The sequence below is a fragment of the Calypte anna genome, chromosome 4 (assembly GCF_003957555.1).
Source record: "Calypte anna isolate BGI_N300 chromosome 4, bCalAnn1_v1.p, whole genome shotgun sequence".
NCBI classification, from domain to species: domain Eukaryota; kingdom Metazoa; phylum Chordata; class Aves; order Apodiformes; family Trochilidae; genus Calypte; species Calypte anna.
Genome location: NC_044247.1, coordinates 7,743,879 through 8,032,236, shown reverse-complemented (window position 1 = coordinate 8,032,236; position 288,358 = coordinate 7,743,879). Strand labels below are relative to the sequence as shown.

At 35.8% G+C, this 288,358-nt stretch overlaps 1 protein-coding gene across 5 annotated transcripts; it reads left to right on the top strand.

The window, feature by feature from the left end:
• Positions 1-69,101: 69,101 nt before the first annotated feature.
• On the top strand, positions 69,102-274,042 carry DIAPH2 (diaphanous related formin 2). Of its 5 annotated transcripts, none has more exons than XM_030448827.1 (28): positions 69,102-69,417; positions 85,540-85,572; positions 87,996-88,169; positions 89,623-89,727; positions 93,878-93,898; positions 99,838-99,977; positions 100,372-100,446; positions 100,533-100,602; positions 101,672-101,808; positions 102,975-103,083; positions 105,089-105,199; positions 106,648-106,766; positions 107,624-107,740; positions 108,986-109,104; positions 110,140-110,204; positions 111,355-111,459; positions 113,906-114,577; positions 119,958-120,072; positions 140,807-140,908; positions 141,774-141,868; positions 147,397-147,498; positions 153,611-153,850; positions 159,903-160,032; positions 173,077-173,201; positions 192,962-193,126; positions 205,132-205,267; positions 215,986-216,081; positions 217,151-217,350. In XM_030448827.1, exons 1-28 carry the CDS (start codon positions 69,298-69,300, stop codon positions 217,159-217,161), a joined length of 3,609 nt encoding a protein of 1,202 aa, XP_030304687.1. In that variant the 5' UTR covers positions 69,102-69,297; the 3' UTR covers positions 217,162-217,350. The 5 variants fall into 5 exon arrangements, with proteins under 5 accessions (XP_030304687.1, XP_030304683.1, XP_030304685.1 ...); XM_030448823.1 differs by lacking the exon at positions 217,151-217,350 and adding an exon at positions 269,462-274,042 and having other exon boundaries at positions 69,103-69,417; XM_030448825.1 differs by lacking the exons at positions 85,540-85,572; positions 217,151-217,350 and adding an exon at positions 269,462-274,042 and having other exon boundaries at positions 69,103-69,417.
• The last annotated feature ends 14,316 nt before the right edge of the window (positions 274,043-288,358 follow it).

Sequence of the window (288,358 nt, the reverse complement as noted above, 5' to 3'; positions counted from 1 at the left end):
CCCTGACTTTTCTTGGATGATATAATAGTGCTACAATACATTTTAGCCTATTTACAATGCTTTCTTCCCTCATATAAAATACTCTGAGAATACTTGTGCATTTCATAGTCTTTTTCACTTTTCCTTTGTTGAAATGCAATACACTCAGCCTTTAATCTTGAGACTTCCAGAGAAGTGGTTACAATTTTAAGGTAAGTACCCAGGTTGCATCATTTCACAAATAATGGGTCTTGGCACTGGGCTGCAGGAATAGAAGTGCTGCAGGAGCAGACTACTTCAAAAACTGGATAGAGAAGTACACTTCAGTAAGAATAATAAAAAAGAAGCTAATTCAGAATGAAAACTAGTTTGAGCTGAGCAAAAAAAAATACACAAAATTACTAATAAAAATTAATAAAAATTGTTCAAATACCAGCAGATATAAAGAGGAACGTTGTATGCAAAGCAGGAAGCAATCTTCCTACCTTCTCCAATTATTTCAGTATCCTCATATACATTAGATTCTCACAAGCACAGCAGCAAAATCAAACTCTTTAGAAAACATGTTGGGGGAGGTGGAAAAAAAAAAGTCTTTATATGGAAAATGCATGTTCATAAACTTGATAGTTAAAAAGCTACCAGAAAGGTAAAAAGAGAACATAAGTTCCACATCTACTGAACAGTACAAGAATGGTGACTTTTCACTGCTGCCAGGGAAACAGATCAGAAGCAATCAGTTCTTTTCACTGTAAGTTAGTGAAGGACTGGATCATGCCACTTAATATAATTCTGGAAACTATTTCACTAGAGATTTTAAAGCAGAGATAAAGATTTATGAGACAGTTCAATAGAATCCATGACCTCTCAAGTTTCCTTCAGCCCTGTTTTTTGATTTTGTGAATGCTTTCCAACAAAAAATTTATAGGCATTGCTAGCACTAGAATTTGTTTATTCTCATATTTACCAGAATGAACCAAGTCAATTTTATGTGAAACAGTTGTGTTAAGAATTTGCTCTTTAACCTTGACTTCAGCTATTGAAGCTGAAGGCTATTATTCTCTGCTCAAAGTATCAGCATCACGCACCAAGATCTGAAGCAAAATGGAGACAACAGCACAAATCCAACTCTTTAGTGTTGTTACTTCAGGACATTTGTTATGTTAACATCACTATACAAATATTGTGTGCTCTAAAACTGGAATACCTACTTCCCCAAGCGAGTTCCGACTTAGCACTATAAGATCATAATTCCTTATTACGCTCTGGAGAGTTGAAAAAATACACTGTTCTAATTAATCTTGTTTATTTACCAATGCATCCATTTGTTTTCAGAGATCTATGATCTTCTTGAGCGATCTGCATGGATTCATCCCTTCTGAGACTCAGCTTAAGTAACCTAAGGCCCTGCTGACAGATCTGACTCTCCCTCTTTAATTGCAGGCCCCAGAAGTAATTTAAAAGACTACAACATTTATTGATTAAGAAACACACTCCTGAAAAACTAATAAATCAATTAAACAAGCTAGCTAACAAATACACAGCTATCATTAATTTAGAATTCTGTCATTTTGTGCACTAACACACACACACAGCCATTATGTGTCACTCTTAAATGTTACAAATCACACCCAACTAACATGGAATGAAATCCTGTGCCTCCTTAGGTGCTGTTCACAGCTGTGAATCATTGAGCACTTTTCCACTGAGCCTTCCTAATAGAGAACTGACAAGTGTTAGTGATGAAGCAGGAAACCAGAATAAAGTACCTAATTTAGTTGCTTAATAAACTTGAGACTCTGGCCAAGACTCCATCCTTCCAGAGGCCAAGATGAAACCTATGGGCAGAGCAATGATATTAAAGGGCCTGGGCACAGACTGCTGCTGGGTAGCAAGAGCAATGGGCTCCTTTTCCAGACCAGAACACTGGAGTATCAGGCTGGATGCTGCTCCTACCTGGGAAGGTTCAGTGTGCTGTAAGGGCAGCACTACTGCTAGAAGAAGATGATTCTTCTAGAAGCAGCAAACCAGAAATTCCGCTCTGTAGCTTTTTTTCCTTCCCTTGCAGCTGTCTACCCTTCTTTGCCATTTCTTACCCCTACACTTTCACAGGAACATTTTTAGCCACCTGACCCTCTCCTCCCAGAACAACCAAATTCTGCCTATGCTGCTGAAAAGCCTTGCAGCTAGCATCACACCAAACCAGAATAAATCAGCTTTGAGAGGAGTCTAACAAGACAGAAGCAAAAGCGTGTTCCTTGCCAAGAACATCTTAGCTTCAAGATTATGTATTAAGTTGGCAAAAAAAAAAAAAAAAAAAAGATCACTTCAAAGCATTTGTAACAGGAAAAAGCATTCCCACCCAGTACTTCTTTATTTGTTTCATAATTCTGCCACAGCACACCCTGAGGAATTTGTTTCTTCTTTCCATTCTGGTTCAACCTACTATGCAGTGAGACCAAGGTCTCCCTGTAGACAGCATCTTTTCTCTTAGAAGAGAACATGATTCATCTTACTTTGCTGTTTGTCTAACATGTCTCGTTAGCTTCAAAATATATTTTTTTCATTTAAAAAGCCTCTCCAAAATCTGATCACTGTCATCCATTACACACTGATAGACAGTGGTTATTTTTGAAAAGCAGATGGATGTCAAAATCAAAATTGACTAAACCAGTTCTGACTGTCCTGAACATCTGCGTTAGTTCCAAAAAGAGGAGGAGAGAGAGGCAGGCCTCTGGGGTTAAGAAGCTGTTCCTGGGGAGCAACTGAATTATACCAGAAACTTTGTCATGTACTGGGGAAGAAATCACAGTGTGGTGCTGATGACCTTGGGCTTGAGAAGAGATCGTGCCTTCTGCTTCCTGGGAAAAGTAGGGAAAAAAACCACAATTTTCAGAAAGGACAAGAAAAAGTTCCTCATGATTAAACAAGGGTGTGTGATGTTCCCCACTATTCCTAAAATGAACAAGTTGACTGAGAGCAAGGACCTGTACCAAAAAGATGCAGGAGAGGACAGAGACTTAGAAATCTTTTCCATGCATCATGAAAATACTTGAGGAGCTGGGTAATTCAGTGTTCACTCTAATAAAGTTGGGGTGGTTTTTTTTCCTTTAAAAATCTTTGGATTTGCTAAGAGCTTCCTATCAGGCAAGACCTGAGTGGACTCATCTCAAAGCTCTGGCCACATCAGATTACGTGGGCATTACCAAGACTGAATGGTGACACCAGCAGTATCTTTGTGCTTTTAATCCAAGGCTAGAAATATAGATTGGTTTTATTTCAGCCTTACATCCAACTATGGAGAAATTGATAAAGTGTTCACAGTAAAGGACTATATTTTCAATACTCTCCCACTGGATTTATTGCAATGACACATAGTGGAATGTCATCTGTCACTAGTCCAATTGAACAGAACATTTTATCAATGACTACCATTGCATCTGTTTGGTCCCTAGCTGCAAAGACAGAAAGGCTTGGCTTGCACATTTTTCTGCTCTTCTCTCTACATATTTGTAACAATTCCTGTTGTGTTAATGCTTACACGTTATTCAATAAGAGTAAGCTATGCAAACTAGCAGTTCTCATATTGCTAAAGCAATTACACAGTGAAATGGAAATTTTTAATAGGTATATTAAGAACCAAGGCCACCAAAAACATACTTTCCACATATATTTTTTCTAAGCAATGAACAATAATATTCTTGCCAGATAGTTATATACTAATGATACTGTTAATTCTGTGTGCTGTCTGAAATAATAGTATGAATCTGTGGGTCAGAAGTAAATTTTTTTTTAGTAATCCTGTGAATTCCCTGCTCAGTTCATTAATTATTACATTACTTTTCCTCTTCAAAGTCACACACTGAAACCTACTCCAAAAAGGCTTGTGTAGGGTCATGCTTTGGGTACAGAAAATTTTCATTCAATTATCATGGTAAACTGAGGCACACATTAGTCTATTGCTGGGATGTTTGTCCTGAAATGGTCCTGAAACACTGTCAATAATACTGAGGATTCATTTCATAACTAATGCTTGCAGAAAGTTTTCAGCCCCCTTATTAGATCAGAAATGCTCTAAATACACTAACAGGAATAACAAAATCTTAGAAACAATGGACTGTTCTGCTCCCAGCATTCACATCAGCCAAGACATCTCACTATGTAACTGTAAGACTAATGGCATCCTTTCATAAACTGCAATTGGTTATTTTCTCACAATACTGGTTTAATTACACTTTCAAACTGGTGTGGGTTTTTTCTTTTCTCCAAGGTTCCAAACCTCCACTAATGGCCCTTTCACCTACTGTTTTCATTCAGCAGTCACATTTTTCACCTGTGGTTCTGTTTATTGGCAGGTTTAGCAATGTGTCTGGAAAGCTTTTTGCAGACAAAAGCAGTCCTCACTCCAAATCTACTGGAAGCTGCATGGATTAAGTTAGCACAATACAGAAATCAAGTCAATAAACTTAGTGAAAGGCATGCTAAAATTAACTTAATTTCTGTTTCATATCGCCCATATTGCCACAGCTTCTGGTTGGCTCAGTGCTGACTTGGCAGACATTTCTCTTTGCCTGAAAAATGCAGACCAGATTTATCTACTGTTGAGTATCTTTAATCATCTCCAGAAGCTATTAGTAACAGACTGGTGAGACCAAAAAATTTAAAAATGGACAAAAAATATTTTTAAAACAGTTACTTAAAATACATTTTACTCTTCATAATGCAGGTGTGCTCACATTACCATTTTAATTTGCATGAGGAGCACATTTCAGAAGTAAATCTGATTAGGCTACAGCTTGTTGGCAGCACACAGTCCTCAGCATCATGTCCTAGCCTACATATTTACTCTTACTGCTTGTTAATCAAGACACTCATTTGTTCTCAGGAGGCTGAACACTCATCTCTGGTAGAGCACCCAAAAAGAAATCTGCTTTTCTGTGTGTTCCACAGTTTGGCAATTTGTTTCTATTATATATTTGGACAAAGATATTTCAGCAGCAGTACTGGGGGAGGCTGGAGGGGAAAAAAAAAAAAGAAAAAAAAAAGGAAAAAAAAAAGAAAAAAAGAAAAAAGGAAAAAAAGGAAAAAAAGAAACAAAAAAAAGAAAAAAGAAAAAAATGTATTTCCAGTTGCCATAACCATTTCAAATGTTTAAATAGTTTTTGTTCATCCCAGTTAATTTTTTATTTTTTACAAGCTAAACTGGACACCTTCAGATAGAGGAGTTGAACTAACAGTGGAAAGCAACCTCAACATCTCATCTGTGGGTGCAGATCTTGGGTCTAAACCTCTACATCACCAAAACCATCAAACATTACAATCCTCACATTCCTGATGAATATCAAGCATTTGCTTACATGGAATCAGTCCCTTCTGTCAAGCAACCAAAAGTATTTTTGGAAGAATGCAAGGCTGTCAATTAAAAAAAATATTCTCTAAGCAATGACCTCACCGAACCAGTAATTAAAGTGTTCTCTAACCTAACCAGTTCATTCTTCACTTATCTAAAAGCCGTTCCCCAATATGAAAATTTCTCAAATTTTTATTTTGTTTATATTTATTTATTACAATATTTTTAAAGTTCCAAGGAGGGATCAATAATCAGGTAATAAAGCATTCCTCAAAGTCTCCACTAAGTTATGTAAACATCTCCTTTTTCCTCTTGGTGTTATCACCACCCTGTCACCCTCAGTGGCCATGTGGTGGTTGTGTTGATTTGGAGCCTTTGTTTAGAAGTTGAAGATTCAAAGCCACAGCTATTAGAACAAAGAGAAAGATTGCCTAATTTCCATTATATGAACTTTGTTATTTACTACTGCTGTACTGACAAAAGAGCAGAATTATTCATGATAATGGAGTATATTAGGGAAATTCATCTTTCAATTGGTTAAACTAATTTAAGATGAATTCATTTCCTTGCAATAGTTTGTACAGACTCCTAGAAAACATTAACTGTGAATTTCCCATTTATGCTTTCTGTCTGTCATTCTTCAGGAACTGGTGTATTCCTATGAAAAGGCTGATCCCAGATTCTTGCAGCCAATCTCAAATATGATTCTCTTGTATATGATCTGCTTCTTGCTCACTCTGAAGAGCAACTGCATGGTCTTGTACGAAAAAGAACTAATGCATAACATCTCAAATATATAAGATTTACATATATTAGTATATAGTAATATTATTTTCAATATTATTTACAAAGTCAAAATATTGCATAAAAGCTCATTGGGGTCTCAGAACTTCATTCCTGCTCTAGTTCCCTAGCAACACAATGGTGCTTCTCTGTCAGAACTCGCAAGCCAGAGAGTGGTAGAAAGAGTGGCACAATAAAGCGAAAGTGCTCCAGAGGTGAAGACAAGACTACTGACCAATAAAACCTGCATGACATCATCAGAAAAAAAGGGGTCTGGATCTTAATCCAAGTGATGCCTGTGTGGATATGCGGGATTTTTTGATGCCCTATTACCTAATCTCTCTACAATGCAGCACAGGTACTCACTCACCTGTCAAAACCATGTGGAGACATGGGAATAGATTTCCCTAGATACCAGGCCTGGATGTAGACCTGTTCCATTGCTCATTGCACTATTTCTGAACCACTTAGCTACAGCAAATCTTGATGAAATACCAAATATAGCATGTGTGGTGGTGGCAAGAAGGTCTTTCACAACACATTTTTTTTCTCCTCTCAAAAAAATTCAGTGCCTGCCTATCATAACACTGGTATAAAAAAGAATAAACTTTTCACACTAGGCTCTGGAATATTTTTCACTTTGGCAACACATCAAATGTTTCATGTCTCACAGCTTCAAAAAGTCAAGTGTTGTGGGATGCATAGGTTACAGTTCCACCAACATTGCCAGCTCTGGAAAAGAATTTAAAAGCTCCAGGCAAATAGATCCAGCACAGCAAGACAGAACTGGCAGCATTTTACAAACTGTTTGTGTGCCAAAATAACAACGTCAGCCAGTGAGTCAGCTGTGTGCCTCTATGTTCCCTGGCACACTAGAAAAAACCCATTATCAGTGGTACTACACAGGGACCAATAATGATATTACTGATACTGCTTTCATGCTCAGTCATAGCAGTAGTATCTGAAGCCTTCTGTTATCTTCCTTGTGTTTTCTAACTTCACCCACTGCTGCACAAGGCAGAGACAAAGGAAGTTGCAACACAAATTATATATTCATCACAGCCTAATACAATGAAGTCAGTGCCACAGTGTCACTTGTCACTTCCAGAGCCTGAAATGAAGTGATGCCATCTGCGAGAGAAAATAAAATGGGGAAGTGACTCACAGCACACTCTGATAAAATGGCACAACCAGTCTGAAGCTGGAGAGAAAATGATGGAGAAAGGGCAATCTGAAAGCCACAGCACTAGTCATTACCTCTTAACTCATATAAAGACACAGTTCACTGTGATCTATAAAAGTGTCACTTGATAAACCTGCTATGCACACCTGTACTTTTATCATAGTTTTATTATATCTGGCAAAAACACACGCTTTTTTATGACTTTGTTTTTCTGAAGGCCTCAAAGTAGTAGGACAAAGGATATATCTGGAAAATTATCACCTCATTAAGTAAATTCAAATTCATATGAGCAACCAATAGATTACTAATAAGAACCTAATTAATTCCAAAAATATATGATTGTATAGGTAATGAAACTAATCAGGTACTTCCAAACAGCAAGCATCTGAATTTCCTTTTAGAAAGATCTCTGTCCAAAGTGAAAAATCCATAATGTCTCTGTTCAAGACAGGTGTTCAGGGAAAAAAAAAAGGTAAAAAAATTACACACACAAAGGTAAAAAAAGAAGTGTTGGAATTCTACTTATTCTGCTTTTCTAACAGTTCTATTAATGCAATTCTACAATAATTCTGGACATAATACAAGTAATTAAGCTTAAAATGCAGACACACATTAGCTTTTAAAAGAGTGGAAGAACTGCATTTTTCCATGGCATTAGGTCTTTTTAAATGCTGTAAGCAAATGTTCTGAGATATTCAACAACATCTGGTATAAAACATGCTTTGTGACTATGGAGTAAAGTGGGTTTTGTCTTTATTAACCCACCAAAACCCATGCTGCAATACAGACTTCATCTTGACCACCACTGGCAAGTTGTTATTCTTATCTTTGTTTAAAACCAACAGATGGCAGAAACTTTGACCTTCATCAACCACATATTCCCCCTCTTTGAAGGTAATTTCTCAGAGTTTTTCACTGCTGTGCACACCACTGGAAGAATTCCTGATCAGCATAGTGCCAATAGAAGATAAAATGCACAGCTTTTTAAGGATACTAGTGGTATAGTAACATGGAGTCCTTTGGTTAGCTCACCTTGTCCTAGGAAACAGTAATTTGGATCATACTTTGTTAGGCTGCTAAGGGACACATCAGTGCTCTGTTTTGTAACAGATGGTTATTTCTGAAGGTTTAAATTCCTACATCATTCATCACCAACAAATTGCAAAAAAATATTTCATAAGACACAGCACATTTTTATAAAATCTTACCAGCTACCAGCAACTCAGAGTTTGCATGAATGCCACTCAACTATATTACATATACACATTCATGTCAGGTGGTCAGAAACTGTAAAATAAATTACTGCTTCTTGCCCAGATATTTGATGAGCCATTCAATACCATCAACATGGATCAGATTGCTACATTTTTGCTTAATGTTGTAAAGATATTTATCTTTGCTGTAATATGGCATTATTGATTTAGCTTACTAATTTCTCACAGAAACACTGAAAAAGTGTTTCCATTTACCTATGCCAGATAAAGCTACAGGTGTGCAATTACAGATCTCTAAAAGATGCACAGCAATGTTCTATTAGAAAAATGAACAGATGACTGAAAAGAATGGATAAACTGTCTGTTTCCTTTAACAAGATTGAGTGGTATACATTTAACTTTTATGTCTGCTTATAGGGAACTTAACAGAATAATTATTTTTCTTTTCTTTCTTTTTTCTTAATTTTTCAAATAATGAAACTACAGATTCTACATATCTACCATTAGGATGACTTAATAATCTGGTCACCCATGGTAAAGCCACCTCAATTAAAAGAGCTGCAGGTCCTCAGCTGAGCCTGTTACCAGTGCCAGGTGTGTTCCATGTGTGAAATGGAGGGCACTGGCTGAGGCCACACCACAGGGGAGAGCATTAACCCCATGCAGTGACAGCAAGTTAACTGATGGGTCATGGTGGTTACTACTGAGATAAAAACCTTTTCAATTTTCATAACTACTGATAACTCTACCCAGTAACAGTGACCTTCAGCAAGATCAGCCTTCAAATTTGCCAAAACCTAACAGTTCAACCAAGTTATCTGAAAATCCTGCAACATGTGGCAGGGAAAAAGGCCCTTACAGAATTCAGAACACTGAAACCCTAACGCAATTCCAACTTCCATGCCCTAGTGGGTTTGTTGGAAGGCAGTACTTCAGTGAAATGTCATTTTTATATGTATGCAAAGAACTAGGTTGTCTACCAACACTGAACATAGAAAAGAGAATCAGAAACACCATGCCTGCTGTCCCTCCACAGGACAAGCCTCTCTCCTAGTCCCTGCCTTGCTGCCCAAGTCTGAGTTAATGACTTACCAAGCAGATGGCTGCTGCTGGTAAATAGATAAACTCCAGCCAGCAGAAAGCATGAAGCTTGGGATCACTGCCATGGTAAAAAATTGAATCCTCAGGAAACAATATTATATAGAGCTTGACACTACATCTCAAAAAATAAAACCTAAATTCTGAGAGCCCAGTATGCTTTACAAAAAAGCTGATGGTTTTCTTTCTTATGCCTGAAGCTTTGCAATCACTGGGTTTCTGAACTGTAGTTTTTTCATTAGTCTTATGCTTCCAAATATAATCTATTACTTGGCAGCAAAAGCAGCAAAACATTTGTTGCCTCTCAGTACAGCTGCAACCAATTGGATTTTAAAAAATGATATTAAGATCCAACAGTACTCTATCATCTTGATTCTTCCATGGTAACAGGGTTGTATATTTTTTTCCTTGGGGGGGGGGGGGGGGGTTGTAACAGGATGAAGAAATGCATTTCCTGTGTTATCTGCTTTTCCCATTCTCATCCCTCCACACACTGAGAGAAGGGATTAGACTACACTCTACAACTGCATACTCTGAATTTTTAAAAAAATTTATATGTGCATAAAGCTATCTTTTGTTGTCTTCCTTCTCAAGCATGCAACTAAAAAGGAATTTCAAATTCTGTCATATCTGAACATGATGATAACACTAGAGATTTAACTGTGGCCTTTTACCTAGAAACTCTGCAAGAAAAACAAGCAAATATTCTCCCCTTTCATATATATGTGAAAGAGGGTACTGCATGGAGGTTAAAATAGTATTTGATTGAGATAAACAAATAAAAAAACCCAAAAAAACACAACATTCCATAAATTACATAAAAACTAGTATTAGTCCTAGGCTAGAATGCTGTCCTTGCAAAAACAGTGGTCATGTAATTATATGGTCAAATAGACTCAATTTCAAACAAAAAGTATTTTTTGTACCATGTATAAAATACCAGCAAAATACATAGATTAATACAGAAACATGGCATAGTAAGTGAATAACTTAATACATTGAAGTTCTGCCAGAAAACACTAGGAACAAATTTTACCTGAAAATACCTGGCTTTCTCAGAGATTGCTAGTGCCAGACCAAGCCCACACTTGTCCCAGACCAACAGTTCCCCTGTTGCACTGCCACCAGCCTCAGCAGCCCAAGACTTGGTAAACTTGGTAAAGGATTCTTCACTTCACTTCCTTACTCTACCTAGCAGTGAGGGTTTTTCAGTCAGTCTGATTCTGTCTGAAAAAGAGTTAAATAAAACCACAGAACATCCCAACCATCTGGTGACTAGAGTCTTAACATAATAGCCCTAAAATATACTGAAATACCTGCAATAGCAAAATCATGGCTTATTTAAAAATTTCTATATCAGGTCCTTCCTATTCAGTAAAAAAAATAAAAAAAAATTAAAAAAAAATAAAAATGAGGTAGGTCCCAGAGGAGCTGACAAGCCCCAGATTAGGCAGTTCCTCCATTTCTGAACTGCAATTTACCTCTGCAAAGCATTCAAGAAAAAAAAAAAAAGCAATTTGAGATTATCAAAGACAAGGACACTCACTGGAGCCAAGTGTTCCAAAGCAATAGGGCTCATTTGTCAAATAAACCCAATCAACTTCTTGTTTTATGTAATATTAAACATGAAAAAAGAAATGCCCCACCCATGCAAAACCACAAGAAACCCAAGTGACAACACAATCACCTTTGTTTGATAACACTTCAGGTAAGGACCAGAAGGTGTAGAGTTTATCTTACAGGTGGAGAACAAACCAGGAACACTGCAATAGCTCATCTTTGGCCTCTGAGACAAGTAGAGTTTGATAAGCTGAAGTTTCTCAACATGTTTCTGTCAATTTTGTGGTTTACTAGACATACGTTTGGAGCTCAATATATTGGGATCAGTTAAATGATTTATATACAGAGTAGGAGAGAAATTATAATAGTAAATGAAGTTGTATTCAGCTGCTTTAAATTCATCCCAGTATCTAACATTGATTCTCCTGGTTTACTTGATCAATATTTAAGCTAGTCAACTTTGACAGATATTTCATAACGCAGTTCCTGGCAATTGTTATTCTTATTTGTAGTAATTCTCCCATGGATTACAGCTTTATTAGCTGCCCAGAGTATCCTACCAATTGGAAATTCTAAGATAAGGAGGACTTGATGCCAAAACAAAATTTTCTGCCTTCATCTTCTGTTCACACTGCAAGTCAGAGACTCTTTTCTTGTGAAATTGAACCAGTTTCCTAAATTTTAAAGAGTAGGGCCAGGACAAATATATTGAAGGCATTAATGAAATGACAACTTCACTTTCAGTGCTCGACAAGACTGTGGATCAGTCATTTGTTGAGTGACTTTTCAGGGAAGGCAGCTGAAAGAGTATTTAAAAATACAAACCAAACAAAACTCAGCACAGTAGATAAAGTTTTTTTCATCCACTGTATCATGAACATAGGAGCCTATAACAGCATTTTCAAAGTCACTTTGAGAAGCACCAGCTGATGGCAAACAGGGTCACATTTCATATGTACTAGAGCAAGGGTGATTCACAGCAGATGTCCCAAAACAGAGTTTTGGCAAAAGACTTCTGGATCCATATGTGCCCCATTAGTGTGTTAAGGGTTTTGAATTATCAAACACTACAAGGCAGAATTAGGCATGTTGGCAGCCTCTGATCAATACTGTTATGACACACACTCCCTACATCATCCCAGTTATAACTGCTAACTTCAACGTGCACAACAGATTTCTTTGCCTGGTGTTTCTGTTCACCCTTTATTCTGCAAAAGAACATCGGATAAACCACACTGTAGCCATAACTGAACTTCAATATCACTGCATTTTTTTTAATAACAAGCTCTTAGAGCCATCCAAGCACATGTTTATATTCCTTTGAAGTAAAACCTAACGTATAAGAAAATGTATGTTTGCAGAAGATGTGGCATTTATTCACAGGCATCACTGTTAAGGTACTTTTTTTCAGCTATAAGTAACTATTAAAGGTTTTTTCAATCTTATATGAAACAATAAATACAATGCCACTCAGATCTCCTGAGGAAATATGTACAGATACTGGAACATGGATTTAGAATGTTTTAATATAATGCACCATCATGTGAAGTATCTCAATTTTTTGGGAACTATTACAAATACAAATTCTTTTGAAGGAAATGTTGAAGAACAATACTTGAAATATACCTATTTTAAAAAAAATATCAAGCAAGCACACACATTTTTAATAATTTGTTTCTAATCTTTTTTAAGTTTGTTGTGTTTTTTGTTTTAATGGACTTCAACTTTAAGCTATATAGTTATGATTCCTATAACTACTCTGAAACAGAGACTACTCTGAAGAAAAAAAATGTTTTGAGACAAAATCCAGAGGTGATCAAAATAAAGAAAAAATACCTAAAACAACAAGGGGGCAATTCTGAGCACTTTTTGAATCTGACTGAATCATTCAATTGTGGCTGTGAGACAAAGCTGAAGATTAAACTGTAATATGGGACATAACTGACTTCTGACTGAAAGGCAATCTTAGAAGTGCATCAATATAAATGGGAAAACTATTGACATTGCTATCTTCTGTTTTATTGCTAGAAAAACACCCTAATTAAATTATGCATAGCTTCCCTTACTTGTAAATAAATGCTTCATTGGTAATTTATTGCATCCAATCTGAAAAGAGTTCACTTAATATGGAAGTAATTTCACAAATATTATAAGGCTTTACTTTTGAGGCACCAGTGAATTACAGAGCTTAATTCCCTCTTCACAACTACATCACAGCAGCAGATATATTAAAAAAGGCCTAAAACCCAATTTAACTGAAATTAATTCCCCATCCTCTTTTCTTCAAAAGCTGTAATTCAAGATATTATCTTATATGTACTATATAAGTCTATATATTAAATATAGACATATTAGTATATATAGCCAAAGGGTAACTGGATATAATCCACCTGATTTTTTCCCCTATTCTTTTGCTTGGGGTCTTAATGTCAAGACACACAGAGCACAAACTTGAATTTGACATGACAAAGGAGTTTTATATGATTACCACGTAGGAACTTTGATTAGCACCATGGATTTTCTCTGGTTTTCATATTTAATGAATTTAACTGTTTTATGTTAAATGTAAGGCACTTTTTTTTCCACATCCTACATTGTAATAAAATTTCAAGGCTTGAAGAGCTTGCTTTACCCTTGACAACACAGAAGTTTGATAGAACCAGAGTACAGGGAATGGACGACCTTCCCATCTCCAAGTAGATTAGCCCTACAGTTCAGTGGCCATACTTCAAGGATTTGCATTTGAATCACATTTTAAGTAAGAGCTACAAAATTTAGACCTCATAGTTGCTGCTGGTAACACTGCATTCCTGTTCTGTAAAGTCACTGCATCATTACTGTACTCCAGGACATAATGGCATTGCTGCTAATGTATATCATGTCTTACACAGAAACAAATGAAATCCAACTTTACATCAAGGTCTGAAACCATTAAAACCTTATTAAACTGAAATTATTTACTTGACTGTTCATCACCCTCTGCAGTCTTATTGTTTCATTAAAATTATCTTATGCTGCTGTTTGACAACTTACTACAGTTATAACCTTTTCCTGGTCTCCCCTTCAGTTACCATTTCTGATAGCTCCAGTCACAATGTATTGCTCAAAGTTATCATCCAATTTGCAGAATTCAAAATACTCTGCTTTTTTTTGCCCTTGCTTCGTGGTAAGAACACACTTCAGTTCTCAGTAATCATGCCATGTTTATATTCTGAAGTGACAGAACTTAAATATACACAAATGGCAATCAAACCATTACAGAGTATTTGAAATTCCTGTTCTATTTTCTCATTTTTGTCCCTTCTTTGGTTACACTCCCCATGCTTCACCATCCCCTGCTCCCCAGCAGCTCACATGTTCCTCTGACCCCACCTCCCAGCACAGTACCAGCTGCCTCATGAGGAGGCAGGGGCAGTGCTCATGCAATTTGCCTTTCCCTAACATGCCAGCACAATCAGAAGTGTTCCCAAACAAGTAAGCAAGCACTTCTTCATTGTTCCAGGCCCTCAAAAATAAATTTAGTCCATCACATAAGTCATTTTTACAGGAAACCCATATGGTCCAATAACAACCTACTGCAGCCTCCATACAAAAGTTTCTCAGGGTTGCTTGTCTGCAATCTCAGCTGTGTCTCTTAAGTAACATTCTCTTATTTCCTAACACTTTTACTTTATATCCTCAGTATTGACTTGACAGAAGCAAATCTGAAAGATGAGTTTCTACCTCCTGCACAAGTTTGCATGTCATCAGGGACCAGATGTATTGAAACATGATACATTTGTGCACTGAAAAATCAACAACTTATTTCCAAGTGTCATGCTACAATTTCTATACTACAGTTAACAAATCCATAAGACTGGTACTTCCCACTTACAAACAGTGAAACCAAAGTATCAATTATTTGCACAGGTATGGGGTACTTCGCAAGAAAAGTTATTTTGGAAATAAGGCTCCATTCAAATAACAATTAATATTCTGTTAGAACAGTTGAAGGACCAACTTAACCTGTTAATTCATAAACTTCCATATAACATTTGAGTTAAAATAGCAGTAGGGGAGAAAAAAACAAGATCAGTTCTGTTACTTTTCTTATAAGGCCACAACTTGATAAATTTAAGTTACTCATGGCTGCAAGAAATCACAGGAATATATTCAAGCACAGTATCAGTCTTTGTTGTATAACAAGCTCCACAGAGATTGTTATTAGTCACAAACCCTAATTCCCACTGTTACAGAAATCTGTGCTCAAAAGAGTACCTCCAAAGGAAGTACATGTTCTTGTACAAGAAGCTACTGCAGAGTGAAAATACCAATGTATATTACATAAAAAACAGGATGTTTACCATTTTATGTTAATTTAACTATGTTTTAAACCCAAAGTCTTCACGTGCTCTAGATTTTGGCCATAACATGCTAGAAATTAATTTTATAGCTTAAATTTACTAAAACTTGAGCAGGAAACATTTCCAGAAGAAAAAGCAGTGTATTAGATAGCAGGTTCATCACTTCCTAGCAAGCACAACAACTTTAGATGTGTAATCTTAGCTGAACTGTGCTTTTATCAGTATGCTTTAACGTGTGAAATCTCATTAGCAGGGAAGAACTGCATGCTTCCCAGGGAGAAATTTAATATTTGCAAATTTAGTACTTGCTACAGAGCAAGAATATTTCATTGCTGATAATTCTTAACTTGCTTAACTCAAGCATACGGGTACAGAAAAGGTTGATGGAGCCATCACCATCAGGACAAATGTTACTTTATTAGAGAACAAATTGGGGCATCTCAGCTCTCAGTTTTCAAGGAAGGTTAAGACCAAAGACCTGAGGCTACCCACACTGATAACTAGTAAATAGAAACTTTAAAAAGGAATATTGCTTTATTCATAAGTTTTTTTTCTTTAAAGTCAACGAAATTATGTAGATCTGTAATAAGGACATAAAACAAAAGAACTAGATGTTCTCAACAGAAGAACAAAATATCTGCTACTTAAATAGAATTAAGCTGCATCTATGGCCAACTCACTGTCCTAGAGCTCCACATGGTCCACTAAGAAACACTCCTCCATCAGAAAGAGCAAGTAACCACATAGCAAGCTAAATAAGCCAAGAGAATAGCTGTTAAACCCATTTACTTGAATGTCTAGAATGATTTCTGGAATGTGATCATGAGCACATGATTATTCAGCAGGGCTCAATTAAATAGTGCTTGATTAAGCAGGATCTCTTCAGGAATACATATTTTCCATAACATTTATCAAAACAAATATACGTAGAACAAATGATGGTTTTACTTGAACTATTATGACAGGAGGTGCAGCATTAAAAAAAAAAAAAGAACAAAGAAACAAAAAAAAAGCTAAAAGACTGAAATCCAGAGCTGTTGTCACAGCATAGCATGGGCACAATGTAAACAACTGCATTAAACGTTCATGTCTTCAACCACAGAAGAGATGTCTCAAGCACCAGAGATATTGTACGTTCACTAGACTGGTGCATCCAAATTCCCATTTAGTTCACAGAAGTGAGAACTGTACCTCCCTATCATTTCCACTAGTAAACACACAACAGTCCACATCTTGAAATGGTATAAGCATGTTAATCTGGATTCGTTTTGGACAAAATCAAACCACAGGCTGTTTTCAAGTAACACACTCAATGTATCCTCATCACTAAAAAGTTTTTGAGCCTACAGAACCAGGTTAGAACTAGTTTTAAATACACATTCCTTTTTCCACCCCAACTGCAGGGATATCATCTGCACTGACTTACTGCACAGAGCTACGCCCACTTCATCACAATAGTTGCTAATGGACACACAGTTGAAGTTTGATTGTCTTCTGGAACATCTCCAGAACTGAGTTTGCTTCCTGAGAGTCTTGGCAGAGTTTCCACAAAAAGCAAGCCTGCTTCAGCAGAACACTACGCACAAGATTCAGCCATCTGGGTGGACTGCAGCAGTGTATTGACAATCAATGCTGATATAGCTAAAAGTAACTAAAAATGCTTCAAATTGATCTGCTTCATTCACTAATCTTGTGTTTCTAAGAAAAGTTTTTGTATTGTTCCACACTTCCAGCACAAAATGGTATTTACAAGCAGGGTCACTGAAAGAAGAGGAACTGTTTTGCACCTGTGTGTTAATATACACTTCCTTTGCAAGCACAGCTTTTCACATTTACCAGCCTCATGCTACCATGGTTCTTTTAATTACAAAACCACCTTCAGCTTTCTGACATAAGCACTTTTCCCATTGCTTCCAGGAAATGAATATATTTACTTTGAATATACTTGAATATACGTTACTTGAATTAAATTAGGTCAGTTAGCAGAATGCTTCTCTGTCGCGACCAAAAAGATTCAATGTTGAAATTTTGATCCAGTTTAAAGATAATGGTTTTATCTGAGACTAAGGAGCTAGCCATAAGCCCCAAGCAGCTGAGATGTCAGATTCAAGTATAAATCCTCATAATTCACAGTTATAAACTGACCCTTCCACCAAAATACCCCAGGAAATAAGCAACTCTCCTATCACCAGAAGAAAAACAGTCTCAAAAAAGCTTTTCAATATACTTTCAATTGGGAATCATTTTTATCAGTTGAAAAGCTGAACCTCAGTTAAAAAGATCTTGATATTTTTCTGGGATTTTGAATTGTTACCTCCATAACAAAACACATGAGTTTCTTGTCAGTTGAAAAAAAACCCAAACCATATTGTTAGCTCTTATCAGTAATGTAGGATTATTCGTTCCTTTGACTTCAGTGTATTTCTTATGAGTTATATCAAAAGAACTTTTCAGAGATCCATCATATGAATTTTTCTTGTTTACCTTTACCAAAAGAGTTTAGTTCATAGCAAGGTACTCGCTGCTGAAAGGCTTATTTTTCAACTTAACAGGTCCATCAGTTCTAAACATGGAAACAAAAATATCAGAAAATAACTTCAAGATTCATATTTTTTAACTTATTTCCTTGTGTATGATTTTACAGCCTGAAAACAAGTGCAGTAGTTGGAGCATGGTTTCTGTATTCATTAGTGAACACCTATAAAATTTTTTTTAAAAAAAGGACTATATAACTGTTTGGAGTTGTTTTTTTTTTCCAAAGGAATTCAGAAAACCTCTTCCACCTTAACTTTCTTAAGTATCTTGGGTATTATCACTTTAATCATGGGCAAAAATACATTCCAATTACCTCTATCTACACATGAACATTTCATTGTCAGTCGTGGTAAAGAGAGTTTTAGAGAAAATTTTCAGTATTTGTGGCATCAAAGCTTAGTGAAAAAATAGACTGTAACTGCCGTTGTGAGTGCAATAATCACTGAACATGATTATCATAAATTTTGATGTAGAGCTTGATCTCATGTCCTCGTTTTCTTACTACTCCTATCTGGCAAAATTACTTTCACTCTCTTTGCAGTTCACTCATTTGCCCTCACTGCCTGTTCTCCTTTACTTTTTAAGTAAAAAAAAAACAAAACTAATTAGAAAATATCACTTTGTTTGCAGCTGAAAAGATGAACAGTTACTTGATAAATCTGAAATACCATGCATATGATCATATGCTTATACACCAGATCATCTGGGGTATACACTAGAGCATCATAGCTTTACCTATGGCATCTTTAATCTGTACTTATGTAAACACAAGGTGCTCCTGGCCCAAACCACACTGGACATCATTAGACAGAATTTAAAAAAATGTATAACCTATTTTAAAACTCTATCATCATACAACTGGGACCCATTTATCCTGCCTCAGTCCTTCAGGCTGCTGGCAGCACTGGTGTCACTGGGAGTGAGGCTCTATATTCCTGAGAGCAGTTCCCTTGCAGTTCGTGTCATTTAGATTATAACTTAAAAGCCTCATTATGTTAGAAGTAAATGCTTGAAGTTTTCATTCACTCCAAATTCTCAGAGGAAAACTTGCTACAGAGTAAGAAGAAAAAAAAAAAAGGGGGGGGGAGAGACTTGTCATCTGAGTGTGTATTAATAGCCATTTGCAATTGATGTATAAATTTGATTCCTCCAATTTCTCAGTAAACAACAGCAAGCACTGCAAGTACCTACAAACGACAGAAAATATGACTTTCTATGAAGAGAAAGGAAGTGGCAAAGTGGCAATATGTTAGTGGAACTAAAATGTTTTAGAGCTCCTCATCATAAATTTCTTTTGGGGAAAAAAAAGCTGCCTCCAGTTGAAAATATAATCTTTGTATGCTGACAGAAATGCCTATATATCAACAATCAAATGCTTTATTGCTCTAGTTAATATTTTTTAAAGGGTTCCTCAAACACTGTATCCAGACTGAGCCATCTCCCTAGAATGTGTATACCTGCCTGATTATAATTTACAGTTTTATATCCATCTAGCTTTACAACTTCACTGCTTAAGTGCAAATGTGAAGAAATGGCTTTGATTTCATGTAGTTTTTGAAAGCAGCATCCAATCTCAGCCAAGATAGAATTTCTGTATTGCAGTTTTATTTCATTTTGCTCTTCATTTGCTCTATTTGCAGCATTGTTCAGTACTTTTCCAGGTGGTTTAGTAGCTTGCCTCTGCTGAGTTCTATTTTGTGTGTTTGGAAGAGTTACAAGACCCAAGAAACGTGTAGGCTTAGGAATATTTTAAGTTTTGTCATTCTGAATTAGTCTTTTTTCCACTAATCTTTTTTAAACAGAAAAACATTGCACAAGAGTGGTAAGGAAAGTAATTTCATTAAAGCATATGTTTTGTGTCTGTTACTTAATGCTTCAAACCATTTAAAATAGCTAAATTCTGTGTACATAATGGAGAGAAACTATTTCCTTCATTTTGCTACTTTACTCTCCATAAAATAAGTATTTTTATTAGTGTGCTGAAGATGTCCATTACATGTAAATTAAGTTCAATGAAGCCAATATTTATTAATTGCTCATTATTTTTAATATTGCTAGCATCAAATGTTTTCTGATTTTTGTCAAGTTTTTTTGGATATTAGACTAATTCCAAGCATGTTTTCTCTTCCTTCCTTTATCAATCTTTGCATCACCCAAAACACAGAAAAAATGCAGACTACAGGACTTGGTAATTCAGTCTCACATATTTGATGCATAAAACCTCTAAACAAATATAACCAAATATGTTGACCTTCTCCCACTTTTCCCACCTAGCAATATGATGCTTACTCTAAGTAGCCTCTGAAACTTTCCTTATCCTACTTTCATAATCACACAGGAGATATTTCAAGGAAGCTGTAAGAACTTAATGCATTTGGTCTACCAGTACATGGTAGGAAAAGTCAAGTTTCCCAACACCCACAGCAGTCACACAAGCATCAAGCAACATGGAAGTACAGTGAACTTTTTTGGAATATTTCTCCCACAAAAATGCTTGGAAGGCACATATGACTATTAATGTCGTGTTCATTTGTTTGCAAGAAAGAGAAGTCAATAAATGGAAGTATATGATAACTCCCTAAATACAAAAGATATTGCTGAAAAAAATTGTTATTTTTTGTGATTTCTAGATAGCAACACCCTAAACTGCAGCAGGGGATTTTCTACTGAGACATTGGGAAACACCTTCCTGTGCTAAGGATAATTCAGCCCTACAGAATATAGAAATGCTGAAACTTCTATAGTTAATGGGCTTAGGCCCTAAAAGGAAAGTATGGTATTTTGAGGACTGTTAATTGAAATCCACTTTGGAGGTACAGTGCATTGTTCTAACAGCAGTAGTCTGAAATTTACCCACAAATACATAATCAGTAATTGATGTATCTTTTTAGAGGGATAGTAAAATGCAAAAGACAAAACAAATGTATAATGTGAACACCTCATCTCAATATAATAATGAAAACAAGAAAATCAATTACCTTTCAGTCCAAGCACAAATAACTGGTCAGAGATGAATCCATCATTAGGAAAAGAAAAGCACTGTGTCCTGAAGTAAAAGTCTTTTACAATCTGTAACAAATGGTTTCATTCTGCTATCTTGCTTGTCATGTATACTCTCCAATCATATTAATTACAATAAACACCACTTGTGACAATTTGCATTTTATTAAACTTATTTTCTAACTGCAATTCACTATTTCAAACTAAAATTCTAAGCACTAACAAAACCAAAGACAGCAAAGGAATTTGCAGTAAGAACACTTAAGTATAAATGCACTTAAAATAGAAAGTGCAACTAGGCTCACTGCAACAGCCATTAAAAGCCATAGCTGTATGTACAAGAAATTATTTGAAAGGATTCTTTTTGGTAAAAGCATTTTTTAAGAGTATACCCTTTATCATTTGATGAAAAATCTGGAAGGGGAAAATAAGACTGTGTAGCCTATTGTCTAGTTACACTTGATGATTTAATTTTTTTTCTTTAACCGTATGGGTAAAAAGATGAACATTAAATTACGAGCAGAACCATTTAGCAAAGACTGCTCGAGCAGCACACAGGAATAAGAAACCACATTTAGAATTTTATTTGGTCTCAGGATTTCAAATTGTGGCAGATAATCTATTAGCTCCTGAATCTGTAGGTACTCTGCTGCTAAGTGCTTCATTTAATGCCCCTTCCACAGAAAATCCCCATGTTCAGATTTCCATTTAACAGTTTAAAGAAAATTAAGCTCTACAGGTTCTTGGCAGATGACTTTAAATCCTAGACAGAACCAGCTTCTGCATCAAGCATGTGGTCGTTTATTTTAAGTCCACAGAGAAAAACCAAATCTCTGCAGTTTTCTACTATTGCCCTCATTCTATCACTGAAACACAAATCCACTTCAGGGCTTACACCAAACAGGAACAGCAATAATTTAAAAGTAGAAAAGAGAAAAATGAAACTACTCCACCTTAAGAAAAAATGATAACACCATTTTAAGTGCTTCAAGGATACTAAAACATTATCCTGAATGTAGATGTATTGGGTGGCAGTGCAGGTTTTCCACATTGTGTCATGAGGCTCCTCAAAAACTCTGAAATAACAAGACTGTCTCCTCTCCCTTGGGCACAGTAGCAGAATGTGAGTCACCTTACAACAAATGAAAAACGGTTCATCTTCAATAGGATTTTGAGCAGCTGTTCACTAACAAAACTCAAAGCTCTGCTTCTTGAACACCACTACAGGAAAGTTGTGACCGTGCCAACACCTCAATGTAACCCAGATGAAAGTACAGACTGGTAAAACCATTCTCAGCCATGAAGTGTTAATTGGTTAAGTGAAAAACAGACATTGCAGTAGGCATAAAAATCTGGAAAGGTAACCTAGCTGTCCATCCAGAGGTGTTAGAGACAATGGCAGCTATATGGGATGGTCTCTCCTTAAAAATACTAAAAGGGAGGAGAAACTAAGAGTATCTATTCAGCAAGGGAAAAAAGTTTCCATTTTCAAATCTTTGCAGCAAAGGCTGAGGAAAACATATAAAGATTTGAAGACTTTTTTTCAAAAATCAAGCAGAACATTATGGTTGTACAAATTCAGTGGCAAATCATTTAATAGTAAACAGTTTTAAATGGTTATTACAGATCTTAAGACAGCGGAGCTCTTCTATTCATACCCTGTCAGGGGTTGTTATAGTAATGCTATAATGAGCCATGTGTAAAGTTTCTGAAACTTTCCCTTTTCTAGACATACTTATGGGCCCTATTAACTCCAAGGAACCTGAAATCTTTAAATTTCAGAAAGATAACAGAATCACAGAGCTTCTCACTTATACAAAACTAGCTGGATGTCACATCATCACTAGAAATTACAGGAGGTCATTATGAAAGCAGGATGTTTCATTGATCTATATGAAGCCCCTTTGGTGGTCTCAGTCTTGCTGCTTGCATCATCTCTAACACTAATTGGCTCCTGTCTTGGCAGAATCAAATGTATTAAAGTAATGGAGACTGAATTGCATTTCTCATTTCACAGGCAGAACACTTAAACCTTTACAGCTAGCTCTGAAAATTCTTTTACAGTCTCCAATTTATAGAACAAATCTAAAAAACCTAATGTTGATGAATCATACAAATTCACCTTATTAGCTCTGGCCTAAATTGATACTCACAGGAATTTTACTTTGTGATTTTTTTCCCCTTTTCCTTTATTAGGTGAATTATTTGGAAGCCTAATTGGAATACCCCAAACTATCCCTGTGTCTGAAGAGCAATGATGGGTTGGGTACTTTAAGAGCAACCAGAAAAAGGCTTTGTTCATGCACAGAGAAAGGATGTTTCAGGAAGGGCTTTTCTACTTTGAGAGGAAAAAAAAAAAAAGAGGAAGTCCACAGCAGCCCAAAGTAGTGAGCTACCTAATAGTCTTGGTAGGAGATAAGGAAAAAAAATGCCACCTGAGAAGGCATGTAAGTCAGTTTGATGTCATCATTATGTCATTCTATCACAAACAAAGTTACCATAGTTTTACCCAGATTTTAAAAATCAAACCATTTTGAATGGCCTTGCAAGGTGCTTTGATAAGCAACCCAAGTAATGTTTGTTTTAACTTCCTCAGCTCTCGAAGGATGACTGAGGCAGGGATGGGATATACCAATAAAAAAGAAGAAAAAAATTGCCATTTGCTTTTAAATAAGTTTGTGCAAAAGGTTCAGCTTATGGTTCCTACACTTCTATATGTAACAGCACTGAAACAAATACATTATAACAATCCAGCTTCTAAAGCAAATGTAATACAAAGTAAAATGAAACGGCAGGTCTTTTTGTGGTCATCTCAGCAGAACGAATGCACACATTGAAGATTTAATATATTGACAAGCTGACCAACTCAAGCTATTATATTCTATCAACTTATGCCAAGAATAAAAGTTGAAGAACCCTGCTCTACTCTTAAGCCATAGAGGAACATGGAAAAACTTACTTGTGATAAAATTCCAGTTTTCACAAGAGGAAAGAGGAAAACCAAAATAAATCAAATCAAAGAAAGAGCAAGTGTAACTAAGCTTAGGTGATCCTGCTATGGCAGAGGGTTGGACTTGATGATCTTTCCAGGTCCCTGTGATTCAGTCAGACCTGATCATCAGGTAGTAGGCTTAAACGTAACTGAGACTCTATTAGAATTTACCTACCATTCACCTGAACCACCACGAAAACTTCAACACCAATAATTAAATAGGATTTTAATACAATTTTCATGATAATCAGACACACATTTTAAATGATTATTATTAACCATACTTCTAAGTATAACTTTAAACAGTTTCACTTCAAAGTTTTGAAGGACTTTAGCTAATGTTCTGCACCTTTCCACAAGTCTTTCACCTCACTCTCTGCCCACTCACTCTTCTATTAAACTGTTCCCTTCAAAATGGTCAGATTCTCACTGAATGAACACTTGTACATTTAACAGAATAACCACCATTCTTTCTTAATTTAAATTATTTTTTCTGGTGAATACCTTGCCATTTAGCTACAGAACATTATCCGAGACAGCATTTCAGAGTCTTTTCACTTAAGAGAAACCACACCAAATGCAAAAATTGATGTGGCCCTCCATGCAGGTCAACTGAACTATGAAAAGATATTTGTATCACTTTACTCAGAATATGTAGTGGAAACAGAGAGGGTGAAAGAAAAGGAAAGAAAGAAATTTTAAAAAGAAGAATGAAAAAGAAAGAAAGATATCAGCAGGAGACACAAGAAGCAAGGTTACATTAACACCTACATAGGAATTTGCAGCTAACCTAACCAGCCCTACGCTGTTCCACTTTGTCTGCATTTCCAAGAGGTTCATACTGTGCAGAATAACAGCTCCCTCTCCAACACCCACTAAAGCTTGAAAATTAAAGAGAAGGAATTTTTAAGAACTTGCAATTTTGATGAATCATACTGTGCATCTACCTACTATAAAGAAGTAAGTTACTTTATGATACACCTTACAAGAGTAACATTATATTATTACAATAAAAATTCATGCCAAATAACATCATATTCAGATAGGCTCTCTAGGGGAGAATGGAAATACAAGGATCTCTTTGCAAGGCCAAACCTTTCTTTTCACATTATGTTGCATCTGGTAAAGATAGAAGCTCTACATATAATTCAAAATGTCATTTTGAAAAACCAGTTTAATTAAATGCAGATTAAAAATTGAGATTTCTTTACTGAGGTCAGTGTATTAATGTCTTATGTATGTATACTTATACATTTTCATTTTAATTTAAAAGAAGTTCAAAATCATTGTAATAGTATATAAAAATTATCTAGTTTAGAACCCTTCATCTTTTGAGTTCTCTACTTGGTAGTTTGGAATAAAGATCTGGAAACCAACCTTTTCTGCAATGCACCTAAACCAAGAATAAAAGAAACACTGCAGACTATGAGAGAGAAACAAAACAAAAGAAGCTCAGAGAAAATCTTCTCATGTTTCTTTGAATAAAAAGAAAGCTTATTTAACAGTACCCCTTTCTTAAATGAAAAGCCTTGAGAAGCAATAAAGGCACAGGACAAAACAACAAAGCTGTCAAGTACTTGATTCCCACAGTATTTCTGTAACACCGCAGATTTCACAGAATTCACAATCTCTATCTCCTACATTTCTCTGACTCAAGGCTGAACAGGCACTAATTGGTGCCATTTTGAAATTAAAGACCTTACCTCCACCAGAACTGCAAAGGATGTAACACTGCAAAGCTGTTACTTCAACATTTTAATTACAGCACTTCTTTTCCCCTAGAAGTCTTCTAGAAGACTAATTATGAAAATTTTATTTAATAAAGTATCTCCAAGAAAAAATTCAATTCAAGACTGAAGTACTTGCCAAGGGCTTCACAACAGAACAGATACTTTCAGATTTATTTTTCAACACTGTATGTACAACTCCCATCAGTAACTGGATGGCTAAAACCTTATGTTCTGTTTTGTAAGCTCTTAGTAACTGATATTTCTTTGTTCTATTCTGCAATTTCCTCCTTCCATTCTGTAATTTTCTCTAAATGACTATGAAATAATTTTCCCAGATGACTATGAAATTCCTTTAAATTGCTGGTAGTTCTTTGAAAGTTGATGTAACACTGTCATTTTATAGAATTACAACTTAGAAGAACTAGGCTGAAACTCAAAAGGACTCCTTATCTACATATTTTAACAGTAGAATTACGACAGTTTGTGTCTGCATAATCTAGAATTTAGACTAATTATATCACCCAGTCTGTAATTTTCTAGAAGGCTATGATGGGTACTGTCTGAGCTACTGAAAATGTTACTAAAGCTTTCAGTTTTGATACACAACAAGCTTACCAGCCATAGGCACTCCAAATTCTAAGCCACAAGTGTTTGGTCAGGCAGCCCACTTCAACCAAACTTGCAAAGTTTAGACAAATATTTTCACAGAAAAAAAATAGGGATGTATATATAGTCTAGGTCCTAACAACTTTGTGTCACATTGAAAGTGGAGGAAGTTTTGTTTATATTCTATCCTGAACTAACACCCTACTTATTCCTTGATAAGATCCAGAGAACTAAATAAACTGCAGCACTCAAAAGATAAAGTACCAAAGGACCAATTTTGTAATCTGTGTAAAGGACTTAGATACTAAAAGCTACTAAAAAGGCTAAAGCTAATCTTGGTTCATCCTCAAGTCAGCCTGACAACTTCTACCTCATATCCTAGGCATCTTTTTGCAGAAGTTCTCCCTTTTCTCCCTTTTAGAGTCTCCTGTGTAGCAATTATAGGTGGTTGTTCACCCAGATGTTGACCACAAAGAAATTTGTACAAAATCACTGCAACCTGCATGAAAGCACAAATTGTTACCTTTATCACTTCTGCAGAATTTTGAAGACCAGAGAAACAATTTATGCACATTGGTAATTTTGTCTTCTAGCTCAGTAATTTCATTGTACAGTGGTCACTTTTAGGGCTTTCACTTTTGCTTGTGCACTTCTGTTCAGGTCTTACAACATGACTATAAGTGTTGAATACAAAATTTCTAATACTGCATGTCAATCAGTTACAGGTATGACCAAAATAAGTCAATGTTTCTTCCACTTTCAAAGTTATTTCCTAAGAAATAATTCCTCCATTTAAATATATATCTGAGTAAAGAATGAATACGAAAGAAAATCATCACTATTGAGAAGTCTGCCATTAAATATGAATCAAAGTTATTCTAGAGATTAAAGAAAATACCTCATCAACTCTACCTTTTATCACATCTGATTCAAATAACGAGTTTAGCAGATCCATATTAAAAAGTAACTACTATTCTAAGTAGCTGGAAACTTCTAAAACTATGTTAAGGTTTTAAGGATCCAAATTGAATTATGCTGCTTATGCATAAAACCAGTGACAAATTTAAAAATATAAAAAAATATATATATGTAAAATATATAATACAAAACCCAGTGGAAAATTTATTCCACCATACAGTTAAATGTTAATCATTAGAGTTTTTTTGCAGCCAAATTGTCTGATGCTCTAGTAACTGCAATAAGAAAAGTAGATTATTGCTGGGCGTTCCTAATTTGTACAGAAAAATAACAGCTGCCAAACCCATCAGATATATTCAAGTGAACAAACAAAATCTTATAAAAGGCAATTATCAACAGAGAACTGTTCTGAGCAAGGAATTGTGTAGGAGAGTATATATTACACACACTTACTCATTATGAACTGTTGTTAGACAGTAGTTTTGAACATTTTTTCAGGGAACTTTTCTCAAGGAACTTACTGGAAATGCATAAATTGAGGTCCAGCATCATCACATAGGACTGCAGAATTACAATATAAAGTTGATAAATACCAAAAAAACCCCCATCTACCTAGTCATCAGTATGGGAACTGTATTGCTTGATTATAACTTTGGATTTAGAAACAAATGTTTTCTACAGTACATGCATGAAGATCTTCATTAAGCAAAACTTGTGAAAGGAAGGAATAATAACAATATTTGAAGTTCTCTGTTCTCATTATGGCAGAACTTTTAGTGCTCTTACAGTTTAAAATTAACGGATTTCTCACTTGCCTCAGTTTAGAAGCTCCATAAACAACCTCTTGTAGCATGAGCTCTGACTGCATTTACCAAATACTAACCTGTGAAAGTTGAGAAATAAATCTGAAGTTTTCAAAAAACTAAATTGATTTTGTACCTGGATAAAATTCTGCTCACTATATAAAATTATATGGTTCCATTTTAGTCTTCAACTGATAATGTTTTAAGCAACTCTAGATGGAAATACATAGTACAACTCTCTTTGTTTCACAAAGTGACTGGCATTCCTGTGGTTTTTTACTTCCCTCCTTGCTTTGGATAAGATAAAGTATCCAGAAATAGGGTTAACCCCAGAACTGAGGTATTTAGTTCAGAGAAACTGATAAAATCAGTCATGTTTTGAACATAGGGAAGAAGACCAAGGGGAAAGTTTATTTATCGTTAATTAGAAAACCAGTTCTGATTTACAATTTGATTTCCTTTTGCATAACACTCCCTTGGTATTTCATATTCATTACAAAGATACTTGAATTAAAGTTGTTCTGCATATTGATATTATACCCCGTGCAAGTTAGCTATTTCAAAATGCCACTGCATTACAAGTCTTTAAAACTACTTTTGTTGGGTTTTTTTCAGTGAGAAAGATAGGCAGACAGACAGGCATCCATTCTATGATCAGAAGATGCAAAAACCTGACACTTTTGTAATAAAAATCTAATGCTACTAAGTCTCTATTTCATAAACAAACCAGTTGGGTTGCAGCTGCCAAGAAAGCAATAATTCTGAGATAAAAAAAAAGAAAACCAAACATCTTCCTTCTAATTTTGGTCAATCAAAAGAAACTAGGTCCCTGTCCAAACTAATTCATAAAACTAAGGAATATTAACTTTTAAGGACAAATCTTTAAGTCTGATTTATTGCAGTTCAATAAGGAATACAGCTCAGCTGAGGTTTACTCAGCTACCTAATAACTACATCATTACACCAGAAGTGTTAACAGCTTCCAATTACAAATATGTTTTCTCTGATGCAATATGGGAACTGTGTTAAAAAACATATAACATTATTTTACATCAGATTTCTTAAAGTCTTTGCCACCTTGCTTTAGTATTGTAAATTATCTTTTGTGCTGGAGATCTGGAAAAGAGCAGTAGCTACTCTGGTAGCTGCTACCCAATAGAGATCTGTTGGGTTTTTAGAGACCACAGATTTGGAAGGTACCCTAAGGCAACCATTTATTCCTATCCCATTCCTTAAGGGGGAACATTTCTGACAGATAATCAGGTAACATTTTAAACTCTGGTGAGATGTCTGGGATTTTTAGGACCTTACTGCAAATAAAGATCCTCTTGACTACAACATAGAAAACATTCAGAATTCTTTCTGATGCTCCAAGAAGAGCCACTCACAATCCCACTGGTTCAGTCTTCACTATCCCTCATGAGCTGTTATTAAAATCAGTCTTAACACCTGTGAAAACTGACTGAATATATCAGCTGGAAATTCTAGGACACACCAAGCTTTTCCAGAGTTACCATTCTTATTATACTGGCATTCCAAGTAGCACTGGCACAGAAGTGCTTCCAGTGACATCCAGCAGCAAATGCACTAATCCAGAACAGACTAAGCAAACAGTGGTGACCAAAGTAACCAATTATGTGTAAATTGCCTGAGTGCCTTGGGGTCTGTGGATGAGTAGCTACAACAGTCAGTAGTAATACGATTAAAATCTGAGCTACAAGGCCATCTGACTATGCTTCAGATCCTAACCAGTCTGTCTCTGGATTAACAGTAAACACTATATCCATAACAAGGTCATTTTCCACAGCATGTGGTATTAGAAATCTGACATACAACACTGCTCACTCACACCCGAAAAAAAAACAAAAAAACCAAAAAAAACCCCAGAATCTTGCTTGTGCCTTGCTGCCACATGAAATACGGAGATATTACCATTTTCATTGCAGAGGCTATCAACAAGTAACAAAAATTTTCCTATTTATTACCAATTCAGATACTTAACAATATGAGTAATAAATCATTTTGCTACAGACATTTTAGAATAGACTGGAAAGCACAAGATACTTCAGTGAAGTTTTGATAAGTTTACAATATCCTTTATGTCTGCCTCTTTCAAAACCATTTAAGTCCCTCCATCATAACTGTATGCAAGTAAGGGACTGCAGCACCACATAGCATGTTTGTCCTTAAAGCATACCTTAATCCCTGTCAAATGGAAGTGATAAATTTGAACTTTTGTGAACTAACAGCCAAGATGCCAAGTTATCTTAAAAAACTCTTCAGCTAGATAAAATACAGGTACATTGGAAAAGTGAGCAAAGCACACAAAGATTTTAAAAGTATAAGATCCACCACAATGTTATCATCTTGATGTCTGTGTATTCCCCAAGTTCAGAGCTACAAGTTTAGGAAGTTACTCTTTATTAACTTCCTCTCCTCCTGTATAATTGGCACATTACACAGTATTCTGAAGCCATAGCTGGTGGCAAAATGAAGCACTGCTGCATAGAATACACCTTTTTTTTTTTTTTCCACTTGCCAGTTCTGATCTCCAATGGTGTGAGCAAAACTGAACCTTCAGATATGGTGCATTGCCTCAAATTTTTTTCTGACGCTACAAGATGAGAGAAAAAGCTCCATCCTACTCCACCAAGACACCCATTGATAATCAGTAGCTACCACGTTTCAGTTACTTGTTTGAGTACAACATGGATGTACTCAAAGAGTTAACACCGCAACACCCTTTGAACTTTATTCCATATGGCTACTCCCACCATAGCAGATGGCGTAGATATTTGGTTTCAGTTTACTTCTGTTGTACTGTTTTCCATCTTCTGTTAGAATGTCTGTGGCTAAACAGTAAAAATGACAGCTGCCCATTCCTGTTGTCCTTTCCTTGCAGCTTGCTATCTGAAATGCTGCTGAAGGAGATTGCTCATACACTGCAGGCTCTCTGCTGGTTTTCCTCCTTCCCACTCCTCCACATTGCAGAAGCTTTTCCCAGCTGAACTGACTCTGCTAATCAGTGAGTATGAGACTCCTGAGAGGAGGCTGGGATTTGCCTACAGCAGAAACAGACCCAAAGCCAAGCTGCCAGGTGGTAACAGTGAAATAAAGAAATAAAGAGTTTTGAAGAATTTTTGCAATTGTTTTGCCCCCAGACAATATTACATGTACATAAGCATGCCTATAGCATGCTTTCCTAACCTTTTTTCCCTGCCACTTCTCTTCCCTCCATTACCCTGGACATGTGGAGTGTTAATTTTACTCCAGTTCTCTGTTGTGTTTCTCTACGTGTGTCTGACAGAACTACCACTGTCTGAGGTTGCCTTGTAAAATACCTCAGATCTGAGCTCTCTATTTAGTAGGTCACAATTGGTGATGTTCACCCCATTTCCACAAGGTTGTCCATAAATGAGAGAAAAGCAAAACAAAACAAACCAACCAATACCACCATAATTCCAGCATTTCCTCCACAGAAAACCTGTCTTCCTTGGAGATCAAAAAAACAGACGAATACACAAAACCTTCAACTCCTGCCTATATTCCACACAGAAGTGAGGAACTAATCACCTTAGTCACACAGTCACCTCTGCTCCCACACAGGACAAGTGACTGCATGTTTACCACTAAGTCACTAAAATATTGACTATCAAAACTGATTATCCATAACACCTCTCTTTCACTATACAATGCAGTATTCTTATTTACATTATACCAGAGGTAGAATAAGATTTCAAAAGGACTGACAGCACACAGACCAGTAGCAATTTAGATCCGTAGTTACATAAAATATAAAATACATTTGAATTATCAGCATTTGATATAAAAGAGGATCTGACACAGTGGCCTAAAAAAATTGTAATAAACCTCAGAAAGGATTTATATGCACTAACAAGAGGAACTTAATTTTTAAATTTCTTCATGACAGCAGGAAATGACACATTCCGGACCACACAACACAGTGTAACAGGAAGAGGGAATTCTAAGACATTGAAGGAGAATATAAAAGTAAAGAATGAGAAATGAGACGCTCTGTTAAAAACAAAGAAGAAAATCCTGTCTGGCATAATAAAATTAGATTTGGTTCTCCAGCATATTCCTTAAAATGTCTATGCAGACATGCAGAAACTGCAACTAAATGTAATATTGAATGAATATGAAAAGCATGTGTTAAACCAGCTCTATTGTGAAAGAAATGTGGAAAAAAGGCAGCTTTTTAAAAAAATTTGGATTCCAATATAACATTTTCCATTAAGATCAGCTTCCCAACGTTCAAATTTTGTCATTATTCACAACACCTTTTTTATTGCTCCAGATAAGATCCAAATCCAACCAAAAAAACATTTCATTAGTAGCATCACAGATGAAAAATTTCTACAGATATTAAACAAACTGCTTACACACTGTTTCAGAGAGCTAGGCCACTGTGTACTGTTGTGGTTTTTTTCTTCTGCTATATACTCTTAATAACTCCCCCTATTGCAAATCATGTTGTCATGGTAGAAGATGAATCCCCATTATTACTTTGCCACATTAGCATAATTGGATTGAAAGAACAGGGGATGGCTGGGCTGCTGAGAGAGGAACAAAGAGGAAGGTAAACAACAAGACAAAGCTCTCCGTTGGAAGTCAGAGAAGGTTTACAGCTCATTTGGCTCATAGTTCCAAAGTTAAAATGAACTTCAGTGATATCAAATACAACTAAGTTTGTCTTTTTGCAAAAGCTAGTTTCTGAATTTAATATTTAAACTTTCTTAAAATAGAATTTATTTTTAGTCTTACAAGTGAACCTCTTGAGTTTAGTCTCAACTTCACAAGAAGCTTATGATGAAAAAAAGCTCTGAAATTTTTTCAGGGCTTTTGAGTTGTATAAAAATGCTTTCCATTATAATAATACATGAGACAAATAATGTCTCATTTACAGGCAAGCTTGTGGAACTCAGGTGAAAATTAACAACTGTGACCTACTAAACAGAAAGGTCAGACCTGAGGTCTTTTACAAGGCAACCCCAGAGAGTGATAGTTCATCAGACAGTATTGTATGTTTCACTTGGACTCTTTATATTATTTTACTTGTTAATTAGCTCTAGCTAAAACAAAAAAAAAATTAAAAAAACCAAAAACAAAACAAAAAAAAAGGCAAAAGAGAGGGCAGACTTCAATTCCCTACAATGATGTCTTTGCTTGTCTTTCCTCTCTACAAGAGAGTACTCAGCAGCAGTACTCAACAAATACTGAAGATTTCTTTAACTATCATCAGTGTGAAAAAACACAAGAAATATTTGGGAAGTCTCTAAACTTTGTTTGCTTCCACAAAGAGATAAATTAAGATACTAAGAAGTTACAACAATTATTCAAAGACTGATTTGTAATCATTTAACAGCACAGCTATCATGACTTTTTAAACATTTCCATTACCAAGATATCAATACTCAGGCCATAAGCATTGGGTAAAAATGAGCAGTTTAGTATGGAACAGCTACATCAATTCCTCAGTTAGAAGTCCAAAATCATGCTGTATTTTATCTTACTTGCCAATATAAACAACATCAAAAACCCACATAGAAGTCTGACTGAAGTTATACCACCTGCATTTGATAACTGCAGACAAAGTTATGGTTTTCCAAATAATTTAGTTCTAGCTAGATTGTGTGCCTCAGGAAAGGCTTTATATGATTTCAATCTCTTCCTGACTCCTCCTCCATAAAGATGAGGTTCAAATATAATTCAAGCCATTCTCAGCCACTTCCTTCTCTGCCTTAGAAATGACATTCTCCTTGCTGAATATCACCCTAACATGGCAGTGAGCATGAGCTGTGATCAGTTTCCAAATCACATGTGGAAAATGGGTACAAGAATATTTCACACAGATTACAAAACAGGGAGGTCTTCATGGAATTTCCACTATGATTTATTTTATAAAACAGAGATGAGCCTATAAAGCAGGGCAAAATCCCCAATCATTTATGATAATGATGAAAGCATTCATTAATTTGCAATGTAAAAAGACATCTTTAGGGATTACTTTAGCCACTGTTCAATTAAGTCATTCGCATTCATTTTGTAGTAAGATTCATTTAAAAATTATCCAAATGCCAACTTCCAAATGAAATAAGGATTATATATTGCTAAATTATAAAACAGTCTCCTTGATGTAGAAAAATCAATTTTGCAAGCAAGGTAAAATGTTTGCAAATGTCTATACGGTAAGAAATATCCATTATTTAGTCTTTTAAATATTTCTCAGGAGAACTTGAATGTATATATCATCTATTTACTTGAATTCCTGTAATAAAGACTGCAAATGACCTCTGTAGCACTCTATCACACTGTATGATAGAGAGGTTGAGGGTACTTCAGCATCCTGTATGGGGAAGGAGCAGGGAGGCCTCACCCTCAGAGATCCCAAAATCCTGTGCAAATGCTCTACTAAGGCACTTGACCAGAGTTCACACTACACCTGGGACAGAGCTCTGAGCACTTCTGTCTTTCACTGCTTTTAGAGTCACAATTACAGCAGCCTCTCTGTGAAAATGTCTTTTCAAAGACATTTTTTCCTCAACTGTAACCTCTGCTGGGTTTTTACACTCTCAACATCATATAATACTGTTTGAGAAAGCTCACATATGTTGTAATTACAAGAGCTTCCAGTACCAGTTGGGTCTAAACCATTCCCTTTAGCTAACCAAAGCCTGTGCTGATTAAATCATCTGAAATCATTTACAGCACTAAGGAACATGCAGAGTTGGAAATCCCTGCATTTCTCACACTTTTTTTTTTTTTTTTTTTTTTTTTTTTTTTTTAATCTTACTTAACCAATTCATTCAAGGACTCAGGTCACTTGTAGAGGACCCATTTTGGCAGATGTGATCTTCCATTATCATGGTTTGATTCCTTGTACTAATGTTTACAATCTCTGAATTATTTATATTTCAACTGGATTGTGGTTACTTCCTAAGTTAATCACTAGAACTGCACCATATCTGAAAGGAACCTTTCCCACTCAATACTTCCAGCTTAACCTAAGGATGGGAAAAAAAAAGTAGTTTGTGCTGTTTGTTCTCAAGCAAAAAGACACTAAGCACTGCAAAACTTCATTGCTATTCTAGAGTCTAGGGGGAATTTCTGTAGTGCATCAGTATGTAGTACAAATACAATCTAACTTTGTAGTCTGTATTAGCATCTACATTCTTTGAAATGCCCTAAGGTTAATTAAGTCTGTCCAGCCAGACACACACCCACTGTTTTTTCCATTGCAGAAGGACAATTTTTTAATCAGCAAAACCTGATATCCTGCTTTTGGTTTCAATGTATTTCCAACATCAAATATGAAGTACTAACAGTTCAGCATATAGAGTGGATACTAATCTAGCTGGATGTAAACACATTTGCAATTCTTGCAGAGGCTGAAGGAAGAACAGGCATACTGAAATGGATCAGTCACTGTCAGAATTACTTCAGTTATTATGTGCAATGCATACTGCCACTGGGAAGTTCAGTTCCTTGGCAACTATCAAATACATTGCTAATGTCCCTGAAAAAATTCTAGTCAATAATTCAGTTCTTCAAAGCTTATATTTTTAAACTAACTTTTTCATTAGTTTAATCCTGCCTCCAGTTTGTGTACCAGGTAAAAGAAAACTTTTATGAAGGAAAGGTTTTACCCTACTGCTTAGTTCTCTTCAGCAACTTAAAGCAATGAATCTGACGAAATTGGAGATGTCCATGAGGAAGAAGTAAGAACTCACAAGGAACCTACCCCATCTTTCACAACTTATGTCTAGAACCAAATTGCATTAAGGTAATCACTGACATTACATGACAGACACTAATTTCCATTTATGTGTTTCTCTCACAGAGAAACACATTGAGGACCTGAACAAAGATTGCAAATACTAAAAGCAAAACAATAAAAAACCCCTTGGAATTTAGCTGCCCCCAAAGAGGTTTTGCACCCCCCTAAAGCTGCTGTAGACTATGTCCTATTGAGAAGTACAATTCTGTTCTTAGTGTGTAGCAAAAGAAATGAAATTACTCAAAAAGAGAAATTAAGCACATTAGGATTCTTCTGGGTCTTCAAAATGGCTGCTTTTTGTAACCTTGGGTTTTTACTGTTGGACACGTGGGTGGGTGAAGGAAAAAACCACCACAAAAACACACAAAAAACCACAAGAAAACTCTACAAAAGGCCATTTTATCCTCTAATTTACTCCATATCTGCTGTACCTGTAGTAAATTGCTAGATAAAGAAATAATTCCTGCTTAGAGATGACAATATTGTTTCCAGATTAAAAGTTGCAATTTAGCTGCACTAATCTCCAGTGTTGACTATGGCAACACAGAATGTTAATAACTTGGTATTAATAACTGTAAGCTTGCATGAATTCAAAACACTTTTTTTCTTAATATTCTTGTGTTGTCACAAATATAATTTGGAAGGTAGCTGATAAAAATACTAGCAAAACAATACATTCCAAGTCGGGAGCCTATAAAGAGGATTAAGAAAGACTTTGATGGTAATCATATGGACTAGTGATCTCTTCCATTGTTTAAAACAAATTCAGATTTTATCTGGAGCAGATAAAAATTTTTTTTTTTCATTTCCCATTTCCACTAAGTATTTAAAAAGTTCAGTAAAAATATCTAAGGGGTCCCTAAACAATTGAGCTATTAGTGGTATGGGCTACTGGCCAAAGTTGTAATTTACACATTTATTTCTGAGTTCTCCATCTATTATGTTACCCACCAAGCAAAATAAGCATCTATAAATGGAAGGAATCATTCAGAACAACTCTTGGAATGTTAGATCATTTCTGCAAAATAAGAGTGAAATAAAAAATTCTAGAAAAGTAGACCACATATTAATTTTTGTGTCCTGTAAGAAGTTATCTACTAATCATCAGTAGTCTTCTGGACACTCAAAGAAAAGCAGTGCTACAGCTTTCTGTGTGCTTTTCTGTGCTTTGGAGTTAGCAAAGATTTCAAGTCAGCAAGCTGAAGCATCTGAGCTTGTATGTTTGAAGGCAAAGCCAAAATCTGAAATGAAACCAAACGATTACACAGGCATTATAAACAGTTACTGAGAAATTATTTTTATAATTGTAAAAAGTCAAATCTGAGAGAGGTAATACAGAGGAGTGAGACTGGAACCCTGTTGCACAAAACAGGGTTATAACCATCTTACAGCAATGTCTGCATTAAAGGTAAGTAACAGAACAGAAAAGGAAAAATAATCAAAATGCACACTGCAGCTGGAAAGAGCTAGGGGAAGAGATTACAGATAATACTCAGTAGTTTGAATTCAGGGTGAACCAGTGCCATCGCTTTGAAATCCAATAGCATCACGTTTTGAAGTTATTTTGAAACAGGCAACAGCCATGCTTAGCCACAAGACTTCTGACACCTCCAGGAGTTGCTTTGGCTCCTTTGGTTCTTGATGTAATTCTCATTATAGTAAATAGCTGTCCCATTTTTAATACCTTTCATGATTTTTATCTATGCAGGCTACTTACCTTGGACAGCAGAGATTGCAACTGCCTTGTTGCCTTTTTAAGTTTAATGGCAGAGATTAAAGTGCCTACATACAGTAGTACTTCACACTGAGCACTGTAACTCTTTCCCAGTGGTCAGCATCTTCAGAAATGTGATTGTAATTTGCTGATGCAAGATTCTTCTGCCACCATCTATATTACAGTGGCCTTGAGCACTGCTGCCACCTCTGTGTATGCTTATCCCTTCAGTTAAGACAACTACACTCAATTCATGTCACACATCAGCAGTTACAACTTTTTTCTTCAGCATCTTTGCAAGGCTATTATCCAGAAGAATAAAAGATCTTATTCCTTAACTTTTGTGTTCACTCAAGGGTTAATTTTGCAAGTATTGAATTTCTGTAAAGCACACCTTAGCCTACCTTGCTACAACTGTACAAACCTCCACTGCTCTTCAACTGCACAGCCACAACATTATCACAGAAAACTGCCTTTAATTTAACCTCCAAAGGAGTTGGCAGACTAAAGTTGATGCATTCCTGCTGTAATTTCATCTTTTTTTTTTTTTTTTTTTTTTTTTAAATGTCATTGCACAGGAAATGGAACAAAGATCATTGCATATGTAAGTATGTTATTACCAGAATGTGTTTTGAATCTGAGAGAGAAGTAATAATTTTTTGCTTCACATAAGGATGTTAAAAAAAAAAGTTTCATTTCTGGGACTGAAGATGAAAACACTTCTACAATGTTCGTATTTCGGGTTGTAATTTAAGATGCCATTTCTGCTATATCATGCCAATAGAAAAATATTCTCCACTCTCCCCAGTGTAAGTTTCAGTGCCTGATAAGAAACAAAATACCTCAGAGAAGGTTACACAAATTTGGGAAGTAGTAATAATTAGCATAAAAATAAGTTTTGATTTCTATTAACTCAATATAAAGATGAACTACAAAGGAGTCATCAGGAGACTATAACCACAATATATACCCTCTCTACGCAGGTTAAAGTCAGCATCTGGTCAAAGATCCATCTATTTACAGAGATCTTAATACTTTCTACTGACAAGTGGCAGTTACAGCAGAAAAGAAGTCTACAATACTATATTACATATTTGTGAGAGCAACAAGAAAATTTACTGAGAAGTTCCAACAATTAGGTCTGTGTTTAACTAATGCAAAACACTCAAATCCCCTCCACACCTGACATTATGAAAGTCTTCACTAGATTCACACAGGGTGGGGTTTTTTTTAGTGAGGGTGTCTAATAGCACAAATCAAATTTAAAATTCTTCATACTACATTACTTTCCTGTCTTTGTTGCCTGAAAAATTTCAAACAATTATGATATCCAATGGCTCTTTTGTTCCTTAGTGGTAGCACTTCAGTCAGGGATGGGGAAGTTCATCATGGGCTTTTTTGACTGGTTGTTTGGGTTTTCTGTCATTGCTTGGTTTCTTTTTGCCTTTTTAAAACAAACAAAAAACAAACCAAAACACTATCCACAGGAATTTAAAAATTACCCATTTATTTCAAAATTAGTATCTTCGGATCTATAAGTAAATACCTATATGCTACTCAAAACAATAAAACCAGGTAAAAGGTCTTTTTCTTGAGGGTAACAAATATGTATGTGACAAGTACAACCTGCCTTGTGCTTCTTAAAATCCAAGTATCACTGAAGTGCACTTGTAATTGTTGCATCTTATGAAATAGTGTGTGGGGGTGGCAGACTGAATTGGGAACAGTATGGTTCACTTGAAGAGATGAGCTCTTTTTTTTTATAAAGTGTACTCTGGAATACCTATCACCACTAGAAGGCAGCCCAGTTACTTTCTTCAGAGCTGGTGATTTTTCTCACAGCTAAAGCTTTGCTGCAGAAAAACCTCAGCCAAAAAGTAGTTTATGGGAAAAGGAAGTCAATTAGTTTTGTAAGCTATAAAGGTCAAAAAATTTCTGTGAAATATTCCCTTTGGAAAACTTGGAAACAACCTTTTTCTCCAAAATTTTACGACAGCTGGTAAAGCTAGAAAACATATGCTTTTTTATATTGCCTAAATAAAAATGACTGATCTGAATTATGAACACTGATTTTCTCAAGCTATTTTATGCAGTTCTTATCATATATTAGCCAGATCCGCTTTTAGATAAGTAGTATTTATTACAAACATCTGATTGTAGGCTCAGTTAAAGGATTTAGAAGTTATGCTTCCAAATGTATTAGCTTACATGGAAACTATTTTTCACTCTATTGAGAATTATAAGTGAAGCTTTTTAGGCTACAGAAATTGAAAAAGTGGTAAAGGTCTCGTAAAAGTCATGCCTGTAGTAATCTGACTCATAAACCAGAGCTCAGTTTCTTATATTTTGAAAAACATTTTAGAGTTGTCTTTTCCATACACTTTTAGATTTCAAATCCAAGAAAGAGATTGCACTATATTCCAAGAATGGAATAGTAAATTAATTGTAGTAGATAAAATCCAAACAGACTGAATAAAGTAACAGAGACACGTAAATACAATAGCCTAGTAAAAATATGTACAGTAAAAATACATACACCTTCTAGAATAGCCAACAAGCATAACAGCAGTAAATAAGAAAACCTACAATTAACTGGAAATCTTTTAAGAAAGTGAACCTATTAAATCCCAGTCTGGAACAGTTAGATCTTTCCATTTATATAGCAAGCCTCCTTGTTCTAGATAGAAATTGAAGAGCAGTGCCTGACAAGCACTCTTCCAACACTGGCAGTCAAGTTAGTTTATAGTTTAAGCTCTGTGGACACAGGAACAGTCCAGAGCATGGGTGTGTTTGCTACAATCAACATCCTGTCTAAACAGATGTACACATGCAACACTATTGAGCTAGATGACAGAAAGGTGTTCAGTCACATCTTTATCACTTTTTTTTTCTGCAATCAGCTAAACTCCCTGATGAGTACAAGCCAGACTTGCAAGAAGCCTGAGAAAAGGCACTAGAGAACAACCTGTTTTATCTAATATTTGCAAACTCCCTGTCAATTTTCAGAGAAAACAGTAAAATTTTGTGTACATAGAGGCTGCTTGGCTCAAAACATACAGTAAAGAGGAAGCAGAATGTTATTAATAGCTTCAAAATAAAAGCTGTGTGACAGTTGTGTTATTCATGATCCTGGTACGGACTGCCCCACTTTTTCACAGTTTTATACATATATGTGTATGTTTGTGTGTGTGTATGTGTGTATATATATATATATATATATTTTGACTACTACAGTACACTCACATTTAAGCAAATAACTATATTACTATATTTTTTCCCCAGGGAGCATTTTTACTAATTTAACACATGCAGGTATGCAGTGCTAGAATGCTCTCCCAACCATGAAGCAGCCTAAAGACTTAAGAACTTATTCAATAAACTCAGTTTAGTGCTGACAATTCTTTCACTGGTGATAAAACAATTCTGATGCAAGTACTGTGAGCCAGCTCTGAACCCTAGAGCTCATTTAGCCATTGCAGCAGGACTCTGAGACAACCAGTGCCTGAAGTTCAGTTACTGTCCCCTTTGTTTTCCACCAGTGCATTAAGAAATCACTTTATTAAAAATAAAAAGAATGCAAAAGAACCATAATGGCAAAATTCTAAATAGAGAGAAGCTTAGAATTTCTAGATCACAGAAGCCAAAGCCCAAGGTTTGGAAAGATAGCAAGGTACATAGTTTCCTCCAGTCCAGAAAACATCAATGGCTGACAAAAGATTCCACTCAGAGCTTTTGAAACCCTCTCTCCTGTTAGACCCACATCCCAGTGCACTCTCTACTCCAGACAGACACAAACCTCTCTCAATTCCCTACTTACCATCTTGTCCTAGTCTCATTGCCACAAGGACACATAAATTTAGCCCAGTTAGCTTTAAATAAGGTTCAATCTCCCTCTTCCTGGGCAGGCTCAGTCATGACCCAGAGTATACACATAAGACAGAATCAACGGGAAGTTTTCATCCTTCTTAAACTACAACAATTCTTTGAAAGTTTACAGGTAACCATTAGCAGGTTCTGCAGCTTTAACAGCAAACCTCCAGTATTGGTAATCTCTTCCAGTTATTTGCAAGGCAAAAAATTCTGCTCTCAAAGGATAAGCACTGTGCTGAACAAGGCCTTTCATAGCGGTTCAACAGCTACTTTCTTATGATACTTTTAGGTATCCGTGACTTATTCCTGAAGAGTTTCCTGCTCTTTAAGTGTTAGCAGAGATCAAGTATTAATTTAAAGTCAGTGTTTCATTTCCACAGTTTCTCTGATTTCCTTAGAGAGAAAGTCAAGCACCACAGCACAAGCCACATGCAATGCCCTGATAATTTTGCATTTTGGCAGCCAGCAGAACTTTGTGCAGAGTTTAATGTTAAATGGGATTAATAATGTATGAGATTGTAATTTGATGGTACAGGAGAGAGATTAAGGCTATGTAAAAAGAGGAGAGGAACTAATTTACCACTGTCAAAAGTTAAGGGCATGTTTACTTGATCAAAATTAAATTGGTGAATATATTTACAACTGCATACTACCCCAAAACTCCCATTAGTCAATTAAAAAAATCTATCCAGAAAGCAGTCTCATTGCTGCTTTACCTCCTCAGGCTTGAAAAACCTCAGAAGAACCAATGGGATTTCAGGAAATAGAATCTGGTTTTCACATTGCACAGGGAGAGGAATGTAGATATTTTGTGGTTTACTGCTAAAAGTTAAGATTCCACATCTGATGTATTGGGATGGGATGGAAACAAAGCTACAGATAAACACTGAAACTGGATGCCCTGCATCAAAGCTGTCTGAAAAGAACAATTAACTCTTCAAGAAAACATCATTCATTATGACATCTTTTTACTTAGAAGGGGGAAGGAATAGAAAATTATTTTATCTTGAAAAGTATAATAAAGGAATTCAAGTTTTTAATAAGAATTATGAATTGTGCAGCAAATAATTCCTCAGTTTAATAGCTCCACAGCACAGAAGATTAGACCACTCTTAAATAAAGTCAACATTTGTGGATTGCTGAATATTGGACAGAAGGAAGTCAAAGTACCCCATAATTCTCTCATTTTCTAACAAGAGTCAACACAGCAAACACCACAATCTCCTTGAATAAAAGAGAACATAACATTTTGATGACAGACCTTAAAAGAGATTTCTCAAGCACAAATGAGAATCCAAGTGAACTGAAGAACCTTAGCTGAACGCTCATCACACAATGAGACTTTGAACACAGAAGTTTTCTAACCATAAGAAATAAAATGAAAGCTCCCCACACAATAAAATTGCTGGGTTACCACCAGCTACCAAATACTCTTCTGTTTCAGAGAAATTATTTTCTTCTAGTCTTTATGAAAATAGATTTTTGTGAGTATTACAGTGCTTCTGGATAGAGTCAAGTTAGGCAAGTTGATTTCTAAGCAATAAACTGATGAATTCTTGCTATGTTTTTTTCCCAAATGCAAAGTATCACACTATGTTTGCATCACACTAAAAACCATTATGTCCTTCTTTGTTTTCATGGAGCTTTGTGAGGCCTCAGCAAAGATAACTTGCAGATGTCTTACAATTAGTTTAGAGACTTTTAGTACCATACTGGTCAGGCCAGTGTTAGATACCACCTATTACAGAAGCCTTTTCATATCCGACTTTTGGGATCTACTGTTGTGCATGCTTATTTGTACAAGGGCACTCAGTCAACAAATATCAGTATAGATTTCTCAAAGTATTCCAGTAAATACAAACTTGAAAAATGAGAGCCATGACAAGACAGGAAAAAGGGATAATGAAAGGATAAAAAGAAAACTGAGACAAAATAGTGATTTAACCCACATGATAGTGTCATATCTTAACCACAAATTTCCTAAGCAAAACTCCTTAGAACAGAAAGGCAGATGAGGCTGCAAATCTTTGAATCGTTGTGTGCCAAGACAGCTCTTTAATCTCCCAGCCTATCTATAGTAACATTCTGCAGTGTTACACAGCTAAGTTATTTTTTACTTTCTTTTCTCTGCTCTTCCCATGCTATCTAATGCTAATGTGTAAACTGAGTAATGGATTTTCAGCAAAAATCAAACTTCCCAGTTATTCTTAGTGCAGTTGTCTACCCATTCAGAGAATCTCAGTAAGTCCTGTCAGGGAAGGGTCAAACATTTTTGGCACCATCATGATTCTATCCCCATAGCCCTATATAGAAGATGAAAGTGTAAGGAATCCTTTAGTTGTAACTTTACACATTCTAACTGTAACCAATGTTCTGTGTCTGAACAGATGCTTTCCCAGCCTCAACACTGATAAGAAAAAATACAGTATGGTATTGATATGGATTAGCCACTTACTAGACACATAAAGCAAGAAGTGCTATTTAATGCAGGTAACTGAAGTGCCAGTAAAGTGGAAAACATGACATTAATTTAGGGTGAAAGTTACTGTACTAATATTTTATCCATGTACAAGAAAAATTGTTAAATATCCTCATCCTACTTGTGCACCAATTAATTCACTTACTAGAATGGAAGTGGCAAATCTACTTCCCAGTTTCAGACCCTTCCCTATGGACAGAATGCAAACATAATTCCAGCTCAAGATCACATGGTCTTTCGTTCCTATATATTGTTTCTATGCTTTTTGACTAAATTCTGAACACTTCTGTGAAAACTCATCTGATCCCCAATCCTGCAGAACTTCAGCAGACTATAATCACACTTTATTTCCATTACACAATTTGAAGCCTTGCAGATTTATGGTAGCTGAACATCAGAGCACAAGGATTTAAACACCATCACCACCCACCCAATCAGCAAGACAAAAAATGGTTTGCTTTAGAAATTCCAGAAAAAAGGACAACTTCCAAATCCAGTAACAGATGCACATATGCACACCAGCAGTGTATCCTCATGCAGTTCATTCTTAACCATGTTTTTGTGTTAAACAAAAAACCCCAATAAAACCAAAAAACAAACCATAAATATAAAAAACAAAGGCTGTCTTAAAACTATTCAGTTATAAATAAATAAGAATGAAATTATTTGTCTGATGCCTTCCCTTTCCTATCAAATTCTTGATTTAAACTGGAAGAAAATCAGGTCTCAATATTCAGTATCAAGTGCACTGTATTAAAGTGTATTAACTAAAGCTGTCAGAGATGTGTATTATCTACTAAATTACATAGCTCTTGTCACCCAATTTTAGACTTTAAAAAATTGTGTGGGGGGAACATTTTCATTAAGCAAGTCCCTTCCAAGCAGTCACCATCTTCATTTGCAAACTCAAACAAAGTTGTACCACCAACAACGTTGTATTATACCTTATTCTTCTTTGCCTCAACAGGAACACAAAAAAACCCAAACAAAATATAATCTCAGCAAACAATCTTTTTTTTACATCTTTTCAGACTGGAAAGCATTAGGGAATAACATGCTTACATTACCCTTTCCTTCTATTCATTACTGTCCTTTCTCTGAGATCTGATTTCCCCAAATATTCTTCACACACCTTGCTAACTTTCTTTTCATTTCTGTCTTCCTTACTGATGGTACAGCTAAGAATTTATGCATAGTTTGTCATACAGATGATGACAGAATAATTTCTTGAAAAATATACAAAAGAACTCAGCTTTCTAAGGTTATTACTTTTATTGGTTCTTATTTCCAAGACAGGAAAGCTAAAAGAGGAAAGCAAAAGAAACTCACTAGAAGCTGGTGAGACCTTTAACATTAAAAAGTACCAAGTAGAAACTAAATGGAAACAGGGGGATGTTTAAAAATATCTACCTGCACAACAAGGCTCTCAATGATTTGCTGAAGGTCAGAACTTCTGGAAATTGAATTCAAGTGTCACCTATTTGCCTGGCCAAAGACAGCTCTCCACTACACATTCTTACTTTGTGTCATTTCAGCCAGACATTTGTGAAAGATTCCTCCATTCCTCAATACTATCAACTTACTATTCTATCTGACCAGGCAGAAATCCTACTGAACACAAGTTTTGTCATTCTTCGTCAGCATGGTACAGCTATTGCTTGGCCTGCCAAAACTGCCAGCCCTCAGGAGGAAACATCATTTAATTAGCTTAGGTTACCCTCCAAAAAGCACAGACCTTGAAAGATAAATAAGCTATCATACCAAGAATTCAATTGTTGCAACTGTAGTCATAAAAAAATGCTAGGGAGATTCAATACTTTAGGGTTATTCTTTCTTCTTCCCCTTTAAAATTATGGATTTCATAACATTTTTATTGAATAATGGGACATTCTCCTTCGTATAGGAAATTATCTGAAGTTTGGCATGAATCCTGTGGACTTACTCTTTTTACCACTCATCATTGAAGGAAAAGAAGGTAAGTAGAAGCAGGGAGAGGGATAATAAAAAGTTTATCTTCAGGAAAATAAGAAAAAGCACACTTAGTAAAGGTGGAATTCAACTCAAATGTCTCCATCAAATACTATGAAAGATTAAAACCATCATATTACAAAGGGAGAAGAGAAAACAGTAAAACAGTAAAACAGCATGAAGGATTTTAAGCAAGTGCTTGGAATTCAGAACTGAAGGAATGTGATGTCAAAGTTCAAGAGCACACACTCTGTAACTGGCCTTGCAGGCACTCCCAGTTAGATGCATTTCAGCAGTTTATTGGAACCAGGACAGACTTTCTACCATATTTCAATCTATTTGTATCCTGTTCTATATTATTTGACATATCTTGGTAGCTCCAAGATTCATTTATATCAAGTGAGAATATTAGGCAATAGCTTTAACCTTTTATGAAATACCTCAGGGGAAAAAAAGCTTCATGCTTCCCAGGCTGAACAGGAACAGCCTGCTTCTCAGAAATATTAGGATTTTCAGATAAGTACCATACATAATATCAACAAAGCAAATTCACAAATGTACTTATTTATTCTTTTATTTTCCTAACATTTTTTGTAGCAGTAACACTGCCATTTTCTCTTTGATGGCTTGAAAAGTTTGAGTCATCATCAATGCAGTACTCCCACATAAGAACAAAAATACAAAAAAGTCTGGGGAAAAAGAATAATCCCAGTATTTATTAAAACTTCATCAGTAGTATTTTCAGGAAAAGTCCCTTAAATACATAAATACTATATAAAGAGCTGGATAACTCTCAGCTGAAAATTCATGTAGGGGTTACTACAATTAATTTCAGTTTCTGATCTTCCAGATAGTTTGATTCAAACACAAACAAATAAAATTCCCCCTGCCATTGTTGTGAAATTAGCACTTCAGTTTTGGAAACGAATTCTGAATAAGCCACAAAATTCAATTCCAATTTTAATTCTACACACTCTGGGTATTGTTTGCTTTTTTGCTCTAAACTATCCAGTTCAATACATCTACACAAAGCACTAAAACTCCAGATAGATACTACACAGCAGATTGGTTTTTCAGTTGTGTTGCAAGCTGCTTTTTCAGAGAAGTCTACTAGATGCTGTCATTAGAACAGACCAACCTTCTATATAGAGACAGCAGAATTCAAAGCAGCTTCTTACTTGTCATCCAAAAATCAATCAAATGTTCATTTTCATGACAATTACTATTTTAAGCTTTTTCTTTCTCAGCAAGTAATTTAAACAAAGTCCTTAATTACCATATAGATTTTACAAATACAAATATTTTGACAAAAAAAATTGTTCAAAAAGACCACTGAAAATTTACAACTTACCTCGGGACTGAGGAGTAAATAAGGTAGATTCATTTTTCTCCCACTTCTATTTTTGGTAGAGGCACCTTGCGGGGGAAAAAAAAAATAAAATTAAACTCCAACCATCTAGTTCCTTGAACACATCTTGAGAGCAGCAAGATGATCACAAAATGTCCTTGAAATCTGTTCAAGTCCTAAATTCCTGCTTTGTGAAAGGAGGATATAGCCTACTACAGTAGAGATATTGACCCTGTAGCTCTTAGTGCACACAGGCCACTTCTATAACAAATCCATCCTTTTCATAAGAACATTTTGTCTCCAGCAATATTAGCCACAGAACTGTAGATGACATACATGAGGTCTTGTAGCCTCTTCCATGATTTTTATCAATGCTCTGCTGACACAGTCAGAATAAACTGTCAGATCTGGTATGACAAAATAGTTACTGGATACTTTTATCTGTTATCCCTCTATCAGACAAGCACACACTTTGCTCAGTTACTTCCTATAGGATGAGCAATGCCCCATGAGTCATAGGCTTGTTTCAATTTCCTGTCACTATAATGGCTTTTCTTTTTTGTGGTAGCTTTTTTTTTTTAATTGACTGTTCTCTACCTAAGTTATTATGTTCATCCTCAAGAGTCTTAAAAAAAAAAAAAAGTGAACCTGCAAGCAAGGTTTCAGGGATTACAAAAGATGATCTAGCAGATTATTCAAATGGCAACTTTTTGGAACTATAGAAGGATGCTTTTGGTGGGAGAATTTCAATGGGAATTTTGTCTTGTCGTAGCAAACTGTTGCATAAAACACACAGGATCTGAGCTTCCTTCAGGACTGTCATAAGATCACTTGGAGGAAAAAACCAAAGAAAGTGACAAAACAAAGAAGGCAACACTCAAAACAGTCCTCTCTTCTTCTTTGGCAGAGGTAGGAATTATAAGCATCCTAAGTATGCCAAAGGAGCAAGGATGTGGTTCTTCCATGAAGAAGTATTTTTTCCATTAAGTATTTCTTCCATGAAGAAGTATTTGGTCCCATTTCAAAAAGCAAAGTAAGTGTTGTTGCAGTTTCAGGATATACCAATTCTTATCCTGTACAGAAATCCACATTAGCTATCTAAAATAAATAGGATAATGCACCAACATTAATCAATACACAATGATCAGCAAATATCAACATATTCCCACCATAGAATATTTGACTGATAATCAGTCTCAGTGGGTACAAGGTCCATGAATGTGTCAAAGCATTTAAGAAGTTGTGACCCATAAAAATGGAAAAAAAAAATTACTTTATTATAGCTGTTAGCTTCCTAAGCTTCATAACTTATTTTCAGCTGTCCAAATACTAATTCCATGCAGAAACTTCTCTTATTTACTAGACCATCTCACACAAGCCTATTCATTCTGGACAGCAACAACCCTTCAATGCACTATCATTTTGATTCCTCTTTTGGTCCTAGTTTGACTACAAAGAACACAACATTCAAAAACTGCTTTAAGCATTGAGTTCAAAGTGCTTACATCCCCATAATAACTGGATAAAGTACTTCAGATGAAAGCTGTGGCCAAGCTAGTGTACTTTTCAGAGGGCATTTCACAGAGATGGTTCCTGAATTTTATCTAAACAACAGCAGTATCAGATACACTTCCTTAGCAGCTTCTTCACTTGGCTCTTTTGCAGCATGCTTGCCAGGCTGCCCAAACTCAAATGCTTCAACAAACGTTGAATGGAGCCTCACCATTTGTTGTGTTTCTATTTTTTTTTTTAATTCACCCAGAGCAATTAAATTACACTTCCGTGGCATACAAACTGTACTTAGGTATCCTGTGGTTTGTTCAATGCCATTCATGTGTCATTTTAGACACCTGCTTTGAGAACACAAAACCCCCTGGTGTTTTAAGGCTGAGAACAGATTACACCACTTCTCCTTCCTATTGAAGTTTTACAGCCAGTTAACTCATCACACAATTCTGCCTGCCACCTGGGAAAAATCTACAGTTCCCAAAATGCATAAAGATTCAGTATTCCTTTTTCCTAAAAATGTTCTTTTTCACAAATTTTCTAATCAAGAAACCTATTAAGTCAAGTCTGGAAATTCTTAAGAATTCAAATGCTACCATACATGCACAGAAAAGAAACAACTGTAGCACACTTTCTATAAATTTGTCTTAACTTTTACCTAAACTGGGTCTTGGGTCTAGAATCAAGAAGTTTCATGTTGAGGGGCACTATGACAAGTGTCCAGTACCAAAACAGCACATAAGAACCATATGGGTGCCTGGTACTGAGTCCTGGAATATTCAGCAGAGAATAAAAGCATTTAATTTAATTATCGATTGTTTAAAAATCCAGTTTCAGCAGGAAATATCATTCAGACAATCCATGTGAAAACTGAAATATGAAGAATTTAAACTCAGCCACATAAAGTTTGTTCACAGTTAGGAAGTGGCAAGAGAAGTTTTCAGAAGACTGTTTTTACAGTTGTCCATATCTTGTACGCAGTGGGAAGGAAATGCAATTCTCTGCATTTAACAAGTGGAAACCCACCAGAAGTGGTATTAATCTCCTTGAAAATTCCTGGCAAAGAAAAGCTTTTTTCAAATGTTCACTCATTATACCAGCAGCAATTAAATTGCTATCTGTCACTCCAGGATAACAACAGCACAAGTGAAGTGCAGAGGATCCAGCTGATCCTGAGTGAAGACCTTCAGCCTCTGTGGGTCTCAGAGGAGACAACCTGAGCAGTCTCTCAGTACTTATGACCAATTTAACATAAGAACTTATATTTTAAAAGGGAGAACAGGTCTCACAGTGAGCTGTTCTTCTCTAACTACAAAGGTGAAGAAACTGCCACATTACACATTAAAAACTGAAAGTGGTATCATTCAAGGACAGAAGAAACTGTGGTACAAACATAAATGTCATTAGATTATTTGAAAGGAAACCCTGTGACATGCAAGTGCTTTGATAGTGTGAGACTCTCATATGCACTGCAGTCTTACACTGTACTGAGCATCTTTGAATGACCATGTTAATTAGAATATTGCCATCACTGGTAACTCATTTCATGGTCAATACATTACAATCAAAAGCTAAGTATTTTTTCTTGTTCTCTTAGATACTGTGAGTGACCGGAACATTTGTGTGGATTTTGCATCAACTCACAGAATGATATTTATGCACAAACTTTTGTCTGAAATTAAAAGAGCATTTAAACACTTGAAGTTAAGCTGAAAGATAAGTTCATTTTCAATATCAGTCAGAAACCCTATGGTTCCCAGCTTCCACACTGGATGAAAGCCTTCCTTGCAAAATTCAAATATTCATTGCATCATCTTTTTAATGTGCAAATGCTTAGCACTAGACATGAAGTGGCTTTAAATCTTAGCGTACTTTTTCCCAAAACTGACTGATGTAATTTTAGTCACTTTACAATACAAAGCTGGTTTGATGCCAGGTAAAGGATTATATTCTTCCTGTCTAAGAGACTTCAATGACAATCCTCTTACCTCAGCCCTAAGCATACACTGCTCCTTTTAATAAATCCATGTGTCTTCCTTCACTAGATCATAGAACTTACTCTCTGTGAGTTCGCCAGTAGAGGGAAGCATCACATTCCCAAATCTAACAGAGTACAACAGAAACGTAATTCACCACCAGAAGCTTCAACATTTTATGATTCAGCTCAAAAAAAAACCCCACTTTTCTAATTAATGTTTTTAAAACTAAGATTTACTTGTAGTTGTGGTCAAGCTATCGAAGTAAGATGCATTCCTCACATCAGATGATACTGTTGCAGGCCATTAAAATTGAGCTGCACGACGAAGGATGTGTGGCAACATTCCATGAAGAATTTAACTTGGGTACAAATATTTTATTTGGACTCAGAGCTTCGTTTGTGGTTGGCTTTTAGAATTTGTTTTTGTGGTTGGGTTTTTTTGAATTTTTCCAGAAATGACTGAAAGACTAATGTTTGATTCTAGTTATAGAAAATCATAGAAGCATTTTGGTTGGAAAGACCCTTAAGATCATCACATCCATCCATAAACCTGTTATGCCAAACCACATTAAACAATGAGCACCCCAGTGTCCTACAGAGGGGTCCAAAGCTGAACACACTATTTGAGGAACAGCCTCACCAGTGCTGAGGGCAGGGGGACAACCACATCCCAAGTCCTGTTGGCCACACCATTTCTGATAGAAGCCAGGAGGTTATTGGTCTTCTTGCAGCCAGGGCACACTGCTGGCTCATGTTCAGCCTGCTGTCAATCAACACTCCAAGGTCCTTTTCCACTGGTCAGCTTTCAAGCCACTATCCCCAAGTGAATAAAATATAAAACAAACAAAATCCAAACAAACAATAAAACACCCACAGAAATCTTGGGTAGCACAAGTGCACATTTTCCCGAGTTCTGAAAAAGCTGAAAAAATTCAGCTGAAGCACAAAACCAAAGACAAATCTTGTTGCAATGAAGTTACACAGATTAGTATATCAAGGAAATTAGTATATCAAGCTCTAAGCTCCAGTCTAAGCTCTGCTGATGATTTATATACCACAATCATCCTGTGAACTCATGTCTATGCAAAACTTAAATCAAATTGCTACAGACTTTAGGAGGAAGGGGAAAACCTGACAAGATTAACATCAAATTAGAAAACAGCTCACAGCTGAATGTGTAGCTCTATTGAAAAACACAGTTAAGTAATAAATAAATGCATCAAGTGTCTTATTCTTAGTTGGGCTTCTTTACTCCCTAAAATAAAAGGAGGTCTACTGCCATTTAATTCACTACAACTTAAACATACTATGTAAGCTCAAAGTATCAGCACCATGAACACTTTCCTTAAAGGTGGCTTGTGATTACAAGCAAGGTACTGACAGGTCTGGAACTATTGATAGGCACAGAGCTATCACTAGAACTCTTAGAAAATGTGTTTTAAGCACATCATTTATTGTAAATGCCTGGAAGGCTGTGGAAAGATGGAAGAAACAGTAGAGCAAAAGAACACTTGCATATATTATATTCAATACTGCCAGTACTTGTCCCACAGTGGACTGCAAAAGTGATCATCTTCAGATTTCTAATGTGCTTCAGTAGAACATGCATCTTAAACAATTTTATGCTAGAACAGCCTCAGACTGTTCTATTATATTTTTTATAACCAAATAGTAAGGAGGATAATCTCTCCAGCTAAAAGCCTAATTTATTTTCAAACTCAGATTAGTAAAGTGTAACTGTAGCCTTCAAAGCCAACCACGAGGCAAAGTGACAACTAACCCTGGCTTCTTCAGAGTTATCAGCAGCTTCCTCACAGTAAGCAGCCACTTCATAATACAGTTCTGCTGCTGTTTAATCAGCAAGGTGATCAAGGCAAAGCATGTTATGAAGTGTTCAGATTCACATCCTTCTGTAGCCATTTAGAAAAAGAAAAGGGGTAGGAGGAAAAAAAACCGCAAACCTTATCTTGTTACTTTGCTAATTTTTATCATTTTGATGAGGTTAAATTTGAGTTCATCTTTGACACAAAATACAACCATGCAACTGCTTTGGCACATTTCCTTTTACTAGTTTTCACCATAGGACAAAACCTCATCACACTTACTCTACAGCATTCACCTGGAGCATGTGTGAGGTTGTGAAAACAAGAGAAACAATGTTAAAATAAGTTTGAACAAGTATTCATTTGTTCACATTCAGTATCTTTCCTTGTTCCTGATTACACCAAAACATTGCCAGTTTTTTCCAGTATCTGCAGGTTCATTTTTTCCTCCCCTGGGTACTTTATCAACTGTTATAGTATCCAGCTGTGAACCATGATATATATATTTTTTTTTAAACAGAAGCATACAGCAATATCTTCCATAAATGACTTTTCCAGCTTTTTCCTTTAGCTACACACTTATGGATGTTTTCATACAATGCCTGGTTTCCTGTTTCAGTGCACTTCCTAGCTACAAAGCTCCAGAGGACATAAATCATAATGTTATCTGTGAATCAGTGTTAACCCTCATGGCCTCTCTGTGGGCTCAGGAAACAGTGGGGTGGTTTAATGCTACTAATATGCACAATAGCAAGAGTTTGACATGATAAATCAATAGAACATTTAAACTGATGATGAAATAATGTTTGTTGCATTTAATCATATTTAGAGATAAAGTATTTCATAGAAAGCATCTCTTCATGAAATTATTACTTCACTAAAATCTGCTAAAAAATTACTGCTTTCTGTTAGAAGCCATCTGAATTTTTACTGGATTTTTTTTTTAAATACATTTACTTCACTCTATTTTGCATTCTAATACAAAATATTTTAGAGCCCTGAAATATGTGGTGCTTTTCAGCATGGTCATGAAAAAGCAGGTTCACTTCAAATTGTACTTCACTAAATTACTACTGAACACTGATGGTGCTCCATTTCCATGTAATGTTTATTTCCAGAGGAACAACTAATAACATTAAATAAAAATGAAAAGTCTGGTAAGCAACAAAGCTGAGTGGAAATAATTAACAAACACTCAATTTTGAATTGGCTTTTATCTGGAGAAAATGAAAATAAGGTTGTAGCCTCCAACTCTTGTCAGGTCTCCACAAATAAACTACGGCCAAGGAAGTATCAGCTTAGTTTCTAGGCAGCAGAACAAGCTGAGGTATCAGAAGACTGAAATTGTTATGGTCTGCTTTCCAAGAGCTGCTTGAGTAGCCTACTTAAAAGTCAGCCTTATCCTGTGCAAAAAACCAGGCTTTTGCACTCTTCGCATCTTCCATTTCTGCAGATTTACCTTGCACCTCACTACCACAACTGGGGGACTTGTTCCAGCCTGGAGGCAGGGAGGGGGGCAGGGGAAGTTTGCCCTTCCCAGTGTCAGACAATACTTCAAGTTCAGAAGTTAAGCTGCTTTATATGCAAGATAATCATTAAGATTCTTAACACCTGAAACAGCCATGGCTGTTACCTTACACCATTACTGTCCTGTGTAAACTTAAGAAAATTCTGCATATATTAACATGCTGGTAAGTACACAGTTTGTAACTGCACAATTATTTTTACTTACTACTTGAAGTCAGATACAAAGTTGCTTTGTTGGAGATTTAACCATATTTAATTGGGGTTACTTAATGCAACTGGTTGCATTATTCACTACAAGACAGACATTGAGCTGCTGGAGTAAGTTGAGAGAAGGGCAGCCAAGCTGGTGAAGGGTCTAGAGAACCAAGTCCTATGAGGAGAGACTGAGAGGATTGAGAATGTTTGGTTCAGAGAAGAGGAGACTGAGACCTTATTGCTCCCTGCAACTACCTGAAAGGACCTCTTCTCTCAAATGAACAGTGATAGAACAAGAGGAAATGGCCTCAAGTTGCACCAGGGGAGATTTAGACTAGATATTAGGAAGTATTTCTCTACTGAGAGAATAGTTAGGCATCGGAACAGGCTGCACAGTGAGCTGGTGAAATCAGCATCCCTGGAAGTATTTTAAAACAGTGTAGATGAGGCACTTCAGAACACTCTGCTCTGGTGGGCATGGTGATAAAGACAAATATATTTGATTTTATTGAGGAAGGTTGTTGACAGTTGGAAACAGGGATCTTAGAGATCTTTTCCAACCATGACAATCCAGTGATCCTGTGATCACAAGACTAACAGTTAAAAAAAAAAAAAAAAAGAAAAAGATATGGTCTAGAGGTGACTTATATTCAGACCCCAAGCAGGTAAGAAATACTGTTACTGTTTTCAGGCATAATTGTCAATATTTTTTGTTAAATGCAAATTAATTATTGTAAAGAAAAACAAAACAACCAATATGGCCTAGTGATTCATCTAATGTAGAAATTTTCACTTCCATGTTTTAGATCCATGCAGTTCACCCTCACTTATTAAAAATCAATAGTATAATTCTTTCAAAACAAAAGTTCAACACCAACATTTGTTTGGTTAGTGTGGAACAATTAAGCCTGGAATCAAGTGGTTTGTGACTGTCTGGTAAAATTTCTATGGGAAGGTACCCATTCTGGGATTGTTCATCTAATCTCCCCCTGGCAAATCATAATTAAAATAAGAGGAGAAGAAAAGTGAGGGTATTGCAGTAATATTCAGTAGTATTATTCATGAGAGTAATATTCATGAGAAAGTAATATTCATGAGAGAGAATCCAGAGAAAATGGAGTTCCTGGATCAGTAAGAGAAAAATAATCACACGTAGAAAACCTGCTTCTGATAGCAGCATGGACATTGATGAAGATCCCACAACCTTCATCATTCCTGATGTAATGTGCTAGAGTTCTACCACTGCTTGTTCAGTGTATCTCAAGTCACTTGGCAAAGAAAACAAAAGCAAAGTTGTCCGTAATTATTTAGAGAATGCCAATGCAATGAAAGAATTAAAAATTCCACCTGATTCACATTAAAAATCCTTTGTTGATGCAGCCAAACCATAAAAGCCTTCAGATTGCTCTCAGCAAGAACTTTCTTCCTGAAGTTTCTGAACTAGCATTGTTCTAAATAAAGAACTTGTACTCTTTTTTCTTTTTAGTCTTTTTTTTAACCGAATGTCACAGAGGTATCAAAAGACAGGTTTTACAACATGTTTGAAGACAGTCAGCAAGACAAAGAGATCCACAGTAAATTCTGTATTAAAAGGGAAAAGCAACAGCACAAATTTATCCCTTACACACCAGAGAACCTGTATGGGAGAGAGGAAAGCATCTCATCTGCTGGAGAAATTCCAGAGTTTATTCCTTAGATTTGAGAACCTGTGCAAGACAATTAAGGAAGTCAGGTTTCACAAACTGTTGCACATGAGATTAATTATCCTTGTACAGCTTTGATTTTCTTCACATTTTTATAACCTTTCATAACTGCCAAAGTATGAATGATTTGAATCTGAACATGAATAACTACAATCCAAGCTTGGAGAAATCAAGGCAAGTTTTACAATATTATCTAAGAGCCATAACAACAACCTAGAATGTTACAAAACAAAACAAGAACTTATATACATTTATTTGGTTAACAATGCAACTTGCTTTTCAAAACCCCTGTTTTGCTGGAAGCTTTCTGCATATCCATATTCCATTCAAGCTTTAATATTTAAAAAGGAGCTCATTTTTGTGAAAAGCTAAGGTCCTTTTGGCTATCTGGAAAGGAAGACAGTAGGTTCAAAGTCAAAACCAAAACCACCTCATCTAGTAACCCAGATCTACCCTGGTATGAGTTGCCATTGTAAATATCAAAAATATTTACTTGGTGCATTAATGGTAATATAAATTATACTGTGCCAGGTAGGTACTGAACATTTCAGTATCACAATCTTGTACTTACATGGAGTAAGTATCCATTACCACTTGGAATACTCATTTAGCTTGCTCAACTGACTGCTTAATGAGGTCTGGAAAATAAAAGCCTTATCTGCAAAAAGCCACTGTAGAAAGAAGCATGTGTACACTTTTTTCAAAGCAAAGGATTTGCTCAGTCTTAATGTGAAAAGGAATAAAGGACAGCACTCAGAAAATTAAAGTTATATAAAAAACAAACTAATGTCTGTAGAATCATGAAAGCAATGCTCTTTTTCATTTGTTGACTATTGTATTGTTAGAATTTTGTTTTGCTTTTAGAAATATAACTAGGCTTTCTAAATCTCTCTTATAAGCTACACATTCTCCCTCACATGCACCAATGAGTTATTTAGGAATTTTGTGCAGCAACAGGTCCAGCACAGTGCCTTTAACAGCTTTTTTGGAGTGGTCATAATGAGTCAGATTGGTCTGTGTTTCAGCTCCAAGGATACAGTGGGACATCATTAGCTGCACTCATGGAGGTTTTGAGTGTTTAAAGGATACTCCCAGTAAATGCTGGCTACATCCTTTTCACTCACTACTCATTTCTAGCTACCTGCAAGACCCACAAACCAAACCTGTTACTGTTAATCATTGGCAGCAGTGGTATAGCAATGCAAGTTAAAATTCTATCCTTTATAGATACACAAATTGTAGCAGATAGAAATCTGAAATTTCCACTGAGATCATACAGGCTGTTCCTGACCACGTACCTTCAGCAAACAGGCAAGTCTGTAAGTCAAAGGCCCTCAGCCACAAGTATTTCCTACCTAAAACATTGGAAATTGAGTAGACTACACAGCAAAAAACAAAACAAAACAGTGTTCAGTGACTGCAGAAAGCTAGGTTTCTTTTAAGAAGCATTCCATTAACTTATACCTGCCTATCAACTACAAAACAGTTTTGAGCATTTTTATAAATAAATCATCTCAGAGCTTTAAGTATATACTCAAAATGTTTATTTTGCTACTTAACCTCCCATAGTTTTATTGCAAGTATATTCAGATTTCCTTTATTATTAAATAAATACACCTTGACCAAGCCTGCAGCAAACAGAGCACCTAACCTTTGCTTGTCATTGCCCAAAGATTTGATATATCTCAATTCTTACAATTGTAGAATGATCAGTGGCACTACTGAAAGCTTCTTTTTAGTTCCAGCACATGCCCAAGGAGAAATTAAATAACTTATCAATTTTTCTGATAGGGGGAAAAACTGTCATTTTAACAACAGAAACCAATTTGCTTGTACCCACTTTCTTCAGCATGCAACACTGGGTGCCTCCCAGAGGCAACTGCTTAATTTTGTGTAGTGTCATGATGAAGCATTCCCCCAAAAAGGAAGCATGACAAATAGGTGCTTCCTGTTTTCTGCAGAATGTGCAGTCACATTATTTATAATGTAACACCAGCTTAAGCAAGAGAAAAAAAAAAAAAAAAAAAAAAAAAAAAAAAGCAGCATTTGGTTTTACATACAGATACACTCAACCAAAAATAAAAATACAAACAAAATCTATGAAAAAACCGAGGAAAACTATTATGCAAAACCCACATGCTTTTTTTTAGTTCTTTATTGTCCACATAGCCTGTGCTTATGACACTTCTTGTAGAGCAGAGGGGTGAGGAGGAAACCCAGATACTCCCAGGATCTCTAACTCTTCTAACTATGTCTTCCCCTTCTCTTTTTTTCCCCTCATCTTTCATCACTGTTTGGAAGCTCTGCAGCCTCTGTGAACTGGGCACATGGTAGCACAAACAGCTCTCAAGGGTGGAACAGCTCTGACCCATGGTGGGTCAGCACACACCTTTTTCTCAATTGCAATAAGCTTTTACTTCACACTGGGGAAATTTAAATAGCCCTTGAAAGAAACAGGTCAGTACATTTCAGACAAGGATAAACTCTGAGATAAAACCACCCTTGAAAGAGCATACCAATGACAACCATTGCAATGTGTGTCTAGGTAGTAAACCTCTAAAAGTGTCAAAAATAAAGCCAGGCTTACAAAAAAAAAGTTGAGATAATATGATCAAGTACTCTACTGTAAAAAATACATGTTTCCCACCACAACATTTTCTGGCAAAGAATCTGCATGTCAGTAACTACCCATTAAAATTCTCCTTTTTTTTTAACATGTAGAAGTTGCTGTACATTGGTAGAAAGTATCTATGAGGTAGGACAAATACAAGATTTTATGTTGCCTTCTAAAACTAAAGGCTGTCACACATTAGAATTCTCAAGTTCATTATCAAAATTTAGAGCTACAAAAGCAAGCTGACACGTAGACCAACAGTATTACAAACTAAGTGCCTGAATAGTGACATTTATAAATATTAAAAATGCAATCACTTACAATTACTAAAAATAAAAAAAATTTGCACACAGCTTGATTAGGAGTTACCATAGAGAGGATACTGCAGTATCCCTACCTCTACTAACTTCCTTTTGGCAAGCTATGAACTTTTACTGTCACAGAAGCAAAATTCCTGACATTACCTTATTTTGCCAAAAGTGCACAATATAATGAAACAGATTCAAAAGAGCCTTGATACCTGTAACATATGACACTAACTTCCCAAGAACCACTGTTACATTGGAATCACAACTTAATTTCCAAAGACATATAAGCACAACACAGTTGTTTATGTAGGTATTTCTACAGAAAAAGAACAAAACCCCACCATTCCAGAGATTCTTTGCGTATTAGCTGCCCAGACCACTTTTTTCTTCACAATTATTTTACCATCAAATAGGTGTTAGGTCTTCAATAATTAATATACCTGGTTTAGAAAGAGACATTTCATTTCAGGCTATTTTTGCATGTATTTTTTTAAACCATTTCATGCAGAACAGAAAAAGAAACTGCCTCGATAGGAATGTGTTTTAGACAACCATTGATGCTTAAAATACATTACATTTTAGAGAATCAAACTCCTCTGTTCCTTTGCTCAGCTGTCTGAATGGGATGGTTGATCTTTTTAAAAACAGCTCTAAAATTCTCCTGTTCATGTCACTAAAGCCAGATTAGCATAATCTTGACTGTTGTGCATCACTTTAACACCTCATTAGCTTCAGTTCCAAATAAAAATACATAAACCCAGGAACTAGTGTTAAGCTAGTGTATTCTAGTAGTTCCAGTGGTTATTAATTTATGTTTCCTACACTTAATTAGTAAATAAAATATGCAGAAACCAAAATGAAAGGCAATGAATTCTGCATTTGAACTACAAATGTGAAGCTAAACAGAAAACCATGAATTATCAATGAACAAGATTAAACACACTCTGCTTTTTAGCTTTAGAGTGGGAAGAAAAGTGTGGACACACCAAATTTTCTAGACTGCAGAAGGGCAGAGCAGAGGAAGCAATGTGCTAAGTACTAACCCTCTTTGTGCCAGGGTTTAATCAGCAGTGCTGACAGATTGTCAACAGAAGTCTGAGCTGGGAAGTACAAAGCACAGCAATACTAAGAGTATCTGGAACAGCAGAAGATATGTGACTAGGAATGACATGCCCTGGAGAAGGTGCACCAGTTCCAAACACCCCCCCCCCCCCAAACCTTTCTTGTCTTCAGAATGAAGCATCTGGTACCTGCCATCCCTGCAATAAGAGCATTTATCTTGATGCTGGAAGGCCAGTTCTGGAGTTCTGCTCAATTGAACTTGCATTTTAATCTCTCAGACAGTGCTCTGAACTAGCATTTTTTTAAAAAAATAACCCACTGGCAAGGGCAGTCACATTGTAAAAGCCTGAGATCCAAGCAATTGGTCAGAACAAAGTTTGTTTCCTCTATCTCAGTCGTTACAGCTGCTTAATCACTGAGTACTCTTGAGCCACTAATCTGGGATGATAACAGATTATTATGCTAGTTTATTTTTCTATTTAAAAATCTTTATACAGAAATGATTGTAAAGATTGAACATACTCAAGCAATCGCTTGCCTTTGAAAGCTGGTATTAAGATGAGGGAATTCTAACAAGCAGCTGAGAAGGAGCTCCTATTTTATAGATAGCACTGAAAGATTAAAAGATAGTAAACTGGAGACATACAAATAACTGACAGGGAAGTTCTTCCCAAACTACTTTACAGGGGGAAATTAATTTCACAGTCTCTATAGAGTGGTTAGTTAATATTCATATTCTATACCCCTTTATTTACAAATGTGAGTTTACAGGGCACTTTTTCCACTTAGAACATTTTTATAGCATTTTTTAAAGGCTTTGAAGATTTCAGGTTTCTATTTCTAGTTTCAGTTACCACTGGTTTTATCCACTATCTTGCTCCTGTATGGAAATTAATTAACATTTGAAAGCCTAATTACTTGTTAAACATGGGTATAACACTGTTAATTTCTGAATTTACTTGGTATTACACTTCAGAATGTTTGTGAGATGAAGTTGTGTTTTTTCTTGTTCTTTTACAAGCATAAGCTTACTACAGTGAACACTGAAAATATTGCTTACTGGTGTTTGAACCAAGAATGTGAAAAATAAGGGCCAAGAAGCTGATTTTTGTTCACACAGAAACATGACAGCTAACCAGTAAAGTTTTCACTGGTGTGCAGCAGAACAATCTGCCAGTCCTGACTCATGAGCAGTTTGCTGGCTGTAGTTAGTCGCAGAGGAATGCTGAGTTGATTAGCTCTCCTATAGCAGTAAGTAAGATATTAATGAAGACTGTGGGAAGCACTGTTGAGGATTCCAAGGAGTGCAAGATAATGGATGTTAAGCCTGAGACTCCCAATTAACCAAAGGACCCATTATGAAACTTAAAATAATGACTCAGTTGTTAAAAATTGGGTGTTGTTCCCAATTACATCATCTCTCTTATCTAAACATTCATATGGTTGAAGTATTTTTAACTTTAGTCTGTACAACCATGAAAATAAATGACTATGTAATTACATTAAGTGATTCAGTGACCCATATCTCTTAAATGGCTGGATTGACAAAAACCACATAGGAGAGGAGGGGTACTGTGCTCTGGAGCTTAGTTTTACTTAACACTTTTTCTGTCACAAAGCAAATCTACATAACAAGACTTCAAAAAATTGTTTGTGCACTGGAGGAAGTGCTGCAAAGGAAGCATTGTAAAAGCTCCTGGAGCATACTCCATATTACCATGATTGTTTGTTCAAGTGTGTCTCAATACTAATGAGCCCCAGGAGAAGTCAGAATAATCAGTTCAGAGTCTAAGCAGCATGATGTCATTACTACTGGTAATATGCTGACTAATGGTTTATTCAGGAAGGCAAAGGTAACACTGGATACTGCAGTGCATCACAATACACATTCTGCCTTGGAGGCTTGTTTAAACAGCCTCCAAACTGAAGTATAGTTTTGTATTGTTAGACAAAAACCCCAGGAAACATCTGTCTTTACACAACTCAGAAAAACCATGATGTTCTAAAATCTATGTAGAAGATCCAGAAAACTATTCCTAAAGAATTAATAACCCAAACACACTTTCAAAATATGCATTGTCAGACGTGCTCTTGTCTGCCTTATTGGCACTCAAGACCTAACAGGAAAATATTACCTTTATATTGCACCTTTAAGAGAGGTCAGAAAACTACTAATATTTTTTCATCTTTCTTCAGATAAAAAGACTGTTCTATGGTACTTTCAAATAACTACATCTTCTTTTGACTGCAATGCTACAGACTATTTCAGGGTGGAATTTAAACTTGCTAGGTTAACCCTTACTGGATTTTAATTTAGAAATTAACTCAGGGTTTTAGATCAGTATGCTACTACCAGTCTCTCAATAAACTCCAAAGAGATTCTTACCTATAGATACTGACTTGAGACAAACATTTGTTTGTTAGAGATGGAGAAAAAGAAAAAACTTTGTTCAAGTACAGATTTACTTTGGAGAAATAATTTCAGGAGTCAATTTAACTAAGTACCCATGACTAGCAATATTATACTAAGATTAAATTAGCACATTACAAAGAATAAAAAAAGGAAAACTGAGTCTAGTGTTTTAGGAATTACTTACAAGCTTTCAAAAAAAGTGCTGTACAGCTACACTAGGTTAAGAAGGAGTAAAGATGTTAACTAAAAAAGTCATTAACACATTTAGCCCACAGAATGGGCTAAAAACAATCAACTGATATAAAAAAATATCACATTAAGAACCAGAGAGGTCATGAAATAAGCAAAAACATGAATCACTACATAAACTCATCTGTATAAAAGGAATTAAAAATCCTGAAAAACTTTTCTGTTGTCTTGAAACCACAAGTGCGTTATCTCAGCTTCCTACGTAAGTGAGTCAAAACACTTTCTACAGTTACAAAAATCTCTTTGTACAATTACATATTACAAGCCAATATTACCACTGACCTACACAGCCCATCACTTTTCAGGCATTTTCAGCCACAGAGACTGCACAAACAAAATACACATACAGCTTTAAAATCTAAAGCAGTAATTCAGAAATTATCACACACAAACCAGCTTGTATTTAACCAGTAATATCCTTATGAATAAAACACTCACCAGGCTAATAAAACACCCAAAGGATCCTCATGGGAGATAAAAACTAACTTTTACCAACTCCAGCACTGCAATCTCACTTTTGCTTCATTACTACCTTTCATTAAGTCCCAAGTATTTTCAATTAGGATTTCATGTGTTTCCACTTGAGAATTTTTCCTTTTTAATCCTTAAACCAGCACCAACCCTACCTCAGCCTCTGATTTTGCCTTTTTCAACTCACGTGGATCTATTTTACAAGCCTTCCCACAGCTGCTCCTCAAAATTTAGCAATTTCCCCAGCAGCCTGAGCCAAGATGAAGCAGCTGGGCCAGATCAGAGCAGGGAGCTGGGTTCCTGAGTGGGACAGCTGAATGTTGAAGGGGATTTCACTTTTCTTAGGTATCTTCCCTCTTATAAAAGTGTAGGCAATTCTGAGACTACATGAGAGGCAAGACGAAGGAACTGAATCTCATTTAAACCAAAGAATTTTTTTAAAAGGTAAATTTTAACCCAGGTCACTTTTGCAATTGACTGAACAAGTCACATGAATGCTGTACACAGAAGGGAGCACTAGGAGACGGCAAAACAAAACAAACAAATCTTTTAACAACAGTGCTCACTTTTTAAAGTGAAACCACAGTCTGGATAAAACCTGAAACAGCTTCCAACTGATAACGTTCCACTAGTAGAACTATAACAACTACACATAGAAACAGCAAAGTAAAGCCATGTCTTCAACACTAAGTGCACATGAGCAGTACCCCCCCAGTGTTCATTCCCCATGCCTCCTGGTTGCTCAAGCTATTGCCTTAATGAGGGCAAGGATGGCTCTTTGGGGGATTTAGAGAGACAGACTCCTCCTAGGAGCCTGCAGAACCCCAAATTTCAGCTGAAAAAGTGGCTGTGGAGCTCAGTGCCAGTCCCACTTGTTCCCTAAGCTACAGTGAAACTACTGCCAATGAAGTTTGGAATTACCTTCTTGCCCAATTGGGAAACTCTGACCTTTCTTGTGCCATTAGACACCATTAGCAGCTGACTACACAGCTACCTCATTGCCTTCTCTTAGCTTTCTCTTACTGCTCCTGATTCTCCTTCATACATCTTCTTGAATAGTCTCAGCTTCTCTCTCCAGCTCTCTAGGAAGACTGCAGAGGCCTTTCCTCTGTACTGTAACTCTTCTCCCCTGCTGTCTTCTCTCTGGAGAATTTAATCCACAGTTTTCTGTACCATTTCTATTCTGAAATTGTAAAATTGCAGAGAAAATTTTTTTTTCAATACTGCATAATAATCATTCATATAAATTAAACATATATTTTTCTACACAAGAAAATTACACTTCTTGCACTGTCCATATCATTGCAGCATTGTCTCCCCTTCCTATAATGCATCAAGCAATGGAACAAGCATCTTGTTACATTCTTGAGTTTCTCCAGAGAGCTACAACCAGGAGAGTGTTTTGTCTGGGTTAGCTTTGTATTCATACTCCCATCACTGAGGATTCAATAGAGAGCACAATGCCAAAAGGTTCTGACCTAGAAATGGGCAACAGTAAACACTGATCTGGCTCACAAACTTAACTTGCCCACAGCTTACACATCTCACTCTTTTTGCACTAATTCAATTGAGCTTAAATCATAAGGCTGTGAACTTTGACAGTTTAAGTGCAGACAGTATTCTTCTCTGAGTAGAAAATGTAGTAGACAGGAAAAGATAAAAATCTTGCCAATTGTGGAAGTCTGAGCTGCCACATCTTGTGAATCAGAGCACTTTTAGTAAAAACTTAAATATGAGACTAATGAGGATTTGAAATTGTATTACAGTTCATCTGGTAATCTCTTGCTTACATATTTGGTGCAATAAAGTAGTATTACATTTCAATGAAGTACTATTACAATGCTGAATAAAGTAGTATTAGTTTATCTACTAAATAATTGCATCATTTAACTATCTAACCTCCTTTAAACCTCACTGTTCATGTAAAAGGACACATTTTAAAATCTGTCCCACCATTGTCCCCTAGAATAGGCTTTAGTGAACTTAGCATGGCCATGAAAAAACCTTCCTATTTGCCACTTTCCAGATCACTGGTGCTCCTCACAGCCCTTTATCAGCTGACTGATTGGCATCACCTGAGACCACCAACAGAAGGTGGGGCAGCTCTTCCAACACCCTTTATATCCCTCTGGGCAGTGCTGGGTGCCACTCTCTTATTAGGTGGCTGGCCTCACCAATAAATGGGATGTGGATGCTGTTTTCTTATTCTTCTGTTAAAACCTGAAAGAAAAAAATTATTTGGAGATGATAAACCTAATTCTGATTTTGTATTATATATTAAGTGATCAAAATACAGAAAAATATGGAAAAAAGAATAAGCCTTAATTAGTTAATTGTTTCAATAAGAGAAAATTCCTGTAACAAAAGGAGTAGCACACTGTGAAATAACTAAATACAAATACACCAAAAAGTGTATGGATGTTTCCATGCCTAAATATTAGTGGAGGCTGGTCTGGAGTGAGTTAAGGTTACTAAAGATTTGTTCTGATTAAACCAGTATTGAGTTTATTTCTGGATTTGTAGAAATCATTTTAATGAAGAAAGTGCCTGAACATAAACAGACTCCATACATTTAATGTGTTGTTTAATAGTGAGATACCTCATCTAGCTCCAGTGCCTTAGAGCTAGACATAGTAAGTAAAGTTGAGCTACAGGTCTGCTGTGACTGCAGAGATAATTACCTTGCTAACATATGCAACAAAAAAACTTTTTTAAACAATAGGTGGGAAGCTGCCAGCTTCCTCTTCCTATAATTAAGTAGAGGCAAAATGTGTAAGTTGACTTAAAATTCAAAGGTATCCAGCCTAATCAGTGAACTCTTCTGCAGCTGATTAGAAACAAAATCTAGCTGTAGCCATAGAAAATTAATTTTGCAGAAGCCTTATTCTTTAACTGTTAATAGAAATGTTCCTAATTATCTGTGATTGTGATTATCTGTGATTGTTCATTATTGTCACATGAAATGTCACTTTGTCCTAATAATAAAGGATGTTTTATATATATATATATATATACTTATATATATAAAGTACCTATCACCATATTGATAAACATTCTTTGAAACCACATCACCGACAGAAATTTTGTATAAATGTGAAAGGAACATCTTCATTACTTCATTACACTACAGAGTGTACAAATATTGCTTCTAACAGGCCAGGAAAGCATTGTTTTAAATTAAATAAAGCTTTAGCAAAGAGGCATTTCATGGAATTATATTAAAAGTGAGTGGATTTTCTCTGGATTTAGGTTTGCAAAGAAATCATATTTATTAAGGAGTCTAAGAGTTTGGAAAGTGGGATTATTATGTCAATAGGGGATATCAGTTCATACTCAAAGAATGCTCTTCATTGATTTTTGCTACTTAGTAGCTAATATTTCTAATCCTGTTTTCCTACCTGTTAAGCTATATACACTGTGATTTTCTTATTATTTACCACATTCTCATGCACTGTAAACAACCTTTAGATTGACTTCCTTTTCAAGATAAATTTTGTAATTTTTAAAATTGCTAAGTGTGAACAGATTCCAACTCAAATTGCAAAAAGGAGAAAAAGAGTTGGAAAGTAAAAACTCACTGCAGTGATGACACGGATGAGGGAGACAGACAGACAATTTGAAGAAAGTTTACAGCTCGAGAGGAGTAGTGGAAGGATTGTGGTATGTTTTCTGTGGTACAGTGGTTGAGCTAATGACATAGAATTTTTGGATGAAAAGCTGGGGAATGTACTACTGTGTGACTTAGCAGCATGCTTCCTGTTTGTGGTTAAGTTAAATACTGTATGTGTTCTGCTGTGGTAGCTCACAGAACACTTTTTTTTTCTTTTTTTTTCCCCACCAGTCAGTTAGGACAAGATTTCAACCATGTTAATTTTCTTCTTTAGTACTAGAAACCTGGGAAATAGAAAAATTCTCAAGGACTGAAAGCTGAAGACATGGTTTGGTGACCAGTTGACTTAGTTCAACTGTTCTAGATCACCTGTTATTGGACAGAAGCCTGGAGATTCTCTGGAAAATGGAAATGCTATCACTGAATTTATAAAATCACAGAAACACAAAACCCTTTGTCTTCTTTTTGTCCTTTTTTTTTTTTTCTTTCTGATATGTATGTGTCTTCTAGAAACTTGCATGATTGTATTTTTTATATTTTAGAGGGGTGGTGCTAGAGGGGTAAGTTCTGAAATTTCTTCAAAGGCCTGTTTTGTTTAAATTCAGATACAATATCTCAAAATAGCTCATGCTTATCAGTCTATGATCATTTTGCTGTAGATAATTGTGTGACTTTTTTTTTTTACAGATGCACATTTGCAGTTTTCTGACATTTTAGCTGCTGTGGTTATGTGGCTGAATTGACTGAGATTACATGCAGCACAAGGAGAAATGTTAGCATCTTCGTATCAGTGGTCTTTCCTATTTAAGTTTTTTCCAAGTTGTGAAATGATTTTTGTAAGATGCAAAGTTTTAAAATACGTTTTCGAGATGAAGGCAAATTAAGTAATGTTTGTATAATGTATAATGTTTGTGTAACTACTAGTTTCCACCCTCAGGCCATTCTATGTTGCTCTTGGAAACTGGCCAAAATATTGCATCGCAAGCTGACTGCCAAAATGATTTGAGGTTGGTTGCCTTAAGCAACTCTGCCTTAAGCAGAGTTGTGGTTTTCTGGGACTTTTTGTTTTGGTGTGGAGAAGCTTTTCAATTTAAATGTTTCTAATTGGATAGTTGCATTATTTTACCACATTGCTTTTGCTTAAAATTGCCTGCTGAGTTTATATGCTCATAAGTCCTTGGTTCATACACGTAATAGTTGTTTCTCAGTCCCAGTAGCTGGGAAAAATTAAAAGGAATACTAAAATGTTCAAGTACAAACAAAAACATTTTTTTAAAAGAACATGGTAAGCTCTACTGAGTTGGCTGCAAAGTGGCTCTAATGATGCTTGATTTATAGTAATCTGTTCAAAAGCAGTTCTCCAGAAAATCCTGTATTCTGTTCAACTCAACATTCTTTTTACGTCACAGCTGTGCCCTCTGTGTGGAGACTTGCCACATATTTCTAAGTCAGGGGTAAAAAAAAAAAAAAAAAAAAAGGTGACAATAACTGCTAACCATTTGTTCCAGGAGAGCAAGCAACAGCATGAGGAAAAGAGGAATTAAGACTCCTTGAGATCTTTCACACGATGTAGCTGTAGCCTGATGGTTGCACATCTTTCCTCCATCACTCACACAGGTGCACAGTTCCTATTGAATTCTCTGATTTTCAGCTTATCCAGTGAGGTTGGACCCAATGGCACCTGTGATCTACAGCAGAGATTCAGACAATTTATTTTATTGTTGTGAACCACGATCATGCACAGTTAACTCAAGATATTGAGTGGAGCTCTCCAACTTAAGAGAATCTTTTGTTTGAGGTAAAAATCTTTTCTTTTCGTTAAAACACCAGCTATTGCTTGGCTCACGTGTGTTTCCAAAACAAAACAAGAACTGCAAGTCAGAACCACCTCAGGAGCAGACCCTTGGTGGGGAAGTTTGGGCCCATCCCAGGCGGGTCCCAGAAGGTTCTGGTGAAGCTGATGAGATCTCCACACAACAAAACCACCTCGGGCACCGCTTTCTCGACAGCCCGAGCTGCCACAACCCTCTCCGCCCCCCTCACCTCTGGTACCAGCCCACTCCCCCTCACAGGACTCGCCTCAGCTTTTCCCCCTCCCTCCTTGTGAGGAATGACTCCGTGAGCAGCCCTGGGAACAAATCCCCTGACGGACCACTTCTATTTCACACTTTTCCAGCGGGCATTCCACACGAAACCCTCATTATCTTTCCCTCCACCCCCGATCTCCGCCATTTCCTGCATGGCCACCGCCCTCCTCTTCCTCCTCCTCCTCTTCCTCTCCCGCCCCCCCGACTGCCGCCTCCAGCGGCCCCGCGACTACCGCGCGTGCGCGGCGATGGCGGCGGGGCGGCGCGCGTGCGCGGAGGAGCCCCGGCATCTGTGAGGCGGCGGATTGGGAGGAGGCGGCGGCGGGACCAGGAACTACTCCAGCTGCGGGCTGGGAGGGGACGGGGAGACGCCCGGTGTTGCTCTCTTTCTGTCTCTCTCTCCGGTCCTATGGGGCCTTGAGGATCCGGCCCCGGTGAGAAGAGACAGGAGGTTTCTGTGCGGGGCGCGGAGCCGGTGGGCGGATGGAGGGTCAGGCGGCTCCGGGTGCTGGGGGTGGCGAGGAGCCCCTGAGCTCTGGCAGGATGAACCCGAAGCGGAGCGGGCGCGCCGCGGAGGAGGAGAACCGGAACAAACCCAAGCTGGTGAGCGAGCTGTGGGGCTGGGAGGGGGGCAGGGGACGAGGAAGAAGGCGGGGGAGGAGGCTGGGATGCCGTCTGCTTGCTTCCCAGCTGGAGAATCTGGGGCGGAGGGGCGTGTGGCCGCGTCCTGGGGGTGCGGGGCTTTTAGGAATTACAGGCTTTTTTTGTTTGCTTTTCTTTTAAAAATAAAAATCTCATCAGCTTCCCTGAGGGGGTTTTGGGCGCTCTCTGAGAGAGGGCGGGGGCAGCAGGCGGGGGTGGTCGGCAGCCGGAACCGGGGGGGATCTCAGTGAGGGTCAGGGCAGGGATGGAGGAGGGAGCGGGGGGGGGAGGGTTTCTCTGCGGGTTGTTGCTGGGGTCACCCCTTTGGGGCTGTTCTTCTGTGCAGGTGTAACCTCCAGTAACCTCCATCCCGCTCACCTTTGGAGTGGAAGATCACAGCTTTGGGGTTTTGTTGTTTTTTTTGTTTGGTTGGTTGTTCCCCCTTCCTCCCCCCTCTGCCAGTCTGCCTTGAGGCATCCAGAATATTGGTGGGAGTGGTGCAAAGGATGTCCTTCCCAAGTGAACTTTTGAATTAATGTGGAAATAGTTGGAAAATGTAGAGATTTTCCAGTCTTTTTGTGGAAAAGTCTGACAAGCTTTTGAGCACCCAAACCCTGGTTGGGTCTCTGGAGTCTGCTCGCTATGTCTGTGCTATTTTATTTTTTTTTTTTTAAAGAAGGTATTTCTAATTACAGACCTGATAACTTGAAACATGGACCCATTTCAAAGCCCACAGCTTACTCACTCTGTAAATACCCTAGCAGCAAACCCAGTTTATACAAGTGTTTGCTTTTGTTTACTTGCGTTACACTTTCTTGTTTTAACTTTTCATCAGTTGATTTTAGCTCAGTTCTCTGAGGGATTTTGAGCCAAAAGAGTAGAGAGAATGCTTAAAACTTACAGGACTTCTTATTGAGTAGAGAGTGAGTTACAAACTTCACTAAACCTGAGCAGGGCTTTTCACATACAGTGGTACAACGAAGTTATGTGTAAGTGCTCCCACCTTGTGTTCCTTTCATCAAGTTTTGTGCAGCAGGGCCTTGGGCTGAGCAGCAGTTTTTTTGTCACTGAAAACTAAGAATGTGTTTTGGGAAGATGCTGAGTCCGCAATGTGTAAGGCATTAAGAAGTTACTGAAAGGGACAGTTACTTAAAGCATGACAGGCAGAATAGCAAATTCTTTTGCTTATAATAAAAGTAACACTTTCTGTGCAAAAGGTAAACAAATAGGACACCTTGTTTTGTTTTAGGGTGTTATTGCAAACAAACTGATACTTCCTTCAACGGGAAAATATAAATAAACTTATTCATGTAAGAAAGATGTTTGTTTATGTTTATAGTACCTTTACTATTTCCTATGTAAAGTAGCTAGGAAGGCTGCTTGAAGTTGCCTGCAGGGAAGTGATTTAAAAATCACAGGGAAGTGCTTCTGTTGGAAACTGTGTGCACAAATTTGAATTTTGCTTTCGCAAAGAACACTTTGTTCTGAAAGTAATGCATAATTTAAAAAATCAAAGTGTAATGAGTTCGGAGTTGGATTGAACAGGACAACTCTTTTCATTGCATGTTCTTGGTTATTCTAGAATCATTGGAGCGGACTTTTTTAGGTTACTTTTAGTGGGAAAAAGTACATTATGCTAAAATGTCGTCTTATGCAGCCATGTGCTTTCATTTCTTGAAGGGTTTCTTATAGTCCAGCAGCAACGTGGATTAGAGCAGTGGTATGTTGCTTGAACCACATACCTTCTAAAAGATAGTTTTGCTTGGAGATGAAGTGAGTAACCTCTCATGATACAATTGACTGAATGGGTGGAATGAGAAGGCCAGGTTTTTTTCATTCTGGACAAGACATACAGAAATGGTGTTTAAAAATTACTTGAAGAGGGATTTACCTCAGAAGAAGAAAAGGGTTGGGATTCAAGTGTATTGTAGGTTGAGGTAGTGTGATTGGATAGCTAGAATTATCAATTACTGCCATGGGTTTTCAAGGAAACTTGAAGAACAATAAGACTTAAATCAGGGAAAGGATTCAACCATTATATAGGATAATACATAATATTATAATATATATTACTAAATTTGGGGGGCTTTAATTTTGGATAAGTAATTGGTTCTGCTGAGTCTACCAGTATTCTTAAATGCTCAGAGAGTAACCTTATTTGTGCCTTTTCCCTGTTGTCTTCACTGTGCAAATAAGATGAAGGTATATTTGGGACCTACGTAAGAGAAAGTACAGTATTTGTGCAAGTGTTCAGTTGTCACTGAGTTTATAGACTCTAAGCTCCTCAGAGTTTGGTGTCGACATTGTCTGGGTTCAGCTACACAACTTGTAATTCATCAAGTTTCAGTAGAGTTACAGAGATGAATCAACCTACACTCTTCCAGTTTGTTGCAAATAATTCAAGGAAGTCTACAAGAGTGTATTTCTTTTCCAGAACTTACTTCAGACACTGAGTGGAGTGCTGAACAAGGGCTTGGTGGGAGAGGGTGTGCAACTACATAGAACAGAAGATTTATTTTTAGTTCCTGGCACAGAAGCTGAAATTAGTCAAGTCATTGGGAAGAAGTTTAGGGGAATGTTTTTTATATGGTAGAGTAAAAATGGCTCTAGATGACAGAGATTTGGGAAAGCATAAAAGTAATTATTTTGGAGGAAGGGAGACTTAAGAAGGTGAAAGTTTTTGTTTCTCCATCTGAAAGTATGTGGGCAGTGGTGTTTGGATGGTAGAAACATAGTTTGCTGGTTTTTTAAGGGCTGAAGCCTGATCAATGGCATTTTTTCCCAATTAACAGGAGGTGAGACCAGGCTGTCAAGAGAGGATCTGTGCTAGAAAAGAAAATGGTAGTTAAAGGAATTTTTCTGGAAGATAATTGATGCATAAACACAAACACAAATAATTGAAGATTGAAATAAATCAAGCTATGTTATAACTACTATTTCTACTTTTCCTTTCCTGCTTTGGGTTACTTTGAGCATTGAAGTTTCATATAGTGTGTTGACAGAATTCCATGATGAGAATTCCATCTTTCATACTAGTGTGTAAACTGGAGTATTATTCTAAAAATTTTTCTGTCTTTTGAACACTTTGACATGAAATAGCTGCTAAAACAGCTCAGCTTTAATTGCCAGACAAGGACTGAAGGTGGGAATGAGTGCCTGGTGGTTTTATCATTATTTTTGTTTAATTTTTTTTTTTCTGGCTATTGCATTGTAAATTGTTTTGGCAAACAATCATCTGATCTTATGCCAGCTCTGAGAATAGACTGGCATGAGATGTCAATAAGCTGTTACGTTCTTAACTGGGTTTGGCAATGTGCTTCTTTTGCTCATTTAAAAGTATGCCTGTTGTACTAGGGGAAGTAGGCTAAATTAAGGTTGTCAGGGAGTATTCTGGGATCTCTGTGTTTGTTAATTCTTAATTTACATGTTGCTTGCTCTATGTAACACTTCAGTATCACATGTGAAGTCGGTAATTCTGTTGCCTGTCTAGGAAATCAGTAAGTACTTGAAAGTGTCAGATCTGATCTGCCACAGCTATTGTAGCTTAGCCAAACCCTTTGTCTTATCAAGTTGTTCATCTTTTTAGCTTCAGAGGTCGACCCAGGCTCTTAACACAAGTTTATGGCAGAAGTATGAGAGGCAGGGATTACAAAAGGACCTGGGGAGGTTGCTGGAGAGAAGACTTGAGTGTAAAGAGAAAAAATAATCTGAAGGGTGATGAAGAATTGGTTGACCAGAGACTCTGGTATCCCAGTCATTGGAGGTTTTCAAGACCTGGAAACCTGGACAAAGCCTTTGCAGCCTGGTTTGAATCCAGTGTTGACTCTGCTTTTGGGGCAGGAGTTTGGACTAAACTGAGAAAGGAACAAGATCCTTTCAAATGTCTGTGATTTTATGAATTAGTACTTGAAAACAAGGTGTTATAACAGGATTTGTGGTGCTTCCTGACTACTAGAACACTGGTAATTAGAAGTTAATATGGCCAATGGTTTTTAATTAGAGTTAATAGTATAGCTTCTATGCTCAGTATAATCATAAGCAGTAATATTTCTGTGCAGGTAGTGGCTAGTGCCACGCTAAAAGCATCTTCCTGAGTTCACTTCAGGTCTGTCTGGTTGTTACGGAGGGATAGGTACTCCACCTTGCTACAAACTAAAGTTGTGAAAGGGGCTGTCCTCTTGGTGTGTTTCTGTCTTTAGAAGTAGCTCAGGAGAGAGATACTGCATAACATGAAAACCAAATTGAGGGAGGGCAAAGAGAGAGCTTATTAATTGGAGGGCAAGTGGATTTGGTGACTGATCCAACAAAGAGCAACTCACACTTTGCTTTAAAAGCAGAAATTGTTGATGCTTAATACTGACATCTTTTAAATGCCCTGAGGCTTTGAATTGAATCAAAAGCTATGAACTCCACTTTCTGACTAATGCACTATAAATCAGGGTCAAAGAGTGGAATAAAAGCTTTTATCAGTTAGCTTAAAAACAGAAGTAAACTTAGTGTGGTTGGGAGGATGGACTTCCCAGACACGTTGCCCCACCCGAATCAGTGCCTTGAAATTCTGTGGTTGAGGCAGGGTGCCCCAGGACCTTCACTGCACCCTCACCTTTGACTCCCAAGGTTGTTTGGTGTCACTCTCCTGAGCAGAGATCATGAGCTCTTTGCACATGACTTGTTTAGACGTTTGTCTGCTGCATACATGATCTATGAGTCAGGCTGAGCAGAGATTTTTGGCAAATGAATACAATGTACTAGGTTTGAGATCACAGTTGTCTTGGTAAAATCAGTGCCTGCCTGCAGAGGATTCTTACTTCAAGTGGATGCTTAAGAAAAACATGAACTGGAATGCTTGTGGTTTTGAAGGCTCTAAGCCTTGTTAGATCCAAAGCAAGATATTCCAGCAAGTGAAATTAGTTAGGGTACAGCTATTACTGAGGAGTTAAATCAATGTATTGAAAAAATTTTGTTCAGTGGCTGAGAAGTGTACTGATTGGGCAGCACTTTTAATGTGGTTGTGTTCTGGTGCTGGTGCTTAGGTAAATGCTTTAGCTTTTAATGTGAATTGATATTGACACCGTTTAAATGAGGTGCTAGATACAGTGATAAGCCAATCTGCTTGTGGTAATTAAACTTCCTGAATGGCTTCTTGTAATACAAACCTGCAGAGTTATTCTGTACAAGACAGGAAGCTTTGCAAACTAAGCAAATTCCACTTAGGCAATGTGAGACACTTACCTTGAGAACTGAGAGACTGCATATCTAGTAGAAGTGATGCTTTCTGAGGTTTTAAGCACTGTGGTGCTGAATATCCAAGTTAGTGAGGATGAACTTTTGTTTTTATTATTATTAATAGCCTTTAAAGCACATCAATTATACTGTGATTGTTGATGACCCAAAATGTTTGGTGGGTTATGGGATCACTTAATCTTTTTTCTACATCAATTGCAGTTCTTTAGAAGTAATAGCTAATAACTTTCCTGATATTCTTTTTCTTTTCCCTGTCCTGTAGAACAAAGTAGGGCAGTTGCTGCTGAAGCAACTGATGATTTCAGTTGGTTGTTCATCAGCCTGAAAACCACAAGAAGTTAGGAAGTTACTAAAACAAATACTTTTATGCAGTCCCTCACAACTTGTATATCGTGGCCATTCTTTAAGTACAGTATTTTTTTTAAAGAATTCATTAGCTTTATTCTAGAGGACTTTTTTTGTTGTTGTTATAAAGGGTTATGATAGTAAAGCAGTTATTTTTTTTTTAGGTGAAAAGCTTTAGTCTTTTTGTAACAATTTATAAAGTTGCAGGTAGACAAAGCTAAAAGTTGTTTTCAACTTGATTTGATTTTTGTATCAAATTGATCATTTACTCAATGTCTTATGAATCAAATATATTTTTCCCACAGTATTAGTGGAGTGAGTACCTCTGTGTTTCCCACTTTTAAGTGTAACTTCCTAACAGGTAAGCTGAATCTTGCTTGCCTAAAGTAGTACTAATGCAGTCTGCTTGTTAACTAGTTAAGGTGTAGGAGAAAGGGTTGGCAAAGAATCAGCTTTTTTGAGGCAACAATTTGGGCTTAAGCAGCCTGAATAGCCACTGTAACACTTTACTGACCTAAATTTTTGTGCAGTGGGACAAACACGATCATAAAAGTGAACTAGTCAAAATCCCTCCTTTATTATTTTTTCTTCTTTGGTTGTTTACTAGAATTAGTAAGACTGGTGTTACAGCACACTGGATTTCTTCCTTTTTAATTGATTTCTATAAAGTGTATCCATTAGTACTATGAAATGATGTCTGCTTTTAAGCCATCTTCTCTTGATAGCTGTTTAGTTGGACATGGTGTACAAGCAGCACATGATATGTGCATGAGCAGATCTGAAAATGATCTACTTTGGCAATTGAATTCTATTGTAACCTAGATTGTGATAGAAACTGAGAAATAACTCAGAAGTTCAATTCTGGAACAAGCCCAAACATGGAAAATGTTGCATAGTTTGATGCAGCTGCTTGAAGGTATTTGGTCCTCCTGGGTGTGGTAATATTTGGTCTTAAGGTGTACTAGATACTGTAATATTACCACACCTCTGTTATATAAAATGCTCTAAGAGTCATACATGTGAGTTCTCTGTGTGAACAGGAAACTGGTTTCTGTATTCATGTCACCTTGAGCCTTTAAAGTGACCCTCAGAGTAAATAACTGGAGGTGAGATGGTGTTGGAGAAAGTATTGGGTCTGTCAGCATACCCAGCGTGTGGTGTGTATGTGCTGCTTCTACGGGTTACCAGATATGGGAGGCATCAAAGATGGAAAAATGTTTTTATTACTAAATATATATATTCAATTTACACTTCATAACAGTTAATTGTGTTTAAACTTGTTTTGAAACTCTAGAATGTAAAAGTTACAAGCACATTAAAAAAGCCTAATTGCAAATTCTCCTGCCTTGGTGATTTGTGTGTTTATATATGTATTTATTTATATATATATATATATATACACACACGTCTGCGTGTCTTCTAAGAAACATACTCTTGGTACTCTCCTAATTGTCATGTAAATATGAACAAAAACAAATTAACATATTTAGTTTAATGTGAGAATAAACAAAGGACAACTTGCTTGAAAAATATGAAACTTTTAGAGCTGTGCTTCCTAGTAGCCTAGTACAGATTTCTAAATAAAAAAGCTGAGAGAGTTGAGGATAAGTACTGTAGAATCCCAGCATCTGGAGCTACAGGACTGTAGCTGTACAGCCAGAAAAGCCCTGACTGTGATTGTTGGCTATGGAGCCAAGGGAATTGCAGTAGAGGTACTGGTGGGTGCTGGTTGGTACAAGGACCCATTCTGTCCTGTTTCTTTGTTCAGGGAGTAGATAGAAAAAAATTAATAACTTGATCCTGGATGGAGCCACACTAGCATAACTAGTAATGCATATTTAGGCATGAAAATGAGAGGAAATAACCACATGGTTTTGACAATAACTTCTTGTCACAACTCATTTTTAGTGTGTTTCAAATTCATGTTGAGCTCAGGAATGTCTGAACAAGACAAAATAAGTACTTGAGGAAAAAAATTGGTTCTTCAGTCTACTGTTCATTTTTACTGTGTTAAGAGCTGCTGATGGTTGTTGGAATATGTCCTTGGTAATAGAAGTGTGCTGGATATTAGCATTTGTACTCGTGTGAGTGCATAAGTAGATGAGAACTTCACAATTACTAGCAGTTTAAACAGTTATATCCAGTGTTCCAGTTGCATTCCAACAGGTAAATATTTGCATAAAGAAGAAAAAAGACTACAGGCAGTGTATCAGATTAAGCATCTACACTTGCTGTTTTCATTTGATTTTTTTGTGCCAGCCACATTTAGAGTGTACATTAAAAGCTTACACTATAACATTCTCTATATTCTATCAGAATCTATAATCTTCATGAACTCTGTTCTGTAGTCAAAGGATACCACTGGATTTCTCCTTGCTATGTATAATATAATTCCTCTCAGTTCATGAGCTGCTTCATTTCCTACTTCCCTGAAGGTCAAATAAAGTTCTTAGGAAGGTGTTATGAAGAGGAAATAAAAGGAAGAGGATCAGAAAGTGCTTGTGTATATCAGAGCAGCTACAAGTACAGATTAACCCAATATGCTTTGATTATTGATTTATGGTTTTGGCTGTGCATGCTGAAATGAATCAATCTAGAGTTTCTGTTCTTGAAGGAAAAGCCAAAGTTCCTTAGGCTGTGGCAGCAGCATTGCTCAGTTTTCCATATTTGAGTATTTCATTGTGTCACCATTTAGGCCTTGGAAAGAAAAAATTAACCTTACCATCAGTTTTGTTTTTTTTTTAATGAAGGGATCAAATACTGCTCTGATAAATACTTGCTCTTTGCTAGGAAGTCTGTGTCTTGGAAGACAGACAACATTATTCTAAGTTGTTGACATGATCCCTGTGACCATATGTTCCAAGATTGCTGGGTACAAACAAAATGAGTAATGTTCACAAGTAATTCCTTCTTCTTTGGCGCTCTGCACCCCTTCCACTGCCAGTTCCCTTGTGGGCTCCTGGCTGGTTGGCTTTTCTGACAGTTTTCTTAGTATTTAAAAAACAATACCAAGTAAAGCAAATACACATGTCCTCACTTCCTCAGAGTCTGTCAGAAGTAAAATACTCTGTTTTCAGGGAGCTGCCCAGTAACCAATGAAGCTCTTTGTGATACAGAAGTCCACTTTTTCAACTTGCTGTGCTTCTTCTGCTTTATTTTTAACTGTATCAATTCTCTCTCAACAGATACTTCTGAAAAGTTTTATCCACTACTCAAATGGTAGCAAAGAAAAGTTCAAATGGGCTGTGACACTTATTTCAGTGTTTACTGTATCCACAAGAGCAAGTGATATTTGCATGCCCTGTGAAGCAGGAAGCAAGAAATTGGAAGGGAAAAAAACCCGAATGTGTGGAAATACTGGAGAATTTTCTCAAATCAGTTTCTGCTTCATTTTTCAGAATGATTTCAAAAGAACTCTCACTGTCAAGATAACTGGTCATTGCTCATCTTGAAAGAAAATCCTAGGTTTCATCAAATGATTAGTCCCAGGTTCAGAGCATGTAATTGCAATTAAAAGGTCTGCATGCCTATGAAAGGGCAAGAACAAACTAAGAGCACATTTCAGTAAGAGTGAAGATGAACCTTGTCACAATAAAAAAAGTGTCTCTCAGTAAGGTACAGGAGGAGGAGGAGGCCTATTCTCACTACTCCTAATTGTCCAAAATAAATTTTTATAATAGCTTTCATTCAGTCTGAGCAGCTCCACAATGTGCCTGAATGAAGAGATCACCCACTTGTACTCATGAGAGCCCAGAACAAGGAAGGAAAATGAGCAGCAGTTTGATTCACATCAACTATTGCTATGTGGCCAAACTGGCTGCTATGTTGAAAGCAAAGCTCAAATCCACAGCTTGTATCTAAGTGTAAAATTGAGAGAAACTCTGCACTTACTATGTCTAGAATTGTTTTGACATATTTTTCCCAGTTTAACCATTCCAGAATGTTTCAAAAGCACTTCACAATAATATTAAAGCGAAAAAGCAGAAGCCAAGTTCCCTAAAAACTTAAAGCTCAGAAATCAAAGAAGTGGAGTTTTGAAAAAGGAGCATTAGCGATAGTGGGCTGAGTATGGCACTGACAGACACTTGGCAGGAAAGCCCCAGGCACACACCCAGGACAGTAAGCACCTAAACAATCCATTTACTGCACTATGAGCTGTTCCTGTCTTCAGTTGTAATTAAGGCCTGGAAGCTGATCCAGTGGCTGTTCAAGTGACTAGTGCAGCAGCTGATCTTGTTGGGTTTTCCTAGGGAAAAACACTTTCTGAATTTCCTACAAACCAACTGTTTTGTTTGCTGCAGTTGCAGTAAACAGTATCAGCTGATACTGCCAGGCAGTCTTGCCCAATTTCAGTACAATAGCCACCACTTGGACAGATGGGTTCTTGTTTGATAGAGTGTAGCTGGCACTTTTTTCAGCCTTCAAATATACATAGGTGTATCACCCAAATATACATGGGTGTATCAAAAGATTTTTGAATTATTCCAATGCACTTCTAATCTACTAGCATTTTACTAAAGGAAGCTTTGGAGGGACATGATTTGAAATAAGATTTCTTATCACGCATAGCATGAAAAATACTTGGCACTCAACTGTATGCTAATCCTACTTTTTAAAAATCATGTTCTTCAGGAAAGACCATTGAAGTATCCGTTACCAAGATGATTAGATTTTAAAGTGGAATTATTTGAGTCCAAAACAAATGCCAGGTTGGTCTGTAGATGACGCAAACAATAAAGAAGTTTGTGGCAACAGTGTGTGTGCTTAGCCTGACATTCAGGCGTGCCAAGAAGTAGAGTTCCTGTGCTTGTTTTTCCCATTTACACTGCTGACAATTGGTGCATTCTGTACGTTGTCTCAATATATTCAAATGTGACTTCCTTCTTTTATTTTCTTTTTTAATACATGTACCTGTTCTGGTATAACTTGAGACACTGCATATAACATGAGATCTTCCTCCAGGTGCCTGTAGCTCTTATGCAGAAACTTTGTAGTACTTTCTGTTGCTTCACTTACTTTATAGAGATTTGCCACTGCTTTGGAGCTTTGTACCTACCTTTGGAATGTGGCTGTTGCTTTTTATGTTTGGGTTTTGTTTTTCTTTTTTAAAGATGTGTCCTGTAAAGCCTTATGTTGTTTAATGATTATGACATTTCTAAATAACAAATAAAGCCTGAGGTGAAATTTCTGAATAAAAATAGAAGCTTCAAGCAAAAAGATTTTAAATGTTTAGGAGAACAAGGTTAGCCATGTCTTTTAACCTCTGTAAAGGTCTTGATTAGTAAATAGTCACACTAAACCTGCATGTAGGTGCTAGTAAGCTAGTGTGCTCTACAGAAAAGTAATATTGCAGTGCGTGTTTGCTGTGAAATTTGTGAATAGGCTTATGACTTGGCTCTTTGAAAAGTTTAGTTATAAGAAGTTTAATTGGCACACTGTTGCTTAATAGCTTTGAGAGAGGAATTCAAAGGCTGTAGAGCATCCTGAAGAGGGATGGTTTGATCAGTGATACTGAAGAGCATTCTATACTATCACATGTGGCTTGCGTGATCACTGAATATCAAATAAGCAGATCTTGGCTGTACAAAGTGCTGTGTAAATAACTTGTCAGTTGTGTAGTGTAACTGCTCTAAACTCTGCTAATCCTGTGGTGTGATGGTAACTTATCCAAAGTGGCTGATGCAGAGACCTGATGGAAAATGTTTGGTCTCTAGCAGTAGTTCTGGAAACTATAAAACTTTATTTGCCTCTGCAGTGACTAACATGACAACTGCCTCTTATAATAGGTTTCTGGAATTGTTTCTACAGTGGTCTAAGCTGATTTGACTGCCAACTTTCCTAGTGCCACACTTGCCCTTTTGTCTCACAGCCAGTAATTTTGTTGGTTTAGGCTGCTGTGGAACTGCAGCCTTTGAAAGAAGTGTTTAATTTTTCTTTGATTTCTAAAGCTTACTTATCAATGAATTGCAGTAAATAATTGTCTGAAACAAATTTTGCAAAACTGTAATGGTGGCTTGAGCTACAAATAACAAAAAAAAGTTGAATTGTCTTCCTTGACTTCATTGCGTCTTCAGTTATAAAACTGTTGAGATCAGGTAATCTAAGCTTGTTAAAAGTTGTTTTTAACTTCTGAATAAATTTACTTTTTGCTAAAGACTTCTTTGAAGTACCATGGAAAAATGTACTTTTTGAACAGCCGGTTTGCTTTTGGAGTGTGTTAGTGTTCTGCCTATCAGACAAAAACCACAAAACTGTCTCAGTTTCTTTCAAGCTGCATTTTAGTTCAAGTTAGACTGCTGCTTAGGGTTCCTCTCTTCTCCTGATATAGAGACCTGCTTTGTGCCCCTTTCTATCATCCCTTGGTGATCTGACAGTGGCATTTTTGAGTGTTCAGTATGATGAAGGTGCCTCTGACCTGTTTTCCTCTCCTTCCTCTTTAGGAGCAGTGCTGAGGTACTCAGTCGTCCAGCAATGTGATTAAAGAGTTGGTGCCCTCTGCTGTTAATAATTACCCAGCCTCTGGCTTTATTTAGCACAAAATGTTGTCTAACTTACTTTCCTAGTATTACTCATTTCTGGATGATCAGTCTCCTGGGGAAAAAATAGAATACCAGGCATGTTCCTAGATGGGAAGATGACTGCCACATTCCAGCCTAACAGCTTTGACTCCTGTGCCACCTGTGTGCTGGCAACACAGATAACTTTCCAGCTTTAGTTTAGCAGCTTGATGGAAGGTGTTCCCATGCTCATTGGTCTCCTTTTGTAGTGCCCCAGGGAATATTTACCCTCATGTTCAGGGTATAGATTAAGCCTTAGTTAATAACTTAAATAATACATATTTAATTAATTTTTAAGTCAACTGCAAATCAAACATGAATTTTCCATGTGCTGTCCTATAGACCAAATGCTAATATACAATAAATAGTAACAGAACTATTAGTGTTGCAAACTTCAACTATCTTGGATATACCTGATGGATTACAACAGTAATTTCAAGTTGGTTTTGAAAGCATGGTGAATATCCTTTGAAGTGGGGAAAAAAATAAGTTACTATAAAGCAAACATTTTGTGAATTTTATTTTAACTGATTTTATTAATACCAGGTATACTTTGTCATCAATAAATAGCTAGGTCCTAGATGAATGTGTAGTTCTAGTTTCTGCACATCAGCCAAGGTGACTCAGGTGGTGTTTCACGATTTCCTAGGTAACTCTTTTACATTTAATTACAAAATTCAATATGTTAACAGATGGTTAAATTTGTCTGATGGGAACATTACTCATTCTCTGTACTGTAGAACAGAGATTGTAGGAGTGAATTCTATTTTGTGGCTGCAAGACCTAGTCTCAAACTGCACACAACTTTTTGAATGTCAGATATTAACCAGTTTTGTGGTTTTTCCCTTTAAAGTCCCTTGGTTCAGGTACTCTCAGGGGAAGTTATTCCTTTCCTGGTTGTATACAGATTTATTGGCAGCCAGAAAAAAAACATTTATCCTTGAGCTAATTTTTACAAAGTCTTTTGAAGGTGTTGCAGGTACATTTTAGAAAGCAGTTATATAATCTTATTTTAGAAACAAGAAAGTTGAGAGAAGGTCATCCTTCTCTCTGTTACTTTTAAAACATCAGGATTGGGAGTAGCAATTGAAGATGTTACCTGACATTGTAATCTGTGTGCAGAAGTGTTGCACCACACCTCAATTTGCCTGAACAGTGTGCAGTGGAGTGAAAAATTGCTGTTTAGAAGCTCCCCAGCTGGTCATTGCTTCATTATACATGTGGTGAAGAGTGAGTTGCTTTTGATTTTATTTTTGTGGCAGAAGTGTGAGTCTTTGAGTGTAGCAACTAAAAAAGATGGCAAAGTGATTCTTGCATATAATCTATCAGCCCATTCAAACACACCTTAATTTACAAGTCATGGCCAGCACAAGTGATTTGGATGGTTTTATTATTACAAAATTTAGAAAGAGATTTAAGAAAGTAGACTAGCTGGGAATTTTGTGTAATTCTTGGAATGTTGACATATTTACTGCAGTAGCCTGAACTCATCTCAGATGAGGAAGTAGTGACTTTTATACCAATAAATGTAGTTAGCTATGGTGAAAGATGTGTTTTCATGTACCAGATTTCAATTACTCTCAGTATTAACATGGCTGAGACTGACCTTTTAAGATGAAAGAATACAGTTATGCAGCTGCATTAGTTTGTGTTGATACCAGAATCTAGCAAAGATAGGATATATACAATTTAAGACAGCAGCATATTTTTATACATAAAAATGTTTATTTGATATATCTTAAGGGCAACTGTTTTATCATAAAGATTTGTAAAGAGCTTTTGCCTTTGGGCTGCCTCTTAGGTTGTGGAGTTAATGTCTTTAAGAAACTAGGAAAGGGCTGATTTTTTTTTTCCCCATCCTGTGTTGCTCTGGCTGTCTTAGATGGCTGAAAGAATAGCGCTAGAGGTCTGACTACAAAAGCTGTGTTATCTTAAACTTCCTCCTGGGGAGGTAAACTGCTTGGGTTTCATGTTTGCAAATCAGAAAGGAAGTGTGTTTTATTTGTTAGTATAAGAGCCTGTCAAAATTGGGTGTCAGTGAGAATCTTCAGGTACATAGCTGCCTTTCCTCTGCCTCCAGCTACTTGTGGTTTCTCTTCTACCTGTTAAATGTGTTGCTTATCTTGAGCAGGGGCTGGCAGCAGTGTAGCTTATGCACCAGAAGGATATCTGGGAAGCATGCTTGAGATGTCTGAAAAAAATGCTGTGTGGTATCTTGCTTTAGTATTCTGTATTTTGCCCAGAGGAGTTTGAGTGACAAATGCAATATAAATGTAGAGATGGAGTAGATTATCCTGTTCCAGGTTCTGCGAGAGATTGACAGTACTTAAATGAGAAAGGGGAAAAAATATTTTTAGTAAAAGTGACTGCTAGAATTGATACAGAGTTTTAGAATTTCTTGCTTACAGAGATGTCTCTGGTTGAACTCATGGTTAGATTTTACTTAATTTCGTTTCCTTGTTCAATAACCTTCTTTAAGAATAAAAGTTCTGTTTACCAGAGCAAAGGCATGTTAACCCTATACTAAGTCCAAGTGATAGAAATACAGGAGATATGAAGTTGTAAGGGAGCTTTTTCTCCCTTCACTTGTTAAACTGCCTCTGTCTCAACACATGAGTTTTCCTGGATTTTTGTGTCTCTGGTTCTGTTCCTGACCCTGTGAGGGAATGAGCAAGTGGCTGGGTAGAGATTGACTGACCTGCCAGGGTCAATCTACCACACTGCCCCAGATACCTCTGGTTGCTTATCTTCTTTATACTTCCTAAGTGTGACCACATTGTCCCTCTTTCCCACTTTGATGCCTCCTCCAGCATTTGTATACTCTTGAAATTTTATTTTTTTTTTTTTAGAAATTTAATACTGACAACTGTAACCAGGAGACAGAGGGTAGAATTAGAAAGAACATGGTGTATTACTTGTCTTCCACCAAGGGCAAGTACTACATTTTTGAACAGTTACAGGTTAATTTCCAGTAACCCTCAACTTATCCAGTGTGTGAACATTGTGGGGTGTTCACCAGAAGCATCGTGATCATTTTAGCTGGTGAGAGCATAACCAAGGAATCTGAAACCTCACCCTCCAAGAATATAGGATTGCTCTTTCCTAACCAGTGACTTGCAGGACTCTGTTGTCATGAGTCAACTGTCACACTTTTTGATATGTAGCAGTTGTTCTTGTCCTGCATTCCCTCTCCCTACCAAAGTTCTAGACCTTAATTACCTCTTGGTGACTGCTTGGTGTAAGTTGAGCACTGGGTATTAACTGAATGCTTCCTCAGTGGGATCTTTGATATTGGTGCCATAGAGGTTGCTTTTTTGGCCGTGAATAAAACTGTAACATTGGTGATCTTTGTCAGCAGGTTTTACTGTTTTTAGGGAAGAAGTGAGAACACTAGTTAATAGTGGGAGAGATCCTGGTGACTGGTTGGTGTGGCATCAGGACACTGGTTTTAACCAGTTCATCTGACTCATTGCTCAGTGTTAAGGTGGGGTTGGCAAAAGGCCCAGGATGAAGTTAGGGAACAGGAAATTCTCCTTGACTCTGAGTCTCAAAAACGTCAAACCAGAAGGTTATATAGCTATCTGCTGGCTTGGATTGAAGTCCAAGAGTCCATGTTTGTGTTGGAAAGCTTTCTTGGAGATCTTAGTGCATTTTTGTGAAATAATGGGGGTACTAGACTATACAGGTTTCAGGTTCATGAGTTAAATAGTGAATAGACAAGGTGAAATGGGATGCAAGCTTACTTTTTCACATAAATTGCAGTATGTTCCATGTTCATTTAGCTGTAGTTTTGTTAGAAAACTTAATGAGATTTCAAGTGCTTTTTAATGTTAAAATACATGAAATGCAGACTTCTTTGTTCTGAAACAGTAGGTAACTTTTTTTCCTGTGATTTTTTTTCTTTGTGTTGTTTTGTTCTGTTTTGTTCTTTTAATAGAATATTAAAATAAAAACTTTGGCAGATGATGTGGTAAGGTCTTTGTAACATCTTAATTTGCAATGGTAACTCCACGCTGCATGCAACTTTACTTAAAATGTTGTGGACAATATAACATGTTCTTATAAGGATATTAAGCAGTAAATTTTGGAAAATTGAGTCAATGTCCCTAAAAAATCTTTTTTTGTGATTTCAGCTGAAGAGCATTTAACTCTATCTTTTTGGAAAGGTTCTTTAACCACATTCAGAATTCTTCAGTAATGCTTTGGATATGTTCAAACTGTTATTCAGTAGTTCAAGTATTATTTCTTTATACCTTTTTAACACTAAGGGTCTGCACTGGTTCTTTTAAGTTAATTGCCACGTGGCTCAAGTGGAACCATTTTGGGTAATAAGTGGGTACTGTATGTCAAACAGCACTTTTGTATTTGGTAGCAGTAACTTTATATATTTGAATGCTTTGAAATCTGTTGCAAAGTACATTAACAGAAACATTGAAATTGATTTCAGTAGAGCTATCAACTTTCATTTTTGCTATGTAATAGCTGAGCCACAGTGGCCTCTTAGTTAATCATCACTTACATGCCTGAAGTGAAGAAATTATACCTAGTAGTCATGTAGATTCATTTATGGCTTTAAAATAATCTCACCATTGCAATCTGTTTAAACAAATTTGTTGTTGATAAGGTAGGCTTGAAATGGATCACAGGATGGTGAGGTTGATCTTAAATGTGGTTTGGTTTTTTTTGGTGACTGTTGAGAGGGCATTTTAATTTAAGTATTTGATGTATATTGGCTAATTTTGGATACATTATGTTGTATATTTGGTCTTTCAATGGCTATGCCCCAATTTTAGTTTCTAAAATTGTAGTGTAAACTATTTTAATATGGAAAAAATGGGATTACATTAAAATTCTTGCCTTTTTTAAAGATATTAACAGTATCCTTGTAGGTAATGTTTCTGTCCACAAATGTAAAATTTTGAAGGAGGAAAAAACCCTAAACCCAGCCCCCCCTTCCCTCAAAAACACAAACAAAAATACCCTCCAGAGATATTCAGAGGGCATGCAGCTTATCTAGGGATACTTTCACTGCACAAATTTCATGTAGTCTTTAAAGATACCAAACAGCACCCCCCAAAAAATGCCAAAACAACAAAAACCAACACCTGACAAAAATTATATAACGCACAAGAATAAAACTGTCCCAGCAACAAACCAAACTAATAAAAAGAAACAAAACAAACTTTTTTTTTTTTCCCCCATATTCCACAGCACTTGGTCACATTTCTCAATTTATGTGGACGTGTCTAAAATTGAAGCCAAATATTCTAAAAACTAAACACTCCGTTGAAGTTTTCACAACTCAAAGGGAGGGTTTAATTATACAAAATATAAAATCTGGTCTTCATAGCAATTGCAGTAGTTGCTATGAATGGTACTGGTACCCCTAGATAAGCTGCTGTTAGATGGAAGCACCTCTTCATAAGGCTGTTCAGTATCTAGAACAAATACTCTGGTATTTGCTGATGGAGACAAGTTCATTTAGAGAAATCACCATAGACATAACATCCTCAAAATGAACACACATATATGTGGTTAAAACGGTTTTATTAAATAAAAAAAATATTGCTGCATTTTAGGATTAGAGTTCTGTATTGATAATAGTTATTAATGGCCTTATTAGGAAGGTGCTCTTCTTGGTTGTTTCCAATATTAACAAATTAACGGAGTAAGCATGCTTTAAATTAAAAAGGTGTGGGGGGGTTTGGTGTAAGGTGCAGACCAAGTCAGCCTTAACCAGTAAAATGTCATTGCAGGGTGTAGAATCTGCTTTCACTAATGATTGTTGTGTCTATTTAACTCCAAATGGCTGCTTCTGTGCAATAATACCTTACCTGGCTTTTTAAAATGATGTGCAAATTTCAGGAGTCCCTACTCTAAAACTTTTCATGGAATTTTGATCTGTACTTGGAACAATAATTCCTCTACAAACTTTATTTTACTTAAACAGGGTTTTTTTATAAGCCTGAGGAACTTGTGAGTACCTCCTTCCCAACGGTGGCTTTTTCAGTTGTCCTCCAAAGACTTGTAGCTCTTCAGGTGAAGGAACTCTTGGACATGACCTTTGTGGTACCATATTTATTCCCTGTAGGGCTAACCAGAGAGTAATGGGAGAAGATGTACTGAAGATTTTGAAACACTAAGAGTTTAACACTTGTGGTACACATTTGAAACTGTAAGACATAGTTATAACCCTTTTGCATGTGACTTCTTATGAATTTAACTTAAATGTTATCCTTCTATGAAAAGAAAGTTAAATATTTTTACTTACAGTTCAATTTGAGTTTTAACTCTGCTGCTTGAATTAACTAAAAATCTGTGTTTTTCTGCCATCTAATTAGCTACTTTCCTATATTTCTATTTTTTCTTATTTTCAAATGGATGTCTTTGCAGCGTGACAGAATAAGCTTCAGAAAATCAGCAGTGAAAAAAGAGAAACCTCTCATTCAGCATCCTATAGACTCTCAGCCTACTATAAGTGAAATCCCACTTGCCCAGGCACTTGGTGATGAGCGTTGCATCAACTTATCAGAGAAAGAAGTTATGGATCTCTTTGAAAAAATGATGGTAAGATGATGGGCTATATAATTTTAAGGTTTTAATTTGTTTTCATATTGTCATTTACTGTGTATTTTTCATATTTATTATGATTTTTCAAATGTTCTCATTTTGGAAGTGTTTACTACTTGGGAGGATGTAGCATAGCAAAAGACTGGTAGATCTGTCCCAGCTGGAACATGAACAACTGAGTAACTCATACAATGCTGGTGTTTTTCTATTTATATTACTTGATTTTACAGAGAAAACAGGCAAAATGCAAAACAATAGTGTCTTAAGCTGTTACGTGCTTCATTAAAGTAAGCTCTGTAAACCTTAGTTGCAGTAGTTAAGTACTGTGGCTGAAGGACAGGTTTTAGTAAACTTGACTGCTTTCCAAAGATACTTCTATTAATAAGATCTTAATTTATAGGAAGCTGCATTTTTGTATGGTCTTGAATATTTTCTGTCTTAGTATCCAGTGTCAGGGTTTGTGGTTGTACTCACGAGGAAGCTTTTCTGTTAGTGATACAGAAATATATTTTTGAATTGTGTGTATTAATTCTGTCCTGCACATGGATGTCACTGATGAAGGATCAGAAAATGCAATCTTTTGAGGACTGTTAGAAATACTCTTTTCTGTATCAATCTTTAAGAACGTGGTTAGCTTCCACACAGTCAGCATGGCTTGGCCAAAGAACTTGTTCCACAGATCAGCTCTACTCTGTTCAATGAAGTTACCAATCTCTTTTGAAACATTGGATTAGTGTTAATTAATACTTGTTTGATTTGCTTGTTAGATTAAGGGATTAATTGTTAACTTTTCCAAGTAATGCTAATTGAAGCAGACAACAGATCTGTCTTCCAGAGACTAATAGTTCTTTGAAAAAGCTGTTAGCTAGTAAGTTATTACAATAAAATTTTCTAGGTTTAGTTGCTGATCCAAATTATTTTGATTTTTAATAGCAAGACTAATCATAAGCAGTAATGACAACATGTTGCATTAAATCAGTTATTAAGTTGAAACATACGTATATAGGTTTAATCTAGCAGAGTATTGTGTTTTATTATAAATACATCAGTTGGAACACATTGATAGCACCCCTGCTACAAACTCATAATCTGTGTTGGTAAGAGCTTTATAATCAGCTAGTGCAGGAATGGTGTCCACTGTGATTTTAAAAAAAGACAAATGAACTTGACAAGAGTTAACACTTGTAAGCAACTATAGGTGTCAAATTTTTAGTTCTGTCCTCTGGTTTTACTTCTTGAGACAAATTTCACTAATGGTAATCACCTTTGATGCAGTTACAGTTTTGGCTATATCTTGCAAACAGTGAGTACTTGACAGACTTAAGTGGGAAAATTGGGTAGCTCAGGATTACCCAAACTGAAATAGGAAAATAAAAAATGGAGTATGAAATTAACAAAGACTTATAAAAACATAAAGAATCTTGATGTTGGTTGGTCTGTTTCCTTACAGGAAGACATGAATCTAAATGAAGAACGAAAAGCTCCTTTAAGAGATAAAGACTTGACCACAAAACGTGAGATGGTTGTCCAGTACATTTCTGCAACTGCCAAATCTGTAAGTAGTGTCCTCTCCAGAACAAATGAAAGTAAGAAGCTTAGCTGCATGAGTCTTATGCTTTTCAAACTTGAAATTTCTTTTTTTGTGTGTGTCTGTATTTATCTCCTTAGAGCAGTAGGGAACAAAATAAATCTGTACTAATATGCTTCTAAATGGTTGCAGATGTGTCTGAAGGGTTAGTTTCCATTTTAGTTGTTGAGCGATGTAAAAGCTTTGCATTCTTGTAAACCATAAGAAATTGCAAATCTAATGGCACAATGGATGGAATCTGAGCATATTTCTGTCAAATTCCTCCTATACATTTTTGGTACCAGAAGTCTGTGGAAGTGATAGACTTTATGGTTTCAGTAATGATATATGTACTAGATGTACAATTTATAGTTATGAAACAGGGAAACAAAATACTAAAAGTATTTTAAAGTGACGTGAAGTTGGTGTTTTAGATTAATTTTAATATTATGAGTACTGTAGGTGGCTTGAAGACATAAATACTCTGTTAAGAAATGTTCTGAAGGTAAAAAATCATTCCTTTAGTGAAATGATGCATTTAAAAAAAATTCAAATTACATTTTGAATAGAAGAAAATATAATCAGACCTTTCATTCATGTTGATCATTCTCTCTACTTAAATTGCTTGATTAACTTCCAGTTGATGGATTCTTCGTGCAGGTTGTTCAGTATGTCTGTTTTGGGGTGCCAGAAGTGTAGGAAAACTGGATACCCCAACATTTGTTGGGATGGAAAAATGTAATTTCAAATAGTAAAGAGCTGCAATTTAGTCTGCAATGGGACTAATAGTAGTGGGACCATTGGTGCTTATTAGTTATCTATTAAAATAGAACAATTAATGCTTTTTGTGTGTTAAAAATTGACTATGGCAAATATAGTTCTTATGTAAAAGCAGATTATTCCAAAAAGGTAATGAATGTTAGATGAAACAGATAGATATCTATGTTGTGATTTCCCTAGAAACAGGTTTTGTCCAGGTTTCTGCCATTATTTGTTGTATAAAAAATTTTAAAGAAGCTAGCAGTGAATTCTGAGGAACTGAATGTATTGGTGAAGAGGGGCAGTAAGTATGCTTCATGTGATAAAATAAAAAGTGATAAAAGTTGGAATCAGCACAGTTCTTCAGTACAACAAGGTTATGCATTTTATTTTATTTGGAAATTAGGACCAGTCTAATTTTTCTCACAGTGAAGTTATTGTGTGCAATAAAAGGTTACTGGAGATGAAGACTGTGTGGAATAATTATTCAACCATACAATGGCAGTGCTGCTAGTGGTTCCACAGAGCAGCTGAGTGTTAAATACAGATAGCACAAAATAATCTATTTCTTAGTCAAATAAACTGGAAAATAAGGCTATGTTGATGTCTGCCTAATGAATCTGTAAGCAATGAACTACGAGCAGTACAGTTGACTTATCTTCCTTTTAACTTTTAAAATCAGCTCTGCAGAGCTAAATTTCAAAAAATCAAAACTATAATTACATGTGATCATTAAATGCAAATGCTTTGCTGTAAACGTTAAAAACTTTGAGAGGAAAAACTTGCACTATAATGTGAAAGTGGGGATGAGTGATGTTCCTGCATGAGTTAATCTTAAACAAAATCCACAGTCCTGTAGCCTGTCCTGGAAGGAACACATGACTGGAGAATTATTTAAGCTTATGCAGTGAATATTTTGAAATTTCCTATTAATTTACTTTGTCCAGATTAGCTTTGGGAGCTACTAATTATATATTATAAGATTTTTGTCTTGATAATCAGTGTTAAGTCTTAAATTTTTCTTAGAAATCAAAATATTTTATTGAAGCAGTAGAAGTTTTCACAATGTCAGTACTTGCAATCCTTTCTCAGAGTAGTTGACTGGTGATGATCTCTTTTCTATATACTGGTATTAAAGTATGGCTGTACTGCAATTTTGTAACTGAGTAAGAAAAGCATGGCTACCATGGCATGTCTAACTCCTGAAAATTTTAACAGATTGCATTCCTGTCACTGTGTGTGCTGCAGCATGGGCAGCTTAACAGAACTGGGGACATGTTTGTCAAAATGTACTAACAATTTAAAAAAAAAACCTCAAAATGTCCTCATACATGAATGTGCACTTTGGACTTAAGTCAGTGCCAGCATGCATGTTTTATACATACGCAAAATGTTTTTCTTATGAAAAAAGGGCTTTACTTGAAGTTTGAGTTCTTCACAAAGTCCTTCTTGCAATTGAATCGCAGCATTTGAATGGAATAAGTTAATGTTCAGAAATCTGAATGACCTTTCTGTAGTGGGATACCCTAATTTAGCCTTTAAATAGCCATCATCTTAACTGATACAAGAACTAGAAAAAGTGGAGTACAATGGCAAAATGTTGGTTGAGAACTTAAAATGAAGAAAACCTCATTTTCACTTTTGATTGTGTCTCCTGCTTAGTCCCAAATTTCTACTGCGTCAAACTTCCCTTTCTTCAAGCCATCTTTAGGCTTTTCTTCCATGGAAATGCTGATTGCATTCAGAATGATATTTCTTACACCTTTCTACCTTTTTCTTGGGTCACAGATGATTGTTCATCTGTCTTTTTATACTGAAAATATTTGGGCCTTTTCTTCTGCTGTGGGCTCATGAGCACACTTAACAGTTGATGTGACTTTTCTTCCAATTCTTTTCATGTTTATTTTGGTTAGGCTTTTGAGCCCTTTCTACTCACTTGAAAATATCACTCTCATTTGCTGATGTTGTCTTAACCAAGTTATTTTTAAATTTGGTGCTTTGTTTTCTCTGCCTTGTGTGCCATCTGCAGCATGTTGACCATGCTTTTCTGAATCACTGTACTGTCTTCAGAGTTCTGAGTGAGGAGGAAGCCTTGGTTTTCAGTGGGTGAAAAAAACCTTCACTTTTCCTTGGGGAATGGGGGAAGGATAGAAGCTAATAAGCTGGATGCTTTCATATGATGGGATTATCTGTGCTTCTGATTCCTTCTCTCACTCGAAGGGGAAGATTGACCATGGAAATGATATTTGGGGAGTGGTGAAGGCTCAGGATTCTGTTTCGGAGTTGAAATTGGTGGCATGTCATACTGAATGAGTTGAACACTGGTGAGAGAAGAACATAGTAAATTAGGAAAAGAGTTTATCTGGTGATGACAGAATATCTTTGCTTCTAGAGGAAGCATCACCAGGAAGAGGTGATTGTAATAGACTTGCAGTGACTTCTTCCATCTGAAAAGCTTTTTAAAGAATAATAGAAGAACTGAGAATAGAAAATGAAGAAATTAGAGGCTAAGGAGACAAAATAAAATTCAAATCTCAGAACCAAATCATTGTTTTAGGCTCTTAAGCATCATATATATAAAAGGCTCTTTAGCCTGCAGTCTTGAGGTGGAAGTCCATAGTCCTGGTGTTCACAGGAACATGGTCATTTTTGCAAAGTGATAGAACAGGGCAGAGATGTTCTGCCTTTCTACAGAGTTACTTCTGTGTAAAATCAGCTTCTTGTTCATGAATATGTACCATGCTGCTCCATGGTAAAAAGCAAAGATGTCATTCTGTAAATTGCTGTTTAATTATCCATGTAATTAAACACATCCATACTGAGCAGTTGAGGAAAAATGCCACATGAGATTTTCCGAAATACGAGTAAGATTTATAACTGTAGGCAATGCTTTTGACTATGAAAACTTAATTAAATTCAGTGATGACATCATCTCAATAGATCAAAAGCTCCATAATTAATGAAGTTGTTCTGTGTACCAGGCAGTATGACATTAGTTTTTTCTGTAGTTTTCTCAGTGTCATATATAAAATAACTGACCTGATAATTTTAACAGAATGGCATATCTCTGAATCTTTCAAGATGCAGATGTCAAGCTAGGTAAAATTTTATTTCTAAATGTTTAAAATAATGATTATCCAGCAGCAGAATATAAGAATTTCAGATTATTTCTCCTGCACCAGAACTGCTGTTTTCCTAGTGAGAAGCTGTAACTCTCAACAGTTTGATAAAGTAATAAGCAATGTAACAGCTACTAATGATTAAACATTGAACAATTTGTGTGATGCTACATCCTACTAAGTCCTTTGCTGTGTTTTATTTATGTATTATTGTTGTCTTTTTTACACAATAACCTCTCTTGGCTGACCACTGCATGCAGATAGTCGGAAGTAAAGTTCCGGTGAGTATGACCATGATAGTTTTGTTTTTTTCTTAATGAATATACTTTCATTTCTAGAGATTAGGCTGGAATATTTTGACTTTGATCTTGGATTTAAAAGTTCAGTGGGCATAACCAAATCCTTGGTTTATCAAAAGAATCATCCAGCTACCTCAGTCACTTTTCTCTTACTGGTATAAAATCATTGATTGCACTTTGGAGTGAGGATCTGGTTTTGTTTTCAGGAAGAGATTTCCAAATACTTCAGACTCACTGAGAACTCATCTGTTCATCGTGAGCAACAACTATAATTTAGACTTGTCTTACTTTTTTACTGAAGGCAGTCACTAAAAACTTTAAATTTACAGTATTTGGATTACTTCATGCTGTTTAGTCGTGGCTTTTTAAATGTCCTAATTGTTAGCTTTCATAATTTATCCAGCAGCTGACATTTCCATGATATCAGTGGGAGAATATTAGCATAAAGTATTCAGAAGGTCAATTAATAAGCATAAAATGAGATCACTCACAGCATAACTTTTCTCTTATTAAGTGCTTAGCACCATTTTATATTGTCCTGGTTGAATGCAGTAATTAAAAAAAAAAAGCAAGTATTTTGGACTGCATTCAGCAGTTTTTTGTTTTCTAGAATAAGTGATTACTTGGGAAATAATCACACTTAGATTTTAAATGGTAGCTGAAAGCAAAAATGTACTTTTTATGTACGGATGGGCTTTATTTTTTATTGAAGCCATAACAGCCTTTTCAGGGACTGCAAAGTTTTCTGATTAGGTCATAGTACTTCTGCTTTGTAGTAGAGAGAAGAAAGCACAACCTCAATTGTCTAATCATTGCCTCAGATGTACTTAAATATGTAAGGATGTGGCACATGAGGTTGAAGAAATTGCTGTTGGCTTTGCTTTACTTGGAATGGTTTTTAAAAAGACTTTGTCTGTATTCACCAGTACATTTTAATTTTATACCCTGTACTGATTTGTATGCTGATTGAGAAAATATGTAAACACTATGAAGGTGTTCAAAGGTATTTGATTCTTGAGGTGAGAAATCAATTCTCCAGTTCTGCTCATTAAAACTAGTCTCACATAATTCCTTGTGACATGTAATTTTCTTATAATTGGAATTAGCCTAAACAGCTGCTTTGGGAAGAGATAATTTTATTAAGGAAGCTGCTATATGCAGAAACTCAGTTTTCTTCCCCATGCCTTTGAATTCAGAGTCAGATGGAGAGGAAGAATGGTTATACATTGAAAGAATGGTTTTGCACAGGTAACCTGAAAAATAGTGGAATAAATCTCCCTTTTAGAATATGACTACTGCAAAACATGGCTTAAAGAATGCATGCATCTGGGTGTGCCTCTTGTCATATATTTTTATAGGATTCATCCTATAAAATGCAATCCTGATTGCATCTGCCTCCATATGTACTTATTTGCTGAAGATGTACAGATTTACTGTGGCTAGGAAGGAGAGGAATTATTGATTGTTGATGTTAGTACTGTTGGGTTGTACTGACAAGTGCACAGAAGAGGTTTTCCTGTTAAAGTGGAGTTTAGAGCTTGAAGTTAAGTTTTAACTCAAGCACTGGTGCCCATTTGTCTTTTTAGCTGCCTGCATGGTATAGGGACAAGGTTTATAGACAATAATAATTGCACTGAAATGGCAGCTTTGCATCTTCTGTTTATCTTTGAGGCACTGATGTAGATGTCTAAAGTAATATTAGCTTGTTAGTTCTGTTTTTAATGTGTTGAATCAATGTTTTTAGCTAATATCTGCAGGGTGGAGTGGTTATCAATTGTGTAAACTTCAGATTTCTAGTTCAGGAGCTGATAGAATGTGTCCCTGTAGACTGAATAAGGACACTGCTTTTCCAAGTCAAATATGCCACAACTACAGTGCATGTGTTAGGGTGATCAGACATTGGAATGGGCTGCCCCGGGAAGTAGTGGATTCTCCATCCCTGGAGATATTTAAAAAGAGACTGGATGTGGCACTCAGTGCCATGGTCTAGTAACTGCAGCAGTAGTGGTTCAAGGGTTGGACTTGATGATCTCTGAGGTCCCTTCCAACCCAGCCAATTCTATGATTCTATGTGATTAAAAAAAAAAATTGAAATGGCTTTTATTGCTTTCTTAAAAACAAGCAAAACGCCCTTTCCCCAAACAACTTGTCTTGTCTGACTTGGTTATTATACTCTAGTTAAATTCAGTGGTGTCTTTGGTTTAGATAGAAACAGAATTGTATAGGGACTGTAAAAACTCTGCAGTCAGTCATTGGAGAGGGGGAAAGTATAAGTTATTACTTCTGCTTTGTTAATAATTATGCTGGTATCAGTTACTTGTTCCTGTCTAAAGAGAGATTTATTTTCTTAACTATGGAACAGGTATAGTGAATTGGATAGAAGTGACCATTACTTAAAGTACTGGCTGCCAACATTCTCACTGAAGTGAACACTGTTCCATGGAAGCAATATACTTGCAACTTCAGCTGATCTCAGCTTTACCTTGAGAACTAATGAGGCTGAGTTGTCTGGTGGCTCAAAGAGGAATATTTTATGCAGATTTTTCTGATCTTGCGTTTTAACTTTCACAGCCCATCCGTTGGGTCAGTTGTGCTCCACGGCTCTTTACCACCAAGTAGACAGAATTATTTCCTTATTTCTCCATGGAGGGCAAAATGCTTTTGCATTGACTTTTTGTTAGATCCTGGTTCTCAAGCTTGTTTACGGGCCTCCGGTGACACATTTGAGTAGTGTATGAAGCTGAACATTTGCTAAGTCCTGTGTGAGGAATTTCTTTGTCTAGCTAACAACTTTCAAATCACCACAAGTCAAAGAACAGTAAGATAATATTAATTATAAATCTGTGAAGTATGCAACTGCTTGGTTTTCTAAATATTAAGAAAATGAGATTGAGCACAGAGAAATGTAGGCTGAGGTATATTTTTCACTATATCCTGCACTGTAAGGTCTGTCCTATCTCTGTTGTCCCTTAATCTCTGAAATGTGTCCTACACACAGATTTGCATGGATTAGATTTATCCCTTTCATGGGAAAGCTAGTGAGGTGTTCTTGTATGTACTATTGTGGGGATTTCTTTGGTGTGACTTCCAGGAGCTCCCTTTAGTTTAGTTGTTCACTAAAACTGCATTGCTTCTAAATCTCTCAGAGGGGGATGTTTGAATGTGTGGGCCAGACTTTTCATTGGAGTTGTCATGAATTAATAATGCTCTGCCTTAATTGTAATATGGTGAAAGTTAACTGGTCATAAAGTAATTTCTAAAATTTTCAACCTTAGACTTTTATTTTATCTCTGAAAATTCTGGTGTGGGACCTAACCCTCTGAGTTTCTTTTTACTTGGCCTTTGTCTTCATCTTTACTAGAAGCTTTCACATAAAGCAAATCTTAGCTGAGACCTTAGAAGTGACTGACAACTGAGTATATTAAAATATTATGTAAAGGCATAGATTACTGGAAAATAGTGTTCAAATTTATCTCTCTGAGTAGGGAAATAAAGGAAATAGCATCAAGTTGTGTCATTCCAGTTAGCATGGCTAGAGGTAAGAATGGATTGAGACTCAAAAGTTGGTTTCAGAAAATAATGAAGTAACCCTGTGAAGCTGAGAATTCTTTAGCATGAACTGGACTACTTGAGTGAAAATTTTTGAGAATGGATTTTTATTACTAGACTTTACTGATGAGGGTGGAAAAGGGGAAGAGGTGGTGGTTCCTTACAGGAACAATGGAAATGTTTGCCTGTCCTGTAAGGCACGGTGAGGAACCTTAGGAGGTGATGCTGCCAATTCTTTTAACTTCTAACTTAATCTGAATGTTTTTGAGAGAGTCGTAGGTCTCCTGAAAACAAGGGGCTAAAGTGGAGAGAGAGGCACCTCACTCATGTCTTGAGGCACTAGTGAAAGAGGAGGCAGCAAGAGCATACCTGGGCTCAAGTAAGGAAAGGCAGCAAAGACCTGAAATGCCTCATCTGAATAGGAATATCCTTTGGAGCTTGCATCAAACAACAGTGGAAGGGCTAACCAGAAGAAAAAAATTTTTTGGTAAAACAAATTCATCTGGCATTCTACAGTGCTAGCTTAACATTTAATGGCATTTGTTTGACATTGCCATTACCTCTGCAGCTTTCATGGCTTACAGCAGTGGTTCTTTTCCTTTACTCTGAGGGTTTGGGGTGTGTCTCTTGTCTGAAATGAGAACAAATGACAAATGGTGCCCAGTATTGTGTAGATGGTGTGTGTTAGTTACTCACAGTCTCTTCTGGTTTTCATCCAATGCAATGCATGGCATAAAGCTGTTCCTGCTTTCTGGTTCTTCATCTTGTGGTCTTTCAAAGTGATGATTTTTCTGAACTATGATAATTTTTACTATATGTAGTGCTAATATATGGTTTCAAGTCGCTTCCTGCTATTATAATCTTCACTGCTTTCTTATTTTCTTCAGCAGAAGAGCATCTCTTTAAGGAGGGTGATAATTTGTAGATCCTTTATGTCCTGTTTACTCATCTTTGTCTTGGTCCTTTGATGTATAACTCGCATGTTGCTATGCATGTCAGCAAGAAACATCTTGAAAGTAGGCTTCATCTAGAGGACACTGTCTTAATGCAGTCACAATCTTTTTTCAGTTTGGTTTGGGTTTTGAGGAAGAACAGTCTGAAAGTGTATTGTGAACATATACATAGTTCTGTTGTACGTATTAATACTGAAATGAATGTAGGTCAGAATTACTAACTTGAATGTAGACAAGTCATATTGTCATCAGCCATACTTACTGTCACTTTTGGAAAGTGAATGGCAAGAATTTGAATAGAGCAAACCAGAAACTTCATTAAAAGTGTAGCTTTTTGAAGGAGAGACAATTAGAAGATTACAGTAGTTGGACAAGTTCCCTATGCATTAAAAACAGATATATATAAATCCTATTCTTGGTCAAGCACTTCTCATATTGCCTTTACATCCGTGACATCTTTATCAGGTTCTCTTCAACAGACTGTTGGGCTTTAAGGAGCTTTAGGAACTGTATATTAAACATAACCCCTCTTTTGAGCTAAGCCTTCTTTCCTGCCACTTCTCAGAGCTGTACAGAAGATTAGTTGCACTGTTTGGTAAAATGTTTTGTATATTGTTCATGGTTTTGAATTCTACATCTCTAAAAAGTGATTATCAGGTATTTTAATACTGAAATACCTTGTAGGTAGTTAGTCTTCTGTAATGGCACTTCAGCAGGGAGACAAGGTCTTTGTCAAATCTTCCTTCCATATGATTCTTTTGTTGAAAACAAATCCTCTAGAGCTCTCTATTAGTGACCAAACGTGGAATTATGGTACAGCAAGAAATCATTGAGCCATGCAGTTGTATGATTTTAAAAGCATTGATTTAACAGTTGATGGATACCAGCTCCTTTACAGAGCCATTATCCATGGCTTATCTTCTTCCTTTCTTGTGGAGAAGGGAGAATTGATGTTAGTGTCAAGATATGTCCATAGTGATTACTCACAGCTTTTTTTCAAATGGAAGACTGGTACAGTCAGAATGATCAAAGAAGCTTAATAACAAGTGTGGGGGCTTTTGTGCCTCTCTGTTTATGGTTGTTTCTAATACAGTCTTGTGAAGTGGATATAAAATGAGTGTGTAGCAGTTAAACACTTCAGTACACTTGGATAAGGGATTTAAAGTTTTATGTCCAAGTTTTAGTACATGTGCTTTACTAAGAGACGTGAAGATGATTTCAGAAGGTTTTTATTTTACACTTGCAATGAAAACCTAATCTGTTGACCTCTTATGACAAATCAAAGTCAAGTGTCTTTAGTAGTTATACAGGGAAAACAATAACTTTAAAATATGTGTGGAAATATTTGCCTTTCATATTATCATCTAAACATTACTGTGATCAATAAAACATTAAATAGCATTCTGTCTTCTGTGATAGGGTGGACTGAAAAACAGCAAGCATGAATGCACATTGTCCTCACAAGAATATATTCATGAATTGCGATCTGGAATTTCAGAGGAAAAGCTTCTTAATTGTCTGGAGTCTTTGAGAGTGTCTCTGACTAGCAATCCAGTCAGGTAAGCAATAATTTCTGCTGTAGCTTTTTTTGTTAAGCAATAAAGATGTGTGAGGTTTTTTGTTTGTTTTTTGTTTTTGATTTTATTTTTCTGAAACCAGAGTTATTTTGTTAATGCATTTTGTAATGACAAAGTATTTCTCAGCACACTGGAAAAAGATGAGGTGAAATGTTTGCAACTGGCTTCAGTACCTTCTCACCTTTCACAGTGTTTCTCATTAACTTCTAATTGTTGGAACTTAGCGTTTATGTTAATGGTTGATGATGTCTTCCTGGGAAGTGAGACTTCAAGAAGTGTTTATGAAGAGATGTGCATGCAGTACTGGAAACATAACTTGGCAAGTTTTACATCTGATTAAGAGATAATTAAAAGCATTTTTCTTCATTATTTCCAGCTGGGTTAACAATTTTGGACATGAAGGTCTTGGACTTTTGTTGGATGTGTTGGAAAAGCTGCTGGACAAGAAACAGTAAGGACTTGGATTATTCGAAGGGAGCAGTGGGGAAACTCTTGAAGATTGTTTGTACTCATGTTATTTTCCTCCTCCCTTTCAAGGCAAGAAAGTATTGATAAGAAGAATCAACATAAACTTATCCAGTGCCTCAAAGCGTTTATGAATAATAAAGTAAGAAATATTTTAAATTCCAATGCTTCTGGTATGATTGGGTTTTGTTGGTTGTAAGATGTTTATAGTGTGTTGAATCTCTGAAAAGGAAGGATAGCTTCTATATCCAGGGTCAGCTGACTCTTTGGAAATGTGAGTTTTAGTGTATCTTTTTGTTGAGAGTCTTTTTGTAAACCTTTCTGAATATTTGTTTCTCTTAGTTTTGTTAAATATTGATTTTGGAAAGTAAAATATTTGAGAAACAGAAGATGATAATATAGATTTAAGGTAAGTGAATTGAGATTAATTGCTTGTGAAATTGAAAGTAGAAATACTTCTTGGTAAAATCAGATTTCACTACATGATTGGTTTTGGTTATATAATATACTTTTCACCTTATTTTAAATTGGGTGTGATTTATTATCTTTTTAGGTACAGTTTCTGAGTTGGTAAATGGTAATGGAATAGCCTGGGTGATTAAGTGGGAAAAGGAAGCTTAATGCCCACATCCCCCCCTTGACACTATTCCCAAACTTATAATTGTCTGAAGTTACACTTTATCTGATCAAGCAACTAACCTGTTCTTAATGACAATGAAAAATAATGCTACTTTTAAATAAATGCTCAAGTGTAAGGTTTTTTTTTTTATTTATTTGCCCGGAAAATGAAATAGAATATATAATAAATACAAGAAAGTAATTCTTAAAATTATATCAAACTCCATCAGTCAATGTGTGGGAAAATTGATTTGGACTTGTCAGGAGCTGTTATAGTTATAGGGGAAAAAAAACTGAACCAAAGCCAGCACCAAAATGAATTTTTCATACTGTTGAGGTTTCTTATGTAGTTAGAAAATAAAACCTGTTTTCTCTTTTAGAAGATTTTATGAGATACGGTGTCTTCCTTAGGAGTTGACCCGTTTTCCTAAGAGAAAGCTGGAAGGTTTTGGTTAAGTGTTGCCAGACTTGATATGAGGGAGGAGTGGATGTGTGCATGTGAGGATTTTTAAGTATCTGAAGCCCAAAGATGATGAGGATGAATATTCAAGGCAAATACAATCTTTTCACTCTGAGCTTTTTGTATCTTTAAGTACGGATTGCAAAGGATTCTAGGAGAGGAAAGAAGTCTATTACTATTATCAAGAGCAATTGATCCAAAGCAACCACACATGATGACTGAAACAGTGAAAATACTCTCTGCTATCTGCATTGTGGGAGAGGAGAATATGTAAGTAAGATACTGAAAATTATTTTTTTTTCTTGATGTTTGGAGATGTTAGGACATGGATGAGAGAACTTGTGCGTGAAAGAAATGTAACCTGTGAAGTTTTTGCTTTCTTTGTGTAGTTTAAATCAAAAGACACTTTAACCTGCTCTGATGCATTAGTCCAATATTAAATCAGACAAAAGGAAATGATCAGAGATCTAAAAACTGTGGCTTAAGTGGAAGGTCTGAAAGGGCTATGATTGCCTAGTATAGAGAAGACTTAATGAGCCATGACTGGTCATAAATGGCTTCTGAAGAAAGAATGCATAAGTTATTTCATCTGTTCCTGATGAGTATGATCAGGAATTCTGACTTCTAATTGCAACAATGACAACTGTCAGATTTAAAGAAAATTTAGAGCAATGTGTCCTAGCATGTGGCACTGCTGAGCCAGTTATTGTGGGTAAGATGGAGACTGGGACAGACTCCCCGAGAAGGGAAGATGAACTTAGTACATTAATAAAAAATTACTGATTCAGCAGCACATTTTAAGGCTTTTTTTTAGTTAAGAAGGTTATATTAATAAGATAGAAATAAATATATTTACGGATTTTATTAAAATGTCATCTCTACCTAAACGTAAAAAAATAGGGGCAAAAAGTTTACTTTTATAGCTCAACTTTCAAATAGTTCAAGTTATGGAGCCATATAGCACACATCCATCAGCTTTGTAAAACAAAGACAAACAGTTGTCATACATATATTTTGAATTATTGAATGCCTTAGTTTACTGAAGGTTAAAGTCAGCAAGCTCCATATCTTGTATGTAGTAAATAAAAGCATTTTGATTTCTGAAAAGACAAGTTATTAGAATTCCTATATTTCAAGCACATCAGCTAATATCTAGTGTGTGCTTGCAAAGGTAGGTTTGTTTTTCTGTTGGTTATTTCTTCCCTGAATGTCACAATAATGTAGAGATTTATTCACCTTTTTTTTTTTTAAATTCAACATTAATCTTATAGTTATGTTAATACTTGTTTCTGAGCTTTCCAACTTTATATAGATAAATGTAGATAAATAACATTCTCTGTGTACTTAAGTCTTGAGCTGTGTAAATACTTGGATAAGTATCTTTGAAATGAGGAAGCTGACTGTGATATGGTTTTGACAGTTTATCTTTCTCTTAGTCTGGGTGATCTTTTAGGTGCTATAACAACTGCTGCTGAAAGGCATAACAGGGAACGTTTTTCTCAGATTGTTGAAGGACTGAAAAACCATGAATTCTTACAATTACAGGTGGGTTTACCTTTTTATATGCTTCCTAATGCCTCAGAAATAATATAAAATACTAGAGGACTGTGTATTTTTTTATCATCTTGAAATTACTTACCAGCATGGTCTTTTAGTGCCGTTACTTTAGTGTTCAGTAAAAGGAAATATTAAGTAGAAATGGCTTGCTGATAGTAGATTTTCTAATTGTTAATAGTCTGAAACCAATAAACTCACTTCCTCGTCCCAAAAGTAGGATTAAAAATTCTTGACCTTAATAAAAAGGGAGTAATTAGTAATATTCCTTTTCTTAGATGCCAAATATAATGATCAGGTACTAAGTCTGTGAAAGCTTTTTATTACCAGGAATTTTGTGTGGTTTAATGGACCAATAAAAATCCATCTCCCAGTCCGTCCTCTGAAATGTTTTAGTTATTTTTGCTGGAGAGATTGGAATATAAGGAGCTGGAGGCAGTACTTCCTTTCTGTCTTTTGGGTTTAGAAAAGAAGCATAAATACTCTGAAGTTGCATTGCTTTTTCCAGTTGCCCCCCCTACCCCCCTTTTTTTTTTTTCTCTGTAACTTTGTGTTTATCTACAGCCCAAGTGCCTGATATTCTAGTAAAGAATGATTGTATTTCCTTCTCATAATAATGGTTTTATGCAAGTTTTGTGACCATAAGTTAACATGTCTGAAGGATATGGAAAAGTAGGCTGCAGGCAGAGTGGGTGTACTTGGAAGGAAGGTGGATCTGTTTTGCATTGTTAGATAGGATGTGTCTCAGCTCGAGTTGTAATTCTTCTCTGTTTACTGTCAGAAGATCTTGTTAAAGAGCTGATGAGTTAATGGTGATCAGTAAGTTTCTATAAATGACATCCTAGTCTTAATAATGGTATCCCAAAAGAATTCATTTTGAACTGGTTTCCGACTCCATGACCTTGTTATTTTAAAACAAACAGAACCAACCACACAGCACTCCTGCCCCAACACCTCACGGAGGCAGCAGTAAAGGTACAATTGTAAGACTCATTAACTTGTTTCTGACAAAATTGTTCTCTACTTGTAATGTATTAGCACAAGCCATTAAGCCAGAGTCTCTTCTGGCAAAGCAGTCATAGCAGATGGCACCTCTTCTCTCTATTAATTTCAGATTGGACATGTACTTTGGCTTGTTAAGTCATGTCATAGTAGTAAAATAACAAGAATCATTCGAGCGAGCATGATGATACGACATTATCTAAAGATTCAGCTGTACAAAGGGAGTGACTTTCAAAGAGTATTTTATTAGAAATTCAAGACTTCATGGGCTGTTCCATTAGAACTAAATAGTGAATATAATTAAAACAGGAAGGGTGCTTTTACCTGACTTTTTTTCTCTACAGGTATTGATATTTTTTGATGAATTTTTTTTTTCTACTCTAGTGCTACTTCTATTAGCAGTTAACATCTTTTACCAAACTTGGCATTTCCCTGGAGTCCCATTTTAATCTTTTAACGTGTATCAGCACTTCTGGCATTATGCTATTGTCTACCTATTTTAAAGTAAATCAATTAAAGTGCACAGCTGTTCAATTATAGCATCAGCCAGTATCCTGAGAGCTGAAGCAGTTTGCAGAAGTGCTGTACAGGACTACAAAAGACGTGTAGATGTGAATTACTCTGTGTATGGGTGGGTTTGTGTGGTTTTTGGGGGGGGGGGTTTAAGGTTTTTTCCTTTAATTTTCAATTACTGTAAAAAGAGGTGGTTTTTTTCAAATTTGAGTACACTGAGGAGAAAGAGTTGCAATGTGGAACTGCAGTGTGGGAATAGCTTTATAAAACTATCATCCTTTATATGATGTAATAGCAGAAGCACTCACCATATGAAAACACAAGTTTTTATTTCCTAAATTAACCAAAGTAATGTTGCATGTATGCTGTGTAATAAATATAAATCTCTTGACAGTTGATTTTATAATTAAACTGAAATAGTCAAAGTATTTCTTTTCCTTCTATGTATACTGAAAGTTTTTCCCTGCATTTCTGATAACAGGTAGCATGTATGCAGCTCATCAATGCCCTCATCACATCATCAGATGAGCTTGAATTCAGGATACACTTGAGAAATGAGTTTTTACGTTGTGGCCTGAAGAAAATATTGCCTGTAAGTCCTTTGTATATAGGAATTGATCACATTCACCTGTTTATGATTGTTGAAGATAGCAACATTGTTTTACTGAGAGGAGCAGATGTGAAAGATTGCAGATAGGGAAGGTCAGACCTGGGAAGGACTATCAATTCAAATCTACTTTCATTCTGCATAGTTGCAAAATTAGATTCTCAAGAGCTATTTAAACCAGAATGGTAGATGAAACAAGTCAATATATTGGCAATTAAATTAGAGTAGTCATCAAACTTAGCATAATGAGCTCAAAGTACATGCAGTGAACGTGGGTCTGCTGTGGAACCAATCTTGGATTAACTTTGTATGTGCTTCTCTTGTTGTTTTCTATGAAATCTGTTTTTCTGTAGTCTGCCTTCTGAAAATCTATTTGGTGTTTTAGGGGGGAAAAAATAAAATTTACTGTCTTTGAGACTGCATGTCTTTATGCAGCTGCACAGAAGTATGCCTTAATGGGTAGTAGTGTATGAATATTTGTGACTTAGGGGTAGATTTCTAGCTCTTAACCCAGAAACCATTGTGATGTTTACATCAAGAATATGTATGATTAAACTGCTCAGCAGTTTGTCACTAAAGATGAAATTAAAGAGCAACAAAGAGCTTGTATTTGTCTGAAACAGAATTTACATTTTTTTAATAACTTTTAAGCTACCAAGTTTTGAATCAACAGTGTTTCTCAGGAATAAAACCCTTCTATTTTTAGCAAATTCAGCTTTTAAACTCTTCCTGATGTGTTAATTGTTCCTACGTTATGTATTTAGGTTTTCTATCATGTAGATACATCTATGTGACATGCTTATATTTCATGCAGAACATCTGAAAGCCTGAAAAAATCTTAGAAATCTTAGGTGGTTTGGTTTTGTTGGGTTTTTTTTTGGTGGGGGGGGACTGAGGTGGCAAGTAAAACAAATTTTAATAAATCATTCTAAAGAACTTTGTAGAGTCTTAGAGCATTTTCAGTGCTCCAACTACTAAGCAATAAAATGCTTAGTACTACTAGCAATAAAATATATTGATATATTTTACTTATAAGTATTTTTCAATGCAATAATTAACTTAATAGCAGCAGTTGCTAGCATACCTTCTTTACACTCCTTTACACTTGTTGCTTTTTAAGTGCACTTTCATGCACTTTGAAATATTCTTGTGGTATTTTTTTAAAAGAAACTGACATAAACAAGCATAAGTTGCTGGCTCTGTCCTATTAAGACAACTCAACTAAATTAGAAGGCTTGATGTTTGTTCTTCAGCCCACACTTGCTTTATGTGCTGATGTTTTTCAATGCTAAGCAATTATAAGACCTTGAGTTACAGCTTACACCTGCTATGAAGGTGAACATCTTACATTTTGTCATGATATAAAATTTGAAAGGGTGGGAAATCTTGCTTTAAAAGGGAAAAATTAAGATATACTATGCCTTGAAAAATAGAGCTTGAAAGATAAGGAAAATGAAGAGCTTGATATTCAACTGAAAGTGTTTGATGAGAACAAAGAAGACGACGTAATTGAACTGTCACATCGCCTCAATGATATCAAAGCTGAAATGGAATATCCTTTAGAGAAATGGTGCTGAAGCTTGTTGCATCACCTGGTAGCTATTAAATGTAAGTTAGAATGCTTTAATGGCAGTTTATTTGTCAGTTGTGTATCTTACTAGGGACTTTACCATGCAGATTTCTTTCCAGTTTTGTTTTGCTTACAACTTTTTTTGAAAATCAGGACTTTGTGTTTCCAATATAAAAGTTATTTGGAACAGAATTAATTTTACATAAACAACATTTACAAAGATAAACTCTGGCTTGTAATATGAAGACAGAAAATTAACTCCATGAGCAATTATAAGGTTGAAGAAAAAAGAGTTTTGATAACAAAGTTGGAACAAAATTTGTAGTAGGTTCTGCAGCACTGAAGATGCTTTCTTCCGTTTTGAAGAAGCTGTGAATTTCATTCTGTAAGTTCAGTATGTAAATCGCTAACAAATAATTCTGTTGCTTTAAAGAAAAGGTAATTATAGGTAATTTTCTTGGGGGAAAAAAAAAAGCTTTACTCAAACATATTTGCCAATAGCCTGGCTTACTTCAAAAAAAATTAAAGCTTTCTGTGAAATGTTTACAGGATTCCATAGCAATAAGTTGTCTTAACGTTGTTTCTGAATATTATTAAAACACATTTTAATTGTTAGGGGAAATTTTCTTTGGATAGTTGTAGTGGACAAAAGATATTTACAAACAGGGACAGCAGTTTTGAGTGTTAAAAGGTTTTACTTTAATAATATTGACATCATCTGGGGATCTGGGTTTGGGGTTGGATGGAGGTTGTGTTGTGGTTTTCTTTTCTTTTTGTGGTATTTTGTGTTTGGTTTTGTTTTCTTTTAAGTTCTTGTATTTCCTTAACAATCTTTGCACTGATGTGAATGAAGTATTTCATCTGCTGTACAATCTATTAAAAGACACTGCTTCTGAAAATTACTTCTTGTCAATTCTCCAACATTTACTTCTCATTAGGAGTGATTACTATATCAGGTAAGTGTCAGCTGTAAGATTTAGGTTTTTGTTGGGTGGTTTTTTTTGTTTTGTTTTCTGGTTTTTTTTTGGGGGGGTGGGAGTAGAATCTAGTAAAGATTCTAGTAAACTGAATAGCTCATAATCATGCAGGATAGTTGGTCTGTAGCTGATGTTATTCACCTTTATACTCAATGTTAATACTGAAAAGGTCTTGTTAAATACAATAATGCCTATTTAAAAGACTTAAGCCTTATCCTAACACCTTCATCCCAAAAGTCTCTTAGCTTGTTGAACACTTTTTCCTTTATTCAAGTCTGATAGCTTCATGACTTCAAAGAACTTGAAATGTAATTGTAGTAATTGAAAGTGCCTTATATTTTGTTGTTTTAGTGTTTTCTTTCCTTATATGTGCACCCCATAGTTTCTCCAGCTGTGTTGAAGTAACATATACAAAATTTTTGATTAAAGTAGTAATTTTGTGTTTTAAAGGGCTGGGATGATAAAAATAAGAGATGCCATAGGATCATAGAATGGCTTGGATTGGAAGGGACCTTAAATCTCATCTAGTTACAACGCCCCTGCCATGGGCAGGGACATCTGCCACAGGACCAGGTTGCTCCTAGCCCTGTCCACCCTACATGCAAGAGAATCAAATATAACCGAGGAAATTTTCAATTTTTAGTATTTTTTTCCCCTTTTAATTTGCAAGTTTGGAATATCATCAGTTTAGGTTTGAGTCTTTCCTACTTCGAGAGCTCTATGCTATGTGAAATTGAGATGTGATCCTTTGCACTGGTAAGAACTAAAAATTTTGAGCACCGGATCCTCTGATGCTAGAGCGTCCTAGATGTGGTGTTCAGCTGCATCTCAAGCACTTAAGTTAATAATGAAATAATTTAAAAATTAATTGAGTACTGTTAGAGTTGCCAGTGATGGAATTCACTGTGTTGAGAATGTACTAAGTAGTTCTTGCAGCCTGTATTCAAAATGCTGGAGACATTTGTTTCATTGATTTTTGTCTGACAAAGGATGGATGAGAAGTGCACAATATTTTGCAGAATCCTGAACTTCTTCAGCTATTTTTCTGGGAAATTTACAGCTATGCTTTATTAGCCAGAGTACAAATAAGAATTTAACTTGATCCTTTTACTGGTACTTGTATAATTCATATATATGGAGCTAATTGCTCCCTTTTTCTGCCCTCTGTATTGCATAAACAGTTTTTCATGTTCTTCTAATCTTGTAAAATGTGTTCTTTGTTAGACCTCAATATTACAAGATAATAGATGACTGCGTATCACAGATAGTATTGCCCTGCAGTGGTGTAGACCCAGATTTTAAAAGCAGAGGAAGACTGGATGTGGATTTTACTCATCTTGTTGGTTAGTATGCTATAAGCATTTTTACATTGTTCGTGGAACTGCATGTTTTACTTTGTATGCTTCTGTCTAAACTTAAATTGACTGTGTGAATTTTTTCATTTGTTTGGAGGCCAGGTCAGTCCCTGCAGCCATAAATAAAATAATGGAAGTTTATGATGTTTTCTTTTCCACATTTGTCCTGACTTAGATCTGAATACAATAGTGTTAATAATAAAAGATTGATTGTTGATAATTGTTTGGGTTTCAGTTCTGTTACAAGTACCAAATTTAACATTAGTTGGTGGATTTATAACTGTTGTATGGATCATTCCAATAATATTTTCTCTAGTATTTCCCAGGTATTTGAGGATAGTTCATGGTAAACTAATCAGTTAAGGCACTGGGAAACTAAGTGCTCATGTCAGATGGGAAAGAAGTAGCTGAATAAATGCTGTATCATTTTAATGGCAGTTATTAGCATTTATAAGTGTTGTTTTATGCTTTTCTTAAGATTGGTTTGTATTCTTAAAATACAAGGGCATCTCTGGAGTAAATATTTCATAGGAGTGAAGTGCTTCATACCACTGAGTGAAGAAAGCTGTGCTTCACAGTCTGTCTGAATTCTCCTTGCCTACAAAATAATTTTAATGAAAAAAGGAAATTTCTGATTTTAGATTCTATTCTGGAAAGGAAGTTTTCTGATTTGAAACCTCAAATTACTTCTACTTCATAGTAGTGTAAAAATTCTTCTTTCATCTGATTTAGTAGTAGATTCAACTAACAAGGGCATGAACTAAGGGCATGCTATAGGCAGAACAATTATAATGCTTTATCTTCAACTATCTTGGTCTTGTGTCCTCAATACTTTTTATATTTACAGATTTTGTTTATCAAAATAATTCACCACATGCTTGGTCAGATCAACGTTGTAAATAATTTTATTTTCTTGTCTGTCACTTAGTGCCATGGGATCACATGGTAATTATGGTTGGAGGGCACCTCAGAGGTGTGATATATCTTCCCTGACTTCTGTGTATTATTTTATTTGAATTCTAGATGCATGTGTGGACAAAGCTAAAGTAGAAGAGAGTGAAAAGAAAGCAGCAGAATTTTCCAGAAAGGTAAGTCCTAAACCATCATGCTTCATAGCATATGGAACAGAACCATGGCAAGAGCACCATAGGCTTTGTTTGTTTGTTTTGTTTTTGGTTTTTTTTGTTACAGCAGAAACTTAGTGGGAAGTGGGAAATAGCTCATCTCATAGGCAGGATGTTCTTTCACATTGCATAGCTTTATGTCTTTGTGTCAGACTCAGGTTCCAGCTTACTGTGAATTCAAAAGCATATGAGGGCCCTTAATTGTAAATATCTCCCCTTCTATTTATCTGCTGTAGATTACTGATGGAAAAAATTCTGCTTGCTTCTATTTTGGTTACTGAAAGATTTTTTTGTAGGTAAATATCTAAAGTGAAGGTATAGGGTTAAAAGGGGGGAGGGGATTTTAATAATTCTTTATCCAGCTTTGGTTTAGAAGCTGAAGAAATGAAAAGCGGTTTTGTTCTGTGTTTGAAAAAGCATTGACTCCAGTCATAGAGATGCTAACATAAAAATACAGCTTTCTTTCCTTATAAAACCCATGATAAATTACTACACTATGAGAAATTTATTTTGTTATTATTTACGTTTACATTAGGTATCTTACAGTGCATTTTGGAACCTGTTTTGCTAATGGTTTCATTCTTCTCTTCCAGTTCTTTCTTTTTTTTATTAGGATCTTGATAACCTATTTCAGTCATGGGTACTTCTCATTTTTTACTAGATACAGAAGAGGTTAGGCATTTAAAATGATACCTGTGGGAAATATTGCAGCTCAATATATTTCTTGTAATAAATTTTTGGGGGATATTTCTTAAGAAGTTGGTGCTTCTGCTGCTTTATCATTTTTGGTGGGTTTGTGCAGAATGTATCTTGATACAACATGTTTTCTCAAGTACCAAGCTTAAGTCTGCAATATTGTGCTGGCATTGCAGAACCTATTGAACTTGTAGCTGTGCTAAGGAGCTGGATCTGAGTGGTTCTGTGTCTTGACTTATTGATGGAAGAAATGATGTGATACTAGAAGAACACGTACTGGAAAGATACTTTTTTTTTTTTTTTTTTTAAATGTGTATCTATTTCTCTAGTTGAGATAGTGTTTGATCAATTCCTGAAAGTATAATATCTACTGTGGACATAAATGTTCAAACACTTGTGTGTTGGTTAATCATTTCAGTTTGATGAAGAGTTCACAGCTCGACAAGAGGCACAAACAGAGCTACAGAGACGAGAAGAGAAAATCAAAGAACTTGAAACGGAAATCAAACAGCTACGTGCCCAGGTAATAAAACAAAATCACAGTAAGTTCCACAGTTTAATTTTTTTTTTTTTTTAATAATTGAAAGTAAATTGTGCAGGAGTGTATTGTCAGAATTTTGAAACATAGTTTTATTGGTTTGTTTTTAAGCCAGCATAAATTACTAAGGATAGTTACTGGAGGTAACATTTTTCAAATAGTAGTATATTCAACATCTGCCAAAGGTATTTGCTTTATTGAGGAAACACATTCCTTATCCTATAAAAGGTTTGAAATTTAGCCTGTTTTTCTTTCTCCCAGTGCTTGTTGTTTATACTTTTCCAGTATTATTTCTGTATGTTTTGCAGAAAGTGTTTGTTTTCTGTATGTTTTCCAGAAAGTGTTTGTTTTCTGTATGTTTTCCAGAAAGTGTTTGTTTCGGAAGGCTTTATACTTGGATTGCAAAGGTGGAAATCATGATAGCTGTGCATGCATAAGATGCATACATTTCAGCATGTGCATGCAGTCATAGTAAACCTGTCTTTCAGCATGTGCATGCAACTGACTTTTTTTTTTTTCTTTCTGTTAAAATGGGTATCAGACTAGCCATTTCTAAAATGAGTATTACTCTAGTTTTATCCAGTCTCATGGGTAAAAATAACAAAATTCAAGACCTTATGGATGTAGAATACTAAGAATATATGTATGTATATTAAGTATGGATACTTAATATAGGGAAAGCTGAATCTGCTTGCATTCATTTCCTCATGAATCTTGCTTACAAGCTCCAGAACTGTATCTCCAAGTGAAGCACTAGTGAAGCAGACAGGACAAAAAATGCTGCTTGTTGACCTCTCACAACATCTCTTGTATTTCTTTCATTTAATGACAATGAATCGGGTTTTAAATAGGTCTTTTAAACCTTTAGGAACTAACAGATACAATGGTTTAATCTTTTCACTTCAGCCTGCTTTTTTGCTGCTCCTTCAGTGCTAGACAAGTTCTGCCTGTTCCCTTTTGCCTTCATCATGGATATTCTAATGCCTGTGGTTAATAAGAGGATGTGCTATAACTGGTTGCCATCATCCTGCTTTCAGGATGGCAAGTTGTCTGTGCTCTGTGTAGATCACTGTCCATCTCATCTTACTGTAAGCATGTTACACTGCATTTAACAGACTGATGTTCATTGTGTCCTTTGCTATAGTGCATACAAATCATTTGTATAACCTGTGGTGTCCTATGGTTTCTTTCTCTGTTTTCACACACAGATGCTTCTGTTCATATTTTGTTCTTGCTGATTTTAATCTTTGTTACAAGTACTGACAAGAGGACCTGACACCGAAATTTGACAGTCTGTTTTAATGTGTTCACCAGTTATTGTATTACAACTTGTGAAGTGGTCTGTGGGCCAAAGAAACACTTGCCTTGTGCAAAGCCGAAAATTTATTGTAGTCTGATGAATTATTAGTCATAACACAGTTCAGATCATCCAGACATTACAGCTCATTCACAATAATGGTAGAGTAGAAAGTGTGAACTTTCTGATAACAGTGCCTTTTTTTTCTCTAGTCTTATGTTCCCCATACTGTGGCATTTATTTTTGGAAGCTTTTCTCAGCTTGACTTTTTTTTAATAAATTCATGCTTCTTTGAGACCAGAAACAGCAAATAATTACACAGGGAAATAGTATGCAAATCAGATGAAAAGAAAAGCCTATATTGCATATTAAAAATTAGAGGAAATACAGTATAAACTCGTGGTGATTTGTGCATAGCTCCTGATGCTGCTTTTTAACAGATAATCTTGACAAAAATTTGTAAGGCATTTGCACTAGGCTGGAATCATGTTATCAACAGAGAAACATCTCTGATGGTTTACATGCTACTGTTTCTCTTAATTGTTCCTTTTAGAACTTACAAGAATGGGTATTGCAGTTCTTCTTTCCTCCTATTGCCACAGAAACAACTGCAGACAGATTTAAAAGAGAGCATGATTATTTTGTTGTTGTACTTTCTCCCTGCCTTCCCCAGTAAGATGTCAGGATAGGTATGATCAACTGTGGTCCTATAACCTCTTGCACTGCAATAGCTGCTTCAGTGATTTCTGAGGAAAAATTAGTGTTGTTATAATTCAGTGTGGTTACTACCATCTCTGATACCCTAGCTTGCCAGGATATCCTAAGTGGGATAAATGTTTAGTGCATTGGTATCAAATAAAGTGCTGTTCTGTTCACTTAAATCTTAACTGCTACTATTAAATTTTCTTCAAAGTGGAAGCAATTTGTTTTTATACAAATGCTGGGTTATTCAGTTAACTTGTCAGGTTTTTGGTAAATGTTATAATCTATTGTTATTGCTCCTTATTTGAATAGGAGAACAGTTGCATTTCACTTTTTTGAGGTCCAGTTGACTAGAAGGCATCCTAGTTGGTTCAACTTCATATTAAACCTTACTTCTACTCTAATAAAAAGAATCCCTCTTTTATATTTCAGGGTCCAGGCCTGACAGGTCAACTGACAGAAGTAGGACCAGCACATCCAACCCTAGCAAATGAGAATGCACCACCTCCTCCACCGCCTCCTCTGCCTGGTGGAGCAATACCTCCTCCACCACCTCTACCTGGTGGGGCAATACCTCCTCCTCCTCCACCACCTCCACTGCCTGGTGGAGCAATACCTCCTCCTCCTCCACCTCCTCCACTGCCTGGTGGAGCAATACCACCTCCTCCTCCTCCACCACCTCCTCTACCTGGTGGAGCGATACCTCCACCACCTCCGCTACCTGGTGGAGTGGGGCCACCTCCTCCTCCTCCACCTCCTCCTCTTCCTGGTGGGGCAATACCACCACCTCCTCCTCTTCCTGGTGGGGCAATACCACCACCTCCTCCTCTTCCTGGTGGAGCAATACCACCTCCTCCTCCTCTCCCTGGTGGAGCAATACCACCTCCACCTCCACTACCTGGTGGAGCAGTACCACCTCCACCACCTCCACTACCTGGTGGAGCAATACCTCCACCACCACCTTTTGGTGGGCCTCCATTGCCACCACCTCTTGGAGGGATTCCTTTTGCTCCCTTCCCGGTGACACCAGCATTACCACATGGGATGAAGGAGAAGAAGAAGTATAACCTGGAAGTCTCAATGAAAAGAATCAACTGGTCAAAGGTATTACAATATTTATATCCCCATACATAAAGTGGCACTTGAGGGAGAAGGAAGTAATGTGCTAGGAATTGCATTAGATTGTTAATAGTAGTCATGAAGTTTGAGGAGTTCATTCCATTCTTTATCTTGGTGCATTGCTTGTGATTCAGTTGGTGTTGGTTTTGAAAGACACCTTACACTATGGAATAGGCTTTAAGTGTTTAATACTGCCGAGGGCCCTTAACACCCCATATTTTGGAGATCCCTGTAGCTAGCAGTTCTCAGTTTGGGCTGATTTTCAGCTTTAATTGATACTTACCTTGATAGGTGAACACTCCAAAGGTAAAGTGTCTTGTTTAAAGCAGCTTTATGTTAGCAAACAATTAAAATGTTAACTTCTTAAATAATATAACTACTTTTTCCCACAAAAAGTTGAGTTCAAATATCACTTAGCTTTAGGACAGGGAAAATGTATCTTGAAGTAGACAATAGGATTGAAGATGGTTTGGAAGTCTGCCATTTACTTTGAAGTTGAACACAGGATCTCGAGTCAAGGGATAACTAAAACTGTTGGCTGAACTTAAGTGTGTCTGAGAAATGAGAGGATTTTGAGAAAAGAGGTGTTTTAAGAAATTTTACTTGAGTCTGTAGGTGTAAAATGCAGCAAAACTTGGTATGATCAGGTACATGGAATCTAGGAAAACAATGCGAAGCAAAACTCTGATTTTAGTTTTGTCTTCTCTGGGTTAAGCAAGCCGTGGGAGCCATAAATTGTATGGTCCATTGTTGTTTTTTTCTTTTTTTGAGGACAGGTTGAAGGTGGATCAGACTTCAAGAGACTGTTTTAGCTTTGATACCTTCTCAACAGAGCTGTGCATGATTCTTTTGGTTATGCCTTCCATAAATTTCTTCTAAAAAGAATTAGTGAATTAGAAGAATTAGTTAAGTATTAGTATTAGTGAAACCACTATGGGGGCAATTTATTTGAGTGATCTAGTTTCATTTTAAAAGCCTTACATGACACAAACTTGATTAATTTAAAAAGAGAAGGGTGGAAAGGCATTGACAAAAGAATTTTTGCTAATTGAAACAAGTAATTCTATACGCAGTATAATACTAAGAATACAAATTAAATTTCTGTTTAAGGGCAGGTGTCTTTAGCTAAATGATTTATTCAGTCCTCTGAAAAAGTACAGCAATTTTCCATAAATTAAGGTATCAATTACCAAATGAAACTTATTTTGTATTCACGTTTCTTTTGTTTTTTCTTCTGATAAATTCTTGAAGTTGAAAGGAAGTTTGACTTTTGATGCTTTACTTGCCTGTCAATTATAGTTTTACTGCATACTTTAACTCTGAGAAAGGCAGATGTTTCCCCTGTTAAGACAGTTGCAAAAGTTATCAGAAGGCTCTAAAGGCAATAGTGCTACTAAACATAATTTTTATTGCAAGCACTGAAGAAATGTTTATTGGAGTGAATATTAGTATGTAGTTTTGTTTAAAATTATGCTGAGTTTGATCCAGCAGTATGTGGTTTAATATTAAATCTGAGTTGAAATCATGGCTATATTAGGCTTATGAAGCTGATGTTCCCCCTCCTTCCTTTACATTAAAAATATATTTGATACTGTGTACTACAATGAGTTTTTAAATGAGACTCTTGTTGGCAGAAATTTGTTTGGTGCTTGACAGATGAATATCTCAGGATCTTACTTGGCTACAATACAAAATTCTCTTAAAGTCTGTGGGCTGCACATTGCTGAGTGAGAGCTTTCAGAGAATGTGTGCTAAGCTCAGTGAATTTCTGTAATGACATCAGGAGGTGGCAGTAGATGGTGAGTTTTCTTTCTGTCCTCAGGGCAGGTCTGGGAAGACACCTGCTACTCCTCTGGGGAGTGTGGAGTTTAATCACTGGGGGAGCACTTAGTGAATTTAACAGTTCTTCAGAGAGTTGCTTGTTTTCTAGATCAGTATCAAAGCAGAGGGCAAAACTCTGATGAGCCAAATGAGAATGAGGCCTCAGCCTGTTAGGTACCCTGAGCATGGCTGAGGCTTTGTGTTAAGTTGCAAATACGAACTTTGTGTTCAGTTAGAGTAGTTCTAAGGCAATTTTTAAACAGATAACTGCATGCTATTTCGTGTAGAAAGCTTCTAAGTTTGTGATCTCTCTTTGTAGTTATAAGTTCAGGAAGTGCTGTTACATGTTCTATATTGGTACTTGTAGGTTATTAATCTGAGAGATATTGATTAGTTGTTTCTAATTAGTATAGTGCTAGGGTAGTGTTAAGGCCACTGGGAGGAGCTATGGGACTGCTCAAGTGAAGTGTTTGGGCACCATTGAGTTCCATGAATGGAGCCTCTGCACAGTCCTAGCACGTTCTGCTTAATCACATTTAGTTTTTTAAAAGATGTTAAAATATAAACATTTGCTTGAGCTGTAAGTGAAATTTCTGACTTGCAAACTAATCTGTAAGGGCAGTTAATGGTTATTACTTACATCTCAGTGTGTAATTGGTCATTTTGGTAAGTTATGCAAGTATCCAAGTGGATGGTTGTGTACATATTGCTTTTAAATCTCATTTTGATCAGTATAGCCACTGTTCCTTCCATATAAAAGAAGTAGTTTCTTAGATTGAATTGGAACAAGTCTCAACCATTACATCTTAAAAGTAGTTTTTGGTTGGCATTTTTTTAGCAGTGTAAAACATGGTAGATGTATTAAGGTTTGCTGTAGGAAAAAATACATACATCAACAAATCATCAAGACAAATCAAAGGAGGACTTTATATATTACATGCTATCTGGTTTGAGCTCTGCCTTGGAATTCAGTGTAGTTTGACTGGATATCTGCTACTTTTTTGCCAAGGTGCTAAATCTTTTTACTGCCAGCTACTGTCTTGGCACTTTGGTAGAAAATCATATTTTATCTCACTAGTGTGTCTGTACCAAGAACTTTCATCAACAACTTGATTTTACTAAGCGACTGCAGATGGTCAGTGCTGACTTTAAGTTGCTATTTTTCATTGAACATGTAATTTAAATCTCACTCTGAAAGAGTGTAGTTTTTTTTCAAGAGGTTTCACAGCTGATAGAACTGTTGGGAAATTTATATGGATGTAGATACACATCTTTCTGTAAAGTTGGGTGTTACCATAGTGTCCTGGATGGAGCTGAATCACTTGAGATGCCAGATGTTCCTGGCTGAAGATGCTGAATCTTTTAATATGAAGCCTCTGAAGTGAATCACACTGCTGCACAGCAGTACATCCTCTGTAGATGGTTCTCACAGCAGTGCTGGGACACAGGCTTACCAGTCCATTCAGTTCTTACACAGCTCATCCTTGCTGTCAGACACAATGGAGTTTCAGTTTTAAGAGCATATGTAAAGATGGGTGGTCTGGGGGCAACAACACTGTGTTTGGAAAGGATTCTAGTTTTTTTTCCCCACAGGGTTTTTCAGGTCATTCAAGTTCAATTGCTGTGTCCAGTTTCTGAATATTTGCCATCACTGCTTCAAGCAAAGCATTTCAAGAACTAGCAATGGCAGAAGTTTAATGTTGGAAGAGAAATTAGATTGTCCTCTGAAATTTTGGAATAAGTGATTTTAATTGCCTTCCTAAGAAAAACTAAGCTTAAATTTTCTGTCTGACAAGATTATTGGATAGTGAAATGACTCATTCTTTAGAGTACCAAATAAGAGCTGTACTATGAATAATTAATCCCACTAATTTTAGGAGGAGTCTAGACAGTTGAGATAAAACCTGTATGGAAAAGCCCAACTTGTAAATGTAGAGTCTCTTTTACCAGAGTAAATAATGTTTAGAACTCACTTTTAGTATTTTGATACTGTATTTCAGAATATTTGGATATGTGCCAGAATAACCTGAGTGTTTATAGCAGTAATAGTTTAAAAACAAGCTTTCAAATTTTTAAAGTGGAACAATGTTCCAAATAGTCAAACTTGGTTTTAATGTATTAATTTTAATAAATGTCCAAATAAATTTGAATCTAAATGCTAAAATAACCTGCATATAAGCTACAATTTTCCTTCTTTCTTGGGGGAGGAGAATTAAAAGAACAGAAGGACATTAAATCTTGGGTTTAGATGTGACAGTGCAGTATGGCAGTGCTGGAAACTTCAGCCTCATACTTTCTGCACTCACTTGTCCTTCTTAAGTAATATCTGCTTATAGAGTCAGTTGCACTGGCTTTATAATTGTGAAACAGGCTTCTATCCTATAACCATAGAGAAAATTAAGCTTTTTAGTTTGTATTACATATTTGTCATTGCATCCAATTTCATTGTAATCAATTATGTTCATGTGTTTATAAAAAATAATTTATAAAGTGTACATCTGAACACTGTGTAGGACAGGGGAAAGGAACTGCAGATGGACACTTTGCTTAAGTGCTCTGGGAACAGTGCCAGAGATCTCCTTGCATACTGAAAAAGAGAAGAGTCTATCTGATCATCACTTCCAAGAAGCCAGGGCTTTGGGAATAAAATTTGTGCTGTTTAATTTAATGTGTTTTGTTGTATCTATTGTCACCACTAGTGCTAGAGGAAAGTAGTTTGAAAAAAGCCTTACCTACAGCTGGTGGTAAAGCAGCAACACGTTTTCAGGTTTGTCATAGAGTAGAAAGTTAAGATCAGTGTGTTGTACTGAAGCCCTAGTGGGACTCAAAGCATATTGATACATCTCCTGTGTATTATGGTGAAGTTAGATAGTCCTTGAAAATTGACATTTAAAACAATTTGCATAGAATTGATAAAACTGAAAAAAAAAAAGAAAGGAGAATGTATATTGAAAACAAAATAGCTGCTCTGACTCATATGTGGAAAGTAAAATTGGCTTTCAGCTTCCCTATTTCAAACTACTTCCTTCTTATAGTAGAGCCAGTATCAAGTAAGGTACTGTAATTGAGTCTGTGTATATATTTGGAATTACAAATGGGAACTGTAGAAAAAAATTCTATTATGGAGCCACTAAAAGGTATACACTGATGTATCATTTGCAAATAAGGTTTTCTGTACTCTTGCAGCCTGACAGGCCATTCCTTCTTAAGTTGCAGGGATGTGTAGCAGTGGTGAAGAGTGAAGTTGAGGAACTATCTAGAAAGTAATAAAGAGAAAAGCCAGAACATTTCTACACCCACATGCTAATAGGTTCTGAAGCCTGATTAGATACCTTTTTAAAGGGAAGAACTAAAATTAAAGTCATTGTGTAGACCAAGGGCAGGACATCTAATTATGTTTTGTTCAGGGAAGCATTTTCAAGAGAATATACCAACTGGAACTCACCTAAACTTAATCCAATATCACAAAAGTCTAGCAGTATTTGCTTTAACTTGGCTATTGAAATCCTAGTTACTAACTTCGGAAATGCCATTTCTGTTTCAGATTGAGCCTCAAGAGATAGGAGAAAACAGCTTTTGGGTAAAAGCCGAAGAAGATAAATTTGAAGACCCAGAACTCTTTGCAAAATTGGCGCTTACCTTTGGAACACAAATGAAAGGTACATTATTCTTTTACTTGGTATTATGCTTTTATTAAGTTTAAAACTGTGCAATTACAGTCTCTTTTATGCTTTGTGCAATACCATGGAATCCACATAATGGTTTTATAGCAGGAAGATAATATAAAATGTGTGTTTTTATTAAGCATAGCAGTCGATTACAAGAATTGCTCCTCCCTCACTTTTACAGCATGGGGAGGAGGAACCTTTTGTAATAATATCTTCTTAAAAAGCAGCATATGTTGCAGACAGATGTGAATGTTTTCACATTGTTATAATTAAATTTAAATTATAATCCTAAAATTATGGTCATCTACATTAATATTCCTAGCTACAGGAACTGTAAGTTGTCAGGTTCTTTTAGATATTCCACACGTGGAGGTTTTGATGGGTAACAAATTTACTTTCATCATTGCTAAAGCAAAAACCTCTACAAGTAAGACTTAAAAATAGCAATTACAAAATGCAGGTGAACTGCAAAATCACAACTCTGTAATGTGCCTGCTGTCATGATTCTTGAAAATTTGGGTTGAAAACATTGTTCTTCTCAAAGTTCTTTTGTTTGGATCCTTAGTATTTGCTTCACTTTTTATACTTAATGCATCTCTTCCTTAAGAAAAAAAAAAGAAGTCTTTAAATAAGCTTCTTTCATTAGTAATTAAATTTGTGTTGTGGAATCTAGGAATCTTCTTTCCCAAAAGGCTGTGTACAGTTAAGCTGAATTGTTACTGTCATTAGTGAATGACAAAAGTGAGTTTTCCAAGGGCTGTATGTATGAGTGCACACTCCTTTAAGCTGTTTGCCTAATACCATCGAAAACTCTCAGGCTGTCTACTGATTTTTGTTGGAACACAGTGTGAAATGGGGCTGTTTGACAACTAGAGAGAGCAATACAGTGAGAATAAAAACCATATTGGAGTTTGCTTTGTTTAGGTGAAGCTGCCCAATATGTTGTGTAAATTGCTCTTCCGCTCTTTCCTTTAGCTGAAAAAAATCATTTCTCAAACAGTTCCTTCTGTAGTAGATGAAATTATTATCATCCTATCTTGAGAATGCAGTTGCTAACAACTGCATATTGATTTTGGTTTTGATACTTTAATACCATCCTCAACTCTTCATGGCTTTTAGATGGTCTTTGAGTATTTCTGAAGCTCCGTACAGCCTCTTCAATTCTTTTCATTAATATCCATGCTTAATGGTCAGTTGATCAGTATTTCATATGTGGCCATTTACTAGTAATTTGTTTCAGGCACTGCAGAGGAGGAAGTACTGTTGGAACTTTGGTTCAATAACTTACTCAGAGCCTAATGAGGAAGGCAAACAAATTAAGAGTCCAAGAAATGGTAGATGCTGAATGGATTCCTGATGTAGCCACAAATCTTTTGTCATTTAATGACTTGTTAGAACACGATATACATAAGGGATGTGCAGTTCTTGAAAGTGGATGAAGTCAGATGTATCAAGTGTTCTTAGGCCAGATCTGAATAAACAAGCACACACTTTGCACTTTTGAAGTGTATACTGACCGTAAGCATTTTGGGGCTTTTTTTTTCTTTTTTAATAACAATTAATGTGGTGCTTTCTGCTTTGATCATAGGGAGGCTTCTGTTTTAATTCAGACCACTAGAATGTTCTCCTGTCTATCAGTTCCTTGATTATTGTATTACTGTGTTCTTCTGGCTGTTTCCTGCATTGCAGGATTAAGAACTGCAGTTTATCCTAATACAGTGCTTGAAAAGTTAACTCAGATGAAGGAAGGTCTCTCAGAGCACCATAGCTCTGGTGAACTTTGTGCCCTTCACAGACTTAGTCATAGCTGAGTTTTTCATTAGATAAATAAACAAGTCTATCCCTCCGAGCTCTTGCCCTTTTCAGTAATCCCTGAATCTCAGCCATTAGTATTCTGCTTTTACAATGCTTCCCACTTTCTGCTCTGAATGTTCAGGTATTAGATTCAGTAATATAAAAGCTTCATCTGTGGTAATTTAACACTCTTTTTCCATACAGATAGATTCTTGGCTCCCAGCATTGCAGTGAGGTTAAAATGATGTGGAGTTAGTCATTGGTTTTACTGTGAACAATAAGACAGGAAAATCTTAGAGGAGAAGATAACCTAGCAGCAGGTAACACTTAAAATGGAATGAGACCCTTCTTAATGAAAATGACAAGCTTCTGCCTTGAGCTGAATTCTTTGATCAGGAATCTGAGAAAATTGTGTCTGAATTCCTGGAATGTTTTATCATTAAAAATGGTGAAAAAAAACCCTCTTGAAATTTTAAAAAAGCAGTATGTTTCATGAGGTAATTCCTGTTGACATAGTTGCACAGTTCTAAAACTATTCTCTAAAAAGCTTATTACTGTGGTGACAGTCTTGCAGATATTTTTCCTGTTCTTCCTTACATTCTTAGTTAAGGGTAGAAAATAACAATCCGTAACAAAGGATGGGAAGACTGTTAAAAATACTACTATGTATTACCCAGGATATTAAAATCTTATTTGGCTGGAAAAAGTAGCTGTCTTTGAGCTCAAGTTTTAAGAAGAACTTGAAAACCTACCAGAAGTCTCAGAGCTTTTGGTTGCAGCACAGACTCAAACAGTTGCATTCTATAAGCAGCTTTTTCCTGCAGTTGCTGCCTGCAAAAGGAAACATTAACTGATGTTCACCTATCTTCCTCACCTCAACAGCCACTTGCAGCTCATTAATCTCCAAAATACTTCAAGCATAATCTGTGATCAAACTTCTGCTTTAATCTCATTTCTTAATGTAGTCTCCTAATATATTATGGCAGAATGATAGAAAGACAAGAGAAAAATGCATTTTGTATTCTCTTGAGCACAGTGAGTATCTAAAACAAATAAATGGAGAAGTGGAAGAAAACTGACAGTTGCCAAAAGGAATTGTGAGGAAGTAGTGTTTACTGTCTTGTATTTCATGGCATTTCAGAATGCCAGTGGGAATAGTAGCTGAAGTAAACCAAATAATAGCATACACACTTATTAAAAATTTGTAATTCCATATAGGCTGCAGCACTCGAATTCGATTAAACCTCTGAATTGCGTTAATGATTTTCTAGCACAATGGTAATGAAATTTCGGGCTTTTTCCTCATTTAGCATAGTTTTGTTTTAAGATACAAGGATAACATAATGTTTATTGTCACTAAACTGTGTGCTGCCTTGCAGCAAGGGTTCTGTTTTCCAGGTAGGCAGTAGTTAGGTTCAGATCAGTAATAAACTGCTGTATTTGTTCTGTCAAATCAGTTTCTGAGCACAACTATGAAAATACCTGTTGTGCAGAGAGCAATAGAAACATTAAGAAATATTCCTTTTCAGACTTTAGATTTTGAGATCTTGGGATTTGAACTAAGTTAACTGAGATCTAATTATCACTATCTCAGCACAGCATGGAAGGATTTTCTCAACTCTTCTAGAGAAACAGTTGATCCGAATCTATTTTAGGGATCTCTGACAAATGGCTTCCAGGGCTTTAAATTTGCATTCAAGATCTTAGATGAGTGTTTTGAGCTTGGAATTGTGCTTCTAGATGGAAAACAATGGACAATAATGATTATAGTCTCACAGATAATTTAGGCAAGTAAATGGTATTCCAGATCAGACACTTGAAAACAAATGGGCAATTCTGGTGGCTGTGAATGAGTTGGACACTGTTGAGCTGTGGGACAGTTACTGCATTGTGGGTGGCAATGGAACACACAGATGCTCTGTATGTTTCCTTGTGTAGCTGCAGGGGCAAATTGAGTAAAGATGGTATCAGCTTCCAGTCAGTTCCTTGTTTTCTTTTGACCTGGTTAATTCTAAAGGAGGATCTGATACCATCCAGAATATTTTTTGTGCGTATGATGCGTTGCTTAGTAGTGGAAGCAGTGATTTTGCTGGTGAAAACATTATCATCCTTTTTGAGTCATGACTTCCAGGACCTGAAAATTTCATGCTCAGTAGTATTTGGTTTGCAAAGTAGTCTTAGTGTGGATTGATTTGTGTTTTGATATTTAAATAGCAAGAGGAAGAAATTCAATTGAGGGTATTATTAGCTCTACCTTATCTTCTTATTTCTAAACCAGTTAAATCTTACTTGCTAGCAGCAGTCTCTTCAGACAAGTTTTGGTTTGTGGGTTTTGTTTGTTTGCTTTTTTTTTCTTTTGCTTTTATTTTTTTTCTGTTGTGGTTTTTGGTGGTTTTTCTTTTTGTTTTTACGGTCAGGATAACCTTTATATAGTGAGATTTTTTTTAAATGTTGTGTGGTCACTTTTAAGCTTTGTGGTCACATAAATGTTTTCTTAATTAAAAAAGAAAATCACACCAGTTTATGGAGTATGATTAAAATGTAAAAGAAACTCTATGAACAATCCTGCTTAGCTAGATTACATAGTATTAACCCTTCAACATATCCTAATAAATGAAGAGAGGAGATACAAGTGATCAGATAAATGCAACATGTCCTTGTGAGACTGTTACATCATCCGAAGTCATTCAGTGCTGTTAGTGCACAGTGTACATATGGGGTGCACTCTCAACTAAGAGTGCGTTCATGTGATGTCTTTTAAGTCATCCTGCTATCAAAATTCTAAAACTAAATAAAAAAATAGTATTTTTATTAAATACATAATACTACCTTTCAAGTGAGGGAAATATTCCAATGAGGTTCAACATGAATTAATGCTTAACATACTCATCCATGCTGGTTGTACATTTCTGGAGGCTTGGGCCACTGCTTTTTAGCAAGGTCAGGCAGAGGTGTGTTTATGTTTCTGTAGAGTGGGTTTAAAAAGCCAAACAGACTAGAATGAAGTGTGTGGCAAGGCCCTACTTAATTGCAAATCTTTCAAGTTTAGGCAGGCAATACTATGTAGTGCAGCTAGAATATTCTTTTTCTAAATTTTGCTTTTGTCTCTTAACTGACATGAAAATTATTTGGCTGCCAGATAATGGAATAACCACCATCAGCAGTAACATGATGTCTGGTTATTTGTGAAATATGATCTCAGAAACTCCCTATAGCTGTGTTTTAATTTTGAGAACATAAAATACACATGTAATTGTATGATGAAGTGTCTTGTGTCAGGTAATAGTAAAGGATTCAAATGTTACGGCTCTTTAGATAGGTGATGATTCATCATATGCTTGGTGCCTCAGGTAACTTGATAATAATGTGACAATACTTGGTGTATCTGGCCTGCTGCTATCAAAATCACTTCTCACTCTTTGATTGATAGTCTAATTGCAATATGCTACAAAGCAAGTTAATGCCTTCTCCCTAAAGGATCATGTTAATTTCTGACTCTTGTAATTTAGGTTGTGTATTTTGCCAGTCAAGAATGATAGTGTGCTCTGAAGAAATTAATTATGTGTACAGTAGATCTGTAAAGGTAGTAATTAGTACATAATAGTCTGTAACTACTGGGATTGTTCCAGTACCGAATTAATTATCCATCCAACTTGCCTCAAGGGAAAACTTCTTGATCAGAGAAGTTGAAGAGTGTTGTTTCTTTATGATTAGACTTTAAAAATAAAATTCAACAAGCATTTTGATGTGTTTTCAAAACTGAAGTTTTAATTGCCAAGTTGTATTTTTCACATTATGGGAGTTACGAATGAGAAAAGGACAAGATAAAATATAAACTGGCATGATAACAAAACATTAATGGAATGTATGTATGTGTATAATGTAATATATATAACAAAATATATTAAATATTTTAATACAGCCTTGTTTTAGTAATTCCAATATGAAAGTAGGTGGCTGTATAGTCCTAACTGATATTTCCCTCTGTGAACAACATTTAAGACTCATCTGTAGGTCAGTTTAAAATATTAGTAATAATTAAAAAATTGTAAAATGTTGCTAGGATTAACTAAAACAGTTTTGGTTTGTTCCTCTTCTAGGTTGGTGTCAGTATTCTAGTATTTAAACTTGGTTTGTTGGTTCAAGGGAAGAGAGTTGAAATGGCAAACTGAATCTAATATGAAAAATTGGTTGGGAAAATGAAGAAATAGCATAACAAACAAACAGAAAAACTGAGGAACAGTCCAGGGAGGTTGTTGCTTCAGAGGAAGACAGAACATGGGACAAGATGTGGTTAAGAACAAGGTGTTGTTTAAATAAGATGAACTCCAGTGATGATATCAACAGCAGCTTTGTCATCTTTATTAACAACACTTATTTGAAGGTGATAATTTCTTTTTTAAGCTACAAAGGCTAGAATACAAACAGGTCAGGAAAGTACTTGCATGGACCTTTAAGAAGACAACAGTGCTTATGCAATTGAGTTTTTTATAAGCATTTTAAGTCAAGTGTTCTTTTAAAATTTGTTGGAAATAGCGATGGGAGTGGCTCTAAAATTAGATAAAGGTGCCACACTGGCTATTTCTGTACAGAAGTGACAGATGCATGCAGGTGTTACACTCAGTGTTTTAAAGAACAAGAAATACATAACACTTATGGATACTTGAGTACTTATTCATACTCTATTGCAGTGTTAGGTATAACAAAAATACAACAATTCTCACTATTCCAATTATGTTGATACTGACCCTTTTTGCTTGAAATATTTTTAGTGGGATTAAAATTTTTTGTATTACTTTTCAGCTGTTTCTTAGTAAAGAGGGAAGGAGCAGCCAAAGAAGTAGGTTGGTACACGTTTTTTCTTGAAGGAAACCTGCATTAGTTTACATTGGGTAACTATCAAGAAAAGGGATTAGTATTTTAAAACAATTTCTGGGATTTTGGGTATGCTAAGAAACCCAGAGAACATCACCTTTTACAGGGTTTGAATTGGTTCTTTTTTTGTTCAGAGTTTCTGTAACTCTGTGTGAGCACACAAGCTTTAGTTTAATACAGGAATCTCTGTTATTAAGCACAAATATGTTATATTGGCTCAACTGTGTGCATTGATTTGGTGTAATGAAAAGAAATTCACAAACTCATAACGTGTTTATTTCTGGAATGCAAACTGCAGGTGGCTCCCTCAGTCTTCTGATTAGTTCAGCATGTCTGTAGTGGTTTCCTTTCCTTCTGTGCTATCTCCTTTTCAGAAGGGCATGAATCCAAACTGAAGAAAGATTCAGCTTCACAGTGCAGAGTAACCAAATGTTTCTGTGTCTTAGAGGACTTGTGTTCAGTTAGATTGCATGCTGAGGGTAATCAGTCTTCTATCTCACTTTTACATAGAAGTAAAGCAAACTTCTTTTGTTTTATCTTTCAGTGTATCTGATTTTTTTTCTTTCTCAATTAGAAATTAAGGTACAATGAAGGAGTGAGTTATTAGTTTGCCTTTTTTCATCTTTTCTGTTCTTTCTCAACTGGATTTATCTAGTAGGTAAACTGTCAGGCTCAGAGGTAGAAAAAGCTTTACACTGTTTAAATAAACTGATGCCTGAAATGATTACGACTTAGCTTAGATGTCTTTGTGTATGTATTTGTGTTTTTTATACATTTATACATGCATTTTTCAATTCTATAATTATTTTAAACCCAATTGCATTTAATACATAAGAATATTCCTTTTGATTAAGGAAAAAAAATTGTATTTGTGACCAATAAAATAAAAGCTTCTCTGCACAGAAGTGTCAGGGGCAATTTGTACCAGAAAGGTATCCAGTCTTCTTGTATTTGAAATACCAAGAGTAAAAAGAAGCAGAGGAAAAGAAGGCCACAGGTGTTCTTTATATTCAGTTTTGTATTGTGTACTAAAGCTTAACTGCAGAAGTTGACTCCTTAGTAGTTATACTTTATTTATAAACTTTGAATAGTTACACAAAGAAGCAGGTTTCTTAGTTGACCCTAGGGATGATGCATGGAGTTTTGCTGTAGCTGGATTATTCAGGGCAGTCAAAATGAGGCCTCCCAAGACTTACTTATATCTATGTTCCTGTGTCAGTTTGTTCTGATGAGGAAGCCTCTGTGCAAGTGGTAGTGGTTTGGTAGCCCCTGCTTCTGGGGAAGGGTGTGTGTCTCTTATTTCAAGAGCATTGGTACCCATTGAATTCATCATAGTGCAAAAGGACTAAAATGAGTCTAGCAGCAAACAAAGTTTCCAGTTAGGAAGCACTGTCTGTAAATTTTAGTTCTTGATAATTGATAATTTTGCAGACTTACCTTTCCATAGGTTAAAGGATTCCCTTTCTATGTAGAAGGTAATTTGTAACAGTCACAAAGAATACACATTTTATTTTATTTGAAAAAGCATGCTAAGTAAAATAAGTATATTATTGGTATGACCTGCTAGCAATTATATTACTTACTTGCTAGAAGTAGATGGGAAGCTGAATATTCACTCGAATTCTTATTTAAAAAATACTGTAACAAAGTCTTTTGCTCACTGTACTTAGGAGTGCCTGACAGTTGTTTTGATTGTATTTATGAAGTGTACAGAAGTGTACAGAAAGGCATAGTTGCAAATATTACTGAGAACAAGTGAAGGCTTTCTTATCATGTTACTTTGATGCTAGTATTTTGACCAAAAGTTTTGTCTGTGATGAATTCATGTGAGGGAACACTGATATTTCATGAAGATTTTCTTTGGCAAAGTAAAGCAAGCTTGAAATATATCCCCTCCCATCCCCTATGTTTTGGACTACTGGATTTCATCCTGTGACAGTGAATGAAGGCTAAAAAAAGATTTTAAAAAGTGAATTCTGCAAAGCACATATTGTTTTCTTCCTATGTTGGGTGTCTCAAAGGTCCCCATTATAAAGTAAGGGTAGACTAAGGATCACTACTTGTCATGCACAGAGAACTGTATGTTACCCATATAGGTATATTCAATAAGTTGTGATCATTCCTTTAGTGGGTTGTACATTCTACACCTATTATGTATCTTGTTTTTCTAAGGGAAATAGAAGCTTGTTGTTGTGTTGGTTTTTGTTTTGTATTTTGTAGTAGCTATATAAAATACAGCATAGGGGTAAAGGCAGTTTTGTATTCTGAAATGTCTATTTCAGTCTCAGTGATGCAGTGCTCAAATAAACTATAGCACATTTAATGAGCAGTTGAGGACAGAGATGCATGTGTTGGGCACTCCAGGGGAAGGGATTGTGTAAAAAGTCTAATTAGCATGAAATATGAATACATTCATGAAGTAGTCTTGATCTATAATGCTCTTACAGAGACTTTTTTTCTCTATGAATTCAACAAGAAAGAAATTCAGAAGTTGAACTGAAAAAAGAATCTGTTCAACTTAAAAAGTAGGGGTTTTTTTTGTTTATTTTAAACAAAAATCTGTATTCCTGGAATAAAACACATTCTGTATTAAGATATAAAAAGAATAGAATAAAAACTATGTTTTTTTCTAATGTCAAAAGAAAAAGTAACCTGCAGAGTATATTCCTCTTTGATTTTTCAACTTAATCTTTTTTTGTGCAGTATCTTATGTAAGTTAGATACTTGAGGCATCTATTTAATGTGAAGCTTGCTAGTCTAGACTACATAGCCCCTTCCATGGTTTTTACAGCAGTTTTTTTTTATCTCCTGTGGAAATTTCCCTGAAGTGTGGCTTATTTTTCACATTTAAGAATTTATATCTCTAGCTGTCTGTAAAATACACTGGTAGCAAGTTGGGAGGTCAATCACTTGTCACTTGTAGGTCTATATTCTAGAATTGTATGCAGGATAGTTTCAACAGTGTGCTTTGCTTTCTGATGTGTTATTTGTAGCTGCAGCTGTGTTCCCTTTGAACTCTCAATGCTGCTAAAGGAAACTCCATGTCTACTATTGCTAGAAAGCTGAGTGTTGTCATACAGGCTCTTCAGCAGTAGTAAAGCCATTCAGTGGCTGTGAATTTGTGACCCAAGGGGAAGGGAAGAAAAAAGTGAAGTCTGGAGGCAAAGATGGAAAGCAGATGAGTTATTTACCAGGAAGTATTGTGCTGACTATTAAATAGACTGTGCACCTGTATTTTAATATCCTGAAAGCTTCCAGCAGAGTTCTAGGAATAACAGTGGGTTTGTTTAAATAAATGAAAACCCTCTCTAAACAAAGGTGTAGTTATAAACAAAATTTATGGTCTTACTTATAAAATAATTCCTTAAGTCTGTATTAAAGAGCTGTTTCTAGAATGCCTGGTTGGAAGGGACCTCAAGGATCATCTGGTCCAACATTGGTTCAGGCTCCATCTTTCAGCAGAACCATAGTGCATGCTGCCTTGTTTCCTAAATGTTTTTACTCTCAAATTTCTCTTAGATGAAATACAGTATGGTGGTTTTTTCCTGTAAAGTATAAACTGACAAAATAGGATCTGATTTGTGGCCTAGTTGCAGCTACTTATTGTGCATTAAAATAAAAAGTTCATCCCTTCCCTTACCTGTTAGCTTTATGTGCAAATTAATTTTTCTTCTGTTTTTTTTTTTCTTTTTTTTTTTTCCTGAAAATCCTAATCTCCTTTTGACATGGCAATTTATCCTTGATTGGTAATTTTTCCAACTTTAATGCTGTTAGGAGATGCTTTGAACAGAATGTCTGCCATTGTATGAGTTTCTGCCATATATTCATAAAGATAGAACTTTTATCTAAATGAAAAAATGTTCTTTGCAGAAAGATACAGTAAGAAGCTATCTAAAGTATTAAAAGTGCTATTAAGTTTCTGAATTCATTGAGAAATTGAAAATACTAGGTACACAGACATTAACACAGATAACAAGCTGATAATTTTGTTGAGTCATTGAATTACTTGTTAATGATGTCAGAAGGATATAAAGCTGAAATTACAGTTTTGCATATTCTGTTGTGTGTCTCATGCAATTGTGGGAAATGAAGACTTCTCTGAAACTTCATTCTTCAAGGTGTTCTGTTCTGTTGTGCTAGGTGAGAATGTAATTATCCTTCACTATGTGAAGAGGCAAGAGAATAGAAAATATATGGCTTCAAGACTTTCTAGAAGCAAAAACTCCACTTGGTAAACTGGTTGATTTTTTGTAAATCAGTGGGGAACTATCTGCTAATTGTACAGTCTGAACAGTATTATGAAAATGGTGGAATAAGTGTTGAGGTTTTTCCTTTTGTTCTTCCATTTAAGACATTTGGGTCATTAGTGCTGAAAACACTGCTGCTTTAATGAATCATTTCAGCCATATTTTCCTTAAGTTGGTAATATAAAGGTAAGGAGTGCATAGGTTACATTGCTTAAATTTAGAATATACTGGGGATTTTGTACACGTATATGCTTATAATGTGCTGAGGTGAATAGTGAAACCTGACTGTTGGTGAAGGTGAGAGACTGGGAGCTGTGTCTTTCAGGACTATTTTTAGTGTGCTAGAGTACAGGTTGCTTAATTTAGTACTCTGGTAGGTCCCCTCAGACTAATCCTGTAACGTGGAAGTAATTTATCTTTTGCCTCTTGAAGGCAATTAATCATTGCACATGTATTCACTGAGCACCTGGGTGTTTTCAACACACTTTAAGATACCTGGACCCAAAAAAGTTTTTTTTCAAGATAAATCTGTTAGAAGGAAGAAATGACAACCATAGAGGGCTGTCTTCAGGCTGGTTGACTCAGTTATTTTGTCTTAAGCAGGAGACTGAGAGCAGATGCTTAGGCAACAGACTAAATGTGTTTATAGATATTAAATGTCAGTCTTTTTATGTACATAGACAAAATATAACCTAAATAGTGATATTTCCCAGCTTCCTATAGTTGATGTGTTTTTCTGAGCCAGAGGTCACAAATTCATACATAGCAAAGTTTACAGTGAACTTGCAGCATTCATTACTTGTGGCACTGACCTCTATTTCAAACAAATCTGTGGTTTTCCTGTCTTTCAGTCCTGCTGCTTTCCAGTATTCCTAGTTTGTTGCCTCCTCTTTCTGTCATTGCAAGTTTCATTAATAAGTAGGATATATTTATTTTCTGGGGTTTCAAAAGCCACAGTTTTATCATAGGGGAAGACCAAGGTTGTAAGTGGTACACAACAGACAAGACAATAATACATCCCTCAATGATGAGGGAACCTCTCTCCCTACCTGAGAGGTTGATCTGACCCAGGTCTGTGGAGGGAACCTCGTCGTTTTGGCTGTCTTAGTGCAAAGTCATCAAATGGCTCAGTTACTGCTTGCTTTTCAGAGAGTTACATTAATATGAAAGAAAAGCTTCAGCATCACAGTGTACTACAACTCTTGGGATGCTCTTGGGGTGATCATTAGTCAGAATGATTGTAATGGGGGAAGATGCAGGTGTCTTCCCTGGGACTAGGTGGTATGGCAGGTCCTCTTCCATGCTGGAACAGTCACTGTCCTCTGTGTCTGGTTAAAATCATAACTAATTCGGAGCTAAAGGTTGAAATAGCTTCTGTTCTTGTCACTGATGTAGCAAAAATATTTTTGTCTGCATATGATTAGGTTGAAATGTATGTTTGTTACAGACTACAGGCTACTGATTAGATTTATTCAATTCTGTCCACCACAAAGCCACAATTTTAGATGTTTCTTTATGGAAGGCTATTTTTTCAACATTTTATAAATAAGGATAAAAGTTGCAATTTGTATTTTTCAGCTATCAAAGCTGTGATTAGCTGTCAGCTTCACAGGGCACTGTTTACTGGTTACAGAAATTAATGGAATCTATAAAAGCAGAGTTTCCCAGTTATTTCTAATATGATCCTTTTCCCTTGTGAAGTTATATTTTGGATCTAATGCCAATGAAAGCATCCCTGTGAGTTCTTCTGGCTTAATAAAACTGTAACTACCAGCTGGTTAGCAATATTTTTAAACTCTAAATTATCAGCATAGAATCCTCTTACTAAACATTAAAGAAAATTTCTTAGTTATGTATTTCACTGTTTAAGTAGAAGGTACCACATTACACCTAAAACATTACAACAGATCTTGAAGATGGCAAATGAAGGATTTGGATATATACAAGTGAAACAATGTTTCATGCATCTTTGCTTAAAACCCTAATGGTAGAGAAATACTTGAAAATGACAGAGGATACTGGAATATACATTTAGAAATATGTAATTTACTTAGTGTTTAAATATTTAGCCAGGAGCTTTATATGTCAAATATCACAAGGAAAGAAGAAATCAATGTAGCACTTCATTTTTGATAAAATTTTAGTCTGTTCTATTAAACACCAATATCTATTTAAATTGACTGCATAAAAGGAGTGTTTTCTTCATACAATGAGCAACTTCCCTGGGCAACCTCTGACAGTGTCTCACCACCCTCAGTAAAGAATTGCTTCCTAATGTCTAACATAGATCTACCTTTTTCCAGTGGTATTATTTCTAAAATTTCTTCAGAAAATGTGATTCCTGTTTTTGTTGTGAAGGATGAGGCTTTTACTAGCCTATCAGGAGGGAACAACAGCTGAACAATTCCTGTAAAAGATTTTATTTTACTAGGTTTGTGATGGTAATAACAAAAAATGGATTTATTAAAATCTTGTTAAGCTGTGTTATTTATGCCATTTGGTTTCAATTATTATTTTTTTTGTCTGAGTCTGTGCTTTTCTTTCACTTTTGAAAGTTGTAGAGATAACAGGTGTACCCATTAACTAAAATAATTTTTCAGATTCTGTCCTGTTTCACAGCTCTGAGGTGACAATGACCTGCTGTCAGAGGAAAACATAGAACTGGGACATGCAACTGTCTAAATTAGAAATACTATGGGAGGCAGCATATTATTTTAATAGGCAAATGTCTTCTCTGACCCACATAAAAACTTGGTTTGACTTCTAAAATGCATTGATCTTTTTTAGTTGCTAGTCAAACACTGGTAATATATAGGCAGCAAAGACATGTTGGTGTCTCAGTGCCCAGGAAATCCCACCAGGAGAAGCATCTCTTTGGAGCACACAAGCTCCAAATGTTCACATTTAGAGTCAGATGCTGAATCAGTGGCAGTGGCAAAAGTGGAAGTGGGGTGGGCAAGCCTGAGGCTTTCTGCCATATTCATATCAATAGAGGGAATATAAGAGAAGGGTTCATGGAGAAGGCTACTAGCTTTTATTCCAGCTGCTTCCAGCACATCATACAATACATTTAAGTAGGCCCATTGAGGATATTTTCAGTTTAATCATTGTTTGCCTGCTGTTGTTTGATTTCTTCTGTTCAGAGGGAGTGCTTGTGTGTCCTTCTGTGATGATTCATTTGTGGTGAATTGTTAATGCTTGCTTGCTGTATTTCAGCAAAAGCAGCATCTTTTGCATTGATCTTGAGCTGGGTAAATAGAGTGGGGCAAAATCAGCTGTGTATGGCTTTTTTTTTTAAAAAAGCAAAATATTTGTGGCCCAGGCATCAAGCTGTTGATAGGATGCTGAAAGGAACTGCAGTGTGGAGTGGTTAATGAAGTACACTTTAACTGTACAACTTTACAGCACGAGTTCCTGATGCAGATTTTCAAATTGCACTTGAAAATTAGAGTAGTTACAACTATTTTAGGGCAATTAGAACAGAACAAGAAATATATTTTAGAGCAATTATAATAGAACAAGAAATATTCCATAGTCATTGAGTATGGTGGTCAAATATAATACAAATCAATTTGTTAAGGGAAAAATAATAGGAATATAGTTTCCATGCTATTTTTTTGACTATAGTTATCAGTAAAACTAAGAAATATATTTTTTTTCTTCCATAAAGTATAATCTGTTGGGTTGATGTCACTTCCTTCAGCCTGATTACATTAATTAGGCAGAAAACACGAGACTGCAAGAAGTTCCGAAGTTCCATGTTTTTTTTTCCCCTGTCATTTTTTTTTAATCTTGAGAGCTCAAACTAAGATCCACTTGAACAGCAATTGCTGACTTTGTAATAAGATTATTTTGGTTTGGTTTTTGTTTTTTGTTTTTTTTTTAATGCTGCACCAGGTATTTAGCTCTTCTAATTGCAGAAAGGACAGAGTGACAGCAGGAGTGCTTAATTAATTTTACTTTAGGAACTGATAACTGAATGATTTTAGGTGAACTGCAAAATGCCAGGTGGCATGGGGAATAAACATTAGTTCACACAGCTGCTGGTGGGATTGACAGGAGGACATGGCAAGCATTTGGTGATGCACTGGCATTTATCTCTGGATAGCTGGGGAAATGGTTTGCTGTTTGTCAAAGTTTAAGACCTGTTGATAAGTGTGGAGATTATAAATGGATTTGGATACCAAACCCCTTTGATTTGTGTTGATGCAGTTTACAAATTTTGTTATATACATGGAGAGGTGAAGTGATTCAGGGGAGGATTTGTGGGTTTAGCTGAGTGCACTGTGACTTCTCCTCTCTGGTAGTCCCTTGGTTCATAGTTTTGGGAATGGGCAGAGAATACCTCCTTGGTGCCTGGTCCATTTAACTTGCACTTCCTGTTTTCTGACTTGTTGCCATTGACTGTCAGGACTCTGCTTGTTCAGGATGCTCCTGGACACATTTTCATTGCCTGATGATCATCAGGTTCTTTGCAACATTTACCTATCTGTTTACCTGAGTGTGCAAAACTTGCCAAAGCTCATTCTGGTCGAGGAAGGCTGGTCAAATTTCATCAGTTGAAAAGTGGTTGGTATAAATTCACAGGCTTCTGCTAACTTGGGATAACTTGTGTGAGCTGTTTCAGTGCTGTGTGGAAAGTATGAGGTTAGACAGATGGAGAGATTCAGTGCTGGTGAGTGAGGAGAGCAAGTACAAGTTTGAGCCCCCTATGTTTGATATTCCTCCCCTCTTCCTTGTTTTGACTTGAATTTCCATTTCCTTGGATGGCTTTAGAAGTAACACAGAAAACTGTCAGTACATTCCCAATATCCTCAAGTTATGTTTAAAGAATTTGTATTATGTTGCAGTAAAATTTACTTAATTTTTGTGCTACAGCATCTTCTTATCTCTTTGAATAGCATTCCTAGCTCTTTGTTTCACACGGGTTTTCTTTTGACTGAACTCAGTATGAGTGGTAGTTCAGAACTTTGGTTGGTGTCTTAGTGTCTCAGCGTTGAAGTGAGGGGTAATACTGGACCCTGACTTTGAGACATTCAGGTAGTTTGAGCTGTTCAAACTCCTGTATGCATGGTTGACTTTCCTTAGAATTGTATTTATACTGATTTTTTTTTCTCCTTCACTCCTGTGCTAGCCACAAGTCTTCATTCGGGTAAAGGGGATAATAAAGTAATCAATTTCTTTTTTCATGTTTACTTTTGCTGCAAAATAGTAGTAAATGCACTTGTTAAGCCACTTGCCAGATGGAAACAGGATGAAATTACTCTTTCATTTCCCATGACAATATGAGGACGTTTGTTCACTGAGGGTACAGACTTGATAGAAATTGGAGATTAGAGGTTTATGCTCAGCTAGGCTGAAGTTCACCTAAATCTCTGCTTTCTCCACACTGTAATTCAGTGTCCTTGCTTTTGTCTTCCTTCAATTTTCATCCTCATATTAATGACTGAGTTTTTACTGTTAATTATTTAACATAATTATTCACCACCTATTTAAGAAAAAAGAGGAAGTTCAGTGAACTGGACATACCAGCTCAAAGTCAAATGCTTTGGCAGCTTCAGTAGCATTAAAAAAAATAGTATATATTTCTAAAAATTAGTCATGATGACTTTTATTGTCATTCAGTAGCTAAATTAATGAACAGGTGTAGAATGATAATGTTCAAGAGCCATGTTTGCTTACTTGTATTGCTACAGAAGTGCAAAAGTCGTGATGGTAATTTTTTTTCTTTTTAATTATGGCTCTGCAGCATTTGAAGATGTTTTTGTATGTGCCTTGCCCTGAGCATTGTTAGTCTTGTTTAATGTATTTTAAAATTATATAACATTTCATATAGCATTGTTATTTTTCCTTTAGATCCTAAACAGGTTTCAAGAAGTGCACTTTCCCTGGGATTAGTAGTTCCCAGCTGAAGGTATCACTAAGGGTGCACACTGAGCTGCGCCTGCGTTGCTTAATGTAAGGGGAACAGAAAACAATCCCTTGCAGCAGGTTGCATCAGCTTTTTCCCTTCAACACTGGTAAACAAATACATTGTTACAAACAAAATAGAACTCAAAATTAAAAATTAAAAAAAAAAAAAAAAAAAAGGTTATGTAATACGTAGGTGCTTAGATCTGTGTTTTCTAGTCTTCAAAGAGACTTCTGTGTATGCCAAAACTACTTTTTCCCGTTCTCCTTTATCCTGTGGGTTCTTTCTCTTACCCACTCCTGGCTGCTTGAGGTAGGCAGTAAAAAAAAGCAAAACCTGAGCAAAACCTTCTGTAGGTGTAACCAGTGTGAGATGATGATGGGTTAGTGGCCATTTTGTCACTTTGGTGATAGTTAATTGTTTTTTAGAAGTGCTTGCTTCTTACTTTCTTACTGCTTCCCAACTGAATGGGGAAAAGGTTTTTAAACAATCAAAACTGTAATTTTCATATGACAATAGTGATCTGAAATATGAGAGGGCAACCTGACTGGCCCTTTTCAGTGTGCCCTCTGCTGTTTTGTAGGCTTCTCTCATGTGGTGACAAAATATTTGGGCATCTCAATCCTCTTTCTGAGAATTTGTGGAAGAGTTAAAGTCTGCAAAGAGTGACTTGCTAGTGTATCTGGATGGCCTTAACTACTTACTGGAGGGTTCTGCTGTCATTTCAGGGCTGTTAATGCAGTGGATAACTGACATAAACTTGTAGTGAGTCATGAATTTGGGAGGCTTTATTTGGATCAAGCCTGACTTAAGGTGTGAAAAAATCTGGTTGTGTTCTGAAACAAGAGGCAAACTTATGCAAGGTACTTAGCAGGGAGCTAGGTAGGAAATACACCCTGCAGAATAAGGCTTCAAACTTGGAGAGCTGACCTGTTCTTTCAGTGTCAGCTTTGTTTTTCATGTTGCTTTTTTGAGTTAACCTGTGTTGATTGCTATAAAATTATTTTTTTCTTCTCTCCCTCTGATTCTAAGGCATCTAACCCAAAAGCATGTCTCATTTTGAAACAGGCACTTGTGACTGAAGTACCTGGGAGATTGGTCAGAAGTATATTGATTCTGAAATCTATCAAGTAGCTTTTATTTATTTCATTAGTTTTCAAAATTCTGTAACCCATGGTCCTGTCACAGTTGAGTAACTGATAAAATGGGCTGTGTGATCAGATACAGAGAGAGCTGCTAACGGGAGAGGGCAGGGCATGGCTTGTGATTGCTGTCTCATGCTTCATGTAATCTTATAAGCATGGGTCAAATTGTGTTGGAGAAATTCTATTAATTTCGTGTATTTTTCTGCCTGTGACTCTTAGATTGGTAAGATTGGTGCTGATGCAGGACTGTGACTTCGGTGCTGTCTCCTAAGCATCTGATTTGAGTACTTCTTCATGGTTTTTTGTGAGTTGGCATAAAGCTAACTTCAAGCCTTCACAGTTTCATGCTTAAAAAGAATCTCTGGAAACAACACCCTCTTTGGTCTTTTCCAAATGGAAAAGTTTTGGTTTAACCCAGGCATTAAATAATTTATATTGTTTATAAGGCATTATTTATAAGTGATGGTGTTGCAGTCCTTCAGGTGTAAGCAGGAAAAAGTAGCCATGGTTTGTCATAGAACTTTTGAAGGTTTGTTCTGTTGAGTTCTAAATGTGGTTACTAGTTTTCCAACTGCTAGAGTAGTGCAATCTGAAACAGAAGAGGAGGGGTAATAATGCAAATTGGTTGGTTGTCCTCTATGAGCAGTTACAGTTGTGAATTCTGACTCAGTCCACCCTGAGTGCCTTTCTACAAAACATTGTAGGCTTAAAAACTGACCTCCCACCATCTGCTTCCATTCCTGATGTAGTAGTAGCTGAGTAACTAATAAATGTTTTCAGCTGGGCTCATGTAACACCTTTGTCCTTGAACACTTGCTTATGAAGGTGTTTTTCTAACTTGCTGTGTCTGATCAGGTGTACCCTGAATTAATACTGTAGGAGAGAAGTTACCTTTGTGTTGTCTGACAGCTGATAACACAAATGTTTTTTTTCTCTCCTTTTCTTTTACTAAATACTAAATATTTTTGCTACCTCTGCAGTTTTTTCAAGTCACAGGACTGGACTGATTACACACTGAGATGTGTTACCTGGCTTCAGAACAAGTTTGTCTTCAGTGTTCACAGCTGCTGTGATTTGTATAGTGCTCTATGAGTGAATTGTGAGAGGGTGTGGTGTTCAACACTTTGAAGACCCAATCATATATTGAAATTTGGAAGTTATAATTCTTAAACAGATGAAATTTGGAATAGATCACTCATTTTGAAAATTTTCTCACACCTGTTTTAACAGACACAAATCTGCACTTTTCAGTAGCTTCTGTTCATATAACTCAATTTTTGCCTTCTCATGGGACAACTAATTTTTAACTCTTGGGTGTTTTTTGTTTGCGGAGCACCTGTTTTTATTTTCTTGTTTAATTGAGAACAAGTGGTGATAAGGGTTTGATTATTTCATGGCCTGTCACTTCAGGATTTTAAACAGGAGTTCCTTATAGCTGAGGGGTCAGCTGGTGGGAATTTTCAGTGTTTGTGTATTATCAAGGTGATGTGTAGCTCCTTTTCTACAAATGTAAAGCAAGCTGGTCATGTTATGTAGTTAGGCTTGCAGAATTGTGGCAGGGCAAGGGAAGAGCAACTATTGCATTGTTCTTGAAGTGTCTTTTTTTGTTTAGCTTTTTCTGCTTATTCAGAGGTAGCTGGGGATGAGGGATCTGTCTTCCATTAGCTTTAATATGTTGGTTTGAAAATGCCCAAGGTTAACTGATTCTAGTGGTGTAAACTCAGTAGAATTATTTTTTACCTGGTGGTGATCTGTGTAAGGAGAAAAGAGTTTTCTTTGTTTGGATTTTTAAGAGGCTGAAACTGAGGTTTTGTTGGTATTCACACTAAAAATTAATATGCTTTCTTATGAGATACCTGTAATGAAATCCATGCTGGTAGAATTAGTACAGCAAAAAACAATCCTGAGAAAAGGCATATTTAGGCTGTTTAAAACTTCCTCTTAATTTGACTTTCAAGTTTTTCAGTTACTTTTGAATGACATAAAATGTTCATTAAGTTTAATTAATGTTAAGCACGTTAAGTTTCTATTCCTTCAGTGCCAAATATGTTCTGTGATATTTAAAATGAAATAAATCCTTGTTAATGGGTTTACTTAATTAATACTTAAGAAAATTCTGGGGAAATTAAGTATGTTAAGTTATGCAGAAAATCAGCATACAGTTTAAATATTTCAATACCATGTAGCTTTCTATAGAATTTTAAGTACTTAATGAAAGGCTAGCAATCCTTGCTAATTAAAGATAAATCAATTAAAAATAGATGGTATTTTCTTATTTGATTTTGTTCTTTACCAGTAACAACAGAAATAAATTGTAAAATGCTGCTTTAGTGTAGCTGGATAAATCTCAAATGATTTATCTTCTTGGTTTTAAATGAAGAACTTTAAATGTTGTTTGAGTTGTTAATATTTCAACAGAGGGCACTCATGTGCTTTGAGGTAACAGCAAACCACTGTATTTTGAAAAATGCTTGTAGCTGAAGAGGATAAATTTTGTGGGTTAAAATGTGTAAATGTGATTTGATAGTTCTTAAGAAAATTGGTCAATGTCATACTAACGTTTTCATTTCATGTTCCTCCTAATTTTATAAATTTGCTTTGTTTCTTAGTACATTTAAGGCAGTCCATATATTTTGCCTTGAACTGATCCTGATAGCTGCTTTACTGTGTCTGACTAGCTGAGTTGCTGTGAGTCTGTTTAGATGGAACAGTTGTAATAATGATTCAAAAATTAATAAATACATTCTTTCCAGCCAAGAAGGCAGTAGAGGATTCAGAAGAAAAGAAGATGGTTCAGTCAAAGAAAAAGATCAAAGAGTTAAGAATTCTGGATGGGAAAACTGCACAGAATTTATGTAAGTAACGTCAAATGTATTTGGTGAATGTCTAATTAGCAAGTACACACATGACTTGTAGTTTTTGCTTTTTTGTTTTTTGGTTTTTTTTTTTACATGAGTCCTAAGGTCAAAAGTGTTCTACCTATGTGTGAGTTGATTCTTTCATTAATTGCTTTAGATTTAGTTGTTTTTAAAATATGGATACAAGAATATCAGCCCTAGTAGTTTGGCTGAATATGCAGTACTTTTATCAAAGTGATATGCTAATTCATCTGTGTCAGGAATACTTTGTAGTTTATCGAATAGGGAGCTGTTGATATAACACATAGAGATAAAATTATTTTGAGAACTCTATTTTTGAAGGGTATACAGTACACATTGCCTCTTTTAGAAGTTCCATTACGCTAAAAAAGCAACAGAGATGGGGTGGTTTTTTTGTCTTTGCCCAGCTCTTCATTATCCTTTTGATATGGAAAGTTTGCTAGATGTCATGGACATATTATTCAGTCATTTGTAAATGCAGTACAGATGCATATATGGTTATGAAACAAACAAAAAAAAGTCTTCCAGTGGCTAAGCAAGTCTGTTTAAGTAGTAACCCAGGTGTTGCCATTCATAAAAAGAGTACTTTCTTAATAAAGACCAAGTAACACGGGTAGAGACCAACTGAGGCTGATTAAGTAGTTTGAAGTGTTCTCATAAGTTTTCTCCTAAGTCAAACTGGATAGTGTGCCTCATCTGGATCTGCTTTATATAGAAAAATTCCTTATTGTGAATCATCTTAATTTGGATCAAGTTACAGTTTTTCAGTTGCTAAAAATTGTTTGCCTTCTGTAAATATTTTTTACTTTTTTTATTCTAATAATTTATTATTATATTTCAGCCATATTTTTGGGTTCTTTCCGTTTGCCTTACGAAGAAATAAAAAATATAATTTTAGAGGTTGATGAAGAGAAACTGACTGAATCTTTGATTCAGGTATGTGAAAATATCTCTGGTTTTATTCAGAGCTTGTTTTCCATGTAAGAATGCTGTAAAGGTAAAAGAATTCAAGAGTAAGGGTAGTATAGACTGTCCTGGATAATAGCTACAAATGTTTCATTTGTTTCCTGTTTCATTTATTCATTTATTTCAGTTTTTCAGTATGGACACATAGCCATAAAACTGTCCTCGAAAGACACTGTTAACAAAAGTACTTTTCCATCTCTTCCTTGATGAAATTTTCCTTTTCCAAGGGAAGTATCTGATTTTGAAGACAAGCATTTATCAGATTTAGGCTGGTGGGTAATGAATTTCATCAGGCTTCTTCTGGAAGCAACTCCTTGTCACCAGTCATAGATGAAACCACCTGATTGTTTCAGGATACTGCTACAACCCCAAAACCATCTGTAAATTTGAGCTGCTCTCAAGCTGCTTTTGTCTTATTTTAAGCCCAAAATCTCTCAGCTGGATATAAAAAAGAATACAGCTTTCTTATATTCCTTTCTGATTTCCTCTCAGTAGGAGGATAGAAGTGTGTACATTGCCTCTCAGTCTCTCTGGGGAGTGCAACAGAGTCATATAAACCTAAAATGGATGGATGTAGCTCACCAGTGATACTGCAACTGAATTGGTTTATTTAATGTCATGCACAGGTTCAAATTCTAACTAACACACTGGGCCTCACTTTATCCCTGTGTCCTTCCCTATCTTCTACTTTCACCCCTGTCCCACTCCCCTTAAGGCTTTTAATTTCTTCTTCCTTTGTTGGGCCTGGACAATACATTCCAGGTACACAGGGCTAAGCTGAGGTGCCTGGTCTTTTCCTAGTTAGTTGTGTTATTTCTAACTTCAATTTTAACATGAATGGTTTAAGTAAAATTACTTTGTTGCAAAAAGTACAGTGAAAATGGAATTCAATTTATCTAATAAAATTTGCTTATCCTTTGTCTGCATTTCTTCATGTACCAAGGCCCTCCTCTTGGCTTTCTTGAGGCTCTAAAGGAAGAGTTGCTGTTCTCTCTTAGACCTCAAACTCTTCCACTCAACAGCACTTGATAGTGTTGTGTTTTCTTCTTACAGTGTCATATTCTGAGCGTTAGACTATGTAATGTGTTTGGGAATACAAAATAAAGAGTTCTAGGTATTCCAAACTGTCATACATATTTCACTTGGGAAATCCTTGAATAGTGGCAAAATTATTAACTAAACCCCTTCATTTGATGGGAAACTATTTCCAGTCTGATTTTGATGTGTTTTACTGTGGTGTCCTGTTTCAGGGCATGTCAGCATGACATTGATTAGGATTTCTAATCTATATTTATGTGCATTTATGTTTGACCACTGAGTATTCTCACAAAAAGCTTATGCCCAGGATACGTGGTATTTGGAAATAATAAACAAGTTCTACATCTATGTTTATTAATCAGGGATATCAGATTGTTTGAGTGAGAAGTCTATAGGATTAGTAAAAAAAAGAGATCAACAGGGAAGAAAAAAGCCTTCACCTTGAATACCTCAAATGCAGAGTAGTTTTGTATCGGTATGGTTATCTCTACAAGGAATGTAGAGGTATCTTGAGACCTGGATTAATAGAAACAGGATATAGTATGTTATGCTGAAGTAAAAGGTTGTGATCTTACATGATAATTGTAAAATGCTGGAAGGTAAAGTTGTTGAGGTTGTGTATCAGTTGGAAATCCTTGAGGAGCAGGATTGTGCTGAACAGGGTCAACTATAGCTACCATTGGGGTGTAACTGAGCCCCAACCACTTGCTGTGCCCTACTTGTCAGGGTGAGGGGCACAGGTTGCCCCTGGCTGACTAGCAGAATGAGAGCCAGAGGCACCTGTCAGGCTGCACAAGCACTGCTCAGTAGTAGCTGAAACGGTGGTGTGTTACCAACACTGTTTTGGTCACAGGTCAAAACAGGACCATATGGGCTGCTATGAAGAAAATTAACTTCATCCCAACCAGACCCTGTACACCATAAAAAAGGCAAATGTGACTGCAAGGTGTATCGGGTCAAGCATCCCCAGTAGAGAAGATAATTGTTAGGCTGTTGAATAATGCACTTCCAAGACCTTATCTGAAATACTTGGTAGGTACATATAAGAAAAATGAATTGAAAGTAGAGAGAAGCTGAATTTAAAAACTGCTTAAGATGATTGAGGGATGGAGAAACAATCTATAGAAGGAAGGTAGAAAAGATTGGCTTGATTAGATTAGCAATATAAATAGCTGAGAGGGGATATGACTACATTATAACTATGTGGGGAGATGAGTGATGTGCATAAGCACTGGGGAGAAAAATGAAATTGCAGAAGTAAAAGTCAGTGTTAACACCAGAATAAATGTGTGTGAATTCATCATGAATGCAACTACCTAGAAACTCAGCTGCTTCTTTGGAGACTGGTCCATTTCTGAAGGGAATGGTGTCTCAGAGTTGCTTCTGACAGTGGAGAGATTTAGCTGGTAACCCAGAAGAGGTTCCTTCTGTGTTTCTGAAGACATTCTTAGAAATTTATTGGGGTAAATGGACTGTATCATCTATTTCATGTTCATTCTGTTCTGGTTTGTTTTTATTCTAATCTTCAGACTGAGTTATTAATTAATTTACCAGTTTAACAGTTTTCAATACTACTGATTGGAAAAACTTTACGAAGCAAACCTTGCTTTTTTCACGCTTAGCGAACTTGTGCTTTATAAAAATGCACGTGTACAAATTGCCTTGTTCTATATACCAGAGTCATGAAACTAAATTAGTATGGCAGAATTCTGCATATAGAAAAAAGCTTTTTCAGTTTCACTTTTCCAGTCCTTGTTTCATGATGGCTTTCAAACTTACATTTTAATACTTACTAAAGTTAACTGGATTAATCAGTTTGGGTACCTGATAAACTGTAAGGTTTAACCTCCTTGAGGAAAGCACTCTCTCAATTCCTAGTGTGTCTTCGAGAGAGTAAGTTCTTGTAATGCTTTGTGGCTTCCATAGTTTCAGCCTCTTAATGTCAGCCTTAGATCTCTACTTGGTTTTATGTTTATGTAAACCATTTTTATTTGCCCTGTGTTTATTTAAACCCACTTCATCATGAATACATTATGAAACTGTTTCATAAAGTACTGACAAGTATTTGAGTGTGCAGTCACGGAATGCTTTAGCTTCAATGTCAATTATTCAAGACAATTAATAAAATTAAACTTTAAATGTGTGTACATATATTTGTTTGTATATTTATAGGGGGCTGCAGTTTTAGTGGAGCAAAAGTTTCTTTAAAAGATGAGAGTGAGATTACTTGATATGTTGGCTCTTGCTCATAAAGGGATGAGGAAAAAGAAATGGTCAAGCTTTCTAACAAAGCTTAAAAAAATGGTAGTTTTAGTAGTAGGTACTTTTATTTCTGCAGTGATGGAAAAAATTGTGTCCCTTTAAGTTTATTAATATGCAGTGAAATATACATTTCTGACAAATACTGTGAAATTATTGATGACAGCATTTGGTAAATAGTTTTACCTAATGAAAATAGCTCTTTTAAAAATTACTTTATTAGTTCATGGTTTTGTTCTTTACCAGCATTAAACAGTCAATCAAGTGAGTAAGAAAGTTTTTTTCAGATCCTTAATTGTTCTGAAGTAGAAATTTCTGGGACATGGGTTTGGGTTAATAGGGAAGGAAGCTTGCCTAGATTTAAACATGAGCCCATAGGTAATTGTATGGCACCCAAGAGAATCTTAACACTCACCTCTGTCAAGTGTATTGAACTCTTCGCTGAGATACTCAGTAGCTCCCTGGTGCTAGTGTAGAAGTCTTTCTTACCAGGGATGCTTTGTATGAGACTGCTTGTTATATTTTTTTATGCTTTTTAAGATAGGTGTTAGTTGGCTATCACTTGCAAATTTGTGCCTTTCTGAAAGTTGTGCCTTAATGTCTACTTCATCAAACCTGGCAGAATGATCAGTAATCAAATCAAATTCTTCTAATGAAAAAGAACATTGCAATAGTGATGGCAAGATTGATATGTTCTAAAATGAAAACAGGCACATCCAATAGTACAGGCTTTCTTTAATTAAGTGTTTTGTATCTGGGAAAAATCTGCTTTTATAGCAATTGTTGCTTTTTTGATTTAAAAAGGACGTAATTTTTTCATATCAGTCTCTGTCACAAAAAGACCTAAGCAGTCATTACTGGTTCTCTGATAGAGTCACTGTTCATGTCCTTGCTATGTTATTCGTATCTTATGGGAACACATAACAATGCACATTTTCTGATGGGAAGGGAGAACTGATGTGCTAATAACATCAGGAGAGCTTCAAGCTAAAAGGAGAACGTTCTGAAAAGTTCTAGTTGTATAATTAGTATTGTAGAAAGTATCGAAAGATTTCATTCTTGTTGCTGTAGCACATTTCTGTGTCTTCACTAAAATCTGTGTTGTTATTAAACTGCTATGAAATCACACATTCCATAGACACACACCTGGAAGTAAACCTCTAAACCTGGTGGTAGTGGTTCTACCATTTGCTTATGTAGGCTTCAGAACGTGGCTTTATAAAGCAGGAACTTGTTGAAGAACATGGTCTTACCCCTTTTTCTCTTCACCTCAGTACCCACTGTGCTTTCATAGAAGAAGAAATTATTTCTGTCTGAGGGAATTTTTTTTTGCAGCTATTTGGCACAGGAGTCATTACACTGTGAAGCTGGGAAAATCTCATGTTGATTTTTCAAAAATTATTGATAACACTGGATTTTGATCCTGAGACTAATGAGCCTTTTTGAACAAAAAGGCCTAATGACTTGCTTCCATGTAGATGTATTCTTTTTTCCCTTGAAAATATTGTTTTGTTTCACCTAGCATATGTATCAAAATTTAAATACCTGGACTTTTACTGAGTATCTCCTTAAGTATTCTTTAGCCTTTAAAAAGTATTTATCCATTTAGCATATCTGTATTTTGAGATATTAAGAGCATATAATAAACCATACAGTTTTCTTTGTGGACATGGTTAAGATTTAAAATATTCTACTTTTTGCTGAGTTCCAGCACATCTGTTACCCAAAACATTTGTACAATTTTGAGATGTTGCTCTTTTTTGGCTGTGTAAGGAGTTTTCAGGTGATGTTTGTGCACAGCTGTTGGAAATAATGTCTAAAGATTTTTTTTTCAAGTATTTGTCATGCTTTACACAGACCAGCTATTTCTTAATATTTAATGAGCAAGCTGCAATTATGAGGGTAAAAAAGATTGTAGATAAGGGATAATTCTTCAGAATCTGACAGCATCAGAATTTTGTCAAACTTTTTATTATTGAGAAGGCGTTCTTCAAATTACAGACTGCAAGAGAGGTGCTAATGTCTGTATTAAATAATTACTGGCTTGATTTGATGTTTATATAATGTTAAAGCTGCATAAATAAAATAAATTTCCTGTAATTTCTTCATGCATTTCCATGTTGTGATATTTTAAGAGTGTTATTTTAAGATCTCAGCTAGTTTAATGTAACAAATTTAATATAATGCCTTGTTTGTTTTAGAACTTAGTGAAGAATCTTCCTGAGCAGAAAGAACTCAATGCCTTAGCTGAATTAAAGGATGAATATAATGATCTTGCTGAGCCAGAACAATTTGGAGTTGTGGTATGTATTAATGCAATAATTAACTGGAGAGTTCTGTTTATTGTGCCAGACCAAATCTTCTGTCTGTCTTGTCTTGTATGCAAGTTTTCTATGATTATTGAAGAGTTACAGAGGACACTTCAGGTTCAAGTAGTTAAATTCCGGAGTTCATAACGGCTCCATTAACTCTATGGCATTGACAGCTTTGATAAATTTATTTTCCTGTATCAGAAACCAGAAGCAGCTGAAAGAGGTAATATGCCCATAATCTCACATCATATTTTACTCTTTAGTTAAAGGGTATTTCTTATGTAACACACACTTTCAGGCTTAGTAAGGCAATGTGATGAAATGTCAGCAGTACTTCCAGCCCTACAACAGGGTGGGCTTTTGATTCCTGGGTAGGAAGGCAGGCCAGAACAACAACCCTGACTATGCTCTGCTTCCTGCCTGGTTTTGGAATGGATACCAAATGATGGCAAGGAATGACTGAATTCTCATATGAGTATTTCTTTATTTCCCTTCTGCATAATTAAAAAAAAAAGGAAATACTTGTATTTAATGTGAGAAGAATATCTGAAATGTTGCCCAGGATCAATCACCTCATCTGGTTGGTTGTTGTCCACCCCAACCTCTTGCAGTCCCCAGTCTATTCACAGGGTTGTGTGGAGTGAGAAGTGGAGGCCTTGGCATGGCACAGACACTTCTAAAGCATTGGTTTGTTTACAGCATTGTTTTGGTCACAAGAGTAAAATGCAGCACTATGCAGGCTGCTCCCAAGAACAATTCACTCCATTCCAGCCAGAGACAGTAGTGTCTGGGTTAGTCCAAGTTGGTTCTGTTACTGCCAAGACTTTTTCCCTTTGCTTAGGCTTGTGTTAGAAGTGTATGGATTTTAAGAACTGGGGTAAAAATATCTGACCACTTAAACAGAGGTGATGTTCTGGCTTTTTTTATAATGTAGATAAAATTGTTTCCCCAGTTTCACCTCTGTGCAAAATAATCATGAGAGATATTCATTAATGTCTGCAACTTCATTAATCATGTAGTCTGAAGTTTTATCGGGTCATAGGACAGGTAGGATCAGGTTTTACATTTTGCTCTAATTTGGTTGTGGTTGACTAATGGCCTTTTCATCTTGTGTATATGCTAATATGCTGCTGGAAATGAAAGTCTGAAATATATTTCAGGTGTAATTATTATAGATATCAAAAGACTGATCCAAGACAATGGAAATGTTTTGTTGTAAAGAAAACCTGCAAAAAATAAGACTTTTTGTTCTTTGCCACACATGCAGCTTCCTCTTGGTTGGATAAGTGAAAGATAAGTTAAAGATTTGATAAGTGATAGAATGTAGCTTGTACTCTACTGTTTGTGTATGAACTGGCTGCACAATCACTATAAATGACAGGGCAAAACCAAAGTTTTTTTTATCATATGTAAAGTACTTAGACAATACAAAACTGAAGTGTATGAGAACACCTGAATTTATTTTTTCTGGCATATAGTATACTTTTTACCTCCAATTTGGAAGAGCTCGGGTTAGAAGGAATAGTTCTGTTGCTGGGAGTCGCCCAGTAAATTATTTAACTATCAACAAAAGTAAATTGTGAAACTAAAATCTTTATTGGCTGTTTTACATACCTGCATTTATTGATTTATGATTACTGCCAGATTGAATATTTGGTCCTTGGTTTTTAACTCAATTGGATTGAAGAGGTCATTAAAAGATCCTTATTTTCCAAGAGTACTAATATAGTCATGACCACACTTGTGTTGCTGCATTCTTTTGAGGAATGCCTGACTACAAAATGCTGAAAAAGAATTTGGAAGTATTCAATAGCACATTGATTAAGAAAAACTGCTTAATCAAACATCTCCAAATGGTGATGTTTTCCTCATGAAGAAAGAAAGTTTTCTGAAGCTTGTTTGCTTATTCAAGTTCACCATCTGCTTTAATAAAAAAATACTGCATTTCCTTATGGTAGTCAATTCTGCTTTTATTTGAAGAGTCCTCTAACTACATTAGTTCTACTAAAATGCTGGTTTTATTTCCAATTTTTATTTAATTGAACAGTTCATTAAAGTGGAAGCAATGCAGCTGAATTTAAACTCCTTTCTTAACTGGAGTCCTTTTTAGCAATGTTTGGAATTAATTTCAGAGTTTTGCATTATTAATAATCTTGACTTTGACATTAAGAAGTATATGTTTAGGAACAGCAGATGACAGGCTATGTTAAGTAATACTTAAAATGTGTACTCTTACTTGTATGTAAATATAGGTATGCTAATTATTAAGAGACATTAATCAGATAATCACTGTCCATCAAATTTAGTAGAGTTGAATAAATTGTTTAAAGTTTGTTTAGAGAAACTCTGTATAGTATATATTTAGTTAGTTGGAACTTTTTTGAAGTTATAGCAACTGTTTTTGATGTTATATCCTGACATCAAAAAAAAGCAATGCAGTTTCATATAAAGAAAAGTTTATGTTGATGTAGAGCAAGAAAAATAGATCAACTGAATCACTTGCATAACATGAAATAAACAAGGCAGAATATCCTCTGATTTAGAAATATAAAACTTATGCTTAGAAGTTCATGTTTTATATCATGGGAGCAGCTGCAACTTCAATAAGTATATGTGCTTTCAGTTTTGGTACTAATTAAAGTTTGAACAGTTTTAAGAATTACAGAAGCATAAGTCTCATCTGTGCTATAAAATGTGACTATCAACCATTTGCTGTCAGCTCAGAGGACAAGCTGGAAATAATAAAAATCTTTTACAGTGTTCGTGGTATTTAAACTCAAAACACTTTACCCACTTTTCTTTACCACCAGCTGAGAGCTTGTAAGTTGAAAAGAATTATTACACCCCACAATTCTATGTGGTGTTAGTAACTGTAGGGAACCAAGAAACAAGTGGCTGGAGCTGAGGAGAGCATTCTCTTTCTGGTGTGTGTTCTGGAAAAGTGGGAAGGGTTTTTTGCTGCTGTGTAGTGAATACAAAATGTCCTTCAGCTGTTGTGAACTGGGTTCCCTCTCACTGAGGAGCTGTAGAGCCTTGGAGATTCTGTGACCCCATTTGCTGTCTAACCAGGATTTGCTGTCCTGGCCAGTCCCTGCCGAGAGGTGGATGAAATGGTAGGATTTGTGCAAGTTGATTGCTCTTGCATTGGTTTAGAATAATTTTAATTGAATTTATTTGGTACCTGTTTTGCCTCATTGTGATTTCTGGAGCTGCTGGAGAATTGGTCTAGAGTATTGCTAGAAAAAAAAAAAAAGCAACTGTTTAATATGTTAAAGGTAAGAGCTTGAGTAAGTTGGCTGAATAAATTTACAGATTTGTATTATAGATTTGTTAGATAATTTTTCCTTAGGAAGTGAGGCCAATTTAATTGATTTTTGCCTCTTCTTCCAGTAACCTTTGATTCTAGCTTTAATACAAGGCTTGAGAACTGAATGGTGAGAACAAAGAATGTGGAACTGAATGAAGAACTTGATTAGGTAGAAAATTCAGGCAAGGACCCTTATAAAAGCCCAGGAGGGGAAACAATGAGAGGCAGTCCAAAGTTAGCTGGAAAAAAGTACCCATTTTCTTGCCTTTTAAACTTCTTGTTGTGGAAGCTAATGCTTGCCATTACATGCACGTAAGTGCACATAAGAGTGTTATTTCTTATATGCCTTTGACACTAATTTTATAAAACTGTAAACAATTTGACCTTTATCTAACTGAATATAATCTTTGCACCAAATCTATTTTTAAAAGCTTCCTGTAAGTTCAATTTGATAATGACCCATGTGTATTTAGAAAAAAGAGTATGGAAGAGAAACCCAGCAGTGTGGGGAAGGAGGATATAAAATAGCATTCATGTTCATCTCTCATTGGTACACAAAGAGCACAACATACATAAAAATCTTTTGAATGCTAAGGAAACAGCCCACTTTGGCTCAAGTGTTGTAAAGTGTCTTTAGAAGTGTTTAGGTTGCACTTCTCTGTTTGCTTATATGTGTTTTGTCACATTATGATTTCAAGATCTGCAGTTTTTGACAACTTTTTCTGTGCCATTTTCAATAAAATCAGTAATTGGCGATTGTTCTGCAAAACTTAAAGCAAATTAAGTGATGGTTTCTCATTTCCATCTACTCTGGTTCCATGAAGGTAGATCCTTTCAAGGCAGTTGTTTGTGGTATTTCTGAAAAACAGAAGGATTAGAAGAATAATATTTCAGGACTTTGCATGATGGTGGCTTGTAGAGGCTTACAGAGGAATTTGTGACAATGGAGGTGTATTAAAAAGATTGCAAGTTATGCTGAAACATTTCTAATTCTTTACTTTTGCTCCTTCCAGTCTGATCATACAAACTGCTGGAGTGCCATCATATTTATATTGAATTTAGGATGAATTCATCATTATTCAGGCCACCCAAGTCTTGTGAAAATTATTGCTGCTGCTCCTGGTAGATAGCTGTCTGTGGCAGAGATCATGAAGAGAAAATTCACTGATACTTAGAGTCACATTAAAGCTTTGGGCAACACGGACATGAGCACATAAATTTCTTTCTGTTTTGATGGCCAAGCTCTGATTTGTCACATAACAAATTTTTTATTTCAGGGGGAAAATGTGCTTCAGGAACACCACTGCTAGTGAATACACTGGGGGAGAAATCCTTATTCTGCTAATTAAAATTAAGGGTTATATTTGGAGGGTAATCATTCTTGTATTTAAATTAAAATTTTCAAGTGGATTAAAAATTTTCAGTACATATTTTAGTCACAAATATCTCTTGTGAATTATAATCCACTGCTAAATTGGAGGAAATCTGGTTGATGGTTTGTGGCAACTGTGCAGGACATGGATATATATTGCTAACTGGTACAAAGAAATTGCTCTTGGGGGTTTAAACTAAGGAATTCCTATTATAGATACTTTTCAGTGTCTCCATCATTTACTCTGTTACAACCCTGTGATTTATAACTTGTTTCATGCGATCGGAACTGAAAGACTGTATCAGAACTAAGTTCTTCATAGTATCTCTGGATATATTGTTTTTTCCATATAGAACTGGTAATAAATTTCAGCCATAGCCTCTTGATCCCCTTTCTGATTTTTTGGGGGGTTACAAAGATTGGGAATTTCATCTTAGTATCAAATGTGTATCATGGTTTTATCTTCTAAAAAAAATTTGGTTCTTTTTTTGTAGCTACTAATACTGGTAGGATTCATATTAGTTGCTTTAAAACTTGCAACAAGTGTAGATAGTAACTGACCAAACCAGTTTAGGTTTCATTTTAATTAAAATTGAAAAAATAAACACCTTGTTAGATGTAACACTGGTATTTTCTGTAATGATTACAATTAGTAGTTCAGACCAGTACAATGGCAGAAAATATTTCATTAACAAAACCACTAATGTGACCTGGGTTTACATAAATGTTTGACTACTCACCTCCCATGTCTCAAACTCAGATATTCCTGTGTCCTTTCACAAGGGTCAGTTCATTGTCTCTGTCCCCTTTAGCTCTTTCAGCGGCCAAGAGCAAGTGAAGAGCTCTGTGTCAGATCAGTGAGGGTCTAAAAATGGGAAGTATAATGAATTCTCCAGCCTAACCAGACTGAAGTGTAGCTGTTTGTGCTGCTCTACCCTTTAGAGAATGTTTTCTCATTTTTAAAGGAAGAAAAGCTGAGAAACCTAGTTTTAGGGAATTGGTAAATGTACAAGTTGAAGGGTAACTTCTTTGGTGATGTGATTAAATGGTTGCCCCATGTACTTTTTCAAGCAGGTCTTCTAGGCCTTGTTAACAGGTGGAATTATGTTTCCTTTGCTGAGAAGAAGGGGTTTGGCAGTGTGCATTTGTTGCCAGTTAGTTTGGAATTGACAAAATAAGTAGTTTGGTAACACAAAGCATTCTCATTTTCAAGATGTTGCTTCACTGATTTATTTTTTTCAGGCAAAGCTCATGGTTGGGCAAAAAGTACCTATAGGCAGGTCAGATTCCTAAAAATGCAAGATGGCTCGTAAAAGCATACAGAAACTGTATTCTCACTTGCTAGGTTTTTTTTATGCAATCTTATTTTTCATAAATGAACTTTAGATTTGCCATGTTCTGATTTAATGTCTCTTACTTTGTAGATGAGTTCAGTGAAAATGCTGCGGTCACGTCTCAATGGGATCCTTTTCAGGCTTATGTTTGAAGAGCATGTAAACAATATCAAACCTGACATTATGGCTGTTACACTGGCTTGTGAAGAGCTGAAGAAGAGTGAAAGCTTCAGTAAGCTTTTAGAGCTAGTGCTTTTCCTTGGAAACTACATGAACTCTGGCTCCAGAAATGCACAGTCTCTTGGTTTTAACATCAGTTTTCTTTGCAAGGTAAGATGAAGCTGTAAAGCTTTATGCAGATACATGAAACTCACAATGCATGAGAAAGAACCCTAACCAGGGAAAAACCATTCAATTTGTGTAATTTACTGACTGCACCTCCTCTTTTTAGTGACAGATAAATAAATACACTGTAAACTTTTCTAGAATGGTGCCCTCCTATATCTGTCCTCACTGCAATGGGGATTAGAGGCAGTTGTTACAGCTTTTTCCATCTTGAGTTTGTTCAGCTCTTGGCTTGTTAAGATAATATACGCAGAACATCAAATACCTGTAGCTGCTTGTCTTCCCATCTTCTACCCAGCTAGCCTCCAAGTAGTGTCAAAGCAATAAGGATTTAGGTTTAATGGTGGGCATTGTTATCCTAGGTTGAGTTGCTATGGTCGTGGCAAAGTATGGGATGCAATGAGAACTTCAGAATCCATAGCAGGTGGAATTTAATCTGCAGTCCTTGTTTATATATATGGCAAAATGTGTGTAAGCCATTGACCTGACTTTCACCACGTCAGTTTGTGAAGTGTTTTTTAAAGTATCTTTACTAGGAAATGATGAAACATCTGGAAGCAGTTTTTAAACAGGAAAAAAAAACAAAACCAAAAAAACCACAACCAACCAACCAAAAAAACCAAAACACCACAAAACAAAAGCAAAAGGCACAAATCTTGCAGGGACATTTTTCAGGTTTTTTTTCTGTAGTCTTATCTAATTTTGGGCATTGTAAGAAATCTGGTGGGTAGCTGAGGGAGGTTTAACCTTGTGGAAAAACATTTCGAATATACAGTGAGTCTGATCTGACATCTTTTAGTAAAGAAAAACTACTTGCTGTAGTTTAATACAAAGATGTTGCTACCTTCTGGTAAAATAAAAAACATCACCTGAGAAACACTTGCATTCTTTAGTAGTTTTTGCAAAGAGAAGCCAAGTTGAAGGACTTTCGTAAATCTAGTGCTGGTTTTTTGGTGTCAGGGAAAGTAATGTTTTAAGTAGCAAACTAGTTGTTGAGGAGTGGGAGAGGAAGTGCATGAAGGGTACTCTAGCATGGTGAAGATTTGAGAAGGTATTCTGGTACTTCAAGTGATAGATTTATGAATTGCTGTCAATGCAAATCCCACAGATGTTGACCCAGCTAATGTAGATTGACTTATCCTGCAAATTGTTCTCTACTGAACTGAATAATTGCTGAAGCGTAGCTATCTGTGCTTACAGCTAAAATCCATTTAAAATAACTGAGACAAAATCTATGACTATTTAATTCAGCCTTGCTCTCAGAACCCAAATCTATTTGTTAACTTTTTTGTTTATTTTCCAGATAGATATTTCTGGGGGAAGTGTTTTTGGTTGGATTTTTTTTTCCCCATTTTAGAGAAAATACTTCAGCATTCTCCTTAATAAAATCTTGACTGTTGCATATAGGTGCTGGGTATATTTTGTTATGAGGTGATGTCTAACAATAACAAGAAAGACAATGATGAATGTTGGAAGAAAAAGGGAGGTCTTGTCAAAATCTAGACATGTAATTCTATTGTTAATAGATCTACATATTGATTAAACCTTGTCACTTAGCAGCTTATATTATTCAAACAGTCTCAAAACTTATGATCAGTCAATAATTGGTGTTCACTGTGAAAATTAAAACATCTGTACATGTAAGCGTGATAGGGCGTATGTATTGTCTTGCTTACTAAAATCATGCTGTGAATTCAAATCTGTTAGTTTGTATTTCTTGGCTGAAGAAACAGTAAGAGAAATAAATAACATTGAAGAGCAAGAATAAGGTAGCAGTCTCTCAGTGTCCTGTGGCTTCCATGGTTTTGTTCTGTGGGGCATCATCTGGGGGATGCTAAAGGATTTTGAAGGCTGTGGGAACAAGGGAAGGTTTTGTGTGTGTGGTGGCAGTTTTAAGAGGGCACCATTACCCTATCAGTATAGGTCTTCCTTGAAAAGTTTTTAAGTGACTTTATTTTTTCTCCCAGGCAATATATTTCAGTCTTCAAGCTTTTCTAGAGGAATTTTAGAGACTAATAAAGGATTAAATTGCATTTTGATAGACTACCTGTAAAGCATAAATATAGCTATCTTATTTTAATATGTCTGCAAAATATCTTGTGCCCTGTTTGCCTTTGTCTCTGAAACCATGATGAGCAATAGGATATTACTATTTAGAAGTCAGTCTTCCATAACCTTAGGTATATTGTTAGATTAGAAGCCAGATAAAATATACTAAAAAAACTTTGTCCTAACTTATGTTTTGCTTGCCATGAAACCTGCTTAGAACTGAGATAATTTCTCATCAGTTTTAAACACTACTTGCCTAAAGAAATAACTGCTTAAATGTGAATTTCAAAATGTTAATGTTTTAAAATGTTGGGAATTTCTTTGCTTAAGTGTTTTACTTTTTTGGTGACTTTCATTTTAAGAGATACTTGATGGAAAAAGTAAGATAGAAGTTAAAAAGCAAATCATAAAAGATGATAATGTGAAGAATTTTCAATAAAGCCTGATTTTCTAATTGATTTTTTTGTTGTCCTTGAACAATCTTAAAATTAATTTTCTGTTTAGTACCTGTAGTAATAATGCTATGATCTGAAAAAAAGAAAAGCATAGAAGAAGGCATTGATCTGGGATAAACTTTATAGATTGTTTTGATTTTATTTATAAAGTAAATGCTCTTAAAACAGAGCTGATAATGTAATTCACAGAAATCTGTTATTGTGTAACTTTTTTTTAATGAAACATGATTAAAAAAAAGGGAATTCAAACCTGTCAGGTCATAGCTATAGAACTGATGCCTGTATAGTAATTGTAAATCTTTAAAACAAGTTATCTTTCTGGATGTTATATTGCAGTTTATGATGTTATTTGAGAAAAAAAATATTTGTAAACAACCTTTGGCAGAAGACAGAGGACTTAATTTTGCTCAAATAAGAGAGATCAATATTAGAAGTTAAGCACTGCATCAAGGCTGACAAGCAGTAGCAGCTTCTCTGATGTATGCAGCAGAGCATTGATGATTGCCTGGGTGCTAAGTGCTGGGTAAAAATATTAATATGGCAGAAAGAGAAGTAAAGTTCAGGGAGGCTGCTGTAGTAATTCACTAAAGGTAAATCTTTCTCCCAGTTGTTCCACTTGATTAATGTGTATGAACAATTCAGCTGCTATTCTGAACCAGTGCAGGAAGTGCTTTCTCTTGTCAAGGACGGGAGAATCCTCATAGTTCTATCAAGTTATGCAGACAGAAATCTGGTGGAAAGAAAAGAGGTTTGCTTCAGGTGTATGAAATGTACAGCTTCTGTTCTTTGTGTTGAAATAGTGTCAAGGCTAACAGCAAGCATCCCTCTCTTTTAATAAAACTTTTGTGGTATTCTAGCTCTATCAATGTGTATTTAATATAATAAGTAATATTCTGTTATTTCTTGATCATAGGGCAAATAGTACAAGACAAACTGTTCCTCTTCTTTGAGTATTACTTGGCTCCTCTGCACTTACTAATTTTCTACCAACCTCTTTTTTGTTAAGTTGGGAAAGACTTCTAGGACATGAGAAGTTACATAAGCTGAAAAATCAATGGAAATTTTAATTTTTTTTTATAGCAAAATAATTAAATGTCACCCTAGTGCTAGTAAAAAATATTTCAATTTATAACTTGCAGAATATTTTTATTGAATTATGTTGTTCTGATTCAGTTGTCTGTTTAGATGTATTTAAGGATGTTTTCAAGATGTATTTAGGGTCAGGTTAGATGGGGCCTTGAGCAACCTGACCTAGTGGGAGGTGTCCCTGCCCATAGCAGAGGGGTTGCATCTAGGTGATCATTGCAAATTCCATCAATCTATGATTCTAAAAGGTACCTTTTTTTCTTCTTTCTTTTTTTTCTTTAGCTCTAATCAAAATTTACTGTAAGTCTCAGCTGCAATTATCACCTCTGAAAGTACCAATTAAAAGTGCCTGGAATGAAAAAGAACGGAAGAACATTGATATTTTCCCCCTTTCCTGTTTAGCTCTGTGTGTGCTAACCCAAATAAGACATTTCTTTTGTTGAAGAGACATTGACTAGACCTCAGCTGCCTGATTTATTTTATTTTTAATCTCTTTTTTCAATTAGTATTCTTTTCATCAGACTTTATATTTGCTTCATCTTGATTTTCTGTTATTAATCTTTTAACGGAACAGAGGCCTTAAGTGTATTTTTTTTGTAAGTCTAGCATCTTAAACTTGCCCTTTTCTGGAGCTCTTGCTTATGAAAGGACAATTCAGCTTTCTGCTTTCATATTGTAAATAAGATATTACTGTTGGTGGCAAACCTTTGTAATCTGAAGGCAAAATAATTTTGTCCATTTGGAAAAAAATGCTTATCCACTTGATGATGTCAGAGAGATCAAAGACTGCAAATCCCACAGTTCTTGTTCACAGACAAATTGAAATGCAATTTCTTTTTGCCATGCAGATGTTTAGCCACTAAATCTATAATTATTTTTTTTTTCCAACTTGGAAAAACTTGTATATATGCAAGGCATTAAGACCTTTTAACTGCATACCATTACTGAGCATTGTTTAATCTTTAATCACCGAATTGGTATGAATTAAATTGCATTCTTAATTGCCTAAATACCTTATATTTTTAAAAGCTTGTTTTTTGACTGCACTCATTTGTTCTTAACAGGGTAATCCCTAAAGCTGAAAGGCCTGTATTAAATTGAACATCGATGGCAAAGCCTGTCATGAGGATTATAGAATTAGAACTTCTAGTGATTTAGAGAATGAGAAAACAAATAGATTTTACACATACATTCATGTATTCTTCTTAAATAAATCTTTAATTTCATTTATTGTGTATGTTGTAGCTTACTTCTTTGTAAGGACTGTACTAATTGAGTTAGTAAAAAGTGGTTAAAAAAACCCTGTAGATATACTTTTAATACTTGTTCTTTATGAAAAGTGAAGCATGTTTGTTTTGAACTCTTGCATACACCTAATGACTGTTGCCTTTGTAAATAAGGAGTAATCTCTACGTCCACTACATCTTCAATCAAATCATACATTCATTCTTTATATCTGCATAAAAATGGAGAAATTAAATTTACACTCAAAGTAATTTTTTTACTCTCAAGTTTATGACGTGCCTTTGCCATAGACACATGCATTCTGTGATGGCATTTAGCCAAAGTGTCTGTGTTTACTTGGAAATTTGCTGCTAGCCCTGTATTTTAACAGTTAGTTCAGAGCTGTTAACAACCCATTTCAACCATTTATGCAATTGCAGAACAGAGCACTTTGTCACCTCCAAGAAGACTGAGTTTACTTCAGACCACTAAAAATTGCCTCTGCAGTTGAGAGGACAGTGAAAATATGCAATTACCTCTTTCATCACACTGTGGACAGTTCTGATGCAGCTTTTCATAAACGAACCTGAACGTTCTAAATTTCCTTTACTGGCAGTTAGGATTACTTTTGACTTTCTGTTGTCATCCTGTATTCCATAGGGGCAGGGTGCATTTAGTTTATGTGCGTAGAATGTCTCTTAAGGTCTTTAGGGTAAAGCAGCATGCTTCAGATTTTGGTTCAATAAAAAGTTGTGGATTTATGACAAGGAGTTTTTTCAACTTGACTGGTAAAAGACCAAATTCTGCATTTTAGTATGCTGTCCATCTATACAGTATTTTAAAGATTCCTTTAGAAACCTGGCAGTGAGGGGCATTGAAAGAATGAATTCTGTTCTAGTTAATTTCTGTTCACAGCTATTTTTTTAAATCACAGCATGCTGAACTGGCACAGTTAAAATCCCAAAACTTTATCTATTGTCTTCAGATTGTGCTCTTAACATGATGTTTTATTCTTTAAAAAATAGCAGCATAGGATAGAATCCCTTTTATAGTCTTATAAGGAATTACAGAATTATTTTTTTGTTAAGAATTTGTTTCATTTACAGGCAGCCAGTGGAGATACCTTTTTTCTAATGAGTTAGTCTACAATATTAAATTTGTTTTAATATTTTTTAAAAGAAGTTACTTTTTTTTTTTTTTTTCCCCTTTTGTTCACTTTTTAGATTCGAGATACTAAATCATCAGATCAGAAAACAACTCTATTGCATTTTCTGGCAGAAATCTGTGAGGAGAATTACCGTGACATTTTAAAATTTCCAGATGAATTACAGCATGTTGAGACTGCAAGTAAAGGTAAGCAAATACCTAAAGATAACAGCTCTTTGCTTTGAGAGTAAATACCCCCACATTTGACTCTAGGTTGTACAATTGCATAACCTGTAAGCATTGAAAATCCACAAGGATTTTGCTTTTCTGGCATTTATTGAATGAAGCATGAAGGCGAAAAACTGTAATAAAGTAACTTCTCCTGAAGTAGGTTGTGGAAATAATGCAGCATATTTCAGTGAAGTACTTGCACAATCAGGTATCAGAAGTTGTATGCAGGAAAATAACAATGTTTAGTTTATCTTTAGATCTTTGAAGTTGAGTTGCTTAAGAGTGAACACCCACGTGTACTATGTGTACACGCACAGTAAGTTTCTCATTTTAACACTGCATTTTACACCTGAATCCTGCTTTCTAAAGTTCCCAGACTGTATATGAAATATACAGTGAAATAGAATGTAAAGTCAAAAATTATTACTGATTTTATTCTTGGCCAGTCAGCATCATGGCCTGGTGAGTCTGGCAGAAAACTTAATTCATTTGTTGTTAGATATCTTTTTGTGTGAAATATACTGTGCTGCTTGGTGCCCTTAGCTATGGAAATATACCAAGACATTTCAAAAAGTTTAATTTTGACTGAGCACATTTGATGATTTCTTATTAAGTTTCTTCTGTGGCTAACACTATACCTTGAAGCTTTGGGTTTTTTATACTTTTAATCAGACCCTCTGATGGTTCTGAAGTTCACTTGAGGACTTAAACCAAGAGTTAAAGTTTAGCTCAACTATAGCATCCAAAACAGAAAGCATAATAGTGGGAGGCAAGTCATTAATAATCCTGATGCTTAAAATATATATATAAAAGGCTTTATTGCAGTTAAATTGTCTCATTCTGTAAAATAAAAGCTCATTATGGTCCCCATAATCAGGATTTATGAGAGGCATAAAGTTCTGCTCATTTTTATGACCAAAACTTCCTTTCAGCCCTTCTCTGCTTTCTGTACCATAGCAGATTTTGGGCCCAATGAACAGGATTTGTGCAACTTGGTTCAACTATTCCCTGTGGTACTTTTTGGTTTTTCTTCAGTTGTAATGTTCACCCTCTCTGTCATGCAGAGTCACTTCTGGGAAGGTACTTCACATGGTTTGTGTGGATGAGAAAGTTTTCACTTGTTCATTGATGTTTTATAAACCAGTGCTTCCAGGTTTATTTTTCCTGAGGGGGCTTCTTTTGGAATAAATTCAATACAGTTTTGAGAGCATTGAAACTTATTTATAAACAATGAAATACAAGGAAAACAGATAACAATCTGATTTCTTGAGATACATGCTGCTTAATTTTTAGTTAAAAGGCAGAACTGTAGTTTGAACTAAATATTAAGTTCAAATACAAGATTTACCACATTGAACTTCTTTAAAATCTTGGATTCATTTTCTCAGTTCCACATAAATAAAAAAGTCTTCTTTTAATTTTCCCATAAGAATAAAGAACCAGCATCTGAACAATACATGTATGATTCTATTTTTTTAACAAACAGCAGATAAATCATAAAACTGGATTTTAATATGAAAAGGTCAATGGGATTAGATGAACTGCCCATGCACATGGTAAAATCTTCAATAATCTCATATTAGGTATTATAAAATACTTGATCTTTTTAAAGATGGAAGATCAACCTAGTGGTTTATGAAAAGCAAAAATAATTCAGGGAACATTTTTATTCTTGTCAGTAGAAGCAAAGATCAAACTGATTAACTGGCAAGAGGTGATTGTAAAACCATTCCTTACTACTTGAAGCACACAATGTCGCACAAAACCCAATTAAAAATAAAAATAAAAAACCTTAAAATTGTAACAAACTGGATTATGTGATGGAAGTGATACTCATTTACCTTGCTGCTAGTTGCAGTGTTTTCCTCTTCTTTTCCTATAGTTAAAACTATGCAAAGCCTTTAATCATATTTCTATCCTGTTCACTTGTTATTCCAGTTGCTGCTTTTCATGGTATTTGCTCTTAATATCTTATAATCTGTGATTTTATTAAACAGCTGACAAAGTCTTCAGTTTCAGTCAACCAAAAATGTCACAACAAAAACAAGAGGTGCCTGAAAGTCTGATAACAAGTATGGAATTTCTAGACAAAGTCATGTTGTAAAAAGTATAATTTGAAATTCCTTAGGAAAAATACCTATCTTTTTAACTTGAAACTCCTCTGATTGCTAAGCCTCCCAGAATCATAAAAAGAAATACATAACTATTAAACTTAAGCTGAAGAACTCCATATATTTCATAATAACAACTTAATTTGAGATTTTAAAAGACCAGTGGTTATAAATCATAGTTCAGGTGTTTAAACATCATGCCTGTATTTAAAATAAAAATAACTATATCAGCTGAACATTGTGTCCTGATCCTCCCAAGTTCAGCAGTTCTTGCCCTGTTTATGTTACCTACTTGCTTTGTCTGCCATGAGCAGGAGTGCCCAGATTCTGTTGAATCCTGAAGTTTTGGGAATTGTTTTCCTGGTGGTGGTTACTTCAGAACAGGTGGATATAGAATGCTGTTGTCTTTACCTTGGCCACTGGCCATTCTGTGTGCTCTCCTGACAGGGTGGATTGATGATTTCTGTGCATGGATGGAGGATGTATTTTGGGGTTATTTTAGCAGTCATGTAGGAGCCTCAAGAATAGCTGAGCTGCAAGTGAAAGAGCTGAGCTTAGCTGTGAATGCAATGTAGATCATGCAGTCTCTTTCAGAAATAATGAGTGTTCCTTCCAGTGCCCAACGAAGAGAATTCTATGCCTGATAGAAATGTATACCACTTAATAATTCTTTTAAAGTATTGTTAAAAGAAACAGAGCATTATGAGTAAAATCAAGTGAAACATGCCTTGGGGGAGGTGAATTATGTCTTTGTAGTAGACTAGAAAGTACTAATAACATGAGCACAGATTTCTCACGTTGGCACAAAAAATTTATTTCTTCAATTTGCAAGCATATGGTTCTGATGGTTGATGCATCTCTCTAGAAAGGACATCAGCAATCAGAAGCACTGTGGAATGCAAATATGTATATACTTAATATATTATTAAAACGCTGTAAAAATACTCACTGCAAGCCATAATTTTAGAGAGGAGAAAATACTTTAAAACGTTCTGTGCCATTGTTGCCCTAAAGTATAGCAATTTACAATGTACTCATAAGTAGTAGTCATTTTTCTGTCAAAAAAAAGTTTTATAGTTTGTTGCAGTAGAAGAAACTGTGTTTTTACTAAGAAATCTGTGGTATTTTCCACCTTGTGCAGTTTAAATTGCTGAAACAGATTTTGCCCAATCTGGCACATTAGGGGATATGAAATAGACAATGCCTTCTGGCGTGAGAAATTTAATGTCTGCATCTGTGACTTTTTTCCCATAATAGAATCTGAAGTTGGCATTTCGTATCGTAATCAAAAGTCAATCTTGCACTGTGTAGTGACTTCTGTAATTCTTTTCATTCACATAAACTGTAATATTGAAATGTCAGAAACTCCCTCAATGTGTTTTTTCTGTGTAGTAAATATACAGTTAGGTACATCAAATACTACAAGACTTACTTTCTCTAGTAACACTCCTCTGCTTGCATGTAGTGTTGCCATATTGATGGCAGCTTATGCATCATCTCATTAAAAATTTTTTAACAGACATGTTCTTTATTGGCAGGCATCAGTTCAGGAAGACAGGGAAGGAAAAACTTCACACATAATTTCTGTGTTTTAGTTCCAACATGCAATTTCTGCAAGAAGTCCTGCTGGGGACTCTGTAGGATGCTGGATTGGCTTACACCCTATGTGTTTGCTTACTAAATTTTCCCAGCCTGTGAAGATTTTGATGATATATTTAATTGCTTCCTTCTAATGTGTAATAAATGGTATGCAAAATTGACTTTGTTCTGAATTCTGAAACTATATTTTGAAGCTGCAATTTGGATTGTGCATTAAGCAAAGTTATTTTATATGACACATACATTACCTAAGGGTCTACTTCAGTCCTTGTACTGTTAATATCAAGGGCAAAATTAAAGAATAGTTCAAATGACTCTTATGGTGTGTTTAAGAAAATACAGCATGTTAACATTCTGGCTATAGTTATACCAGTTCAGATTTAAAGAATGCTTTAAATCACTTCTCAGATTTTTGTAATCCATTTAGAATTCCTTAATACCAGCTGCAGGAGTGGTGAAAGCTACAAATACTGGATGCTGTTTTTCCTTTAGTTTTTATTGTTCCTCTTACTTATCTGTTCTTCAATTTGCACTTTCATTGATGTAAGGAAGGTTGTTACACCCCTAGAAACATAGCTTGCACTTCAGTTAATAGGAAAGACCAAACTCCTGTTTCAAGTTAAAAGCCTGAGGGTGGTCTACTGGATGAAATTGCTCACTGGCTTCTCTAATGAGTTTTTAGTAACAGGTTGTATTAAAAAGTTTTGCTTCTCTTTCTTTGTCACCCCAGATTTCTGTAGTTTCTGTACATGTGAACTGCTCAGTATTGTGTGCCATAGCTGTTTGACAGTTCCAGCATGGGAATATCAGTTTGGTGTACAAACCAAGTTTTACCTTAAAGAAATAGTGAAAGTACAAAATAGGGACTTTGAAATATTCAAACACAGGAGTTTAGACAGTTACAATTTCCAAATCTGGATGCAGTGAGAAGAACATAAAAGTCCAGTTACTTCCATTCCTTGGTTCACCTTTTTTTTTTTTTTTCCCTAATACCTTTGCCAGCAAAGGTATTTGCCTGTTTGTTTCAGGAAGGTAATTTATATTTGCCTATTTTGTTTCAGGAAGATAATTTATAATAGATAATAATTTGGTAATTATAAGCTATTTTCAAAATAAACTCATCTTTTGAAATCATGAAATACATTTGTATTAAATTAACATCAAAGATGAGTTTCTGGAGTACTCTGTCTTAAATACCAGTATTGCCAGGAGAATACTACTAAACACAAAGCTCTTCTCACTGATTGCCTCCTAATACTTCTGGTTATGTTTCTGGTATTAGGATATCTGTTTTTTATGAGATTTTTGTTTGTAATATTAAAAGTCAGTTCACATTCAACTGATCAAGATCATATTCCACAATGCACTATTTTTTACAGTTTACTTAGTGAGGTAAACCTGAAAGATTGAGGTGAAAAGGCTGGTATTGACAGGAGAGCTCAAAGACAGTAGGAGGTTGGAGCATGCAGAGAATTTATGCTGGTCACAAAAATAAGAATAATGCTTGACAGGGTTTAATCAGAAGGAACTTTATGGGCTCAGAGAGGTGTTTTCTTTTTCAGAAAACTGGTCTTTTGCTGTCAATTAATTTGACCTTAAGAAGTAAACATTTTAGAGTATTGAGTTGGATAATGTGACCTGTCCAAAGGAAAGAAGATATTTCATGCTCCAATATATCACTTAGGAGAGCAATGACTCTGTACTGTGCTGTGCTTTGAAAAGGTGTTTTAACAAGTGCCTTATGTCCATAGCAATAGTAGTTCCATGTTTTGGGCTCCTAAGGCACTGTTTGTCATTTATAATTGATTCTTAATGTCTCAATAATTTGGGTTATGCACTTCAGAATTATTCTTTTATTCTTAAAACATGTACATAGGCACATAATTGCTGGGACACGGACAAGCAGATTCATTCCCTAAACCAGAGTACAGTTCTGTCTGTATGTTAGTATTAAACATAAGCTACCCACTGAAATTTCTTTTTGGTCTGTGGGTATATTGAGTGTTTCAGGATTATGAGCGCTGTAATTTTATCACCTTCAGAGGAAAGGAGAAGCCATGCTGCTTATGATGCTGTATCTGATCCTGATTTTAGGTCTAACAGGCAATGTTGGTTGATTTTTGGTTTGTTTTTTTTCTCCCACTATCTCACTTGTCAAGGCAAGCTTGCTAATGGCATTTACACTTCAGTGCGTGTAATATTTAAATTAAGTTTCCTCACTTTAGATGGCTGCTACTGTCATTCTCAGATGCTGAATATCTATTCATAGTTTGTACCCAAATTTTTTTTTTATAACTTTTTAGCTTGTGTGGTATATAGATTTTTCCAGATGTGTGCTTAAAGTGTTGTCATCCTTTTCTTTAAGTGTGTCAGATATATGTTCTCTTTTTTTTGTTGACACATGTAAGTGTCGTACACATTTCTATGCATTTGCATAGTGAGGATTTTAGGTCCTGAGCCAATTAAGATTTTTTTTGATAAGAATTGATAAGTGTTGTTTCTTTTGATAGATGGAAAACAATATTGCAACCTAGAGTTGTGCACATAGATGCCTCAATAAACATAACCTCCAACTGAAAAATAATTAGTGACTTAGACTGCATCTCTCTTTAAACTCTAAAGGCAAGAGCTCCTTGGACCTAGACTTGTTACAAGGTGCTCTAACCTTAAAATGGAGGTGCAATTCAGCTTGCAAATGGGCAGGACAATGGGATCAGTGCACAGTTGCTTTATATTTGATTAATTAGGATAATGATTTTACTGTAGAAGCCTGAAATGATTAAGCCTAGGGGTGTCATTGCCTCCACCATTCTATATCAGTGTTGTCATAAGGCAACTAAAAATTCAGGGACCCTGCTAGTGAACAAGTTCTTGTCATGCAAATAAGAAACACAAATGCACATCTACGTGTGAAATGTAATTGTTAAAAATTCTATCTCAAAGCTTGTGCAAATTACATGTTTTTGTTTACAGTAGCTTGTCACAATACGTAGAACATTCCCACTTGGACAGAGTTGGTGTTTTTCCTAACCTTTAAAAGACTCAGGGAAAAGTCTGTAGAACATTTAAGGAAAAAATATTATGGTGTGTGATGCATTGACTGTTAGACATAAGTAGTGTCAGAAAGCTTACCCTTTTGCAGAAGAAGTAGTGATATGCCCCAGATAATTAGGATACCCTCTTGGTTTTTCCCTTGGTTCCCAAGGTGCTTAAACCTCCACAGGGAAGCATTTATACATCAGGATTTCTTTTGACATATATGGGGTTCTACTTTGAAATTTAAATACTGACTTTGGAATGTGGTTTTCAATAATTCTTCTTGAATTCTGTTCAAGTTATGTTAAAAACACGTGGTTGTCTGGAAAGAGGAATATTTCTTGTAGTAGGCTGGATGTTAAGGATGTAATATTAAGAGTTAGTCTGATCCCACCTGTCTTGACTGTTCATCTACGTTCTACTTCAAAACTTCTAATGATTAAGTTCAGTGTCTGTCATGGAAAAATATTTCAATATAAAATTATTTTCAGTGTTGAATTTTGTTCTAGGTGTATCACACTAGCATAGAATGAACACCTGGTTTCTGAATAAAATAAAAATAATACATATGGTATTTACTCCTTCCCCCTCCCTCTCCTGGTATTGTGACCAAAGCCATCTCTGTTCTGTCCTTTTTAGAGTCATTCTGCTAATGCTGGATTTACTTTTTTAGCACTGTTTTAGCTATATAGCAAAGTGCAATGACATATTTGATCGTAGCTTGGGTCCTGCAGACAGTATAGCTGTGTTACAAAATAAATTCTAATATGAATAGCAACATCTTAATTACTATTTAAGAGAGCTGTGATGCTCTCCAGTCTGGATGCTGTTCAGCCAAGGTTTTATTGTGATACAGGCATAATGTAGTGTGTATCACAGATGAAGCTGTGTGTGTATTATGTGTGTGTATATATGGATTTTTGTGTATATATATATAGATACAGATACATTCCTATGAGATACATGTATCATGATACACTACTACTACACAAAATACATCTATCAAAAAATATGTATGTATCTGTACCCAGGAGAGGTTTTTATCTCAGTAGATGTGCATATGTATGCACTCACCCCAAAATAGAGAGGCACCCTGAGGTACTCAGAATCCTCAGGTAGGCTGCAGCATCACTGTTCACCTACCTCCAGCAGAACATTACTTCTCTTAATAAATATAAACTTCTTAGTGGTATGAAATGAGTAATCAATGATTGTAATTCCTGCAGATTATGTACTTGCTCACCCATTCCCCCTCAGACTGTTTTTCAGACTTTGGTGCAAGACTTCCATCTGTCCTCAGGCAATAAGAAAGAAGTGATGATTAATATGCTGAGAATGGAGTTATTGCACAAGTACTGTCTAGACTTGGAAATTCAGTACCTCATGTACTTCATGTAGACTTCCCTTTGCATACTGAAGTCATTGATGTCACTGGCTTTTAATTTTAGAGCTTTTACTAAATGTGGAGATGGTCATTCCCAATTTTCATCATGTTTAGAGACCCTTTGAATTTATTATGCAAGAGACACTGCCCAATCAAAATGTATCATTTCATCTCTTGTTACAAGGGAGAATTCTTGGTCTAACACAATTGATTTTGGAAAAAAGTAGTCTGTCCTTTGGCACTATTACTGTATGACTGTAAATATAAAATTCTTAGTTTGACTGTGGGGACTAGCTAGCATTTGGCAATAACATCAAATTAACAGCCTGTAGCATTTTTTTAGGACTAAAGGGGTCAACCAGACATTCACTAAGCCTTCCTTAGCGTGCAACTGCTTTCTCCAAAATAAGAGGATGGGTTTTTTTTGCTTTTTGTTTTTTGTGGGTTTTTTGTTTTTTGTGGGTTTTTTGGGTTTTTTTGTGTTTTTTGTTTGGGTTTTTTGTTTGTTTGTTTTGTTTTTTTGTTTTTATTTTTTTGCTAAGCAGGAATTAATACAGAGATTAATAGTAAACTGAAGAAAAAAATTATCACCTTTCATGTCAAAAAGGCATTGTGTCTTCCCTTCAGTGACTGTGCGTTTCTATTATAAATAAATAATAACGCACAGAATATTTTAGTCAGCTGTAGATTTAATGATGTATGATTAATAAAGCTACATTCACTATTAGTGCAGAGAATATAGATAAATCTAGATGCTATCCTAGCCTTCCATGAACATGAAGAAGAGTCTGGCAATATATTAATACATATAACTTCATATTCACCTTATTTATATTAATCCTATATATTAATAGCAATGCTGTGTGATAATGCTTTAGTTAGTTGAAACATACATGTTTAATTTTTGGTATTAAATTTTCCCTTTGTCTCATAAATCCTTTTATGCGAGTGGTTGGAGGCACACACATTAAAGGTGCTGTATTTCTTTCTATCTTCAAGTTGCAGCAGCTCTCTACAAGTCACTCTTTTCTTACTGATTAATAATAATAGAATCATAGAATGGCCTAGGTTGGAAAGAACCTTAGAGATCATCTACTCCAAACTCTGCCCTGGGTAGGGATGCCTCTCATCATCTGGACTGGTTTGTCCAAGGCCTCATCCAACCTGACCTTGAACACTTCCAGGGAGGGGGCATCCACAACTTCTCTGTGCAGTCAGTTCCAGAGTCTCACCACCCTCATACTAATGAATTCCTTCCCAGGAGTCTAAACCTATTCTTTCAGTTTAAATCCATTTAAAATGAATCCATTTCCCCTTGCTCTATTGCTGGACACCTTTATAAAAAGGCTCTCCATCCTTCCTGTACATTCCCTTTAGGTACTGGGGGATCACTTTGTTACAGCTTGATGCAGAGTGAGAAATGTTGCTGCCTTTTTTCCTCTCTTCAGGTTTTTGTAGGATGCTTCCATTTTTGAGACTTTCTACTCTATAGTGTTTGGGCATTATGGAGGGGCTTTTTTCTGATTGTCGTTGATGTTTGGGTTTTTTTTTCCTTTTTCCTGTACTTATAGCACCTTCCAGTACCTAAAGAGAGTCTGTAAGAAAGCTGGAGAGGGACATTTTATAAGGGCTTGGAATGATAGGACAGTGGATAATGGTTTTAAGCTGGAAGGGGGTAGATTTAGGTTAGACATCAGGAAGTAATTTTTTTTTTCTGTGTGGGTGGTGAGACACTGGCACAGGTTGTTCAGTGAAGCTGTGGATGGCTCCTTCCTAGAAGGGTTCAAGTCCAGGTTGGACGAGTTTGGAGCAACCTGGTCCAATGGGAGGTGTCCCTGCCAATGGCAAGGGGGTGGAACTACATCATCTTTCGGGTCCTTTCCAACCCAAGCCATTGTTTGATGCTATGATCTTGAAATCAGAGATTTGCCCATTGGATCTGGTTGGTTGCAACTAAATCCAAATGCTTCTCTCCTTGCATCATTAAATGGAGTAGCATTATAGAAACACAGAATGGAACATAATGCATCAATATTAAATGGAATGTTTTTGTAATTACTGCTACAGAAAGGCTTTCCCTGTAATGGTTCTTGAGCACTGCTTGTGTGCCACTAAAGGCCAAATGGTAGCTTTCATGTACATTTTTAGACTAGTTCTATTAGGGTGCTTAATTTTCATTTAGAACAGTGGGCAAATGGGAGGTTGAACAAGCCTTTGTCTTATGATCATCATCTTTGAGAAATAGAGTGATAGAGACAGTCTGTTTAGGATGTTCATTCGTGGAATGGTTTCAAACAAATGGTATTTTGCTTCAAGCAGAGTTTATGCTTCCATAAAGTAAAACCTTGAAATACTTTTAAGAAATTCACTTGCTTTTCCCTGAAAAGAGTACAAGGTATTCATGTTGCCTCCTCTTTACATTATTTATGTATTAGATCTCTAATAAAACAGTTTTAGGGGAGGAAATGCACATATTTTATTGTAGTGTATATGTATGTTTCCTTTTACATGGTCTATTTAAGCTTGTCTTGCAGAACAACAGCTTCACAAATTGTTTTGAACAGAACCTTGTACATTTACCTGGGCTAGGAAAAGAAGTGAACCAAAATGGATATTCTGCAATGCTTTTTGATAATTCACTGTGAATATTGAAGTTAGTTATGGCAGGTACAGCTTTTGAATGCAGCCTTCTTGCTTGGATGAAGTTTTTTTATACTATGTCAGTATGCACCCAATATAAACTGTTTTCTGGGCTTAGTTTTAGAAAACAGGTACTGAAAATGCTTTTCTTCCTTTTTAGTAACAGAAGCTAAGATTTCTGATTTATTATTGTTTGATGAATTTCCTTGCAGTTATAAATTTTAGACCATAACTACTTATAAACAGTCATGCATTTCAATATTTTCAAATTGGTGATAGCAGTTAAATTTTATCCATTTTGTTACCCATTTACTTAACAGCTGCTGTCTTTTTACCATAAAAATTACTATTTGCATTCTCCTAATTTATTTTTTCAGTTCCAGCATTTTATTTGAGTTCTGCTTGTCTCCCTATCCAACTACATAACAGCCTATAAAAATGTTATATTACTATAAGTTCTTCAGTTCAAGCAAAAATGTGCTCCTTTTCTGACAATAATATCAAATGATTAAACTAATGCATCCATAACCTAAAAGCTTTGATAATGTTTATTCCTCAGACTGCTTTAGTGGTTCATTTCAAGGTTAACTCTTGAGTGTTAATAGTTACAAGGATGCTGTGGTCAGTATAGATTTTGGGTTTTTTTCCCCTGGTTCAATTAAGCTTAAAAAGCTTTTTCACTATAATTTGAAGACTATGCGATTAGTAGTTTGTTGAGTTCTTGGTATAAAAATGAATAAAATTGAAAATAGTCAGGTTTACATCTGTGGTAAAGATAGCTATTGGTGCATTAGTATTTCACCATGCTTTTGAATATTAAAGTCAGTGGTGAGGTGGCTGATAGAATCATTGCATACCAAAAAGATAGTATTCTGTTTTGGGGAGCAGCTTCCTTATTCACAGGATTTTATTTCTAAGATACTGTTTTTGAAGCCATTTTTAATCAAATTCCTGCTTACACAGTCACAGCACAATTTTAAATTACAAGGAAATAGAAAAATAAAGAGTTCTTTAAAGAAACTTTCTGCAGTTTCTGGATACATTTACTTAAGAAAAAGAAAAAAAAGTCATGTGCTTGACTACACAAAGAACCCTGGGTTTAGCTGGGATTCATATCTACAGTGAGCTTTGTAGATCAACTGTCTGCTGTCCACAGAGAGCAGTGACAAGAGGAAGGACATGAAATGGTGCAAATGTTACAGTGCTTTTGGGGGAAAGGTGGGGCTGAGATTGCTTGTTCATGAAAGCTCCTGTTTGTAAATTATGGAGGAGGAGACCAAGAACAGAAGATATGAGCTGGTTCTAAAATGCATCTTTAAATTTAGAAGAAGGGCTTGTCAGACTTCTGTTTGTGATGGAGAATGATGGGTGGACATCAAGGATTATGTCATAAAACTCAATATTACACATCCAGTTTGTTTTAATATCATAATTTGACCAGTCTTCTCTGTAGAGACTGTCACTTTTCATCTTGTTCTGGAATTTCTTTGTGGTGTGCTGTTGCCTCACCTTCACAGTTGTGTTGTCAAGATTTCCACTGGGGATTTTTCTCATGATGTATCAATTAGTGGTTGTTTAATGCAAACTACAGACACAGTGGTGTACATGACAATAGCATATGACAGCGTTTCTTTAGAGTATCTTCTCTTTTTGTGTGTGTGCTGTACTGTCCTTTATGTTTTTTGAAGTATCAGTAGTTTTTTCTTATTCAGATTTATCTTTGATGTTGAGAGAGGGTTTCATAGATGTTGGTTTCTAGAAATCAGTTTAATTTCAATAAAAGAAAAATATTTGATCTTTTCTCCATGTCTGTTCCTTAAATCGTTTCTGCATCCCAATGTGCATTAATAAGATCATTCATTTAACCAAGTACATGCATTAGTAACAGAAAATCTCTTTGAACCTTAGCTGCTTTTTAGTCTTTGAGTTTGATTTAAAAGAATGAAATATTAGAATTTTTACCAATAAATTTCAATAGAAATTGAATTATTTGAACTAATGATAGAATTAAGTGGTGACATTTCAACATAAAATATGATGATTTAGTATATATTGCATTAGATATTTTCAGTTTTTATGAAGAGTAGAATTTTTTATGAGCAGTAATTCAGAAAAAATGTGAGCCTACTTAATGGAATGATTCTCCTTAAAACTATTAATACGGACATTGTTTCTTCCCTGTCTGGTGACCTTTCTGGAATCTGGAAGCTTTTAACTCAGTCTTTTTTTTTTTTTTTTTTTTTTCCTTAGTTTCAGCCCAGACTCTGAAGAGCAACCTTGATTCCATGAACAGTCAGATCCAGCGCCTCGAAAAGGACATTCAGAATTTCCCTAAAACAGAAGATGAACATGATAAGTTTGTACAAAAGATGAGCATATCCTTTTTTATATGTCTGCACTGGTGATCTCAACGTTCTGATTCTCTGGTTAAGTATTCACATCACATGAGATTAAGTTTTAACTCTCTTCTTCCTTACTTCTATTCACAGAGAAAAGCGTAACAAGACGTGCTGAGTGTAAGAAAACTTATAAATGAATGTAACTTGAAACATATATAATTATGGGTATTTAATCATAATTGTTGAATCCTTTCAATCTAGAAAATAATCAGTAGTAGAGTTGAAAGTATTTATTATTTTAGCTTCAGATACTTTGTTTTCTGTTAATGTTTTTTATTTATTTAGCACAATTTTAGAGAAACAAAATTACATTCTTTTGTACTCAAAAGTGATTTGTCCTTTTGTTTCTGTAGGAGATAGGTCTTAGGTTCTATATATTCAGTAGTAAGTAAAATCTGTGGGAGAATACCAATGGATGTCTGCCTAGCCCATTTCCCTTCCAAAATTTTCTTATATCCAGTGTTAGTCTTACTCAAAAGTCTAAAGTAAATATGCCTCAAAAACTCACAAAAGTCAGAGGAAGACTAAGCCAAAGCTGTAAAGCTTTTTTTTTTTTCTTAAAAGAAATTTTTCCACAAACTAGACTTCTTTTTATGTGGAAGTATATGGAGTATGGTACAAGGTATTTTGTGTATTTATAGGGCACAGGTAGTTCATGTGACATTGATTCTTCCTTACTGCAACCAGACAAGAAGTCATGGTTTTGTGGTTTTTCAGAGGAATAAAAAAAAAAACAAGAGGGTGTTGGTACCTAGAGTCATTCCTTGTTGCTCATCACATTTAGCAGGTGGATGTAATGAAGAGGTTCTCCTAACTCTGGTGTATTTGGAAGCTAAGTTTTAGTGGGATTAACCATCTGAATGGATTCAGAAGTGACTGAAATTCATGAGAAGATACTTAAAATCTTCTCTATATGGATTTATTATAAATTTCTGACAAGACTGCAGAAAAGTAGCTTAAGGGAGACAACTCATGATTAAGTTGAAAATTGTTTCTTGCTACTTAGGTATTTTCTTCCACGTTGTTTTATTTGCAGGGCTGGAAGGCTTGCTAGTAATCACATTTATCAGTTCAGCTGTTAAAAAAAAGGTTGTTTTCCTGAGATACATTCCCATGAGAAAATTTATAATATTTCCTTGTAATTGTCCTTCGTCTTGTCATCTTGTGCGTAGGCTGCACTCTGCCAAATAAGCCCTGTTTCTGTTCATAAATGAAACCAACATATTGAAATGCACCTTTTGAAACCATGTTTTCTTAAGCTTGACAGCTCTGTTTTACAGGTTATACACATTATTTTTCAGTTGTGATGAGTAAATGCTTTGCCACTTGTTCTTTTGCTACCTAGATATTTATTACACTTATAAGAATGCTTTGCATCGCTGAATAATTTGATGAGAGAAGAGAGGCAAGTACAGAATGTTTACCATTTTCTGCTTTCTGGTTTATTACCTGAATTTCTTCAAGAAAAAGATAATATGACAATGCAAAACAGCTTTTAAAAAAAAGGGAAAATTACTAATGCTTCTTTGTATTAGAAAAGACACAAAGATCCTGTGAAATTTCTGAAAATGAATTGTTGAAATTTTCCTGGGCAGCCTTGCTTCAATTCATGTACACTGATGTCACAGCTAGATTACCAATTTCTGGTAATTAAAACAGGCACCCTGAGCTTGAGATGTCTGACAGCTTTTATTATACTAGAGAATTTGGTGGCTTGACAAAATAGATAAGACGGTAAGAAATTAACTGATTCTGCCTAAGGATTTATGTTTTCATAATTAATAGATGACCTGATAAATGGTGTTTTTCTTTTTTAGAAAGTCAACTCCAGTTATGACAAGTCGAGTGATCAAATTTGTTTCTTCTTATCATTGAATGGTTTAAAATTTTCTGCATGCCTGTATTTTTAATTTTCTTTAAACTGGAGAATACACATTAAGTGGAAGAGAGAAATGGCATCAGTCTTCAGTCTGTATGTATGTATTTGGCTTCTGTCAGTTTGTTGAAGAATTGTGGCTGATAATGCATACTGAGATTAGAAAGTTACAGAATTTCAGGGTGAACATCTCTGATGTGTCTGAACGTAAGTCGTCTCTTAGTACAGTTTTAATAGGCAGGAGTTACACTGAAATTTCCTCAGTTTGTAAATACAAAAAGTGTTTTGAACTAAGCATTTGATGGCTATCGAGTTAGCAGACTGCAGTAAAAGCAGTCATGGGGTCGTGAAGCTGACCTGTGTGGTTGCTCACTGGAAGCAGGTGATTTCAAACTGAGGGTTGCAGCTATGCTAGAATAGAAGGTGGAATGTAGTATGGTTAAGGAAGAGGAAAAAAAAAGCTATTAACATATTCTTTCTATGGATTTCTTGCTATATTAAATAACTTAGTTGTGATTCTTGAGGCATGTTTTTCGTGATCTGATCCATGGCCCGAATCGTACATTCCTTGAAGATCAATTGTAAATAATTTAACTTTAAATGTGCACGCTTTCTATTCTAATTAAATCAGCTTTATGCAGCACTGGGGAGTCTGATTCAACAGTTTAGAAAACTAGTCATGACTATGACAAATCTAGCTTTCAGTCCTTGTTTTAGTTCAGTGTTTGTGCCTGTAATTGAATTTTTTTTTTTTACTGGAGATCTCTGGATTTTATACTTCCTTACCATAGTTGTAATACACTGTTTTCTTTTTCATGATGTTAAAACATGAGTTTTTAGTTGGGGGTTGAGGAGGATAACCAGATTGATGGGGTTTAACTTTAAATGTTATTAAGAAAGATTAAAGACAACAGAGTAAGAAGCTATTTCAGAGGAAGTAATGGAAAGTTACAGAGTTAATTTATTAATCTTGACATAGAACTATAGCTACATAAATAATGAATGCCACTTCTTCCCCCTCCCAATGTATTCATGTACCCCAGTGACAAAGGTTTAGTCATCTAGAAAATAGGCAGGAACTTTGTTCTGAGGGGAAGGGGCAGTGGCAGAAGCAGAGCTAGGGTGGCAGGAGGGGCTCTGTTAGATCACTGGCTATTAGATTAATTCTTGTTATTATCCTGCTAGGTGGAGACTGGTGTTTTGCTTGAGTTGCTTATGGATGATTATATAGTTTGCAAACAATCTTACATTAATTTATATAATGTACCCTAGAAGGACTAGTATGTTCTTAGAATTCTGTATAGCTTTCCTATTTTGGGCTGTATGTTTTCCCCTAGTAAGAGACTAGGGGAATGCCTAATCTTGTTAAAATCTTTTGCCTACCAAATGATGCCAGTTGTTTTTTCTAACTGATAGCATACATTTGAAGAATTCCAAGCCTATTTTAAAAGAATTGCAAAATCAAGGGAACCATGAATGAAAGAACAAAAATTACTGGAGAGAAAAAATTTCAAAGCAGTGTGTGTTTATCTTATCATTAAGTAGAACAACAGTGATTTGTGAACTCATTTCAATTTTCAGAAAGGAAGACCATTCATGAAAACAGAATCCTTTTTAGGAAATAAAAAGCTGCCTGCTTGAAAGGCACATATTCTCACTTGATATGTGTTTATGCTCATAATTCTATGTAATGATGACTATTGACTCATGACTAAATATGAGTTTTATTAGTTCCTTACTTGCTGTATTTCAGTGGTAGTGAAATAAACTGGGGAGATGTCTAGTTTAAGCATGTGGGGGGCTTTTGTGCACTGTGAATGTTAGAAAATACTTAATGTGCACTAAACACCAACTGGTAATTCTCTTTTACCACTACTGTACTACAGGATGCCTTCCAGCACAGCACTAGGGAAGAAACAAATACACTCTGAATCAGACTCTGAGTATCTGGGAATGGCTCTGAACCCTTTTTCATCTCACAGAGTGACTGAGCAGTGGGGCATCATTTACACACTGACATGGAGTGCTGAGAGAATGTTAATGCCATTAACACTCTTGTCATCTGTTAACACTTGGGATTTCCTCTTAGCTTGTTAAGGAAAAATAATTCACTTAAAGTGCTTTGAGGTGTCATTTTTAGGAAAGCTTGGTTTTGTTTTTTGGTCAACTTGAAATGCAGTAGGTACATTAATACCTGAGTTTGCTCATAGCTTGGGTCTTCTCAAAAATAACCCTGAAGGGGGAAAATTTCTTTGAACTTTTATATATGCCTGTACATTTGAAGTAATGTTCTATTGACTGAGTGTGTTTTAATCTGGTTTTAAATGTAGACACATTTTTCAATGCTTTGGGAGCTGGAGAGGAGAACCATTCAATGGTATTTAAGTTCTAGGAATAGCATTTACTCCTCCCCTACAGACTTCAGTCACTTTGAATTCTGCTAATTGAGATCTTAGGGCTCTTAAGAATGTCTGCCTTCTACTGCATGCTCTGTAGGTTTTATTTCCTCAAATTTATTTACTTGATTGACACAAAGAGCAAAACAAAGCCCAAAAGAACCCATGTGGTTGGTATACACTAAATTTTGCATTCAGAATGCTCTGTTGTAACTTCATGTACCTCTAAGAAATCTAAATTTGTTACTTGAGTATCAGATCTGAGATTTCAGTGAGTTGCTTGGCTGCTTGACAGCCACCAAATATGTATACCCCAAATTTACATTATTTTGTGTTGCCCCAGATGCCAGAAAATAATCACTAAAATGCACTTTTGAAAAAGAAATCACTAGCTTATCATTTTATGAGAGGTTACATTAAAAAACCTTTTATCTCTGAACACTCACATCATGGATATGCTAAAGCAACCGAGACACACTTGATTAAACTGATCGTGCTTGTAATTCTTAGAAAATACATCTGAAGGGATGACGTATTTCATCAGCAAAGGCAGAAAATCCCACTTCTGCAAGCACTGTGATAGAAGATAGGAAGAATTAGTACATACATATAATCTGCTTTTCTTTTCGAAACTAGCAGCTTTTTTAGAAAAATCAGGGCATCAGTGAATAAACAGTGGTGAGGCTTTGCCATTTTTGCATTGCTAATTGTTGAAGCTCACAGCATCTCAGCATTTTGAATCTTATTGAAGAACTGACCCTGCCAAGTTCAAAATCAGATTACCAGCAATTTGTGCTATGTTTAGAGATGTATATTCAATTGACATCATTAAGCTGTAAGTGGAAAAAAATAAGACTGCTACTTAATGTTCTTGCGTTGAGATGTACTTGCTTACTTAGTGTTTAGAGAGTGTGTCTCCCCAGTCTATAAAATGTTGTGCTTGTACAGATTAGTCTTTTCCTAGGTGCTACTTTAAAGATCAGAAATGTGGCCAGGACCTATTGCAATTAGAAGGCAGATACCAGAAACACCTTCTGAAGAGTTCAATTCTGCTGCTGCAGAAACACCCGAGCAGCACAGCAGCACTCACACAGAAACAATTCCAGAAGCTGTAAATTCATTTTATTTTATTTATTTATTTTAGGGGATTCTGTTGTTCAGTGACAGCTATAACTGTTGCTATTCAATTCCATTTCAATTGAAAAATGTCAGCAAAGCCTTGTGGCATTTACTAATCCTTTCACTTACCTCATTTTTCACCCTGAAAAAAAATTAATCCCCCACTAAATTTTCTTTGTAATATTTGCATGACTGGTGTCACACTTTGTGTGACTAGATATTTATCATGAAGGTCAATGGACATCATTGAATTAATTGAGGGTTAAAGGTACTGTTACTGCTGCCTCTAAATATTCTAGACCTGCAGAACATTTTCCTCTGGCATTTGCTGTAACATGCAGTACTAGAAAGGTGTGAGGCTGTGTACAAAGTGAACTTAATCCTAATAGAATGAGTCTCCTTCTGGCCATGACTGGAAACCACTTGGGTTTGGTTTGTTTTTTAATAGAGTGGGTGGTGGTAGGCAGTTGTTTTCCCAAATAAACATCGTCCTAAGTTTGTGGAAAAATCCTTCAATTTGTCTTGATTCTGTTAAAATCCTTCTGGGAAGTCTTGGAAGTACTGTGTCTTACAGTTTACAGGTCACTAGACAGGGTTTAACCATTTAAAATGAAACTTTATGTAAATACATTTACTAATGTGCTGTTAGCACATGGTTAATGAGCTGCAACTCTTGTAGAATTAAAGAGGCTTTCCAATTAAAGATGATTTTAACCTTTTAGAAAAAAACCTTTGCTATCTTCCTGCTTGGTCAGGTCCAGTCTTCCTGACGAGAGACAGTATAACATGGAGTGTGTTTGTCTTAAACGGTTTCTCTGACAGAAGATGGGTTGAGGAATCAAAAGAGGTCTGAGCATAGTTTTAGCCTTTGTATTTATGCCCTTTGCTTTATTTCCTCTGAGTAAATGTTATACTAAGAGTTACATGAGAAATAGTGGCAGGAGAAAGTATTGGTCTCTCTTCTACATGGAATCTGTAAATTTAAGCAGCCAGTGTGGAATTGCAAGGGCTTCTGGTAGGCTACTTGGAATAGGAGATTTATTTTTAACCATAGCAAACACAGTATCTGTTACAAATCTAAAGCCATCTCCTTTGGTCTACTCCCTCTCTCAGCTTTTCTGAGGCATTCTGAAGCTTTCTGCAATAAATGTATGTGGGTTTCTGTGTGATGGCTTTATGCTGGGTTTTGGTTTTTTTTTTCCAGTCACACAAAGTATGAAGTTTTCTTTAAGGTGTGCTAAAATTCTGCGTTTTCCTCCATACTGCATAGTGCATCAAAAGAACTGTTAGTCTTGTTTAATTACATGCCATCAAATAACATAAATACTGAAGAGGGTTTTTTTTATGTTGAGATATTTAATGTTAATTGTTTTATCTGGCACAGATGCTTAGTCTGCCTGTTACATAGTTAAATAGAGTTTGGAAAACTTTAAATTGGTCAAGTCTAATCTGGCAAGATTTCATATTTTTATTGTTCTGATACAAGGTTTTTAATTACACTTCTCATTGCTTTTGCTTAATTCACTTGTTTTATGTTCATGTGTTTTAATATCTTTATATTCCTTGATGAAAATGTAATTCTAGAGAGGCCTGCATGAGATATTCCATTCTTTTATGAGCACAACATGATAGAAGCCAACAGAGAGATGCTGATATATCATTGTTTCAGTGCTTGACCACTTGTGTGAAAATTGTTGATTTGCTTTGGGACAAGATCAGCCTCCCAGACAACAGACTGCCTTAAGGGCTTAAACAACAAATCATGGTGTGTAGCAATATATTTGGTAGAGTTAAGGTATCAGTCAGGTTCTTCAGGGACTAGTGCAAAGTCCACTTTATATAATAATTTCAGGAAAAGCCTGTAATGAAAGGCACACAGCGCTCAGTTAAATTCTCAGAGAAGGGATCAAACAGTGGGAAGTGCAGTAAAACTCATTTGTTCATGGTACCTTGTTGAGGAGAATGAATTCTTTTCAATTTTACTAATGGTGTGCTCTTTATTTTGTGTTACCTTCAGGTTTTTTGATGTGTTTATGTCGGTTCTGTATAAAAATAGGGTGAAAGTTGCCTGTTAAGCTGGGGGAGGTAATGCAGAAAGATTGGAGACTGCCCCTGGAAGGGTGGGGAGCAAAAGGAGAAGCATATAGAGCCAAAAAAAAGAAGTGTTAGTAACTCATCTGTCATGATGAAAAGTCGTAACATTTTTCCTAAAAGTGTTCAATGTGTAAATTGAATTAAAACTTTGTATTTAAATACTCCTGTCCATTAGAAGATTTCAATGCAAGTTGTTTTTCCCAGATGGTGAAGTTACCCAGTTCATCTGGATTTTTCAGTGTCAGTTGATGCTTTTTTTTTTTTTTTTAATTAGTGTTGCTCTTCAAAGGTCTCTTCTCTTTCCTTCTTGTTTTCCCCTGTTCATGTGGGAAGAATTGAGTCATCTGCAAAATGTCCTTCTGCCAGATTGAACACAACCCTTTTCAAAAAGAGCTTTTCTACTTCCTCGAATGCTGTGCATTTTGTCATTTTATTTCCTCTTTGATTCATCTTAAAGCCAGCGAAATATGTCCACTGTGTCCAGATCAGGGATAATCATTACATACCTATATAATCATTGCAAACCTATGTAATATTTTATAGGTATAATTGTTATTTAGATTGAATTTGAAGATCACCTACTAGTCTGCCATATGTTCATGTATAATGTTGATTTCTCTTAAAAACTATTTGATATCAACAGAAGATGCAGTTTCCCATGGGAAAAGGATTCTTTGAATTTTAACTGTTCTGGACTAAGGTACAGCTTTCATAAAGCTAATACTTAAAAACAGAACGACTGTGGAACATTATAAATGAAAAGTGTTATCCGAAGCAGATTATCAGTTTTCTTTGTGACACTACATTTCTATCTTCAGATTTTTATTTAATTTTGAAGAAGTAAAGCCCTGATGTGAGGGGACATAAGAACATTCTGATTTCTTTCGCATTGGGCTATACAATAAATCTTGTGAACAGGCAGTACAGATAATCAGGAGGTTCCTTTATAGTATGAATACAGAAAGAAATTGGCCACCTGTTACAAACGGGGAGGCATAATGATATACAACAGGGGGCTGTGTAGTAAATAAATTATTTTTCTGATTTTTGTTTATTGAAAAATAAATACTTGGTAAATTACACACTAGAAACTTTTCTAAGTTCTCTGGTTTAAATCCTGACATTTGACTACAGATTTGTGATTTTTGTTTAATCTCAGAGATTATGTAGAGTTACCACATGAGGGAGCTCTCTTCTATTCTGCATCCTAAAGACAGCATCTAGAATTCTGCTTCAAAGCTATTACTGAGTAATATTTAGAGGGTTTTATACAAGGGAGAAAAGTATACAAGGGTTACTGGAATGCATTTGTAGAGTAACTATTGACTAACTAATGAGAGGAGAAGCTTTGACAGTAATCTACACAGACACATGAAAAATTATACTGAAGGAAAAGCCTGCTTGTTTAGGAGATTCTAAAGAACGAAATTATATGAACAAAAATCAATGAAACTTAAATACATGGAAATCTAAAGCTTCTTGATTGTGAATAATTGCCTAAGGGAAAATGTTCTTTCATCCTTAAATTTATATTAAACCAAGTTGTCCAGTTCACTGAGAGACATTTTTTTAAGGATTTGTGCACTGCTAGAATGATAATTCATTAGAGATCCATTTTCTAATTGCTGCATACTTCTTTAAAATCTGAAATTAAAGGGAGAGTACACTCTAAATTCAGGGAGCTGCATCAATAGATATCAAAATCAAGCTGTCATGAGACATTGCTTTATCAAAAATATTGGTGTTGATGGAACTGCTTTTTGCACTCTACCCATCTCCAAAAAGAAAAAAATCTTTTTGGAGAAAGTGTGCTCTTTTTTAAATCAGTGTGTCTGAGTGTAGGAAACTAGAATTTTGGAGACTGAATGTCCTGTGATTATACTCTGCTTTTCTGTCTGTCAAGAACATCTGTTTAGGAAATGCATTTCAATGTTTCTTGGCTGCGATAGAAATTTGATGGGAAACTTCACTTTCCTGACTTTTCTTATAGCTGTATTCAGAATATGATTTAGGTGCTCATTTTTAGAGTGCAGTCCTTCACTCTCATTTTTTCCTGTGCTTCAGTTTGTGTACACTCTACTAAAGCAGTTCTTTGCTCCAAAGAAGTCTCAACTTTAATGAATTTATTCTGTGCTTTTTTACCAGACGACAGAAAATTATTTCTTTTTCTCCTTGATTTTGAACATCTTAGGTTCTTGAAACATTACAGAAATTTTTCAGATTTCTAAACACAAAAAAATGAGGACTTCTGACACTGCTGCATTAAAGGAAACCTAGAAATAGAAGGAGTCACTTCTCTTTTCCTTCCCCACACTTTTCCAAAAACTTCATCTAGATGAAGTAACCATCAGATCTACTGATTGAAGCTTGTTAACACAGGGTACAACTGACAGCTCAAACGTACCTCTCTTAATTAAATCCAGATGAAGTGAGGAAAATATGCATGATCAAAGAGAAAGTGAAGGTGGTTGCAGTTGCTCTGAAAGATTTAGGGCACACAAAGCTGTAATTATTGTTTAAGGAATCTCATTGTGTGTTCCAAGGCTAAACAAAATTTCTAGGAGTGGCTGCCTTACTGTGGCTTTCCTGAAATAGGTATCAACAAGTAATTTTTTTATTGTTTGAGCATTGTTTGTCAGTGTTGTGTTATTTGAAACAGTCACTTTTAATTAATTTGAATATAATGTAAAAAACAAATTTTGCAGAATCATTTTGCTTGTACTAGGTGCCTTTTAGTTGTTTTGTTGTTTGTTTTTTTTCTGAGCAGAATTTTATGTAATTATTCTCCAGGGAGCAAATGCTGGAAATCCATTATTCTTGCAACATTTTTTCTTTGATATATTCTTCACTATCATGTCTTCTGTGTTGCTTTCTAATTAATGCATGAATAGCAATTATGATTAATTGTTTGCCACCTGAAAAAAATCAGAGAGATTGGATTTTGATAAAGCTATTAATACCACTCTTCAAATTGTTTCAAATTCTGTTTAAACCAAAATATCACAAATGAGAATTGAGTTGAAGAGTAAGCTAAGTAATTCTTCACATCCTCCTTGAATTTTCTAAGACTCCTTTTGCCTTTCTTCTCTCCTGTCACCTTGTGTCCCTTGTTGTAGCAGTCACATCAGTTTGTGACTTGTCACATGGCAGTGTGTGCTGTAGGTCTGAAAAGGTGTAAGAGCTGTAGTGCAAGAGGGTGAAATACAACTGATATACACTGACTATGGAGCTGTAACTCTGACTGTATCTATTTAATTCTTCACCTAATATAATCTTCATTTTCCTTATTTTTTAACAGCTCTCACAACTTCCATTGCAGAACAAATGTTTTGGAATAGCCCAGCTCTTTCATTGATGAATGCAATTTTGCTCTTCTCCTAAGAGGATGTTTTTCACCTGTCAGGCAGTGTCAGTAAATTCCATTCCTCTCAGCATGTTTTTTTGCAAAAGCAGTTGCAAAGTTCTGGTGACTTCATCAGTGAAAATAAAGCTTTGTTTTTGTCAAGATGAAAGGTTTGTTGTTTTTTCCTTTCCTGAGTTCTAGAGCTTTTAGGACTGTTTTGATGTTTCTGTCTTTGGTAAAAATGGGAGTAAGGACTTTGGGGATTATTTCTCTGTTACAAACACGTATGGAAAACAAACCCACCTTAATTATGAGTTCAGCAAGTGGTTTTTTCTCTAAAAAACCACAAACAAGCATTTTTAGGTTAAGGCATAGCTCTGATTTTATAATTTTTTCAATTAAAAAAAAATATTTTTATTTAAGATAGGCAAAGTCTGCTTTTCTCTCTATCCTCTTTATAAATACTGCTTTTCACATGTTATGTTTGGGGAGCCAATTGTGCTTGTTTACTTTTGAAGTGTTCTTCATCTTACCACAGGAAATTCTTACATTGGCATTGTAAGTCTTTGAGCAGACTTTTCCAATATAAACCAATTTAGGAAACAGCCTGTGGAGCTTTGTTCCTTAGACTGAATATTTTATATGCTCTTGTTTATCAGTTTTTGCCTACAGAGTTCCTATGGGACTTTTAAAGAAATGAGTGCTGATCTTTGTGTCCTGATTAACAGAAGTATAAATAAAAAAAGCTGTATTGAAATTATGTTGACATAAGCTTTCTCTTGTGAATACTAAAGTGGTGTACATAGAATCAATGGAAATAGTCTTTTCATTATTGAGAAGCTGAATGCAGGAAAATGAGGAATTGATATGATTGCTTAGAGCTAGAAGTAAACACTGGCAGATTTTTCTGATGTTCATCATGATGGAAAGTTTAAGGGATGTTTAGGGACAAGTCAGAAAGCCTCATCTTAATTAACGTGAACTTAAGCAGGATTCTACAATTTAGGAAGAAGGAACAGGTCACAGGTAGCATTGTTATCAGATGATCTTTCTGTGATCCATGAACACAACACTGAAATTATCTTCACAGAGTTCTATTATTGCCATTCTATGATTCTATCATTAAATAATTCTGATAGTTAATGACTTTTTTAGGTCCCAGTGTAAGAAAGGCCAGAAAGAGGAATTTAGACCTCTTTGCTGTATGGTGACTGAAAAGTAAGTGTTCTTTAGGGTTTTTTTCTGATGTATTCTGTCAAATGCTAAGTGATGAGATAACTTGCATTGTAATAAGAGAGAAATTCTCATAATGAGGCTTTTTATGTCTAATTTATTAGTGAACATTTAAGCTATTCCAAAGTGCATGATTTTGTGAAAACAGGTTAAATGAGGCCCATTCTATGGGTTTTGTTTCTTTGGATTATAGTTTAGGTAGGTGAAGTGTATTATAATGGAGATTTTTGCAAATATTTTAATTCTTTTTGCAGAAAACAAAAGCTTTCAACAGGAAGAGCAGATTAGGTATATAATTGTGGTTTGTAATTATCTGTGTGTACTGCAGAAGGTCCTGTCTTCTCTGTAGTCACAGAGATACATTATGTATGTACTGTGAATGATAAAATTGTTAGCATCTGTTTACATACTGATAGCAGGTGAAAATAAAGCTATTGGTGTAAATGACTTACTGTTATTAAAGCTGAATTTCTGTCTTCAGCTAATAAGTTTTGTTTGTGTTTCTCCAGTTCAATTCAAAGAATGCTGTATTATGAATGAGCTTGGAGATTAGAAAATGAGAGCACTGGTGCATCCTTCATTAAAAATGATGATACTGTTGAATCAAACTTTCTATTCTAGCTGTATAAAACAGACTTTTTTTCTTAGCTTGGCACTGCCTTGATCCAGAGTCCTGCTTTCAAATGGTAGGATGGAGTTTTGAAAGGACAGTGTGCAGTTTGTACGGCTGAAATATTTTTAGTGCTTTTTCACACCTAGTGGTGGTTGTTTGGAAATAATTTAAAATATTTGTTTTCTGGTTGAAGTATATTTCTCTAATAAAAGTTGTAGATAAGTGTACCATGGAAAAAACAAGTGGTTTTCTCTCTGAAGAGTGTGTGGCAATGGATTAGCAAGCTGTCTGCTTAGTGGTTTTAATTTCAGGTGATCATGTCAAGTGATTGCAATATTTTCACAGATGACTTTGAAGCATGGGTTTTCATCTTTTTTGTAAAGTCAGACAATGAGTTGGCTTAAGTGCTGATAGGAAGCTAAATCAAACCCAATGCAGATAAATAAACTCAATTATTTGGTCCTTATCCTTGCTTTAGCTGAATTGGTAGTGTCTTGTGAAATTCTGATTAAAATAATCCGTTTATTGCAAAACAAGTTTCAATGGTAAGGACCACTTGATTTCTTGAAATAATGAATTATTCAGCAAGGCAATTTTAAAACTGGATGTTTATAGTTCATAGTGAGTGTTCTGACAGCTGGTTTGTTCTCAGTATTTCATGTTTCTCTTCAGTAGTTCTCATAATCTGGTTTAATTTTAGCATGCTTGCAGTGGGAAAAGATATATTTGGGTAAAGTACAGTGTGTAAAACTTTTCTCTAAATTTGAGATTTTTAAAAAATGGAATTAGGTTGCATTATATATCCATCTTAGAAACTATTTGAGATGTTACATATTGAAGTTAAAATCAACAGAGTAGCCTAAGCCTTGCTTGTTTAGATATCTGAGAATCACAGAATGGTGGAGGTTGGAAGGGACCTCTGGAGGTCATGGGTTCCAACCCACCAGCTCAAGCAGGGCCAGGTAGAGCAGCCTTACAGAGCTGTGGCCAGATGGCTTTTGAGTATCTCCAGATTTCCACAACCTCTCTGGACAACCTGTTCCAGTGAGCAGTCACCCATTCAAGCTCAGCCTGGCTCTTAGTCAGCACTTGATTCAGACCCAGAAATGTAGAAGCCCAAATTTGAATTAGGTTATAAATTTTCATTAAAGGAGCTTTAGGTCTAAATGTAGACCCGACCCCTCTGTGGCAGGAGAGTCTTCTAATTCTTTTCTGATTTCTTGCCTGCCGTACTGTACAGCTAATTTTCTTTTTTTTGCTGATTTCCTGTGCTGAGGAGGTCAAGTGCCACCTCTGAATAAGATTAATTTGCAGGCAGATCTGGTAATGTTAGTTGATGATGCATTGATGTTAGTAAAATGCAACATTATGATCAGTGGTGTCACAAATGGTTTTTAATCCCATTCTTGTATGCTTTATCTAATACATCATACAGGCATGCAAACAAAACTCAGCTGTTGTGTGCTTATTTACATAATTCTTTCTGCCTAATTAGTTCTTCACCAACTATGTCATTTCAGGCTCCGACAGTGTTACTTTCAAGCTTTTTTGAATAGGCAGTTTTTCAGCACATTTATTAATTTTCCCACAGTGTCTGCAGTTACATATTATGGATAGAGCTGACTGACAGTTAGTTAATGGAAATAAAACTACTGTTTCTTCAGAGCATAAGAATGCATGGTAAAGATAATAGACTGGGTTTATACCATTAGAAATTTATATACTCTGCATTAGGTTAATAAAGAAGTTGTAATTCAACAAAACATCACCTATTGGTAGTTTTCCAGATACTTCTGATGTATTTGTCCCTTTAAAGTGCTGCAGTGTGTGTGTGTCTCCAGAATATTAAAGTGACATTATCATATTCTGCTGCTTTCCCTCCTGCTTTAACTACTGCTGACATTAATTCCAGAGTTCTGCTCAGGACAGGAGAGAAACATTCAAACATGTAATTTGTCATGGAAATTTTAATAAGCCAGTTTTAATTAGGCCATATTATTGAAGACACAGAACATTGTGATGGAAATTGTCAATTTTCAGAACAGTAAATGAGTACACAAGTGTTTGGAATGGCTAACAAAATTATAAATTATTTCAAATTGTAAATTTAGTAAAGCATGAAAGAGTACTTGTTGATATGTATATTTTCTCACAGTATTTAGGATTATGAAGGCTCAGAGCTTTATCTCTGTGTAGTGATAGTTCATAGACATTTTGCACTTCTCAATGCAGATTTCTCAATCTTCAACTTAGAGCTCACTGTTTTTAAAAAATGCATTATTTTAAGAAATTATTTACACTGGAAATCGTAAATGGATTACCAGTTTTCCTATTGTAAATTATAAATTACAATGGATGGCAATTTTTATCTAGACCCAGTGTGCTGAATAAAATCTTAACTGTAGAAGCAAACAGAAATGCACCTAAAAAGCCTGGTGTGGACAAATTTAAAGGAAATCATATGGAGAATTATAATGAAGCCATGTTTCTATTTTTTAGCGATGCTGTGCTGTCTTTTGAGAACAGTTTCTGTCTGTAATGGGTATTAGGATCAATGTGTATAGCATAATAAGAAACCTTGATATATTCAGCAAATCCAAATTTAACTGAAAAATAAGTAGATCACATATTTAAATCAAGTTTAGGTGGGTTAGCTTTCCAGACTCCTAGAAAATCCCAGGCTGATTATTTTCTACCTCCTCATTATAGTACTGATTTATATATCTTCATAAATCTATTGATTCTTTCTCTTTAGGTTGAATATATTTAAAAATGAGAACGTTTTTCCATCCCTAGTGCCAGTGGGTCTTGTGTATTCTCTTGCCCTGGTGTTTTTGCTCTCTATTAGGAGTTAATCAATCTGTAACATCAAGGCATCCATCTCTTAAATTTTTTTGTGTCACCACAAGCTTTTGAGAGTCAAGTGTTGCATGAAAAGCTCTCCCAATGGAATGCTGCTGTTCACCTGTTTTCAGCTTCCAGTAAGCAGTAGCTGGAAGGACACATCAAAAGAACTGTTCACTCGAGGAAATGCTTTTGGGAGGTGTTAAGATGTTTCTGGCAGATGCCTTCTTCTTGTCTTGCAGTGGGTTTTTTCTCCTCCTGAAGGTATCCAAGACATGAAGTCTGTGCTCTGGTTTTTCAGTGTTTCTGATCTGTGGTTAACACCCATAAAAATCCATCTTAACAGTGACCACATGGCCCAGAGAGGCACCTCTTTAGGTGCTGGAACACCAGCGTTTGGGTTTTTTTCTGCTGTGGCGTGTGTGGTGTTGATGAGTGCCAAGCCATCAGTGCTGGTTTTCATTTTCTTTGTGAATACTGACAATCATAATAATAATAATAATAATAAATAGGTCTTGCCATTGGGCTAGTGAGGTTTTTGGTATGTTGAGGTACTTTATTTAGCCCAATTATGAGTTATTGATATATTGATGGGAAGTTCATAGCAGATGTTAGGGTAGAAGTGATTACTTTATCATCAGTAGATTTGGGGTCTTTAACCTTGATTTCTCTCATCTTCTTTTCTCATCTGTTTACATGGAAAAAACCTGGAGAAAGCATGGAAGTACCATAGTAGTGATCCTAATATGAATGTAAAGCATTTAATTCTCCTATTGATGGTTATTAATGGTTGTTTCTCTCTGAAATAATGTGGTAGCAAAGTGTCATGGTAACAGTTGCATCCATTGCTTGCTTAATTAAGTGAATTAATTTAGGCATCACACTGAAAAGCCAGCAAACTGTAGTCATCTGGTCATATTTCAAAGTGTAAAAAAATCATTCACTTACAGAAAAGATATTTTAAGTCAGTAGAGCTGGCTTTATACAGCCATACTAATATTTACTTGTATAATAATGCTACAGTTAATATTTTCACTGCAGGAATTCTTACACATCTGGGTAGCTAAACATTTGTTTTTTTCTCTTTCTTGTGGTGGTTCTTGTTAAGTGAACCACAGAACTGGAGGGAAACTTAGTTTGGCAGCTGTAATGCAAACACATAAACAAAATCTGCTTTAAAAAAATCTAAAGAGGAAAAAATAGAATTAGTAGATTAGTAATTCATCAACAAAAGTTAAGTTATAAGCATAATGGAAGTTAATGGTCTGCATTTACTGGAATATTTGTAGTTTAAAAGACATGAAGGTGTTTTTGCTGGTTTTTTGTTTTAATTTTCTTTTGTGACATGGCAGGCAGAGATTTTTACTGGGTTGCAAGAGTTTGGGAGATAAGTATGGTACTGAAGAAGTCTTGGCTTAGAATGTTCTTATGGCTATGAAAGAAACTGAAAAATAGATGTATGTGGAAAAAAGTTGCTGAATGAAGATATTTTTCTTTGTTGAACAAGTATTTTTACACTTCATAGTTGTATAATTTTCTATTTTGGTTCAGACTAGTAAAAAGGAAACCTTGCTTACACTTTTTAGATGAGCCCTTATTAAAGCTTCAATCTATATTGATGTAAACTGTTGCAATTAAGTGTTTCTGATATGCAAAGTTCTGATAGAATACTTCAGTAATATTTTTTCATGAAATAGTATAGGCAAGTATGGCTTTGCTTCTCTGGAATTATTGTGTTTGCAGTGACTCAAAGTAGTACATTTTGTGGTGATGTTTCAGTTACTAATATTTTATAAGTATGAAGATCTAGTCTCTTTGCTCATCATATTCATCTGTCTTACTGACATTCTTTTGTCTTACAGGCCATCTGTTAATGGTTTTCTTATTTACAGTTTGGCACTTACTGGATGGAAAATAATAATGTTGAAATTATACTTTATGTATCTACATTGTTATTTTAATATGTTCTAGTTTCAGTAGCTGTATTGTGGTGAAGTGTTGGGGTTTTTATGATTAATGTTTGGTTTTTTTGTTGGTTTTCTTTTTGAATTTGCAGCTGAATAGAGAATTTGACTCTGGCATCTTTGTTGCAAAGAATTAGTTTCAAATCTGGAGCATTTGGAGGTTATTTTTCTTTTTTTTCATTAATTTGTTTCAAATTTTTTAGGTTTGGGGGGGGGGTTGGTTTTGGGTTTGGTTTTTTTTTTTATGTATTTGGTTTTGTATTACAAGAAATGTTTTTTTAGGGAACCATAGATACCATTTGTACCAAGAGTTCATTGTATTAAGCTAAGAAATTCAGCTGTCCAAGCTTGAAGCTCTCACCAGACAAGCTGAACTTCATTACAATGAACTGAAAATATAGCTATTACAACGGTGTTTAGAATGGCACCTACTATATAGTAGATAATACCATTTCAGTTTCCTGATTTTTATAAATTAAGATCCATCACATTGTTGGTTTTTTATTCTGGCTATTTTAAATGAGCATTATATAGTAACAAAATAATAAAGCCTTGCTTTTTTGCTGCTGGGACCATAATGAAGAGAGCTATATTTTTTAGGAGGAAAATGTACATAATGTTTTTGTCTATACTTTGTTAAAAAAAACAGTTTTATATGATAATTTACATACCCTTCCTTTAGTAAGAGTAGAATAATCCAGGTGAAATATTAGGCCTCCTTCTAATGGAAGGTATTTTCAGCTTTGTTACATTTGCATGTGGCATAAGAAATGACAGCCTTTGAAGTGCTCAAGAGTATCCAAACACTATGGAAAAGTTATGAATAGAATATCCACCTGAATGCTATTCCTTTTTCCTTCCGTTTTTTGTCTATTTTATGAAAAATTTTTTTGGGGGGTGTTGTCTAACCTCAAAAACAAATGGTTGCTACCATTTCTTTGTGTGTCTCTTTCCCCTAATTAATTACACTTTGCAGAGAGATAGGGAGTTTACAGATATTGAAAAATTAGAAATGTTTTAGTAGACAGAGTCTCAGAGTATAAGGAAAGGTTGAACACTGAGCTCTGCTGTATTAAGAATCATTACAAGAAAAAGCCACAGGCAGCCAGACTCTGATTTTTGTAGTTCAGGGAATAACTTGTGTTTTTTCTCCTTGGGTTTTGATATGTCCAGCACACCACTTTCATCAGCTGCTCTTCAGTATAAGCAGAATGAGTTTAATCCTGTACGAGGTTGTGGGGGTTTTTTTAACAGAGATTTGAGACTTTATTTTTGTGGTTATAAACAACCACCACAGAAGAAAACAGCAGACTGAAATTTACTTGCTTCAAGGCAAACTAATATTTGCCCAGGTAGTTTGCATCCTTACTGTATTTGCAAGTGAATTGTTCTTAAAATATTGTTCTCATATGAGGGGGGGAAAAAGTGCCACATTTTCCTGTTTAAAAGGATTATGCCATATTTCAATAGTGACTGCTGGGATGGAAGTAAATCTCAGTTTCATTTCTAGAATTCCCTCCTTTTTGATGTAAAAAAATCCTCCTGTCGTTCCAGGGGGCTTTTCTTACTAATAATTTTTCAAAGCTGTTTGAGTTACCTGGGGCAGCTGAGTGGATATTCCATTTTTTAAAATTCTGTGAAATTACATAGTTGACAGAGCACCCCAAATAATTGTGCCTAATGCAGGATGCCTGAGACATGAGCTGAGCTGTGTAGCTATGTGTTCAAGAATCCACAGAGATGGCACATCTTAATAAAAGGCAAAGACAAATAGGTGTCATACTGTATAATTTTGTCATGGGTGCTTAAGCACAAAGCCAATTTCACATATATATATATATATTTATATGTACATAATAGGGAGACCATGCCATCACTTGAATAGCGTGGGACATTGTAGTCAGGTTCTCACAGCAAATTTTCAGTATATCTTTTCAAATAATGTATATTACCAAACTAATTGTTTATTAAAAGAAAAACAGAATGTTTGGGAATTAGGAAGTCAGTTGCATAATCTGTTAATGACAAATCTTTACTGGTAGGGATCATTTAATGGAAAAGTGTTCCTCCACCTTATGATGGCATGACCTTGAAGACATGTAAACATCAGCACATAGAAATATTATATTTGAGAACAGGGCAGCACTAAGCAATTCTTCCAGTTTTAAGCTTTATACTGTTTTCTTTACTTTTTTTTTTTAACTGTTAAATTGGATTTTTTTTATTTGAATCATTTTCCTTAACAAAACCTTACAGCTTTGCTGAGAGTGCCCGAGAGCAATATGAAAAATTGTCCATCATGCACAATAACATGATCAAATTGTATGAAAATTTGGGAGAATACTTCACCTTTGATCCCAAAGCAATAAGCATAGAAGAATTCTTTGGTGATCTGAGCAACTTCAGAACTCTGTTCTTGGTAAGTCCTGTCTGCAAAATTATTATTTTATGTATTTGTATTTCTTCTTTCTCCCAGTTTTAATTGTTTCCTCTTGTCTCTATTTCTCATGTTATATTTAATTTGGTTTTGTTGTATGGCAAGATATAGGATGTTTCCAGGGTTATTTAGGTGTTGGTCACTGATGACTCTCAGCCTCCAGTTTGTGAATTCCAAACTCATCTTTTAACATGATTGAGATGTGGATAATCAGAAAAGTTTTCCTTTTTTAAAAAGCTTGCCTGTTCGTTGATGCAGAACAAACTGGCATGATACTGAAAAATATATTTAAAATCAGAATCTGAATGGATATGTCTACATTCATGTTGTGTTAGATTATGGATGGTGCCTTAATGATGCTGTGATGCTAAGGCTGAGACTTTGAAGGTGAACTCTGTAGTACTGACAGAACTCCTGAAGTTTACTTAAAATATAGCTTATTATATTCCTATTTCCAGTCAAACAGTGTGGTTGATGGCAAGTTATGGGGTTTTTATGAAGGAATTTAGGAATTTCATTTTAAACAGTTAATGTTTTTAATGAGTCTAATGTCATCTTTCCTAATAGCTGTTTGGGATCCATAATTAACTGCACTATAGGAAGTGTACAGGGAAAACAGATGCCTGGAATGTCACATTGGGTCTCTAGAGAATTTTAGCATCACTTGGAAATACCACCATTTACCATGCAGCTGTGGCTCACTGATCTGTCTGTTGCCAGTAGATGGGTTGATTTATCATGTAATCCTGAGGACTTTCATTTTCAGAGTGATCAAAACTTTTACTGCAATGTATTGGCTGAAATTCTTTCTTTTTTTTCTCCATAAGCTAATGACCTCTTCTTTTATAATTACTAAATATGCCAACCCATCTCCATGAAGACTTCTTAGAAACAGGAATAGTTGTCATGAGGTATTTCTGGGCATTTACTTTTTTTACAAATTTAAAGCTTATATTTTCAAAGGTAGATATCTGAATTTGGAAATCTACTTTATTGTAACTACTTGAAATAGACTTCAGACTAGCAGTTTCCAAATATTTGATGAAAATCTGTCCTCAAACATATGTATTTAAACTGCAGTGAAGGTGATAGGAGGTAGAAGGCAAGTGTGTTTTCTAGAAGGATTGGAATGAAAGTACTTGCAATTGCACTTTTATTTTTCCTTCTTTTGACTTCTTAAAGGTCTGGCTGGTGGCCTGTTGCTCTTTAATGATTATTATGGAATATCAAGGTAGAATTCTTGTAAGAAATTCATATATTGCTTTGGAGTGACTGAGTAGTACCAAGGGTTTTCATTGGGTAAATATGAGAAATTAAATGTGAAGTGCAATAACTTCTAATAAAGAGGCTGGAATATTTTTGTTGACTTGTCAAATGAAGCAAAAGCAGAAAATAACCTAGTTAACCTATAGTTAACTATATCCATCTGATGCTGTCATCTTTGAAATTTTAGTGTCATATCTTCTAAACCCCTTTTTAAAGTAGTTAATAAATAGGGGAATTAGCTTAGACCATAGGTTTGATGCATACTAATTCAAATAGTAATGCTTCAACATTAAAAAGTGAAATCTGAGGCTTACGTAGCTTAAGGAAACACTCTCTTTTTCTTGGCCTCTTTTGTGCTTCAGTCAATTCACTTGTTCAGATATATGCAGCAGTAGTAGTAATTGTAATTAGGTCTTTTGAGAATTTCTCGACTTATTTTATCCACTAGAGCTGAACCTTGTAGACTTTAGTGGCATAAAGATTCTTGTTTAGGGATTTATTTTTTTCCAGGCACTTGAGAAAGGCCTAGGGCAAGCATTAGAAGTTCACAGCACAGTAATTTTTTTCTTCTTTTTTTTCTGTAAGGAAAAAGAATACTGAAAAAACTTTGGTTTTCTGCAGCATTTTGATGCCGTATATCAAATGGGAAATAATGTCCATTTTTGATTGCTTAAAGTAAAAAATATATTCTAACTGCTTGCCTTTTGCAAGGTGAAGAGAAACAGTCTTCAATAAAAGCATCTCCATATGGTGTAAGCATTCGGAGGCTGTTAGGCTGAATGACAAGGTGCAGAGTATATGAAAAAAAAAAAATCCAGAACAGTCAATGTTGTTTTTTTCATCTTTCATTCTTCTGATCAAAGGGTATCAGTAATATAGTGCTACTCCTTTGGGTCCACTAGTTTCTCTTCAATTTATTTTTCAACAAAGTTTTCCGTATAAATAAGTTGTTCTGCTATCCCTAAATAACAGGAGAAAAGAAAAAAGTAGGCAGTGGGGTGATACAGTAGCTGAACTTTCTCAATTTCTCTGTAAGACATATTGATTGCTATTCGAACACTTCCTATACTTTTCTTAGCAACACACAATTACCTCAGAAACTGTCTTGTAGAGACTTTTTTGTTTACTTTGCGTCATTAAAAATGTCCAGATCCAAAGTTTCCAGTTGGGTACCAAATTAATGTTTTATACTTAGTTGTTAGCAACATCCATCTACCTTTGTGTAAGAGAGTAAGTAGTTTTTTTGGCTGTTCTGTGATGTTGGGAGGACAAAAAAAAGCACTGTGTAGTTAGGAATTCAGTCTTAAGTTATACCATCATATGTCTGCAAATAAAGAAATAAACTTAAAGCACCTCTGACCAGTAATGTAAGCAAAAACTTTGTGAGCTTTTTCAGTTCATTGAGCTGCAATATATTGAGTCAACCTAGACATGCAGATACAGGACACAGAGTTTATTTATTCATGTCATCTTTTATATCTGCTCCTATTTTCTCCCCAGACTTCTCTAACCATTTTTGCAAGAAACAGAATTAGAGTCAAGGGTGTAGTGAGACAATGAAATAGTTTGCATTGCTTTACTTCTCCACCTCTTAGAGTTGAAAAACTTATCCCTCCTGGTCCCTCATGGCTGTACTGCTTCTTGCTCAGTCTTGTGTTTTTGGTTTTTTGTTGTTGTTGGGGATGTTTGTTGGGTTTTTATCTCCCCCTAAGATTATATAGAATATATCAACTTCTGAAGTGAGTTTTTAACCAGATTTTTTCCTGTTATTTGTGTCACTTCTGTCAGTATTTACTTCTTTGATTTTGTGCTTAAGTATGTCTCAATAACCTCATTGTATTCAAGACATATCATGAGAAATAAGTAAAGCAGTGCAACATGACTTTCTTTGCAAATAGAACACAATTCAAAATCAAGCCTGGAGGGAATAAAAGAAAGGTGTATTCATTCTTCTCTCAGAGCTGATAATTACAGAGAAACTGAATCAGAAGTGGCAGGAAGTTTTGCTGTTATTTTTGTTGTTGTTTTAGGTTTAGGGATCTTTTATCCTTTGGGGTTTTTTTATTTTATATTTTTTTCCCCTCATTGGGAGTCAAAATAGTACATCCATTAATAGCAATTAATCCAAGTAGTAATATGCCTTTTACATTTAGGACTATTTTGAAGAGGAAATGTTGTGGTTTTTTTATATATTTCATTGCCTTAGCCCTTCCTTCCATTGAAAGTAAACAGAAATTTTTATTGTCCTTGAGGAAAATAGCAACTTGATGCATTTTGGTTTGATATAGTTTCAGGCTCTTATGAAATAATGATTAATCATTTGCCTGAGGAAAGATGCCAGTTTGCTCTTTGCTGGTTTCGTTCTTCACTTTAACCTGCTGTCTCAGAGTCGCTATCAAGTTATCTGGAATATTTTTAATATTTCACTTTCTAAATGTCTTTCTGTTGATGCTAGAGTACTTAAAAATATCCACAAAATCTGTCATACACCTGTATTGCAAATGGACATAAACTTCCTTTAAATAACACCGTGTGCCTCATGGAAGTTGTATGAAATCTATACTTCAGCTTTAGATGGGAATTGTTTGCTGTGCATGCTCTCTCTTTAAGGAAGGTATTCTTAAAGTTGAATTTTTAGTCTAAAAACCCCATGTTGTAATAATGTCTTGAAGAATAGCTGGGTAAAATTTGAAGCAGTAGCAACAGCCATTTATTGGCACAGCTGTTAAGAAATGCAGAGAAGCTTTTTCCTTCAGTGAAATGATGTGGTTTTTTATAACTGGGAGACAGTTTTGTCAGTAGTGACTGCTTCCCTTGGCTAGAAAATGTTTGTTTAAATGCAGCTCTTTGAATAAGGAATTAAATCTCTAAATTACATTATAAATGTACTGAGGGAGAAAGGGTTGTATTCCAGTATAGTTCAATATTTAAGCAGATGTGAATAACTCATCAACTGGCAGTATGAGTGATGGGTTCTTGTAAGAGACCTATGAAATAAACTGCCCTTTTGTATCAGCACTGACTATTGATTGATGGTTACTGTGTGGCTGGGATCTCTTACAGTAACCCTGTAATACAAAATCCAGACAGTGAAAACCCCCCTAAAATGATAAGGCATATTAAATGATCAGTAAACTAACACTTTTTATTGGGTGACCATTACCCTGATCTTTCAAAATTTGGTAAGATTGATGTGCTGCACCAGACCAGAAATAAAACAAGTTCTGTTGCTTTCCTAAGAAAAAACTTTGAGCACAGTGAATTCATCATCTTGAGTATAAATGTACCTGTAAGACCTTTCCTTCTTTCTAATATTTGTTGGCTTGTTACTTCCTTCAAAGTAAATTTCAAGCTCCGTGACTTCAGGAACATTTTTTTCTGTTGCGTTTTTTGAAATGTCCCTTGAAAATGGCAGGTCATTGGCTACAATAATATAAATCAATATGCAATACATAAATTAATACAAAATAAACATAATTTACTATGATATACAATATATGGTCAAGCTAAATTTCCAGCTTTCAAACTCATAAAGTGAGTTTGAAATTCAGGAGTGCTTTAAAAGAAAGGCTGTATTTATATTTTGGTCTCCCTAGTTATTTGTCTGGGATTTCAGACAAATTCCCTTCTGCCTGAAAAGTAACAGTTCTTTAATGTAGTCTGAAAGATAACAGTTTCTAGCTAGGGGAAAGCTGTGAAAAAAAGAAAGAATAATGAGCAAGAAGTACTTTCTCCAGTGAAATTTCCCAAGAGGTAATATTAAAAAATGAAACTTTGTGCTTATTAACATGCACTACATAGTGATCCCTTCCTCACCCCCCAAAACCACACCGAGTTGCTTTTGTAAATTCTCTAAATTCCCATCTAAATGTACACCCACCTAGTGCTGAGGGTAATTTGTTTTTTTTTTTAATAATGATATTGAACAAATCAGGAATTAGTTGTATATAAGGAAAGATTGTAATGGACTCAGAAGCAAATACACATAGAAGTGGTAACTCATCAGCTTTATTAACAAGCTGGTAATACTGCTAAATAAGCAGCTACTCTGTTCCTGTCATAAATGGTAAGAGTGACATTTCTCTGGGAAGTTATCTAAAAGATATAAAAAGAAATGAAAATAAGAAGAAATTAAACAATTACATAACACTGCCTTTCAAGCAGTTAAAGGTAAGCAGGTGTAGAAGTAACAGGCAGTATGGATGAGGTTAGGATTTTCTTCCTAGAATAACTTTTCTGTGGTGAGGTGATTAATTTCTCTTGTGGCTCTGTTAAAAGCAATAGTCATATTTCACTGTAGTGATGACTTTGATTAAGTAATGTTTTCAGAAGTAAGGTAGCAAAAACATGGTCTAGGTGAACCAATGAAGTTTCCTAATCCTGAAAAGAACCAGGATGACAAACTTACCTTTAGAATTTTTGATCTGATGGTTTTCAACAGACTCTCCATTCAGTGCTGATGGCAACGAGTCCAACAGAGTAATCTCATTATTCCCAGACTTTGTCTTGCAAGTTTATAATATTTAAATGTGAATTTTGAATTCTCATTCCACTCTGCAAGCCAGGCATAGTTTGTGATTTTTACCATCACAGTACTGAAGATGTGAATCTTACCCAGATGTTGAAAACCTCTTATAAAGCAGTAGACTTTATTACCTGCTCCAAGTGACCCCCTTTGGTGTGATTCTAAATCTAAAAGAGCCCCTTCCATTGAATATGCTTACAGGCTACAGATGCTTACATCTGCACCTTATTTCTAAAAAGCTGTTATGAGTGAGAAGAAACCATAATTCTTTCTCCACAAGGATCTTTCATAAAGTCGTAGCCTCATCATTCTGTTTGTTCATATGTATCATATTAAGATAATTTGATAATTTGAATCTATGTTTGTCTTAATTGTGATTTCAGATTGATCGCTGCATTATTGCATCTTCAATTAGCTTGCTGATGTTGTAGGAAATTACAGCTCATTCACTCCCTTAAGTTCATATTTGCTTGCTTATCACGTGTAAGAAAACCCAAAGCAAGCTAATAGAATTGGTTTATACTGTCAAAATATAGTATGAAATATGAAGTGGAAGGTGTAAGAAACCTCGAGAAAAAAACTGCAGATGAATAAGTGTATCCCTTCGATCTTGGGGTCTTTTTTTTTTTTTTTTTTTTTTTAATTTTCACATTTTTAGTTTATTTTGAGTGTAATGCCACATAACCTCTCACTTTTTTCTGATACTCTATCAGCCTTGTTTGGGAGGGGGGGATACAAAATCTGGCCAGAAACTTTGAAACGCATCGTATTCAAGGTCCAAACCCCAACTTTTTTTACTCGATTTAGGCTTTTGTAGGAATAGATTTACCTAAGGAAAGGTTAATTTTAGTAGTTATTCAAACGTATACTGTTAAGTAATGAAAACATGCAATGTACTTTTCCATTGGTAGCCCTAAACTTTGTTCAATAAACACTTAAAGCCTTTTCTACCTTACCCTGCAAGGTTTGTAGGTGGTTTTGCAACATAGCTGATGAGCCAGCAGCAAACCCCTTCCCCCTGCCTGAATATGCACCAGCAGCCACACTTGCCAGAAATCTTAATCTGTGCTGGCATGCCGAAGACATTTCATGTCAGATGTAAGGTCCCTGATGCATGAACCATGGGGCAGTAGCCCAAGCATTATCTTTTCTCCTTACTGTTTCATGACCACCCATCAGAAAATTCAGTTTGTCTGCTCTTGTTTAATACCAGTTCATTGCATCTCTCCTTCCATTATTTTCACCAGGATAACAATGCTTTTGAATATGTTTTCTTCCAAGGAGCACTCATGAAAGATCCTTCCTGTCCATCTAAACCAATTGCTCAGTCTGTTGTATTTTAAGTTTATGTCTGTAGATTAACTACCAGTTAATCTGGGTTCCTTGTTCCTAATGAATTATGACTGAAAAAGGTATATATCTTTTTTTTTTCCACTGAAACTTCAGTTCACATATTTTGCAGTTGCAAGGCAAATTTAGGGAATGCCTGAGGGATCACAGGCAGCCTTCAGTGTTGGTGCACGACCACTTTGTAGCCAACTACATCTTTAATATCCAGGGAGACTTGTGCTTTAGTTTGTTTTTCTTCTTCGTTTTAATAATTTACCTCTGAGAGTCTGTTTACAACCATGCTGGTGTATGAGTATCTGTTTGTCTGTCAGAACTTAAGGTATGTACAGAATGCAAGAAAGACATTAATTTTTTATTTGCTTCATGAGGGAACCTGAATACAAGGGCCTTACTGCAATAAATCCTGATAATCACAAGGGGAACATCAAGCTCTGTGCCCTTTAAAAGAGATAATAATTCCTTGCAAAATCTGTTTTTCTGCTAGGAGACACAACAATTTGGTTTTCTTTTTATTTTATTTGTATATGTTTTTATTTAAAACCAAAACACACTCAAACTTTCAGGTTTCATTTGCAGTGGTATTGGCAAAAGTGCATGGGGTTATGCACCATCCAAAAATACTGAGGGCTGTGAATCAAAAAAAGGAGTTAGGTGTATTAAAATATTCCTGTTGAGATTCACTTGAAAATTATTTGAGTTTTTGTGTGCACTTAAGCATTTTAAAAATAAAGTATCTATATGAATACTTTTCAAAATGTATTCCAGAACATTGGGTAGTCTTTAATTTTTAACTCTGGATTGCTTCTTGCTTTGTGATGTTTGTCTGATTTGTTTTGTAACTGTAACATTAGATTGGTTTTATCCTTTAATTGGGGAATAAAAATAATTTGTGTAGTGTAAATCTGTGAACACCAGTATGCACTTTGTCACTGTTGAGCTACATTGCAGTAAAAAAATTCTCACCCCACCCTTTCAAAAAGCAATGCCAATAATAGAGCTATTTTTTCAGTATTTAAACTGATCTCTACCTTTTTAAGTAGTTTAGCCTCCAAACCAACACAGAAAGGGTATAACTGCCATGTATTTGATGTTTAAAAATAACCTGATAACACAAAGTATCTCTGTTCCATATTAAAGTCCAGTGAAACCCAGGAGTTTGGAAGAGAATAGTTATAGAGAAGCATAAAAGTGCCCAGGAGAAAAGGGGTGAAAGCATGAGATTGTGTCCAGATTTCTTTTAAATCAAGGCTCAAATAACACTGCAGTGAGCAAGGTGCAGAATCACATGGCCTTCATATTAGAAATTGTTAGGTTTGTCTACAGTCTAAAGATCTAGAAAGTAAGAAAATAGTAAATAATGAAGTAATCAAAGCCACGTGACAGAGAAAACCCTTTGCAGTAGGACTGGAGAAAAGGAAACTTAAAAGATTGGTGGTATAATTCAGGGAGAACAAATGCTGATTATTTTACTTTAATTTTTTTTAGCTATTAGCATGTAACCTGAAAGCAACTGGAAGCATGTTCTTGCAAGTTAGTTATTTATCAAACTGACTATATTTAAGGTAGTAAATGCCATAAGAAATAAGAAATACGAAATGGTTAAGAGTCAGACTGCCTGATGGAGAGTTAGTAACAAACAAGTACATTCCAGGTGGTTTGGTTCTGAGATACTTCATGAAGGATAGGGACTGCATACACTGAGCAATAGTGATGATTTTTTTTGTCACAATATCACTTGTTTTAATTGTATGTAGTTGAATAGAAGATATTTTACATTTCAAGGAATATGGCATAAAATTAGTTGGATGGGTAGGAGATGGAAGAGAATTGGTGATGGGAGGAAAAAAAATCCACAAAATACTAGAAATACTAGAGCTGTTACCAAGCAGTTATTAGGCTGCTACAGCAAAGCTAAGTTCAGGGAAGATACTTCTTTTTTTTCCTCTAGAATTATGAAAATGCTCCTGAAGTTGTATTTGGGCAGTGCTAGATTGCACTGCTAATTCTGAATCTAGGGACCAAGAGTCCCAAGAGGTGTGTTGGTGTGATGCCCTCCTGCGCTGATTCTCTTTTGTCTTGCAAAGTGATTGGTTTGGCCACTGCAGAAAGTTCCAGGCATTGTTAATGCCTCTGCTGAAACCTTACCTGTAGTAGCAATGGGTTGTTCAGGAAAAGCTTTGGTATTTTAAATGAGCACTCAGTGGATTTTTACTTTCTGTCACTGACTCTTCCTTTTTCATCTCTGGAAAGAGTCTGTAGGGGAAGATACTCTGAAAGCATTTGCATCCTGGAAGAAAAAACTAGGAAATGTACTTTTATTAGAAATAATGGACAGGCCTGTCTGACCTCTTTGTGTTTCCTCAGCTGTGTGTGTTGGAATGGTGAGGTTTGGTTATTTTGGTTTGCATGGGTATATGAATGGTTAGGAAGGGATGGGTTTAGGTAGATAGAGGCACTCACACTGTTACCAGTATTTTGTTTTCTTACTGTTCGTCAGGAAAATTAAGCTTCTATTTTGAATGGCTTTTGTTTGATTCATCATTGGGAACCAGGGTATTATATGACCAGCAATCTGTATTTTTGTGTAATATCCCTGCAGCTAGGACTTGCAGAGTCTGGTGTAGTCTTCCTGTTAGGAAAAGTCAGAGAATCTATAATCTAATCCTAGTATGTCAGTGGCTAGTGGGCTACTGGTTCAGCCATGACATTTCTTATTTGCTTTTGCTCATAAGATTGTGGGCATTTACTTTCATTACAGCCTATGAAGTTGCAGTAAAATAAAATCTCTGTCAACTGTGATTGAATGTGCAGAGAAAGAACTGTCCAGAACCAGAAAGGATAAAACATTGATTTTTCTCCTTTAATTCTCTTGTCTCTTTCCTGAAAGAAGAGGTGTTTCTCAGTGCAATTGGTTATGTGATGGTACAGCAAATGGAGCTCTTGGTCCAATTTTTAAGTGTGTCCACAAGTAACATCAGTGGTTACTGTGGTTTCCAGCTTCCCTGCCCGAAAATATCAGCTGTTTAAAGCAGGCTATATGTACTATTTGACCTCAGTAAACTCTTGAAATCGTATATACACACTGAACAGTGCTGTCCCTTGCTTGAGTGAATATTCTGTATTTATTTGGGAATCTTGGGTTACTGGATACTGATACAATTTAAATCTTAACACTTAAAGTTGCTTTATCTAGGATTTTCTTTTGGAAGTGACAGTCATTGTCCCTACTTCCTTCCTGGCAAGTACACAGTAAGGTGAAGAGTTATCTTCATTTACAAGCATTTGAAATTTCATTTCTGAGGCATATATAGAGCTGTGTAGTGAGCCTTGGATATTTACAGAGCAATTCATAAATAAATAATCTCTGTGAACGTGTGTGATTTTCCTAGTTTTTAAGGTATGATAAAATTGTGTAGGAAAAGCATTTATCATATGTCCTATGCTAAGTAAGAATTGACTGTTCAGCTCTTTAAGCTGAAACATCAGTAATGAACACATGCCATGTTATTTCTGGACTTTTTTTTTTTTTAATCCATTTTCTTCTTTACTATTATTGCTACTTGTAGGATATAATGTGTTGGGACTCCCAAGATTGCCTGGAGCCCAAGACCTACAGTACTTAAAGGCAGAGGATGTTAGTATGCTGTGAGCTGGAGAGGAAAGGGAGCAATAAATTTGTAGCTGTTGTGAATATAAATAAGAAAATTATCCCAAACATTTATCATGCCTGGCTATGACATTAGGTGAAATTCCATCCTGATGGATTTCAGTGAATTTCTTCATGAGAAATAGATCTTAAGAAAGGCAAAACTAAGGAGAAATTTAGGATCTTGGGAAACAGCTTAAGGGAATTCCAGTATTTCTCTTTTTTTGAGAGAGAACAGGCAATGTGAAAGGAGTTATGAAGGTATTTGTGAAAAGAAGTGATGATGAAGTGTGATGAGTTAACATATCTGGGTGCTGGCAGAGGGGGGCTGCAGAGGTTCCAGCTGGTCCTGCATCTCCAGCCCTCCTGCATTGCTGAGGGGATGTGGGGAGGGAATCAAGGAACTGGGAACGCAGGAGTGAAGCTGAGCCTGAGAGGAAGGAGGTGGGGGGGCCACCGGTGTTTTGGGTTTGTTTTTTACCATCCAACATTATTTTAATTGGCAATAAATTAAACTTCCTCAAGTGTTTTCCTATGGCAGTAACGGGTGAGTGATCTCCCTGTCTTCAGACTAATTCATGAGCTTGTTGTCTCCTCATCCTGTTGAGGAGGGTGAGTGATGAGAGGTGTCTCCATGGGTCTCTGGCAACCAGCCAAGGTCTACCCACCACAGCAAGAAATCAGATTAATCTTTGGCAAAGAAGGATATCTTCTAGACTGGATGGAGGCAAGATCTTTGGAAGTGGTTGTTTGGGGTTTGTTGGGTTGTGAGGTTGGTTTTTTTTAATCCATGGGTGTTCTCTTATTTTTCTAGTTTTCATTTTGGCAGCTTGTGTAACCTGTTAACTCGGAGACTTTAGATTTAGAGTCCTAATCTATAAATTCACCTATTTTCCATTACCTTTGGTTTTGTGGTTTGTGTATTTAAGTGGTCCGGTCTGCTTCGGATAGTTAAAAAAAAATCTGAGGAATTGTGGCTAAAATTTTAGTAACTGAGTTTAAATTACTTTTAATGGAAGTCAAATTATCCCTTCAAAATTTCTGAAAATTCTTGAGATATTGGGTGCTCGTCCCTGGTTCCCCACACCACTCCCACACTGTTGTATGTAAATACAATATCTGTGCAGACAAGGTTATTTTTATTGTTCTTTCAAGTTTTCCTCAGTTTATAGACACCCACATTCATTTTATCTAACACAGGAGGCATTAAAAGAAAACAACAAAAGAAGAGAAATGGAGGAGAAAACAAAGAGAGCCAAACTGGCAAAAGAGAAGGCTGAAAGGGAGAAACTGGAGCGACAGAAGAAGAAGCAGCAATTGATTGATATGAACAAAGGTAAGGCATCATTTTTAGTAGAGAGATTTGTTAAAGGAAAAAGAAGGTAAGGAGTAACAAACTGAAGGCGATTCCTCATCAACATGAAAAATATTTGCTGTCTGTTTTGAAAGGTGAAAAAAAAAGATTAACTTTTTCTGTGGAATTTCTGTTCTGTTTTAGTCTACGTGTTTGTATGTCTGGATCTGCCACTTAATATGTGTGATGTTCTTTTCAAGGCATTTTGTTGTGAATTACTGGCTTGTTTTCATTTGTAGCAGTTAATTGATTTTTTTTTTTTTTTTTTTTTTTTTTTTTTTTTGGTAAGGCTTTACTTCCAAGAAGTAGTATCTTACTTGCTTTGTTGTTAATTTAGCTCCATAAACATCTCTATAATCAAGAAAGTGTGGCAATTAATGTCTTTATTTTGTGGCTTGGAGGCTCCATGTTATAACGAATGCTCTCCCAATAGTACTGTTAGAAGCAGGAAAATCTGGTTGAGATTGGAGCCTGAGTACAGAGTGACATTTTGACATGATAAAAAAAGCAATATGTTGAGCTTGTCAGCTGTGAGAATATTGTATTTTGCATGAGGTCACCCTAGGAGAAAGGAAGGTAAAAAAAGCAAGAGGAATCTGGTAGTCCTGATAATGGTGCCTTACAGATTTTCAGGTTGTAAAATAAGGGCTTTATTCTTTAGTTCTGAATCCATGTTTTTAGTAATCTACTGATCTGATTCTGCCGTAAAACACGGGTCCATTCTACCCACTTAATAGTCTTAACAGCTGCATATTCATGGAAAAATGCTGCTTGTCATTTGGTTATGATGAGTTCCATGGAAGCTGTGATGTCAGGAGAGCAGACTTTGGTCTCTGCAGGGATCTGCTTGGTAGACTACCATGGGATAAATATTTTTTCCAGTACTTAAATATACTGAAATACCCTTTTCACATAGTACAGCTCTATAGCCATGCTAGGAGGCAGGGGAATTGCCAGTGGATTCCACAACATTGATACTCAATTAACTGTTTTTGTCAAGTAACATTTTTTCTTATACATCTACTTCTGTGTGCTCATTGCTGCTTATAGAAATAGTTTGCAATTTTGTCTTAAGTGAATGTGAAGCCGCAGACTCAGAGCAATGAGGCAGATGTCCTCTCAAGCTGTCATTTTGACAAGGTGATTTTCACCCAAAGGGTGTTTTAAGCTGAAGTTTTCTGTTATTTCTTTGGCTATATCTTCAAGAAAAAAAAATTAATACATTGCTACAGCCTTTCGGGTCAGAGCAATAGGGTTTCCTACATGTTCCATCTATTTAGTGTATAGTTCTCTAGTTATTTTTGTCATTACCTGATTACAGAGTTATAATATTTTTGTGGCCACTGGAAAATCCAGGTTAGGAACAATTGAATTTCTTGGTGTAACTGAGAGAGCAGAAAACTGCAACATAGTCAGAATCAAGGACTGTCCTGTATAATTCCTGGTTATGAAGTAACATCAGAGTTGCCAATATTTTAAAGCCAAGCTTAACTCACTTTGTTGTTTTGTGTAACTGGGAGGACATATAATTTTTTATTTTTATGTGCAAAACTAAAAGTGGAGTGATAGGTGACAAAATCAACATCTACTTTCTAAATTACTTGCACAACATGTACACTTCTCTAATAAATAGAGAAAGGTTAAATTGTTCTTATGTAAGCAAAACCAAATCTGAAATGAGACTAAGATCATTTAAGCCTGTGGTTTATCTTGACATCAGTTCTACTCGACGTTGTTTTTCCACTTGCAGTGAATGGATTTGGTGTTATTTGGGACAAAATTGCTGATAGAAGTGAGACAGAAGAGGCTGTTTTTAATTACTTGAGTCAGAGGCAGCTCTTCTGCATAGCACTCAGCATATGAAACACCTCAGAATTTCTGAGAATGTTTCTCAGAATTTAATACCATTTTTTGCCACCTGTGACATGCTCAGGCAATTTTGAGGAAGAAGCTAATATCCATAGAAGTGTTTCTTTAAAAACTGGTTAAAAGTTACAATTTTAAAAAAAACCAGTAATTGTTAGAATTGAATTAATTTGGCTGAGAAGTAGATTTATGTTTGCATATTAAAAAATACAACTTTTATGTATGGAATTTCACTCTTACTTACATTTTTTCAGAATTAGATATAAATGTGTTGCAGTCCAAGCCATAGAGCCAAGAGCCAAGACACTCTTTCAGCTCTTGACTCTCTTACTTGCAGGCACAACAACTGTGGGAATGGTGAGCTCCACCTCCTGTTGTAGCTGTAGGGCTCAGGAATATTTGGTCCTTTCTAATGTTCTTTACACTCTGGTGTTATTTATGCATCTCCTTGGTGTATTTCCTGGGCTAGTAAGGTACTTCTGTGTGCCTGTTTTCCTGGTGAAGAATGAAGACATAGAAAGACTGATGTGACTTATCTACATACCTAGAGAGCCCTAATTTCACACTCTAAATCATGAGCCTGCTTTTCTTGTTACAGGAGAGGAATTCTGTAGGGAAAGAGCTTAACAGTCCCTTCTCCTCTCTAGCATTCACTTGCTCTATGGAAAGAGAACATTTTTTATAGCTGTTTTTCAGCAGGCCTTCCTATTTTTTAAGTGATGTAGCAGACTGCACTATAGTGCATTTATACATAGCCTTTCATGACTTCCATCTGATATAACATCTGCAACATTCTTGCAGCATTGCTTCCACGTGCATATCTGAGAAAGTGGAAGAAAGAAAAAAAAGAACTGAAGACAGCTTTCTAGAAGCTGAAAAGTATATAAAAGTAATTCTGACTGAAATTTTATTTAATCAGAAACAGTTTTGTTCTTCATTATATCTGATTACTATGGCAATTAAAATCACCTTTTAACTACCAGCATTGGGATAAAAGATAGAATGAGCTTCCACAGTCCCAATTAGTATTGAATTAATTGTTTTGAAGATATATTAACATTCTCCCCTAATGCAGATGAAGATAATGGAAATGAAGGTCTGTCCTACTGGTTGATGGATATTCCTGTTTTCCCTTTTCAAGTGCTATTACATAAGAATTCATGCACTACTTATTCAAATTGCTACCTACCAGTATCAACAATAATTCTGTTGTGTTTCCTTGAACTGTTGTTACACTTGAATTGACTTTTGAAGATACAATACAAGAATTTTATGCGGGAGATTGAAGCCATTTTGAGAATGAAGAGGGCAGAGGATGTGAAATATTTCTGTTAATCTAATTAACATGGGTCAAAACCGGCTCTAGAGATGCAAGTAGATGTGAGCATTGATGAGAAATTAGGAAAACATTACAACTCAAAATTTTATCTCATCTTATAAAATGGGAAAAAATCTTGTTTATGAACATGGCACCTTCCAAGTAAACTGATTTCATGAGGCAAAATGTCAGGGTGGTATGTGTGTGAGGAAATTATTAGACTCTGAAATCTGATGCATGTCGTTGTTTAGGTGTCATGGTCATTTTTCTTTCCTTAGCTTGAGCTGCACTATCTTTTCCTTCCCATGTAGAAGCAATGCCTTCCCATTTGTTGCAGGTAAACCACATTAAAGCCTATTTTTTTCAAGTTTAGTGAAAGCCATCCTTGCAAAGTTCATTCAGAATGAGGCCCCAGAGGCAATGCTGATGCATTCAGTTAAATACCTTCCTGCTGAAGTAGACACTGAACGTTGTGACGTTGACTTAAAATGAGTAAGTGTGCACATTTCAAAAAATGTTTTCAGTAACTGCCAGTAAAACATTTATCATTCTGTTAACTTCATGGAAGACTGAGATTAGGTTGCCATAAACAATGAGCTTAATTGGTATGTAAGCAGGGATTTGCCTTGTTCTGTAAACTGGCATGAGGTATAGGTTCACTTAGCAGTTATACTGTCTGAACTTGTTCTCCTTTAATTAAAAAGTAAATAGCAGTCATGAGATTCTAGTGCAACATACCAAGGAAGACTGCTTCCTGAAGATATTTATTATGCATGCAAAATAAACTTAGCAAATTAATAAAATGCAAATATATGAGGAGAAGACAAAAACTTTCAAAAAAGACACTGAAAAGTGATTTTTTTAAAGTGAATATGTTGCACTTAAAAGTTCTGGTACAGATTATGAATAAAACTTTTCAGAGGACGTACGTTAGACTTATGTGAAATACTTAAAGGTTCACAGTGAAACAGAATAACACAAGATCTGACCAGAACTACACTGTTGAAACCATGTGGGGAAGCAGGCAGACAGACAGCGGGTGTTACCTGATTTGGTATTTGGTTTGACTCTTCAAGTAGGGGCTCAAATTTATCTAGAATTCCATGGGAAGTTCCTGTATAATTTTAGCCTAGTGGCTGTGCACTACTTAGCTTTTGATTACCTTTGATTAGTTTACAATTAGTATATTTGTAATAACTAGAGTACAACATGGATTGCAAAGTACCTAGGGAAGTGAAATTGCACCAGTAAAATACATGGGTCATCTTCATCCAGTCACTGCAGACAAATAAAAGGGAAGGCAGCAAAACACTCCAGAAACAAGAGCATCTTCCTGGAGCCTTTTGGAGCCTTAGCTGGGAAGCTAAACTGAAGAAACCAGATAGCTAGGAGTGGATTATATTCCAGATTCATCATGGGCTCCATAGTGGCTTCAAATGAAGTATGGTTCCTGGAATCCATTCTCCAAAGTTATTCAAGTAACTTAAAAAGCCTAAAATATTCTTTTGTTTTACCATTAATAGTGCTACCTTGGTTATTATATTTAATTTAGGAACAGCAGTAATTGTTGGGGTGGGAGGTGGTGTTCTAGTCACAATAGCATCCTTTCTACTGTAAACTGAACAAGCAGTAATCATAAAGGACAATAAAAAATCTGCTAGAAGTTCAATTATACTGTTTTCATGGGTAATGATATGCTGAAGGCTGAGCTAAAACCTTGTGCAGTAGAGTCCAGAAAAAGAAGCTGAAATTGGTCTCACCAGGTTTCTAGTTCTATCAGCCTCAATCAGAAAGCTACGTAGCTGAATCTTTTGTCCAGAACATTTTGAGCTGGGAAAAGCATGAGTGTTTGTTTAGTCAATGGAAATACAGCTGACATTTGGAGGCAATGTTTAGATAAAACCTCTTACAAATTTACTTTAAGACCTTACTTAAATCTGTTCTTACTTCACATTCTGTAATGAGGAGGAAAGGAAGATAAAATATTTCAATACTTTTACTAAAAAAAATTCAATAAAAAAAGGAAGTGTAATATTTCAAATTTTTTTTTTTTTTTAAATGTCTCATAAGAAGTGAGCTTGACTTCAGGGAAGTTGATATTTGTCTTCCTGAAGAAGGTTATTTTAGGACCATTCAGCATGATTGGTTAGAGGAGAGAAACTAAAACTCCCATGAAGTGGAAACTGGACTCAGCCACTACCACAGAAGTGAGTTCAGGAATGCCTGCTGGATCAGAGGCAACCCAAGAAGATAAATAATCCCATCTCTATGCAGTGTCTGTGAAAGAGTTCTGATTTTTATGTACATTTGTCATTCATGGTTCAGAGCACTATCACATGTATTCTAGTGTGGTCTTTCAGTGTTTTTTCTTCGTTTGCAAGAAGAACTTTAAAGGCCTCATAGGTTACAACAGGCTGAACACATTTCAGTTTCCAATATGGAATTTTGGGGCAATTATTTTTAAACAAACAAAAAACCAACAACAAAACAGCACAATACAGTAAAGCTGTTGTCCTGCCTCAATTTTGCTTTTGTTGCTACTCAGGCAAGTGAAAGAATGACACTTTGCCAGTACATTTTTTTGTCCACTTCAGTGTTCGATTCAATCATGAGTTATAAATAGAAAATAACATTATTTTGTGTTTCATGTGGGGAGGTATGGATATTGGGGACTCTCAGATTTAGGTGAGATTTGTAAAGAATATAATATTGACAAAGAGGGTGCTAAATCTAACTTTGGGTCATACTTCATAAAGTGCTAGTAGTGATGGCCATGGGAAATTGTTGTTTTCTCCCCGTTGAAATGGTTCCTCCATTTTAGAGGAATTCTGCTGAAAGAGAAAATGGCTGCAGAGCACATGAAGGATTGCATTTGCTCTGTGAAAAATAAGATAAACTAAACATTCTTTATCATTCTCAACTGCTTGTTTTCTACCTTTACAACACAGTCCTCATGGTTAATTTAGCAGTGTGTGGATTATGCTAAAATAAATTACCTACCTTTTTGGAGGAATTTTAATTCTACATCTGGGTCACATATTGTCATAATACAGTACAAAAATCAGGCTGTTTCAAGTAATTATTTTTAAAAGTAAGATACTTTAATCTCTCTGCTATGTTCCTGAGGCAGGTGAAGTGTGAGGTCCATGTATTTATTTGTGTCAGTTAAAAGACCTGATGTGCTTGATGAGCTTTCATGCTGAGCTTTGGTAACTGATTTTAAATTTTTTTTTTTTCCTATCTCAAGTATATGTTGAAGGAAGAGTTCTGTGTAAGGATTGTAGGATGATGGAAAAACTTCAATGTGCATACAAAGAAGAAACAGTCAGTGCTAACAGGACTTTTCTGAAAGGGTGCTTGGAACTTTTAATCCCTCCCATATCTCACATAATGATTTTTTTTTTTTCATTTCCTTTTTATGTTTTAAGAAGGGAGTCTCAAGGATTGTATAGTACCAGTACAGTCTTTCCTGCTATTGTATTACATATGCATTAATAAATTAATTTACAATAATTTTCCCTTTTTTAGTATATGTTTCTTTTCCTGCCTCATTTCTGAATATTTGCAATTGTAAAGCCAATGTTATTCTTCCATCTCCATGTGCCATTTGCTGATGGATAAGATATAAAGAATGGCTTGCATTTGGGACAGGTTATCTATCTGTGGAAAGCTGAATTTTAAAAACTCTCTTCTGGAAATAGATTATATGCTTTGTTTCTGATATTTACATTCTTTGGGCAGTACTTTACAGTAGAATTAAAGTGCTAATTGATTGTAAAGTTTTGACTTACATGAAGAAAAATCAAGACAGAGTAGTCATGCCTGGCTATAAACTTTCTAATACATTTTTGTCTCGATAAATACTCTGAGCAAACAGTTATTATTTGAAAGGACAGTTTTGCTCATAAAGGGCCTGTCTGCAATAGAAGACATTTGATAATAAAAGCTTCTGTTCAAGAGGAAAGGCTTGGTTCTTGAGTACAGATACTTCATGCTGTAACTTACATAGCAACCTGAGTGCTATGATTGGTTTCTTGCAATTTTCTTGCACCTTTCTCGTTCCCCATTTTGTCATGTACCCTTTTATAAATATGCCATCAATGAGGAGCTACAGATTGGTGCTTTAAATTCAGTGAATTGAAGAGATCATATGATTTAAACTGCTGCTATTGCCTCTGCTATGTATATAATTCCTTTCAGAACTTTTTGCTTCATCCTTAAAATCTCAGAACTTCTTTATTTCCACCAACTTCTTTGGGAATGGATTCTAGAACATAATTTTTCATTGTGGAAGTGGTTCTGCTAATTAGTCTTAAATGTTCTCCTGTTTGCTGCTGTACCAAACCAGCCCAATCTTGAGGAAGTTATCTGTTGGGATGGGTTTAATCTCATGGGACAGATGTAAGCACAGAGCAGATTGTCATACCTGTGCTCAGGGGAAGCTTTATGCAGTAAGAAATTGTGCTGCTTTAGGCATTTCTTGTTAGAATCCAGTCTCCTGGTTATTGTAAAGGCTTTTCCAGTAATTTTATCTTCTCTGAATGCTGTAATCAAGCTTTTGTACCACTACGACCCCAAACAAGACCAGACTGGTAATCACCATTTGGTCACTTCTTTGTATTGGAGCTCTTGGTACTTCTCTAACAAAGAGCTCCTGGCACTCACCTGAAGCTACACACAGGCATTCTATTTCTATTATTTTAATTGGTCTTATTATACCAAATCATCTTCATTTTCTCATCTTATCTTCCAAAATGGTCGTACGTCCTATTTGTATGTCATCTGTTGTTATGGCAAATCTACTAATATTAGATTATCAGAAAAAATCAGCTGATAGGAAACTTTAACATTTGAGAGCTTATCTATAAACAGCCTTTTGTTCTTACTTAGCCAGTTATTTTACTAATGGCCATCTTTTGCACCTTCCACCAATGAATTAAGTATTAAGCCATTATATCAAATGGTAAAAGATGAGGTAATTGAGAGAGAGAATTTTCCTTGCCAGATTCAAGCCACACTATGTGTGCTAAACCAAATGTGCAGTAGAATATTAACATGAAGTCTAAATGAAAGCAGATTTGGCTTCTGGTTAACACATTAAATAATGGTTAAGAAATTTTGCCTGTTCAATTCTGTTTAACACATAAGCATTAGGAAAGAGACATTCACTCTATCAGAGCCTTATTGAGCCAGTCATGAGTTAGAAACAGCTTGCAACATTTTTTTGTATATATTTTTTTCCTGTCTTTTTAATTCTTGGGACCAACTTGGAAAAGAAAGAATGAAGAAGGAAATTATTACTTCCAGGTGAAACTTGTCCTTTTGTACAGTGGAAAGTATCTAAAAGATAAATAAGGATTATGCATTTTATTTCCTCTGTCGATTTCTGTTGCAAATAAGTCACTCAGTGCAGAAACTTCTGGTAGTTTTTGTTTCTGATTTGTGTCTGCAAGTTGCTATAGATAATACAAAAAAGCAAATCAAGGAGATTGCTGGTCGTATGTGAAGTACCTGAGCAAAAGTGTGGGTAAAGGATGGAAATATCTATTGAATTTCAGTGTAGGCTACCTGAAAATGCAGTTCTTTGTCCAGTTGCAGTTTAATCACCCAAGTTTGAATATACAATGCTGAGATCAGATCTAGCACAGATTTTACCTAGAGTTAAAAATTTTATCATTGTTTTCTACAGCTTTCTTTATCTATGTGTCTAGTGTATATGTTGACATTGAAAAATAAGGTGTTTTTTAGCAGCTGCAGCAGGTAGAGTAGCACAATCAGCAAAAATAAGCATTTATGAAGTACTGAAGGATTTTTGTCCTTCTGAACAAACTGCCAACTCTTTTAATGAAGATCAAATCAGACTAGTTTTTCTGTGCAGAAAATAGTCTAACATTAACCAATTCTATGAGTTACAGTCACATTCCTTAAATGTTTCAGACCACTTTGGTGCTAGTTTAGACCTTTGGTTTAGAAAACAAAATTATGCAGAGCCAACAATAAATCAATGGATAAGGATGTGTAGCATAAGGAGTCCAAAGAAAAATAATTGTTCCATGCTTTAGATAAGATTCTTGCCTTGTATATTTGAGTGTGAATGGAGAGGCTAACTTAAATATTTATTTTGTAGGAGCTTAGTTTCAGAAAGATTTTAGATTGAGTGTAATTAAAACTGGTATTTCAGAGTCTTCTGCTGGTTGCTCTTCTTGCTTTATTTCATTTTGTACTGGAGAGAACTTTATGTGTGTGTTGTATATAAAAAATAATGGCTTAAATTACATTGATGTACAATTTAAATTTATCAAGTAGTTATACTGATGATCATAATGGAGAAATTTTAACCAGGCACTGTTTTAGGATAGGTGTTCTCTTATATCAGATCTGGATTCAGGCTTCCTAGGTCTAAATGTAATAAGGAACCAGGGCAAAATACCTTTTGTATCAGTAAGCTGCTTTTAAACTTGAACATTTGGGACCCTGAATGTGCATTTAACCTCCTACTTTTTTCTGTGAGTCAGAAGTGTTTTACTGTAATGTAAATCTTTTGCATAAAGTAATTATCTTCCCACTCTGTGAAGGTGAAATTTATATTAACTTGAAGTCTGAGAGATGTGAATAAAGTGGAGACCTCCCCGCTGAGTCTATATTTTAGTTTTTGGGTTATAGCAGACATGAGCAGAAAAAAAGGCATTCATCACTAGCCCTATGCCATCAAAGTTCTTCAATCCCCATCTCATGCTGCTATAAACTGTTGTTAACAGAGTGAAATGCAAAGGAAGTTACAGATTTGCATACTTAGAAAGGTAGTAATCCTTCTTCCTGATTTTGCATAGGGCGCCATAAAGTTCAGCAATTTAAGGGCTACAGGTTGGCTTGGATATGACAAAAGCAAGAGAAAGATTTAGAAATGGAATTCAGCTTTTATGAAATGTTATGCAACTTGCTTTCACTTTGATTTTTCCCCTCTTTGTACATTCTTTACCCTACTTTCTAATAGTCCACTGTGATCCATGTAGCACAAGGTGAAACACACCCTGCATTTCATGTAGATAATTTTTTTTCAGGGTTTTAATGCATCACAAAGATGGGAGGCAACATATATCTATAGTAGTGCAATATATAACTTTGCCGTTCAGTTTCGTCAGATTTTCCATGTGCATTGATCAGATCAAAAGGAGATGACCTGTTTCTACTTCAGGAGAGTTTTAAAAGTATTAAGGGATGAAACAGCAGTCATTCACAGGCAGCTGTCTATCTGTGTACTGAATGTCATCAATAATGCACAAGATAACATCTCTAAGTTGAAAGAAATGCAGGATTGGCATCAATTTTGCTTAATAGAGCATCATAAGCAAACTAGAGAGTGGTACCTGAAGCACTGACAGCATCCATTACATCAAAATGTATACATCTCTTCTTTGGAAGCATTATGTAAACCTGACAACACTTGAACATTTTTTCTTTCTCAAGTCTGATTTCAGTTTCACTGAGCTGATTATTATTTTTGTCCTGTTCTCAGAGGGTGATGAGACAGGAGTGATGGACAGTCTGCTTGAGGCCTTGCAGTCAGGAGCAGCATTCAGAGATCGCAGGAAACGAACACCAAGAGGACAAGGTAAGATGCTTTCTTTTATTTATAAACTGAGTGAGCAAAAGTTGTTTGTCAAAGACTTAGCAACAGCTTTTACTGAGCTCATGTAAAAATACCGAATGTTCTTTGTGATCATGGATTCTGAACTTGATAGCTCTGCCTTCTGATAATCATGAGCTTTAAGGTATGATAAGGGCTCCTGTTGTGTTAGAAATGGCTTTTAACACATAGCTGCATGAAAGATGTTTGTCTTCATCTTTAAAATTGTATGTATAATTACTTTATTTTAGGTGGCACTCTGAAAAATATTAGATTCTTGCAGCACTCAGAGATTGGGCATATAGCCAATAGTCTTTTTCAAGACTTGTCTTAGTAATGTTCTGGTTTGGTTGGAAATTATAGCATTATGTAGTTATAAAAGTCAAGTTATATTAAAGTAGTTCCCCTTTCTTGAGGGAGACAATAGTATTGAACTGAGTTTGATTTGCTGTTTTAGTCTGAACAATTAATGTCTCCTACAAATTTGTGTTTGAGACTATTTGAGAAAAGGCCAAGCAGCTGTAGTGTTTTCTCTGTTCAGTTCTCTGTGGTATGGCAGTTACATACAGTTCATGAACTGCATGCTTACTCTGTTTGCTTTTGATCAAGGCTCATGGCAGTATACTGTATTTTCTAATTTTTAAGTTAATACATCTTAGAGTTTAAAATACAGTCTTAAAAGTCTGTAATCTTAAAAATTATTAGTTACAAAATCAAAACTTGTGTTGGATGTGTGCTGCTAAAGGTCTAGCAGAATGGAATTGTCTTGTTTTGTAGATAAGTCATTTATATCTACCCCATCTTCAATGAGCCCAGGGTTAGATTTATGTTGCCTGTTGATTTTTTTATTTTATATCTATTTTAGAGGAACAGAAAAGTAAGGGTAGATTCTACTTGACTCATTTCATCTGGCTTGCAAAGGTGTTACTATTATTTTTGATTTGCCATATGCGTGATCTTACTGGGGGGGGAAAAAGCAACATTTTGTAATAGGAAAATAATTCTGCTACGGTTCCAATATAATTCTTAATTCAGAGCTTGTTTCTGCTCTCAGATCAGAACTGAAAGAACTCAATCAAAGTACGTTTTTATCCATATCTTGAGAAATATCAGTGTGAGAGATTCTCTCTGTGTTGTGCCTTGAGGAAAGATTTGTCAGCCAGTGGTGACAAAGAAAACTTCCCAGGGAGCAAAGGAGATTGCACAAAATCTTCTGCAGCTGAGAAGGCCAACGAGATGCCAGAACTTGGGTCCAAAACCAGTGGCTCCTCTGCAAAAATAGGGAGCAGAGCTAATTAAAAATCAGTCATTAGTTCTCTTTCATATAATCACTTCAATTTCTCTGTGTTTGAAGTTTTCATTGTATCAGTTGATACTCTAGTGGGGTCTGACTTTTAAGTTTTTAGGAGTTGATTGACTTGGGGGAACTTCCTGTAAGAAAAGATCCAGGTAATTCATTTCCAACTACTTCACAACTCTAAGTCTTCTCATAAAAGGATATGACCATTATGTACTAAAAATTTAGACTTATAAACATAAGTCTCAGCCAAGTGTCTGATGGCTGTGACACTCTGAAGCAGTGACCCATATGAAAAAGTAAATAAAAGCTATGGAGAGGAATGGTTGGGGGATTTCTGGATTTGTCAGATCATTTAGTTGTGGTTTTAGGGAAGGGTATAGTTCTGTCTGTATGTGGTGCACAATGTTGGGGTGTTCTGCACCTGGCTGATAGCTTGCTGCACTGAATTCTTAACATGATGGGGAAAAGGTGCTGCTATTTTGGAAGTTAAACTTATATGGCAGTTTTGAGCTTGAACTTTGTTTTGTAGCTGTCACGACCTGTTGTTGGTTTTTTGCCTGTTTGTACACAAATTTCATTTTTGGGGTGTTATTTGTGACTGGTAGTTTAAGTCTAGTTAAAGGGAAAAAAGGCACTTTGGCTTGCTTAGTTTTTGCAGTTTTATTACTTGGTGACAAGTAACCCCTACAGAAAACCTAAAACCAAAACAAACAAAAAACCCCCCAGAAATCTCTTAAGAAAATGCCCCAGAAAAGAGCTCAGCAATACAGTAAGTTCACTTGTGTACATTTTCATGTATGTGTAGATCTGTCTTGTTGCAGGCTTATTCTGTTTGCACCTACTCAGGGTGAAAATGAAAACTATAGAAAGTTTCGTTCTTCTCAATGGTTACAACCAGTAGAGCATGAAAATTCAGCACTTTTTTGTGTGTTTTCTTCCAGTGGTTTCACAGAGTAAATTTAACTCCAAGGCACAAACAAAAGCATCACCACAGTTGCATTCTTGATCGGTTTGGCTCTAAAGAAAAAAACCTACAGCTTTCCAAAAGAAAAAGCTCTGCAGTGGTATCTGATCACTGGTAGCTGTAGGAGTGTAGGTTGGACCTATAAGGGATCATTTAATTTTGATAACAGAGCTCTGGTGACTATAGGCCTTTAGGTACCAGGACAGTGTCATTCTACCTCTTCAATTAGCCTTTTTTGCAGAGGTCACTGCTGTGCCTAGTAGCATACACTTGTGCTTCATGTCCTTAAAATATTTGAAGAGTAAGAGATGGAGATAGGAGTAGAATGGTGTTCTGCTTTTCTAGCATGGCAGCCCTTCAGAGGGGAACTACTCAATATTGTAGTTTTCCTACTTGAAAAAAAAATAATGGAGACATGTACAGATTTGGAGAAGTAAAACTCAATTAAAATATGTTTTATAGCATTGGGTTTTGCTTGCTTCCTAATCCTGTAAATGAAAAGCTACACTTTAGGGGGTTACATTATAACTATAGACTTTTCCAACAAAAATCTTTTTGTTACCAGTTCATGGAATAATGGAAACTGCCTGTCCTCCTGCCCCAGTTTTTTGCTTCATTGTACTCTTATGTTCATGTACTCTTTGTTATGTAGACTTCTCAATGTAAAAAAAGGTTCTCTGGTTTCTCTCTCCTGAGCTTATTACTGCATCTTCATTGTTTCTGGCTGCTGAGTATTAAGTGTGAAGTTTGTTCTTTCAGTAGATTGCTTTGCTTATAGAGGTTGTAATGTAATAATTAGAATTCAGTTTCTAAACTGTAACTTTGTCTTCAAAAGTATACTTACTTTTTGTAAATTTGCTAACTTGGAATTGGAAGTATCATGAAAAAGGGTACAGGAGGCATTCATCACAGGGTACCACTTCAAAATGTGTGTCCAGCACTACTGGAGTACCAATTATCTTTGACCTTTTTTTCTGGCCTTGGGGTGTGATATTATTAAAGACAACTGATTGAGGGATGTTTTCTCTCTAGTATTAGTTTAAGCAAATTTCTGCACAGAGCTGGCTTTTCAGTTAGGGTTCTTTCTTTTAAATTGCTACATTTTTGCCATGGAATTTAAGTTCAATTTTTTCATAAACATTAATACCTAGTGCCTTCTCCTGTACATCCAAACTATTGTATTGTAATTGTAATTGTATTGTAATGTCTACTGTTGTTTCTGTAGTCTTTTACTACTGGGATAGCATTGCATGCAAGTTCTTTCTTCTTTAGATTGCAGTCTAAAGTATATTTGTCAAGTATTAAATGTAGTCTGGTTGCACACATTTTGAGTTATTTTTTTTTTAATCCATACATCAGGTCAAAGCAGTCGAGTGAGATATGGGTAATAAAAAATAGCTTAAGAACTGAATTTGGCTTTATTGAGACTTGCTACCCTGTCATTATTATTTCCATTGTAACAGTGAATCTTAAGAGTGAAAGAGAATGAACCTTGCTTGTTCAGTTTCAGCACTGAATTTGAATGTTTTATGCAATCCATCTGAAGTGCTGCCACCACTTGCTTAACTTTTGTAAGCTAAACAGTTGTTGAGGCAATGGAATATTTCTGTATTTTAATAACTTCTGATATTTTTCAGATGATGTTCAGATGATTCTTTAAAAAATAGTAAAATAAAGTAGGTGCATGTTTTACATTGAAATTGATCAGAATTCTAATAAAAAGGTTATGGTTTTAGGAATTTTGTGTATTCTGCTTGAAGGCATAGCTATGCTGAAAATTAAAGGCTGACTTCTATGTTTACATTTGCATTGATTATACTCAATAAATTATTTAGAGTTAGTTAGGTTTCTGGGTGCACAATTCTTATTTGCCTACAATATGTTCCAGTAAAAATCTTCAGTCAAAGCACATCTCCTGTACTGCATCATAAATAATTTTGTATGTGGCACTTTTGTAAATAAATGGATTTTTGACATGTTTTTATTTGTCTGTCAATTGATGAGAAGTTTTATCAGTGTTAAAATCCAAAAATGTGGTAGGTGCACTTTTAACAGATCATTATTTGTGCTCAGCTAAAATGGTCCTTGAGCTGTTTGCTGTCTTTCAGTTGTAGAATGTCATCATCTTTATCATGAAGTTATCTGTTGTGAAGTTAGAAATATGCATAATGGGTTATAAAAATCTCTGTTTCAAGTTTTTAAAACCAGTATACATTATAAATTTATTTGGATGTCTTTTTAAACATCCTGCAGTAAAGAACTGATATTCTTGTTGCTATGTTCAGGTAGCTTATCCTAATTTTTGTTATTTTACTTTGAAGCTGACCATTTAAAAGCACATTTTCATACCAAGGTTATATAGCAATAACCTTGGTATCTTTTCTGCTTGCACTCAGGTTCTGTGAATTAATGAGACTTACATGTATGATCTAAGTGCCTCAAAATGATCACAACTATAATAGCAAGAGCTAAACAAGGATCACCAGTAATAAATTTACTTGTTTTGTCATCAAGGCATTATTGTGAGATTTAAGTTTGCTTTTATTGCTAAATATAAATATAGGTTGTATAAAGAAAATCTATTTATAATACCATTCAAATTGAGTCTCGGCAAATTACTGTAGACCAGAAAGCTCTTTAAACAGTCCCAAAGCTATTTTAAAGTAGGTATTTGTGGTGTAGTGTGTTTTTACTGTGTATGCATTTTTGGCTTATGATTTTTGTAATTAAAGGAGTGATATTAGATAATATATTATTCTGGTGGCTTAGCATGAAAGCAACAGCTGTTGTATGAGGAGTTTTACTTAAAAGTTCAGAAAAATTCTACTTGCAAATATGGTAAAGAAGTGGTGAAAAAGGGAAGGGAAAATGGATGTAAAACAGACTTTAACCTCCAGCTTGCTTAGACTGGGTTCTCCAGGTTTTTAGATGGACAACATCAAGAAGGGAACGAGCTTCTGAAAACACCTGTTGACCAATAAATGTGTGGACATAAAGACAAAAATTCAAGAATTGAGTACATTTGAATGATTGTTTTCACTTGTCTTCTTGTGTTCATTTCCTTCCTCTGGGGCAGGTATTGGGGATTCTTCAGCTATGTTCTTGGTGTGCCTGACATTGTTGATAGTGTAAAGTACTTGGAAGTGTTTGAAATATTTGACAGACATAAAGCAGTGGTATTGTGAACTCCAGACCTAGCATGTATTGCTGTAGCTTTGCTCAATTCTAAGTTGTTGTCAATTTTTTTTTTTTTGAGACAAAAATTTTATCTGAATAAATGAAAATATGCCATGAAATGACAATAACATATACACAATCCAGAAAATGTCCTTCAAAAAGATGGTGCTATGTAGTTGTTACTAATTGCATCTGAGTTTATCATTCATCCACAGAATTTAAGGATTTAGGCAAGGCTAGGGAGAGTTATGTGCTCCTGGCTTTTATTAGTTGAAGTGCTTCAAAATATGTCTCAGGGTAGCCTGAAAAGTATTCTCTGTGAGTTTTCTGGAATAATGTTGCATAAAATTTTACACTGGAAATGTCAGAACATTTTTCAAGTTTTAGCCTGTTGAAAAATCAACAATGGTATTACTGGATGAGTAAAGTTGTCCTAAGATCCCAGAATGTATCAGGTTCTAATTTTTTTTTGTGTGGTTTAAGACACAGCAGTTTCCTTTTGAAGTCAAAATGCATTGTCCATCAATGATGATGAGAATTACACGGAAGTTCTGAGGAACTGGGTTGCTTATGCCAGCCAGTTGTTTCAGACACTGAAGCTGTTCCATTTCTTTAAATAAAATGGGTTTTGTCTTTTTCATCATAGGACTCTGCAGGTCCCATAGCATCACAGACTGGTTTGGGTTGGAAGAGGCTTTAAAGCTCATCCAGCTCCAACACCCTGCATGGGCAGGGACACCTCCCACCCACCCAGGTTGCTCCAAGCCCCATCCAACCTGGCCTTGAACTCTTCCATGGAGGAGGCAGCCACAGCTTTCTTGGGCAACCTCTGCCAGTGTCTTATCACCCTTACACTGAATAATTTTTTCCTAGTATCTAACTTCAATCTTCCCTCTTTCAAATTTGAAACCACTCCCACTCATCCTGTCACTCCATGCCCTTGTAAGAAGTTCTGGCTGTGGGTTCTCCCTGGAGAGAACATCTATGAAGTTGATTCAGAGTGTAAATTATGGAGTTTCTTTTTCTGGGAGTTGAGTTGGCACAATTGCTTCTGAAACCTATTAAAAGCCTTTGGAATTCTAAAAGGCTTTTTCAGTGTCCTACGCTGTGAAATGGATTTTTAAAACTAAAGCTTTTCTGAGAGCTGGAGAGTTGTTCATAGTAACCAGCCCCTCAAAAAGAGGGATCCAGAAGTAGGCTGCCAAGTTCACATGACAGAATTCTCTTTGAGTTGGAAGTCAGCCATGGTTCTGAATTTTTAATTTTTTTTTTTTTTTTTTTAATTCACACTGAATCTGAAAACTGTTCTATTTTAATGAGGTATGTCTTGAAGGCCTACATTTCTAGAGCTAGATAGCTGATTTCACTACATCTGCATGCAGTTCTTGAAGTCAGAAAAACTGCTTTTACACAGGGAAATGATATTCATGCATTCATTTACCAACTACAGGAGTAGTAAAGAACACTATGCAAGGCTAACTTCATTTGCATTTGGTCATTTGAATTTTCTTTGTCAGCACTGACACTGTTATCATGCAATTATTGTGCAATACTTCCATTTGAAAAATTTTCTACAATAGTACTGTTTACTGAGGTAATGCACATTGGCTTTAATATTTTAATATATGTACATAATGAATGGGAAGGAAAGGAAAAAGATGAAAATCGCTGTGGCAGTGTATGATTTGGTAGTAGATAATTGTAACTGACGTTAGGCCAAATGGTTATTTTTGCAGATAGGGAGGATGCTTTCTGTTCCAGCCTGTTAGTGGAGAGCTGAGAGTTCTCTAACCTCAGCACAGAGAAACTGTCCCAGGTTTTTTACTAGTGGTTGTCATCTTGACTGTAACTTAGGTAGTTTACTTTCTGGGGGAAAATAAAAAAATTACCCTCCTGGTTATAACATAACAAAACAAATCATGGAAATTCTAATTTTCTTGCTGCATTATCAGGAGAAAATGAGATTCTCTGCTTGGCAGACGCAAAATAATAATGTTTAGTTACAAAGTAGTGATACTGTCTCATCAATAGGCACATCAGTAGTTAGGCATTCACATCACCATGTGAAAAGCCAGAATCTCAGTTGCTGTATGATTGCTGTAACTCTTTTCTTCACCAATGTTTTTTGTTTAATGGTCTGTGACAGGTTAAGGTTCTAAGCAACAACAGTGGGACAGTTAGAGGCCAGCAGTCCCTGCTGAAGATTTCTAAAAATTATAGAAAAGCTCTGCCAAGAGAAAAGGGTAGGAGGACACTCTATAATGACTTAACAATCTAACCCACCCACTTCATCATTTTTTTAAAATACTCTATTATTTTACATTTCAAGTCCCTGACTAAAAGAAAAAAAATCAAGGTGACTTGAACACGCTGTACCATGTTTTTATTTACTGCTTTCTCCAGCAGTTTTTGTAAACATTTTTAGAGTACTTTACCAGAAGTACTTTTGCTCTTTCATTTACAGTAGTTTCTCAGTGTTCTACACTTATCTGGGGCAAGGTTTGTTAATAGCAGGCTAATGCCTGCTCCACCTCCCTGAGTTTTATTATGAAGCCAAACAAATGATGGGTTTAGAAGAGGCTATTGGTGGTATTACCCTGTATTAATTGTGTTCTCTTTATCTGAAAATCTGAAAGCTCTTTATGGATGTGGGCACTACTCCCCCGTCCATCATTTAGTGGATGAGTAAACAAATGCCACAGTTCTGCTGTCTTTCAGCTTGCATACCCTAACACTCATACACTCATTCTGAAAGAGCAGCCTTGCTTTAGAAGCTTTTTTTTTTTTTTAAACTTGTAATAAATTCAGTGATTCAGTTTCAGTTTGTGACTTGGCCAAACCTTTAACTCTCTCGAGGTCTATTCTTCATTGCAACAAACTGTACCTAAATCCAGTTTATTGCAGGCAAAACTATGTTGAACAGCCAGCCAACTAACAGACACTTTTCTAAATGTGTATTTGGCTAAGGCAGTGCTGATCCCAGCCCACTGGAGATCTTTGGTGGCTCTGAAATGCTGCACTACCACAACTGGGTTGGCTTCTGAGTGAACTTGTAAAGGCATCTTCATCTGTCTGCAAAAGATGCGGTGGGCATTTCTTTCATCTTCTTGATAATAAATGGAGTAAAAAAAAAATCTTGTATCAAGAAATTAAGTTTAGAGCTTGGATGAGTGTCCTTTTCCTATGCATTGTTTTCAAATGCTGAAATTTTATTTGCATGTAGGTTTTCTTGTGGGTTAGTATGGAATGATGCATTATAATTATTATGATAAGGTACCGTAATATATTACAGTGGGATTGGGAAAATGAGTGTGCATTATTCCTAGTTAAATGCATTTTTAAAATGCAAAAATACCTGGAAACGAAAAGGTTGAAATAATCAACTCAGATAGAATTGTGTAGTTCTCAGCTCTCTAGGGAAACATTCAAACTACAGACTTATTTGAGACAGTTTTTAGTAGGTACTATTGCAATAGTGGTTTGAAATGAAAAAAGGTTGGGGGGGAAAAAAAAAAAGAGAGTAGAGATAAGACTTTTTTTTTTTTAACAATGAAGGTGGTGGTGAATCACTTGCAGAGGTTTCCCAGTGAGGTTGTAGAAGCCCCATCCCTGGAAACATTCAAGGTCAGGATGAAGAGGGTTCTGAGCAACCTGATCTAGTTGAAGATGTCCTGGTTCACTGCTGGGGCTTGGACTAGATAACCTTTAAAACCAAATTATGCTGTGAAAATACAGCATCACTTACAATTGAGAAAAAGGTCATTTGCAGCATACAACGTTCTGAAAAAAACACATGCCATGCTTAGGAATGGTAAATATATATATATATGTTGGCAATTGCTGCAGATCATCCTTTTTCCATCTGGAGCAGCCCATGTTTCTGTCTCCCAGTGTCTTAAGTACCTTGCTTATTTCTTGCAGGGAAAAAGAAATTGTTTTATTTATGTTCAGCTTGTTCCTTGCGTATGTTTTTGAGATTTATTGCATGGTGGATTTGGTGATGTCTTTGTAATGGCCACCTTCAGGAGTTGATTGAATGCCTTTTTTAGTGAAGTCAGCTGGGACTAATTTGAGGGTATTGCTGTTTTTCTTATCAAAAGTCTCACCAACAGGGAAAAAACTCAGTTTTCCCTTTTTCAGGTTTTTTCTTCTACATACCATTCAGTAAGTTAGCATTTGGGAGAGTAGAGCAGTTTAGGAGTGTAATTGATCATTTATAAACACTTGTCTGTCAATATTTTATTCTGTTCATTGACTTGTATAATTCTCATTTAGCTTAATTCTTACAGAAGACTGTTTCTAGACATAATTTCTGATGGAAATATAGCATGTCTTGTATGATACTGGTCAAGCTTCAATGTTCCTATTAAGATTTTCATGCAAAAGAGCAACTTTTAATGTATTTTTAGTATACTGCAATGGATGATTAAGCTACTGGAGAGTACTACTGCAAAAATAAGATCAAAGAATGGGAGTCAGTGATAAAGAACAGAAAATACCACAAAGCAGAACAACTTGTCTGTGAAAAACTAGAACAGTTTAGCTGACAAAGCAAAGTGGTCTTAATTAGGGATAGATAAGACTTTATATGATCTGCATTATTTTTTTCTATGCTTAAAATTTTGCTATTACCATGATGTTAATTAGAGGCATGCTACCAAAACCCATACTTTGATCTTTATAGTTTATTACAGGTGGAAAATTTTACCAGTTTTGAGGTATAGGTTTTGTAGACTCAGCTCAGCCTGAATTCAGTTACTTTTATGTTTCTAATATTTTAGGAGAAAATAGTTTTAGGAGGGTATTTAGTTTTTTGGCAAGTTCTTGGCTAGTTTCACATTATGACTTTTTGCATCTTTCTACAAAGCACCTTTGGCCATTCATTCTTAAAACATTGGCCTCACTTTGCAGCAGTGAGCATTTCCTCAGATTACATTTTCTGCTGCTGGGTGCTGCAGGCAAGCTGAAATTTCAGCAAACACATTAAGAAGTAGTCAGTCACATTTTTAACAGAACTTCATGTCAGTGTCTCTATTACATTTTTGAAACTGTAGGACAGGTGGTTCCTCTAATTATTGTGCATTATTGCTTCAACATAATGTAGCTGAGCTGTAACATTTGTAATTTGTACAGTTCCAAAATTGCTCTCTCATCCTAAAAACTGTCAGTGCTGGTTAATTATAATACATTTCTATTGCTGGGTTGTTTCAGTTTGAATACTGTTGCATTTTAAAGGGTTCTACAATTAGGGTGAAGTTGCTTTCAATGATGAATAAAACCAGATGTGAGATATAGGTGAAGGTTAATAATCATTTTAATAGTGATAAAATTCCAAATCCTAGAGTGATCTGTTCTGTAAAAACAAAACACCAACCTTGAAATAGATTTATTTAGTCCTCCTTCAAAACATGCTCCAGAAGATAACATTTGATATGAATTTTTCTGTTTGTCTCAGTACAAGATCTATATATGTTACACTCCTTATTTCTTCTTTGGCTGAAAAAGTGACACAGTCTACAAGATTTAGTGACAATTTTATAACTAGTATCAGACTGTGCATAAGTTCTTCCTTGTTTACCTTCTCGTGGAAATATATAACTTCATAATATTTGAATTTAAAAACCGTATATGTACTGGGCAGTGTCTTACAGATAGATGTCTAAAAATTTGTCTAAACAAGGTACTGGAGTTCATTAGATCTATATTATGTTTGTTTCCCATTTTCTCAGTGATCTTTATATATTTTCCTCCATTCTCTGTTACTGCATTAAGTATTTCTTCTGTTGTTGAAGAGGATTCTATTTAAACAATTATGTCAGGCATATAAAATTGTACAAGGTGTCCATGTGCCTGTAACTCCATGACTATATTACTAGTGTGGAATGTCAGCCTTTCTGCATTTTTTTTCTGTTAAGTTGCAAAGAAAAGAAGACACAGCACACTGAAATAGAAAAAATGTTCAGTTTATGTGAGGAAGATTTTTTTTTTCATTTTAAAGGGAACAGATTTCTAAAATTATATAATAGGGGAAAAAATACCTTACTGACATCATTCCTCCAAGAGCTTATCTTCCTCAAGTGTGTACAGTGAGATTTTTATGGAGACCTTGGGACTGCAGTGATATCATTGGTGGTTACAACACAATGCCCAAGGTAAAACTGGAGTTTGTCTCTTACCAGGGTGTGTGTGAAGGCTCTTGGGCTGAAAGGTTTTTCAGGTCAGGCTGTACAAGCTGTCAGTCAGACTAAGCAAAGGAGAGAGTGTATTTGAGGGTTTTTTTTTCCTCAGTAAAAGCAAGAGGGAGAAATAATCCACCTTTAAGGGTGTAAAGCATTTTTCTTCTGTAATCAAGATAAATTGTCAACTTATGTAGCCTTAAGATCTTGCAAGAACTGTGGATAAAATGACTTCACAGAAAGTATTTTGAGTTTTAATTAAGTTGATTCAAGAACTAAATCAAATTTCAACAATTCTGGGAGCTTATTAAAATCTTGTAAGGTATTGAATCAACTATTTGGAGATTAATTTCCTTTAAAAAAGTAGGCATCAGGTGGTTCACTCCTTAAAAAAAAAAATTCTTGCTTTTGTCAAATCTTTCAAAGATGTCTCATAGCTTCTTTACATGTAAGCACTGCTCACTACAAGGTAGACTCCACAAAAGTATATTTTCTTTTAAAACCTTTACTGGAATGAAAACTCTAAAGGGAGATATACTAAAAATTTCATTTCTTCTCGTAAGGGATAACCACTCTGAAGGTAGCTACAATTATGTTTAGGGAGTCTCATGAATAACTGTTTTTGTTGAAATAATATGGAGTCTACTATTAAGGACAATATATTATAAAGCAGTAGACCCAAATCTAAATGAGTTTGTATCTTTCTGTGTGGTGCTTAAACTTCTTAGAAAAAATATTTTCAAATGTATTATTAAAGAATTAGAAACTTTTGTTGGAGGGAAGGGAGAGAATTTAAAGTTATGTTATATGCTTTTAAAAAGCTGTTTTAGCAGTTTGCTGGAATTGCATTTCTGTTACTCCTTTTATTGTTAGAAAAGCAGTTGAAAGGATGAAAGATTTGAAGACAAAGCAGTTCAGTGGAACATAAAACCTGCAAAGAAAGCGTTGTATAGAGATGTAGTCCAAGGCCTACATAATTCTGGCCATTTAAAGTATAATGGAGGATAACATTACATCATGGGAGAGAAAAAACATTTTGTACTATATGAAGCATCAGTTGTCAGATATTGAACACATATCAGGATGGCCACCACACAAATAAATGTATGGATGGGCCTGTAGATAGGGAGTGATGTGAATGCATAACTGACCTTGTCATTTGATATTAAGGCCACACTTTTGCAGGCAGCACCTATGTATTTAAATACCCACTGAAACATTTATCTCTTGCCATATGGAGGTGAGATGGTGTGTGAGAGAGGGAGTGCACATGCACATATGTACAGATTTGCTGGTAAAAATATCCTGAACAGCTTCGGTACATTGGAGTCTGTTGGGTTTTTTGTTTGTTTTCCAGAATATCATAAATGATGTGGGGTGGTTGCTTCGTTGGCATATGATGGGAATATGGAGTGTTCAGAGGCCTTTCTGATGCTGTCTGTAGACTCTTTTTTGAACTAAAGTTTCATAAAATATCCAGGGAGTTTTTGAGTCATCACTGATAGTTTTCTAGATACAGGTCATGAGGTGCCATCCTCTGGAGTCTTGCTTCTCCTGCACCCCTTTGGTCAATAGTGCCCTAATTTCCTGTGTTTGTTTCCTAATTGCTCTGTCTTCGTACCTGGATTATTATTTTTCTTCAAAGATGAATACCAAAAGCTCCACTAAATAAAAATGAATAGTAACATAAAACACATTATTATAGGGCAGGGGACTAATAAAACATAAAGTGCCTGTCTTTCTTACTTTACAATTGCTCTTGTTCTGTTTGAAACATCTTAAAGCACTACATTTATTATGCTGACTTACAGGCAGGTCTTCTCTTTCTTGTAGTCCTCTGACTGATTTTGAAGGGCATTTTGCCCTCCAGATGTCAGGAGTAACATCAACACAATTTTCAATTCTCTTGTGTGGGTAGAATCCCTGACTTGCAAAAATCTTTTGGCGTTTTCAGGAAAGCAAAGACTTAAGTTGTCAAAAGTTTCTATAACTGGAGATAGAAATGTATGGTTTTCATTTAAAAAAATACCAAACAAAAGCTCCAAAAATCTTGGTTTAGATTGACCTGGAGGTGTCATCTGGCCCATGGAGTCATTACCAAACCCAAGAAGGTAGTTGCAACATGGCAAAAATATTCCAGCATCTATTCAGAATTTGCTGTCTTGGAATTTTCTTTGTTTCTCAGTTTCTTAACAGTTCATTTGTACTGCAAACCAAAGATCAGTGTTATCTTGGATATTAATTTCATTGTTTTAAGTCTGCTGTGACAAATAGTGACTTAATCTTAACAAAAGCTATGTATCCACAAAAAAAAAAAAAAAAAAAAAAGAAAAAGAAAAAATCTAGAAATCAAATTAACAGAAACTAACACCAGGTGTTCTGTAAAGATTATATCAGAAACTGAAATACAGGGAGTGCTCTATGTGTCTTGCAAAAAATGAGCCAGATAAACAGCTCTCCTCTGGTTCCCAAGCACAGTAGACTTTTGTTTCTTCTTTAATGTTTCTTGAATTTGTTGGCTGTACTTTGTTCCAACTCCAGCACTTTCATGCCACCATGTACTGAAAAACAAATGTGGGTTTTTTTGTTTCTTGATAATGATTTTTTTACTTTCCAAAAGTGTTTTTGCAGTTTTGATTTTTAGGTTAATTTTTTCACTAGATAAATTTTACAGATTTGAGTATTTTTATATTGTATCTTTCAAGTGAAATCCCTGTTCTCCTATGTTTTGTAATGAATTTATACTTGATTAAAAATACACGAAGTACTGTAGAATGAGTATGGAACTGTGTAACCTTCTGATTTCCACACTAGTGGAGCTTTTTTGTGTTCATACATATGGATGAAGGTTTTTAGATATTTTTAAATGTTGAGGTTTTTTTAGAAGGAGCTTCATCTTGAACAATTAGGATTAAAAGGTTGCATTTGCTATTTATTTCTGCTTAACTTTTAAAGAAATCTCCCCCATAATAGCTTGCTATCAAGTATAAGTAGTCTAAACTCTGGTTTTAACCTTCTGAAAAAAATTTTCAATAGCAATTTACTCTAATGATGGGCTAGTTAGTCGAAGTTCACCGAGTTAGCTAAACATACAGTGTTTGATTTAGGGAGATAAATCTGTGGTCTGTCAACCTTTTCAGACTTAATCCTGCTTTCAACATTATCTGACAGGTAGTCAGCCCATCAGGCCTGAGGACGTGCTCTGAAGCAGCTCAGCTCTTCACTCTTGACTTGTTATCTTATTTATCTTATGAAGCATAATTCACAACTGGTATAGAAGAAGTGGGGGAGACCAAAGCAAATGTTCCAAGCCTTTCTTTCCTTCTTTCATGCAGGATGAAATAGTTTGTAGATGGGTCTGCAATTCACCTTCCCGTGTGTCAGGATTCTGTTTCCATGGCAAAACAGATCCAGACATAATGTGTTTTGGTTACTGTAAACTATAGCTGTATATTCTGAATTATGTGTATGTAACTGTGCTCTGTCGTAAATATCGTGCAAGAAATTTTTGGTACAAGCATTTTCTAACATTTTACATTTTCAGGGTATAGCATAATTCCAACAGGTAATCTTAAAAATGTCTTCACAAGAGAAGTATTCATTCTCTTTAGCTAAAAAAGGTTTTTTATTCAGCTGGTAATTTAAGTTATCTGTAGATTTTAGTTTATTTGAAAGGAAAATGACATTCTGCTTCTAAATATCTGTTGTTGCTGCAGGCAAACAAAAGAATGAGTTTGAATCAATCATTTACCAAAGTCTCTGTCAGTTGGTAGATATAAGTCATTAAACCAGGGTACGTGGTCTTCTCATTCTGTTGCATGCAATGTGCTCACTTGGGGAAAGCAGTTTTCTTGAGAGCATTGAAGTACCAGCAGCAAACCCTTTATCCACAGGGCTGCTCAAGTGGTTTGATCCAGAAAGAACTTGAACTAGTTTAGGACAAAAAAAAACCAAAACCAAACCAACCAACCAAACAAAAAACCCCTAAAAAAACTACAAAAAACAAAAACCTGAAGGGGGAAAAAAAACCACAACATCATAAATGTTGTCTTTAAGTGCACAGAATTTTAAAACAATTGAATTTAGAATTGTTAACATTTTCACAAAGCAATAAACTGTAAGATCTGGATTCTCATTTACAATTAAAATTCATTTTAAGCAAATGATAAACCATTCTCAGTAACTTGTACAAACTCTAAGCTTATCCTTTAAATATTTGAAGGATCTATAGGCACAGGAAAACTATAACAGAGACCTTCAAAATTTGATGTACCACTTTGTTGCCTATCAAATGTTTTAATCTGTATTTATGTGTGCAATGCCATTGGAGAAGTCTGTCTTTTCCCAGCACATGTGCCACTAATTTCCCTGTCATCTGTTCCAGTCATGGCCCATCTTTTACCCCACACAGAAAAGCTTTCAATTGCGTTCTCTTTCATTTTATATTTTTATGGGCTAAGCAGAAGCAGTGGGAGCTTTTCTATGCAAATTTCACTCACAATAAAACACTGTTTGATCCCAGAACATAAACGGAAAAGTTTATTTTTAAAAAAATAAATATAACCACATTTGTTGAAACTCCTCAAACCAGTAGTTTTTTTACCACTGTAGAGTATACAAATAAAAGTTAGTGTGGAGCTCATTATTATATAAGATAACCCCATCTTTTTGTCATTGAAACAGTAAACTATTTTAAACTACTCTGTATATTTGTACTTTTACTGAATATGAAAGATTGGTGCTGCAGGTATTCATCATGTACAACTGAAATTACTTAACACAATAATAGAGTCTTAAATATCTTTTAAGTGTTGTTTGTTTGATATAAGGACAATGAATGTAAAGTCTCATCCCATTTTCAGAAGTAAATTTCTGAATCAGTTTAGTTTGAAGATGATTTGGTGTTGTACAGTTCTGTGTTTGCATGCAAGAATGCACTCTTGATATGCAGAACAGTTTAATCTACTTGGATCATGCTATGTCTGTAGGGGAGAAAAAAGGGTTGTGGATTGCAGTTGTTTGCTTGGATGGTTTTTTAATGGCAATCAATTGGTATTCCTTTTGCTTCACCTGCTTGGGAGTCTGTTTGCCCTGCTAGAACAATCTTGGTCTTTCATGAAGTCTTATTTCCAGATGTATTTTCAAATATTGTAAGATACCATTTTACTGTAGCCTAATGCCTTTTTTATAGAGGCATATAGCCTCTTAAAGGGCAAGGTAATAGCATGTATGAAAAAAATCATTTGAAAAAGAATTGGATATATATTTAAATACTATGCTGGAAAAAAAAATATTGTTTCCATCCTTGAGTAGAATTTTTGAAAGTGCTAAAACTGCAAAAGCACCTGAAGTCAGTGTTCAGGTGATGTCACGGACTGTTCTGGGGCTTGGCAGAAGAGTCTTGGAAGCTTTCATGTCATCATCCTTGTCCATGTGATGTCTATTTGGTCCATGGATACCACTAGATGGTACCATTAAACCTCACTTTTTGATATATTGAGAATGACTCACAATCAAAGAGTGTTTTTAAAAGGACCTAAGTAAAGATTTATTTAATTATTTTAGGTCTGAGACTGCAGAAATAAGTTATTACCTGCTTAGTTGAAATTGGTTTCCCTAAAATAGGCAATACAGTCTTTTACACTACTACTGAGATTTTATATGCTGGCAATAATGCAAAATTTCACGTGTACTCACTCTGGGATTGTTTAAGTATGTGTCCCAGTTGCTGTGGAAAATCTATCTTAATAGTATGTAATCAGTTCTCAAAAAAATTATTTTTGCTTTTAACATAAACTGCAGGTTCTGTATGTTTTTGAAGCAGTTCTGTCAATGAAGGGAAGCAGTAGAAATGCATTTTTCAAAATCCCTTTCTACATTTTTATAGCTTAATTCTTTTCTTAACAAAATAACAAATGGTCCTCCATTGAAACAAACATCAGTTTCAAATTGTGATTGTGAGGCAGAAGACCTTTTTTTTTTCTAGTTTATTATGGTTGCTTGCATTGTCTTACCTTTTAGCTCTTATACGTGGATGCTTTTATATAGTATTTAATCTTTTAGTACAGTAGCAAGGTCATGCCTAACTCTAACTGCAAAAACCTGAGACATTTCTGCAAATGGAGATCTGTTGTGGAATGATGCAAAGGAAGGAAAAAAAGAATTGCACCTTGAAATTGTGCAACACCTTGTGATGGAAACAGGTGAAGTTTTTTACTGCCCTTTATTTTTTTTTTTCATTGTCAGATGAACAAAAAAGCCAAAAGCTGTATTTATAATGTTTCCCCCTCTCGGATTTTTCTCTTGTGTCTTTGACTTGGCAAATGGGAATCTTTGCATCTGGGGATCTACACAATGCAGCTGCAGACAGCAGGGGGAAGAGTTTGGTCAAATTGCCACTCTAACAAACCATCTATAAAGTAAACCAAAAAAAATTTACATTACCAATGACAAATCAAAGCTGAAAGTTTGCCTTGCCTCTTGTCATTCATTGCCATTCATATTTAGAAAGCAGACTGCTGTGATAATTGATTTGATGGTCCAGCTTGAGTGGAAGCACTTCTGGGCATAGCAGGCCTCAGAGATGCCAAAAAAGAAGAAAAGGTGGGAATGAAATAATGCACTACTTTCTCCTCAGAGGCATGTGGCCCAGTTTTTGAGAACAGAAAAACATGCTTCAGAAGGAAGAAAAAAACCTCAGTAATAAATACAAAAATGACCATATAGCCTCAGTCAGATAAAAATAGGCATTCAAACAGAGACAATGAGTGTACATATTTTGCTGGCAGGTGAATAATGGGAGAGTGCTGTGGAAATAATCTGATTTTTAACAGACTCTGTCCAAGAGTGTACCTTTTTTTCTGGGGGTTTTTTGTGTAACAAGAGGTTCACTTTCCTAAGAACAAAAACAAACAAACAAACAAAAAAACCACCCAAAAATCAAACAAATGAAAAAAAAAAAAAAAACCCCACCCCCAAAAAACCAAAACAACAACAACAACCAAAAAAAAATTGAAAACACTTGCTTTTTACTGAATTTGAAGGGTGATGTATGTGCTTGGCTAATCTGAACTCCTATTGAATTTATTTACTTGAAGAAATAGATGATAATGAAGCTTCTCTCTATATTTTTGACTAGGGGGTAGTGTTCACCCACAGCTTCCCGCTGATAGGAAGAGCTTAGGATGCTAAAGTGTTAGTTGAGGGAAAAAATTAGAAAACTTTGGAACTTTGAAATTCAGTGCTTGACCTCTTAATCCCAAGTGGCAGCTCAACTGTGCACCCTGTCATCAATTTCAAGAATCAAACAAAACCAGATAAAAGACGTGAGCTATCGAAACACAAAACTCTAATCAGAACTGGTTTATCCTCTGAGTGATGCTGATTTACTTGCAAGAACAGTGTGGTCCTGCAGCTTTGCTGAATCCTTTGTATTCCTAGTCTTAAATCTTTTATACACGGCAAAGAAGTAACTGAAATTTACCAGTAAAGGTTTAAAAAGAGGAGCTTGTTGAGGTAACAGGGAGATTAAATATGCTATTCCAAGTCATATTAGTATCTTTAATTTTCAGTTTCTCGAAGTACCTTGGCTGTGTTACTAATAATTGATGTAAGCACCCAAAATATTCTGGACATACAAAAGCAAGTCTGTAAAAGTCCTATTAACTTCTTAGGAGACTTTCAAATTCTCTTGTTTAGCTATTATGATTTTTAAATTCCTTTTTTATTTATTCTGGAAGCAGAAGCTTCCATTAAGCAACCAAAAATGGGATAAACCCATATGGCAGTATTCCATTGAATTTCTTCTGGCTTTCTATCAATTTATCTATAAGATTTCTCTTTAAGCATTAAAATACTTGATTAAATTTACAGATGAGAAGCTTAGATATCACATGTGGCCTGAAATATGTTGAATGGCCTACACTGCTGCTTTGAGAGCCTTTCTTGCTGTTTCAGAAGAGGTAGAAAAATGAAACACAGATGCATCAGAAAAACTGACACTTTATGAAGGTTTAATAAAGAATGGACTGGTCTTATTCTCTGCATGACATTCTTCCTTTGCACTTGCAGAAATAGATTTAGTGCAATATTAAATGCCCTACATGTCAAATAAACATTTCTAAGGCTTCAAAATTCATCCCTTTATTATGATCTGATTTCAACCTCCCTCCCCTGGTGCAAGGAAATGAAGGTGGTATCTGACCCTTACAGGGAATAACCACTGCACAAATGTAAAAATTTATGTCCAGGACCCCAGATCCTTTCTGGGTCTAGGTGAGTGGTGGTTTGCAATACCTAACTCGCTGCCAAACCTCTCATCAATATTTAAGTTGTTTTCTATCAGTTTTTCTTTTTTCCTGTACTTGTACTCCTCTTTTTATGTTTTCTCCCTGTTCTTACCTAGTTGTGTGATAACTGAACTGCAGCATATAACTACTTCTGTGTGGTTCTCATGAAGGTAAACACCCAGTTTAGAGAAGTACTGGTGTGTCAGACAACAGCTGAAAATTATAACAAAAACTTATAGCAAAAAAGTTTTCAATACTTTCTGGAAAGCCTGTTGTGATGATTAATGGTGGAGTTGGGTTGGTGTTCACCCTGAAGGAACTCTTACCTTTTCCCCCTTGTCCTGTCCCCGTGCACCCTTGTGATGCTCGTGCCATGATCTTCTCTGTCACTACCATTTAGGTATTCAAGTAATTTTATCTGTGTTAGGAAAAACCTAATCTGATCACCAGATGTCCTAACTTCTCTGAGAAAAGCTGTGTGTTCTGAAACTGGTTCAATGTGCTTTCCATACTGTCACATCACTTTTAATGTCATATGGAATTGCTAAATCATAAAAACAACCTGTCCAAAGCTCTTCTCAAAGGAAAGGAGAGATCAGCACAAAAGCACCTTATTTAAAAAGATAGAAAGCTATTGGAAGGTGACAGCTGGAATTCCAGAGCTTAATCTGTGTAATTAAAACTTTTCTAAGGAGCAGGAAAAGCAGGTTGGACTTGAGGTAGTTTTAGGAGTTAATTAGCAAGGTCTATTTGAATATTAAGAATGCCTTTGAAGGATAAAGTTTTGAAAGCTAGTTCAGGGCTTTCAAACAGCATAAATTAAGGTAGAAACTTTTTTTTTTTTTCACACATCCTCAAGATGCAGACAGAATCATCCTTCCTAACCATGCCATTTCCTTCCATCAGAAATATAATCATACATCCTCCTCAGTGTCTGATCTTCATAGGGATTTATTAACTTACTAATGTACAGTGGTAATTTATCTGGCAATAATATTTTTCAGGGATTTCATACACATTCACGATTGCATATGTTGAAGTCAGTAGATGTTAATTCATAAACTGAGTTTCTTCACAGGCTGGATCCTGTAATATATTACTGATACTGATGACAGCAACTTGCATATTTCAAGGTAGAAGGCGATCATTTCCAAGAAATCATAAAAAATGCAGTAACATTAATACAGTCTTGAGGTCCTTCATGTTTTCTTCTAAACGTTCTGCATTTGTACAAGAGAATGCAAGTCAAAATATGGCCTTGTTTGCTTTGCTGGGTTTTTGTAAGTGTTTGCCAAGAAAAAAGATTTAATTACGCTGAAAATTTCTACAGGGTTTTCGGTTAGAGGACAGAAACAAATAACGAGAAAACCTAACCCTGCAGTTTATATGAACTGTATTTTAATGGTAGTATTAAACATTTGGCTGATACTGCATAATTTTCACAGAGTTGTATGAATTATTGCTGTTGAAAGGCATGCTACAGCTACCAGTTCAGCTGTGCACAAATGTCCAAGTGCAAGGATGAAAATTTGTTAACCCTGAGAGCTGCAGTTCCAGCCCAGTTTAGAGCTGTACAGATAGATTTATCAAAGTTGCATTCAGCATTTAGTGAAGACCTTCATGGTTTGTAATTGAAATATATTACAGTAAAGACAGCGGCAAACAAGAAATAAATAATTTATTCATTTGTTCAGAGTGTTGTGAGTTTTGTAGTAATGAAAAAACCCCCAAAAATACTATTAGTGGAGCAGATGTCATGCCTCTGTTATAGCTGTGTTATATAGGATACCTTTTCTTTTGTTAAAGCTGCCTCAAAACTCAGAGAGGGTGACAGTGATTCTTGTCATGTTTGTCAGTGTGCCATTGCCCTGATTCTAGAAATTTTCAGAAGGAATTATGAAGAAATCCTTCATGTTATGTTTTACATAGGAGTACCTGAGACAATATTCTAATATAGCAGAAGTAGTATAGTAAGTGCTCAAATCCCCAAGTAAAATGCTCCATGAGTAAGACTGATATATTTAAGAACATTTTTTAGACAACCTGTCTGTGTTGCAAATTACAGATGTGAGGGGTAAAACACTTTTAAAGTAAATGTCAAAACATTTTATCATTCAAAAAATACCATGTGTTTTTTACCACTCACTTCATCTTGATTCTGTGTATAATGGGAATATGCAGATCTTGAAAGTAATTTTTGTTATGCCGAAAATGATAAAATCATAAAATCTGGAAATGCTTTGGGTTGGAAGGGACCTTAAAATATCCAGTTCCAGCCCCTGCATGGGCAGGGACACCTCCCACTTGACCAGGTTGCTCCAAGCTCCATCCAACCTGACCTAGAGCACTTCCAGGGAGGGGGCACCTACAGCTTTCCTACGCAACCTCTGTCTTACCACCCTCCTATGAAGGTGATACTATGTATAACTGAATTGCTCATTTTAGGTTTTCTCATCTATTAGAAAGATGATATGATCCATCAGCCTTTTCAACTTGAGTGATTTTTCCATACTTAGTGATCTGATTCCATTTTGGTCTCCAAGTTGTTTGTCAATTTTAGCCAGACCTAGGTGAGTGCATCAGTGTCACTGGCTGTAGCCTGAAAACAAATAGCCAAACAAACAAAAAACCCCCCCAAAAAAAAATCTTTGCAGACTTCTTTATTATGTTGAGTTTAAATTTTGATTTGGCTACATGGTGGGTAAGATAGTTGTAGTAGTACATTCTAGTTGTAGTATTTCTCACATTTTATTTTCTGAAAGCAGACTATTGTATTATTAGGTGTATTAAATGCATGGCATGAATTTGCAAACTTTACTTCCAGTGCAAAGACAGCAATCATCTTTTTGTATCAAACATGTCCCTTTTATAGTATGTGCTCATTAAGAGGTAATATTTATCAGCAATGAAGAGAGGATTGTTTGGTCTTAGAGTTGTTAATTAGTGTTAATTCTGAATATGTGTTCTTAAGTTCTTGATCTTTACAATATATTTGACTTCCAAACTGACTTGGTCTAGATAACCATAGCCTATTGGATCAAACCCCATGCTCTAAGCTCTGAAAACAATTTTTAAAGAAAGGGTTTTGGCAGGTGATAGCAACCATTTCACTGATTAGATTTATTTTTCCTATGATGGGCTTCAGGTGACAAGTGAGGATCACAGAGTTGCTTTAAAATGGGTGAGATTGTGCTGAGAAACAGCTTTTTATTTAGACTTAATACAAGTTGTTTTTCTTCACCTTTTTCTGCCTTTAAAAGCAGTAAGAATCATCACTATCATATAGCTAAGCACCTCAGAAGCTGGATATAAAAGTAATGAGGTATTTATCTTTACAGCACAGGGAAAAACACACTCCTAAAGTAAGAAAGCTCTTTTATCATTAAAATTGTGGGGTTTTTTCTATTTTACATAGCTTTCATTTAATTAGCAACCTTTCCTGAATAATTTTAGGGTTGTGTTTTTTTTTTTTTTTTAAGGATGTCGGAGAATAATTTCTCTTCAGTTCTATATTAAACAAAGGAAAGGATATAAGAGTTCACAAAATGGAATCAGTATTTGTCTGTGGAATAGTTTCCATAGCAGTAAGCCCTCCTTTTCCCTAATTATTTTCGGGGTCAGAAGATGTAGTCTGAAATGTTTTCATTTTCTTTTTTCCTATTTTAATATCCTCAGATATTTTGTTGTTCGAATTTTGCTGAATAATACACACATTAAGACCCAAAAAGCAATAAAATAATGAAAAATAATACATTTAGACAACTCAAAGCTAATGATAATTTTTAGTACAGATAATTACAATACAAAAGTAATTTTTGTGTTTGTTTCTAGTGCTAATACAGCTCAAAGAAACTTTTCTTGTTGTAGCCCAGTTTATTCCAAGACAAAAGTGAATATTTCTCAGGTGCAAACAATCCTCAGTGGAGCATAAGTCTGAATGTAAAGGAGAAGTAGTACCCAAGGTCTGTGTTACCCAGTGACCAGCAGGATGCTTCTCACCATCACCAGACAAAATAAATATCTCCAAATTATACCTTAATGCTTTTCAGTAGTAAATTAGTGTTTATTATAGCAAACACAGAAAAATAATTGTATATTAGATTTTCTGTTGTTTTCAAAGAAAAGTATCTGAAATTACCTTTTATCAGGGTCTGCAGAGCATGTACATTAAGTGGTCTCCAGTTTCCTGCTTGGCTACATAACTCATGATCATTGAGTGAATTAGTGCAGATTTTACACACTGAGGAAGTTCCATTTGGAAGGGGTCGCCATGCAAATAAAGAAGAAGTAGTCTTGTGATATGTATCATTTTATTATAACAGAAATCCTATTATGTAAAAGACAAGAAGTTGACTTGAAAATGGTGTTGATTTAAAAGTATCACCTAAGAATTTGTTAATTGAGATATCATTACTTGGTTTCTTTCACGTAAGGTTGAATATAGTCTGATTCTCCAAAGAATTTTTTAGAAGTCAAATATGATTGTGACCATAATCAAAGACATATAGTCCTGAAAAAAAAAAAGAAAGGATTTAAGGCTTCTGGGAGAGAGAGGTAAAAAGCAGCAATATGAGCAGGATGAGGGAAACCCCATTTGATTTGGCTGCTGTGTGGCAGAGCTCCTGCTTTCTGCAGAAATGTGGTGGTGTAGTCAAGGTGAGTTACTGTAGCAAAACCCACGGGGACCTTGACTTTCACATCCCCTTGCTGGCTTCTGTACAAATGAAAATAGACAGGAACATGGTACTTACATTTTATACAACTAAGTATTTAAAGACGTCCTAATAAACTTATCTTGAAAGCACTGCTGTGAGCTGGTCGTGGTGTCATGACAGCATCGCTGGAAATGTTTCTGATACTGTGGCTTAGTGTTGTGATACCTCTAATATTATCCTGACATTTGCAGCCTATGCACTGAGCATTATGGGCCAATATTTGTGATACGTGACATTCTTGCTAAGTACTGTCAGGTATAATCTGTCAGGAAACAATCCTTGGGAGTACACACAGAGCGTGCAGTCTTTCTGCAGGGACACACATCCTTGGGAGGATGATATTCAGAGCTGAAAATCATTTATGCCCTGAAGAATTAAAATTATCAGGAAAATCCATATTTTTGGCCAGGGTAAGGCATCTTGTGTTACCAAAATAGAAAGTCTAACTTCAGGTGCAATGCCAGCAATTTAAAATTAACCACTTTGCTCAGCACAGCAAATTGCTTGTGTGATGCATGGCAGTTCTTTTCCAGTCAGCTATTGTAAAACCACTTAAATTATTCTAAATACCTTTAGACAGAAATGTTCAGAAGGCTTTAATTGCACCAACTGTGTACCTACTGATAACCTTCCTGTCTGCTGAAGCTAGATTGGAGGAAAGATGGAGACCTTCAGGACCGATGCAGAAATGTTTAGGTTAACTCAGACTTGTGTTTTTCAGGGACGTGAGCAAGGAGTTCATTTTGCTTTTGTGCCCTTTAGGAAAGAGAAATAAGGTCACAATTTCTTCTTTTGCTAAGTAGCTACAGGAGGATTGGACTCAATCACCGCAGAAGAAAATTCATTATCTTCCTAAATCAGATGTTTTGGTTAAACACATTGCCTTCTATTTTCCTTTTGAAGAGAGAGGTGCAAAATTGACATAAAATGGAGGCAAAACCTCCCTTTAGTTGTGTTCTGCAATTTATGAAATTAGGAGATACATTCTTCTCAGCTTAAGAGTTGCTGTGGGCTAATTGCATGGTCATAACTGAATAAAACCATTTCTTCCTTAGATGAATTAAGGATGTAAGAACTACCAGCTGTAAGGTTTTTAGATTTGTATAGATTGTTCAGTTTAATAAACTGTTACAGCATGCTTGTAGGTGTAATGCTTAAACATCAGGGCTTGTATACATTTAATGTTTTCAGCGTAATTCAAAACCTCATTAATTTGCATTTTATGATTTTTACTCTGATAAAATGTTTCAGAGAGAAAATTATTACTTTATTGGATCATCATCTTTTGCAACTACTCTGCTGTAATTAACCACACAAAGTAATGAATTGTATATTACACTTTCAATTACTTATGACTGAAGCTATTTTAAACTTAAAAAAAAAATTGGGTTTGTCCTATGGAAAGCTTCATTGCTTTATAGGTAGTGTTGTAGTAGAGCTCTAGATGAGGGTAACTTGGTTTTTAAATTAAATGTCAAATAGAATTTGCTGCTAGAAACAGAAAGTGTATGCCTATAGTCTGAAGGAGAAAAATAGCCAATTCAGCATCCTTTAATTGTGATATATATGTAAAAACAGCTTTTTCCCAATTAGATGTCTGACAGAACACAAATAGTGAGTTATGTGTGTGTTAGGTGTGTTTGCATGCACAACCCTACTTTTGGGTGTTTGTGTCTGCATATATTACATGGACTCCATAGCTTAATACTTTTCATAAAATATTACTGATTTTTGAAATGTATAGATTCTGCTCTGTTGGTTGGTGACACCTGAGGATGATGCTGTGTGTGGCAGCAGATGTGTGAGTGGCTATCAGGTGGTGTTCTGTATAAATTGTGACCATAACAAAGAGCTGTCTCAGCATCACTGAAGGGACAGTAAATAGCAACAGTAAATAGCTATGTGGGGATGGAAAGTTAAATTAAATGGAAAAATTGTAGGGAATGTCTTTGGGGGCTATATTATAGTATTACAGTGTTTCAGAGTTCTTTGACAATCTCCAAAACAAAGCAATATATTTCTAATGAAATAAAAAGCAAAGAAACTGCTAGGCAAAACCTTTTTTTCTTGGCATGTACAGAAATAAATGTAAACTTTGTAAACACAGCTTTTGCCCTTAAGTAGGGCTTTTTTCATAGGAAGTTATAGGAAACTAGTATGAGGTAAGCATTTTAATTAAAATATTCAGGATGTTAGAGATTTTTTTGGACCGGTCTAATAAAAAAATTTTAGGGACTGTTAATCTGAAGGGAAAATTTGTGTGTGTGTAGTTAATTTAAAACCATAAAAGCATAATTTTTAGCATTAGTTATCATTGTCACCTCTATTCACTGCATGGAACACAACAGTTACATCAATTTCACAAATGCCAGCATCTTCAGTTTCTTATGTGACAACTTTTGCATTGGAAATTGCAGACAGGATCTCTTTGGGGTGAGGAGAGGGAAACTCAAAGGGGACTAAGTGCTTGGTCTGTTAAGTTTTAAACTCTTCAAGCTGGTGTTTGCATGATTTAAGCATCTGTAGGGTGAGCTGTTTCCCAGCAAAGATGGCAGTACATATCCTCTTAATGCTTTATGCAAAAAAAAGGTTTCTTTTACCACCGATGGGATGAACAGGGGTGGATTAAGCAGTGCTCTCCTGAGAAGCTGTCAAAATGTACAATAAATATCAGAACTTATTTCCTGTTCATTTTCTAATAGTCTTTACACGAACTGTTTGCAATTTTAAGTCAAAGATTTATATGCTGAAACAGGAAAGGTGATATCAAAGAATTTTAAAGCATCTTTCTTGTGAAGTTCTTGTCCAAACTCATACCAGAGTTCATTAATCTATACAGAATACCTTTGCCATAAAAGCTTAGATTTACTGCATGAAATTTTTAACACATGAACTCTATATTTTTGCATTTAAAGAACCTGTAACATTATGTGCTTGAAAGAGCTTTCAGGAAAAGCATTATAATCCAACAAGGTTGATGTAGACTTGAGCTGTATTCAAAGTTCATTCATATATAAGCTGGAAAGTTGGACATATGCTGCCATCCAAAATATTTTTCATCATTGGATAATGTTTCCATATTAAAAAAAAAAAAAAAAAAAAAAAAGCATTTAAAAATACTTCAAAGAAACATTACTTTTTTCTTTTCAGTAAATATTAAATACTTTTAAAATTCTTTTATGATTGTTTAAGTTTATCCAGTTCTTTCTATAACTTTAATTATTGATATTTACCCTTTTGAAGGGAGAATATTGCCCTAGTAAGTCATTTTGAGCAAGTTACTCCTTGATGACAGAATGATGCCTCTGTATTGCTATTTAGGAGCAAAGATTAAGGATTTAGAGAAATACTTGCATCTGTTTCTTTTTTTACGCTGCATTTACTCTGATCTATATAATCCCAGATTCTTTTATTTTTGCATGTGTTACCACTTCCCATCTTTATATATTAACCCATCTTTCTTCATGGTAATGATGTATGAAGCTGTATTAAGTGTCATAATTATCTTAAATCTTACAAGTGATGTTTTTTCCTAAGAAGTAGGTTACTATCCAGTTGCATTACTGAAATCAGGTTCTATGAGTGTAGGGAGTCATAAATTTGGTTGCTTTTATAGGGTGAGTTCTCTGCATGTTTCAGCTTTCCTGTATTTTCATATTCCTCAAAAAGTAAGATGCCGCCTGCATCTCAATTGTATCCTCATATCATTGACTTTTAATACCTTGCCCCCCATTTCCTTTAAATGTATATAGAAGGGGAAATATTAAAGTAAACCAACATTAACTTCTATAACTAATTTTAAGTTTCCCTGTATAGAAACTTCAGGGAGATGCACACACCTTATATCAACCCTATATGGTGAACCAGATGTGTACATGACAGCTGTTAAATAAAGCATTCCAATCAGTCAGGTATCCTAGAGGAAAGCTCTTTATTTAATTACTTTTGGTTTTGTAAAATCATTTACAAATAAAATGCTTTGGAGAATGAGGAATCAACAGAAAAGTAGCAACAAGTTCACTGCCAAAATGACCAGGCAAATTCATGGCTAAATTCAGATATGGAGATTGTTTTTTTGCTGCAGTCTTACGACACAGGAATTGGAACTTTTTTTATATTTTTTAGGAACAAAATTATTTCCCTTTTAAAAATTCATCCCCAACAGCTTTTCCTTCCTAAAACCTAACAGCATTTGTCTCCCTAGCCCTGCCAGACATAGTAGATACAGTGACACTGATCTTTATTATGAATATATGTATAGCTACACTTTCTGTTGTAATTCTTAGAGGGCTACTTGATTAGTAGTCAAACGTGTTTGGATTATAATTCTAAAACATTTTCTCTTGGGAGTGTGTTGATATTTTATTATATGAGTTTTGGTAGGAATTTCTTCCTCAAATTCTCTTTGTGTTTCAGTCCTCTGCTCAATGCCCATTGAAATGACCAGTTCAGAATGTTTTAGGGACAGGGGTGAGAGGAAGAAGCTTCAGGGAAAATTCTTAGGATTAGATCAAATGCATGTAATTTTAAAAATTCATACTTATGGAAAAAACTAACTAAAACCTACATTAAAAAAAATCCAACCAAGTGGATATTTAGCATAACTTCCATGTTCCTTTCCTTGCATTTGTTGTGAGCCCTAAGAGAGGAAATAGACATTGGCACACATTTAACACTAAATTATTCTGGCCATTCTTTTTTTGGTCCAAGTACTGGATCTTTCTTCTTCCACTCTCTTTAATAGCCAGATGGTATCTTGAAATACTTTTTCAAACTGACAAAGCAGAATGGGAAGATAGAGTAAAGGAGGGGTTTAAAGGCAGAAGAGAGTTAATTACTTCCTGCAAATCCCAAGTTCCTCCTATACCACTTAAGATATTCAGCACTTTTCAGTGTGCCTTTTAAGTTTTATGCTTAAAATAGCAAAGAAATAGTGTCATTGGGGAACCCAGAAGTCATATAAAGTTAAAATGAAGGACAACTCAAAGAAGCATTCACCTTTAACTCAGCCTGTATGCTGCAATCCACTTAATACTGGTGACGTGCATAAATCAAGTACTATATACAGATCAAAAAATTAAATGGATTAAATGCACAATCTAAATGTGTGGTGAAAGTCATATAGATGGAAGCCCTTTGCCAATGTCAGAAGCATACTGTTAAGAATAAAACTACATTTAGGTGATATATGTGATGACAGGCCAAAAATTACTAAAGGAGTTAGAATGGCAATAAGGAAAAAGGAAGTGTTGTTCTTGTCTTTCATCTTCATCCATCATTTCTGCAGATACAATGAAGGTCTCCTAAGTATTTTTTCAATTGCTGTACAGAAATGTGAAAAAAACCACTCTAATAGTTTGTATTTTATAGTGATAGGGCTTCAGATTTTATTCTAAGGCAAAAAATGTGGCTTTCATTCAAGCAATTACCATGTCTTAAGCACTTAATATTATTAATAACTGGAGGTTCTGAGCTGTTTTGAGCCCTTCCCTCCTTGAGAGGTAACTTGGACTTGCAGAGTAAGGCATGTTCCCAGCTCCCTTTCTTCCATTTGCCAAGTGTTGCTGAAATGGTCAGGGTAAAACAAAGAGATTTGGCATCAGCAAGAGGGTTTTTTTACAGGTCAGATTAGTGAGAACCTCTAAATCCTGTTTCAAGTTTATACAACTAAAGGATTTCAGGGAAGCATCTGTCAGGACTTTTTATGACAGACAGAATGTACTGGAAGTGACTTTTGAGCTTACTTTAGCTCTGAAAATTTCTGGTGTAATCTTTTACTCAGTGTCTAGACAGAATATTGCCCTGGTTGATAATTCTGTTTGTGGGTGTGTGTGTGTGAGTGTTTACCATAGCCTTGCATCAAAGAAAGGCACTGTGCATACATTGGAGAGAGACAATTTTAATTGAAGTATAAATTTCATAAAGCAATATAAAAAATAAAAAATGAACACAGACATATAAATAGATTGTCATTGACTTGTACTTTGTTTTGAAGTGTTTCTGCTGGCAAAATGAACTCTGGGGTAAAAAAAAAAATCAATGCACAGGCTGTACAGTTTCTGCATCTCCATTTTTCACACCACTGTTAGTTCTAATGTTATTTCCCTGCAGACATGACCTGAAAGCTAAAAAATTTACCTAAAAATCATTTATAGCTTATCATTTTTACTAAGTTGAAAACAGTTTCTCTATAAAATTAAAGCTTTTTTTTTTTTTTTTTTTTTTAATATATGTTTGGCCTGATGTGCCCTGATGCATAGAGAGCTTGATCTCAAAAGCAATGTTGTTCCTAAGTAAACATTATTATTGCAAGAAAGTCTTTGGGTTAAAATTCTTTCACAAATTTTCCTATGACAGGCTCTTTTGAAGATGTGTGCTTAAGGGCTTCTGTTTGTCAATTTTATCTAAGTAGAGGTTCCACGGTAAAAAGTCTACAGTCTACTTTTTGCTTGTAAAATTTGTACTGCATGTACTGGAAGGTTTTTTTTCCCCTGTATTTTATGAAAAATTAGTCACCATCCTAAAGGAAATGCCTAAGTGAGCATTCTGCATGCTGTTTTTCTTATTTATGTAAAATAATTTTATTTTGTCGGAATTATTATCTAAGTTTACTTTTTAATTCCTAAGGGTTATCAGATGATCATTAAATCTTGATTTTCTGTCATGAAGAATTAATAATCTTGACTTCAGAGTAAATTTAGAAGCAATGGGGGATTGGAGTCAAATATTTGAATATCATTTCAGTCTTAAATCAGTTATTCATGTTTCAACTTAAGCTGACTGGTAGATAAAAAATATATTCAATTCATAAATCCTTCTTTTTCTTTTGGGGGGTCGTATGGGGGCTTTTTGTTGATATTTTTTGTTTGTTTGTTTTGCCCCTCAGCTGAGTTAAAAATACACATGATTTTGGGTGGGAAATGCTACTTGTCTGTTCTGTGTTTAGAACATCTTTTCATACAAGTTCTAATAAAGAACTTGGAAGCCATATGCATACATCACATATAATCTCAAAAACTAAAAATAGAAGTACAATAAAATCATTCTTTTCTGGGTGATTTGGTCAACTTTATTTCAAAGGAAACCTAATTAAATTAAAGACTTCAATATACTAATACTGCCTTTCAAGACACTGCACTTAGCTTTGGAGCCTGTGTTTCTGATTATTATCTATTACTGTATTTACTTTAAATGGCTGCATTTTTATTAGTTAAATATATTTTTACTCCTCAGTTGCAATCCCAAGGACCTCTGAGTGAAAAATCAATTCAGCTGCAAACGCTGAAGAGCTTTTTGTAGCCTGTTTTATGTCTGAGGAATCAGTGAATGTAAAGCCACATTGTCCCTACACCTTGTACTCTCTTGTAGTGCCATGCCAGACTGCACTTTTGGACACATAATGTTCATCCACTACATAGCATGGCTTTACATTTACAAGATATGGGAGGTAGTTTTATTCTTTATGCTGTTTCTTTGTTTTACCTGTGTGTGCTCCTCTACACCATTTAATGTCTTATCTGAAGCTGTAGGAAAATTATTTCCTGAGCTCTATCATTTCCTATTAATTTACCTTCCTTGTGTTTCCTAGTGGGACAGATTTCTGAATAACTTTCCCAAATCCCACATATTTATCCTGTATACATTCATATTTATCCTGCATATACATATATCCATACAGAGCATGCACTATAAATGTACATGTATAACAGTATGTGGGCATATATGCCTTTAGTCTTGGATTCTCTACAGTATTTTCAACATCTATGTCACCCCATCTGTCCTTTTAATATAAATAAAATTTAAATTACTTGCCTGTATTTTGCTGTTCCTTCTGTGTTTGGCCTGAGCTTGAGGATAAATGTTCAGCCCTCAGTGATCTTGACTTTTTGCATATCTAAATCATGTTGTAGTTTCTGAAGTCTAGCTGCCAAATGCCCTGAACTGAAAGCAAAGGTGTGGCTGCAATTAAATGTGAGTGTTTTAAATTCTAGAGCTAGTGGCAATGGAAATGAATGCTTTTTGTGGTAATAAGTGGGTTTACTAAAAGCTACAGAAAAATAGTCAGAAGGTTAAAACTATTCTTTTGCTATCATAAAAGTTTATCTTATTTTCCTTTCCTGTTAATAATGCATAGTCTTTCTGTATAAAATAATATTTATGCTTCCTGGAATAAAAGCTATTTTTAATTATGGTTTTTTCAGTTTGAAGATGTTTTTTCCCATTATGTCTTTCAAAGAGCACAAAAATCTCACCAGACACTTTTTATGTGGGAGCGAGAGAATTTGGCATACTTTGGCATCCATCTTTGGCCTGAGATGGATTTGCCTGTATTCCAGACAGGACTCATTAGGGTTTTGATTTTAGCACCCATGTATTTCCAGAACTTTTTGGGCATATAATATAACAACATATTACTTTTTTGTACTTTTTGGTAATTCCTCTCTTTAGTCCTCCTGTGTAATTCGACTCTGAACAAGGGCTCTCTTGGCAGATGCACTTTTCAGTGGTGGCTGAAAGTTATACCACAACTCAAAGTAAAATTCAAAAGAATATCATAGCAGTTTTGGACCAAATTGTTTACTGTTTCCTTGAAGCTGCTCTGTATTTTTTTTAAAGTAAGTTTTAAGCATGTATCATATATTTAGAATAGAGTGAAGCTGAAATTGCTTGTGCCTCATGTTTTCAGATCCTGCACGCTGGAGAAACACCTGTCAGTCACTTCTGTCCTCCCAGATACACTCTTGGCTATAAGGCCAAAAAAAGTAACAAATAAGCCACCAAGAAACCAAAACGCTATACAGAAATCAGAAATGTATTTTCTCATGGCATTTCACAATGCAGTGCATACTGTGTTGTTTCTTTCCCTTTGGTTTCTTTTTACTTCTTAATTTTGTTCTGTTTTCCAGACTCTCTTCTCAGTCTTTTTTTCCTGTGGTACACAACATCCAGAAATGTTAGTGACATCTCAAGAAGTTTGTTTCTCCTCTTAGTATATTTTTATTCTTTGCTGTTCTAAAGCAGATTTTGTCAGTTCTGTGTTTCTTTGGTGAATCCATTCTAGACATCAAATTAAGGAAGGAAAGGTAAATTTTCTCAGTCTTCCACTTCCCCCCTCCTTCATTATCCTTCCACAACCTCCTCTCTGGGCTTCTAGCTGAAGATGATGTGAGACAACCTCAAGAGCTGTTTATTTCTTTACTTTTACATAATCCAGGGAGGCTGTTCTCCATGTGACAGTGCTGACTAAAGTCCCTTTGGCTGTCTCTATGGCATGAACAGGTGGTTGATGGCACAGTCAAGAGTCTTGGTCCATGTGTTCACTGCATCTGCATCCTGATGTGTTGTGGTCCTTTGGGACCCCAGACACAAGTCAGAAGTGAGCTGGCTTATTGTCTACGGGGTACCTCCAATAAAGCCAGAAGGGTACCTTGCTGAGGAATCCATCTGCTCTGCAGCTGGGAAGTGTCCAGCACATGGGTGCAAGGTTATGGAATGCTGTGGAATAAAAGGTGCCAAAACCATAGAACTCCTGCACCATATCAAATGCCATGACCTAGCAGAACTTTCTTAACACTTTCTGTGCTATGGGTTCACTCATACCTGACTGTGGCTGTTGTAGTTATGAATATGTTGATAATCATGTTTTACATCTATTAAATTCTGAACCATTTGTGCAGTTTATCATGCAGCTAGCCCCATTCTTAGTCCCACTGTATCTTATCACCAGGTTCTCAGAGAGTAATGAAGATCCCTTATCTGTAACTTATGTTTAATTTTTCAGTATACACTTTAGCCTGTGGGTATATGCTAATTATTTTTTAAATGAAGCTAAATAATAGAAGATAATTTATTTTTATTACATGCAGTTACTTATGAAGAAGTCTCACTGAAGAGAGAGTTTTGGCTTCAACTTTGAAGAGATTAGAAATGAGAAATTGGCAAAAAAAAGCCTTTTCCTATTTGAAAGCTATCACTGAAACCAAAGCCTTGGCATTTAGAACTGCTAAGAGTATAGATGAAAATACTAATTGACAAGCCAAAAATAACTAGTGTTAATACTTATTATTTCTGAATCCCTGGTAGGTGCTTGCCAAGACTGTGGGAATTGAAAGGGTGTGAGAAATATTTGGAAGGGCTTTTTTGAAATCATCTAGTGCAGCCTCCTGCTTGGAGCAGGGTTCTCACCACAGGGGCTGGGGTCAGCTGTGATTTGTCAAACCAAGTCCTAAAACCCTGCATACCCTCCTAGGTAACCCACTCTAGTGCTGCCCTACATTCCTAGTGTAGAATTTTCTTTTCCTAACATTTAGAAGTTTGGACTGCTGTCTCTTGTTTTACTTTCTGCCATGACCAAAAAGCTTTTGACTTGGGTTTTGTGATTCACCTTCAGGCAGCTGAAGGTTGCTGGAAGTTCCCTCATTAGCCCTTCTTTTCACAAGCCCAAACAAGCCCAACTCCTGCAGCCTCTTGGCAGCTCATGTGAAGAGTCATCTCATAGGTCATCTGAAAGAAAAAGCAAGACAAAATATACTAAGAAACCGAATTTTCTTCCTTTCATAAGGAAGAAATAGAGAGGCTGTGTGATAGGAAGTAAGGGGGAGCTTTGTACAAAACAAATTTTGCAAAGGCTGCGGATTGGAGGTGTGAATCAGTGATTTGTGTGTGGTATCTGAATATGGTCAATATTAGTTATAGAGATTAAATATAAATTCTGTAGGATAAGTATCAATGTTTTGTTACATCAGTTGTCAATTACAGACTGGGAGATTTTTAATTGCATGAAGCCAGACTGGATGATTAAACCATTTTCAGAGTGAAAGAAGGAAAGGCTGCTTAACTGCTGGCTAAACTGCTGGATTAAACCCAGAATATCCGGGGCTAAGTGGTTTGCTTAAATCCTGACTCTGTATTTGACCTTGGATTTTTTGAAGATACTTTGTGAGATTGTCAGCACCACTTAGATTTATAGGAAATAATTCCACTAGACATCTATCAGGTTTTGAGGAAGGGAGTATGTTGAAAAACCTTGATGCTCACTCCCTTGCTCATATGCTACAGTGTAAATAGAACTGGAAATAACATTTCTTATCAGGATTTTTTTTCTCTTTGTGAATTTTTGGGTGTAGCCCTGTGTACACATGTAATAGCTAGCACGGAGTCAAGATGCAAAAATCATGTTTTTTTGTTTCATTCATTTAGAAGGATCCCTTTTTTTTTATAGCAACTCTGTGTCCCACTGCACAACCACACTTTTTTTTCTTTTTTTCTTTTTTTCTTTTTTATTTTTTTTAATATTTATTTTGTGGGGGGCTTGCCAATTTTTGGAGTGTTTTCACTCATGCAATGATGTTTAGTGGCTACCTGGTTGCCATTGCAGGATGGTCCTTAAACTAAATACTCCAAAAGTTACTGTGCACCAACCTAGAAACTAAACTGCCTTTCCTCTTTTTGGCTGCTCCATGGGATGGTCTGATTGTGTTGGGATGGTTGGGCTGTGCATAACAGTCAGTCTGCCATTTACCCACTCAGTACAGGGTAGGTACAGGCTGCTCTATTCTTTTTGGGTTGTGTTCCCATTCTTTCTCTCCTTGCACCCAGCATTGCTGTTCTCTCAGGCTCTTAGCAGTGTTGTCCCATATATTTTCCCACTGCTACAGACTACAACTCAATTTGTTTCTCCCACTCATCTCCTTTCCATGTATTCAACTCTTTTTCTGGAGAGGCTGGATGGTATTGTTTAACAGCTGAGGTGAAATTGGATTGTAGATGTAGATTTTACTGCTCTGCAGTTCAACTGCTGTGTTAACTGATGTTTTATTTACAGACACTTCAGTGCAGTGCATTTGCTAGTGACTTCAAAATGTAATATTGTGAGGAAATGGGCTTGGTGGGATGTAAATTATTTTTCTCAGTGATAGATTGGGATGAAGACACTCCCTTTTTTGTTTTCTTGGGCCTGTTTTTTTAGAAACCTGAAGGGGGGTTGATGACATAGTTAATTATGCAAAGCAGTTTTTCTGAGGCTTATCTCTATCATGAATCTTATCAGTTACTCCTTGGCAAACTACAACTAAAATCCTGTCTCCTCATTCACACTGAACCCCTCATTGAGGGTTTTTGGATTTTTGCAAAGATTCTAATACTTTCTGACACATTTGCTTATTTCTGTCAGCAGGGATGGACATTTACAGTGGTTTTAACCATTTGTACTTCTTAAGAATCAGAAATAAAGTAATAGAAGTAAATTATTTTTTACAATAATTTTATTACAAGTAAGCTCAGAAAAAAAGTGAGAAGATGCAAAGATGTGTACTAGTAGTCTGTTATTATAGTCTGTATTAAAATAGTCTGTAAATGGACCTATGTATTTTATAATAAAATATTTCAGTATGCTGTTAACCCCTTCATTGAAATAGATATGAAGGCAAATGAGAATGAAACTAATATCCTCAGCAGATGTTGAACAAAATGCTCCCATCATCTCAGCTGTTGTGTCAGCAACACTGACACGGATGACCCTGGATGAGGAGCATTCAAGGGAAAACTAAAATTATATAAGTTCCTTGGAAAACTACTTAAAGAGAAATATTCATTAGTGTAATAAAAAAATTACATTTTCAAGAAACTTAGTATTTGGTGGAACCATATTTAATATAGAACTCTGTAGTTACCCTAAACATAGAAATTACTTCTCTGTTTCAAAGAAGTTTTGGCAAAAGCATTCAACATTGTTCAGTATTTCTTTTAGTGTTTATTAAAGAAAAAGTGTTTGGTTCTTCATTTAGTCAGTTTATGAGAACTTAATTTTGATATTAATTTTAGGATTTTTTTGAGTACACTTTTTCAGATTTCAGAAGGCTAAGATTTTTTAAGTGTCCTATTATGAGAGATTTTCTAATGAATTAAAATTTACAACTAGTTTGAAAGTTGTTTACAGTGTCTTTAAACTGCAAAATCATAATTGTTTTCACATGCTAAGCAAAAACAGAACAAAGAATAACGTGTTAACAGTAGTATAGAGAATAACCAATTTTAATGGGTTATTATAAAGCTTAAGATATTATATAGCTAATCATTACCTATGTTATAAATAAAAATCAGAAGTCTGGGTTATAAGCTATATAGGTTAAGTACTGTATCTGGGTTTTTTACAGTGAGACTTTGCATGTTACAAGACATAACCTATAGTTGCTGAGTGATGTGTTAAGTATACATACATTAACATATAAACTTTTATAAGGTATTTTTATTTAGCTTTCAGAAGGTCCCTTCCTAGAACAGTCTTGTAGTTTGATGTATGTGACAATGGAGGCAAAAAGGGGATGATTTTTTGACTTTTCTCTAAGAGGCACTGCATGACTTGAAGTTCTTTTGCTGGGCTGCTGACTGCATCACTCACACCAGCAGCTGGAACTGATGGCAATAAAGTGACCTTTTAGTTTGATCATCATTAAGCTTAAGTTAGTAGACCTTTTTTTTTTTTTTTTCCAAGGCACCCTGCTGTACTTTTCCTGTTGAAACTCTTGAATCATTACCTATTTTAAGGATCTCCTGTGCCCTGAAGGTATTGGGCCATTTACTAATCCTTCCCCCTGGACTTTCCAGACACTGCAGCTGTTTCATGCTGTGCTGGACTTGAAGAACTTAAAGCTTGTTTTTTGAACTACAACTCCAAAGAAGCAAAACAAATCAAATTGCAGTAAGCAATTTGGCTCTTTTTTACTTGTCATGCATCTGTGTAGTTGGAAGAGGGAAGTATTTAAATGCATCCTTGTCAAAATTTTAAAGGGGATATGAAAATATTTTGCATACTTCAGAGTATTTCTCTTCCTCGTTTTTTTCCGTTCTGTTTTATAGACATCATTTCAAGCCCTTTGCAAGTATGCTGCTTTATGAAATAATTATTTGCCTTAAACTGCAGTCAGTTGAGCACTTGGAATATAAGTGGCAAGATTTGCATACTTTATGAAAAACATCTCTGTAACAAATTCTGTATTAAAGCTTTTGAAAACTTTTCATTTACAGTTTGCCTTTCCGTTACTGCTGAGTAGAATATTCCAAAATCACAGATGCAAACTTCATAGAATTAAAAAGAAGAAAAAAAAAATTTAAGTTCCTGTCCTCACAGAAGAAAGTCTGTAGAGATGGCTTTCTCTATCCAAAGCCTAGTTAACTCAAGTCAAATTGTTAAGCCAAAATGCAGGCTCTTTTATTTACTTCTGGTAAAAAATTAGGTTGTACAAGTGGAGAGGTTAATTGATTTTTTTCCTTCATCATAAAGTGCTGATAAGTAGTTTAAAAGCCTCAAACCTTAGTTTGTTATATCAGTTTACCTCATTTCCTTGAGTAATTGGTTCAATAGAAGTACTTGGACATTAACAAGAATTATCATCAATGTTCACTAAAGTCTCAGTCCTGTTTCATAGAAAATGCTGCCTAGAACATCTAGTTCAACAGAGTTTTTTTAAAAAAAAAAAAAAAAAATGTAGCACATCCTTTGATGAAAGTTTAATTCAACAGAACAGACTTTCCATTGTGTGCTCTGAAATCTGATTCAGTCCTGTCCTGGACAGTAGACAAGCTGTTCATGATTTTTATTGCTTTGGCTTTAGGAGTTTATAAAAAAATCCAAGGAAGAGGTACATGGTAGTGAAAAGGCCACAGTGCCCAGTGAATCACAGATAGGTGTAAACCTTTAACCCTGACTTTGTTATTTGTAAAGATGAAACTAGTTCAGGCATGAAAAAATATTCCTTTGGATGAAAGTGAAGGAGCTTGTAGTTAAGACTGTTCACATACTGCAAAACAGATTTCTAAAGGACATTGCCAGCTTTGGGCAAAAAAATATCTGATGGATTAATGTTATTTTAGTGGCATTAAGGATGTAGTTTCCTTATCATTTTATCTGCCAGAAAAAGCAGTTCCTACTCTCTCCCACCCCAGACAGAGGCTCCTGGGTTGTTTTTTTTCTTCCACCTAAATTCATAATTTCTTTGTATTGTACAAGTGGTTTTGCAATGGTACTGGGAACTAGATTTCTAAAAGGGGAAAATTTTAGAAAGAAAAATAATTTTATTTTGTGGCATGAGACATTATTTTCAAGTCTAGAAGGCATATAAGAAGAGATGTGGGATTCTAAGGTAACTTTCATGTGAAGTGAAAAGCATTCCCCAGCAACCCTTATCCTTATTAGCAAATCAAGTTCTCTGTGTTCAGAAGATGCTTTATGGCCACGATTTATCCCTAAATGCTCATTTTTCTGCACCCTCAGCAGTGACCTGTTCTAAGCCTCTTCTGCAACTTTATACGCAGACAAGCAACCCTTGCCCTAACCTTGCCTTCTGTTGCTTCAGTCTGGGGATGTGTAAAACACAAAATTTAAATTCTAAAATCTTCCTGAGCATCTTTGTATCAAGTGTCATCACTGCTTCCCATCCAGCCCAAGTGAAGATGAATTTTCTTTCTTTAAACTTTATATTCACACATGTTGCATGAGCTGAATAAGGGGTCTGGTTTAGTTCCACTGCTCAGGTAGTGACTGAGTCTCCTTTTGGTCAAGATACAGAGAGGCTTGGGGCATGGCAGGGTGCTTACCTAATGTGGATACCAATCAAAATTTTTAGAAGAAAGTCTATATAGCCATGTTCTGAAAATGCTGGCAAAGGCAGGTAAAAATGAAGCTGATTCACTTACAAATTTAAGCAAAGTCAGGTCTGTTTGTAGAGAGGAAGTCGATGGAGGACTCCTAAAAAGATCTGGAGAGTCTGTGTAATAGTTACATGTTTCATCCCATGTTCTGGGATGAAAAAGGCTGAGAATTGGAGAGGAGATAGAAAAAAAGAGTAAGAACAAGTGAGGCTTTCCATGCCATTCCTACTAATGAATCCCAGGATGCCAAAGCAAACAGAGACAGGTGAAGAAGAGGAGGAAGGAAGGAAGGGTTTGACTCTCCTGGTCCCTCATATTTGTAGTGAGTATGACATGTATGGGGTGGAATACTCTGGTCAATTTTAGTCATTTATCTTGTCTGCTCCTCCCTACAGGAGGGTTTACTCATTTTCTCCTTCAGGAGGGCAAAATGTTCCTCAGAACTGAGCAGTGGCCTTGGTTCTGCAGCCCATTCCCCAGCAGTAACTATAAACATCGAGTGTTATCAGTCCTAGAAGCAGACAGAGTCTGAGAAACTTGCTGTTAAGTTCAGCAAATGCAGCTACTTACGAGAGATTTAACTGAAAGCAAAAATACAAGACAGAAAATTACCTTTATCCTGGCCCAAACCAGGACAATTTAAAAGAGTGGCATGAGGAAATCAAACTCATAACAACTTAACCTCTTTTTTGCTTTATATTGTCTATTTTTCTTTTAAAATAATGTGTAATTGTTATTTTAAACTTCTGAAGCTTGCACCGATAACTCAATACATATTCTTGTTATTATACATATTACATATTAATATCAATACATGTTATGCATAAACATATTAATAGGATGTTTTCCTCAGTGTCTGTAAAGCCAGGTCTTGCTTTTAACACAGCTGGTAACATTTTGTTAGGGTCTGCTTCATAATGCATAACCCAGGCTACCAGCACTGCCACAGCTCACTGTTTAGTAAAGGAAGAGCTTGTAATTATGCATCTGGTAAAGGTTGAAAAGCTTGACCTCAGAAAGAAGTTATCATGTGTATATAGATATTTTGCTTCAGGAATAATAATGTCCATATTTGTATAATTGCATTATTTTCTTTTTCCTAAATAGGTATTCATTTGGGTAGTCAGACTCATTTGGAAGTAATATTTCATTGTATGGACTTAACAAACCCTAGAGTTTTTAAATATGCTTTTAAAAAGCAGACAATAATAGTGCACCCAAACATTTTTTTCTCCTTAGTCTTTGAGAAAGGACTGTTAAGGCAGTTCTAAAGTACTTACAGGTTCTTCAGAACCATCTGAAGAGCAGATCCATGTGCTGTTAACACATGCTACCCCTGCCCTTCTTATCTGAGATCCTTGCTATTGTATCAGAAGGAACTGAGCTCACTGGGAAGAGATAGACTGGCAGATTTTGCAAGGTAAATAGGTCAGCATTACAGAGGAATCAGGTGTTAATTTGGGGGTTTCACTCTCCATCTGGGAGAGCTGTTGCTGAAATGGCACAGGAAACCTTAGAAAATTACACTCCTCAGATGCAAGGATTAATAAATAGCCGATGTGCTGAGCTCTTTCCTGAGAACTCATTACCCTTTCACAGCATTAACCACTTCTGTACTTTTATTCTTTAGATGAACATAAAGGGTCAAATTCTGCCTGATGTGAGCACCGAGGTCTCACACTGGATCATAAAGCAGTCTGTGCTCAGCCAAGAAAGAAATTAAGTCCTAAATTCCTAGAAGTTATTGTATTTCACCTTAGTCTGTCATGTATCATCTATATTAATTTCTTATTTGAATTCTTTTCATAAGTAACAGTTTCCCATTCACATAACCTGCATGTGCCTTTGTTGCAAATAATTTATTGTGAAAGTCACATGCAGTGTCTGGTTACTTGCATCTGGGGTGTGTAGGGAAGTTACAGGTATGGATGAGATCTTCTTGCAAGGCTCAGACAGGAGCTTCTTTTTAGCATTGTATAATGAAGATGCAGATGGGCACAGAAGCTTCCACAGAAGCCTGTGCCAGGCGGTCATACAGGAGTGATGCAGTTTTAGGTTTTCTCATAGCATATTCAATTGCATTTAAATATTGCAAAATGCTGAATTGTAAATGTTAACCTAGCTATGAATAAAAAATGTTGATATTTTATTTAATAAAAAAATAATTATGGATAGTCTGCTTTTATTGTATTATTTAAAATACTTCATTTTACATGGGCACTACAAGTTATTGCAGAGTTGGGGTTTTTAATATATATAAAGAGAATTTGTTTCTGATGCATAAAAAAAATACAGGAGACAGACTTTTGGAGGCTACAAAGAAAATTGTTTGCTTTTGACAAGGGCTGTCAATTATCTGGGTATGGAGAAAAACTGTGTGGCCACTTTACATGAACCAGCAGGAAATACTTGCCTTTCAGGAGTGATATCCAGCTGCTGTTCTGAAAGAAATTCCTTTGCAAAAAAATGACTTTTCTCTTTTTTCCCCTGTCTTTGAGTTCTTTACTTTTGCGTTCTCTGCAAAGGGCCAAGTATGGCTCCATGAGAGACGTAACTTCAGTGTTTCAAGTAGAAAGGAGAAGTGGAGGTGAGGGGGAGGCAAACGCATCCTTACTCCAGTCTCACAAAATTTTTTAAGAACCAGCTGGAAAGCTTCCTCTTTGCCTTTCATCTGGCAGGTTTTGATTGCAGTTTTGTAAAGGAATTGGTATTGACTTCTACCAGGCAGTTTCAGAGAAGAGGTGAAGAACCTCCTCTCTTGACTTCCTGTATGTTTTGTCAAACCCAATCCTTCCATTTGAAGTGGGAAGTGAAGGCTGATGTCAGGAGGTGCCTTCAGCACGAGCTGCTGAGGGTCTCCTGCGGCTTTCTGCTGTTTTAAAAGTATCAGATTAGATGGTAAAATGATGGCAATGTAGCTGGACATAAACATTTTTATTGCAGGCTCAGCAGCCATTACATATCATTAGTGAAAGGAGGCAAGGAGCATGGGGACCACTCTGATGTCAGGTTGATTCTTTTTAAGGACAAATGCCTTCCGATGGGAAGATGCAAACTTTATGGCTGCTTGTACACATGAAGTTCAGAACCTATTAATGTCTTGATTTCTTTGTCCTGTTTGTAACCTTACTGTCAACTTACTTTCAAAGCAAATACAGAGTGCGAGAGCAATAGTGTTAATAGGAGAGCTGGGAATACATAATTTTGGAAACCATTTTAAATTCCATTATTTATGAAGAGTAGGGTTTATTACCAGCACACCAAATCCATTCAAGAGGGGAATATCTTTTTTCTTTTTCATGTCCCACACTTTCCTTTATTAGTAAAATAGGTACAATAGAAATAGGAAAATACATCTTTAACATCAGCAAAGCTGTCCTCTCTGATGTAGTTTGTTGGTTTTTTTTTTCCAGAGGAGCTAAATTTAGTTCTGGACAACTGCTAATAGTGTGTGTGTAGTCATGAAAGGAGAGAAACACTCTCTGTGACTTGACGTTTGGGTTGGTTTTTTTCCTTACTGAAGCAGATCTGTTTTTTTATTTACTCTCTGATGACTTTTGTCCTTCTGATTCACAAGATACACCCTTTTGCACTGTACGTGAGATGCAATAAAGGTTACAAATTAGAAGTTCAAAGGAAAATATCTGAATAAATGTAATTTTATTTTGGATCTCTTCTTCTCTTTGTTAGTGTTAATTAGACGTGACCTGTTTCCAGGTTTTGTTGGAAAAATCACCTATCTTGGTTTTTGGTTTGTTATTTTTTTATGTGTTACATGAAACACTTTCAGTTGTCTCATTTGGTTTAAAACAAATCATACATTCATGTACTAAATGTTTCACTAGTCGGAATAATTAAGTTGATCAGGTCTGGGAGCATTGGAAGGAAAATAATAGGGTCATTGAAGCATTCAGACTCTAATGGGAACCTAAGTTCATTCAGATATCAAATCTAGTAATTGCTTTACACCTGTATCCACAGAGCTTCTGAGCACGTTCACATTAAAGGTTTAGTGATGCACTTTCAATCCTCTGGTTCAAGGGAATTTTATTACTGTTTTGAGAAGACTTAAGTTGGTTTTATTTTTTTCAACTTGGTTGGTGTTTGTGTATCCTTTGTTGTTTACTAGATTACTTATTTTTATTTGCTGGAAAAAATATTTTTGCATTTGAGTATCTTACTGGAGGTATGGTATAAGTGATGCATTACAAATCACATATAATCAGGAAAATATGAAGGTTAACATCTGAGTTTTACTGCTTTGAAACAATTTAGTAGCCAAGTAAAATTTACCATATGCAATTTAACAGGACATGATTGTATCTGTAGCATAGCATAAAGATTGTAGGGATGATTGCTGCTTGAAAAAGGCAGTTTCATAAGGATGAGGTATAAATCAGCATTATTTTGTGAGATTGAGTGAGAAATGAAGCAATAATTATAACTTTTCAGTTAAACTAAAATCAGTGGCAAATCTCCATGAATGCTTGTGGTACAGGCTGTCATAAGAATTCAAGTAAGGTTTATCACAAATGAGAATAAAAAAAAAATACTGACTAGGAAAATAACAGCTATTCAGAGCAAGTTTCAGTACATTCCAGACTCAAATGCTGGTCACAGTGCTGCTGTTATTGGAGAGGATTTGAACTGGTGCAATCATTTCTCTTCATCTGCTTTTTTATTTTCCCACCTTTATAAGTTTAGTTCTCAGCTGAGAATTCAAACTGAAAAAGAAATGGAAAATGGAATGGAAAATGGCTGTATATGTGCCTGCATTGGGCTGACATGAAGGCCTGTTTTCCTCTGAAATTTTAAAGGCCAATTACCCTTGGAGGAAAGGAGAAAAATAGATTGATTTCTCTTGTAACCCCTGAGGCAGGTGTATGTTGTCTCAAAGTAAGGTTTTTCCACTGCAACTCTTGTGGAAGAGCTTTCAATGCATATCCCAAGTGGTACTATTAACAAAGGAAGCAAAGTCACATTAAAATATTAAATAGATCATTTAAACATTTGAAGAATCTTTGCTTGTCAGGCCAATTCTTTTAGCAATAGTAAGATTTATTTTACTTGAAGTTAGGGTTTACAAGTCCATTTTTATTCTGTAAATATTTTATTAGATTTTGTTCAGCTCTAAGTAGGCTTAGTATTATTTGCTTAATGGAATTGGGATACAGATGGTCAACATCCTAGCTTTTGGTTGCAAAAGTGTTACTTTTGTTGTGTTCCCAAACTGTATTGACTGTGGACACAACTGGATTGTGCTGAGCTGGGGTAAACAACATCACACATTAAAAGTTCTCACATTATTAATTTTTAGAGGGTATTTATATATAAAACATTGAATATAAATTATTTTTTTTTTACTGGTGTTCTGTGTTTTCATACAACTCAAAGGCTACAACTAATGGTGCCCAGCAAGCCAGGTCTGTGTGCCAGTGGTGAGATTAGATGTATCTTTCTTCCCTTTTTATCTGAGTGAAACCCGTTGGTATCAGGACTTAAATCCTTCAGCTCTCCATATTTTAGATCTAGCTCTGTGCTACGTTGCTTCTGGATAATAACAATTTTACGTAGCAAGTTAAAAGGAATCCAAACATCCACATATCTTTTCAATGAGAAATTGTCTTATTGGTCTGGAAACCATCCTAAAATGAAGGGACTGTGTTGTTATCTGAAGGCCTAACACTATAGAAGGCACTATTTTCAAACAGAATACATCTACATACCTTACGGCTGATTGTGTTAAGGGGATAATTTTGACACTCCTGACTTCTGCAGATAACTCAAGAGATGTGTTTCTGCTTTTTTTGAAGAACTATTCAGTCTTGAGAGACATCCTTTTAATTCTCTTATAATTCTCCTTAATACTTTTCTCCATATCCTAGGGAACATCTTAAGAGCCCCACAGAACCTTTTTTCTTCTTTTTTCACCTTATTTCTTTTAACATTTCTTACTCTTCAACACATCTTCTTGTGAATCAGTATATTGGCAAACATCCCACTAACCAGGTCAAGAACATAATTTTTAAAATATTGTAAGATCAAAACATGATGCATTTATAATTACCATGTTTTGGGGCTGCTTATATGTGTGGATTTCGATGGCTTAAAAAAAAAAAACAAACGAACAAAACAAACCAAACAAAAAAACCCCACCAAAAATCCCAACAGACCAAAACCCTGCTATTTCTTTGGTCTGATGGTAAGTTTCTTTTTCTCCATCATAACAACATATATTGTGTATATGATCAGGTTATCACTCAGCTTTCACATGAAAGTCTGGGGTTGGACCTAAACCAGACCAAAATAATCTTTATAGAATTTGGCCCCACAGCTACAGGGTTTGCTTGAAATAACAATGTTTTCTTTGAAATTGATGCTAAAGTAACCATTTTAGCTGTCATTTAAGTTTGATTGTCAAGAAGTTGAGATTCTCTCGAGAAAAAAAACAAGCTGAGACCAGGGATTTTGTATCACTTGATCTTTGTTCATATTTTATAACGAAAATACCACATCTGAGTGACTGTACAATGATCCAGTGTGGTCACTATAACATTACTTAGTTCAGATTTTGCCAGGCATGTGTCCAGTGCCTGCTGAGATTGAAATAAAATGTGTTTTAATACTAAAGGATTATTTAAAAATGTATTACCTGTACAACTCCCCGTAACCCTGTAAGAAAACTGTTTTCTTTGCTTGTTTCACCTATTTGCAATGAAAATCTTCTGGAAAGTGCTATTTCAGTGAGTGCTTTCTGGGGTGTTATTTTGGCTGCATTTCTCCCATAGATGCTTTTTGCCTCATTGCTTTCTATAGGCCACACATTTGGAAAAAATCAGTTTGAAAACAAATTTCATAGAGATGGACTGAATCTGAACAAAACTGTGGTTAGGAGAGAGATTCTCTCTCAAGGTGCTGTTTCTCAAAATAATTTTGTTCTAGGCATAACAACAGGATTGAAACTCTTAATTTCTTTAATTCTCAGTTGATACCCTCTAATAACATCATAGGTACAGGCCAGGCAACATTAGAGAAGTGTTCAGCTGTAGCTGTTAGAGAAGCACAGGAGATTGATGGGCTTCCCTGCTGTCTAACATTACATCAATTCTGCTTCTGTCTCATCTTCTATCAATTCCAATTTGCAAAAAGATTTACCTTTTATTACTGGTAAGCTAAGCTGATGAAAGTGCATGCAGTCGATAAAGAAAAATAATAAAGCTAATTGTTGTCATAGGTTGCTCTTTAAAGCAATTGATAATGTGTTTTTACATAAATTACATTGTAATTTGGTTTCAGTTTTTCCCATGCGTGGGTAGCTCAAGGAGAAAAATTTGGGCTACTCAGACTAATGTGTAGAATTTCTTCTTTATTGCCTCAATTTTAATCAGTGATACTATAAAGAAAATATTTAGTTATCTCTGCCAGGAAAAAAGTGACAATTGTGAAGTGCAGTTCAGATTTCTACCTTTTTCTGAAGAAGAAATACCAGTGTCATCAATGTCACAGGTGCAGTGTTTGCTTCTTGGAATTATCATCTGTTCTGACAGTTTCTCCATTTAAAACATTCTTAAATGACCAGCTTACTATTTATTTTAATGTAATAATTCTGTACTTAGAGGAAATTATCCTGCTTTTTAATTGTTTGCCATGTATTTTACAATAGTGGTGCTTGCTGAAGTACCTGGGCCTGCATGAGTATTTTCCCTTGTGTTGCTCATGAAAACAAGATGTATTTTCACTAGGACTTCCTGGTGAGCAAAATGTTACATGAATGAATAAATAAATATTTTATGTAAATGCTTTCATTGATTCCCAAAAGCATAGGCCATACAAATTCTATTATAACATGCATTCCTGCATCTTTTTGCCTACCAAAATTATTTCAAAAATATGAAATTTTAAATATTTTATTCTTTGCTGTCTGTTCTGCCTCCTTATGTGGTCATGTTCAAGTCAACTCAAGCTGGTACCTTCTGTCTCTGAGTATCAAACATCTTTTATTATTGACAGCTTTAGGAAAGTTAGTTCTTAAAGATCTGGATGGGGAAAGAAAAAGAAAACCGGATTGTGCAAGTTCATTGTGTGAGCTTTTTGAAGAAACAAGCATTTCAGGGTTCTCTATATTGGGGCTCACTCCTGAAAACCCCACTCTTCTTTTTAGCCAGTTTTCCTATAACATGTTGGTGTTTTATCTTATGCATGCAGGTAAAAAGGGAAAAAAGTAGTTATGGGCACCAGGCATGTTGGTTGTTGGTTTTGAGGAGGGATTTTTGTGGTTTTGGAAGTACCTTGTTGGGTTGGTTTTTTTAATGCTAATCTAAGGGTGCTGCAGTTACATAAATTTTGGAGCAACTTCGATATAATGAGGGCTCTAGGAAAGTCTGCAGGGAAATAAGATTTCAAAATCAGCTTGGTGTTTGAATTGATGTATTTAAGGCACAAAGGAACTTTTTAAATGATTTAAAGGACTGGGAAAAAAAATACTTAATCCTGGGGAGTTGGTCGTCTAAGGTACCCAAGCCTGAGAGAACAGTTTATAATACATTTATGATTTCAGTGTCAGGCATGCCAAAGAAAACTTTTTTGTGGTTGATAGAGAATAACACAAATTCCAGCTGAGTCTATTTGAGGTATGGTTTTGTAGTCTCTGTCTTTTTCTATTATTAGATATCTCAGTCTCATGACTAGTCTGTTCGATTACACATCTTTATTATTAGTAGCATTGATTGCTCATAAAAAGCCAGGTTTATAATTAGGAGAGCAAAAACTTACTACCTGGAAGAGTGGATAAGAAGAAAGTGAAATTGAAAAGTCACTTAATCTTAGAATTGCAGTTCTGCAGAGTATCATTTATTTTTCTCCTAATATAACTGAGTTTTATGTTGATAGAAAGCTACTGAGTTAATCTGTTGCAGCTATTGAGATTTCTCTTTTAATAATAGAACTAATGAAGGAGCATTAAGGAGAGGAAAAATACATTTTGCAGAGTATAATTTTTGCAAAAGTATTTTCCTCTCCCCTACCAATGTGGTTTTAATTGATTGTAACTTCTAATGCTTTATACATACAGGGTGTAAGAGAGAACATCATAAGGGAGAAGTTGTCAGATTCCATAAAATTAAAATACCTTCTCTAAAAATAACTGTTTAGATGTTTGTTGTGGACTTCATGGCATGTATTTATTGTACTTATGCACTAAGCTTATTGTCATTTTGCTTATTTTTATAATTTTACATCAGTAGGTTCCTACAAACAAAACCACCTCTATCTTGTGTGTTGTAGATAATATGTATTTGCATCATGGTAAAATTGACATGGTCAAGATCAGATTCCAGTGTTATGCTAAAAATGAATTATCCGTTTGATTTCTCAGAATTTAGTTGTATATTTACTTGTATTTGATTCAGCTAGATAAAAGATGGGAAATGTTTAGGATATAAAAACATGTTTTGTGTTCCATTTTAATCCTTCATTGCTCTGCCTTTTACAGGCTAAGAGGAGACCTTATCTTTCTCTACAACTGCCTGAAAGGAGGTTATAGTGAGGTGGGGATTGGTGACTTCTCCCAAAAAACAGTGATAGGACAAGATGAGAAGGACTCAAGTTGTTCCAGGGAAGGTTCAGATTGGATGTATAGAAAAATTTCTTTACAGAAAGAGTTTTCAGGTGTTGGAACAGGCTGCCCAGGGAAGTGGGGGAGTCACCATACCTGGAAGTATTCAAGAAACTTCAGGAGATGGGTTAGTTGGCTGATATTGTTGGGTTGAGGGTTGGACTTGGTCTTGGAGGTCTTTTCCAACCATAATGGTTCTATGGTTTTACAGGAAAAGGTTTATTCAGCTGATTGAGAGACCACTTTTAACTTCATGTGCTCATTTCTGAGGCAGATTATATTGTCTGAAATATGAGCATTGTGGATGCTTTCTAAATGCCAGGCTTTTTAAAGAGTTGGACTTTTGACATTAAAAGAAGAAACAGTTTTCATCTACAAGGTAGATGGGTTACCCAGAAGGCATGACAGATGCATACAGGAACTTTTATTATATTTTGCTGTCCGTTTCACATGCTTCTAAAGTGTACACCTGAGCCTTTTGGCAATGATTTTTAGCTTACTTTTAAACAGTACTACCTTTTATTTTTCTGTGCCCCCTCCATTATAAGCGAATAGTTTTAGCATTTAGTGATGTTAGACAGTTTGATGCTAATCACAGCCTTGTTTATAAGCAACTCTTGCTTGATGTGGTATTCAATATGGACTCTAATGTAAAAAAAAAAAAATTAAGTGTAGCTGTTGGAGATAAATGAAAGCATATGTTGAAAGCATTATAAATACAATGTTTTCTTTAAATTTTTGTTTAAGTCACTGAAATATCAGCCCAGTCCAGCTTCAGATCATAATATGAAATTCTTTGTTTTAGCTTAACAATATGTTTGCACATATACCAAGCACATTTTACATCTAGTGAAGAAATTAGTGACTTCTTTTGGGGCATGTGTATATGTATGTACACATACTAATGCTTTGGGTTTTTAACCTGATATAAATATGCACACACACACAAGGTTGCTTGCAGATTCACTGTTGAATAAAATAGGTCTCTTTATAAAACACAAGGAATACTTTGTATTACCCTCAAATTTTCAGCTATGTTAAAGCTTTTACGTTGATAGTAACTAAATCTAATCCATCCGTGAACTGAATATTTTATCAAAGTGTAATTTATATCCTACTGCCTTTATTTTAGTAAAATGCTCCTAAGCTTTTCAGAAAAGTATCTTCCAAATTCTGACATTGTTTTGTACTGGTAATAACTGAATTTTTGTTTTCCTGTTCCCTTGATTAGAACAACCTCATGGTTCCAGTCTCCCTTGAATATCAGATTTTGTATTCCTACCTCTAGAAAATGTAATTATCTCCATTTAAAAACTGGAATTTAAACCAATAGATTACTTCAAATAATTGGGAAAGTACTTTGTTTGTCATCATCTGAAGCAAATTATAATTTATAATTAATCATTAAGACTTGTCTCATTATTTTAAAAAATCTTAAAAAAAAAAATATGAAGAAATCAACAGTTCTTAGACCCTTATGTGTTTTTAACCTGTGCAGTCAACAATCTTGAAATTATAACAAGAAATAGTCTACAAAATGAAATCTAGAAATAGTCTACAAAATGAAGGCTGAGAGCAAATGTCACTGGACTCTTCACCAGTCCCTGTTGCAGAGGAGGAGCAGCACATTTGAGTTTCTAACTCTCCTTCTTAGGTTTTAGACAGCATTTTTGTGCTTTAATTTCCAGTGCCTTAGTGACACTGCAACCAGCGTAGAGATTTATTCCCATGCAAAACAGATTGACTTAGGGTAATTTGAATACTTTATGCATGGATAGATTCATTAGGAAAGGGAGGCAAGGCAGAACTATAGAAAGAACTAATAATGTTGCTAAAGGAGCCATTAATTCCCTATAGCATTGGAGGCTCTTTTCATTGAGCAGGGGAAAGGACAGCTGATTTTGCAGAGCCCATGCAGCTTCCAAAGGCATCCTCTGTTCTTTGTCCAGAAAGAGATCACAGAGATGACTTTGCTTTGTCTTCTTCAGACATTTAATGTGCTTGGATCATTTCTGGCTTTGTTAGCTTAGAATCACAAAATGGTTGAGGTTGGAAGGGGCCTCTGGAGGTCATTGTTTCCAGCCCCCTTGCTCAGGCAGGGTTGCACAGAGCTGGTTGTCCAGGACCATGTCTAGACAGTTTTTTGAATACCTCTACAGATGGAGACCACAACCTCCCCTGATAACCATTCCAGTGCTCAGTCACCCTCACTGTAAAATACCTCCTGTCTTTCAGTTTATGCCCATTGCCTCTGGTCCCCTAACTGGGCAACACTGAAAAGCTGGTCTCCTTGCATTCTTCTTTCAGATATTTCTGTTCATCAAGGAGATCCCAGATTGGTCTTTGCTCTCCAACCTTTCCCTGAGTCTCTGGAATGCAGTGATTCAGTCAGTAGCTTTCTCCAAGGATATTTTTTTTACCTATCACCTTGGCTCAGGTTTAGCACTCTCCCACAGCAGCACCAGTGCCAGGCTTTTCTGGATTGCTGCACTGTGGAAAAAGAGAGAGGTAAATCAGCAAATTTGGATAAAAGTTGAGAAAAACCTCCGTGCCTGCAATTTCTCTGTCAGACTTTGCTTCTGGAGTGACTGTTGTTTTATGATATTCAGGTACTAACTTGGAGTTCCAACCTTATTCTGGGACACCCTGAGCTGTAGCAATGTAGATACTGTACTGGTGCAGAGATGCAGAGAGCAGCAACCTGAATGTGACATGAGAGAATAAAAAAGGTTAGGTCAAAAGGAAGCAATAACAAAAAAAAGGACCACGTTTTAAAAAAGAAAAACCCAAACCTCTAGAAGTGGGGGTTAATCTTCTGCCCCTTCTTCTGTGTGTGCATGTGTATAGTCATTGCTTTAAAATTTTAATTTAGAGGCATTTAGGAATGAGGCTGGGACTTTATGATTGTTTTCCTGTGATACAGACGTATTTATTATTCATTGCAGTAATTACTGTGTAATATTTTATACTAAAACTTGTTCACTTTGCACAATCAGGAAATGCTTAGGAAGTGGCTGATTTAACTGTTCTATTTTTAGCTCTGTTCCAAATTATAGTGCACAATGTTAGGGCTTTCATTCTTGGAGCTTCTAGTAGGCTTTTTACCACCACACTGGTCAGTACTTTCTCATGGAATTTGACATGTATTTTTCCAGAGCTTTGGTGCATAAATTGTTTATAAAATAAGATTTTCACCCAGAATTTTACTTATTGTGTGCTGTTTCCAAGGGGACCATGTTTCAGGATTCTCCTAATGCTTTTATCCCCAAGCTTCTCTGATCAAGAAAGTAATTTATTGCTGATTGCAGAACTCTTGAACTCAGTCTGGCAGCTGCAGTGTGAAACTTCTCTGATCCAGTCTCCTAGTTACTTATTTACATATCATTTGAAATTATTTTCAGGACTGTTTGAAAACCTCTTGACATTGCATTATCCGTGTTTCAAATCTTATGGTGATTTGTTTTTTCCTCTCTTTGTATTCCAGATAACAGACGAGTGACTTTGGAAAGGTCTCGGTCTCGCCACAATGGAACAATTGCAGCTGTATGATTCTTCTCATGCCAAAGAATTAGTGAATTGATTTATTTACAACTAAATGGTTGTACTTTGAAAAGAGTTTATCATACAAATTGGCAATGATCATAAAGGAATACTGGTATTGATTAAGTGAGGTGTATAAATATTTTGTATTTTAAAAGCTATTGCTAAATAATCCACATACTGTATCTTATTACCCCAACTACCAAGATCTGTAAACAGTGTTAAACAGTAGGATATATTTTATTTTATTTTATTTTATTTTATTTTATTTTATTTTATTTTTTCTTTTTTTTTTCTTTTTATTTTTTCTTTTAAGCTGGCAACTTACATGAAAGGAGTTGGGGACTTCTAGGTTATGTTTTATATGGGTAAGAAAATAACAAGTTTGTGGAAAGAATACAGCTGTGGATTCCATTTGCAGTTCTGATTTGAACATGAAAGGAAGAAATAATAAAACTGTATGTTAATAAATTCAGAGCTGAGCTGAGCTGGTCTACATTATCAGAATCTTTTTTGTAACCATAAAAAAGCAACACATAGCCCCAGTCAGGTTGCTGAAGATTTTAGTGTAAAGCCTGGTGGATTCAGCTATTTTGGCTGCAAGAAGGATATACCACATATCTACACTTTTGGTGATATGATGATGTATAGTTACTTACCACTGCTAAGGAAAAAAATAAAACAGAGCATAGGATTTTACCAAAATTAAATTATATCAAGGGCAGGATATGTTTTTAACTGTATTTAAGGAGGAATTTTTCTAATTATGCACTTATATATTCTTTATAGAAATATTTGGGGGGAGGTATGATTGTCCTATTTTAATTCTGCTTAAATAAAAAAAAAACCTTTGTGTAGGTTTTTTGAGACAAGCTACATTATGAAATTATTCAGAACTGCCTCTGAGTTTTTCCTCCATTTCTCAGGTAAAATATGGAGCAGGATCTCTCCTGGTGGATTTTAGTGCTGATGGGTTAGCAGCTAAGAACAAATTTTCTACCTGGAGCAGTAATCAATGATTGCAGCAGTTTGATTTTTGGGAAGCTCCTCCCATTCTGCTTTGTATACAGGGCCCTGCACTGCAGTACCTCAGGTGAGCAGTCAGTGTAGTAGCTGACACTGTCTGTGTTCTGCCACTCGAAGGGAAACTCTAGTTCTGTAGTTCCCTTCTCTCCCCAGTTGAATGTACAGTCTGTTTGGTGTTCAGGGCAGTCTTCACCATCCTTTTTACTGAAGGTTCATTGCTTATCTGGATGTGATGGAGGATGTTAAGTGGGAGTTCCAGTGGAACTACTCATCTATTGCTCAGCTATAATGTTTTTAAAAGCAGGAATACACTGTAGTAGATGGCACTTGTTCTTAAGATATTACTGCTTCTCACTGATTGATGAATTATTATGAATACTTTCATTGCCTGATGTTATGGGGAACCTTTTTTTTAAAGTTATATAGAGAATATTTGGAAGATAAGGTGTCACATGGTTTTCTGTGCACAAACTGCTAGCTCTAGAGGAGCCTTCAATACTGGGGCAGTGTAACTTTGCACTACTGCTTGAGCCAAGCATCTTTGTACAGTAGATTCTTTTTGCTTCTCTGCTAAGATACACTTAAGACTATCTGAATAGTTTGGGATAAATCCTCACGATTTCAAACTACAGTAATCAATATCCAATTATTGTAAGAAAAGATTTAGTTCTCTTTCAATCTAGTATTGAAAATTTTATTTTTTTAATTTTTTTTATGGTCTTCAAAGGCAAAAAGGGGTTTGCCCATTGCTATAACTATAAACATAGGAATGCAACTGAAGCCTAGTGAAATGTGTGCTGTCAGGTAATACTCTTCCTAAACTGTTTGGAATTTTTTGCGCTTTTAGTAAGAAATTAAAGAGTTATATGGTACTTCAGGAAAAAAAAATGCATGCAACAGGATTCTGTCTCCTTGTTTATCAGTAAGAGATACAAAGAATTCTGTCCTGGTTTGTGCAAGGTCAACATCAATGTTGTATTGAAGCATACCGTGTTAAAATGGAATTATTAAATTTACAGTTATACAAATGTGCTTAATGTACAAAGCCAGTTTAAAGGGATTAGGTTCATAATTTTTATGTAAAGTTGTAATACAATCAACAGTGTATTAGAATTCAGATTTTAAAATTAGCATTTTGCTGGGATTTACAAGTATTGGTATAATCTTTATATGTGAAAACTCAAAAGACTGCAAGAGAATCTTTATACTGGAGCAGGAATTATTAGTGCACGAGTTTTTCATTTCCATGGGTTTTTTGGTTTGTTTTTAAGCTGTGTGAAAGCTGACTACAGATTATCAAAAACCAAATCTTAGGAAAAGAAAAAACAGTTCCAAAATAACATCACCACCTGATGCTTCTATTTTGCTACTATTTTTTTCATATTTGAAACATTTATATAATTTAATGGACATATCTGTTAGAACAAAAGTGTCTTTCAAAGGAAAACTAGTTTAGAAGGTAATTTATGTAAATATAGGGTGCTCGTATTTATGAAGTCTAAAATATTTTCTGAAATTGATGCTGGTCACTTTGTCTTTTGATAGTTTTTCAGTCTATATTGAATTGCAGATATTTTTAATGTTTTTATTATTGATCTAATTTTCAGAGGTGTCACATGTTTATCTAGAAGTGTAGAAGAGTAGCACCTTTTTCAGAAATGCACTTGCCTTATTTTCTAATTTTAAAAAATGAAATATATCAGTTAAATTATATTTGTATTCAAAGTAAGCCCAGAAAGAAAATCGCTGGAGGGTTCATACATAAATTTCTTGCTAATTATGTTTCACTATATGTCCTCTGAGACATTACATTAACAATATACCAGCACATCTGTTTGCATTCACATTTTACCAGTTACAAGTACTGAAGAGAGGTTGTTTTTTTTTTTAATGATGTTACACTGTTTACATTTCTTAGTTTATTTAAGAGGAAGATAATCTTACCTTTTCAATGAATTGAACTAAATTTGCAATTGACATGGGAATTAAATTTTTTAATCATATACAAATATACATCTCTGTTGCTTAACTACTGGCTGTACAGATCAGAAATGTAAAGACACTAGACATTTTTTGCTCAAGTTTTATGCAGTTTACTGAAAAAAAAAATGTGCAACACAGTTTGTCTTGTATGTTTGTTTGTGATTCAACAAATATCCTTTCCCAGAACATAAGTGATGTTTGGTTTAAGTGTTAACCATATTATGAACTGATGTGAAAGCCAAAACAAAATTAGTGCCTCAGAGGGCATTGACTAACAGCTTCAGGAAGCATTCCCAGAAATAATAATAATAAACATAATTTGTTCTGGTTTTAGACAGCCATGGTCAATATGAAAAATGTTATCTAAAAATTATCTGTTCTTTCTTGAACATTCAGAGACAAAAGTAAGCAATCTCCTAGTTCCCTTCTGTAACATGCAAATAGTTATGAATATCTGTATATTTCCTCGGTTTTGTGTGTGGTATATGTACTACCTCAGACAAATGCTGTAAAAACCACAATGTGTTCATGGTTTCTATCCAAACCACAGTTCATCAGTGACCTACCTTATAATCATCCCACTATACACAAATGTTTTGCAAAACTCTGAGAATCTGGCTGAATTTTCGGTTTGACTTTGGAAATTCTCCTCTAGCTTTCCTTAAGAAAACTTCTGCATCCCTCAGGCAAATCCTGCTTTGATGGATGAACTGAGTACTTCCTATACCGAGAATGATCTCACTGGTAAATATGTCAAGCTGGTACTAGTTCCGTGGGAGCAAACTTACCTATAGATGTAAATTGCTTCTTATCCATTAAGCAGAGGCTTGGCTGAATCATACTTCAATGTTTGCCTTTGAATTGCTGAGAGGTCAGGCATGACAAATGCCATAAAGCAACAATGTAAAGCCCACCTCTCCTGTGCCATACTGTACCTGCAAGTTATTAATCTTAAAATACATATTGTAAGAAACCTCTCCATCTCTCCTGCAGTATCTACACACACACCCACGCATGCACACAAAATGTAAATAAATGAAATCAAAGCATTTTAAAGCCAAATCCCTCAGCTTCAGGTGTCTCTATTTCAGATCACATATTGCTTTTGTGCACAAAAAAAAAGGGAGTTGGTGTAAGCCTGTGAATTCTGCAGTCCTGCAAGCTGTCACTCAGCACCCACTGATGTCATTAGAAGAATGCTAAAGGAGAAGGATGTTCCTGTAGTGCTGCTTTTAGCACTGTTGAGGTGATACATATGCCACAGAATGTGAACAATGACCTATTACAGTTTAGTCATCTGCTGTCATGCACCATTTGGTTTTTCTTTTGGAAGTCACATGACTCCTGATGCCAAAAAAAAAGAAAAAACAAAAAGTGACAAAACTCATGCATTTCTATTTTTTAAACAGCTTTGTGTTTGTATGTAATGTTTAAAATAGGAATTTGATGAAATCACAGCCTGGCCATTGTTAATCCATGTATTCTGAAAACTGTAATAAAGATCTACATAACGTGATTGTGGTAGGTGCGCCCATGTTTTACTTCTTTATAATGATTATTATCTAATGAGTACCATCACCTCAAAATCTGTTTTTGTTATATGAAACTATCACACTGAAATTACTTTCCATTTTAACTTCATGATATTTTATGCTGCTTTTGTTTTTTCCCTCTAGGGTGTTATTTGATTTAATTCGGGCAACAGGTTGAGTTTCCCTGTGGAGAAGGACTGAAAAACAAAATAATCTCAAAAAGCATAGAGTTAAAACAGCCCCCAGCATTATATCATGGTGGTACAATTTTATTTTTTAAAAAATAACAATAAAAGGGAATAATTAAAAAGCTTACATGGGTCCATATTTATTTTAGGTAGATAGATTCCAGTATAGCCTCTTCAAGACAGACACCCAGTCTGTCAGAGAGCTATTGGTGGTTTCCAAATGATTTCCTTCACTTGGTCACAAAATGGTCTTGACAGATAGAAGCTGTTCCCTTTAAAACTGTATATTGCACCTTAAGCAGCTTAATGATGGCTCCACAACAGACTGAACCACACAAAAGTATAGTGAGACAGCACTGAATTTCTGCAGTGAGTACTTAAGATTCCCACTAAGTGGGATTCTAATGACTCTGATCAGACATGTTGATACCACACTCCTAAAGAAACATTAATATGTGGAAGAGACATGCCAAGGGATGGCCCAAGGCACCATGTTATTTTTAATGAACTGATTTACTGTTACAATGCACTACTAGATGTATGGTGAAGTAATAGAGGTTTAATTTCTTCTGAGATTAACAACAAAAAAAGAAAATGCTAGGATTGTCATGATTAAGAAAAATGTAGTAATGGTGTCCTACATATACCACAATCTTATTCCTTACTTTTAGGTAAATGTTCCTGACTTCCTATTGTGAGGGTCTGCATCATCCTCTCAGATATTTTGCCTTTGGGAGATTGGCAGGCAGAATTTGTCCTGAAACAAGTACCTTGATACCTTTCTCAATAGTAATTATTTCTTTTGCTTCTTCACATTCTGTATGTGAACTTCAGAATGATAGCAAGGGGTGGCTCTGCCACATAGATAGAATTCTTTCTTATATTTGGATACTTTCTGTAAATGTGAGCTATACACTTCCCCTCTATTATTTCTCCAGTCATCATATCAAAATTAGCCTTTCTACATTTTGTAGTGGAAGTCAATACTACTGGGCTGTAGTAAAATTATAAAAACATTCCATTGATTTGCTCAGAAGTATTTGTTAAGCACTTAATGGCTGTAATCAATCCTTTTCACTGGCTGTGACACTAAGATTAAGAAGGAAAATCCAAATAAGGGTGGTTTGTTGGTTTTTTTTTCCCTGTAGGCTGTGAGCAAGCACTAATTTAGTCCACTTAAATTCACAAGGTACTGAAAGCTGTTTATTTGTGTTTGGGTAGAAATTAGGCCAACCAAAAAGCCCATCTCAGAGGCAAAGGGTATTATCTCAGGTGTCATCCTAACAAAGTCACAGCTTTTTTGATTTTAGCTGGATCTTCCCCTGCCTGCCCAGGGCACAGGCAGACCCAGCCTGCCCCAGCCTGTGATGCTCTGGATGGACAGCAGTAGAGCCAGGTCTTCAGGCCAGGTTTTTATAAGGGCACAGTGCTCAACTCTTTTCTGTTGAAATAACTGATCTCTGTGTCTTAAGGGGAAAATTATCCGTGAGGCACAGATGACTGATGACTGTGAGTGCCTGCCTGCTTTTTATAGTGCTTTAAGAAAAGAAAAATAAATAAATAAATAAAAAGAAGACCTGGTCCCCACAAGACCTTGGTCAGATCTGGTGTCAGCAAGCTAATTCCAATTGCCATTGGCATCTGATGAACTCTACAAACCCAAACCTCTGACCTGTAGAAGTTACTCCTGCAGTGCTCAGGAATCTCTGCTTTTAAATGGTCTTTGAGAGTGCCAGGATGACTTGAAGAAAAAAGATCAGAGTAGTGATTCAGTGGTGTTAGAGATTCATGTCAGGCTGTTCCTGTTTTAGCACTTTGGTGATGCTGATGCCCTGAAGTGGCTCAGAAAACTGTTGCATTTGTGGAAGAAATTGTAAATGAAGACGTTTATCTGCTGGAGTAGCAAAGAGTAAAAAAGGATTACTTTGTACAGATAAAACCAGGTAGTAACAAAAGGTGTATATATATGTTATAAAACATGAATGAAGTTGTAAATATAAAGAAATAGCATTTTAAATGCAGTAAGGCTTGATTCTGTACTTACACAAGTGAAGTTCTTCTACTTAAGTGGTACAGGATTGGTGAACTTGAATAACAATAATATTTGCAGATTAAAAAAGAATCAAAATGTAGTGAGAATTCAATATCTGAATTCACTGCCAGGAAGAGAAAGGAGATTACAAAGGCAAAAAGTAATGACATACCTGTAAAAAGGCCTTTGCACTATAGGTAATGAGTGGTACTAAAACCAGACAGAAAAACAAGGGAGACAAATTTACCAACATGCATTTGGCTCTGTGCATAATGGATTTTGGAACTGATCTGTCCCAACTTAATGAAGATCATGGGATTTTGAAAGCTGTGGTAGCAGAGAATGGCCAAATGAAAATTGTGCTCCAGAAATATTTCAAACTTCTGTTAACCCAAGAAAGATCTAATTTAATGTTTGGCAGTGTGTGTGTGTAAACATAAGATGTGTTTTACCTGAAACAGATTAAAATCTCTTCCAATAGGAAGCTTTAATTCCAGAGAACAGTAATAGAGCAAGATTTAAGGAGTTCAAACACCACCTAAAAGAGAGTTACACAGTATTTTATATAGCTTATTAATTCTGTGTCTGTGAGATGGCTCTTGAAAGAGTCATATCACCTTTGGAGGAGATACATTTGCAAACATTAATAAAATAATTTTATTTCAGATAGCGTAAACAAGTCAAAACTAAGAGGGTTCTTACATTTCACCTGAATATATTGCTCTCTGAGTATTTTGTTCTCCATTGCATTTCACTGTCCAGAATGCTAGGAACTGAAGCTCAGGCTTGCAGGCTGCCTATGTATTATTTATAGGGAGAGAGAGGATCTTACAGTGTTGCAAGCAGTCTGCCCAATGAGTTACCTTTTTTGCAAAGATGTTTGAGGCATAAGAATAAACTGAGAATGGTTGAGACTGTGATTTATTTATTTTTCTAGGTCTGGGGGTTTTTTTAATCAGAGAATTTTAGCTCATCACAGGAGATTGCTACCAGTGAAGAAAAAAGCTTAGGTTGCAATGTAAGTCAGTTGTCATGGCATAATTAAGTCTAAAAAAATATTTTACTCCCTCTTTATGATAAGTGTAAAATTGAGCAGCATGAATCGGTGGGGTTAGACAGTTTCTACAGAGGTTACAGTGCTTTTTTGTTGTTGTTATTGTTGTCTTCTTCCTTTTCCTTTTTTTTTTTTTTTTTTTCAGAAAGTAGCTGGAGATTATTTGAAATGCTTTGATCTGTGTTCCTTTAGTTTTGTTTTTTTGAGAAAAATTATAAATGTAAAAGACCTCAATACCAAATGAACAGCAGAAAAAGCTGACATTTAATTATTATAGATGAGAAACCCTCATCCTCTTTAAATAGTGGATGAGAAGGATATGGAAAGAAGATCCTCATCAGTACAGTAGTGACTCTTCTTTCTTCTGCTGTAGTTCTCACTTTTTAACCCAGTTCTACCCAAGGGAAGCCCCAAACCACAGGTGCTGGGAGGTGGCTCGTGGGCTGGAGCCCTGGGAGCAGTTTGTGCTCTGGCTGTGCTTGTGCTTCTGGGCTCTCCTGGTTCCTGCCCTTGGAGCTGTGCAGGGGGCACGTGTGGCATTTTGGGTGGCAGGTTTCAGAAAGGAATTTTAGAAAGCTGTAGGTCAGTTCCCAGCAGGCCAGGAAGAAAAAGAAGAAGGAAAGGAATTCTCTCTGCTCTCCTGGATGCAGGGAGCTCTTGATTCCAGTCTGTTTTACACTGTAGGCTCAGGAAGGCATCATTGCAGCCCTTTGGGCATCTTGCAGCTTTCTCTGCACTATAAAGGTTAAGAACCATTTAAAAATAATTAGAGGTGATTTTTAGTTGTCCTTGAACAACATGAAGGAGTTCTGTGCAATACACAGAAGACACCCATGTATAGATAGACCCTAAAGCTGGTGGTGATGGTTCTTTGATTCTGTTCTTAGCTCAATTACTAACCCAGAGCTCTAACTTTGTCTTTGATTTCTTCACCTTTAAAGTAAAGCTAAATTATCAAAATTTGCACCAGATTAGGCTGTTACCTGCTTGATTTTTAATGGTTGGTAAATAAATTGTCTCTTGCATTGGCTAGATAAATTGGTACAAATTGATTTTGCCTTCCTTCTCCTAGATAAGACTTCAGCAAATTTCTGTAGTTACTCTATGAACCTATTTACATTTCCTCAGCACTTAGCAGTGAATTGCAGTGGAAATTTTAAAAATCCTGAGAATAGTGATGTACTCAGAGGAAATACAACAAACACTTCTTGTTTTAATGGCCTGTGTGTGTTGTTTGAAACAAAAATTTGTATTGATGCACTTCAGATACATGAGTTTATCACTGAGATATTGGTGCTGTAATGATATGCAAGTGTCTGCCCCATCTCCATGCTGCTGCACAACGTTCATGCTTTCTGTATTGATTGACTCAGACCACTGTTCCTCAAACCCAGTAGGAAGTCTTGCAGCCTGATGCAGATGCTGAAATGTGATTATGTTATGATGGACTGGAGCTTATTCAGCAATTCTGTGATTATTAAGGTAATGAGGGTAATTTACAGCCTCTTACACCCTACTGGTACCAGAAGCTAAAATGTAGGTATTAGGAGAATAAAACACTACTTCAAGAGCTAATAGGCACAAAAGCACATCAATTTCCGGTACATGGTGGTAAGATGCAACCTGTAGTACACTTAAATACTCATATTCTGAAGTTTAAACATCAATTAATTGTGGCATATGGTGCTGAAAAATTCTTTTGTAAATTCTTTATCACAAAACTGTGCTTGGATTCTGATGGGAGGGGAAATATTTCCAAGTATCTAGTTGCTGAGAAGTTAACCAAACATAATAGAAATTCATCTTGAATCATCTACGTGATGCTTGCACAGTACAGTGACTTTAGCAAAATTAATACTCTGCAGTCATTCACAACAACAGCACAACTTAATAATTACTTCATGGTAGCATTCCTACTCAAATGGGTATTCAAAGTATACATTAGTAGAAAAGAGCTTGCTCCAACTGAAGTGACTGGGAGCCAAGTGTCTAATTTCTTAATAGTGAAGAATCAACAAAAAAAGGAAGTGGGTTGGTGATAATCATCTGTCAGTCTCAGCTTTCAATCATATGGGTAAAAATAATTCAAGGAACTTCATGATTTACACTGGAAGGCAACATTTGGTGTAACGAGTAATGCCAGAAAGGATAGAAAAGAAATAATGAGGAAGAGCAAAATACACATAAAGTGGTGTTACAAAGTGATATATGAAAGCTGGTGTTAGAGAAAGAAATGAAAATACATAAATGTCTCAAAAAGAAAATTGGAAATTGGTAAAGCAGAGAGAAAGGTCTGCTATATTAAGTAAAAAAAGGAGCAAACTCACAACATATGGTTAGTTTTATCATCTAACACAAGGTGTTGCTCAGCTCTCATCCTTCAGTTTGCAGTATAAAAACCCAGCATGTTTGTCCATAAGGTTAATTCTGTTGCACAGCCTGTGAAAGGTGCCAATACTGGGGGAGGGCTGTGGGGAGGGGTTAATGTGCTCAGTCAGCCAGAACTGGGTTCCAACTGTCTGCATTGCATTTTTAAAATAATAACTGGGTTTTTTTCTTGCCTGCTGAAATTTGGTGGTCATCCTTAGGCATCACTGGCACAGCACTTCCCCAGCAAAATTCAGGCCACGTCTCTGTAAAGCAGAGGATGTACCAGCTGTGAGTAATCTCTTAAGAAATCACTTAAGAAATGCCATATAGCAGCACACGTGGCTTAGGAAGCAGGTTCCTCTCATGCCACTTTACAATATGTAAAGCTAAATTTAATTTAAAGGAGAAACTGCTTGGCCACTGGGGTACTTCTGTATTGTAAGACTTCTGTCTGGGCTGAAGAAAGGTGACTTAGTGCTTTTTTAAACTGGAATTTTTCCAGGATGTGTTAATAATAAACTGAAGTGGACTCAAGTGGCAAGAGCACAGGTATGCTAAATAATTCAGCAAAACCTGTATCAGGTGCTTTTGTATCTGTCCCTCTATTTTCTTCCTAAATAATTTCATTTCTGTAATCTTACTTTTACAGAAGCAACCATTTAAAGAAACACTAAATCATAGGCTGTATAATCCCTTTTACACAAAGGAACAATTTGAAAAGGATAAAATTCATTTTTATGGGTTCAGTGAACTGTATCAGGGAGGTGTTGTCTTTTCCCATTCATTTGGTTACTGGGTTTGCCTCGACCTCACAGTGTGTTCTGTCCTGTAAAATCTTGAGAGGTCTCGATTCCTGCATTTGGCAAGGAGCTGCCACAGTAAATCAAAGGTCTCCTGATCTGTTCCCTTGTATTGTCCAACAAGTGACTCAGAGTTTTGCAGGTATTTATCTCTGAGCTACACAGACTCAAATCTGAGGGTCAAGTGCAATTTCTTGTGAAGCAAAATTTAACACACTAAAGGTAAAGTAAATAGAACTTGGACTTCATCTATTTTTGTTTTTTTAATCCTATTTCTCATCTCTTTGGTTTGACTCTTAGAAAAATTTTGCCTTTGTAGAAAGTCTTATTTATAGATATTATTAAAATATCAGGTTAAAGAGTTGTGCCAGGATTAATCAGATACTGTTTACTGCTAGGATTATTCACCTAACCAGGTTGCTGGTGTCGCTCACTAATTTCACCATTATTGGTTTTCAGTTTGGGCCAGATTACATTTGAGGCGAGGTGTACCCTGCCCATTCCAGCTAATGCATGTCAGTGATCAAGGCAGGTAAGAGCCATCAGTCCCTGCTGATGTAGTTAAGCAGAGGAAACCTTTAATATAAATGCTTCTGTGTCAGCAAAACTTTATTTTTACTGTAGCATATATATACTCATGGAAACATTACATAAATCTGTCATCAGGAAGTTATTTTTCTTACCAAGTGTACTAGTTTTCCTAAATAAATAAAGCATTTGCTCCTAATGAAGACATAGCCTGCCATTTTGGTACAATCCAGTAGCAACACAGTCATAATTATCTTTCATTTCTATTTTAATCAGGTTTCCTTCATGGAGGAGCTTGTTGCAGGTACTTGACTCTAAAAAGGAGCAGATGTGAAGATCAGGTAGGCTCTGCTGCCTAATTTGAACCAAAAGGTTTCTGTTGAATTTCAGGGGGTTTTTACCTGTGGAGCAAATTCTGAAATATTTTGCTTTGATGTTGTCACGGTTTAACACTGGCCCGGCAATTAAACCGAATAACAGACGCTCTCTATTAATCTGTCTCTCCTTGATAGAGAAAGGAGAGAGAATAAGGGAGAGAGACTTATGAGTTGGAAACTAAACTACACAACTTTAATGAAACAGTAATGGTAAATAGGGAAAAATTACTAAATATATACAAATATACAGGAAAATGGAAACCACATTCCTCCCTCCTTTCCCCCAATAACTCTCACGTCACCACCGAGGCTGTAGGGCAGCCCTGGGAAAGTCCAGGCTGGAATCCTGGAGTCGGCAGCAGTCGGGAACTGGAGGCAGGAACACACAGATATGGGCTGGCACGGATCAGGACCACAGGCAGACGAATGGACAGGATCCTTCCAGGATGCCGGGTGAAGGAAGGGAAGCAGGAAAAGATCTGGCTCGGCCCACGTGATGCCTCAAATTTATACTGAGTGTGACGTATATGGGATGGAATACTCTGTTTGGTCAATTCTGGCATCTATCTTGTCCGTTCCTCCCTAAAGGAGGGTTCAGGTGGGGCCTCTGTGTCCTTGGCTCTGCATACCAGTCTCTAGCAGTAACTATAAACATCAAGTGTTATCAGTCCTAAAAGCACACACACTGCATGAGAAACTTGCTGTTAATTTCAGCAAATGCAACTACTTACAAGGGACTTAGCTAAAAGCAAAAGTACAGAAACAGAAAACCACCTTTATCCTGGCCCAAACCAGGACAGATGTCTTTCATCCAGTATTCTTTCAGTTAGTTTTTCTCTCCCCATATCATTTCAGTTGCCACTGTGGTGACTGCCTATTGCAGAGCAGAAAATTGAAGTTCATTGGTGAGCATCTGCACTATACATTTTCAGACTGGAAAAGCAAGGAATATCCAACAGAATGTGTGGGAAAATCTTCTAAAGAAACCAAATTCAGCCAACTGTGAGATTGGGTCCTCATACTTTTGATGGAAGAAGCCATCTTCACTCTTGTAGGTAGACTTCACCCTGGTGAGGCCCTTCATGTTGGTATCAACCTGGAAAACATATTTCTTTAATCTCTGCTCACTGAAAAATGGCTATTACTGAAGGTGCAGAACTAAACAAGGATCTTAGTAGGGTGGAAATCTCATCAATACAGCTTCCAGTGTCTCTTCAAGCTGACTGCAATGTAGCTGTTTTCTCTTTCTCACTCTCCAGAATATTTTTCTGAACCAGTGAGGTTGAGTTAGGTGCAGTGGAGAGAAATACTCAGTTTTATGGACATCTCTTGAGGGGGCAGAATTGACCACAAGAGAGAGACTGACAGAATTGTCATTAGTTTATTGATGCAGCATGCTAGGAACCAGAACATTGTGTCCTAAATGTGAAGGACTTTTTACTTAGCACAAGGGAGACAGTAAGGTAAATATGCATGGGGGGATGAGGGAATGTATGTTCCCTATGTCAGTGAGCAATGACAAGAGTTGTATTCATCAGTGATGCAAGGGTAAAAGCAGCAGAGGTTTGTATTTCTCAGAAGGCATTGCTTATTCTGGCAAAATGTAAATACATCAATCCATAACTGCCCAGCACTGTGTGATTTGAATAATTATTTTAGCCCCAATTCATTTTTGGTGCAATTTAACGTTGGTGGAATTAAAAGCCAATTGTTTAACTGTAGGGTTTGTCTCCTCTGGCTGGCTGGCTGAATTCCTTTCTCAGAAAATCTCAGAAAAATGAAGCTTGTTCTGAATGTCTCAGTGTTAAATGTATCTAAAAGTGCTACCTTACTCTAATATTTTTGTACTTCATGCTGGGCCCAGCCTTTTTGCAATGTTTGTTGCACAAGACAATGGTATAAATATCCAACACAAAGACTAATTAAAAAGTTTTCCATATAGCTTCTCACTGGCTGCAATTTAGAATAGGAGTTGCTATACTGTAAACAGTATTTGCATTTTGTTATGAATATTTTGCATAACTTTAAGGATGTTTCCTTTATCCCCAGGAGGGGCTGTTTTGAGCCCATGATGATGTACTGTGCAGTTTCCATAAGACAGGAAAATTTGCTTAGCACAGAGGCCAGTATCACAGCAGACATAACAGCATTCAAGCAAAGAGTGTTTTGTATCAAAAATGTGTATACATTTGCATTTTGATGCAAAAAATCTACTTAATCAGCACTGCAAATGAAGTCCATAACAGAGGCAGTGCAGGATTCTATGAAACTGGAAAGTTCTGTGTAATTTGTGAAAAACTACACATTTTCAGTCCTATGCTTCCAAGTTTAGGGCTTGCATTTCTAAACAATATAGGAAGTCTAATCAGGGAATCTCACTCAAATGTCAGGCTTCTTGTCTGTAAGGTATTTCCACTCTTAAGTGTAGTGCAGAATGTCACTGTCATTCCAATTAGTGCAGCTGATGGGTATTAAATTTGTTTTCTTTGACATAGTACAATATTTTTGCTTCAAGCCAAACATTTTGTATGAGATACAGAAACACCACATAATTACAACAGATGTTAAGGCTAATGGCAGAAGGGACCTCTAAGAATGTGTAAAATGGAAGAAACCAGCTTTCTAATTTTTGCAGAGTTTCAGCTGTAGAAAAAAATCAAAAGTTATTTTAGGAGAATACAGAGATTTGAACCATGCCATCTACATAAATTTTTTACCTGGCTTACTGATCAGAAATATTATTATGACAACTTTTTCATGTAAGTACAACTTTTTTTTTTTCACTGTCCCTTTTTTGCCCAGAAAATTGCAAAGATAAAATTTAAAGTAAGAGTCTTACTGTCACTCCCTCTGTTCTTAACTGACTTCCAATTTGGTCTTGGAAAGCTTTAGGATCCCAAATCTATCACCAGAGTGGAGTAGCTGTACCTCACTGTATGGACTCATTCATTCTATTGACTGGAGAAGGCTGCTGGCATTTGTAGAACAGTCTCAATCCTCAGGCTAAGAGGCATTTGAAGGTGACTTTATTTGTTCATGGATAAAGGTGCAGGAAGAGGATGCTGGATCCTGAATACTGGACAGGTGGTGTTTGACTTGAGCTTTATCTTCTCTTAAACCATCATGAAGAATCCTTATAGAGTCCTTATACAGCTACCTCATAGGGGGCCAAATCCAAATGTCAAATATAACTTTGGTGCCTTATGGGGCAATATGCAGTGAAGAATTTGAGAGTCCCAGTGGTTTGCAGAGACACCTGCAAGCTTGCTTGCAGTTTTGGAAGAGAGTTTAGCTGCCTTGAGACTGAGCAGCTCTTTTGCCTGCCTTTGAGGCCACACAAATGAAGCACAAGATGATGCTGGCAGGGCACTGGAGATAAAAACAGCAGAGAAGAGGAGGAAGCCTCCATCAACACTGCCTGTTCTTTATATAAATAGACTTTTCTCTCTCTGCCTGTCAGTCAGACGTCCTCCACTAGATTCACATAGGCAACATTTATGCATGCCTAAGTTAACATTTTACCTTGCTGCACTGCATTGCTATTGAAAAACAAGGCTCAGATATTCCATTTGAAATTAGTGGTATGCAGTAATACCAAGAGAGGACAGCTGCTGAACCAAAGAAGCACCTCAAACAAATAAACACAGTGACACATTGGCACACTTACACTGAGAATGGGACAACTGTCAAATTTTCATCTGCATGACAGCTTTCTTGGTAACCCTTTCAGGCAGAAACCTGGGGACCATTTCTATCATGATGTGCCAGAAAGCTTCAGGAATTCCTTGGTAACAGAAAATGTTCTGGAATAGAATGATAGCAAACAGTGTAACTCTAAGGGGTGTGAGGAAAGAAGGGTGTTCTATATTGAGAATATGTATTTAGAAGTATTTGTAAAACTAATTTCAGAAAAATCCTCTTCCTATGTCTTGAAGTGAATGCCACAAAAGGAAATTTTTCAAGGATGGATTTAAATCTCAAGTATTTCCTGTAATATTAATTATTGCTCTGACATTCGGGGAATTATTTTTGTTTCCACCTGGACTGTGTTTCAGAACTTGATGCTACTGTCACGTTTTCAACTGGTAACATGACATTCTCAGATATCACTTTTCTGAGATCCAGTGATGACCAGAATTTCAGCCATCATCAGCTTGAAATATTGACAAACTGCAGTTATGTCAAGTCAAGCATCACTACTTCCCTTTTCTCAGCTGTGCAAATGAAACCATAGAGCTCTAATAAACACAGCAGACTGGTCCTTTAAGAGACTCAGATGAAATTAGAGCCTAGAAAAGATTCTCATATCTCAAAATTAGCTGTAATGAATTGCAGAGTATAAGAAGAATCTTCAAAGGTGCAGTACTTTTTTTCTCCCCATATATACCCATCACTCCCATGTTTATCTGGGGCTAACAACCCCTAGCATTTAAAACTAACTGAAGAAAGTTGAAGGTTACCCATCAATGTATTGCTGTTCTTTTTGTCTGTTCTTAAACACTGAGTAATAGCAAGAGCTGTGAGTGCTTGGGCTTTCCAGATGCCTTTCAGTGAAGTTCAATCCTTAAAGCCAGGAGGGAGCCATTATCCTGGAAGCCAATGGCTAGGGACAGGGATGTGTGTGTGTGTGTGTGTGTGTGTGTGTGTGTTCACAGTTTGTATACAAAGATAGTGGCTGTATTTGGCATTAGCAGCCTCTGGGGAAAGCAACAGTGATTATGTGAGAGACATACACATAGGAGTCTGGGATTTCACTGCCAGGCATTTTCAAGTTTGCTTACATGAGCCTTGCCCATGCCTGTTAGTATTTGTTGTTAACTTTGAAGCTGAAAACTGGGCCGTAGTGTCCTGCCCTTAGAATTACCCAGGTATTAAGCACAGTGCTATCAGTCTTACTGGGTGTCAACAGGAAAATTGTGTGAGTGGTACAAGTTTGCTTGGGGACACATCACTATTGACTGTAGTGTTCTTACAGCACACAGCTGCCTTGAAAACTGCTGCCTCAAAACTCTTGAACTCCCAAAGTGACCAGTGAAAACAGTCCCTTTTTCTTTAGATCCTGCTGACCCTTTCTTTGCCAGGCAATAAAAGGGACATGTAAGATATTTGTAACACACTGTAATACAGTGATAGCTGCCCACATGCAGGTATTAAAGCAGGTCATGTCCTGTCAGCTTTTGGGCAAGACTAAGTTGTGCATAGCAGTGGCAACATGCATGTAGAGCAGTAAGGTTTCTGTGTTCTGCTGCTAGAGATGTATTTACATTGCTTGCACTGGGTTTTATTTGCACTCCTATTTCTCTGGGTTGAAGATGGTCAGAGGAGGTGCATGGGCTGGGGACCACTGAGTGCTATTTTCACATTTTAGTATTACTCTTACTGCTACATAGGTAATGTTAATTTGTTTGGCAGTGCCAGAGACTCCAGTGAAAGTGAGAGGCTTAAGGTAGAAGAGTAATCATCCTTCTGGGAGAATTAAGAGATCTCTGGCAGAGGAACCCAGCAATGTTGGGTTTTTTCCAGCTTCTGTCAGTCCCTCTAATTGTAAGGGGTATGAAATGGAAGCACCAGCAGGTGCACTGAGAAATTAAAACAAACCCCTTCTTCATACAGCTATTCTATAGCTTTTAATAGAAATGATGTATGCGTGGTGCAAAGCTGCACCAGGAGCTGCAGTAAAAGTTGCAATAATAATGTATTCTGTAGATAAACATAACAATATGTCTTACAGAAAGTGTGAGTAATCCTTTGTGATTTTATTCTATACCTTTATGAACTTTTCCATAAGAATATGTATAAGAGTATGGTATATTAAATATATGTCTGATTACTTGTATTTTTAGTGGCTGTTGACAGAATTTATTCCAGCATCTCTACTTACTCATGTCTGAGGAAAGATACTCTATTATCTACTGCCTGCAAAGTCTACATCTGTTTTTGTTCCATTCTGCTGCCATGTAGCTTTAGTATAGCCAGTAGGAGTTACTTCATTCTGTCAGAACACATAATCATCCCAGGTTAATTCAGAACTTTCCTTATTTCTCCCAGCATTACCCTTTCACATTCATTGCTTCCTTTGTTTTGGGTCACTGGGCCAGGTTTACTGTCTTGCTATTGGAGTTTTACAGCTCACAGTCTGAAACCCCTCCAGTTCTTAACAGATGTTGCAGACAAGAGACATTTAATCACTGGTAAACAGAGCCTTTGTGGCAGGAGGTGAAGAATTGCATTCAGAAACAGAAATGACACAGTAGGGTATTTTACTAAGGCTTATCATACAATTATTTGTTGTTAAAGAAAACTACAGTGTACCTCTCCATTGCCTGCCTTCAGTTATCTCTGGGATTTCAGTCTCACTGCTTTTTGAGTTTCTAACCAGATACAGCAAATAACTGATGTTGCTTTAAATCCTGCATTCTGCAGTAGCAATCTTCATTTATAGAATTGTGTATCAGGTCCTGATCACTCTGAAGGAAGTGATGGAACTACAAACCCTGTTGGTTGGACTTTTGGTCTAATACAGAATATCTAGCTAAGTCTGGTTTGTAGATGTCACCAAACCTTGAATCAGGCCTGAAGCCCAATAGATCTTTGGGAAAATTGATGAATCCAAAATCCAAGGAGAATTTATGGCTGAAACTCTTTCTAATAATAGTACAAAATTTCCATTGTTTCTTTAAAAGTAAATGTGCCAACATACTTCTGTGTAACTTCATTAGAAGCTGTAGCAGTAGCTCCTTCCCAAGGGGTGCAAGAAGTCCAAAGCAATTCACCTCCTTGACATTGTCAGTTTTCACTGAACTTCTACTCTTTATTGTTATTCATCCTTATCCCTGTATTTTTTTTTTATTATTATTATTGTCTCCTGACGTTATTGTGGCTTAAATGCCAACAAAAGGAGAATCTAAATTTGGTCTTGTGGACTAATATTTAGAAGTAAGGCTAAGTAGA

What these genes read in the sequence shown, in the direction of transcription:
- DIAPH2 (XM_030448823.1), top strand. Translation starts at nt 69,298, where the DNA reads ATGGAGGGTCAGGCGGCTCCGGGTGCTGGGGGTGGCGAGGAGCCCCTG. An exon ending in AAGCTGCTGGACAAGAAACA is followed by an intron (nt 100,447 to 100,532) that starts GTAAGGACTTGG and finishes CTCCCTTTCAAG; the next exon opens with GCAAGAAAGTATTGATAAGA. An exon ending in AGGAGTGATTACTATATCAG is followed by an intron (nt 107,741 to 108,985) that starts GTAAGTGTCAGC and finishes GTTCTTTGTTAG; the next exon opens with ACCTCAATATTACAAGATAA.